A 280,974-nucleotide genomic window follows, 5' to 3' on the forward strand; every position below is an offset into this window, starting at 1 on the left:
TTCGTTCTGTACAACTTTCAGAGTCCAGATACCGTGTCTCTCCCTATTTTGACTAGGCTGTGAGACCCCAACAGCAGGCCCAGCTCCAACCTATGTCTAACCCTCTGCTCCACCCCGTGCCCAGCAGCCCCTGGACTCCCTCATAGGCCCAAGGTTCAGGCCTTGGCTGGTCTCACAGCCACTTGTGAGCATACCCCAAGGTGGGGTCTCCCTGAAAGTCTTGGGATTTTATGTTGCGTAGTCTAGGGGGGAAAGGGATTAGGGAGCTCAGGCCATAATTGTGCAGATAAGGAAACTGAGGCTTTGAAGGAACCAAAACTTTGCCTGGCGCAGAGCCAGCGCTAAGATCCATCACCCCTCTTGCCTTTCGGCAGGACCCTAGCTGGAGGGAGGGGAAGCCAGGGTGATTCAGGGATCTAGCGCTGCCAGCTTGGTAAAATATTTATTCTCAGACTCAGGCACTGGAGCAAAATATTACCCTTGGCCCCTGAGCTGCTCCAGCCACTCCCCGCTCTGCCAGGCCAGGACTGGACCTGGAGGAATCTGGACCCTTTTTGTTATAGCCCCTTGCCTCGGGAAGGCCTGAAACAGGCCAGTCAAATCCCCTCATTTTACAGATGGATAGACTGAGGCCTGGTCTCCCCAGTGCCTCCAAGATAATGTGCACTTTGCTCACCTGGGATTCAGGGCCCACCCCCATCTCCATTTCCTGCTTCATCCCAAACCCATCTCTCCTCCTTTTCCTACTTACAAACCTCCCGGCCTTAACTCATACCATTCCCCTGCCACAAATTCCTTTCCATGCCTTTCCCCATCTTCTCTGTGTGATGGATTTCTTCACACCCTTTCTCGAGAATCAGTTTGCAAATCACCTCCTCTGAGAAGTCTTCCAGGATTTCCCCCATCCTAGAGGCAGCAAGATGGAGGCAGGCCCTCCTCCTGGGATGTTTACTCCTTCCTGGGCTGTAGCTGAAAGCTTCCCCGGCACCGTACCCGGCTACCCTTTGATCTTTGTTTTGCCACCACCGTCATCCCGCCCCACCCTTTGCAGGGAAAAAGAAAAAGTCAGGCCCGCCCCACCCTTTGCAGGGAAAAAGAAAAAGTCAGGCCGGTAGGTCTGGAGGAGGATCCCAGCCCTGAGGGCTTGACAGCGGGGAGGGACCTACGCACCTCTTCCGTACCGTCAAGACCTGGTGAGCGCGTGTGCGACATATTAAGTCCGCAGGCACACACTCACCCGTGTGGCTCCTCCCAGCCTGCGGGGCCGGGGGGCGGGCTAGCACGAAGCAAGCTATTCATTGGAGCCGCCAGCCGCCACACAGGCAGGCCCTGAGAATCCCAGGTAACCTAGGTGTGCCCCACCCCAATCGACCGTTCCCAGGGCAGCACGAGGTTTGAAGTGGGACCGAGTTAGCCTTGGAGAGCGCTGCCCCTCGTTCTGGTAAATAAGATGGCATCTAGCTCAAGTAGAGAGGGCCTAGATGGGGCCCTCCCAGAAGAAGGGGACCTGGAACCATGGCCTTCAAAATTGGGATCTGTTTGCTCCTCCTCCTGTGTGACCTTCACAAGTCTCTTCCTTCTCTGTGCCTTGATTTTTTCCTGTGTAAAGTGGAACCATCCCTCAGGGATGTGGGATGAAATAAGATGACACCTTTTAAAAGAGTCTGGGAGTGTACTGGCCCTCTCTAGATGCGGGTGAGGTGGGGTAGCTGGGTGGTCGGTCACAGAGGATCTGGACAGCAGGGCTGCGGGGCTATGCCGGGGCAATAGGCTGAAACCACTTCCCCATTACCCCATATCACAGTGGGTAAAAGCAAATTCTGGGCTCAAAAGATGCTGGGATGAATTACAGTTCTATTACCTATCAGCTGTTGTCCTCAACTGTAAAATGGGACAGTAACCCTGGGCTCAAATGGTCGTTATAGGGATTTTATACCTGGTACATGGCAAGTACAAAATAAATGAGTTGGTATTGTTTTTATTTGACAGACAGGACTCCAGACCCCACCTCCCGGGCTCCTGGAACTGGTAGAGTCCAATGACCCTGGAACTGTGAGTCGGTGGGAGGGTCCTGGGCCTCCAGCACGAGATACTGGGGGGCCGTCCTCCCCAGTGGATCTGAGCTCTTGGGTCCCCTGGCTAACTCCTGGTGTTGTCTTGGGCATGTTGGCCTTCTCTGGGCCTCAATTTTCCCCATTTATTGAATGAGAGCCTGTACTCCGTATTGCCTCTAGGGCAACCAGAGGCGGACCCTGAGGGGCTCGGAAGGAAAAGCATGACAGATGAAGGCAACGTCAGTCCAAGGGTGACTGGGAAAGGGTTGTTGTGATTGATCCTGCTCCACCTGAGATGCTCCTTGAGATGCACCAACATAGGGTCGACGTGCTGCCGGTCACAGTCCCTGCTCTGAGGTGGCCGGGACCAGGTGTCCCGAAAGCAGCCTGGGCGGCAGCCAAGCCCACACGCTAACGCGAGAAGGGGGCGGAGTCGGGGGAAGGGACAAGGTCTCAGGAACAAAGAGGAGGGCGGAGAGGGGCTGTTGTGAAGACTCCACGAGTCGGACGAGCCCGGGCCACTTACCCCGGCTTTGGGCGCCCTCCCCGACTTTGGTGCGAAGCTGCGTCCTCCTGCCGTTGCCTGCCCAACCAGCCAAGGTCGCGGCAGCAGTGGCCCCAAGACTACGATCCCCTACAACCCGGCCCGCGTGGGGCGGGACCTGACCTGGGGGCGTGGCCGTCAAATTGAATTTCCCCAATGGGGCACGAGAATGGGCGGGACCCTCCTAAGGATTGGCTGGAGCGGCGGCGCGGGGCGGGGCTGGCAGGGCTGCTGGCGCGGCTGGACGGGCGGCGCTTGCAGAATCTCGGGGACGGTTGCTGAGGGGGACTGGGATTCCGGTCGCGGCGCCTTCCGCCTGACCGTTCCTAGTCTCTGTCGGATCCCGAGAGACCTAGCCTGAGCCCGCGCCGAACGGTGGGCCGGACTGAGAGGTGGGTGTGCAGGCCTCTGGGAGGCACCGGGACCCCGACGGGTCCTGGGGGTGGAACGCGGATATCTGGACAGGGGTTCTGGGACTCCCAGGCTTGGGAGCTTCCCCGCATCCACTGAGGCTCTAAACCATGGGATAAGGTTCTAGACCGCGGGGAAGGATACCACCCACGGACCTCCAGGAGGCTCCACGACCCCCAGGGACCCTGGTCTGTGGGGGCACACACCTTGGGGAACGTCCCACATTACTCTAAGATCTCGCTCAATCCCTGGGGGCCGCAGACTGTGTGTGTGACAGGAAGCCCTGGAACTGAAGTGGGGCAGCGGCGGGAGTCCCTAAGGAGAAAGACACTTCCTATAGTCCCCTCGGGCGTTCTGACTTTCGCATTAGGGACCCCTGCCCCTCAGGAGACATGGGGGAACTCAGAGTGTCCACAGAACCTAAAGTCTGGTGATTGCTGAGTGGCACTTCGGGGGGATTACCCCAAAGTAGGTAGATAGAGGCAAGGACCCCAACAGAGGGAAGATGGGTGGTTAACACCCATCCAAGCCTAAGGGGATGGGAAAGGCAAGCAGCCACTTGAACAGGCAGCGTCCGAAGAACCCCAACTGCGGCTTAGGGACTCCCTTCACCCCACCAGACCCCTTCACCGGATGGGGTGACTCGACAAGTGACTGTTCTGGGGAGGGGGAAGGCATGACTGAGGGATGAATCAACGCGGGGTGGGGGGGCAATCCTGGGGCCATTTTAGTCCCCATACATTAAGCACCTACAGTGTGTCAGGCTGTGGGCCCTCAAATTCCATAAAGACATGAGGGCTGAAAAAAGAAGAAAGGAGCTGGAAGGTTGAGCCAGGATTTAGGGGGCCATGATGGGCAGTGATGGGGCAAGAGGGAGTGATCTGAGCCCCTAGGGGCACTTTGGAAGGGGGCTTCAGGAGCCAGAGGTGGCCAAGATTTTGATTAAATCCATCCCTGCCCTCTGGGTCTTTGGGATCCTCCTTACCCCTCCAACAAATCTCTGGCCCTCTTCAATCCTCACTTTGCCTATCCAGAGGTTGGACGGATCAGGTTCTGAAAGCCATTCTAGCTGAGAAATTCAGTTCTAAGTTTGTAAATTGGCAGGAGGAGCTGGGTGTCTGGACACCTGGCTTCATGAGGTCTAGACAATTGGCATCAGGGGGAGGGTAGGAAGGGGAGAAGGGAGGGGTGTGTATAGAGGGCTGTGGTCAAGAACTGGAAGACAGGATGTTACCTCCAGTGGATTAAATCACCTGGGGAAATGAAGGGTAGTGGCAGCATGGATTTGGATATGGGCACAGCCCACAGCCAGAGACTCAGCTTTTGGTCCGGGAGGAGCTGGGCAGGCCCTGGGGATAGGTGGGTGGGGCAGGAAACTGGACTCTGGCGGGCACCCCCTGGTGGTGATCAGGCTGTGGTGGGCCTTCTTAATCCAGGTCTCTACTCTCCCTGTTTGATGCTTAAGACAGGGAGAGAGCCCAGTTTAGGCCACACAGCCTGCTGGCATCAAGTTAGCCGGGCAGGAACCAGAGACTCCCACCCTTGGTATGTTAAGTTTTCAACATGCCAGCCTAGGACAGAGGGGAACTCCCAGCCGGGAGCCACAGGTAGCAAGGATGGGACACCAACAGATGATCATGGGTTAGAGAGGGAAACTGAGGCACAGAGCCCAGGTACCTGTGGTTTCCAGAGGCCCCAGCAGGCCTGATTCATGTCTGTCTCCTACAGAATTCCCTGAGCTGGTGTCAGGTGCCACAGACACTGGAGATCTCACCAGGAGGGGACGGACAGAGGTAGGGGCCAGCGAGATGGCGGATGAGGCCTTAGCCGGGCTGGACGAAGGAGCCCTGCGAAAGCTGGTAAGTGGCTTGTTCATCCCTGCTGTGATGACAGGCAAGCCAGGTCAGAGGCAGGGCCTGTCCAGGCTACCTCTCAGCTGACAAGAGGAGGGGTGAAAGGAGGGGGCAGGAGGAAGGCTAGGGGGACAGGACTAAGCCTGTTATGCATGGCTGATGCAGAGGACCTAGTAGCATGTGCCTGTCCGGGCCAGGTGCTAAGGCCTGGTCCCTCCCAGGCCCCCACTGCCACCACCTGTTTAAACAGTAACTGCTGAGGACTCGCCCATGTGTAGCTACAGGTGTGGGGAGGCTAGATTTGCTCTTCCAAGCAACAGCCTGGGCAGTGCCCGCCCCTGGAGGCTGGCCATAATGATAATAGTAGCAGCTATGATTAAAAATGCCAGGGCACAGGGGCGCCTGGGTGGCCACGGCTCAGGTCGTGATCTCAGGGTCCTGGGATTGAGCCCCGCATGTGGCCCCCAGCTCAGCAGGATGTCTGCGGGATCCTCTCTCTCCCTCTGCCCCTCACCCTGCTCCCACACTCTCTCTCTAAAATCAATAAATAAATCTTAAAAAAAAAAAAAGTGCCAGGGCACAGCAGGGGTCAGGCTGGGTGGTAGACCATCTCACAGAAGCTGCGACCACAGCAGCTCCAAAAGCCAGGAGGGCACTGTGGCTCAGAGAGGTGAAATCACCTCCTGAGGGCACCCAGCTACAAAGAGGATGTGCCAGGATCCAAACAAACCCCAAAGAGGGCCATGGGGGTCCAAGTCCTGAGTAACTCAAAGCCAGAAGAGCCAGTAAAGAGGGAAAGGCCTTGGGGTCCCTTGTAAGCTCTGTCATTTTTCCTTCTCTGAGCCTCAGTTTCTTTACCTGTAAAATGGGAGGTGGAGATCTGTGCAAACATATGTCTAGGCCCTAGAGCTGACATGGGGATAGGATGAGGCATGGGCCCAGATCTTAGAGTGGAAGAATAGGCCTACTCTTTTCCCAGCTTCTTGAGCACCCTATCTAACCATAGCCCACCCATTCCCATGCACAGAAAGGCTGCAGGGCAACACCACAGGGCAGGCATGTGCCCACTATCAAGGGCAGGGAGCTACTGAACTGGAGGAGGGGCCAGAGCCCTGCCCCCCACCAGCCCTTTACCTTTGTGAGGGTGGGCAGCGGAGGGATGGGGATTAAAGATTCACCTTCCCTAGGAGAAAGCTAGTGACCTACCCACCCCCATACCATTCTTCTGGAGGCAGGGGTCACTGGGCAGGGGCCAGTACCGCCATGACCTACCCAAGGCAGGCAGCCTGTGTGCCCTCAGACCAACCCCCTAGACTCTCTGGGTGTCTGCCACCGCCACAGCCGGCTGTGTGTCCCATTGGTTTTTCAGCGGTTCCCACCACGTCAGCTCGACCTCCCCTCAGGAAGTCAGCTGGGGGTAGTAGAGGCAGAGCGTTCCCGAAAGAAAGCCAGGTCTCCGGGCATCTCCATGTTGAGGGGTCCACTCTGAGGCTCGGGGTTCTCCAGTCGCCAACCCCCACCCCATGTGGGATTTCAGAGAAGGAGCCAAAGCAGTAGCTGTTGTCGGCCCAGCCCCGCCCCCTCCCTGGGAAAGGACTAACTAGACGCGGCCCCTCGTCCCTGCACCGCGAAGCGGCGCGAGGTCTTTCCCACCCCCAGACCGGTTCCTCCACGGCCGGCGCCCGCCATTACTTCGCCCCGGCACTGCCGAGGGTCCCCGCCCCGAGCGCCGGCCTGGCTCCCGCCGGCCTCGTGGCAAGAACGGGGGCGTCCCAAGCCGGGCTCCTCCCCGCGGGGCCGGGCCTTATAAGGGAAAGCTGGCCCGCGCCCCAGCTTCGGGCCGATTCGGGGACCCGGGCAGCCGCTTCCGGCCTACGCTCCCGCACATTCCTGAGGACGGGGCGGGGTGCCTGCGCGGGATGGGGGCACTTGGGGACAGGCACGCCGCGTGTCCCTCCGCCACATACCCGGACGCCCTCCGCCTCGGTCCCGGGTTCGAGTTCAAGCTCCGACGCTCACTAGCTGGGTGACCTAGGGAAGCTGCTTAAGTGCTGTGAACTTTGATTGCCTCTCCGTAGCCGGAGACATTAAAGCAGGCGGTGGCGGGGGGCTTCCTGTCTGGCTCCCCACCGGGCGCCCAGTTCGGGGCGGCCCCGGAGAGGCGGTGCCCTGGGAGGGCGGGCCGTTCCGGAGCCTGCGGGCCTTTGGCGCCCCCTGGCGAGGCCTCGCTCCACTGCCGGCCGGTCGCCCAGGGTGGCTGGGGGAGCTGGGCCTGAGGAAATGACCGGAAAGTCTTGTGTTGTGCTGGTGGGGAGACCGAGTCCCAGAGAGATGCCGGGGCCTGCCAGACCCCACCCTCCACTCCCCAGCAGCGAGGACAGAAAGGCCGGGAGACCCGGCCCCCAAGGAGGAGGAAGTGCCCTCTTTCCTCCCGGGAGAATTTCACGGGGCAGTTTCGGAAACCGCCCTATCCCCTTCCCCTTCCTTCTAGTGGACAATGGCGCTTTGTACTTCCTTCCCTCCCTCCCACAGCCCCCTCCACACACAACGGTGGGGCTTGAGAGGGCGGGGAACATGGGCCACACAGCAGGGCTACTGTGGGCAGACAATATACCCAGGCCCAAAGGGTAGGGTCATGCTGGGGATGACCAGTGGAATGAGGTTGTCCTTCCCCCAGCTCCGCTTCACTCATTTGGTGGGAGGATCGGACGGAGGATCCTATTTTCCAGATGGGGACAGTGAGGCTCCCAGGGATTACAGAGGTAGCCAAGGTTCCACATGAGGCTGTTTTCAGGGACAAGAACTCCATCTCTGGAACCCAGGGCATTCAGAAGGGGTACCCAGGAGACAGAGGGCTAGTCATTGCATCTCTTAGCCTCTTTACCCTCTGTACAGGGGGACTGAACCAGTTGACCCCTCAATCACCAAGTGTACCACTCACTGTCCACAATCTCCAAGTGTACCATAGAAGGCTCTAGCTCTGAGGCCAGGACTGGAGAGTGGGAAGGTGAGTCTCATTCTCCCTCCCTCTGCTGTAATAGGCCCCCTTTATAGTTCTCTCTAGTCCAGGCTAGAGAGGGTTCCTTACACAGTGGTGCCAAGGTCCTTGAGGTACCCACCATGGCAGACAGACCCTAGCAACAGAGCTATCTTCAGCTCAAGGCTGACCCTGGAGTCAGAGAGACATGGGTCCAAATCCTGGCTCCGGTCGTTTGGCTGTAAGCAAATGACTTCTCCCCCTTGAACCACAGTTTCCTCATCTGTCAAATAGGAGTAATAAAGTACCTAGGGTTTCTGTGAAATTAGGACAGACCGGGGGCTCAGTGCAGGATCTGTCATATAGGTTCTCAATAAATGTTACTGATGTCTCGTATCTTGAACTCATTTACCCTTGCCTTTCTCTCCTCCTAAGCGGCTGGAACCAAGGACAGAGTGATGTTTACTGCATGCACAGCTATGCAGGGGGACCCCAAGTCACTGCCCCCATCCCCACCCACTGCCCTGAGGTGGGAGCCATTGTTCCATTTGGCAAATGAGAAAACTGAGACACAGAGAGGTTAAGGACATATTCCTGACCACCCAGCCAGGCGTGGACTGAGGCTGGAGCAAGCTGGGGGTTCTGGCCTGAGCCTCAAGGGACCCTCCCATAGCTGCTCAGAAATGTGGAGCCTGAAGGAACCATGGAGGGATCTGTCCCCCAGAGCTCTCCCTACTCTTTTCAGACTAGGACAAGTGACCTGATGGCAGATTGGGCCAGCCCATACACCCTGCTGAAACCTATCCCCATCACCACTTGGCCCCCCATCCTGGAGTAGGAAGGAATGATGGGGGAGGAGGCTATAAGGAAGGAGGTAGAGGGTTCCTGGACCCTACCCCTGAATGATTTCTCCAGGTCAGTCCTCTCTTTCTTGAGCCACAGACTGTAGGGGGGAGAGGTACTGGTGGGGGGGTGGGGGGGCACAACAGAATTGGCTGACTCTGCCCAGCGAAGGTGCCCTTTCCTGAACCTGGTTAGACCAGCCGCCTCCAATTTCCCAGGGATTGAGAGGCCCAGAAGCTGGTGGGAGCACCTGTTCCCCCATTGATACCCTCTCTAGGGCCCTGGGTAGACCCTAGTGCAGCTGCATTATCTATCTGGGGAACTGACCCTGCTACTCTGGGCCCTGGCCCCTTTGATGGTGGTTAGGACTGGGTCAGTACAGGGGGAAAAAAATAGCCCCCAGCCGGGCAAGAAACTAGGACTCCTGAGCACCTGCTTCTGCCTCAGTTTTCCCATCAGTCCAGTGTGGATGAGGCTGCTACCCCCAGCAAGGCTGTAGTGCTTTGGGACAAGAACATGGGAATCTTCCTTGCTCACAGGGTCACGCCGGCTGCCCTAATCACCCTTTCCTCCCCCAGGGACCCTGTTAGGAGCCCATAGGGTGGCCTCCCTCCTCCTGACTCCCAGGCTCTTTGGGGTTTGATGAAGGACTCTGAGACAGGAGTGAAATCTCAGGAAGCGGTGCCTGGCTTGGCAACTGGCCCAGGTGGGCAGTTGCTGGCCGCCCACTCTGTAAACCACAGTGCACAGCGGCCTGTCCAGGAGCTCTGGTTCCATGGGCCGGGTCTCCCTGAGACCCTGGGTGGGTGGGAGGGCAGGCTCGTGACAGGCATGTGGCAGAGAGAGTAGAGACAGACCACTCATTGTGGCCCAGGCCAAGCTGTGGGCAGCTGGTGCCCGCCCTCCACCCCGGCGGCCAAAATGACTCGCCCCTCACCCCCGCCCACCCCACAGTTGGAGGTCACAGCGGATCTGGCAGAGCGGCGGCGCATCCGCTCGGCCATCCGGGAGCTGCAGCGGCAGGAGCTGCAGCGTGAGGAGGAGGCCCTGGCATCCAAGCGCTTCCGTGCCGAGCGGCAGGACAACAAGGAGAACTGGCTGCAGTGAGTGGCCAGGGCGGTGGTCATGCAGGTGGGAGGAGGCTGGCGTTGTGCAGGCAGGCATGAGCACAGCTGTGTCTGCTGCCCATCTGGGTGTGCAGATGGCAGTACCGGCCGGCATTTGGAATACACCGGGGTGAATGCGGGCCCGGACCACTCGCCGGTCACGGGGCCCTGGACACACCCATGTCCACAGCACGTCTGAGCCTGTGGTTTGAGTGCTCGCGGACATGGGCAGGCGTGTGCCAGTGGGGAGCCAGAGGGGGTGCGCCGCTCCCTGCCCCTCTGCCAAGGTTCTGGGTACCCTGTCCTGGCCCCACCCCTCAGCCCACATCCTCCATGACTTGGCTGTGGCAGTGGCGGTTATGGTCCTGATGTCCCTGCAGCTCTCAGCAGCAGGAGGCGGAGCAGCGAGCTGCTCTGGCACGGCTGGCAGGGCGGCTGGAGTCCATGAATGATGTGGAAGAGCTGACCGCGCTGGTGAGGCCCAGGCCAGGGCGGGGGACGGGGTGGGGCAGGTGAGGAGCCGGCCTCCACGGTCCAGCACCTGTGGCCTCCTTCTCATCCACAGCTGCGAGGTGCCGGTGAGTATGAAGAACGCAAGCTGATCCGAGCTGCCATCCGCCGCATAAGGGCCCAGGAGATTGAGGGTAAGTGCTCTGCCCTGGCCCTGCCCTGTGCCCTGCTGCATGCTCCCCACAGCACCTCCGGGCCACCCACTGACATTTTGTCCTTCCCTTCCAGCTGCCACGTTGGCTGGGAGGTTGTGCAGCGGGCGTCCCAACAGTGGCTCAAGAGAGGAGAGCAAGGGGCGGGCAGCACAGAGGCTGGAACGGTGTGAGGGAAGGAAGGTGAGCACGGTGGGAGCGTAGCCCAGTGTCCTGTGCCCATGGATGCCAGCAGCAAAGAGCACCTGTGTGTCTTTGCTAGGCTGGTACTTGACCCGGGGTGGGGGGGGTGGACACTAGGGCTCTATCTCAGGCCCCTGCCTCTTCTCCTGGGCAATTTCTGGCCACATGTCCCCCAGTCTAGACTTTGCATCTACCCAGGCCTTCCCCTCAAAGCCATCTTGTCTATACTGCTCCCGAGTACATCTCCCCATTACCACCCTGCTGGCCTCCCTACTTCCATGCCCCCCTCTGACCCACCATGGCCATCCAGCCTCCACTCAGTAGCCAATGCAATCTCCCTGAAATGTAAATCTGACCCTGGTACCTCCCCAGCTTAAACCCATCCTGAGGGCTGTCCCTCCCTGTCCAAACAGCCCACATCCTGACTTTGGCTTATCAGGGCCTACCTATCACACCCCAGCTGATGGGTGGAGCACTGTTCACAGAGTTGACTGTTCTCCGGGGAGTGTGGTCAAGCTGTGTAGATTCCTTAAGTGGCCAGCAGAGGCCACTGGGTCCCAGTCCCTGAAGGACTACCCCCACAGACACACCCACTGATTAGCCAGGCTAGGATCAGGGCTCTGGGGCCTCAGCTCCAGGGATCTGTTAAGGCCAGGAGTCCCCAGCAGGTCTCCTTTCATCCCCAACCCCTGGCATAGGATCTGGTCCTCTCTGAACCACCCTCCACTAGGCAGTGCCAGGAGGTTGGGAAGTGAGGATCAGCGTCCATGCATGTGCGGGTGTGCCCACAGGAAGCTATGCCTAGCCCCTCTGCTTTGCCTGCCCTGCCCTGGGCACCTGACAGCCTGGGGAGCCTTGGCTGCATCCCGTGGGTCACCCACAGGTGCCAGAGCCAGAGAAACAGGAGCAGCAGGCAGAGGTCCCAGAGCCAACCCCAACCCCCCAGGGCACCAGCCGGGATGTGACCACGGTGACACTCCTGCTGCGGGCCCCACCTGGGGGCACACCCAGCTTACCTGCCTCGTCCGCCAGTTCACCCACCACTGCTTCTCCTGAGCCTCCACTAGAGCCTGCTGAGGCCCAGTGTCCTGCTGCTGAGGCTGTGGGCAGCCCAGAGCCACCCTCCAGCCCACCCAGGGCCACCAGTCCTGAGCCCCAGGAAGCGCCAGCCACCCCCAGCACTGAGAAGCAGGTGGTCAGCAAGGTGAGTGTGGATGAGGGACAGGGATGCCAGGCAGGTGAGCTCCTTGGTTTGGGAGGCAGGCCCTGCCTATGCTATGTCTCCCCTGCAGCTCCTGCCTGGCCCCACAGAGCCCCCAGCTGTCCAAGGCCCCACCAAAGGTCCTTCCAACACAAAGAGAGCAGGTGAGGGTCCCAGCAGGGGTAGCTACAGGCCTCCCCTTCCGTGTCTGGAAAATGGGCTCTAGTGCCTAGACAGCTTCAGCTTCTTCAAGGCTAGGCAGTCCCTGACACTCCTCCTACTGCCCTGAAGTGTCCCCACCCCCAGCCTGGCCCGCCCCCCCCCCCCAACCCATGGCCAGAGGCCTCCCCGCAGCCTTGAAAGGCAAAGGGCCTCAAGCACATTCTTTTCCCCAATAAGGGAGTGCGCCCATCTCCCAGCTGAGGCCATGGGCAGTCCTGGCCGGGGGGGTGTCCCCCATCTCCATCGGCAGGGAGGATCTGGGCACCCTTCCTCCAGCCCAAGCCCTAGCCCCAGCCCCCAGGAGTGTCCAAGTCATCCTAGGGTCAGTGTGGGTGGAGAAGGAGGAGGCTATAAGATAGATACAGCTGAGTGGGGAGGCCAGGAGCTAAGGAGGTACAAGACGGGATGGGGAGGCTGGAGTACAGGAAGGGGCTGGGAGGCTGAGGTGGTATGGAGGAGAGAACTATGAGGGGTGGAACCCCCATATCCACGTCTCCTTTATCTTCTCCCACCTGGCCACCACCATTTCTCCAAACTGCCAGACCTGGCTGGACCCCGTCCCTGCCAACGCTCCCTGTCCGTGCTCAGCCCCCGCCAGCCAGCCCAGAACCGAGGTACTACCTGTTCCCACTACTGTAGACTCAGGGCAGTCCCTGTCCCACCAAGTCACTGATAGCCCTCTTATGCCTTCTAGAACCCCCGACCCCTGCCAGTGGACCTTCCCCATTCCAGCGGGCCAGCTCCGTGCGGGATCGTGTGCGCAAGTTCACATCTGATTCTCCTATGGCTGCTGGGCTCCAGGATGGTCCACCCCGGTTGGCCCTGGGTCCCTCAACCCCCACAAGACTCTTGGGCCCCTCCCACATCAGCACTACCCCTGCCTCCTCTTCCAGTGGCTCCTCCTCACGGGGCCCCAGTGCCACCTCCTCCCGCTTCAGCAAGGAGCCACGAGGAACAGCCAGGCCCCTGGCCCAGCTTCAGAGCTGCCCCCAGGAGGAGGGCCCCAGGGGGCGGGGCTTGGCTGCCAGGCCCCTTGAAAACAGAGCAGGGGGGCCCGTGGCCCGCTCAGAGGAGCCCAGTGCCCCGCTTCCCGTGCCTGTCGGCACTGCCGAGCCAGGGGCCAGTATGAAGACCACATTCACCATCGAGATCAAGGATGGCCGTGGCCAGGCATCCACGAGCCGAGTGCTGCTGCCCACAGGCAACCAGAGGGCAGGTAGGCCTCCCTGCTGTCTCCCCACTGCTGGGGATGAGTGCCTGCAGCCAGCCACCCAGCTCTGCACATAGGGCAAGTGCTGTGGCCAGGGTTCAGGGTTTCTCCAAAGGGTGTGCTGGGAGCAAGGGGCACCATTAACCTTGGCTGGCATCGCCCTCACTGCAGCTGATCTGACAGTAGCCCTTCTCCTCCAGAACTGACGCTGGGGCTGCGGGCGCCTCCCACCCTCCTCAGCACCAGCAGTGGGGGCAAGAGCACCATCACCCATATCAGCAGCCCTGGGACCCTGGCCCAGCTGGGTAGCGTCACTCACGTCACCAGCTTCAGCCATGCCTCCCCTGCTAGCCGGGGAGGCTGCAGCATTAAGGTGAGCCCCTCCTTACCCCACCAGCCTCACGATCCATCAATCTTATATAGACTGCTTCAGGCTGTAGGCTGGCGGGGTTCCTCTGGTTCCGCTCCTCCCCCATTGCACAAACAGGGAAACTGAGGCCCAGACAGAGCAGGTGGCTACCTACAGTCCAGAGCCAGTTGGTGGCAGAGCTAAGGGCAGACTAGGGTCTGTATTGCCCACTAGGTGTGTCAGAAGCTTACTCTGTACTGGCCCCAGGCTTCCCACATGCTGATCTCTGGTCCTTACTCCAAAAATTGGTTGGTTCATTCCTAATGAACAGATGGGAAAATGGAAGTTCAGAGAGGGTGGTGAGGGCTTGCCCCTCTTCCTATGATAGTCCCAGTGCTCCTGTTCCTACTCCAAACTGAGCCTCAGCCCCAAGAAGCAAAGCTGCTGATCTTCTCATCCAAGATCAGCCTGGCCTCTTAGGAGATTGGAGATTAGTGATTACCATCTGCGTCAACATCTCTGCGGGGCTGAGCAGAAACACTGATGGGAGGACAGGCAGGGGGTGCCGGTCAGGTGAGGCTGCAGCCTAGCAGGTGCCACGAGAACTGAATACGCTGCACCCTTCCATTATTCATTCCCGAGCCTGGGATCAGCTGGCTGGGAGCTCAGCTGGGGAAGGGATCCCCAGTGGGCCATCCGGCTGCCCAGGTAATGTCCTCTGGGCTGCACTGGGGACTGAATGGGACTTTGGTTGAGGTGAGATGGCTAGAGCCAGACTTGGGCCTTCTCGGGGGTGACTGGGAGAGGGTGGGGGCAAGAAAGCACCCTTTCCCCTGCAGAGCAGGACCTAACTGCTCTCTGCCAAGAGAGTGAGGGGATGGTGGCTGAGGCCCTTGGGGTGGGTGGGAGGTACATACGTGAGCTCTGCATCTGATACCACCAACTCACCTCAGTTTCCCCATCTAGAATCAAGTGAAAGCAGAAAAGTGCCTAAAACGTGCTCAAAATCTGTGGTTGGATCCCAGGGCCACAGGCAGGCCAGAGAATATTTATGTCAGGGACGAGACACTTCTTATAGCAGATTGCTCAAAGTCCCGCCTCTCTGTGCCTCCATTTCCCCCATTTGTTCAAGGCTTTCTAAAACTGCATGGCCTAAAGGCAAAGGAGTGCAGGCTCTGGAGCCTGGCAGACTGGATCCTCATAGTTAATGCAAATGGTGGCCCAGGCAGACCCATTCCTTGCTCCCTGCCTTGATTTCCCCATCTGTGGGGCATGGGGCTATGGCCTAGGTAGTCCTTCAGGACCCGTGCAGAGGTTCTGTACTGCCAGTCTGTGATCTCTGCAGGGCCAGGGCCAGGCCTGGCGGTCTGCCTGCTTGGCCAGGCCACCCCTCCCCCACAGCCCCCTCCACAGGGAGCCCAGAATAGGTTTCTATTTGGGCCCCAGCCCCAGCTGGCGGGCAGCAGGCTGGGAGGCCGGGAGGCCAGCAGGGGCGGGGCAGGCCCACTGCCCTTGCCTTCGCCCTCAGGCCAGCTGCAAAGACTCTGACACTGCCAGCCAGAGGCAACTGTCCCTACCACTGTGCCCCTCGTCACCCCACCATAGAGCCCCTGCCACCACCATGCCGGGGGTACCGGGGCCTGGGTCTGAGCTGGCTGCAGCCCTTGAGGAGCGATTGGGCTTGGCGCTGGAGGAGCTGCGGGCAGTGGCTGAGGCAGGCCGGGCAGCAGTGACCCAGGCGGCTGAGGCGGCAGCCTCAGCCATGGAGCCAGTGGCCCGGGCAGCTGAAGAGCTGCGGGTGGAGACGGCAGCACTGAGCCGGCGGCTGGATGCACTGGGCAGGCAGGTGGAGGTGCTGAGCCTGCGGCTGGGGGTCCCACTTGCGCCTGACCTTGAGCCCGAGCTGGAGCCCAGTGAGCTGCTCCTGGCCGCTGCCGATCCCGAGGCCCTCTTCCAGGCGGCTGAGGATGCTGGGACCCCCGTGGCCCACCCGCCTGCCTTCAGCACCCGCCGCTGCTCCTCTGCCGGCCCTGCCTGCAGCAGCAGTCTCGTAAGTCCCTATGGGCTGGGGGGGGGGGGGTTGAGTGGGTTCTGCCTCTGCTGAGGGGCCTTAAGTTATGCCACTACCTTCTCTGAGCCTCAGTTTACCTATCTGCAGAGGGACTGGGATGCCAGTGCTCCAACACTCAGGCGAGAGGGTGCCGGGCTCCTGGCCCTGAGGCATGCCTGGTGGCTGCCCCAGCGGCCCCTGGCCAGGGCCCAGCCCCCACCCCCACCCCTGCTCTGCCCCAGCCAGGCTGAGTCTCCCTAAAGCAGCTGCTCCTTTGGCTCTCCTTACCCTCACAACAGAGAGGCCCTGCCAGGAGGGGAGGGGCTGTGATAATTGGGCTGGGAGCTTGTCCGCAAGTGGTTGGAAGGTGGCCTGGGAGGGGTAGGGTGCTAGGTTGGGGCTGCAGGCCCCTTAGAGGGAGCAGGGGCAGGCTCCAGAGAGGACTTGGCTCTGAGCAATCTCAGTCAGACACCTGGTCAGGAGACCAAAGGCCCTGGTGTGGGTGTGTGGGTGTGTGGGTGTGGGTGTGGGTGTGGGTGTGGGTGTGGGTGTGTGGGTGTGTGTGTGTGGGTGTGTGTGTGTGTGTGTGTGTGTGTGTGTGGCATGTGCTGCCTGGGCACTGGCCCAGGAGGACCCAGGCCTTCGAAACTGCCAGGAACAGAGCACAGTGGGAGGGGGCTGGGAATGAAGCAGCAGAAAGAACTGAGGTTCAGGAGTAAAGCTACCCTCAGCTCAGACCCCAGGCTACATCACACTTACGGAAGGACTGTGGGCAAGTCATGCAGCTACCCTGAGCCTCAGTTTTCCCTTATGCTAAATAGGGACAGTAAAATCCCTAGTGTTTATCCAATGCTTAATATCAAATGAAAATCACCAGTATTGGCACTGCATGGTGTTAACACCATTCCGGGTAGATGGGAAGCCCTATGGCAAGGCTGTTGGTGCCTCTTCCCTGAGTCTGACCACACTATGACCATCCTTGAGCAGGCAGTCTGACCAGTTGGTGGATATTTCCAAGGCTGTGCCCGCAGACCCAGGGCCTGGTCCCCTGTCCACTGGGGGCATGGTTGGTTTCCTCTACACCCCTCCTTAAAGTCCATGCCGTCCCCACCCTCCAGATGGAGCCAGAGCCAGCAGAGCCCCCTGCTGCAGCAGTGGAAGTGGCTAATGGCGCCGAGCAAACCCGGGTGGACAAAGCACCAGAGAGGCAGGCTCCGCTGAGCGCTGAGGAGCTGATGGCCATCGAGGACGAAAGCATCCTGGACAAGATGGTATGGCCAGATCTGGTGGACTAGGGGTCGGCAGGGGGCAGGAACCAGCAGCCAGCAGGTGGGTAACGACGGGTTCTATCTGCAGCTGGATCAGACGACAGACTATGAGGAACGGAAGCTCATCCGGGCTGCACTACGTGAGCTCCGACAAAAGAAGAGAGGTAGAGAGCCACTTGCCCCACTCCAGATTCAGCTGCTCCATCGCCCAGCTGCTCCCCTTACGCTGGGGTCCATTCATGGACACTCTAGTTCAGTAAACTGCCCTACCCAGCTTCTTCTCTAGCCCCAGATGTTCCCTTGCCTCCTTCCCCCTGGATCCAGCTTCTCCCTTCCCTAGCCCCTTCTTTCCCCCTGGCTACCCCAGTTATACCATCCCCAACCAGCTTCTCCTCTCCTTCCTAGACCTAGTTACTCCCTTTCCTAGCTACTCCCCCTTGGATCCCATTGCTTCCCCAAGTGCTGCCGACTACTCCTACCCTGAATCCAAATACTCCTTCCCCCAGCTGCTTTTCTCTCCTTGAGAGCCACTGATGACCACCATAGCCTCTGCCCCCCACCCAGCTTCCCCTTCCCTGAGCACTTCCTGGACCCAGCTATTCTTTCCCTCAGATTCTAGATTCATTTGCTGCTCTAGATACTCTCGGAATCTGACTGCTTCCTCCAGGCCCCACTGATGACCACCTAGCCCCTGTGCCCACCCACCTACTTCTTTAGGCCCACTTACCCCTTTTGCCAGTTTCTCTCCTGACCACTCTTTCCCTGTATTGAATTACTTCTCAGGTACCTCCAATTACTCCCTCCTTGGATCTAGATATTTCTTCCTCCAGCTGCTCTTTTCCCACCTAAGACCCATTTAAAGACCCACTCAGCTACTAGCCTCACTCAGCTTCTTCCCTGAACTCTGCTACTCCCTCCCTAGATCTGCATATTCACTCTGGAATAAGCTACTCATTCCCACAGAAACTCCCTTCTTGGATCCAAATACTTCCCCTTTGAGTTTAGCTAGTCCATATTCCCCGTTTCTGCCTGAGTCCATTGCCACACACCACACCCCGCCCCCCACCCCCGCCAAGTTACAGCTTTCCCCTCACCCTCAGCTACTCCTAGAGAGGGCCCTTGCCCCCTGTGTCTTCAGTATTTCTAACAAGTTGCCCTCCACCCCATCTTGTGTGCCCTGTGTGCCCATGCATACGTGCTGTGTGGGTGATGGGTGGCCCTCCTGGGCATGCATGGGGCATCCCCCCACCCCCGCCCAGACCAGCGGGACAAGGAACGGGAACGGCGGCTGCAAGAGGCACGGGCCCGGCCAGGGGCGGGCCGTGGCAACACAGCCACTGAGACCACCACGCAGCACAGCCAGAGGGCAGCCGATGGCTCGGCTGTCAGCACTGTCACCAAGACTGAGCGGCTCGTCCACTCCAGTAAGGGGGCCAAGCAGGGCTCGGGGCTCCAGGTGGGAATATAGCCACCCCACTGGCCCCATGCCTCACATTCTTCCTCTCATCCCCTGCCCCTCCAGATGATGGCACACGGACGACCCGCACCACCACAGTGGAGTCCAGTTTTGTGAGGCGCTCGGAGAGTAAGGCCGCCTGGTGTCGCCCTGTGCCTGCCTGCCTGCCCACCTCCTCAGACTCTTCCTCAAGCTCTCTCTCCGTACCTTCATCTGTGTGTCTCTCTGTCCAGCAGTCACTTTCTCTTCTCTGCCTGTGGCTACCACCATCCCCCCCTCAACAGCCCCCTGCCCTATGTCCTGACGTCCAGCTGGCGCCCTCACCCTGCTCCTCTTCCCCTTTCTTGTAGATGGTGGCAGCAGCACCATGGTGCAAACCAAGACCTTCTCCTCGTCATCATCCAAGAAGATGGGCAGGTGAGCACAGGTACCCATCCCCAGACCACATGGAGTCAGTGCCACATGGGACCTCACTGCACACCCATTCTACAGAGGGGCAGACCATGGTGCTGGAAGGTGATAAGCATACAGGCAGGGAGAGTCCGAGCAGGAATCAGGCCACTCCTGGTCCCCTTGTGATCTTACCTAATCCTCAACCACACCACTGGGGAGGCCAGAGACTTGCTCAGGGTCTCCCAGCTCTGAGTGGCAGCGATAACACTGAGCCTGTAGAGAGGACTGCCTGCCACTGAGCTGCCTGATGGCCCTGTCCCTTCCCTGTGTCTGCAGACCACGTCCCAGGTCACAGAGCACTTTTGCACCTTATTCCATGAGGGAGGAGTACACCTCTATCCCACGGAGTATATCAGGGCTGGTAGGATTAGAATTCAGGCTGGGAACCAGAGGGGTTCAAGAACTCTGAGTCAGAAAGACCTGTGTTCAAGTTCTTGCACTGCCCCCCAAGCCCTCTGAAACCTGAGGCCAGAGGCCTCCCTCCCCTTGTGAAGTTTACGATTTTTTTTTTTTTTTTTTAAATTTGACAGAGAGAGAGCACAGTGAAACGAAACACAAGCTGGGGGGACTGGGAGAGAGAGAAGCAGGCTTCCCGTCAAGCAGGGAGCCTGATGTAGGCTTGATTCCAGGACCCTGGGATCATGACCCGAGCCCAAGGCAGATGCTTAACGACTGAGCCACCCAGGTGCCCCTCCCCTTGTGAAGTTTAAAATGGCACATAGGAAAGGCTCAATAGATATGAGCTATTATTATTACCATCATTCTGATTATGCTGGTGGGCATTATTAGTTGATAGTGCCCAGAATCTGAACTCACCTAGTAACTTGATCAGAGAGTGAGCCTTCTCAGAGAACTCCCCAGGGGCCAAGTCTGTTGAAAAGAGTGGCTCCCACCTTCTTGTCCTTTGAGCTTCAGTCTACTCTGCAAAATGGGTGTGATAAGGACGCCTCCCCTGCTGACCTGTGTTGCCGGTGGTGCATATACCGCAGGGTGTAGGGTACAACAAGACCCCTCCCTTGGCAAGTGGGGGTCGAGGCTCAGGAGGAGCCTAACAGTCGCCTCCCTACACCCCCAGCATCTTTGACCGCGAGGATGAGGCCAGCCCGCGGCCCGGCAGCCTGGCGGCACTCGAGAAACGCCAAGCAGAGAAGAAGAAAGAGCTGATGAAGGCGCAGAGCCTGCCCAAGACCTCGGCCTCCCAGGCGCGCAAGGCCATGATTGAGAAGCTGGAGAAGGAAGGCGCCGCGGGGTGAGTAGCGGGGGGGCGTGGCTGGGCGGGGCCAGAAACGGGAAGGCGCTGTGGGAGCTGTGCTGGGAGGGGCCTGAAGGACGGGGAAGGCGGGGCCTGGGACAGGCTGGATGGGCGGGCGGAGGCAGCGTCCCCTTTGGTGGTGTGACCCGGCCCTGCCTCACCACCACCCCCCCGCCCCCACGCGCCCCTGCAGCAGCCCTGGTGGACCCCGCGCAGCCGTGCAGCGCTCTACCAGCTTTGGGGTCCCCAACGCTAACAGCATCAAGCAGATGTTGCTGGACTGGTGCCGAGCCAAGACACGTGGCTATGAGGTGAGCTCTATGAGGCCAGGCAGCCTAGCTTCTTTCTTCTCCCCACAACCCCCACCCCGCCGCTCTGCACCTCCCTCTTGGCAGAACTGCTTCTCACACCCTGTGCTTTTCACAGCCCCCGTGCCTGGCAGGGAGGATGGAAGCCCTCTTTGGGGATGAGGAAACAGGCTCAAAGAGGACACACAGAGTGCCCTAGATTCCAGAATAAGTGATTAAGTGGCAGGGCCTAATGAGGGACCCAGGTCAGAGTCAGACCTCACCCTTGGAGTCCCCCCTCATTCCTCTTGGAAATGGGAGTAGGGGAGCTGGGTAAATTTCTGTAAGTAAGGGAAGGAGTGAGGGAAGCATGACCATGGTCTTAGCCGGGTGGTGCTGGGCCTCCTGGTTGCTCTGTGCCTATACGTAGCAGACGTGGGAGTTGACAAACTCAATTGAAGGATGCTCATGTTCCCACTGCCCAACCGCTGTGCAGCCTTGGGAAAGCTACAGGGCCTCTCTGACCCCAGTTGCCCTACGTCTGGAATGCCAAACGCTGGGGACATAGAAGTTATGGGAAAGCTGACCAGTCCTTCCACCACCCATACATAGCACGTGGACATCCAGAACTTCTCCTCAAGTTGGAGTGATGGGATGGCCTTCTGTGCCCTGGTGCACAACTTCTTCCCCGAGGCCTTCGACTATGGGCAGCTCAGCCCGCAGAACCGGCGTCAGAACTTCGAGGTGGCCTTCTCATCTGCAGAGTAAGTGTGGGCCCCAACCCTGCTGGTGTCAGCTGGGCATCCGGGGCTGCGCATCTGGGCCAGGCCCAGCTGCCCCAAGGCCCCTTAGAGCCGGCCAGCTGCACTGTCAGACAGTGGCTGAGATCCCCCCTTCCCCAGAAAGCCCCTGTCCTCTCCACCCTGCCCACCCGCCGCTGAGCGTGCCAGGTGCCCGCCGGAACGAAGGAGCCGCCGGCCCGCCTACCAGCCCCGGCCAAGGCCCACCAGGTGGCCCTGTCCATATCCCCTCTATCCTCCCTCTGCCCCCTCCTCCCTCTCTCTCTCCCTTTCTCTGTCCTGCTGTCCTCCCACTATCACCAGAGCTTCCTGCTCCCACGGGATCCCGGCTGGAGATTCCAAAAGGAGGCTCCTGGCCCGGGCACCGTGCCCGCCCAGCCTATATAGGTGCTGCCAGAGGCTTATATAGGACATCAGCAAGCCCTCCACTTTGGAATCGTTACCCTGTCTGCTCACCTCACCCTCAGCACCCTCCATCTGTCTTTCCTTTTCTCCTTTTCTCTTTCTGGTTCCCCCAGATTTCTTCCTCTTTCCCCTCCCCACCTCCTCTCACGCCTCCCGCACCCCCCCTCCCCTGGGGCACAGCCCTCCTCTCCGACCTCAGTGCCAACGCCATTGCCCCACACCCCGTTCCCGCTTGCCCCAAGAGTTCTCTGCACCTGTGACTGGTCTGGCCCCCCACCCCTGTCTGCATCGCACACCATTAGTGATGGGTAGTGAGCGGCACGTCCACAATGGGGAAGGGGCATGCGGGGGGGCCGGCCGACTGCAGCACTGAGAACGTAACTGAACTCTTGTCTCTGTGTGTGTGTGTATGTGTGTGTCTCTCTGTTCTCCTCCCCTTTCTCTTCTCTGCCTCTTTCCCCTCTTCCCCTCCCGGGCCCTGCCTCCCTCCCTGCCCCTTCCCGGCCCCCTACCCTCCCCAGGACCCATGCGGAGTGCCCGCAGCTCCTGGACACAGAGGACATGGTGCGGCTTCGAGAGCCTGACTGGAAGTGCGTGTACACGTACATCCAGGAGTTCTACCGCTGTCTGGTCCAGAAGGGGCTGGTAAAAACCAAAAAGTCCTAACCCCTGCTCAGGGGCCCCACGGTGAGAAACGCCGCCTCGCCCACCTGTGCTGTACGCTGGACTCTGCTCAGAGGGGCACAGAGAGAGACCCGGGAGGTGGGTGGGGGAAGCAACCGGACCCCGAGAAGAGCCGGAAGGAGCCAGACGTGGCCCTATCTTCTGGTAATTTGGGGCCTAGCCAGCAAGACCATTCTTCTAAAGGGGCAGTGATGACCCACATGAGTAGGACTGAGATGGAGCAAGCCCAGGAGGGAACCCCAGAGGAGGCACCTGACCCAGCCTGCAGGCCCAGGACAGCTATCTGAAAAAAGTGCAAACCGAGCTGGGATCTGAATGACAAGTTCAGGATAAAGGAGGGAAAGGGAGTCCCAGGCAGAGGGATGAGCTTATGCACAGGGCTGGGGTCGATAGGGAGAGAGAGCATGGCACACTTGGGAAGGGAAGGAAGTTTAGTCTGGGTATGAAGGGGAGAAGGGGCCACAGGAGTTTGAACTTCCTCCTGAGGACGAGAGTCATAAAAGATTTCCAAACAGAGAAGTAATGTATGTGGTCTGGTTAGCATTCTAGAACAATGCCTGGATGAGGGATGGGGAGGGAAGGAATGGGCTAGATAGCTGAAGTAGCTTAATAAGAAGTAGGACAGGCTTCCTGATGTATCCAGTTAGGGAGAGAGAAGGAGGCTCAAGGAATCTGCTAGGCCTCCAGTTTGGGCACTGGGGATCTGGTGGTGCCACACTCATTGGAGAGCTCAGGAATGGGGCCCGTGTAACAGGAAGATGTTTCTGGATCTGGATCTGGATCTCTACACCAGCTCTGGCATTTTCTCTCTAGTCACCTCACCTCAGGGCCACAGAATTCAGGTCCTGAGCTAACTGTCCATTCCAGACGAGCTGCTCAGAGAAGGAGAAAGGTGGCTCGGCGTCCTGGAGGTTTTAGGTCAGAGACAGGGCCAGAAACCGGAACTCCATACTCCCCACTTAGCAGCTGTTTTCCTTAGCCCATCACTTTTCCCACCTGTTGTGTAGAGAGAAGAAAAGACAAAGGCTCAGAGGGAGCAAGGGGATTGCCCAAAGTAATGTGAGTCAGGGACAGAGCTAGCCGTGCACTCAGATGCCCCACGGGGCCTGGAGCCATGTGGGGGGCAGCCCACATGTGCACACATATACCCAGAGAAGCCATGCAGGTGAGGGGAGGATGGGCTTGGTTCTGTCTCCAGGTCATATATGGACTTAGGAGCTGCTGCCCAGCAGGCTGGCCTGGAAGGAGAGGGGCCAACCCAGCCCTGATCCAGTTGGAAAGTGTGACTCAGCCGTGCTGTTGCTCGAATTGCCCTGTGTTTGGCCTGTCACTGGGGCAGCTGGAGCCCTGAGCTGTGAGCCCCAGTGTAAACAATGGCTTTATAAGGTCTCCAGGGAAGACACCAGAGGCGGGAGGGAGCTCCACATTGGGGAGCCCGGGATCCCTGGGGTGATAGCCACAGCTTGAAGAAGATGCAGAGAGAGGCTGCCTCTTTCCCCATAGTGTAGCCGGGGAAATGAATCCAGCCTGGGGCAGACATGATCCCAAGGGCACATAGCACATCAGCAACAGAGTCAGAAACCCCCTCATTCATCCTAAGTGCTTCCAAGGTCTCCAGTGAGGCAGAGAACTTGTTGCTATAGAGATGGAGAAACTGAGTCACAGAACAGGGCAGAGCTTTATCTAGCACACACAGCTGATCAGGGGTACAGCCTGGACTGAAACAGAGGTCTCCTGCCTCCCAAGCTGCTTCAATGAAGGAGTCCAGGTGAGCTGGGAGTAGGCCCCAGCCCTACCATGGTCCCAAGGTTTGACCTTGAGGGCACAAGATGGGAGGAGGTAGTCCTGGGCCCTTTGGTGTGTTGGCAATAGGAACAATTCCTGCCCTTATGCCTTCCCTGCCAAAGGAAATTCAGGTAACATGGTCATGGGAGGGAGCAAGGCAGAAAAGGTCTTGCTTTGGGAGAGGAGGGGAAATGGAGCCAAGGAGCGCACTCCAGCTTTAGAGCTCTGGGGCTGTCAGATGCTGCCGCCCATTGACTCCGGAGTGGGGAGATGGCTCCTGCAATAGGGAAGACGGGGCTCCAGGCAAGTGTCAGCAGCCAGGACTGGGGTGCTTGAGTCCCAGGAGGCCCAGCCCTGCACCTACTAAGCTATGGGGCTTGAAACATGACTCCTGGTCTGTGACTCAGTTTCCCTATCTGTAAAGTACAGCTAGCACTCTGGAGGGTGACAGAAGGGCGGTCCCACTCTTGAGCATGTTGTAGGTAGTCCTGGATGTTTTGGTTGGGACCCTCATCTGCCTCCCCTGCTCTAGCCAAGGCAGGTGGTAAGGGTTAAAGAACTTCCCCCCCCCACCCCCCCCCCCACACATACACTCGCTGTCCTCCATCTCATGTAGTGAGATTGTCCCCTGGTGCAAGGACAGGAGTTCCCGGGCCTCTCTGCAGGAGGTTCCAGGCCAGGCATCTGAGAGATAATCCAGGGCACAGAGGGTTAACAGGGGCGGGTCCTGACTGCAGAGAAAGATTTCCCGTTGGTAAGGCCCCACTGGATCCAATGGCCCAACCCAGAGGCTTGTGCGAGCTTGAGTGTGCCATGGAGGGTGTGTAGGAGACCCTCCAGAGAGAACATGGGTGGCGTCTGGAGGCAGGACCCTCCCCCCCCTCCCCGGGCTAGGGGTAGAGACATGGACCTGCCCAGAGTTGGAATGGAGCATGGTGCTCCTCTCCCATCTCCACCTCCGCCTGCCTGGCCTGGCTCCCCATAGTGATGCTTCTAGGCTTCGGTGAGTGGGGCCTGGGGTTTCCTGTCTTCCCCGAAAGCTTTTACCCCTTCAGTCAGTCAAGAATCTGGAGTTTATGGAAGACCAACAGGCTGCAAGCAGTGAAAAGACCTCCAGGTAGAGGGTAGCCGCAGGAGGCGGGGTCGGCGCTGACAACCACCCCGTGCCCCCTCCCTGCAGGATGCTGGTGGACTGCGTGCCTCTGGTGGAGGTGGAGGACATGATGATCATGGGCAAGAAGCCCGACCCCAAGTGCGTCTTCACCTATGTGCAGTCGCTCTACAACCACCTGCGGCGCCACGAGCTGCGCCTGCGCGGCAAGAACGTCTAGCCTCCCTGCCCGCACGGCCCGCCTGCGGCAAGCTGCCCCCACCATCCAGGCACCATCCCCTCCCTGTGCGCCTGCCCACTGCTGCCCTGTCTGTTGCGACACCCGCCCCTGCATACACACGCTGCGTTTTGATAAATTATTGGTTTTCAACGACCCTGACTCCTCTCTGCCTCTCTTGGGGTTATTAAATTTATGGCAGCTTGGCAAGGCGTGCACACATCCCCATTCCAGCAGCCAGGTATTTGGGGATGCTGGGCCTTTCGGGGGTATTAGGGGGGCTCCTATTCCCCACCCTCCCGCAGCAAGGAAGGGGTCGAGTCTCAGTTAAGGCGGAAGAGGATTTAATTGAGCTGGGTAGGGAAGAAAGAGGGGTTAGAAGGAAACCCCAACTCCATCTCTGCCGGCTCAGGGACGAGGCGTCGGCCCTCAGCGAGGGAGGTGCTCCCGGGACGCTGAGCGCTTCATTCTGTCCCCAGGGCTCAGGCGGGTGAGGAGGTGGGCCCGCGTCCCCGGACCTAAAGGTCAGGGCGGTCCGGAGCGCCTTCGGCGGGCTTGGCGGGCGCCCGTAGGTACTCAAGGGGAACAGGTTCGTCGGGCGCCGCCTTGCGGTAGAAGCCGAGCTCCTGCACCAGCTCATTGATCTCCTCGCGGGTCATTTCGCTGAGTGGGATTCGCTGAAGTAGAGGAGGGGTGGGGTCAGTGCGCCTCGCCCCGACACCCCCCCCACCCCGCCCCCGCCCGCCTTCCAAGCCGCACCTCCAGTTCTTCGTAGCGGTGGCCCAGCAGGACGAGCTCTGGGTCGGCCCCTGGAAGGTGTTTCATTACCAGGTTGTGACTGGAGTTGTTAAGGCGTGTAGTGGTGACCCGAGGCTGGTGGGGTCTCCCACCTATGAACAGCAGGTGAACAGCACTGCCTCTTTTGCCCAGGTAAGGCAGGGATCCCCCATTTACACGTGAGGAAATTAGAGTTCAGAGAAGTAAAGGGCTCTCTTCTCCGTTCCCGTGTCTGTGGCAGTCATCAGTAGTCCATTTCTCTTGCCTACCACCTAGGAATTCTCTGGGCAGTCACTATCAATTCCACTTGTCAGATGAAAACCATTTGTCATCCCTATCTGTGAAGTTAAGTGGAAGGAGATTCTCCCAGATCCTCCTCCCCATCCTCCCTCCCCCACAACAGAAAAAGGATACTATAAAGGGATGTCCTGGGTGACAAAGGCCTTCACCTGGGGAAGAACCAGAGAATCAGACCCCGACCCCCTCCAGATACCGACAGGAAACTGAAGCCTGCTGAGGTCACACACTCTTGACTCCCACCCCAGGGAACGTCCCCTCCAGCCAATCTGTAGGACTATGTTACCCATCCCCCAAGGGGCTCAGTGGAGACAGAGCTGGAGACCCCTTTCTTCAAACTTACCTCCTTCAGGAGCACCTGGCTGGCTCAGTCAGTTAAGCATCTGGCTCTTGATTTTGGCTCAAGTCATGATCTCAGGGTTGTGAGATGGAGCCCTGAGTCGGACTCTGTGCTAGGCATGGAGCCTGCTTAAGATTTTCTCTCTCCCTCTGCCCCCCCCCCCCAACCTAGCTCTTAAAAACACAAAACACACACACACACACACACACACACACAAAACTTACCTCCTTCAGGCGATTCAGCTGTCATCCCCCACAGGTCTGGAGGGGGACAAAATCAGATAGGTCAGGAATCCTTCATATCTGCCCAATAACACCCTCAAGACCATTTCACTCTCCTCCCAGAGTTGGATGAGGCTGTGGATTACCTTTGAAACAGAAGTTCCCTTATGACAGAAGGGGGGAACTCTGTACAGGGGCTTACAGACATCAGGTAAAAGAGGAGCAAGACCAGTGACCCAAAGGCACTTACCAGCCTTGGGGCTCTTGCCTGCACACCTTACTGACTGTTGACTCACTCCCAATGCCCAAAAGAAATGATTACTCTACTTCTCTCAGGCAGTAGAGACCTGGGCCTGGACTTTGGCCCCTAGAACCTCAGGGTGGAGGCAGGCCAGAAGGGAACAGCTCTGAATTGCCCTGGGAGACCCCGTTAGAGATACCTGCCATCTGGTCCCTACCTAGCCCCATGCAGAGCTGGGCCTCCATCTGGTTGCTTCCGCAACATGGGAGGATGTGTGGGCCCCTCCCTGCACTCCCAGAGGGGAGAGACACTTCCCAGCAGGAGTCCAGACCCCAGGACTATTCTAGTCCTCCTTCCTCCTTCCTCCTCCCCCTCCTTCTGTCAGACAAAACTAAGGCCCATAGAGGATCTGTGATGATTCAAGTCACACAACCAAACAGGGACTCTGACGGGTAATTTCCTCACAGAGGAGGATGGGGGCCTGCTGCAGGGTAAATGTTGGTAATGCAGTTGGCTTTTGCTTAGTGGGGCAAGCGCCCAGAAAGTCTTCCCTCCCTCAGGGAAGGGAGACACATACCGGAACTGGGGTGGGGGAGGAAGTCCAGGAAAAAGTGGAGTGATGGGAGGATGTAAAGTTAGGCTCCAGAGGACAGGCTTGGAAGAGTCACAGGCCGGGAGCAGAGTTAGGGGACAGGGCCAGTGTGTCTGGGGGCCCGCTGTCCAGCCGGATGGGAAACTAGGGAGGAGTTCGGGTTTCCAGACAGCACCATCGGGTATCTCAGGCTTCCACGGTGGTGGGTGCTGGGGCGTCCTGAGGCTGGGGAGCGGGAGGGCTGGTCCCGGCCCTGAGGGGGACTTGGGAGTCAGGAGGGTCCTGGGGCCAAAGTGAGCGGTGATTCCAAAGCTAAGGGGCCAGAGGGTTGGGGGCAGTGGTCCCTGAGCTAGGGACCAGAGCACTTACCTCTACCCGGGCTCGGGCCAGGCCGTGCAGACGGTTCCAGTCGGGCCGGAAGGTAGTGACGGCGGCCGCGAGTGCCGCGAGAAGCAGCAGCAGGGGCGGTGGAGGCAGCGGGAGGTGCATCGGGACCGGGCCGAAGATGATCCGCAAGCTAAAGGCGAACGGCCGGGCCACTGCGCCACGTCTGGGTCCGCCGGCTGGCCCCGCCCCGCCCGAGCCCCCGCCCCCTAGGGAACCACGCCCCGAGCTGTCAGTCTCCGCCCCAGGGCCGGCTCTGGGGCCTTCAGCTCTCTTCCCGCAGGGTTTAGAATCTTTTCTGGTTCGGGATCTTCTCTGGCCCTTCGGCCTTTATATTCCCAGCCGCGGGAGTGTCCACGCCGACCGAGAGCGCAGACGCTACGGCGGGATGCGGCCAGACAGTGTCCCCTTACGCCGGCAGGGGGCGCGGGAGGGATGCGGACGGACCAGGGAGTTTCTGGGCCAGCCGCTTGACTTGAAGATAGGGAAACTGAGGCCGGGAATTCTTGTTTGTGTCTTTTATTTCTTTGGATGAAATTCCGATCTGGGTTTCAAATCCCTGGAGCACACATTATGGCGGAATGTGGGATATTACGTACTCTGTAGGGGCTGGAAGGATAAAAGGGTTAATACACATAAAGCCCTTTGGAACAGTGCCTGGCACAGTGTTAGCTTTCATTATTTCATTTCTTACCTCATAAAAGCCCCATGAAGGGCGCCTGGGTGGCTCAGTTGGTTAAGCGACTGCCTTCGGCTCAGGTCATGATCCTGGAGTCCCTGGATGGAGTCCCGCATCGGGCTCCCTGCTCGGCAGGGAGTCTGCTTTGCCCTCTGACCCTATACCCTCTCATGTGTTCTCTCTCATTCTCTCTCTCTCAAATAAATAAATAAAATCTTAAAAAAAAAAAAGCCCCATGAACTCCGTTTTGCAAGTTAAGAAACAGGATCAGAAAGGTAGACCGATGACATTGTGAATCTGGGAATTGAACCTGAAACGTCCCTGTGCTCGTCTCATCAAACCAAAGATGACTAAATAAGGACGCCACGTTCCCTCTTTAAGCCTGAGGCAGACACAGCAAATTGATCACAGTGCTCTTTGCTATTGAATCTAAACTGGGAATCAGAATCCTTCTTAACATCAAGCCAAAGCTGCATTATGACTTTCATGGACCCTTAGGTATTTTTGCCTTCCTGGGCCTTTTAAGGCATTTTACAACTGCCTTAATTAAAATAAGAAGAAAGAAGAAGAAGAAGAAGAAGAAGAAGAAGAAGAAGAAGAAGAAGAAGAAGAAGAAGAAGAAGAAGAAGAAGAAGAAGAAGAAGAAGAATAATCCTGGCTGGATTCATTATTATATGTTTATTTTTTCTTCCAATTTTAAAAGAAATGAAAATTAAAACATGTTCATGACCTCTAAAAGTATCATGGGTCCTGGGCACTAAGCCTAATGGATTAAGTCAGGTTTGCACAGAGCCCTTTGCTTATACCCTGCTACCTCACATTCATTGACTTGATTGTAAAGATAAAATAATAATGGGCTTAGAGTTGTTATTTAATACCCATTCTTTGTAAATACATCAGGGCACTGTAAGTATAACTGGTTTTGTCCAGACTATTGACATGATAAACAATGTCTACACTCTATTTACTGCTATGGAAGTGTGAATTCATCCAAGCTTTCTGAGGGGCAATTTGACTCAATAAATCAAAACCCTAAAAACATTTCTTCCACCCAGTCATTTCACTTGTCAGGATTTGGCTCAAAGTAACCATCAGAGAAGGGACCAATTTTTAGGTTAAGTTTATCAAAACACTGTTTAACCAGCCAAGGTTGTAGGGCGCCTGCCCTGGCTCAATCTTTAGCGCCCAAGGCATGGGCTGCATCCATAGGAGGAGCTGCTGAGCAGTTGCTGGGCACTGGACTCCCTGGGCCTTCTGGATTTCACGTTTTGAGGTGTAGATCTGTGGAAGATAAGGCAAAACTGGAGTTTCTCTGAGGAAGAGAAAATTCCACCTGTGGACTGCAGCATCCCCTCCTGCCTAGGAGTTTCCAGACAGCTGGCCTGCCCCACAGATTTCAGACATGCCTTACTGGCCTCCACAGTTGCATAAACCATTTTTTGCAATAAATCTCTTTATGCATTTAAAAAAAAAAAAAGGGATGCCTGGGTGGCTCAGTCGATTAAGTGTCTGCCTTCGGTTCAGGTCATGATCCAAGGGTCCTGGGATGGAGCCCCACATTGGGCTCCTTGCTCAGTGGGGAGTCTCCTTTCCCTCTGCCTCTGCTGCTCCCCATGCTTGTGCTCTCTCTCTCTCATTCTCTCTGACAATAAATAAATAAAGTCTTAAAAAAAAAAGTTATGTGAGCAGTTCCAAAAGAACATCAAAATATTAAAAAAATAAATTAAAATAAAATTTTAAAAAATACTGTTTACAATGGTGAAAAACTGGAGACACAACCTAAGCATGTCTCCTCAAGGAATGAGTTAAATAAATGATGGTACCTCCATAGGATAGAAAATCATGCAATTGTTTTAAATGATGCAGCATTGTGTTGAACAACATGGAGAATGTTCATAGTTATGGTATTAAAATTTTTTTTAGGCTATAAAACAGTAATATCAGTTGGGAGTTGTGATGCTCTGGGCTGCAAGTCACAGATACCCCAAGTTAACTGGCTTAAACAATAAAGGAAATCTGTTGGCTCAAATAACAAAAAAGTTCAATGGCAGGGAGGGCTTCAGGTCAGGTTTGATCTGGTTGATAAAGTCCCCAAGACCTGATTTCTCTCCATTCTGCCTTCCATAGTGTCAGCTGGTCATTAAGCCAGTTACCTACATGGTATCAAGATGGCTGCCAACAGTGACCAGGACCACAGACTTCTTCATTCATATCTAATGAAGGGGAGATGATCTTTTTTGGTAACCTTCTCAGAAGAGAAAGCAAGCTTTCTTTCAAAAAATCTCTTTATATCTCACTGGTCCATCCATGATCCAATCCTGTGGCTAAGGGAATGGAAATAGCTCATTGGCTTAATCAGCTGAGACCCATTCCAGGAGCCCGTCTAGGATATGGGCTTCAACAGATGTTGTAGCATTAACAGAGTAGCCAACCAATTTTATAAAATATGTATATATAGATATATATGCCTAGCCCAAATCACAAAATCTAGATGGAAACAACCCAAGAAGTCAAAATAGTCATCTCTTCGTAGATGAAGTTATAGGGTGAAGCTTTTCTCCTTTATACTTTTTTTCTGTATTTTCTATAATAATTATGTATTATCTAAATACAAACAGTAAACTTTGTTTACAGAAATAATGGGTCAAATGCCATGGATTCCCTCAACCCTAGCCCATACCCCAGCAAGGCAAGAGCCTCAGAGTGGCTGAAGCCAGAGGCCCCATGGAGCCTGTGGCCTTTCTGCTGACAGAGCCAAACCTCAGTGCCTCATGGACCCACATTGTTCACTGGACAGATGCCACCAAACCACTTGCATTGCATTAACCTAGATGCTGTGGCCTAGAGGGGCCACAGCCTGGGCTGCTGGGGGTTGACTAGCCAGCCAGTGGAACCAGTGGTAGAGACACTAGCCACAAGAGTACCGGGAACATTCTGGCATCAGCACTCATGGGAGGCCCAGGTTGTCCCTGAACAGATCTCTACTTTTAATCCATGCCCTTATGTGGCATTTTGTAATCTAGGCTAGCAGCCTTCCTCGGGTGGGGCTGGGTTTGGGGTTTAGTCTGTAATGGGATTGGGGTCAGGGTCAGCCCTTGGCCTAAAGCCAGATTTAGAACTGAGTCTGGGGCTGGAGTCAGTTCAGGGCTCAGTCAATAATTGGGCTTGGACCTCAGTCTGTGACCAAGATCAAGGCTCAGTCTATGACTACATTCAAGGCTCAGCCTTTGACCAGATTCGGTCAGTGCACAGTCTGAAACGAGGGCTCAGTGTGTGACCAGTGTTGTGTGACCCAGGGTTAGACCTCATTTTGAAGACAGGATTCTATCAGTGATTTGGCTCAGGGCTCAGTCTGTGACCAAAATCATAGCTCAGTCTGCCATCATGTTCAAGATTTAGTTAATGGCTAGACTCTGAGCTCAGTCTAGACCTGGGGTTGGGGCTCAGTCTAAAATCAAGGGTTAGTCTGGACTGGGGTTAGAATTCGGTCAGTGACTATGGCTCAGGCTTAGACAGAGAATCAGGGCTCAATCTGGGTCCAGAATCAAGGTCTCAGTTGGGATCAGCCTTAGTCAGACTTGGATCAGGCTCTGTACATGGGTAGAGTCAGGGCTTGATCTAAGACTATGGTCAGGGTAGGGTATAGGGTCAGTCTTGGCATGGGATAAGGCCTCAGTTAACACCAAAATTGGGGCTCAAATTGGATCTGGGATCAGGGCCAGGGTTTAGTTTGGTTCTATGCTCTGTTCTGAGCTCCCGAAAAGCAATTTCTGGTACATGAGCGCTCAGGGCAGGTTGGCATGCAGGAAATGAGAACCCCCCGGCAAGCTTATGTTCTTGCAGTAAGCCTCGCCTTTCCTGCCGAAGCCGGTGTCCTAGAGTCTTCTAACCTACATGGCTCTGCTGCCCAAGATCCCCTCGCACCAGAATAAAAATAGCCACTCACTTCAGAGCAGCTGACAGCGGGTGCTGGGCTGCCTGGGAGGAGGGGGAGCTGAGGAGAGGGAGGAGGTATGCCTGAGCGCAGCCCCAGCTGTGTGACCTTGGGAAAGTCACTCCTGCTTGAACCCATTTCCTGTGGGGCAGAATGGGAGCTGAGGATGACACCTGCCCCGGAGGGGGAGAATGAGGAGACAATGACGTAATATGTGGTACTCGGAGCAATAAAGAACCCTGGAGCGAAGGGAGGAGAAGTGTTCCTCCGTGCCCTGTATGCTTCCTCCTCACAGAAGCCCTCCTTAATGCTTCCCTCTTCTACCTTCCTACAGGACCCTATGGCACACTCTACATCTCAAGAGATTTATTTATCGGCTAGTGGCCAGTGTGACCTCCGTCCCTGTGGGTCTGGGTCAGGGTGACCAGGGAGTGAAAGGAAGGAGGACAGGCCCTTCTGTATCATTACCATCCTCAGGTGGCTCAAGGAAGAGGAGGAGGAAAGAGAAAGTCTCTCTCCCTTCCCCGCTTATGATGGGTTTACTCTGAGCCAAAGGACCACGAGGGCACATATCCAGATTTTGCATCCTGTCATACATAGCCTGGACCTTTCATGCTCCATTTTTTTGCCCCTGCTCCTCCCTCTGCTTCCCAGGGCATTTCTCCTTTTTTTCAATTTGGCAACACTGACTCTCCTTCAAAGGAGGAGTTCAACAGTCACTTCTATGGGGGAGAATTATCCACTCTCTCCCTGGGAACCCCATGTTCTATCCCCTAATGGCTGTGTAATCCCTAGAGCTCAGTTTCTTCCTCTGTCGAATGGGGATCTTATTACCAGCCTCCCAGGGTTACTATGGAGAGTGAGATAATTTGTCAATCACCAGCTCCCTCCTTTCCTATTCCTGACCTGAACAGCCTGAAGGGTAGCACTAAGAGTTTCCAAGGGGGGGGGGGGATTGGACAAGATGTACCCTCTGCCTCAGCACACCACCCCCCTACTCCCTGGAGTGAGGACAGGGAGGGAGCCAGGAGGGGCCTTTGGAGACAGCCGTCTCCAGGGGGGCGGTTCTCCCTGGCAGCTGCCCCCAGCCTGCCGCCCAGAGCCCCAGAGCCTGTTATCAACCTCCTTAGTCATCACACCAGGAGCTCAAATATAGCTCTTACCCTGCTCCCTTCTCAACCAGGGTCCGCCCCCCCCACCCGCCCCCTTCTCCTGGCAAAGCCAAGTCTGGGTCTCAGAGCCCCTGTCCCTTCCCCCCAGGAATGCAACTGACACTGGCCTCAGTTTCAGCATCCACTAAATGGGCAGGTTGGAGCAGATGATGATGGTGGTGATGCCAACTGCAGAGCTGCTGCCCTCGCCGAGAGCTCGCTTGTGCCCGGCTCTGTGCTAAACACTTCAGATATATCCTCTTGTTGAATCTTCACAGCAACCTTAGGAGGTATCTACTGTTTTTATCTCCCTACACAAATCAGGAATCTGAGCGACCTCCCCAGGTAAGCCAGTGGCAAGGCCAGAAACAAAGTCCCCTGTGGGATTTGACTTCAGGGAGGGACGATGACGGGAAATCCTGGGCTGCCCTGCAGTGTGCAGCAATCCTCTGCACACTCATTTGCATGACATTTGCCTGGCTTCCAAAGGACACTGATGTCCCTGTCTGAGCTGTGGATGGCTGAGCTCTGCGACAGGCCCCAGGGACTGGGATCTGCCCCCTCCCCAACTTCCAGGCTTGCACTGGAGGCCAGTACTCACAGGGCTGGGGGGGGGGCTCCTTCCTCCATTTTCTCATCTATACAATAGGAGTCAGACGACTGGGCAGGGTAAGTCCAAATTTTCCTTCCCTCTCTGGTGGACTGAGTCCCACCACCATCTCTTCTTCTATCAACGGAACAGCCCAGGTGCCTCCCTGCCCCCATCTCTCCTCCACCGTTACTATCACCCTCATCCCAGTGACCACCATCGCTTCACTCTACTACCTCGACCATCACCAACAGCTGTACCTTTGTTATCACCTCCACGACCTCCATTTACCCGAAACATCACCAGCACCTCCATCATCAGTGTCGGTCCTCCACTTCCATTATCAGAATTCCGTACGTCATTATCTCCACCACAGTCACCTCCCCTGTAGCCACTCATCACTTCCACCATCCTTCATCACCCCAAATCCTTTCTACTCCAGGGCCCTAACATGGTCTGGGGCTCCGCCCCTGCAAATTCCAGCCTCACAGAACTGCTGGCTGGGAAACCCAGACTAGACCCCGAGACAGTCTAGCAGAGGGGGGAATCCCATCCAGGAGAAGGAGACGAGGCATCTGTCCATGCAGCTTTCATGCAGGGGACCACACAGGCCCATGAGGCTACAGAGGTGACCGTGGACCACCAGAGAGCTCTGGGTACAAAACTCTGGACATTTTCTGGCTACACTGAGTGCGATCATTCCTCTCGAAGCAATCCAGCAATTCTGGAGAAATCAGGATCCAGGGACTACCTAGCAGATAAGAGTGAGAGAGGGAAGGAGGCAGAAATCAGAGGGCCCACAGTCATCCCTGGCCACATCTGAGCCCTGTCACTCATTCACTCTCCTCACTCACTCACTGAGTCATCGGTTCATTCAGCAAATATTTCCCTGGACCCTGTGCTGGGTCCTGGCCATCGAAGTTTCCCGGGCCTGTTTTTCACCTTCCTGACAGTCTGTTCCCCCACTGCTGGGCCTTTCTCCACCCTAGTTCCTCCCCTTCAGACACCCCAATTGGCTCCCATGGGTCTTGGGTCACCGAGAAAGCTCCCTTTCCTCACTGAAACTCTTGAGACCTCCCCAGCTCACCCGGTGAACTTGAGCTAGTCCCTCACCCGAACCACACTCAGTGAATACTGGAGAGAGAAAAGCTGAGAGGGGCTGGGCTGTGAAGACATCCAGGACAGGTGGCCAGGTGTCTGCCGAATAGCAGGGGATGGTGGTGAGGCTGGGATGGGAGGGGACTCCAGTGGCTGGAGCCTGAGTGTATGGCTCTGGGATGGGAAGGATAGAGCCAGGCAGGGGGCGGGCACCAAGGACCGAAAATGGGGCAAAGGTGGGGGCCAAAGCAAGCCCTGGGCTGGCAGAGAGTCAGGAAGCTCACAGGATCATGGCAGGGTCTCCCTCTCGGTTGTCTCTGCGGCCCTGGAGAGGGTGCTGACCTCTGAGCTACCTGTCTCTGCGTTGTCCCTCAGGTGTGTCAATACCCCACCTTTGAGTGAGGACCAGCCAGGCCTACGGCAGGAGGGCGGGGGCAGACAGGCAGCCTCCTCCATGTCTCCAGTTGGGACCCAAGCCAGGCCAATGGGCACATTCTCCACCCTGCCCCATGGCCATTTCAGCCTCAGCAGTCAGCTTGAAGGGTTCCCAGAGTGTAGGCCACCTTGCCTTGGCCACCTCTAGGTTGGGAAGTAGGTGCCTGTGTCTTTAAATTCTCAGCAGGTTGAAACGGCTGATGACATCACTGGTTCCCGGGAGCGGAGGAGCCGGAGCCTGAGCCCAGGGAGCCCAGGCTGCTAGGGGCTGCAGACATGGAGGGCCAGAGCAGCACCAGTAGCAGGAGGCCAGGCACCGGGGCTGGCCTGGGACCCCTGCCCGTGCCCGGGCCCCATGGGGTTTCCCAAACTGGGGCACCCTCCAAGGTAAGACCCCTGAAACCTAAACCCCCATCCCTGATCCTTGGTCCCACACAGCCCCACGCACCGCAGGCACTCTGGTGCCCCTGGCTGAGGGGCGGGAACTCTCCTCTGCCCACTAGCAGGGGCTAGGCAAACAGGGCACTCTGGGGGCTGAGGGGGCAGTAATGGGACACCCAGAGAGAGATGGAGTTAGCCATCTCCAGGAGCCCCCAGGAGAGCCCTGGACTGGGTGTCAGGGGATCCAGCTGTGCTCCAGGTTTGCTGTGTGACCTTGGGCAAGTTGCTTGTCCTCTCTGAACCAATGCAAAATGAGGAGGCTTGTCCCTGAAGACTAAAATGGTGACATCTGGGATGTCTAAGTTGTTAGTGCTGGAGGCGGTGTGGTGGTTGGGGGGACGCTTGGAGCCAAGGAGGATGCCCAAAATGCAGCCTCAAAGAGCTAAGTTTGAGGAGGGAGGTGGAGGCAGAGTTTCAGGTTCTCTGAACCGAGAAGGACACAGGACACAGACAGAACTGCATGTCTGGAGGCAGGGATGGGGCCACCTCAGGGCGGGTGTAAACCTTCTGCCCTCCCTGGCGGAGGACGTTTTATCCTGTCTTCTGGAGACAGGGGCATCAGAAAGAGAGGACAGATGGGAAAGAGAGAGGAGGTCCCCACAGGGCCTCATGTCCCCCCACTCCGTCTACCAGACAAAAGGAGGATACCTGCTTGCCTGTCCTCAAAAGTGGGGGAGACAGGGGAGACAGTGCAATTGGGCACAGAGAAGTGAATGCCAGGATCAATAGAATCCTGCACTTGCTCTGAATGTTAGAATCACACTTGATGAGGACAGACTATTCCATGGGGCTCGAATGGAATCCTAGCAAATGTTCGGCTCATAAATGCAGAGAGTAGGAGACCCAGGCTTCTCAGGAGCAAGGTGTGGCTAGGGACCCTTTACCAGATTTCTTCATTTTACAGACAAAAACTGAGGCCCTGGGCAGAGGGGTGCTTGCCTAAGGGGACATGGAACTGGGCTTGGAGTTGACATGGCTAGTCTTAACCCTGCTCTTGCTCCTATATGGAACCCTGGGAGTGGGTGAGGAAGACACAGAGGACCGTGACCAAGGAGTTCACGATGCTTGGCAGGGAAGAAGCTGACGGTTCCTGGAGGAACTGTGGAGGAAAGGAGAGGAATAGGCTAGACCCAGGGTGTCCAGAGAGGGCAGATCTGGGGTGTTAGCCCTTAGCCTGGGGAGCAGGAGGAAATGCAGGGAGGGCTGCCCAGGGAAGCTGGCTCCAGGCGCCCAAACTCCAGCATGGCCAGGGAGTGGGTGTCAACCAGGAAGGCAAGGAGAGAACCCTCGGGTTCAGGCTCACACCCTGCCTCATTTGAGGTGGGGTCTTAGGTTCTCCATCTATGAGAGGTGTCAGACTTGAGGGAGGGGTAAGGTTCTGCATCCTGTTTCCTCCAAAAGAGAAGCTGATTTGCAACAGAATGGATTGCGGTGAGAAATTAGGAAGAACTTCCTTGCAAAGATATGCCTTTCTTAGCTAGATGGAGTCTGCTGGGGTCTCTATGGAAGTTGGGGCCCAAGCCCCTGGTTAGGGTTACCCTGAGTCTTTGACTTGTCTTCTGCAAGGTGGACTCAAGTTTTCAGCTCCCAGTGAAGGAGAAGGCGGCCCCAGTGCCCTCGGAACCAAGGTTGGCTCTAGCAGCTGTGGGGCCACGAGCAGCTCTAGCACCTTCCACAGAGGGGCCGAGGTTGGCTCTGGCGTCTCCTCGACCCACCCTGGCTCCACTGTCTACCCCTGGAGGGCAGAAGACAGCTCTTGCCCGCCGCAGTTCCAGCCTAGCTCCAACACCCGTGGGCCAGTTAGTCATGTCTGCCTCAGCTGGGCCAAAGCTGCCTCCGGTGACCTCAGGCTCAGTCCTGGCTCTAGCACCCATGGGGCAGGTGGTGATGTCCGCCTCAGCAAGGCCGAGGCCTCCCCCAGCCACCCTGAGGCCCAGGCTGTCTCCGACGTCCAGGGACCAAAAGCAGGTGCCACCTGCCTCCGTGGGACCCAAGCCAGCACTGGCTGTCTCAGGCCTGAGCCTGGCCCTGGCATCTGAGGAGCAGCCCCCACAACCCCCTTCCAACTCTTCCCTAGTGCCCAGTCCAGTTTTGTCGTCCTCTCAGGACCAGGCCCTGGCTCCAGCTTCTGTGACGTCAGCCTCGGCCTCTGTCGGATGGACACCAGCTAAACAGAGGGATGCCCCAGCCCCTAAACCTCTCCCCTCTTCCGAAGAGCATCTCCAGCCTTCAGTTCAGGCATCTGGTCCTGTGGGCTCCACATCCTTAATCCAAATCCCCCCAGACCCCTGGATCTCCCCCTCCTTCAGAGCCCGGCCTGAGGCCCCCCGCAGCAGCCCCGAGGATCCTGTCCTGCCCCGGCCACCCCAGACCCTGCCCCTGGATGTGGGCCAGGGCCCTCCAGAGCCTGCTTCCCGTTCCCCAGGACTTCTGTCCCCCACCTTCCGGCCAGGGGCCTCCTCGGCCCAGACTGTGCCCCCACCTCTGCCCAAGCCACCCCGGTCTCCCAGCCGTTCTCCCAGCCGCTCCCCCAACCGCTCCCCCTGTGTGCCCCCAGCCCCTGAGGCGGCCCTCCCCAGGCCTGGCACCCAGGGTGCAGGGCCTAGTGGGCACTTGAGCCCCAGTCTTCAGCCCTGCGAAGCTCCAGCTCCGGTCACCACCTCCCCTTCTACCTCCACCTCATCATCCTGTTGGTCAGCTCAGCCTACCTGCAAGAGCGACCCTGGCTTCTGGTGAGGGGGCCTTCTCCCAAGAAAGATTGGTGGGGCTCGAGCTCTGAAACTAGCCATCTTTCCAGGGTGGCTTACCCTACACTACCCCAGTTTACTTCCCTGAGGAAGATTCTTTGGGGGTACTGGGCCTACTCTGGGACCCTCAGGAGACAGCATCTTCTCCTAAGGGACTTGCCCACCCCTGCCTCAATCGATCTCCTCTGGGAGAGTCTGGTAGGAGAGATCCTGGGCCCACTGTCCTCCTTCCGAGAGCTTACACCCACACCTGCCTCAGTTTATTTCCCCAGAAAGAGCCCTGTGGGAGGGAGGGAGGAGGAGGGAGTGGTGCCTAGTGGTAACCCCTCCTATACCCCCACCCCCAGGATCACTGTGGTCACGTGGAATGTGGGTACGGCCATGCCCCCTGACGACGTCACATCCCTCCTCCACCTGGGCAGCAGCGGTGATGACAGTGATGGGGCAGACATGATTGCCATAGGGTGAGGGGCCCGGGCGGGTGGACCCCACTCTGGATCCCTCGTGCCTCCCAGACCCTTGCCCATGGGAAGGGCTTCTAGAGCACCCCCAACCCGGCAGCCGCCTCAAACCCACCCCCAGGTTGCAGGAAGTGAACTCCATGATCAACAAGCGGCTCAAGGACGCACTCTTCACAGACCAGTGGAGCGAGCTCTTCATGGACGCACTGGCACCCTTCAACTTCGTGCTGGTAACGTCTCCCTCAGCCCCTGGAAGGGTGGAGCCCCCTGGATTCCCGGCCCTAGCTCTGCATTGATTCACTGTGGGGCCTGCTGGACCTCGGTTGCTGGGTCCGCGAAATAGGAGGATGGAGGAGACTGGGGCAAAGCGCACAGAAGGGCGGGGGTTGTGTGCGGTCCCTCAACCTCGTCGTCTCCCGCCGCAGGTGAGTACTGTGCGGATGCAGGGCGTCATCCTGCTGCTGTTTGCCAAGTACTACCACCTGCCCTTCCTGAGGGACGTGCAGACTGATTGCACGCGCACTGGCCTGGGTGGCTATTGGGTGAGCATGGGAGCAGCCCGGGACGGGACAGGGCCCTAACGGGTCTATAGATTAGTCCTCCGGGTCCTCCACGCACTGGCAAGGTCCCCTCCCCATGCTCCACCCCTTACTCTGTCGCCTGTCTCTCCCCAACCCCGCCCAACACCCCATACCATTTTCTAGACCCAGCCCCCTTCCTGTCCCTGCCCCATCCCAGGGTTCCCCTCCTTGCCGTAGAACCCACCCCTCTCTAAGCCTCTTCCACCCGGCTGGCTGGCCTCGCCCCTCTCTATGCCCCGCCCAGTGCCTCATCTACTTGCCTAGGCCCCGCCCATGACTCGATCAAACATATCAACCATGTCTCCCAAGGGCAACAAGGGTGGAGTGAGCGTGCGACTGGCGGCCTTCGGGCACATGCTCTGCTTCTTGAACTGCCACTTGCCAGCGCACATGGACAAGGCAGAGCAGCGCAAGGACAACTTCCAGACCATCCTTAGCCTCCAGCAGTTCCCGGGGCCCGGGGCGCATGGCATCCTGGATCACGAGTATGGGCTCTGGGCGGGACCAAGTGGAGCTTGGGCGGGGCTAGTGAAGGAGGAGGTGGGCCTCAGAGGCGAGAGTCTCAAAAATTTGGCCACAGGAACCTGAGTACCAGCCTGGGTAGGCCTTGCGGGGAGAGGCAGAGCCTATGGCGGGGGGGAGGGGGTGGGGGGGGTGGCCCGCCTAAACTACATCTAGGAACACGAATGCTGGTAAGTTTGATGGAGGACAGAAACTGCAGGGTGGAGCTTTGCTGAGGGGCAGGGCCTTGCTGAGGGTCCAATCAAACTTTGTTCTAGATCTGCATCCCCCTGCCTTTCCTTGGCGGGCTGGAGGGTCTGCAGCCACCCACCCCACCCACTGCATCATCGCAAGGGGCATCCAGTGCTGTGGGTTGGATGGGGGTGAAGAAGGATCTGGGTTGGGCTCTTTCACCCCATGGACCCTGCTGACCCCCACCCCCGAACAGCCTCGTGTTCTGGTTTGGGGACCTCAACTTCCGCATTGAGAGCTATGACCTGCACTTCGTTAAGTTTGCCATTGACAGCGACCAGCTCCACCAGCTCTGGGAGAAGGACCAGGTGCAGAATCCCAGCCCGCACCCTAAATGCCAAACACACAGAGCATGACCCAGCACACTTTTGCATACTACTAGGCTCTGGCTCTTGCCTTCACCTGTCCTGTCCAAGCTGTTGTCCAATTCTGCCCTTTTGGACCTTCACAGCTCAACATGGCCAAGAACACCTGGCCCATCCTGAAGGGCTTCCAGGAGGGGCCCCTCAACTTTGCACCCACCTTCAAATTTGATGTGGGTACTAACAAATATGATACCAGGTGAGCTCAGCACTGGGATGAGGGGGAGACATGGGCTGAGGTCTTCTGGATAGGGAAGAAAGGGAAGAGGATTGGTAAGAAGCAAGGCTGGGGGCTGTGCCTCAAACCCCAGCCCCTGAAACTTGGGTCACCCCTGCCTACTTCAGTGCCAAGAAGCGGAAGCCAGCCTGGACAGACCGTATCCTGTGGAAGGTCAAGGCTCCGTGTGTGGGTCCCAGCCCCTCAGGACGGGAAAGCCACCGCCTCCAGGTGACCCAGCACAGCTACCGCAGCCACATGGAATACACAGTCAGTGACCACAAGCCCGTGGCTGCCCAGTTCGTCCTGCAGGTGAGTCCTGGCCCCATCCTCCCGTCATGACATCCCCAGGTCCAGCTCAGCATCCCATGGCCCACCAGTAAGCCCTTGCACCTGCCCTCAGCAGCATCCATTCACTGCAGCGGAGTGGGAGTGGGTTATGATCTCCATTTTTAGATGAGGAAACTGAGGCTTAGAGACACGGCGTCACATCAGGGTCACACAGCTGGTAAACAGAAGAATTAGGATTTGAACCCAAGCTAGTCTGTTTTCAGAGTCCATGCCTTCTTCACTAATCCCTAACTCTGTTCTTCTGATAAAGGATTAAGACCACTTTTTTTTTTTAAAGATTTTATTTATTTATTTGCGAGAGAGACAATGAGAGACAGAGAGCATGAGAGGGAGGAGGGTCAGAGGGAGAAGCAGACTCCCTGCCGAGCAGGGAGCCCGATGCGGGACTCGATCCCGGGACTCCAGGATCATGACCTGAGCCGAAGGCAGTCGCTTAACCAACTGAGCCACCCAGGCGCCCAAGACCACTTTTATTAAAATTCACATTATATAGTCACATAATAAGATCAGAAAAATCAAAATGTTTATTCAAACTCCATATAGCCTTCATTCATATTTATTCATTATTCATTTACCATTTTACCATGTGCCAGGCACCATGAGTAAGGTAGTAATGGGGAGGAGGAGTAGAGAGATGAAAATACAAAGAATTTATATATATATATATATATATTTTTTTTAAGATTTTATTTATTTATTCATGAGAGACAGAGAGAGAGAGAGAGAGGCAGAGGGAGAAGCAGGCTCCCAAGGAGCAGAGAGCCCGATGCGGGACTCGATCCCAGGACCCTGGGATCATGACCTGAGCCGAAGGCAGACGCTTAACCATCTGAGCCACCCAGGCGCCCTATATATATATATATATTTTTTTTTAAAGATTATTTATTTATTTGAGAGAGAGAATAAGAGAGAGAGCATGAGAGGGGGGAGGGTCAGAGGGAGAAGCAGACTCCCCGCTGAGCAGGGAGCCCAATGCGGGACTCGATCCCGGGACTCCAGGATCATGACCTGAGCCGAATGCAGTCGCTTAACCAACTGAGCCACCCAGGCGCCCAAGAATTTTATATTTTAGTTAGCATAGTATAGTTAGTATAGTATAGTTATCGGCTTGTACCGGGTGAGAAGGGCATGGTGTTTAGGGTTGAGGTCTCTGGTTGCCAAAGTAAAAAGGAGAAATGCTAGATGTCAGAGCTGGACCTGAGAGACCATGTAGTCCAACACTCTGTTTTTCTATGGGGAAACTGAGGCCCCCCCAATAGGGTAGGCATGTACCCCCGAGCTACACAGCGGCTCAGCAGGGGAGAAAGGTAGATCCCATCTTTCCAGTCCTGAAACCCAACTCTGGACTCTCCGATTCCTTTCCTTGATCTGATAAGAGGGAGTCTGCAGGCCAGAGAATGTTTTCCCTGGTAACTTTGTCATGTGGTCCGTCAGTGGGACATTGGCCAGTATCCTCAACTGGGAATGGAAATCTGCCCAAGTTGGGCCTCCCATGACCTTTGGTAAAAGACTTGGGTGTGAGGTTTCACCCTCAGTCAGGGGCCTCACCTTGAGAACCACTCCTTTTGGGTGCCTTACCCTGACCTTCCCTCCTCATCAAGGTCTCTGACCCTTGCAGAAATGAGCACCTACTGCATGCCAGGCCCTGGGGCTCTGTCATCCTTTGAATGCCTTTGTAGGCCCTGAGACATGCAAATTCTCCTCCCAAGAGGCTCAGAGAACTTAAGTCTCTTGACCAAAGCATTTTGACCTTGCGCGGCCCCGGAGAGCATTTCCAAGAGGCCACCCTGGGCAAACCTGCTGTTAGGAACCTAGGAACAGGGAGAGGATGCTCTGGTTTCTTCTGAAACAGCCTGGCTCAAAAGCTGAGGAGGGAGGGAAACCCAAAACCTGGTAAATGGTGGGGGGGGGGGGGGTAGTAGACAAAAGCCTCAGTCCTTCCCTGAGGTGGGAGTAAGGGCAGAACGAGGGCTACCCTATTCACTTCAAAGCTGTATTCTTACTCCCTAAGGAGGCTGCGGGCATAAAGAGCCCTGGGCTGGGAGGTGGGAAGCCTGGCGTTTATCCTAGACCTGTTCTGCCTTCGCTTCCCAATCCGTAAATGGCTTCAAAGGCTCTTTCTCTCAGCTGATTTGTGCGGACTCAGGCCCAAGGACGCTTGGAGGGTCTCCCCTGATGTGGCCCCCGCCCCTGGGCAGTTTGCCTACAGGGACGACGTGCCGCTAGTGCGGCTGGAGGTGGCAGACGAGTGGGTGCGACCAGAGCAGGCTGTGGTGAGGTACCACATGGAAACCGTGTTCGCCCGCAGCTCCTGGGACTGGATCGGCTTGTACCGGGTGAGAAGGGCAGGGACAGTCAGTGCCTCAGGGAAGGGAGGGCCTGGGGAAAGCAGCCAGGGGCCCAGGGGGATCACTGGCTTCTGCAGAGTTCGTTGCTACCCCGGGAGGCTGCTGGAGTCAGGCGAGAGGAGACACCACCCTGAATCCTCTCACCCCAGGTGGGTTTCCGCCACTGCAAGGACTACGTGGCTTACGTCTGGGCCAAACACGAGGATGTGGATGGGAACGTCTACCAGGTACTGAAAGGGAGGGGGAGGGTGGGAGGAGGTCCCCATTGCCCTTGGGGCTCGGGACTTGGCTTGGGCAGTCCTTGAGGTTGCTTCCCTGACCCCAACCTGGGCCTATGTCCTGGGCCCACCAGGTGACCTTCAGTGAGGAGTCACTGCCCAAGGGCCATGGAGATTTCATCCTGGGCTATTACAGCCACACGCACAGCATCCTCATTGGCGTCACTGAGCCCTTCCAGGTGAGTAGGTCAGACTGCGGGATCGGGGGCGCTAAAAGGCCCTGTTCAAACACCACAGCCTCTGCCTTCTGCTCCATGATCTCCTGCGAGCAACCTCACCTTCCCGGCTCTGCTAACGGGCAGGGTGGGAGTGCCTCCAAGACGCCTTCCGCGGCTGGTTGGGGCACAGGGCAGCCCAGTAACCGGCCTCCCCCCCAGATCTCGCTGCCCACCTCGGAGCCGGCCAGCAGCGGCACAGACAGCTCAAGTGCCAGTTCAGAGGATGAGGATGACAGTACCCTGGAGCTGCTTGCATCCAAGTCCCGTAGCCCCAGCCCTGGCAAGTCCAAGAGACACCGTAGCCGCAGCCCAGGCCTGGCCCGCTTCCCTGGCCTTGTCCTGCGGCCTTCATCCCGTGAACGCCGTGGTGCCAGCCGAAGCCCCTCACCCCAGAGCTGCCGCCTGCCCCGGGTGGCCCCCGACAGGAGCAATGACAGTGGCAGCCGGGGCAGTAGTGAGGAGGGGCCCTCTGGGCTGCCCGGTCCCTGGGCCTTCCCACCGTCTGTGCCTCGAAGCCTCGGCTTGCTGCCTGCCCTGCGCCTGGAGACCGTCGACCCTGGTGGGAGGGGTTCCTGGGGACCTGATCGGGAGGCCCCAGCCCCCAGTAGCCAGGGCCGGCAGGGGCTGGAGGAAGGGGGTCTGGGGCCCTGAGGGTGGGTGGGTGGATGGGCCCAGGTGGCCGCCACCGTGCCCTGATCTCCTGCAAACCCACCTGTGTTCCTTTTGCTGCTGCCCCGGCTTCATCCGCACCTGCCACTCTGTCTTGGCGAGGGGTGGCCAAGTGGGGTCCCCCAAACTCAGTCCTGGCACCTCAACTGTGACAATCAGCAAAGCCCTATCCGCCCCCATCTGAGATGGGGGGGGGTTGCAATCCTGGAGGTCATCAATTAGAAATTAAATTCTCCAGCATCACTCCTGACTCCTTCCTAACTTGTTAGCAGTCTGGGGGTGGGGGTAGTCAGAGGAAGGGACTAAAGAGGCAAGAGGATGATAGATCTGACAATTACCAGGAACCAGCCGTATACATTACACATGCCATCTCTTTTAATCTGCACCACAACCCTGAGTTGCGGTGTGTTCGGTGCAATTCTTAGATCTATTTCACAGGTGGGCAAACTGAGGCCTCCAGGAGGTGAACCTCTCAGAATCAGATGCCTAACCACAGTCTGGCTATATGTTAGAGGGAGAGAACATTTACTAGGTGCTAAGCATTCTCCATGTATTGGTTTACTTAATCCTCAACAATCCTATGAGGTAGGTCCTGGTCACACTGCCCCTTTTCAGAGGAGTTACTAAGGCTCAGAGTGGGGAAGGTCCCTCGTTCAAGGACACAGAGGAGATTTGAATTTGGGTTTAGGGTAGTAAAAAATGGTCACAGGTCCCAGGAAGGGCACAGCAGCTGTTGAGGAGGGATCCCCCAGGGAAGAGTTGGGAAGCACCCCCTAGCACCCTCCCCTTTCCTGGATTCAGATACAGGCGCTTCTGTGACATCCCATTCCCCACCTGCTGCCTCAGGTCTCAGCAAGTAGGTGCTTGGGGCTCCTTGGACAGGCTTTTGAGATATGTGTTCATTTTGCAACCTGGAGATATGTGTGCCTCCTCCTGGTACCTCCTGAGGCTGCTGTAATAAGTTAAGTAATAAGTTTCCCATCTGGCAAGGCCCAAGCCCAGGGCATCAGAATGCACCTCCTGAACACCACATCCAAGCACAGAGGGGTTGTATCACCAGCTCGAGATCACTCAGCACAGCAGGAGACGTGGTCCAGCATTTTAGCCTTGATTCTTGTTGCCGCCTGGCTGTCCACAGGGGCCCGAGCCATGCTTCAGTCTAACACGTGGAGAGGAAGCCAAGACCCCCTGGGGCCTAGCAGAGCTAGGGGCAGTGTCCAGTCTGGTGCCCAGGAGAGCTGGAACTGAGATCATTCCGTTCTAGGATTTCTGCTGCCCTATGGGTCTCCGGGCTGCCTGGGTCAGCTGCAGGCAGCGGTCATAGAATGACGTGGCGGCTCTTGGGTGATCTGAAGGCCACACCTGCCCCTCACCTATGCCCACACCCCAGAGCCGGCGTCGGCTCTTTTGAAGTCGCCGCAAATGCCCGGCTGTCACCTTGATGGCCCTAGGGTCTCTGGAACAGCTGTGGGTGGAGAAAAGTGGGGCAGGTGGTCATGGTTTTAGGTTAGGAGTAAGAGTTAAGCAAACATTTTACTATGTGCCAGGCAGGCCTTGGGCTCTGTGTGTCACAGTGTCACACATACCATTTCTTTGGTTTCTACAAGCTTTTTACAAATAAGAAAATGGAGGCACGGAGCGGTGACTGAACTTGCTAGGTCGCATAGGAAGTGACAGAGTCAACATGGACCCATACAAGCCAACTGCAGAGCTGCACCTGGAGCACCAGGGAGTAGGGGGATGATGACGATGGAACTCAGAGGTGCCTTAGCCCCTTTCCCCATCCCTTTGGCCCTGGCACACAAAGGGAGGATAGGTAACCCCCTCTTGGGAAAATGCCCCCTCCCTCCTGGGCTTGCCGCCACTTACCTTTTGCCCTCAGCACAGTCCAGTGGAGGGGCCAGCTTGAAGCAGGTCATGCCTAGCAGCTCCCAAAGCATGTTGGTGCCCACAGCTGGGCTGTGGAGCCTCAGGAAGCGTGCCAGACTGAGGGCAGAGGCAGGCTTAGGCTAGGGCAGGGCCTGGCCACCCAGGAGCCCCCTCTCCGTGACTGGCAGGAGGCTGCCCACCCCCAATGGTCCAAGCAGGCCTCACCGACGTGTGCAGTTGCAGTGGAAGAGGGGCTCATGGGCACTATTGAGCAGTTGGAACTTGGTTTCCTGAGGCCCGATCTGCTGCTTGCATTGATCCAGATGGCGCAAGCCGCGGCAGGCCCGGCGGGCATCTAGGTAGGGGGGGGCATGGTGGTGAGGGGAGCCCAGTCCCCCAGCAAAGCCCCACCAATGCCCACTGCCATTTAGGGGAAGCATAGGCACACGTGCTCAGTCACATAAAGACGGTGTCCCCCGTCTCATGTCCTTCCTGCCTTCAGAATGCTACACACGTCTCACACACACATGCACACGCACACTCACATGCACACACAGCAGTGCCACCATAGAGCCCAGAATGTTGGTCAGGAAAGGCATTTTGGAGGAAGAGACTGCTAAGCAGAGACAAGAAGACTCGGCAAGAGTGCTCCAGGCACAAGGAACTGCATGCGCAAAGGCCCAGAGGTGGGACAGAGCAAGCTGCTTTTGAGGAACCAAATGAGGCTTTCAAGACTGGAGTTTCAACTGGGGAGTAGAGTCTGCAGGACCAGCACCTGAGGGCCCCTGGGTATTGGGACATCATGAGTTAAGAGGAGCCATGGTGGGGGCTCAGTGAGGAGTGATATGGGCAAGTTTAGGGCTTACGAAAATCCTTCTAGCTGCAATGTGACTTGATGGGAGAGGTTGGGACACCCCAGGAAGAGTTTGGAAAAGGGAAGGAAGCAACACAGGGCCCCTCAACCCCGCACAGAGGCAGGGACACCTTCCCACATCAGGAACCCCCAAAGTTAAGTTCTGAGCTCACCCTGAGGTTTTAGGCCATTCTGTGGCCCCTGGAAGCCTGGATGGGTGACCTCCAGCCAGGCTGTGGGGGACATATCAGGTTTGGCAGAGGCCACGGGGACATGGATGGCTGTGGTGTTGGTTTTGTGGGGGTGCTTAGACCCTTTCCATTGTGGCGGCCGCTTCTGAGAACGTTGCTTCTGCGGAGGCCTGCTGGGGGCTGGGCTCTGGAGGCTGGGAGTCACGGGGGTGGCCAGGGAGCTCCAGGAGGCATTGTAGAAGGTCCTCCTGGACTGGAGGCGGGCAAGGGGTATGGAGCCATATGTTCTACACCTGGAAGGTGGCAATTGGTAACTCACAACCCCCCCACCACACACAGAAACCCCAGGTTCATCTCCATGGAGACCAAGCCTCTGTCAGTGCCATCCCTTGTCCCACTGGCCTATGTGGAGCACCCGAGGAAGGTCTGCATCCTGGGCCCTGTCCTGAGGAGAGCACAGGGAGGATGAGGTATCATTCGCTGGAGGATGGACAGACAAAGCCTCCCTCCCAGGGCTTGGAGCCCAGGCTCCCCCTCTGGCTGGGAAGGGGATTGAAGGGGGCAGCCACATACCCTCCCCACCAGTACCACGCCACACAGGCCTCCTGTTCCTCCAGCTCGAAGCAGGGGATCTCCAGCACATTGAAGAAGGCCACACCCACGATGTCCGAGATGGAGTCCTGCTGGTTCTGCAGGCATTGCTGGAACCTGCCCGAGAGCTGGCACTCAGGGCCCCGTACCAAAGAGGGCCACCCCCCTCTTCCTCCGAGACCACCCAGTCACTACCATGCAGGTGGTTTGGGATCCAAGGGTCTCTTCTCCTAGGGCTCAGCTTTCCCACCTGCACGGTGGGGTCTGGCGGGCTGATCCTTTAGGATTCTTTGGAATCCCAGTCTCTGCACCCAGGAACTACCCCACCCCTGAGCCCCTGGCCCTCTCTGCCCACTGCCAACCTGGCATCACAGTCACAGTGGGAGATGGTGTGGAATCGGTAGTTTCGGATGCCATAGTTGTACTGGAAGGGCGAGATGTTCTGTGGGCAATGGTCGTGTTCCCGGCAGCACAGATCAGGGCCTTGGAAGACCCCTGCAGGAGGCAGAGGGGGCACCAGCTGAGCAGGGTCCTGGGCACCCCATGCTGGCTTATGCCTCGCTGGTGCAGGGAGTAGGGACCTTGTCTTGCCCCAGCCTTGACACAGATACCTTGGGCGGCCTCAGGCCACTCTCCCTCTGTGGGACTCTCGGTTTCAAAGCTGGACGAGAGCAACCAGGCTCCGCCTTTATTGGAAGGCTCCAAATGCTGGGCAGCCCACCCAGGAGCCCTTGTTCGGGAAAGGGACGTCCTCGGGGGAAGTGAAGTCTGCCTCCAGAGCTCCCAAGCTCATGCCCCAAATAAAACTCCAAAGTTATGAATGTGTGCAGAATGGGATGGCCAAGAGGCAGAGTGCGTCCTTTCTCGCTGGCATGATGAGGCATTGCCAGGATGCCAGTCTGCTCCAACTCAGGTGCCAAAGCCTTCCCCAACCCACCATGCGTGCACAAAGACAGCTGTACCGAGCGCAAAAAAGTCACCCAAGTTTGTTACCGTTACTGAGCATTTCCCAAGTGCCTGACACTCCCCACACCCAAACTCACAGCAGCTCTGTGAGGGAAATGTCATCTCCATGTACCTGTGAGGAAGCCAAGGTTCAGAGATGGGAAGTGACTTGTTCAGCTTGAATTTGCTAACCCAGGCCTTTGGGTCTTGGCGTCCCCTCCCCTGGGCATCCTGCCTCAGAAAGCCTCCTCTTGGGTAATGGCTTTTTGGCTCAGCCAACCTTGGACCCACCCCAGTCCAACCCCTCCCAGGGATGATGATTAATGAGGACTCCGAGGTTTGACTAGGACGTTTCCCATCTACGACCTAAATTAAGCAACCCATGATGAGACTTAGGGTCACCCCCATTTTACAGATAAGGACATTGAAATCCCCCACGGACACACAGCCTGGGAGAGTTGGGGCCAGGGCGAAAACCAGCACTTCCCTCCCCTGCCCCCCAGCCCACACCCCCATGGCTCACCCAGCTCCGAGGAGTTCCCAGCAGAATCCCCTACTCCACACCACAGCGTGCCAGGCATGGTCCAGCCTCTCTTCACCCGCTGGGGTCTTCTGTTGCCAGGTGCTCTGCTGTGTCCTGCTTGCTCCTCCCTGGTCCCTGCTGCTCGCTTCTCCCTAGCCCCTGCTGGACCCTCTTCAGGCCCTCGGCAGGCGCCCCCCTGACTCTGAAGTGTGGCCAGGGCTCTCTGCAGCTCGGGTCCAGGAGTGTGGATGAAGGAGCCCCGGGTGATCTCACCAGCACAGAGGGCACTGAAGGCTGCGGTGAGCTCTGGCTCATCTCGCCAGCTACACGCTTGCAGCCTCCCGTGCCTGTCCCAGTGGGCCTGGAACAGGGCCAGTCCTTGGGCATCCTTTCCCAGGAAGCTCAGTGTCCCCAAGGGGCTGCCGGAGGTGGGCCTGACCAAGTGGCAGGAGGTGCTGTCCCAGTGGAGGGCAGAGGAGACCCCCCCCAGCCACTCCCAGGAAGCTCAGCATCCCTAACAGCAGTACCGGAATCCCCATTCCGTCCTAGACCAGCCCAGTCAGACAAAGCCCCCAGGACACCAACCCCCGGCAGCCCACGAGGCAGCAGCTTTAGCAACTGAGCGGAAGCAGTGCCCTGCAGACCCGGTGCAGCGGGGCCAATGAATGGAGCTTTGGGAGGAGTAGGAAGGAGGCTGGAGTATGGGGTGATCTCGGGCTTGTAACTGAATCCACCGGCTGGGCAGGCTGCTGATTGGCCAAGGAGTGCACTTGCCAGGGCCCACGCCCCCATTCACCATGCCGTTCTCATCCAGTCACCTGCTGCCAGCCCGCCTGGATGGGGACTGTGAGAGCCAAAGCCTTGGGCTGTGGGACAGAGGGCCAGGAGAGGATCTCTATCTTCCTGGGGAGGGAAGGGGGCTCAGGGGCTCAGAGGAAGCTCCCAGAACTCTTCCTCAGCCCCTTGCCCCAGGGAGACTGCCACACCCACCTCCACGAAGTTGGCAGGGGGCCATGGCCTCTGCCAGACCTATGTGAAGGAGCTGAGCGCAGGGCTAGGGCCCTGTGGCCACGCCCCTGGGAGCTCCTGAGGCTTCTGGGAAAGGGGGCATCCATCCCCTGGCCACCTGGGATACACCACCGCCCAGGACTGGTTCTAAGAAAGCCTCTCAGCATAATCAGGGGACAGCGCCCTGGGGCTCCCCACTTCCTGGGACTCCCAGACACAGGCCTGGCCGAGCAGCAACCCTCCTGGTCTGATGTATGGTGGAGACAGAGCCAGAGCCAGCCTTGAGAGCAGGGCATGGGGCAGGGCTAATGCTCTGGACTTGAAGGGACTATAGGCCCCAGAGGAGTGGAGGGCTGGGCAGAGGGCTGAGTCTGCAGCCATCTCCATGCTTGGACTGTTGCCACTAATGGGACACAGCAGCCCATCATGTGTTCCCCAAGGGACAGGAATGGTCTCTCCATCAGGGAAGGGCTACCGCCAGCCCTCTGTATTCCAAAGATAACGTATCATCCAGCTCCCAACCGTCCAGGAAAGCTGGGATGCTTGTACCCACAGTGCAGATGAAGAAACTGAAGATCACTGAGGGTGAGGAAACTTCAGGTGACAGGCTCCAGGGAAGGAAGGCTTCGAAGCTGGCAGCACAGCTCTTGGAAAGCTTTGCTGGGAAGTCAGGGCTGCCAGGGACAGTGATTTCTCTGTCTGTCTGTCTGTCCGTTTGCACATCAGCCTCCCGCTCCCCCAACATCCCTCTCAATCTCCATCCCAGAATCTTCCAGGAGGGCGAGCCCCAGTGAGGCAGAGCCACGGGCAGAGCTGGGGAAGGGAAACTCACTGTACATAGCAGGGAGAAGGGGGGTGGCCGGGAGTGCAGGCCCATCTCTGTGCTTCAGAACCAGCCTGGGCCTGCGGCTCAGAAGGTCATGGCTGGGGACAATGAAAAGGGAAAGAGGGTGGGAGTAGCCCAGGAGCCAAACTCCTTCTCTCAAGAAGCTGGGAAAGGGGGTGTGGAATAGAGAGAGTGGTGGCAGGAAGGGTAGGGAGACCTGGGGTTCCCAAAGGTAGGGACACCACTGAACAAAGGTGGGTCCTTCCGGAAAGAACTCTACTGTTTGGAAATCATGTTCTGGTCATTTTCCCCAGTTGTAGGAATGGCCACCCACCTCTGCCCCCTTTTCCGTATTACAGAGCCCATCACCCAGGAAGCCTGGGAGGTCCCATGGCAGGAACTGAACTTTCAAGGTCAGACATACCTAACTTGGGTCCTGGTACTGTGTGGCCTCAGGCTTTGAAGTCTTAACTTCTCAGAGCCTCAGTCTCATCTGTATGATGGGCATAATCACAGTAGTCAGTTCACGGGATGTTGGGGAAGACTCTCTGCGCAGTGATTGGCCTCCAAGACCCTGTCACTAAAACCTCAGGACATCCCTGGGCAGGAAACAATTTGGCCAGGAGAAAGCAAGTCCCCAGATTTTCAGACCACAGCACCCAGGAGAGCTAGTCCCAGCTAGGCCATGACCTGGTTGTATGACTTCAGGCCAGTCCCTGCCCCTGTCTGGACCTTGGTTTCCTCTGTACAGTGAAGAAAACAATGGAAGTGACCTTTGAGGTCTCTTCCTGTCTCGGCCCCAAAGGAAGGCAGGTAGGGGCCCGCCTAGGCCTCGAGGGAAGGTGTCACTGGGTTTTCTCTTCAGATTCCACCCTGTGGTCATGTCAGTCAACCTACAGGATAGACTCTGGAGCCCTGCTTCCCATTGGAGTGCCCCTCAGAGGCCTTGGCACAGAGGATCCCAAGAGCCAAACCAGCAGGATGGGACAGGCCCGGCCCTACAGACAAAAGGGGAGCCGAGGCTTTCCTCTGGATCCCCACCTGTCTGGGGTGGGGCAGGGTGCACAGTGGGTGCCAGGGAGGGTGAGAGGCAGGGGTCCATGGAATCTGATCATTTATCCCTCTCTGCCCAGCAGTCCTCATCGCTCTGTCTCCTCGGTCTTCTCTCTCATCCTTCTGTCTCTTGGTCTCTTTCCCTCTCTGGCTCTGATTCTCCTCATTTATTTCTCTCTCTCTCCTCCCTCCCTCCCTTTCTATCTCATTTCTTGGGCTCTTCTGGCTCTAAGTATCCCTGTCCTCTCCCCAAACTCTCTTTCCCTCTTTTTCCTGTTTCTCTCTTAATTTTTTCCCCTCTCTTTGTTTTCCTCTCTTTTTGTTTCTTAATGTCTTCTTGTTTCTCTCCTCCCTTCCTCTTCTCTTTCTCATTCCTTCCCTTGTTATGTCTCATAGTTTCCTCGTTTGTGTGTGTGTGTGTCTGTGTGTCTGTTTCTTTCCCTTCATTCTTCTCTCTTCCTGCCTTTTCTGTCTGTTCTCCCCCTCCACACCCTGACCCCAGGCCCAGGACCCAGTGCATCCTGCCCTTTCCAGGCCATGACCTCATCTGATGCTCACAACCCCTGCCCCTCCCTAGGGAGACAGGCAGGGCAGGGCTTCTCATCCCATTGTTGAGATGGATGGAGTGAGGTTCCAGAAGAGAAGTAACTTGCCAGGAGTCGCATAGGTGACCAGGTGAGAAGACAGGTCAGATTTTTCTTGGCCTGTGGGGAGGACCTCCCGTGACCCTGGGAGGCTCTTGGCTCCCCTACCACCTCCTCATCTCAGGGATTTCCTCCCCACTGCCTGGAGCCCTTGGAGCTTGCATTCCCTAGCCCATCTGGAGGTCTCTCTGCAGCTCTCTGTGCCAGGAGAATGGTGCAGGCAGTGCCTAGCTCCAGAACATTCTGCGTTCATTTGAAAACAAATAGCTATCAGCGTCTACTACTGCCAGGCCCCGGCGGGGAGGGGGGGATGCTGAACAGAAAGAGGAGGGGAGGAGAGACAGAGCATGCTTAAGTCAGGAGATGGAGAGGAATGCATTCCCTGCTGGGAAAGGGTCTGGCAGCCCATGGGAGCTAGGGCCTGAGTGTCAGCTTGGTCCTCTGGGGCGCCACCACCAAGATGGAGTTGGAAGTGCAAGAGATGTAGTGGAGGAAATGCCTGTGAAAGATAAAGGGGATAGGGTGGAAACAGGATTGGGCAGGGAAAGCCTTCAGACTGTTGCAAGTCTGACATCTATGGGGAGAGAGTAGAAGGGACGGAGAGATGGGTAAGAGCATCACACCGCGGTCCCACTCTGAGCAGATCTCAGCCAGCCAACGGGGAGCTCGGGTGCAGATTGCCCATAGAAGAGCCCCAGCTGGTCAGAAACAGGCAGGCCCTAATGCCCTGGCTGTGCCCAGTCATTGGTTGGGGGCTGCCCAAGAGGACAGTGGCATCCACCCCAATGCTGCAGAATTCTCACATCTGAGAATTCATCCACCCATTTGGGGCTGGGGCAGCCCCTGCCCAGATCAGAAGAAACTCAATGGGCAGATGGTAGGTCTGACAGCTGGGAGGAAGCCCAGAAGGCAGTCTTCTTCCAGGAGATCCCAGGGCTAAGGAATAGGAATCTGAGTACAAGACTATCCCTCATAAGATTTCCAGGTAGGAGTTCAGACCCAAGCATCCGTGGCATAAACGAAGCCCAGCCCCAGGTCTGAGGGAATAAATACTGAGAAGCAACAGTGTTTCAAACTAGATATCTCAGGGGGAGTTGGTGGCTCAGTTCGTTAAGCATCTGACTTCGGCTCAGGTCATGACCTCGGGGTCTTGGAATCGAGCCCTGCATGGGGTTCCCCACTCAGCCGGGAGTCTGCTTCTCCCTTTTCCTCTGCTCTTCCCCCAACTTGTGCGGCTCTCTCTCTCTCTCTCACTCTCTCTCTCAAATAAATAAATAAAGTCTTAAAAAAAAAAAAAACCTAGACATCGCAGTAGATAGGAAGAAACACATTAGATTCAATTTAACAGATTATTAAACTATGCGTAGAAAAAAGAGAAAGAGAGATGGGGAGTCAGAGGGACCATGGAAACTATTCTAACTGAACAACATTAGAAGCTGTGGTGTTTTAAAGATGTGCACAAATTCTCTGATACTCCTTCCTTCAAATGGTGGAGCCTACCTCCTCTCCCCTTCAGTGTGAGCTGTTCTTAGTCATTTGTTTCTAATATATAAAATGTGGTGGACATGATGTAACTTCTGACTAAGTCATAAAAGGCATTGTGCCTTCCTTCTTGCTCTCTCTCGTATCACTCTCTCTGGGGAAGCCAGTGGACATGTCATGAGGACACTCAAGGACACTCAAGCAGCCCTATGAAAAGGCCCACATGGTGAGGAACTGAGGGCTCACTCAACAGCTGTAGGAGTGAGCCACTTGGAAGCAGATCCTTAAGGCCCAATCAAGCCTTCAGATGAATACAGCATCATGTGACCTCCCCTGCCCTCTGCCTTTGGTGATAGCTTTATTGAGATATCATTCACATTCCATACAATTCACTCATTTAAGGTATACAACTTAATGGTTTTAAGTATGTTCAAAGTTGTGCAGCCATCACCACTATCTAATTCCAGAACATTTTCATCATTCCAAAAAGAAATCCTGTAACAAGTAACAATCACTCTGCCTTCCTCCCTTCCCCTACTTAGCCACTAATCTACTTCATGTCTCTATAGAGTTGTCTATTCTATACATCTCATATAAATGGAATCATACAATAGATGGTCTTTTGTGACTAGCTTTTTCCACTTAGCATAATGTTTTCAAGGTTCATTTCTGTTGTAACATATATTAGTACTTCATTCCTTTTTATGACTGGATAATATTCCATTGTATACATATGCCCCACTTTGTTTATTCATTCATTAGCTGCTGGGCCCTTGGATTGTTTCCACTTTTTGGTTATTATGAATAATGTTTCCACAAACATTCATGTAAAAATTTTTGTGTGAACATATGTTTTAGTTTCTCTTGGGCACATGCCTAGGAGTAGAATTGTTAGAGTATGTGGTAACTCTGTCTTTAACCACTTGAAGAACTGCCAGACTGTTTCCAAAGTGGCTACACCATTTTACATTCTCACCAACAGTATTTGAGAATTCTGATTTCTCCACATCCTTGCCAACATTTGTTATTGTCTATCTTATAGCCATCCTTAGTGGGTGTAAAGTGGCATCTTATTATGGGTTTTGCTTGCATTTTTATGACAGTTAATGATGTTGATCATCTTTTCATGCTGACTATTTGCATATTTTCTTTGAAGAAATCTGGCAGATATCTTTACTGTAACCTTGTGAGACCCTGAACCAGAACCACTCAACTAAGCTACTCCTTAATCCCTCATTTTCAGAAATTATGTGAGATGATAAATGTTTGTTGTTTTGAGATACTACGGTTTGAGATATTTATTACACAGCAATACATAAGTAACACAGAAGGATTCAGGTATATGTCATGGGTACCTACTATTAATGCTCCTGGAAGTCCCAGTCATAACATAAGAAAAAGAAATACAGGGGCACCTGGGTGGTTTAGTCTGTTAAGCATCTGCCTTTGGCTCAGGTCATGATCTTAGGGAGTCTGCTTCTCACTCTCCCTCTGCCTCTCTCCCCTACTCATGCACGCTCTCTCTCCCTCTTTCTCAAAAATTAAAAAAAAAGGGCGCCTGGGTGGCTCAGTTGGTTAAGCGACTGCCTTCGGCTCAGGTCATGATCCTGGAGTCCCGGGATCGAGTCCCGCATCGGGCTCCCTGCTCGGCAGGGAGTCTGCTTCTCCCTCTGACCCTCCTCCCTCTCATGCTCTCTGTCTCTCATTCTCTCTCTCGCAAATAAATAAAATCTAAAAAAAAAAAAAAAAAAAAAAAAAAATTAAAAAAAAACCAACCCCACAAATTGCCATGTTTGAAATGGAAGAAACAAAACTGTCATTGTTTGTAGATTGATTTATCTCCCTAGAACTGCAGGTGTATCCAATACCTGGGATGGGAAAAGCAGTGTAATGGAATAGAATAAGCCCAGGACAGACCCATATTTGAGTACTAGCTTCTCCCTTACTTTCTGTGTGATCTTAGGCAAGTCCTTTTGCCTCTTTGTGCCTCATTTGTAAAATGGAGATGAGAATAATGCCTATACCATGAGGATTAATGTGAGTGTATTTAGGGTACCTCAGTGGCTGACATACAGCAGCCTTTGATGAGTAGAATGGGATTTGAGGACAGGAGCCAGGCAGGATCACAGCATGACTAATTTAATGCTCAGTTCCCCAGGTTGCAGAATGTGGGCTCCTTCCATTCTCCCAACTGACTCCAGCTTGCTAGTAGGGTCCTAAGATGTTCAGTAGATCTTATCCACACCCTGAGTTCAATCTTGGGTTCCACTTCCCCTCCCTAGGCAGCTTAGGACAAGTCCCTTATCTTGACTGGATCCCCATGATATAATCTATTGATTGGTATGCTCACACCTACCTCTTTCTTTCTTTTCTTTCTTTCTTTCTTTCTTTTTTTTTTTTTTTTTACTTCCCAGGGACAATGGTAAGGATCAGGGAATAAAAAAGGAGCTCACTGACATTATATCATGAATAGCTCATGAGTCGTTCATGTGGCATGAGATCCCACCCCCAGAACTGTTGGGAAACGGGGCAGAATGGGTCCTGAGAGCTCTGTCCAGCTCAATGTGGTGGCCACCACATTGGGGGCCTCGGGGTATGGGACAGAATGACACTGAGGGCAAGAATCACAACCCACCTATTCAGATGGCACTTGACATTTATATTCTCACCAAGCCCAAGTGGTAGGGCTGCCAGATAAAACAGAGATGCCCAGTTATATTTGAATTTCAGAAATCAGTGAATAATTTTTAGTTTAAGTGTATGCTCCGAACATTGCAATTATTTTTTGGTTATCTGAAATTCTAATTTAACTGGTTGTCTTGTGTTTTTTTTTTTTTTTTAAGATTTTATTTATTTATTTGAGACAGAATGAGAGACAGAGAGCACAAGAGGGAGGAGGGTCAGAGGGAGAAGCAGACTCCCTGCCAAGCAGGGAGCCTGATGCGGGACTCGATCCGGGGACTCCAGGATCACGACCTGAGCCGAAGGCAGTTGCTTAACCAACTGAGCCACCCAGGCGCCCTGTCTTGTGTTTTTTATTTGCTACATCTGACCACCCTACCCAGCAGTGAAATGAGGATAAGCAGGGCAGTAACTCTTCATCCTACTTCACAGTGGAGGCACAAGGAGGAGATAGGACTTGCCCAAAGCTCTGCTGCTTATCCACCTTTTCAATCTACACAGGGCTCTTTGGCTGAGGTTGAAACCTGGGTTGTTTGTTGGCTCTAACTCAGAGAACTTAGCTCACAACACGCCCTTCCCTCCTGGGGTTGGACTGGCCTTTGAGGCCCTAGAAAAGCCCTGGGAGTCTAACTCACTCAACAGGATTGAGAGGGTGGGGTGGAGCATAAAAGAAGGATCAGGAGGCCAGACGGGGATCTGACTGCAGAACTCAGGCCCTAGTAGACTAAATAATAAATTTAGTTATTTCTACAGCCAAGGACTCAAGTTCTCAAGCACAATTGTTGTTGTTGTTTTAAAGATTTTATTTATTCATTTGACAGAGAGAGTACGCACGCACAAGCAGGCAGAATAGCAGGCAGAGGGAGAGGGAGAAGCAGGCTCCCCACTGAGCAGAGAGTCAGGCATGGGGCTTGATCCCAGGACCCTGGGATCATGACCTGAGCTGAAGGCAGACACTTAACCGACTGAGCCACCCAGGCACCCCTCAAGCACAGTTTTATCTGTGAATTTGCCCAAAGTCAATAGCAGATGGGAGTTAGAGCTAGAACCAGACTTTGGGCCTCTTGACACCCAGCACTCTTCTTGCTGCTCTTGGGTCTGGACAAGAGGTTCCAGGGAGGAGCCCCCTCATGCCCAGACTAGGGAGATGGGAGCAGGAAGGCCTGTGGGGACGACAGGGTAGGCCTTTCTGGAGCCCACAATGTTTGGTCCAGCCTCTGCTGCCATCTAGTGGGCACTCAAAGCCAGCACTTCCTAGAGAAACTGAACAAAGAAGGCTGTCTTTCCAAGTTTCTGGTCCTTTTTTGCGCCTTCCTGGTCCTTCTTGTCTGGGCTCCGCCCTCTGACTCACTGTAGAACCCTGACAAGCCCTTTGCCTCTCTGGCTCTCAGTTTTCTCTCTTGGAATAAAGATTCTCCAAATCACAGCCGGCCTGATCTTTCTAAAACACAGCCCTGGCCAGGTCTGTCCCCTGACCCACCCTGGCCTTCAGGTTGAAGTCTGTCATACCCTACAGGATCTAAGCCTACCAGATCCCCACTTCTCTGCTCTAGTGACATAGAGCTATTTTCATTTCCTTAATCACCAGTTCCTCTTAAGGCCTTTGTATATGGCCATTTCCTTTGCCTAAAACACTCTCTTTTACCTAGCTTATTCCTACTCATCCTTCAAGTGTCAGTTTAATTACCCGCTCCAGGAAGCTCTCTTTCTTTTTTTTTTAAAGATTTTATTTATTTATCTGAGAGAGAGAATGGGAGACAGAGAGCATGAGAGGGGGAGAAGCAGAGGGAGAAGCAGACTCCCCGCTGAGCAGGGAGCCCGATGCGGGACTCGATCCCGGGACTCCAGGACCATGACCTGAGCCGAAGGCAGTCGCCTAACCAACTGAGCCACCCAGGTGCCCAGGAAGCTCTCTTTCTTGACGCCTTCAACCCAGGATGGGCAAGTGTACTTTAGGTCCCCACAGAAGATTGATTTAGGTCTCAAATAAGATATGACCCTGGAAGAGATCAAATAGTTGTCCATTCAGTCCATTCAGCCCATCAGTGGGCTCAGGGTTCAAACTAACCTGATTTCCCATCCCACTCTGCCACCGTTGGGCAGTGTGAACATCAGCTCCACCTCTCCGAGTTCCTTTCTCACAGGTGAATAAGTCACACTCTGTCCACCAGTTCTGGACAATAGAACTCTAACGTGAGCCACAAACATAATCTAGAATTTTCTAGCCAGTTTAAAAAGTAGAAGAAACAGGGGAAATTAATTTTCATGATCCATTTTTATGTAATCCATGCATAAAATATTATTTCAACATGTAATCAATATTTTAAAATGATCAATGATCTATTTTACATTCTTTTCCTCATACTAAGTCTTTGAAATCTGGTGTGTATTTTACACTTAATGTTTGTCTCAATTTGGATTCCACTTCCTCTGTGGAAGGGTTGGAGTTGAAGAGGATTAGGGGACGCTTTCTCTGGCTTTTTCTCCCTTCTCTCTGCACACATGGTCTTCTCTCTCAGCTTCCTGTACCCATGAGGAGAGGTTGACCCCAGCCTAGGGTGAGGGGGGGATGGGCCAGGCCCAGGGAACATTCTCCCCCAAGTCAGATGAGGAGACTGGAGGAAAAAGTGATGCCACCTACCAGAGCTGGGCTGGTTCCTAGGAATCTTTTTTCCCTTCATTGAACAGAAGAAAGAACTGAGGCTCAGAGAAGGGCAGGGACCTGTGACCCTCAACAAATCCAAGAAGCCAGAAGGTCTACCAGACTTCTTGCCTCTCCTCACCTGGCAGATACACATCTGAGGCCTCAAGTCCTTAATCATAGCTTTCTTCTACTCAATTACTTGCCTTTTCCCACTATTCAACCTTCCTGGCCCTTCAAACTCCTTGACTGATATTCCTGATCCCTCTGAGGCTCTGCAGTGGCCTCCTACTTGTCTTGTGCTCCTAATCTCCACCCCTCTCCTCTGTACTCTGGAGAAGATCTGAATGCCTCTGCATGGATTCCCACTACCCCCTGCCCCAGCCTTTTCCTTCCTTTCCAGCCCCATCCCTCCCTCCATCCCTTCACAGCACCTCCTCTCTGGCCCAGATGGTGAGGCAGCATTTCAACAGGTGCTGGTTTTGTAGGCAGATTCCAATCTTGAGTGTGAATTTTACCAGCTGTGTGGCATTGGGTATGTTGCTTAACTTCTCTGGGCCTCTAGCTCCTCATATGTAGTAATACTTGCTTCATGATTCGGGGGTGAGGATTAAATTGCATAAAACCCTTAGCACAGTGTGTAGCACATTAATAAACATTCAATAAATATTAGCTGCCAGTATTAGTTTTAATATTAGTATCAGAAGAGGAAGGGGAGAGGAAGGAAGGGGGCAGGAGGAAGGTTAGAGCTGTTAAAATGGGAGCCCTTGGGATGCTCAGAGCAAGCAGAGGAAGAAATCAGAACATTTCTATTTATTTTATTCTTTCCCACTGGAATGAATATTTTTTATTTATCATAATTTGTTGTAAGCATTAAATAATATTAAATCCAGGCTGGGTCATAGCAGGATACATGCAAACATCACGAACAGTGTGCTTTTGTGGCCCATAAGTGTCTTAGTGTGCTAAAATAGAGAAGATATTACTCGATATATATATATATATATTTTTAAAGATTTTATTTATTTATTTGACAGAGAGACACACAGCGGGAGGGGGAATACAAGCAGGGGGAGTGGGAGAGGAAGAAGCAGGCTCCCCAATGAACAAGGAGCCGATGTGGGACTCGATCCCAGCATCCTGGGCTCACCACCCAAGCTGCAGGCAGACGCTTAACCAACTGAGCCACCCAGGCGTCCCTGGAAATTTTTAATTAAATGATAAAATTGTGTAAACTTCAAAAAAGTTTTCCCTTACCCATTTGTAAAATGGAGATAACCACCAAAACCATTCAAAGGACTACTGTGAGGGTCAAATGAACCGTTGTGAGGAGCGTGCTTAGTTAAGCTCAGCAAATGTTAGCTATTACAATTTTCAGGATAAATAGTCTGTTAGTTTTGTGATCACATGTTCAATATTTTTCCTACTAGGCATGAAAGCAAAGATCTTGTCTTGTCTCTTATCACCAGTCCCTAGCACAAACAAATATTTGATAGATAAATAAGTAAATTGGCTAAAACCCAGGAACTCCCCCCCCTTTGGGGGATAAATTTTAGTAACTTAAGTAACAGTTGCAAAAAGTATATTAGGAACTCCCATGTACCCTTTACCTAGATTCACTACTTTTTTATATTTTGCCTCATTTGCTTAATCATGCCCCCTCATACACACACACACATGCATTTTTCTCTGAGTAATCCAAAATTAAGTTGGAGACATTGTGCCCTTTTACCCCTACATACTTCAGTGAATATTTCCTAAGAACAAGGACATTCTCTTAACATAGCCACAATATAGTGATCAAATATAGAAAATTTAACATTGATACAATAGGCATTAAGAGCTAGTTCACGATCAATATTCAAATTAGTCACTTGTCCCAATATTGTACATTATACCTATTCTGCTTCCTATCCTCCCCTCCTGAATCCAATTTAGAATCACACACCACATTTTGTTGTCATGCCTCTAATCTCTTTAAAACCAGGATAGTTCCTCAGCCTTTCTCTGTCTTTCATAATACCGAAAGTTATTTTGTAGAGTGCCCTTGATTTGGTTTTATTTCATGCTTCCTTGTGAGATTTGGGTTATACATTTTTGACAGAAATAATCACAGAAGAGATGTTGTGTCCTTCTCAGTGCATCTTATTGGAAGGAACATGATCTTTACTTGACCTATAATTGGTAACGTTAACTTTGATAACTTTTTTTTTAAAAGATTTTATTTATTTATTTGACAGAGAGAGACACAGCGAGAGAGGGAACACAAGCAGGGGGAGGGGGAGGGGGAGAGGGAGAAGCAGGCTTCCCGGCGAGCAGGGAGCCCGATGCGGGGCTCAATCCCAGGACCCTGGGATCATGACCTGAGCCGAAGGCAGATCCTTAACGAATGAGCCACCCAGGCGTCCCTAACTTTGATAACTTTGATTCACTTGTTCTTCGAGGTTATACCTCTGTAAAATTACCATTTTCCTTTTGTAATCAATAAGTAATTAATGGGAGGCACTTTTAATGTGTAATTACCCTGTTCCTCTAGTTTTACCATTCATTATTGATTTTCTAACTCCATGAATTTTGTTAGTTGGCATTCTACTAAAAGGAGGGGTTTTCCCTTCTCCCTATCCATTTACTTCCTTATTTATGTCAGCAAAGACTCATGGGCTACCGTTTTATTCCATTAGTTACATTCTGTCACTATCATATATTTTGACGCTCCAACTGCCCCGATTTGGCCAGCGGTATCTCCTTCAAGTTAGCTCCTGTGTCTTAACATGTTCTCATCATTCTGATTCCCATCAGCCTTACATTCTGATGCAACAAGATAGTCCAAGCTTTTTTTTTTTTTTTTTTTTAAGATTTTATTTATTTATTTGACAGAGAGAGAGACAGCGAGAGCAGGAACACAAGCAGGGGGAGTGGGAGAGGGAGAAGCAGGCCTCCCACGGAGCAGGGAGCCCGATGTGGGGCTCGATCCCAGGACCCCGAGATCATGACCTGAGCTGAAGGCAGACGCCCAACGACTGAGCAACCCAGACGCCCCGGCTTATTTGGTACTTTCCCTGCGCGGACCCAGGCTCTTTGAAAAGCTGCCAGAAAGTCCGTCTCTCCGCTTCCTGCCCTCAGGAGGAACCTTACAGCTCTTCACCTGGGCGGAAGAACGGCGCAGAGGACCAACCTTTTCCGGTTGTGGCCGGAAGTCCTCCGAGAGGCGCGGCTTTGTGTCAGGTGACCGGAGTCTGCGTAGGAGGGATCTCCGGTTTTACCGGACAGCCTGAAGGGACTGAGTGGCAGGGTGCCGGCGGATGGATAAGCTGGGGTGGCTTCAGCGGCGTTAGCTGAGCAGAGGCAGGTACATGATGGGCTCGGGTGGCAGCTTAGGGGTTCATCAAGGTTGAGGGAGGCGGGCAGGGTTTCTGCTTTAACCGGGCCCACAGGCTGAGACACCTGGCCCAGCGGCGCAGAGACAACAACCCCGGCTCTGCCCGGGACCCTCCGCCCCAGAATAGAGGTCCCCCTGGCGTTGTGGTCTTCTGTCCTGTGATTACAGTTTTGGGAAACTGAGGCCCCGAGAAGGGAAAAGGCTCCCACGAGCTCTCCTTTCCGGGCAGGGACTCACTCTAACTCTTGTTTCTGTCCCCGGCTCGAGACCGCCTCTCTCAGGTGGATGTGCTTTAAATGATTTTGCCTCGGGTGGAGAGGCCGGGGTCAGAAAGCGTGGTCAACAGAGTTGGGCTTGGGGGTGAGAGAGCCGAGAGACTTCGCCGCTTATAGCCAGTTGTGCGTTATTGGCCCAGTCCATTCCCTTTGTTGAGCCTCAGTTTCCTCGTTTGTGAAACAGGGCAGCGTTCCTCAAAATAAGGTCTTTTTTTTTTTTTTTTAAGATTTTATTTATTTGACAGAGAGAGGCACAGCGAGAGAGGGAACACAAGCAGGGGGAGTGGGAGAGGGAGAAGCAGGCTTCCCGCGGAGCAGGGAGCCCGATGCGGGGCTCGATCCCAGGACCCCGAAATCACGACCTGAGCCGAAGGCAGACGCTTAATGACTGAGCCACCCAGGCGCCCCTCAAAATACGGTTCTTACACTGGTCTGTTTTGAAATGTCCCGGGATGCATGCTTTACAGTGCAGGACTCAAGACCTCTGATTTAGAATCTGGGTCGGAACCTAGGAACGTTTTGAACATATACCTCGGGGGTCCTGTACATACTGGTGTTTGAAGCCCACTGATTTGAAGTGCTTTCCTGCTGTGAGCACTAGATACACATTCTTTGCTTTGCGGCAGCTGGAGCCGGTTCCGGATCTTTGAAAGAATTGGGATATTTAGACCAGAAAAGAGAACAGTAGAAGGAAACTGGCCTTAAAAACGGGAAAAAAAAATTGTTATGGTGAAGAGTGCTTCACTTTTATCTTTGGGGTTGAAAGTGGCAGTACTAGGACCAATAGGCGGATTCTATTGACTTAATAGAAGAACTTAATGCTGGTCAGAGGTGACCAGCAATGGAGTGGATTGCCTCCAAAAGTAATGAACTCCCTGGTATTAGATGGAAGTCCTTTTCAACTTGAAATGTCTGATTCTGAGTAACTATTTTCAGTCTGTCTGGTGCTGATTGACTTCTTTTTTCTGTCCTCTTTTCTTAACACCTACCCCCCCCCCCCCCCCCCCCGCCCGCCTCAGCCTACATTTTCTAGAAGTAAGGCCGGTGGGTATGAAATAGTGTAATCTGTTCCTGGTTGTCCTGTGCACCATCCTTTTTTTCAGGGACTTTGGAATGGCCCATCTGATAAGGGCTCCTTAAATGTTTGTTGAATAACTAAGGAGGTACCCCACCCCCATTGGTTTGTAGCTTATGTTTTTAGAGTAACTTGGAAATGCTGCTAAAGACGTTGTGTTTGATCAGGAGAAGCCAGTGAACTCTTTGGATCACAGAATTGAGGAGCCTCGGTCAGAAGGGCCCCTCAGGGTTGTTTAGGCCAGCCTTTCCTCCCTGGGACATAAATTCCTCTTTAATCCTCTCTCCAGCAATGCCTTGTATAGCTCTTGTGTCTAATGAAAGAATTTTTGCAATCTGTCAGCTAACTTTTCATCTAGCATTTAAAAACCAGTCCTCTTAGGGACTGCCAGTTCATCCTCCCTAACATACAATCTACAGGTAATGCTTCTGTCATTATCTTTAGTTTTCTTTTCTTTTCTTTTTAGATTTTACTTATTTGAGAGAGGGAGAGCAGGAGTGGGGGCGGGGCACAGAGGGACAAGCAGACTTCCCCCTGAGCACAGAGCCCTGGGGCTCATCCTAGGACCCTGAGCTCATGATCCATGCGCCCCTAGCTTATCTTTAGTTTTCTAATCAAACGTTGAAGTTCCTAAAAGCAGGTTGCTTTTTCAAAACCTGTAAGAATGTGGGCGCCTGGGTGGCTCAGTCGTTAAGCGTCTGCCTTCAGCTCAGTCCATGGTCCCAGGGTCCTGGGATCGAGTCCCACATTGGGCTCCCTGCTCGGCAGGAGGCCTGCTTCTCCCTCTCCCACTCCCCCTGCTTGTGTTACCTCTCTCGCTGTGTCTCTCTCTGTCAAATAAATAAAATCTTTAACAACAAAAACAACAAAACCTGTAAGAATGCCTACATTGCCCTATGGAGCAAAGATTCCATATTATGACCCACTTCTGCTCACATCCTATCCCCCTCCCGAAAAATAGATTTTGTTGAGCCAAGACTTCCTGCTTGTGTTTACCTTCCTGCTTTGTTTGTGTTTCCTAGGACAAAAACAAAAAAACCATTGTGAAATGCTTATTCAGATATTATCCAGGTGCTGGGTAAATGATTGTAATTTGGTGATGTCTTTAATACTTCTTAATCTGAAATTTTCCTTTTAAAAAAGTACCTGAATCGGCATTTCCAAAGTGTGTTCTTCAGGCCACTACTCTGAAGAGATGCCTCTGAAAAAAGAGTTCCATAGTAAAAATAAGTTTGGAAAATGCTGTATATCATTATCTTTTCTTGGAACTTCTCAGTTCCAATGTACTGGGATGTCCTATAATAAAGAAACATACCTAATCTTGTTTAATCTAGTGTTGCCAAACTTAATTGATGTGCAGTACTTTTTTTTTTAACTGAAGCACACATTGGCAAATTCTTTTATTTATTTATTTATTTATTTATTTATTTATTTATTTATTTATTTATTATTTAAGTAATCTCTACACCCAATCTGGGGCGTGAACTCATGACCCTGAGATCAAGAGTCGCATGCTCTTCTGGACTGAGCCACCCTGGTCTCCCTCACATTGGCAGATTCTCATCTAGAGAGTCTACAGTTTATGGCATGTGGGCCAAATCTGGCTCCATTGCCTGTTTTTGCAGGGCATGTGAGCTAGGGATGGATTTTACATTTTTAAATGGTGGGGAATAAATCCAAAAAAGAATAATGTTTTGTGATCTGTGAAAATTATAGGAAATTTAAAACTATAAATAAGGTTTTATTGGAACACAGCCACACCCATTAATTTACAATTGTAGTCTTTGGCAGAAGAGTTGAGTAGTTGCCCCAAAGACCATATGGTTCACGAAGTCTAAAGTATTTACTGTATGGCATTTTACAGAACTTACCAGCTCCTGGTTTTTTCATGTACATTTTTTAACTCTAACTTTTTTACATTTTTAACTTTTTAAACATTTTTAACACTTTTAAGCTTTTGTATAATTTATTTTGAAATAATTTTAGACTTGCAAAAATAATACACAAACTTCCTGTATACTTTTCACCCAACTTTCCCTAATGTTAACATTTTACATAACCATGTTAAAATTAACTAAATAAGAAATTTAACATTAATACAGTACTACTGACTAATATATAGACTTTATTCAAATTTAGCCATTTGTCTACTAATGTCCTTTTTCTGTTCCTGGATCCAGCCCAGTTTCCACATTGCATTTAGTTTTCAAGTCTCCCGAGTCTCTAGTGATCTGAGACAGTTCCTCAGTCTTTTTTGTCTTTTGTGACTGTGAACTTCATTTTTTTTTAAAGATTTTATTTATTTGAGAGAGAGAGAGAAGGCACAAGCAGGAGGAGGGGCAGAGGGAGAAGCAGGCTTCCCACTGAGCAGGGAGCCCCATGGGGGGCTCAATCCCAGGACCCTGGGATCATGACATGAGCTAAAGGCAGAGGCTTAACTGACTGAGTCACCCAGGCAACCCGACTGTAAACTTTTGAAGAGGACTGGCCAATTTTGTAGAATGTCAATTTTTTTTTTAAATGGAGTTCACATATCATAAAATTCACCATTTTAAAGAGTACAATTTAGTAGTTTTTAGTATGTTCACAAGGTTGTGTAATCATCACCACTATTTTAATCCCAGAACATTTTCATGTCCCCCAAAAGAAAACCTGTACATGTTAGCAGGCACTCCTTATTCTCCCCTCTTCCATCCCCTGGCAACCACTAATATGGATTCATATAGTATGTGGCCTTTTTACAGTATGTGGCTTTTGTGTCTGGCTTCTTTCATTAGCATATGTTTTCATAAGGTTCATCCATGTTGTGACCTATATCGGTATTTCATTACGTTTATTGTATGGTTACACGACATTTTGTTTATCCATTCATCAGTTGATTGACATTTAGGTTGTTTCTGCCCTTTGGTTACTATGACTAATGCTGCTGTGAACATTCATGTACACGTTTTTGTTTGAACATATTTTCAGTCCTCCTAGATGTGTCTCCTTAGGAGTGGAATTGCTGGGTCATATGGCAGCTCAATGTTTAACTTTTTGAAGAACTGCCAAACTGTTTTCCACAGCAGCTGCACCATTTTACATTCCCATTAGCAATATGTGAGGGTTCCATTTTCTCCACATCCTCTTCGACACTTGTTATTGTCCCTTATTGTTGTTGTTATTATTATATCCACTCTAGTGGCTGCAAAGTGGCATCTAATTGTAGTTTTTATTTTCATTTCCCTAATGACTGATGATGTTGAACATCTTTTCATGTGCATATTGACCATCTGTGTGTCTTTGGAGAAATGTCTATTCAAATCCTTTGTCCATTTTATAATTGAGTTATTTGTTATCATGCAGTTTTGCATGTAAATATTCAGAGAGTTTGCAGATTCCCTGAAGCCCCTTGAAGTAACTCAGAGTGAGCTGAACTGCAAAATCTGAGGCAATGCCAGTAACTCCCTGATCTGAATGGAGTTGGATTTGGACATGCTGAAGTGCAGAGTAATTATCCCTTTGAAACTGCTGACCATTCAGAGCTTCTTCTCTCAAGCCCAACGACTGCTGATCATGCAGAGCTGGGATGGCCATAATCAAGTAAAAGGGGTACTATGGTATTATTTGAAATGTGGTAAGACCACTAAGAGATCCTGCCATCTGAGAGCTACTCTCGTGGTTGTCTGGTCACAAGCAAGGAGTAGAGGAGTCAGTGGTGGTTTGGATTACTCCGGACTTGTGATATTGGGACAGCTGTGTGGGGTGGCAAAGCTACCGGTGCACCCATGCCTCTTTTGACCCCAGAGCATTTGGCTATAACCAGACCATTCTGAACATATAATTAAAAAATAAAACAGGGGCACCCGGATGGCTCAGTTGGGTAAGCATCCAACTCTTGATTTTGGCTCAGGTTGTGATCTCAGGGTTGTGAGATCAAGCCCTGCGTTGGGCTCTGCAGTGGGTGTGGGAGCCTGCTTAAGATTCTCTCTCTCGGGGCACCTGGGTGGCTCAGTTGGTTAAATGACTGCCTTCAGCTCAGGTCGTGATCCTGGAGTCCCGGGAGTCCGGAGTCCTGAGTCCTGAGTCGGGCTCCCTGCTCAGCAGGGAGTCTCCTTCTCCCTCTGACCCTCCCCTCTCATGTGCGCTCTCTCTCTCTCTCCCCTCTCACTCTCAAATAAATAAAATCTTAAAAAAAAAAAAAAAAAAAAAGATTCTCTCTCTCTCCCTTGGGGCTCCAGGGTGGCTCAGTTGTTTAAGCATCTACCTTCAGCTCAGGTCATGATCTCGGGGTCCTGAGATCAAGTCCCACATCACTCCCTGTTCAGCGGGGAGTCTGCTTCTTCCTCTCCCTTTGCCCCTCTCCACCCCCTTCCCCGCTTGTGCTCTCTGCTCTCTCAAATAAATAAAAATCTTAAAAAAAAAAAAAAAAAATTCTCTCCCTCATCCCCTCCCCCCTCTTAAAAAAAAGTTTTTACAAAGAAAAAAGACACTTTAATTTTCAATGCTTTTAGTATTTTAAGTTACAGTAAACTGAATGAGTATTAATTTTACTTTTTCACTTCACTAAGCATGTGTACCAATAGTAAGAGTGTTTTTAATGGGATAAAATTTTTTAAAATTCACAGACAATTGTGATTTTCCCATTGATTATTACTATCATTTTTTATAGTATCAGCTTGCATTTTTATTGTCCTGCTTTACTGTGCCAAGCAAGGATTGTCTGCATTTTCCTCCAGCATTTTATTTGTTGGTAGAATTCATGTCCATAATAAAAGTGTAGTCCAAAATGCAAAATCTTCACATTCAACTAAGAGGAATCATTCAGGAAGACATATACACCCTTTTTACTTCAGACTTAATACCATATTAAGAGCATTTCTAGCATTAGGGGCCTGAAACTTTAGAAAATACGTTTCCAGGGCGCCTGCGTGGCTCAGTCGTTAAGCGTCTGCCTTCGGCTCAGGTCATGATCCCAGGGTCCTGGAATCGAGCCCCGCATCGGGCTCCCTGCTCTGCGGGAAGCCTGCTTCTCCCTCTCCCACTCCCCCTGCTTGTGTTCCCTCTCTCGCTGTGTCTCTCTGTGTCAAATAAATAAATAAAATCTTTAAAAAATATGTTTCCTTCTCTCTCTGATAAATAAAATCTTAAAATATATAATATATATGTTTCCTTTTCCAAAGATTAGAAGGACTGGGGGATGAGGAATGAGATATGATAATCCCCATAATTAGGAACCAGAAAGAGGCATATTCCTGAGAACCATTAATTGAGTAATTCACTCATTTAACAAGTACTTTGATACAGTATGTAGAAATTAAGATGGGAGACACTGCAGTATAGATAACACAGATTTTTCTTATTGATTTAGAAATAAGAAAAGATTTAGCCAAGTGCCAAACTTTAAAGGTGCAAGGGAAAAGGTATATTTTGGGGAGCAAATACCTTGAACAGGTGAGAGGAAATGTAATCCATGGTATGAGTGGAAAGTTTAGCCTTAGTTAAGAGCAGAGATAGTTCACGCATGGTAATAAAGAGAGAAAAAAGAATATAAGACTACAGACAGAGCCAAGTTGTCCTATTTGGAAGTAGGAAGATAAGGAAGTTCTCTTGTTTTTAATTTTTTCAGGGCAATAATAAGGATGGTCATTAGTGAAGGTGAAGAGAAAGTAGGAGCTGTTTGTAACTGAAGGAGTAAAAAGTTATGAAACAGCCCTCACAGACTGATAAATTAGATTGACTCAAAATATGGTGGAAGGATTGCTGAAAATTGCAAGGGGTCTTCTGAGGTCATAAATTCAAGGTAAGTTGATTTGCAGAAAATCTCCTTCTCCTTCTTCCCTGTCTAGGCGTATTCAGTTCTTTTAATATATCAATAAATAGGAAGGCATTATTTTACTGTTTTACATTTTTTAAAGTAAGTCCTTTATGGAAACTAAGGAGGGGAAGGAAATTATGGAGGTATGCATTTGGATAAAAGGATGGACCATGAGATCTAAATAAGATAAAAAGTAAGGACTTGAAGAGTCTTTATATGCAGTACAAAGGGGGTAAAGTTAGTGAACTAGCCATCCCAGTTACTTGAAGTCTTATCAAACTGAAGTTTCTTCTTTAAGAAGAAATTCTTCTTAAAGATCTTCTTTAAGAAGAAATTTGCTAGAATTTAAGAAGTGGTAAGATGATGAGACTACTGAAATACATGTTTTAATAGTCTAGTAATAGTTAATGACAAATTTTAGAGCATGGCCACAGAAGTGGGTTGGTAAAGTTGAGTAGAAAACAAGATCTTTAGGGAAAAGCTTAAAGAAGCAAGTGGCTGGAGCAGGTTCCAGACAGGTTATCTCTGGAGATACTGAACATACTCTTAAAAGTAACGGAAATGTGGAGAGAAGTGCAGTTAGGCAGATGCTAAAATAGAGAAATGAAAGGACATGACCAGCTCAGTCAAAGGAAATATGTGCATTGATTAGATTAGACTTGTTAATCAGCTACACTCATAATCTATTGATAGTAAGTTCTATTTAATACTTTCTTCTTTGAAGTGATCTTTTTGTGTCTCTGTACAGTAAATTATGCAGTGTTGTGTCAGGAGGTCGTAGAGAGGTGTCTTTGCAGGCGTAAGTGGGGATGTGCTGACCATCATACATTTCTCTTTGTTCACTGATCAACTTAGGATTGGAACTATGTTGCAAAGAAGTCAGATCTATTTAACAAGGAATTGGGGCTAAATGAAATACAAAGGTTTCTTTCTTTCTTTCTTTTTTTTTTTTAAGATTTTATTTATTTGACAGAGAGAGACACAGTGAGAGCAGGATCACAAGCAGGGGGAGAGGGAGAGGGAGAAACAGGCTTCCCGCGGAGCAGGGAGCCCGATACGGGGCTCGATCCCAGGACCCTGGGATCATGACCTGAGCCAAAGGCAGACGCTTAATGACTGAGCCACCCAGGTGCCCCCAAAGGTTTCTTTCAACCTAAATAAATTTTCCACAATTAGTTTTTGGTTTTTAATGAGCCCTATTTCCCCTATTAATTGGTATCACAGTACCTTAAAATGAAAAAGGACACATAACTTCGGGACTTGTTTTTTGAAACAGGAAGTTCTAGGTTGAAAGTATTTTGGGTGAGGGGCACAAAACAATTTTAATTGTGAAAGTAATATATGCTTATTTTGGGAAATACAGAAAAGCTTCCCTCTCTTCCCACCCACGTTGTTTCTAACTCTAGTATCCGAAGAGAGCCTTTATTAAGTTGCTTTATTTCCTTCTTGTTTCTCCCCCAGTGTGTACATTTTTTTTTTAAGGTTTTATTTATTTATTCATGAGAGTCAGAGAGAGAGAGAGAGAAGCAGGCTCCCCGCCCAGCAGGGAGCCCGATGTGGGACTCGATCCCAGGACCCTAGGATCATGACCTGAGCTGAAGGCAGACGCTTAACCATCTGGGCCACCCAGGCGCCCAGTGTGTACATTTTTAATGGTTAGAACCATTCACTTCACATAGTTCTATAGCTTGCTTTTTCCTGTTAGCATTTTTTTTTTTAAGATTTTTATTTTTAACTAATCTCTACACCCAACATGGGGTTCCAGCCCACAACCCTGATATCAGGAGTCGCATACTCTACTATGGACTGAACCACACAGAGGCCCCTCCTGTTAGCATTTTAATGTTGATGTCTCTGCACGTTTGCCAGCCTTTTTTTTTGTAAGCATTACCTCTGATACATTTACTTAGCCATTCACTTACTCGATAAGTTAGTAAGTATATATATAGATATATATAACGATTACTCAGCGTGTTCTTAGTGAGTGGAAATCTGGTTTTCTTTCTAATAAAGAGCACATTCTTTTAAAAAAAAAGACTTTATTGTGGGGCGCCTGGGTGGTTCAGTCGTTAAGCGTCTGCCTTCGGCTCAGGTCATGATCCCAGCGTCCTGGGATCGAGTCCCACATCGGGCTCCCTGCTCAGCGGGAAGCCTGCTTCTCCCTTGCCCATTCCCCCTGCTTGTGTTCCTGCTCTCGCTATCTCTGTCTCTGTCAAATAAATAAATAAAATCTAAAAAAGAAAAAAGTTTAAAAAAAAAACACTTTATTGTGGTAAAATATACATAACAGAATTTACCATTTTAAACGTTTTTAAGTGTACAATTCAGCAGCATTAAGTACATTCACGATGTTGTGCAACCATCACCACTGTGTGTTTCCAAAGCTTTATCATTACCCCAAACAGAAGCTCTGTACCCATTAAACAATAACTTCCCATTCCCCCCTCATCCTAGTTCCTGGTAACCTCTAATCCACTTTCTATCTCTATGAATTTTCTATTGTAGATATTTTCTTTTCTTTTTTTTATTAAGACAGTAATCACCCATATTTATTTTATTTTTATTTATTTTTAAGTAGCCTACACACCCATCGTGGGGTTTGAACTCATGACTCTGAGATCAGGAGTCACCCTACCAGCTGAGCCAGCCAGGCACCCCTGTTGTAGATATTTTCTATTAAGGGAATCACGTAATAAATGACATTTTGTGGAAATATAGGGATCTTTTCTCCAATTTTTTTTATTGGATTTAAATCACATAACATAAAATTTATCATCTTAACCATTTTTAAGTGAATAGTTCAGTTTTATTAAGTACATTCATATTGTTGTGCAACCATTACCACCATCATCTCCAGAACTCTTTTCATTTTGCAAAACTGAAACTGTATGCCCATTAAACGGTAACTCACTGTTCCCTCCTCTCCCCTACCCTTAGCAACCAAAGTTCTACTTTCTGTCTCCATGATTTTGACTATTCTACGTACCTCATATTGAGTGGAATACTACAGTATTTGTCTTTTTTGCGACTGGTTTATTTCGCTTAGCATAATGTCCTCAAGATTCATCCATGTTGTGGTATGTGTCAAAATTTTCTTCCTTTTTAAGACTGAGTAATACTCCATGGTATGCATATTATCACATTTTGTTTATCCATTTATTTATGTGTGGATGGACACTTGGGTTGCTTCCATGTTTTAGCTATTGTGAATAATGCAGATATTAACATGGGTGTACAGATATTTCTTTAAGACCCTGCTTTCAGTTCTTATGGATATATACCCAGAAGCAGAATTGCTGGATCATATGGTAATTCTCTTTTTAATTTTTTGAGGAATTGCCATAGTGTTTTCCACAGCAGCTGTGCCATTTACTTTCCTACCAAAAGTGCACAAAGGTTCCAATTTCTCCACCTCCTCAACAACACTTGTTATTTTCTGTTTTTTGTTTGTTTGTTTTGTTTTTATAGTAGCCATCCTAATGGGTATAAGGTGGTATTTTGTAGTTTGGATTTGGACTTTTGTAAATAGTAATATTGAGCATTTTTTCATGTTGTTTTTGGCCACTTCTATATCTTTGGAGAAATGTCTATTCAGGTTCTTTGCCCATTTTTTTTTTTAAGATTTTATTTATTTATTTGACAGAGAGCATAAGCAAAGGGAGCGGCGGGCAGAGGGAGAGGGAGAAGCAGGCTCTCCCCTGAGCAGGGAGCCCGATGCGGGGCTTGACCCCAAGACCCTGGGATCATGACCTGAGCCAAAGGCAGATGCTTAACAAACTGAGCCACCCAAGTGCCCCTCCTTTGCCCATTTTTGAAATGGATTGTTGTTTCATTGTTGTTGAGTTTTAAAAGGGTTTTTTTTTTTTTTTTAGGATTTTATTTATTTATTTGACAGAGAGACAGAGCACAAGCAGGGGGAGGGGCAGAGGGAGAGGGAGAAGCAGGTTCCCCATTGAGCAGGGAGCACAATGTGGGGCTCAATCCCAGGACCCTGGGATCATGACCCAAGCCGAAGGCAGACACTTAACTGATTGAATCGCCCAGGTGCCCCAAGTTTTAGGAGTTTTCCATATATTCTGGATATTGATCCCTCAGATACATGATTTGCAAATATTTTCTCCCATTCTGTGAATTGCCTTTTTATTCTGTTTAATGTCTTTTGATGCACAAAATTTTAAAAATTTTCATGAAGTCTAATTTGTCTATTTTTTGTTGCCTTTGCCTTTGATGTTTTATCTAAGAAATCATTGCCAGAAATGTAGTATTTAAAGTAGAGAAAAAATGGGGTGCCTCTGTGGCTCAGCTGGTTGAGTGACTGCCTTCGGCTCAGGTCATGATCCTGGAGTCCCAGGATCAAGTCCCGCATCAGGCTCCCCTGTGAATCTGCTTCTCCCTCTGACCCTCCCCCGTCTTGTGCGTGCACGCACGTGCTCTCTCTCTCTCTCTCTCTCTCTCTCGCATTCTCTCTCTCAAATAAATAAATAAATCTTAAAAAAAAAAAAAAAAGTAGGGAAGAAGCTACCAAGTGGGTTTTGGCTTAAGAGTCTCAAAAGTTGGGTGCCTGGGTGGCTCAGTCGTTAAGCGGCTGCCTTCGGCTCAGGTCATGATCCCAGAGTCCTAGGATTGAGTCCCACATCGGGCTCCCTGCTCAGTGGGAAGCCTGCTTCTCCCTCTCCCACTCCCCCTGCTTGTGTTCCTGCTCTCATCTCATTAAGCAGTGGGAGCAAAGCATGACTAAATGGTGGTCTAAGGACACACAGAGGTCAGAAGCAGCAGGCTGTGTGACTTTCTGTGGAAATGGCCTAGGGGTCTGGCTGGCCATTCCACTCTTGGATCAGTCACCAAGTTGACTTCCCTGGTAGTCTCTATAGCACCTGATTATTTGATATCCCTGCTCCCAGTTGCTCCTCAGAAGTGCCATGTGGTACAGGCATGGGGGCAGTTTTTAAAGAGGGTCAGCTCTCTGAATATGGGAGTGGGTCCTAGGCAAAAGCCCAGGAAAATTACTTGTCTTTTCTTAGCACTACCATCTCTGCAGAGGCATTTTTCAATGAGATTCTTTTTTAAAAAATGACAGTTATGACTAGACCATAGACTTCTTGAGGGCAGGAACCAGAACTTTGATTTATCATTGAATTGAGCATAGTTCTTGGTATTCTCCAAATGTTTCCCAGACTGCTCTGACAATTAGCATCAGGTGGCTCAGGACACAAACCTGATTTGTAAAAGTCAATATTACGTATTATTCAAAATGGTGTCATTTGGTTTTATTATTTTATTTATTTATTTGACAGAGAGCACAAGCAGGAAGGGCAGTAGGCAGAGGAAGAGGAAGAAGCAGGTTCCCCGCTGAGCAGGGAGCCCAATGCGGGGCTTGATCCCAGGACCCCGGGATCACGACCCGAGCCGAAGGCAGACGCTTAACCGACTGAGCCACTCAGGCGCTCCTGGTTTTATTATTTTAAACCATAGTTGGTTTATCTTACATATGTTCTCCTGATGGTCCTCCTTAGGACCTCCTATTCAAAGGAGAAGTGAGATCATTGTTTTGTCAAGTATGAGCTGGGTGTTACTAAACTCTTAGAAAGTTTTCTCCTTAATTAAGTTAAATCTCATTTATTTTCTTTTTATACTCTACCTTCAGACTATTTTAGAGCTCTTTAGCTCAACCACAGATAAAATCTGAATTAATGAGGGGCGCCTGGGTGGCTCAGTTGGTTAAGCGACTGCCTTCGGCTCAGGTCATGATCCTGGAGTCCCGCGATCGAGTCCCGCATCGGGCTCTCTGCTCGGCAGGGAGTCTGCTTCTCCCTCTGACCCTGCCCCTCTCATGCTCTCTCTCTCTCTCAAATAAATAAATAAAATCTTTTAAAAAAAAAAATCTGAATTAATGAGATTTTATAGATTCTGTATTAATAAGGATGTACTGACTACATGAAAACAAAAGCAAAACTCTCATTTTGAAAACTTTTCTGATAACAAAGGAAGGGCAGACACAGTTATTCCATTTGCGGATGAGGACCCTGGCTTAGTGAGTGGTAGAGCTGAGTGTCAGACTAGGTCTTCTGGTTCCAGATTCTTCCTCCACTGTATTATACTAGAAATCCACCCCCCCTTAACTGAGGTCTGTCCAATCTGAAGATGTTTTCTTTATTACAATATTTTATGCAGTTATATTGGTTTGAATTTGAAATTAGTAGATCCCCATTGTTCATTCACATGCATTTATCGAACATTTACTTTGTGTCAGGCACTGTGCTTGTGGCTCTAGGAGGTGTCTAACTTAGAGTAAGCAATAGACAGATAAATGAATAGTTAATGCTCTGTATCAGTAGTTATCTCTAATAGAGGTGGTACCAATTTGGGAAAACCCAAACCTTTTTCTGGTTGCAGATCCCTAATCTTTAAAAAAAAATTTTTTTTCATTTGTTTCAGAGTTTTGAGCAATACTTACTTTTTAAAAAATTACTCTAAAACGGTTATGTGATATTTCCAGTTCTGAAAAACATCCCTGAAGAAATTTCGTTCTTTTAGGATACTGATTTCCACAACTTCATTTGGCTAAATTGACTCATATCGAGTTGTATAGTTCTAAGTCTGGCTATCAGATCTATCAACCCATGCACATTTATGAGGTGTTCTTCAGGTGCCTGGCCCTGTTCTGAGTAAGGCACCTGGAAGCTGGGCCCAAGGACAAAGACACACAAACAGATCACTGAGGTGCTGTCTGTTAAGCACATTGGCTTGGGAGTTGGGAAACTTTGCCTCTGACTGGCTCTGGTCAAATGACCCAACTACTCTAAGCCTTAATCTGACACCCCAGGGGATGCTAACAATGGCATAGTAGTGTTTACCGCAAACGCAGGTTATGAAGATTAAATGAGATAATTCATGTAAAGGGTGCTGAGTGTTAGCTGACATTATTCATGGTGATAGTAAATATTAAAAATGGCTCCTGATTTTAAAACTTTTGGTGAAAATCTGATTTTGCCAGGATCAAACTAAGTGTATCCCATTCTGGATTTTCTCATACACAGTTCTGATGTTTCACTTACTATGCATTCAAAGAATGATGGTCATTCAGAAAGGGAAGTTGTGACTTATTCATTAAGCAGATTAACGAAGTACCTGCTGACTACATAGCTCTGTAGTACACCTTAAGTGTACTTTGTGAGACCTGACAGTGAAGGTGAGATTAACATTTTTCAAGCACTTAACTCTGTTGGCACTGTGCTAGTCCCTTATTGTTTTATCTCTTTAATTCTTATAAACTATCCTGTGAAGAAGGTAATAGCCCCTTTTACACATAGGAGTAAAACAAAGGCTCAGAGAGAAAATAATGTATAAAGTTACTGAGTAAGTGGCAGAGCTGAGATTTGAACCCAAAGCCATCAAATTCCTCTGCTATGCTAGTTTTGTTTTTTGGCTTTTGTTCTTTAAAGATTTTATTTATTTATTAGAGCACGAGTTCTCACGCACAAGTAGGGGGTAGGGCCGAGGGAGAGGAAGAAGCAGACTCCCTGCTGAGCAGGGAGCCTAGCTCAGGGCTCCATCCCAGAACCTTGGGATCATGACCTGAGCTGAAGGCAGACACTTAACCAACTGAGCCACCCAGGTGCCCCTGCCATGCTAGTTTTTAAGGACAAAAGTCCATAAAAAGTTAAAAGAACATTGAAGACAGTGATATAAAGGATGATAAAAGGCAGCTCTTGGGTGACCCTTAAAAGTATGTGCCAGTGATCATCCAAATCTTGCTTTACCTTTTCTTTTGAAACCTGGTAAGCTTTAAAGAAAAGCATTGAAGGGGTGCCTGGGTGGCTCAGTTAGTTAAGTGTCTGTCTTCAGCTCAGGTCATGATCCCAGGGTCCTGGGATCAAGTCCCACATAGGGCTCCCTGCTCAACAGGGAGTCTACTTCTCCCTCTACCTCTCCCCCCAACTCGTTCTCTCTCTCTCTCTCTCACTCTCTCTCACAAATAATTAAAATCTCAAAAAAAAAAAAAAAAAAGGAAAAGCACTGAAGTTTAAACAAAGAAACAAAGAAACCCTTTTGATTCAGAAATACCAGAAGAAAACGTGAAAAAGTAGGAATAGCTGATCCCAGTCCCCACTCAAATATGAAGGGCACAAGGACTCTAAGGCCTTTCTTCCTGCCTCAGTCCTAGCCCTTGCTGCCTTACCACACCCATATGTGCCCTGTGTTCTGTGTCTCCCCAGCATGCCCTGTAGTCATGCACTCTGCATACTTCTGTCAGCACTCAGCAAGCTAAGCTGCCTTGTTTACTTGACTATGTCCCCCTTTAGACTGAAACCCTTTATCTCTGTATCCTGAATGCTTGACAAATAAGATCTTTAATAAATTTTTGAAGATGGTATGCCTGGGTGGCTCATTCAGTTAAGCGTCTGTCTGCCTTTGGCTCAGGTTGTGATTTCAGGGTCTTGGTTGGGCTCCCCGCTCAGCAGGGAGCTTGCTTTTCCCTCTCCCTCTGCTCCTCCCTGTAGCTTGTGCTTTCTCTCTCTATCTCAAATAAAAATTCTTAAAAAAATAAATCTTTGAAGATAAGAGAAGGATTGCTTGAACAGATAGGGAGGTTAAAGGATGCCGTAAAAAAGGACCAGTGCTGCCCCAAAGAAAAGAGGCTAGAATCGGCTTCCTCTGTCCTTTTGGATGTGGAAAGTCATTCATGCCCATGGTCCTATATTTTAGGGCCAAGCTTCTGTGAGCTAGCCTAGAGACCTACCTAAACAACATTTAGACTCTAAAATTTTAGAGCTTGGTTTCTATGTGTTCCAAGTTCCAATCAACTTAGTTAGATTTTTTCCTACTCCAGCCTTCTGTGAGTGTGATGTAGACGTTTTCAGAATGCACCTCTCATCTCTGCCTACACGTGGTCCAGCAGCAGCCTAATGAACAGCACAGACAGGCTCAGGCAAGCTACAGTTCCTGGCAGAAAGCTTCCATGTGAACAAGCATGTGCCCACAGAAACAAGAACTCTGCTGGGTATCCTCTGGGATCATGGCAATCATTTGTCACCCAAATTTGTAATCGTCATCACTAGGATTAACATTCTTAGATGCCTCGGCATACCCTGGTCCAGGAATTCTTAGAGTTTAAAGGCAGAAAGAAGGCAGATTTTGAAAACTGCAGTTCTCTAGAACCTGAGATCTGAATACAAGAACGCTACAAAGAGATTTCTTCATGAAGTCAAGTTCCCCAGTGTTTCCTGAAGGGATATGCAACTTTTATGTTCTCTTCCTTGCTCAGTTCCTGTGAGGTAGACCAGGCCAGCTCTGGGAAAGTAATAGGAGTGAGGATGTTGGGTCAGTTTCAGCTTCCAGGCTCTGCATTCCTAAGGGATCATTAAGTATTGCAAATCTGCTTTAGTCCCAGCATCACATGTGCCAACCTGGACATCTCATTTAGGAATGTTTTTTGAAACTAGGTATGAATTTGTTTCTTTAATGGTCAGTTCTGTCTTGGATGGACCAGGTGCCGGCTGGTCTGAGATCTCCGCAGACTTGTCCCCCATCCCCCAAGTTTATCTGACCTCTTCGTAGTCTCTGTGTACTGGAGCTGGGGGTTGTGCATTCTGAAGGACAGACCCTGAGGTCACTGTCCCTCCCAAACTCTGTGCTGTGTCATACTGCTTTGTGCTTTTGGTAGAGTTCTTCCCTGTTTGAGAGCTGAGTTCCCAAAACTTCATCAAAGAATCACTTGGTGTGGAAGATACGGGCATTTATTTGAAAATACAGATTCTTGGGCACTGTCCAGATCCAAATCCTATTTAAATCACTGAGGGGGTCTAGGAACCAGATTTCTGGGAGGGTGCCTTGTTTAGGAAAAACAGGCAAGTTTGATGGAGCCCCTTGTTAAGAATTCTTGTAATTACCCACGTGTCTTCCTTAGCTCCTATTCCAGATTCCAGAGCCTCAACTTGGCCATGCTCTTTGAGACTTCTCTCCACACACACAGCTGGTAGCCCCAAGCCTTAAATGTAGTTGGTACTAGAGATCTATTGATTGAAAGCATAAATGCATGCTTCACACTCACTTCAAAGAACACAAAAGTTACAGCATTGTACAATAAACTTGAGGGGAAAAAAGACCAGGTATTTAATGTCGTAAAGCTACATGTCAGAGGGTAATATGTAAGAGTGAAAAGAGTGCCAGTGTTGTGTTGGAAAGTCTGAATTTGGTGCTGCATGATTGCCTGGCCTTGGGTAGGTCCTCTAACCTCCCTGGCCTGTATCCTCATCTATGAAGTGGAGTGAGGATCAGAGTGGTAATAGATGTGAATGTGCTTGAAAAACATAAAGTAGATTCAGATCAGGAGTGAAGAATTGTCAGAGTAGGGACAGGGGCTCAGAACCAGCTACAACAAGACTGCTAATGTGGTCAGATTGAAGTTCATAGTCCCTACCAGGACCAGGAGAAAGTTTTAGTAGGATGACAGCTCAGGCATGCTCAGGGCCTGCTTCCCTTTTATTTTGTCCAATTCCTGAGCCAACCAGGGCCCTCTGTCCTCTGACCATTGTCCCACTCCTGCTGGGCCCAGAAGGCTGTAGCCACATTCTCTTGTTCTGCAGGTGTTCAGTAGACAGTCCCCAGGGAATGATGCTCATCTCTGCCATGCTGCCTTGGTGTGGTGAGGTTCCTGTTCATGAGGGTAGGGAGAAGGTGAGGAGAGAAGGCTCCAGGGATAGCTGCGTGGTCCTGGGGCCCAGGATGTGTTGCAGAGAGGTTTGTGAGCAGCTGGCCTGTTGACCAAAACCAGTCACACATGCCCACACCCATTCACTCAGGAAATATTTGAGTGCTTACTAGGAGGAGGCTTTAGAGCCTGAGTAGGGACCACGTGGTCAGTCTACCAAGAATTAGAATGAGAATTACATGGTCTGCTTGGAATTGGGATGTGCAGGCCTGTCCCAGTGCCTAACCTGCTGTAAGCCTGCTGCTGTCTGCAAACTGAGCTGTTCTGTTACTGTACTCTGACCATTCCCACCCTAACACCTGCCTTGATCCTGACTGTCCCCTTAAGCCTTCTATCCCTTAGGAGTATGAGCCATGCAGAACCTTGTTGGGTCAGGGAGTAGAGAGGGTAATGAACCAGGATAAGGGGTGTCTATGTATGTCTCCCCAGTAGCAGCAGCCCCCTCACCTTGGTGGACCTTCTGGGTCACTGTATTATCTCATAGGGCCACCTTTGCAGTCCTGTAGAAGGCACAACACCCTTACTTTTTAGGTGAAAAAAGAGATTGTAGCCATCAAGGTATCTACTCAGAGTGGTGGAGTCAGGACTTGAACTCTGAGCTTTTCAGGATTGGGGAAAACCGGAACGCTGGGAAGTTTTTTTACTTATTTTATTTTATTTTATTTAAGATTTTATTGAGAGGAAGAGTGTGCGCACAGGTGCGCGTGCGCATGAGAAGAGGGAGGAGCAGAGGGAGAGGGAGAAGCAGACTCCCCGATGAGCAGAGAGCCCGTTGAGACCTGGGGCTCCATTCCAGGACCCTAGGATCATGACCTGAGCTGAAGGCAGATGCTTAACTGACTGAGCCACCCAGACGCCCCGGAAGTTGTGTTTTTTTTTTTAAGATGTACTATTCCTCTTTTGTCTGATTTCAAAATTAATACATGTAAAAATGTCAGTTTTGTCAATGGGGAGGACTTAGAAAATATGTCACTACCTCTAAGTCCCCACCAATACAGATAGTCACCATTGACAGTTTGGTATGTTTTTCCACATTGTAAAATACATTTTTTTTTTTTTTTTAAGATTTTATTTATTTATTTGACAGAGAGAGACATAGCGAGAGCAGGAACACAAGCAGGGGGAGTGGGAGAGGAAGAAGCAGGCTTTCCGCAGAGCAGGGAGCCCGATGTAGGACTCGATCCCAGGACCCTGGGATCATGACCTGAGCTGAAGGCAGACGCCCAACACCTGAGCCACCCAGGCGCCCTGTAAAAGACATTTTCTAATATTTATAGTTCATTATTGTAACAAATGTAATATTATACATGCATTTTACAATTTTTTTTTTTAAAGATTTTATTTATTTATTTGTGAGAGAGAGAATGAGAGAGAGCACATGAGAGGGGGGAGGGTCAGAGGGAGAAGCAGACTCCCTGCTGAGCAGGGAGCCCAATGCGGGACTCAATCCAGGGACTCCAGGATCATGACCTGAGCCGAAGGCAGTCGCTTAACCAACTGAGCCACCCAGGCGCCCCATTTTACAATTTTTTAAAATGTTATTGTAAAAGTAATACCTGCTTATCATAAAACATTAAAAGAGAATAAGAGTATAAAATTTGAAGTTCCACAGCCCCTAATCCCAGAAATAATTGTTGATAGTTTAGTGTGTGCCTTCTAGACATTTTCTGTGTGTGTGTGTGTGTGTGTGTGTTCTTTTATATATTTTGTTTTTACCCAAATAAGTTCAGGCACATACTCTTCTGCAACCTAACCTTTTTAAAAAATTCCTTTTATTATGGAAATGTACAAGCACACACAAAAATAAGCTAATGGAATAAACCCTCATTCATCATCCAGCTCCAGCAACCATCACCTTCCCTGTTCTTAGTCTTTTCTCTCCATTTTCACTTCTCCCCCTGGAGTTTTTAAAGCAAATCCCAAGCATCATTCCTTCATAAATATTTAAGTATATATTTCTAGGGGCGCCTGGTGGCTCAGTTGGTTAAGTGTCTGCCTTTGGCTCAGATCATGATCCTGGGGTCCTGGGATCCAGCCCTGCTCAGTAGGGAGCCTGCTTCTCCCTCTCCCTCTGCCTCTTCCCTCTGCTTGTGCTCTCTCTCTCTCAAATAAAATCTTCTAAAAAATAAGTATTTCTAGCAGATGAGTATTTTTTAAATTATGCGATACCATTATACTCAATAAAATTAACAATAATTCCTCAATATCAACTAATACCTAGGCTAAATCTAATTTTTGACAGTCATCTCACAAATGTCTTTTTACAGGTGGTTTGTTTGAACCTGGTTCCAGTGAGATCCACACACTTTCAGTGGTTGGTATGTCTCAAGTCTCAATTTAGAACTCCATGTCCCACTTATGCTATTTATTTTTTAAGAACTTGGATAATTTGTCCTGTAAAAGATCCCACATTCTGGATCGGCTGATTGCCTCCTGGAGTTGTTAAACATGTGCTTCTATGCCCCATATTTTCTGTAAATGGGTAATTTATTTTGGAGACATGATTAGAGTCTGTGTTTTAAGAGTGCTTCATTGTTGGTGATATGTACTTCCTATTGCATCACATCAGGAGACTATCATTAAGATTGATCGGTGAACCTGACTTTATGATTGTCTTTCTACTTCTGTACACACGGTCCTTAATGTTAAAGATTTTATTTATTTGAGAGAGAGTGAGAGAGATTACGAGCAGCGGGGAAAGGTAGAAGGAGAAGTAGACTTCCCACTGAGCAGAGAGCCTGATGCAGGACTTGATCCAGGGACCCTGGGATCATGACCTGAGCTGAAGGCAGACGCTTAACTGACTGAGCCACCCAGGTGCCCACACAGTCCTTAATTTTAAAAGATAAACATATTCTAAAGAAACTCACATAGGTCAGGTACTTGAGCTGGAATGACATTTGAGGGCCATAACATGGCCCTCAGAAGCAGGCTCCATCCTAAGAAGAAGAGAACAGTTGTATGTGGAGAGGAAGAAGCACTGGGTCAGGGGGAACATCTTGGAGCTGAGGCCAGTAAGGCACTGGTGCTGCCAGGAGCCAGCTGCCCTTCTGGGACATTATGTAAAATGATGTAACTAAGTGAAAAAGTGGCAGTGAGCCGGTCTTCTCTCCCTGCTCAAGTCACTGAGCTGCTGTGGTGGTGAGGGATGCCTGTGAGTCCAGAGTTCTAAGTTGGTGGTGTGTAGGAAGGCTTCTTGGTCTGAGAAGACTTCTGGCTTTTTGGTCCTTAACGTCTTCAAACTTTGGAAGCTGGAATCAGAGCAGTCTTTTGGTGTTCCAGTGGTGAGTCCCACACTTATGGTAGGGCCGCCTGCTTTGGAAAGATGGATGAGATGACCTGGAGCCTCACAGTCTCAGAGCTGGAAGGGGACAACTAAGAGACCATGTAGTCCAGTGCCTTAGTTTACAGATGAGAAAACTGTGGTCCACAGAGGAGAGGGAGTTTCTCAAAACACCTAGCAAGCTGTAGGCTCAACTGAAGCCAGCATTGAAGCTGCTGGTTCTCTGGCTATGATAACCAGCCAGCATCTCCTGCTTGGAATTTCTAAGATGGTGGGGGTGGCCAGACCAAGCTCTTCACAGATTCTTAATCTGCACCCAGAATTTCTGGGTATCCTTGGTGTTGGTCTTGTCCTCTTGTTCAGCTCCTGGTAGGTTCTTTGATTTGGAGGCAATATTGAACAACGGTCTGTTTCTCCCAGCACTTGGTGGCCAACTTGATCTGTGGTGGTACAGTGGTTTGAATACAGACTAGATGTCATGAGTCCCGGTCTCAGCTCCACATTCGTCAATTAGAGGACAGGTCTTGGGCTTCAGTTTCCTGAAGAGATTGGACCAGATCAGCTTTACCCAAAGCATTATATGAATGTGCCAGATTTTGGTATGAGGATAAACAGCTTTTCTGTCATATATTTGTAATTATTTTTCACTTATGGTAACTAATACTGGTTTTCTATGTGCAGTAGTGACAAAAGCCTTCTGGTCTAAGCAGCTTCACCTGCCAATATAGAGGCAGTCCAAAGTTAGAGGACAGCCTGTGAACATTTAGTTTTATTGAGCACATATACCTAGATTGGTTCTCCTGGGAGAAGGTAAAGACATATGAGAAAAGGTCTCAGTTCCTTTGGAGAGCTGTCTGGATGGAGGATGTTCTATATTTGTGCAGTGTGTTTTGTGTGGTACTTTCTAGGCTGTGTTCATGAAAGTTTTTGAGTCATTGTTCTCTGGGTAGTGCCCCATGAGTATCATCCTCTGCAGCCTCTGCAAAGTCTTTGTAGGGGTTCAGTCATAATCTGAACTTCTGGAGCTGAGAGAAGATGGGGGTATTGCCATGGAAGCTGGGGAGAGTGGGCTGCAGAAATGGGCAATCAAGGGCTCTCTGCCTTTCAGGATTTTCCTGGGGAGAATCTTCAGTCAGAGTCTGACAGCCAAGGATGGCGAGCAAGGGGCCCTCGGCCTCTGCATCCCCTGAGAACTCCAGTGCAGGGGGGCCCAGCGGTAGCAGCAATGGTGCTGGCGAGAGTGGAGGGCAGGACAGCACCTTTGAGTGCAACATCTGTCTGGACACAGCCAAGGACGCCGTCATCAGCCTGTGTGGCCACCTCTTCTGGTCAGTACCCCTGCCACCACCCCCAGAAGACACACTGCCAAGTTTAGAAAGCCTGTGGCCCGGGCAGCTTTGGAATAGGAGGTTTCCCACCCACTTTGGGTCTCATGATACAATCAGGTCCAAGAAGCAGGAGCCCTGCGTTCTTGTCCCAGTTCTACTGCTGATGAGCTGAGTGGCCTTGGGCAAATCATATCCCCACTCTGGACTCTGTACCTCCACCTCTAAAGTGAAAATACTCACCAGTTAGTGAGCAGTTGCTATGTACCACTTGCTGTGCTGAATGAAGAGGCAGTGTGTACAGTGGTTATACTGTGGTACACTGTTGAGCAAGGACAGTGGAGCCAGACTTCCTGTTCTGAATCCTGACTCTGCCACCTCCCTACTGGATCGCCTTGGGCAAGGTGCTTACACACACTCTGTCTCATTTTACAGGGTTGTATGTGAGCAATCAAATGACACAAAATACATAAAAAGCTTAGAAGAGCACATAGCACACACGGAATACTGTGTGTTAGCAATGATCCTAATAATCGTTGCTCTATTTTATGTATATCAAAATGAAGTGGCAGGGTTAGTTTCATTCTGGCCTCCATCATTATAGAAGTCCCTCCTGGATCTGAGGTTCTGGGTAAATGTTGAGATTTTATTCTCCCTTGATTTTGAGCTGGACCTTGAAGGGTGAATTGGGCTAAGTGGAGGGGTAAGAATGGCAGATAAGGCAAAGAGTATGTGCCCCACAAAGCAGGCATTTTCTAGGGATAGACATATGCGCTCTTGGATATGAGACTGAGACCCTGAGACTGCTGTGAACCTCAGATAGCGCCCTGGATGGGGGGCTGGGAAGTGTTAGGGAACAAGACTGGTTAAGAGAGGGTTGGGCCAGATTATCAAACCCAGATTTGATTGAGTAGGACATAAATCTGTGGAATATTTTTGAGCAGGGAACTGGTGTGAAGAAGGGGTCATTTAAGTAGTATTTAAGGGAGTTTAAGATAAAGAGATAAATTTATTGAATAAATAGGATGGGGCAGATTTTGTTCAGGCAGATTTTTTTTTTTAAATATATTCTTTTAAGATTTTATGTATTTATCAGAGAGAGAGAGAGAGACAGAGGCAGGCAGAGGGAGAAGCAGGCTCTTTGCTGAGCAAGGAGCCCAATGTAGGAGTCGATCCCAGGACTCTGGGATCATGACCTGAGCCGAAGGCAGAGGCTAAACTGACTGAGCCACCCAGGCGTCCCTGGTCGGGCAGATTTTGTTCTGGCAGCTCTTGCCCTAATCATTAAGTTTTACGCAGAAACTGTTGTTTTCTAGAAATTGGAGATTCTCTGGGGCATTATAAAACCAGGACCTGAAACAAGTGACAAAATTAAGAATAAATCAAGGTACCATTAATAAAAACACAGACTATAAAATGAAACAGATGCTTCCTATCAGAGTGGTTTGTCCCTGGGCAAATCTGCAAGCTTCTCTGTACCTGAGTTTCCTCATCTGTACAAGGGAGATAATTACACTTCGTCATAGGTTAATATGACCCGCCACTGACATTAACAAATGAAAAGCTAGTCAACCATGGCCTGGCACACAATAGTTGCTTAATAAATTGAAGTGATCACCATCTTTGTTATAATTTTGAACTTTCTCCTAAAGGAAGTCACCTCCACTTCTCCCCCCACAGCCTTCAAGGGAGGTTACCAGTGGAGATCTGTGATTTGGGGTATGTTGGGCTCAGTTTGGAATGACATTGCAAGGTTAATGTAGGAGTCAAATGTCAGGTGTGTCTGTTACATCCAGGGAGATTGCATGTCTGGATGGTGGGGCTAAACTGTGGTTCAGGAACTGAGAAAGGGATTAGCCTCTGAGTCCAACAAATTTTACTCAGAGGAGTCATGTTTTATGAGGGACAGAAACCATGTCCACATTTTCCACTGTCCTGGCACACAGGAGGTGTGCAGTGGATATCTGTTAGTTGGATGAATAAATCAAGAGAGTAAAAGTGAAAAATTTAAAGTTAGAGTAACTTTTCCTTCAATTCTGTAAATGTCATTTTTTGCACCCAATGCTGGGTGATAGAAAGAAGGGACAATAAACTGGAAGTCAGGAGACTTACTTTTTAGTCCTGGTGCCACAGGCTAGTTGTTTCTTGTTTCTGAGTTTGGTTTCCTCATTTGAAAAATGAGGGACTGAGCAGCAATTCATTGTAGTACAACTTCGTTAAGCTGTGAAGGTAGCCCTTTCTGCCGAGCAGCATCTCCATCCTTTTCATTACTTAAAGATGTTTTTTTATACTAAACTTGACCTTTTAAACTACTTCCTGCCAGCAGAGCACTCAAAAGTTGAGGACAGCCTGAAGATTTTTCTTAAACCAGATATAGAGTCACACATTGTGAGCCTTAGGAGGTTATGAACCCACTGAAATGGAGTCTGAAATAGTATGTGTATGTGTGTGTGCATATGTGTATGAGAATGCCCCCATGAATTTTTCTGCATAGAAGGTCTTTAGCCTATATTGGATTCCTTCAGAGGCCACAATCCCTCAAAGGTTGACTTGTAGAGAAGCTGGGTCTGGGACCTGGGAGTCCTTTACAAGTAAGATCCCAGGGTAGAGACTGGGGTCTTGTCTCTATTGCCTAATTTTTCCTGTGATTTTAGCCCAGTCTTTTCTAATTTCTGATACTAGTGATTCCCCGCAGACACTCAGTGGGGTTGCAGGGCTCCAGAGTTCCACCCTGTGTTCCCATTTTTCTGCTCCCACCCTCAGTGTTCTGCTAATGAAAGTATTTTTCTTCCTTTACCCACATTCTCTTTCTCCTTGATGACTGGTTGCCCTGGGGACTCTGGCAGTTGGCCGTGTTTACATCAGGTAAGATGCATTTCATTTTACTTTGTCTTTCATCAGCTATGGTTGCACAAGACACCCCTAGTCTCAGGAGACTACTGTCAGAAGCTGCAATCTCCCCTGTTTGTGGGCTCATTTGCTTGTTTTACCACCCTCCCCCCGCCAACCGGCTTTATACACCTGCCCACTGACAGGTACTTGCTGAAAATAAGGGGTCCATGTAGTACCTGGGATGGTCCTCACTCTGTTACTGATGGTCTTTGTGGCCTTAACAGGCCACCACCTCTCTGGCTCACAGTTTCCCATCTGTAGAATAGGATTTGATAGTATGTTAAGTTTTTACTTTTGAGATTCTGCCTTTACAAAAAAACCTCCTAGCATATCAACTATTCCCCCTACCCATAAAGGTCTTGAAAATGTTAGGAAGGGAGAAGTTTTTTTGGTCTCAACAGAGAGCTTTTGTGAGAGGGCAAAAGTCTGTTTTCCCAGCTTTAGATTATTATGAAAACCAGTCAGTTAAGTATTCACCAAGACCCAGGCACGTGCTTAGTGAGACAGCAGGGCCTGGCATCCACAACTGGCTGTGAATAATCACTGTGAGCTGACTGTCTCCACGGTTTTTAGCAAAAGAGCCCCACACTAGTAGGTGGCTTAGGAATGTAGGGGGAGGACAGAAGTTCCAGAGATCTAGAGCCTCAGAATCTAGGTGGGAGAAAGAAGCAAGGGAAATAAGAGGGGTTCCCACTATGTTAAGGGCTGTTCATTCTGACTCTAGGAGAACCTAGTAAATTTATAAATTTATCTGCTGGAAATTTTTAAAGAGCACATAAGTTTTGAAGCTTTCAACAGTAGGATAAAGGAAGTGGGATATAAAATCATTAAATGCTGCTTTCTCCTTGGCCCTGAAATCCTAGATTCACATTTATATAATAAACTTTATATTATTTGGTCTAAAGATGCAATTAATGTTCTAAGATAAATGTTGAGAAAATATATATGAATTAAATTATTCTAAGACACTGCAGATAACATGTTTTTATCATTTTTATTTTATTTTAGAGGAAAGTTAAGCAGAATGTTTTTAACCAGTGAAAGAGCTTGGGAAGCCCAAAACAGAATTCTGGTGTTTTTAATATCAAAAGAAACAGTTGAATGCGAAAATCAATGAAAGTACATAAAAAACACTAAGCAAATTTAGGTAATAAGCAAAACCTATCTTTTAGCACATAGTAGATCACCAGAAAATGGTGAGGTTATGTCCAGATGCTGATGTCTGGGATACAAAGTTGTTGAGGAAACGCTGTAAAAATGAGAAGTCACCGAAAGCAAAATTTGGCTGTCAGGGTAATACAGTTGATCTGTTGGGGAAGGCAGAGATTTAAAGTTCATTATACCAGCACCCACAACCTAAACTGAGGCTGGGTCTGTCAGACCCCTTGACATAGCTCCAGGCTTGCAGTTCCTTCCTGCTGTGTTGCAGGGAGCCCCTAGAAGTAATGAAGCATGAGGAATCCTGTTTAATTATGAGGTGTTTAAAAGCAATTTTGATTTCACCACTAGTAAATATTTATTGAGTGCCAGGAACAGGAATCAGAGAGTTGGGTTCCTTGAAGTGTTCCCTGCTCGTGCTGGTGTTTCCAATTTGAGGCCTCTGGTCCATGTTGTTCTGCTGGCTATGACTGCTCTGTAGTGGGCTTGCACCATTCACGCATTTTTTTCTCCTGTTTGCAGTGGCTGGAGACCAGACCTAACAGACAAGTGTGTCCAGTTTGCAAAGCCGGCATCAGCCGAGATAAGGTCATCCCGCTCTATGGCAGGGGCAGCACTGGGCAGCAGGACCCCAGGTGAGGCCTTGGGGCACCTCTCACACTCACTCCTCCCTTTGGACATGAATTCACTTCCATTCAGCACCTTCTCACTCCACCTTTTACTTAGTGCTTATAGACCCTCATTTTTGAGGCAATTGGGATCCAGATGGGAATCGGTCAGGAAGGGAGGAAAGCCAAGTTGCTCCTCACCAGTCTGTAATACGTATATCCACTGAGTGTCTGCCAGCGAGCAGGCAATGTGCTAGGCAGTGCACAAGATATCATAATTTTAAGTATGCAAAGTGCTATGAAGGAGCAACTTGGGAAGCAGGTTGTCTAGCAGGAGACTCTGCATGGAGGGGAGTTGCTGCAGCAGTGATATATAAAGTACAGAGGGAAGAGGGGACAGGAGGTCTGGGAGGCTTTGTGGAGTTTGAGGTGTGGATGGGTCTGTCATTCTACAAACACAGGTTCTGAAAGCCCTTCATAGTCTGGTCACACACATGCACACGCTCACACACCCATAGACTCTCCCAGCAGTGTCTCATACCTTCTCTGACCCCACCCCAGCATACCTTGTATCCATACATACTGGACTTCTCTTAAAGGAACTTACCCTTTCACATTCATGAGCCTTTGTATTTGTTTTCCCCCTGCCTCTTCTGCCCTCTGCAGTCCTACTCCACACCCTCCTCCTCCACTAATTTCTGTCCATCTTTAATGAGCAGCGCTGTAGTTACCTCCTCCTTGAAGTGGCCCTTCTTCCCCACATTAGTTTCTCTCACCCTTGCTTCCACCCTGTAGTTGATACTGTTATTCAAGAAGTCCCTTCCCATGCTGTATTGTGATTGGCTGTAGCCCCTTTAAAGAATAAACACCTCAAGAGTAGGGTCCATCACAGTCTTAGTATTGGTAGTGTCCTGCCAGTGTGTAATGGCTAACAAGCCCTCAGTCCAGTATTTTGGGGATGAGTGATAGAAGGGGCTAAGACCAAGAGGCAAAAAGCAAAGTGTAGAGTACTTACCAAGGGATAGTGGGAGGTAAAGCTGAAGTTAATAGGGGCAGAACAGAGAGATCCTGAATCTCAGCCCTCTATCCTGACAGGCCATTCCTGTTTCAGTTTGGATTTGGGATTTTTAACATTGGTGACCCCCATATTACACAGGTCCAGGGAGGGTGTCTGGCTAGCATTCATAACCAGTCTGGGCCAGGCTCCTGTGAGAGGAGTGGGCTGTAGTGCAACATGATGAACATTTTAGAATAAGCAGATTTTTCTCCCTGTTTTTCTATATAGTTGCAGTAGAATGAAGATTAAGATTTGGTTTAATTTGGTGTAACTTCATGTGCTGGGCAAGGTGGGCCTGACCCTGTTGGTGAAGAGCTCCCACCACACTCGGAATAGCTGAAAGCATTTTATAATTATTTATTTTACGGTGTTTCTGTTTCAGAGAGAAGACCCCTCCCCGTCCTCAAGGACAGAGGCCAGAGCCAGAGAACAGAGGGGTGAGGAACATCCTAGGAGAAGCTTCTAGAAATGAGCTGATGGCTTTAAAAGTTTCCATCTTGGCCCTACACTTTTTCTCCCTGATTATAAAAGTAAAGGAAAAATTGTGAAATACACAAAGGAAAAGAGGGCAAAAAAAATCACTTATAATCACACCATCCAGAGATAACTACTGGAAATATTTTGGTCTATTTTCTTTTCTATTGTTCTATAATTATATATACACACATATATAAATTTTATAGATCTATTTATGTGCATGTATTTTATAGATGTATTGTGTATACATATATTTTTGTTTATTTTTTTACAGTACTTGGCTCCTGTTTTGTAGCTCTTTTTTAAAATTTCATTCATTCTATATTTGCTTTCGGTATGCTGGGCATTATTCTAGGCACTGGTGATAGATCAGTGAACATAGCAAAGATTCCTGCCCTTATGAAGTTTATATCAGAGAGAGGGAGACTTTTAATGACATATCTTGAGATTTTATATGCCAGTAATATTTTATTTAAAGGCTGTTTAGTGTTCAGTTGTATGAGCTTAACATTATTTGATCCTTTGTTGGACATTTAACTGTGTCCTTTTTTTTATTTTAAAAATACCCTGGTGAACTTATAGATACATTTTTGAGCAGGTTCATGGTTATTTTACTAGGATAAATTCTTAGGAAAAGTCACTAGCTCAAAAAATTTGCTCATTTAAATCAGATGTTAGTGTTAAAATTTTTTTTCTTGTTAAAATACTGAAGAAATTGTAAAAGCGAAATATTTATCCACACTACCAGAATCCCCAAATGAGTATATTTTCATTTCTCCAGAGTAAAATATTAAAAATTTTGAGGGGAAATACCTATTTCTTGTCCACATCTCTACATATTGTCCTGAGCATACTTGTGACCATAGTGTTCAGTTTTATCTGATAATTTGGTCACAAGAGTTTTTCATTTCCCCACAAGAATTAAGAGCATGGGTTTTTGGATCATATTGACCTAGTTTTTAATCTAAACTCTACCCCCTTGACTACCAGGTGACATCACTTTAACTTTCTCAGGCTCTGTTTCTCAACAGAGAGCATCGGCTCCTAACCTCAGGAAGCCAGAGGCCCTGGCCTTAATGATTCTTGTGTGTAGCTCTAGCATATACAAGTGCCTGTAGCCCCCAGTGATGCTTTTTGCCTACATTGCCCCAGGAACATAAACCCAGCAAATGTGAGGACTTGTGGAATTGTGTAGAGGTTGCTAAAAGGGAGTCCAGAGGGTCCATCCTTGGGATTGCACTCAATGAAGTGGTAGTTCCTGATGAAACAGTTGCACCTTCCTGGGTAAGACAGCCTCGGTCCCAGGAGCCCTCAAACTCAACCATGCTGGGTTTGAGTAGGAGGCATCTCTGCACTGAGAAAATGGAAAACTGGTGGTTTTTCTTCTCTGTAGCCTTTTCTTCTTGTTATATCTGCTGTTGGGCTTTATGGATAGTGCCGCCTAGCAAGACCTTTGGAGCTGGATGCCAGGCTGCTTGATATGGGATAGGGAACAGCCGCTTCCATCACTTGCAAAAGACTCACAAATGAAAGCCAATCAGCTCTTTGTGGAGAGCAGTTGACCCAATACATTTTCTTCTTATTTTTTAATCATTTGTTCTAAAGATCTACCTAGGGATGTGGGGGAGGAGAGAAAAATTTTGTAAGATGTGCACAATAATTAAGAGCATGCATTTTCAGGGCGCCTGGGTGGCTCAGATGGTTAAGCGTCTGCCTTCAGCTCAGGTCATGATCCCAGAGTCCTGGGATCGAGTCCCGCATCGGGCTCCCTGCTCCTTGGGAGCCTGCTTCTCCCTCTGCTTCTCTCTCTCTCTCTCATGAATAAATAAATAAAATCTTAAAGAGCATGCGTTTTCAGATCATATTGACCTAGTTTCTAATCTAAACTCTACCCTTCTACTCTGTGCAACTTTGGTCAAGATAGAAAATGGGTTACTTATTCACAGTGTTACAGTTCCTGCTAAGTCTTTTCATATGAAAGATGACACAGTATAGAACATGTTATGGGGATGATACACCAAACTATTGATAGTGGTTATTGGGGAGAGCATGGCCATGAAATGGTGAATAAGGAGACCTCTGACTTTCTGTGTCAATTATTCCTCTAATGTGTAAGTTTCTTATAACAAGTATATATACAAAAATAATCAGAAAAAAATTAGTGTTTTATGTTTTTTAAATTCTTTGTAGAAATATTAAAACTTTGAGGGAAAATACTTATCTGTTTATATCTTGTTTCCATACCTGCATGTTGGCATGTACTTGTGAACATAGTGTTCAGTTTTGTCTGGTAGCTTGGTCATAGGAGTTTTTCTGTGTTGCTGCATAGTCAGCATCATGGTCTTTAGAGAGTGTTTATCAAGATTTTGATCATGACCTCAATTGTTGGTTAATTAGGGTTCCACTTTTTTGCTATTACCAATAATGTGCAGCTTGTTCCAGTGTTCCCTTGTAATTAGGTGTGGGGGTGGTTGCCAATTTTGCTGTTATAAAGCATGTAGAAAAGCATGTAGGGTGGAATTCTGGGGAAAAACCTGGTGCTCTAAGAAGCCTGACTTGCATCAGCAGATTGTTTTACTTGGGCCAGAGCCAGTCCTTTCTGGCATTCACAACTCCTTAGCTGGAACCCCTTGCAAGCCAGAAGGGCAGAGGGACCACCAGGCCTTGCAGTCTAAATGGGAGGAAAAGGGGCGCCTGGGTGGCTCAGATGGTTAAGCGTCTGCCTTCGGCTCAGGTCATGATCCCAGGGTCCTGGGATCGAGCCCCACATCGGGCTCCCTGCTCCTTGGGAGGCTGCTTCTCCCTCTGCCTCTCTCTCTCTCTCTCTCTCTCTGTCTCTCATGAATAAATAAATAAAATCTTAAAAAAAATAAAATAAATAAAATAAATAAATAAATAAATAAATGGGAGGAAAAGATGTTCCCCTTTAGAAACAGGTGGCAGAGGGTAGGGAGGAGAGGCAGGTGCCACCTGCAGGTGACATGTTTGACAGGTGCAGGAGAAACATGCTTGTTCTTCTGAACTGCATTTCTTCCACACAGGGATTTCAAGGATTTGGATTTGGGGATGGTGGCTTCCAGATGTCTTTTGGAATTGGGGCATTTCCTTTTGGGATATTTGCCACAGCATTTAACATAAATGATGGGCGGCCTCCTCCAGGTAAGACCCTACTTCCTTGGTAATTCTGTTTGAAGGCTCCTTAGAATTTATTAGTATGCAGATTACAGATAACTGTCACTGCTTGGTCAATCAGCCTTTTCAAAAATGTGAATTCTTTTCAGCTTACTGGTAGTCATGATAATGTATATTGCCCACTTAACTAAACATTACGCATGTTCAGAGTGCTTGTCATCACAAATGCAGGGGATCCTCACCACAAGCCTGTGGGATGGGTGTGCATTTAGCTCCATTTTACAAATTAGAAAATGCTCAGTATGTTTCCAAGACCTACTCTGTGCCTATAAAATGAAAAAGAATAAAATGATACCCAGGATACCTAGCTGAGGAAAGCCTAATCCTGTGCATGTACCATTTAGGGGCAGAGAGGAGAGAGGCAACCCACCAGAATTCAGGGCCTTTCTATTCTCTGGCATCTCTGTCCAGCTTCCCTCAGGATACATGTGGGGCTGGTTCCAAGCCCCACCCCTTTGGGAATCCTTTCTCCCTTTCTAGGTCTGTTACCTGCCACTACCTTTCTCTCTCCAGCCAGCTTAAGGGGCCAGCTGCATTCCATGTAGATCAGGGCAGCAAGGTGGGTGCCCTGTACTTTATCCCAATCTGACACCTGGGCCAGGATCCTTACCATGGAGTCTGCAGAGGTGCTGAGGTCATTTGAGCTCTGCTTGCACTCATTGGAACCTCATGGTCCAATGAGTGCTGGGCACAGTGTGTGGTACATAAGGGAGCAGTGTGTGGTTCCTGGCCAGGAGCTTATGCTCTTAGGGACAGACACCTACTCCTGGGTCATCCCAGTTTTCCTCAGCCCCTACCCTGATGCTTGGCACATTGCAGGCAATCAGTAAGTCTTTGTTGACTGACCGCCTGCATGAATCATCAGAGCACCCACTTGGGGAATAGTACAGCCCCAAGAGATCTTGGAATACCCTTCCTTACCTCCTCCACCTCAAAGGTTTCTCCTTCGTTTATGCATTTTCTCAAAGGAAGGAGACCCACAGGGCGGGGTGTGCTCTGCCCCGAAGGAGGGACAGGACAGTATGGCGGCACCAAGAACCCACTTGGCAGCTTGCTTCCCTTCTTCTTGCTTCAGGGCTCACCCTGGGTTCCTTAGGTAAAGAGTTCTACAGCCAGGCTGGACTCTGGATCACTTTATCCCCCTGCCACAATCACAGTTTTCCTTTGCCATAAAATTTGCCCATCTGGATATAGATTTCTTACTCTCCTTCCCCCCAAGTCTGGACAGGGAGCTCTACATAGTAGCTTTTCTCAAAGCAGGGACGAGTGGAAGCCTAGCTCTGCCCCTAGCTTGCTGTGTGATGGATGAGACAAGTCACTTTGCTTGTCTGGGCTCTACTTCTGTCCCCTGGAAAAGGAAGGCACTCTATGTGGGGCTCTCTGCACGCCCCCCATCCCCCAGCTCAAAGTGCCAGCATCTAGAGACTCCCATGACTCACAAGGGAGGATGCAGGGAGGCTGAGAGCATGACTGTGCGGCTCTGCCACTAACACGTGAACCTTGTGATTTGGGGCAGGTCACTTCATACCTGTGCTTCAATTTCTTCTTACACAAAATGGGAATACTAATACCCACCAAGCTGTAATGTATGTACAGAACTCTTAGCACACAGAAGATGCTTAACAACAGCTTTTCTTTTATTATTTCTTCTAAGAGAGTTTCCTATTTAATTTACACCTGCAGACCAAACTGTCTTAGGATGAACTGGAGACCTTGTCCTCATTGTTATATTATTCCGCATATCTTCATAATTTCAGTTTTGTTTTGCCTAATGTTATTTGGGGTTTGGAAATCTTTTTAGCGTGCAGAGTTCTGATGTAAAGAGATGAAGACTAGTGCTCTCGACTTCTGGCCCAAATGGGCAGCAGTGTGCACAGCTGCAGTGTTCTGACACCCTCTCTTCTCCCTCCTGTCTCTCCAGCTGTCCCTGGAACACCCCAGTACGTGGATGAGCAGTTCCTGTCACGCCTCTTCCTGTTTGTGGCCCTAGTGATCATGTTCTGGCTCCTGATTGCCTAATGCTGGGCTCCCAGCCTATATCCATGGCAGGGCCTCTGGACTGGTGACATGCCACACCCACTCTTGATGTTTGGCTTCCTGGCTAATCCTGATCCCTGGAATCGTGGGGTCAGTAACACATCAAGGAGTTTTGCTTCTCCATCAGAGCTTAAGGACTCAGGACCAGTTGTCAAGGACTCTGGAGTATGGCCACTGCTGTAAACACCCTGCTTATAACTACTACTCAGTCCTTGGCATTGAGTCATCTCTCATGAGTTACACCATGAAATCCTGTTCCCAGCCAGCTCAGCAAGTCCTGACTCTGCACAAGAAAGAGGCAGGAAGAGAGAAACTGTCAGTACAATTTCACCTGAGTTTAATATTATAAAAACAAAGGGATGAACCGAATAGAAACTTTTTTTCATCTCTTTAAATACCCCTTGGTGATTGGCCTCCAAAATCAGTGGACTCCTCATAGAGAGGTTTCCCCCTCTCTATCCCAGTGCTGTTCTGCCCTATCTCCTCCTCCTCCTCAGCAGAAATGCAAGAAATTGCTGTCCTCTAAAGATCATAATTGCAGCAGCTAAAGCTGGAGTCACTTCATGAATTCACCAGAGATCCAAAGATCTTTTACTGGCTCTGGGACGTGCTCAGTCTCTTTGGCTCCAGAGAGTGGCTTGAATGACCTCCTGGTTTCCTGGAGTAGATTATCCCCAGAGACATGTGGCTTCAGTCACAGATTTCCCATCATCTTTCCTCCCCAAATATAGGCACATCTGCCAGAGGACGCATAGTGGAGACTACTGCTGAAGCTAGAACTGACTACTACTCATTAGGAAAGACCTGCCAGTGGGGCTCTGGTGGGATTTGGAGCTCTGATGCAGGAACAACTGAACAAGCAGCCCTGTCCCCAAGGCTACAAAAGCTCTGGGTGCATTCTCTCAGACCCACCCAATGGAAACTGGCCGCCTTGTCATGTCAGCTCAGCTGCATGTTGAAGACCATCTTCCCCAGAAGCCAAATTGTCCTTTATGAAGAGGCAGGAGTGGGGAGACCCACATGTGACCCTGGTTTTGGTGTGGCTTGGGTGGATACCCCTGAAAACTTACATCTATGCTAAAACCAGAGAGAAGCATGAAACTGCAGAGCAAGCAACTCTTGATGATTTTTAAAGCCAGGCAGCAGGGCCTAGAGACCCTCATCATGTTGATATGGTGTGGTCTTCCCCAGGAAATTTCCAGGGGAAATCATCTTCTTAAGCCCTTGACTTGTGTTTCCACTTCACAGACTTTTTCCTCAGAATCTGATTAAGGGAGTGATTCCAGGCAGCAGGACAGTTCACTTGTGGAATGGTTCTCACTGTGCTGGTCAGGCCTCTTCCTAGAAATCCAGCCCCTTCCAGCAGATTCCAGGGATCGAAGGAGATGGACTTCCTCTGGGGGCCTCTCTGTCACTACCAGTCCGCACTGCTCCTGGCTCACCCCCAGCCATAGCCAACAAGTGGTAGAAAGCCCCACCTAGTGCTTTTTTCCAGATGTGGCTCTGCATAGCCTGTGGAAACCAAGACCTTGAGGAAGATGAGGGAAGTCTTCCTCCTCTCCTCTCCACAGGCCCCACCCCTTCCCCTCTGTGCCTGTCAATGCCAGAGTTCAGTGTTTAATCAGACAAAATGTAAGTATTGAATAGGTGGTTTTGTTTGCCAAATCCATTTGGTAGGACTAAGCCACCAACTTTTTGGGTCCCTGATGGATTTTAAACATTCTTGGGACACCCACTCAAGAGTGCTCTTTTTATCACCTCCTGGAAGTCCCCAAAGTTGGGGAAGTGGAGTGGGGGGCGGGGGGGGAGCTGTCTGAATTCTCAGCATAAGTGAATTGGTGGGATCGCTCAGTGTAGTAGTCCCACCTAGTGGTGAGAGAGAGGACAGTTAGATGGGCCCAACAGAAATGGGTTTCCAGAAGAAAGGTTAAAAAAGGGTTGTGGGATAGGAAGACCAATCACTTGGACTCTCTAACAAAGTAGTAAGCCCAGGAGAACTCCACCAGCAAGGGCATCCCAGGAACCTGTAAGAGCCAGGCTGGTCATGTGCCCTTTGATTTTGAACCTTCTAGGTCCCCACTCACCCTCTACTGGGAGCTGGGGCAGGAGAGCCAACTTGGGACTGCTGGCCCAGCCCCAACAGGAAACCCCCTTCCCACCACCCCTCTGCAGGTTCACCACCTTGCCCCTCTGCCAAGGCAGTTTTCCTTTCTTTTGTGTGTTGTCTATGTTCTTGGCCTCCACCCACTCCTGCCACCTTTGCGGATTAGGACCAGGTCCCACCCACAGTCAGAAAATGACACCATGTACAGTGGCACACCTTGACCAGTCACTAATTTTCACTGTTGTGAAAGTGATTTGATTTAGAATTAAACAAATGGTTTTACATTACTGTGAGTTGTGGACTTGTCTGTGTAAGGGGGTGGGGCAGGGGATGAATGGGTCGGGGAGTAGTCACACTGATCTGGCCTCTGGGAAACACCTCTGCATACATGGGAATGTCACATCGAGGAGCAAAGTCTTCAGGCAGCCATTGATAATTAGAGATGAGAAGCGCTTCATACACAGCCCTGCCCAAGGTGTGACCCATCTGACAGCCCTGGTCCTGACAAAGTGTATGGAATCCCTAAGCTTGCAGGCAACCAAGATGGAGCTTAGCTTGTGGACAGTCAGAACCTTGAGGACAATGACACGTTATTCAGTGTGTGCATTTCTTCACATGTTCTGCAGTCGGGCAGGTGGGCCCCCGGCCAAGCCCTCTACCTGGAGCAGGGGTTCCTCAGTAGCACAGTATGAGATAGAAGATAGTGAGGTTACAAACCTTGCCCAGCCTCAGGCTCCCCAGCACACCAGAGCTACAGGTCATCCCTCTGAAAAGGTCTCTTTTCTCCCTCTCTTCCACTTTGACCTAGGAGTTATCAAGTTGAATAGCACCAAGATTTGGTAGGAAATGCAAAGGTGAGGGATTTCCCAGAACTGAGCCCAATAAGGAATGGAAAACAAAACATACACTGAAGTAGAATAGGACAGTAAAGCCTCTATGTACTAATGACCCAACCCCAATAATCAACTTGTGTCCAATCCTGTTTCATCCCCACCCTCACACTGCTTCCTCTCTCCTGCCTGGACTATTTAGAAGGAAATCCTAGCCCCGTACCATCTATTAAGTATTTTTTTTTTAAGATTTTATTTTTTTGACAGAGACACAGCGAGAGAGGGAACACAAGCAGGGGGAGTGGGAGAGGGAGAAGCAGGCTTCCCGAGGAGCAGGGAGCCCAATGCGGGGCCCGATCCCAGGACCCTGGGATCATGACCTAGCTGAAGGCAAAGCCTTAACGACTGAGCCACCCTGGCTCCCCTCTATTAAGTATTTTAAATATGCATCTCAATGGTAAGGATTTTTTAAAACATAGCCAAATGGTATTTAATGTACCTTAAAAAATGAATAATTCCTTAATGTCATCATATATCCAATCATTGCTCAAATCTTCCTAGTTCTCTCAACTTTTTTGTTCAGTTTGCTTGCTCTGAGATCCAAATCAGATCCATACCTTGCTATTGGATTTCTCTTAAGTCTATGTTACATCCATAGGTTCCTCTTTTCTTTCTCTTGCACTTTATCTGTTAAAGAAACCAGTTCATTTGTCCTGTTGAGTTTCCCACAGCTTCAGTTTTGCTGTATGCATCACTGTGGTGTTAATAAGCTCCTCCTACTCTTGTATTTCCCGTAAATTGGTTGTTAGATCCAGAAGCGTGATCAGATTCAGGCTTGGTTTTTTGGTATAACTATGTCATAAATGGTAGTGTATACTTCTTGTTGCATCATTTCAGGAGGTACATAATGCCTGGTAGTCCCTCTTTGTGATGTTAACAGCCCTTACTAATCATTGTCTAAAACAGCACCATCCAACAGAATTTTCTGTCATGATGGAGATGTTCTCTATCTGCACTCTACAACATAGTAACCACTAGGCACATGTAGCTAGCAAGCACATGAAACATGGCCCCTGGACTGAGGAACTTAATTTTCAGTTCTGTTTCATTTTAACTTAAATAGCCACATGTGGCTAATGGCTATCCTATCAGTGCAGATTTCAATTAATTTACAGGGTTTGCAAAACGATATGATTGAAAATGATGTGTTAAAGAAACGAGTGCATTTCTGGGTAGAATAGCACAACAAAATTACAGAGAACATGGAGGGGTTATAGGAATGGCAGAGTGGTACAAGGGCAGAATGTATTCAGGAAAAAGAGTCCTGGAGTGAAGGGAGTAGAGAGAGAAGGCTGCAAAATGAGATGTAGTTCGCTCATGAGGGCCTGGTTTGGCCTTTATTATTTTGTTGGCAACAAGGAACTGTTGAAGATTTTTGAGAGGCAGAGTCTGAACCTTAAGGTGGTTTTCAATGTCCAGGTTCTCATTCCTATAGGTCCAAAGAGTTGATTGTGAGTCAGTCAGCAGGATCTGGCCTCAGAGACTGACCAAATTATGGTCAGGTAATCAAACCGTGAACAGGTGACTTGGGCACTAGAAACCCACATCTTCTCCTTACCCAGGACTTTTCTGTCCTCCAGAAGTCCCCCTCGCATTCACAAGTGATCTTACACTATTCTTTGGATCTATATTGGAATAATATCTCTTCGTTATACCATTTCTGTAGATTGCTATTTTCTTTCTTTACATTTCAATTTGTATTTCTCAAGAAATACCTAAACTTCCCCTCTGGAGGGAACTTGGGGGAGTTGGTTATCCCCCCACTCACTGCTAGTGAACACCAGGAGGCTGGAGGTGGAAAGGAAGTGGAATGAGAGAGAAGACGGAGAAGAGACAGACCTGGGTGCCTTGCTGTGGGGCAGAGGAAAGGGAAGACCAACAGGGGTCTTGGTTCCAAGGCTGCCAGTGCCCATGAACCTGGGAAAATACAGCATAACTTCTTTGCATGTGCAGGGTGAATAAAATCCCTGCTTCCTTTTTGCTAGCCACAAGGTGGCTTGTCAGAGTTCCCTGGATCCCTGTCACTTTAATTCAACACACAATCCTGTGGTTACTATAATCAGACCAGAGATTTCCTCAAACTGTAAAACCAACCACTGGAGGGTTCCCAGGAATTAAAGGAAGTCGGGCACATCCCCTCCCCCACCCTCTCAGCACTTTCTTCACACTCAGGACTTCAGGAGCCACCTGACACAACCAGAGGAGAACCAACTGACCTGCATCCGGTTTGGATTACAGAGGGCCGGAAGAAAGAATTGTGCACACCTTTGCTTACTGGAACCAGATGCAGCAGGATTGAACTTTGTCCTTGGTGGGGGCATCATGATCCATTTCCTTGGGCCCCATCCCTGCCTCTTCCTGGTCATTTGGACACTTTTCCCATGACCTAAATCCAGTCTAAGGAAATGACAGTTGCCAAATACCCAGCACCAGAGAATCAAACGGGAGGGACCGCAGGTCCAGCTGATGTAGCCCACCCTTTGTCACGTGGAGGGCCCCAGTTCCCTCCCAAGCCTAGTGAAGGGAAGTGGTTTTCAAGGCCCCTCAGCCAACTAACAGCTGCCAGGAGCCAGTCAGCTGTTCTAATTCCTTGTCCAGTGCTTTCTCCTCCACAAAGAGGAGCCAGCAGGGCAAACTCACTCCACAAGTGTTTCCTTTGGTCTACATGGCATTTTTAAAATTTCCGAATGTTACCAACATTTAAAAAGTAGGAAAATTCACCTAAATACCTGGAGTTTTGGCTTGTCTTGAAAAATTGGAAGATCTGGTGTGCTGGGATTCATTTATATACCTATTTGGCTTCAAGAAGGATCTGCCTCTGGAATGTGGTTGCACCACCTTCATACCATCTTTGACCTAGAGATTATCTACTGAGTGCCAGCTTACTCAGTGGTGCAGATAAGTGGCTTCTCTGAGCTGGAAGCTTCTAAGAAAAGTCCACCCTCAATCCCCAAAGTTTTGTGGGGTAGTGTCTCCATATTCATTTATTTTTTAAGATTTTTATTTTTAAGCAGTCTCTACACCCAACGAATTTACAACCCTGAGATCAAGAGTCACATGCTCTACTGACTGAGCCAGTCAGGCACCCCTTCATATTCATATTCTTGATCCCAAACACTCTACTGGAAAGAGCTTTTGCCTGGGAGTTAGGAGACCTGGGTTCCCATCTCACTTCTGCTTCTAATGAGCTGAGCCATTTCGAGGTAGTCAAACTTGTTCCCTCGGGTCCTCAGCTGCCCGCATCTGTAAAATGGGCTGAGGGTCCTCTGTTGAGACCCCCAGGTTGTCCCGAGGACTCTCCTGACAAGCCACCTCACGGCTGCACACAACCACCTTTACCAGCTCCGCGCCGTTCGCAGTAGGAGGCGCCAGGGCCCCTACAGAGCCCGAGCCAAGGGGCGGGGCCTGGCCCGGGGGCGGGGCCTGGCCCGGGGGCGGGGCCTGGCCCGGGGGCGGGGCCTGGCCCGGGGGCGGGGCGTCGGCGGGCGGGCCCCGGTGCCAGGTGCGATTTGGTCCTCCCCGGGCGCCGTAGGCGGTGCATCCCGCTTGCGCCCGGGGCTGAGGTCCTCTCGCGCCTGAGGCGGCTGGCAGCGGGAGCTGAGAGGAGCTGCTGCGGTCCCCGCCACCCCGCCACCTCCCCGGGACCATGGCCGCGCAGGCGGGTAAGGAAGGGCCTCCCCGTCCTGTCCCGCCGTTATCTCGGAAGCCCGGCCCAAGACGCCTGAGGGGAGCTGGCAGCCTCGGGGGTTTCGGGCTGAGTGGACTCCCGTGGGTTCCCGCTCCTTAGCAGGAGAATTGGCGGGGGGGAGCACAACGCTCCTCGAGGAGGTTGTGGAGCTTCGGGAATTGGGGGACCGGAGACAGAAGGCTCCGAGGAGCAGGCGGTTTGGGCGGTTCTCTGAGAGTTGGAAGGGATGCAGGCTCTGTCAGGGGGCCAGCTTTTTTTTGTGGATCTGGTGACCACCGGCCCTCAAATTAAAACTCTTTTTAAGGAAGCTGGGGGCCTGGGTTCCCTTGGAATGAGGGATATGTGGAATATGGGGAGAGTGGGATCCTCAGGGTTCGGGGCAAAAATAAAGGGATAGAGCGTTACCCTGGGTTCTCGGTTTTCTGTGGAAAGTGGGGGATAGTATGACTTCTCTGACCGGATCCAAGGCTTCTCGCGGATATCTTGGTGCCTGTGATGTCCTGGTCTTAGGGCTCTTTGCAGGAACCCGGAGTGTGGGCTCCCTTGGAGTTTAGGACACGGATTAGGGGTTAGGGAGAGATTGGAGCATTCTTCCTGGGGAAGGTAGGCCCCGCTGGGTTCTGGGCCCTCCATGGGAGCTAGGTCCTCCCTTGGCTTCTCTGAGACAAGAGAGAAATGTCCAGAGGTGAAGGGTAGTTTTAGGTTTAGGTTAGCCAGACCTGCAGTCTCTTCCCAGTCACCTCACACACCACCCTGCAGCTTCCTGCCTTCCTGGCCTGTCCTCCCTGCACCAGGACTATCTGTTGACTATGTTTCCCAGCCACCTGTGTGGGTGGCCCAGCCTCTAGGTCGACCAGGGTCAACGTCCAGAAGCTTTCTAGAGGTGGCAGGAGGGATTGGTGGAGGAGGGAGGCTGTCTTGGATATCTGCCCCCACTTCCTGGATTTCAGCCTGTGGACAGTCACTTCCTCCATACTGAATACAAGGACCAGGCCACACATGGGTCACTTCCTCACCATGGAAGCATGGGATTTTTCTCCCCATTCTTGATAATAGGCTTCTGGAGAAGGAGGGCTAGGGGTATAAATGTTCCCTGTCCCTTTCTCTGATTTTTTTTAGCTTCCAGAGTTCTTCAGCTCAAATGATTTCCAGTGACTTTTTCTAACCTTTGTGTACATAAATTCCCTGTTTTGAACCTTGATTCACAGAAACTTGTAAAAGATCTTAGAGTGTAATAGTGTTTATTAGATTCTCTGAATGAACCAAAAAGCTTTCTAGAGGTATTAAAGTGTCTAGGTGCATTAGTTTAGACATTTGTCCATAAAAATATTTGTTGGATACTTCTGTGCCACAAACTTAACCAAGCACTGAGTAGTATAATGATGAACAAAATGGACACAGTCCTTGCCTTTGTGGTGGTTACACTTCTAGAGACAGAGAGTAATGAATTGAGGTAACAATGGAGATAAATGCTATAATAATTGAGATAAACAATGGAGGTAAGTGCTGTAAGAGTGTGTGTGGGGGGGAGGGAGTGAATAGAGGATACTTTTCCTTAAAAAAGCAAATGTATTTAGGTCCTTGAGGATAAGTAGAAATTAGTGCAGCAAAGAAAGGGCAAAGAACATTCCAAGTAGATGGAACAGCATAAAAAGGTGACTTTGAAGAGTTGAGAGTAGGCCAATATGGCTTTTTTTATGTCTGGGGAGACTCGGACTCAGAAATGACTTGTTCAAGGTTCTGTAGCCAAGTAAATGGCAGTGGTCAGAGTTCGTATTTTCCAACGTCAAATTCAGTGCTTTACCCTCTCACAAACACCAGAATCCTTTATTATCACAAACACCAGAATGAAGTTGTCCCTTGGAGTCAGAGAAGGAAGTGGGGCTTAAACTTTTACTTGTTCCGTCCAAACTGTTCCAAGACAACTCAGATTCCTGTGTAACAGGAGAATCAACAACAAAGAAACCAAATATTTACTGAGTACCTGTGATGTCTAAGGCACTGGGCTGGGCCAAGTTCTACCTCTTAAAAATTTTAACAGATGCTAGAGCCAGAAGAGAGCTTGAGATAATGTAACTCTCCTTATTTTACATATGAAGAAACCTAGGGAGAAAAATGGATTCGTCAAGGGTCATTCAACTAATGATAGAGCCAGGACTAACCTAGGATTTCTCCTCCAGTGCTCTTTCTGATATTCCAGGCTGCTTGAGATATAGAGTCTGGCACACAAAAAGTCCTTAGTAAATATTTGTGGAAATGAATAATACGTGGTTTGTCCCTTTGAGAGATTCACTGTCTATTGAGAGGAATTAAAAAAAAAAAAGGGCAAATCAAAACAAACTATTAGGGCGCCTGGGTGGCTCAGTTGGTTGGGCGACTGCCTTCGGCTCAGGTCATAATCCCAGAGTCCCTGGATCGAGTCCCGCATCGGGCTCCCTGCTCGGCAGGGAGTCTGCTTCTCCCTCTGACCCTCCCCCCTCTCATGTGCTCTCTCTCTCATTCTCTCTGTCTCAAATAAATGAATAAAAAATCTTAAAAAAAAAAAAAAAAACTATTAGAAGGCCTGTATGTGATAACATTATAGAATTTCAAAGGTAGGGGAGAGCTCTCTTCATACATCCATTCCAACAAATACATATTGAGTTAATACTATGTGCCAAGCACTTCTATGCCCTGGTGGATGCAACAGGAAACAAAACAGACCAAATCCCTTCCCTAATGGAGTGTATGGTAGGAGAGATACACAATATGTAAATATTGTGAATATTTAAATATGTAAATATATGAATATCAAACATCAGGGATAAGTGCCCTGAAGAGAAATAAAATAGGATAAAGTCATAGGGACAGTGGGAGGTCAAGGAAGCCTCCCTGATTAATGACATCTAAACAGAGAAATGAAGCAAGGGAGTGAGCCATTTGGATATCTGGGGAAATAACATTTTAGGCAGAGGGAATAAAAGGGAATGAACAAAGGCCCTGAGCCAGGAATGTGCTTGGCATTCTAAAGAACAGCAAGTTGTCCAGGGTGGCTACCAGATTTGGTCAGGAAATGCTGACCAAAATTTGAGGTAAAATTTGAGAAGTCTTAGGTGGATTAAAAGTGGTAAGGGGGGTGGGGTGGGGTATGATATCCTGGTAGGGAAGAAACTGGAAGTAGCATGCATAGCTGGGCAAGTTTCAAGGTTTTCACAAAGGATAGTGAATTGATATGTGTGGTAGAAGCAAGAATGCACAAATGGGGGAATTATAGGAAGTGAAAGATAAAGCTGAGAGGGTAGGTAAAGCCAGACCGTGTAGGGTTTAATGCTAGACTTGTGGAATTTTTCAGTCTACAGTAGAGACCATAGGTTTAGAGGCAGGGAGAGTCATGATGTATTTTATTTTTGACTATCAGTCTGGCCTTTGTGGGCATGATGGATTGGGCAAGGGTGAGGAAGGCACTAATTTGGGGATGGGAACAGTGGGCCTGAGCTGAAGTGTTAATGATAGGAATGGGGAAGAAGGCACGGACCACAGGAATTACCTCATGTTGGGCAGGGCAGGGTAACTTGGATGGCCATGGATATGGGATGGAGGGAGCGACATAGGGTCCAAGAGGACCACAAAGTTTTTGTGTGTGTGTGTGTTTTTTTAAGGACCACAAAGTTTTAAAGCTGAAAGGAAATCTGTCATGTTCAAGGGGCTGTATTAGGCTTCCCACATTCCTGGTGGGTTTTCTGTGTCTTCTGGAGGCTGAGCTTATTCCCATTGCAGGGCTGGCTTTTGATCAGTGCAAATCTGGAAAGAGCTAGGGTTCAGGGGCATGTTAGAAGGGGTGCAGCATCACTTTGGCATTTCAGTAAGAGGACCTGGAGCTCTAGCATTCTTTTACAAGCCTATCATCCTTCTCACTCTTGACCTTTGTTTATATAGGAACAAGAATTAGACTCTTTTACCTATTAATCTATACCCAGCGGGAGCTAGAACATGAAACCATTGCCTAGTTCTATTAGAGTATACCTTGAGCATCCACCCTGGCATTTTATTGTCAAATCTTTCTGCCTGTAATTTCTTTTTTCTAGGAAAGAAAATCTAAAATATAGTTAAAGACATAAACTTTGGAGTTAGCAGACCTGTGGTCTAAACCCAGCTCTAACACTTGTTAGTTGAGCATTTCAGCTTCGTCTTCATAAAATGGGAACAGTAATAGTCTGTTTTTGTCTTATAGGATCTTTATATTCTATTAATTCATGCTCGCATGGTGCTTAGGACACCACTGTCATATTATAAGGATCAAAGTAGTTGGGTTTTTTTCCCGTATCATTGACAATGGGTAGAGAAATGCTGTTTGGGAATATATTAACTGGTTAACCAGTTCTCTGATAAGAAAATGCCTTCCCCCAGATAAGAAAATGCCTATGCATTCACAGTTAAGTAGACTTATGGTTGGAAGGGAGAACCTGAACGCTCGAAAGCCACAGGAACCATCTGTCTCATTTGTTTCTCTACCAAGTATCTTATTACTTTACCAAGTTTGCCCTGCTCTCAGCACCTGGTTTGTCCCTCTCTGACATGTGTTATTTCTATACACATCCTTGTCTCTTACACTCCATGACTACTCACCAAGGGCCCCAGAAGTTCATGACCTAGTCTTTGTCTTGCACGTGGGCATATAGAAAACATTCGCTGAATTTGTTTTGAAAACATTCCCTTCAGATTTTAGAGGTTAGTGTAATTCAACTCAACCTTTTCCCTAGCCAACCCTCTAGATACACGTGAAAGAAAAAAGAAGAGCTTTCAGTTGCCAACTAAGTGCCAGGCACTGCAGGAGGTATTTTCACATACATTATTTCTCTTAATCTTATTGGAAATCCTGTAAGGTAGGTGGTTATCCTCTTTTTAAAGATTAAGGGACAAATGGGCGCCTGGGTGGCTCAGTCGGTTGAGCGACTGCCTTCGGCTCAGGTCATGATCCTGGAGTCCCGGGATCGAGTTCCGCATCAGGCTCCCTGCTCGGTGGGGAGTCTGCTTCTCCCTCTGACCCTTTCATGCTCTATCTCATTCTCTCTCTCAAATAAATAAATTCTTTAAAAACAAAACAAAAAGATTAAGGGACAAGTTCAGAGAGATTAAATAATTTGCCCATGGACGCAGAACCAGGTTTCAAACCTAGGTCTAGCTCCAGCTCTTCTGCTTGACCCTTACAAAGTTTTCCTAATAAAATAAAAGGCAGATGGGAACAACAGCAAGAATGAAACCTTCTGAGATGTCTGTGTATGTGCCTTAACCTGAAAAATGAGAGGCCCCTGGTTTGGTGTCGCCGATGCAGAGCTAGAAGGAATAATTTGATCCCTCCTCTTAGGAAGGAAGAATATAAGGTTCACAGAAGTCCAGAAGCTCCTTTAAAAATCATCTAATCTTTTTTTACACTCCCCTTGGTAATATTTGGTAAGCTAGTGAGGAGGAAAGCCCTTTGGGATACAAGGGAGAGTATCTAGAGGAATGTTAATCATACTGTTAAGTCTTGTTGGTACTCACTTCATTAAGGTGTGATCTTTTCTCCCTTGGCTGTTCCCTACCAGTTGCTGCCCTGCCCCTCTGCTTCCTGCTTTATCCTGGGACAAGTGGGATTTATACACCTGACCCGCCAGTTCCCAGGGTGCACAGCAGTTACCGTACTAGTTGTTTTGTGCTGCGCTGAATTGGCTGGGTTTTGTTCCTGGTTCTCATTGTCTAGTGGAACATGAGAAGCATCAAAGATTTTTCTCAAATTAAAGGATCTGTTCATGTTGGTTCAGGCTAGGCTTTATGGTCTCCTGAGCTTTCAGTGCCTGGAAATTTCTCACCACTTTGAAGTCTGAAAAGGACTGGTTTACAGAAACCCAGCTCTTAGACCAAGATTAAGGTGAACATTAGTGTCTTGTGAGAAATGCACAGGCACTGAGCTGCGGTACCAGGCTGAGCCCTTCCACTGAATAACTGTAGTCTTAAGCAAGTCCTAACTTGTCTGAGGCTGCATATGATAATAAAAATGCAACTGGTCTGGTAGTTTCAGAACTTGGGTTTGAGCCCCTCCGGGACTAGCTTTCTGATGGTTAGGCAACCTGAGTCTCCTTCTTCAGGCCCATTTTTCTTTAAGAAAAATAAAAGGACTGGACTAGAGTAGATGGTTTTTTTTTAAGTTTTTTTTTTTTTTTAAGATTTTATTTATTTATTTGACAGAGACAGACACAGCAAGAGCAGGAACACAAGCAGGGGGGAGTGGGAGAGGGAGAAGCAGGCTTCCCACAGAGCAGGGAGCCTGATGCGGGGGCTCGATCCCAGGACCCTGGGATCATGACCTGAGCAGACGCTTAATGACTGAGCCACCCAGGTGCCCCTAGAGTAGATGATTTTTTTTTTTTAAAGATTTTTATTTATTTATTTGACAGAGAGATAGTGAGAGCAGGAACACAAGCAGGGGGAGTGGGAGAGGGAGAAGCAGGCTTCCCGCCAAGAAGGGAGCCCGATGTGGGACTCGATCCCAGGACCCCGGGATCATGACCTGAGCTGAAGGCAGACGCTTAACGACTGAGCCACCCAGGTGCCCCTAGAGTAGATGATTTTTAAAAGCCCTTCCAGCCTTACCATCCTGTCATCCTACTCCCTACCCCAGTGGATTCAGGGATTATTTGAGGGCCATGTCACCAATTATTAAGTTGGGAGACAGAAGTGTGTATAAACTGAATATATATATATATTAACTAAATATATCTTATGCCAGGATTCAAAAGATCCTGAAGGTGAGAACCTTTGTAATGAGCCATTTGTTGTAATTCTCCCCTCTTTGCATTGCACATTTACAACTTCTTTAAGGCAACAGATTCCAATAATAACTGTAAAAGCAGTTTTCTGATTATTAAACACTTAATAAGGACCACTTATTGTTTTGAGGCCGCTGGAGACATTTACTTAATCAAACTCCCTTTCTGGCCTCTGACAATTAGTAGGCACTGTTGATAAGTCTGCAAATATGAGAAGTAAACACTATAGAGGTAGAGGGTGAAGGTCCTGGTACAATGAGGTATTTTCCTAGATGAAATATTTCCCAGGCAGACTGGACTCTGGATTGGTCTTTCATTGGGCCTCACAGAAATCTCCAGGACTTTGTATTATTATATTTCTCTTGCATTCCTTAGAATAAAGGTTGTAAAAGAGTTGGGGCCCCTGGCTGGCTCAGTTGGGGAAGCATGCAACTCTTGATCTTGGGATTGTGAGTTTGAGTCCCACGTTGGGTGCAGAGCCTACTTTAAAAAAAAAAAAAAAGTTGTAAGAGAGTTAGGATCATCAACTTTCAGGGCTGTAGGGAGCTGAAGAAGCCAAGAGTTTTCTTTTGAAGAGTATCTGGGCTTGAGAAGCTGAAGGCTTTGGATGAATATTCTTGCTCAGGTACTTAACTGAAAAACAGTGTGAATGCTCAACAGATAAACTGAGGCCTGTGCATCTACATGTGACTTTACCCATAGGTAGTCATCCTGAGAGCCTGAACCCTTATTCAGTGGAATCATTCCTGCTGACCGTTGGAGCTTATCTTTGGAGATTACCTTCATAGTTGACAGTTGGATCCAACTTTTCAGTTGGATTTGCCACACAAAAGAGTGTCTGTTCTACATCAGGTTTTATGCTAGGCTCTGGAGATTTGAAGATGATCAAGATGCAGTCTTTGTCCTTTAGATCTAGGAGTGGGGATGGGGGACACAGGGAAGGACTGAAGAAAATAGAAACATAATGAACTATAATTACAAAACTAATGATGTAAAGCAGGTATAGACAAAGTGAAAAAAGTCCCCCTTTGGGGGACCATCAAAGAAGGATAGAAGTTTGATTAAGGAAAAAGGTGGTAGGGGCGCCTGGGTGGCTCAGTCGTTAAGCGTCTGCCTTCGGCTCAGGTCATGATCCCAGGGTCCTGGAATCGAGCCCCGCATCGGGCTCCCTGCTCGGCGGGAAGCCTGCTTCTCCCTCTCCCACTCCCCCTGCTTGTGTTCCCTCTCTCGCTGTCTCTCTTTATCAAATAAATAAAATCTTTTTTAAAAATTATGTTAAAAAAAGTGGTAAAGTATCTTATACACAGAATAGCTTGAGACGTGAATGTCAGGATGCAAGAAGATGAATGTGTGCAGCAGAAACAGAAAATAGATCAAGATGTGATTAAAGCATCTCTTTGTAACAGATGATGAGAAATAAAGTTCTTTGGGGCCACCTTGTAGAGGGTCATTCATTCCTTTAATAAATGTTTGCTGAAGGACTACAGTAGACCAGGGACCTGTCTTGGTTCCCCTAGTCCTTTGGAGCTGACAATAGCTGACTTTAATGATGTGTGAGGAGTTTGCATTCCTACCTCCGGACCTTTGCACATGTCTTCCCCCCGACCCCACCCCAGTCTCCAGTGTTATCCTTCCCTCCCCCTCTTTGCCTGGTTAATTCATATTTGTCCTTCAGAGCTAAGCTTGAAAATTATTTCCTTAAGGAATACTTGTTTGCCCTTCCCCACCCCCATTTTCCTAGTTATGAACTTGATTTCTCCTTCATACCACTTGCCCCCATTATATTATTGTTTCATATCTGTGTTAAATCTGAGGCACCTGGGTGGCTCAGTTGGTCTAAGCATCTGCCTTCGGCTCAGGCCATGATCCCAGGGTCCTGGAATTGAGCCCTACGTCGGGCTCTCTGCTCAGTGGGGAGCCTGCTTCTTCCTCTTCCTCTGCCTGCCATTTCCCCTCCTTATGTTCTCTCTCTCTCTGTCAAAAAAAATAAATAAAATCTTTAAAAAATATATCTAGGTTAAATCTCTTTCTCATTTGCTGCTCTTTCCCCAGAACCGTGTTAGACACATAGTTGGCATGGAATTAATATTTGCTGCAAGAATGACTAAGGTGTGTCTGTTGAGTTTAGCAATAAGCGATCACTTTGGCCCTTGGTGAGACAGTTTCAGAGAAATGGTGGGGGTGGAGGTCAAGGAAGTGAGGAAATGAGGGCAGTGATGTGTAGATAACTTTTTAATATGTGTGGTTGTGAAGGGAAGAAGGGTGGTAGCTGGAACAGAGAACAGGATCCAGATTTTTTTTTAATGGGAAAGACTTGAACTAATGTAAATGATAATTGGAAGGAGCCAATGGAGAAGGGAGTAGTGGTAGAGATAACGGAAAGTGCACATCTTCTGAGAGGTGGGATAGGATAGAATCTAGGAGTGCCATGCTAAACAGTTGAGCCTTTCTTCTGTAGACACTGGGGAGTCTGGGGAAGCCAGTTAAGACTGGGAAAAGAAGCCAAAGATCTGAACTCAGGCTGTGGTGAAGGACAGGGAAGGATTGGAGAAGGTGGAACCAGGTGGATATGAGAGAAGGGAGTAGGGCTCTTGATTTTGTGCCTCTAGAGCCTAGCACAGAGCAGGTGCTAAATAAGTGTTGATCAGATGGCTTTGGGTTTATCAAGCCTGGAGAAAGGGCAGGCTCTGGAGGGTGTGTCAATAACAAGTCATCTTGAGTATCCTCATAGTGGAAAGTCCTGATTATTTTTGAATTTTGTAAACAGCCAGAAGTTATTCAGGACCAAGATGCTGAATTGTTGAGTAAGTGGGTGGTCAATTTAGAGACCATTCCTTTGGGTTAAGAAGTAAAAATAAGAAACAAGATGTGGCTTAAAATAATGAGATTTGCTGGGGATAGGACACAGCAGTTCAAAAACTGACCTAAAAGCCCTTCCCTTTAAGAGTTCCAAAAATGTTTCAAACCTGGCAGATTCATTTGGATGTCTGTCTTCATTGAAAACCTTATGGGGGCGCCTGGGTGACTCAGTTGGTTAAGTGTCTGCCGTTGGCTCAGGTCATGATCCTAGGGTCCTGGGATTGAGCCCTGCATCGGGCTCCCTGCTCAGCAGGGGAGTCTGCTTCTCCCTCTTTCTCTGTCCCTCCCCATTACACTTGTGTTCTCTCTCTATCGCTCTGCTCTCTCTCTCAAATAAATATCTTTTTTTTTTTTTTAAGATTTTACCTATTTATTTGACAGAGAGAGAGGTAGTGAGAGCAGGAACACAAGCAGGGGAGTGGGAGAGGGAGAAGCAGGCTTCCTGCCAAGCAGGGAGCCCGATGTGGGACTCGATCCCAGGACTCTGGGATCATGACCTGAGCCAAAGGCAGACGCTTAACGACTGAGCCACCCAGGCACCCAATAAATAATCTTTAAAAAGAAAAGAAAACCTTACTAATTCATTGCTTGCCCACTATCCATAACCCAATTTGAATAAGTTTCTCAGACTTTGTGCCTTGGGGTTTGTGAGGATAATAGTGCATTCTCTGGGTCACTACCACCTAAAAAACCAAAAAGGCCCCTCTTGAGAGTCCGAGAATTTTTAGATTCATGTGGTGATCTCTCCTATTACTGTGGAACTGGAGGAGAGGAGCAGGTGGGTCAAGGTTTTAAAGCCTTCTTGTTTAACTCTCCTCTGGGGTATGAGGACAGCTGCCTGTGTCCTGGCTGCCCCAGAATGCTGCTAAGCAATCTTGAAGTGTCCGGAGCTGTGCATTGTCTATTCATGACCCCTGTGCCTGTGAAACAGGGTTCAGTGACTGTCACTGTGCCTGTGGCAGTCTGGAGTTACCCAGAGAGAACAAAGCTGCATACACGGAGCGTACAAGGGAGTCTTATAACAACCTTGTCCTGCTTTCTAGGGCTGAGTCAGGTACCACAGCTTGATCTCAGCTGCCTTCTTTATTTCCAGAAGTTGGCATCTAAGCCACAGCAGGAGTGTTGTGTTTTGTCCCTTTTGGAGGGACATGGATTCACTCTGTGTTATTGCCTATGCTAATCTCTCAGCCTACACAGCCCTTCCCCATCCTTTCTCAGCCTCTGGCAAATCTTCCCCATCCTTCAAGGTTTAGCTCAAGTATTAGCTTCCCTTACAAAGACTTTCCTGACTTCCCTAAGTGGAATGAGCAGGAATCAACGTGGTGGAGTGAGTGGAGAGAGCATGGACTTCAGGATGATTTGGGCCTGAGTTGGAATGCTGAATGTGCTGCTTGGCCTGACACCCCCTAGCCCTGGGTTTCAGTTCTCTCACCCCTTAAATGAATTTAATACCTGTTTCACATGATTATTTTGAGAATTACATGAGATTGGGTCTCTGAAAGCACCTAGCACAAGCCTTGGTATATAGGAGGTGTTCATTAAATGTTCTTTCCCTTCTATACCGATAGCTTCTTTCTCCGAACCAAAATAGCACTTTGCTTCTAACTCTGAAATAACATGTAAGGGAAAAATTACAACATGGAAAAAGGATTCTTTTTCAGTGGATTTGCTCCTTGAAGAGCAGAGATGATGTTTTTGTTTTTTTAAAGATTTTATTTATTTTTTGACAGACAGTGAGAGAGGAAACACAAGCAGGGGGAGTGGGAGAGGGAGAAGCAGGCTTCCCGCTGAGCAGGGAGTCCCATATGGGGCTCAATCCCAGGACCCTGCAGTCATGACCTGAGCCGAAGGCAGACGCCCAACGACTGAGGCACCCAGGCGCCCCAAGAGCAGGGATGATGTTATCCAGCAGTCTCCAACATAGAGCTTGGAGAGGTCCCATGGGCCATGATGTTGGTTGAATGAATGAGCTCTTGCACTCAGTGATGGAATATCTATACAACGAGGGCTTTTGAGGAATAGGAAAAGGCAATAACACGTACAACCCAGAGAAGTTTTTCTGGGTGCTGGCTGGGAATAGTCATGGGAAGGGCTGACCCTGAAAAGAAAGAGACCTTGTTCATTTCATTTACTCAGAGCTATAATAAGCAAGGGCTGAAATTCTAGGGAAAGGCAGGTTTTGTTTCATTGGGAAAAGGAACAATCAGAACCATTTCTAAAAAATGGAATGAGACTCAACTTTTGAGGCCATGAATTCCCTGTCCCTGGGGAGATGAGCAAGCTGGATAAGTGCTTACCAGAGATCTTGTGGAGGAAGGAATTGTGCATTTATCAGAGCACTGGCCAGCCCTTTCATTATAGGTCCGTTAACTCAGTCTAATTCTGCACGGTAGGAGTCCCGTCCCTGTACATCCTGCTACTTTGGGCCTCTAAACTCCCTGGTTTCGTGTGCAGGGGAAGATACCTGGAAGTGTCGGGGCTGTGGGGACCATGTCACTCCAAGCCAGAGGCGGTACAGGACTGTCAACGAAGCCTGGCACAGCTCTTGCTTCCGGTAAGTGGGTTTGTCCTCTTGTCTCTGTCAGTGTACTATAGGCCAGCCACTCCTTCATGTTCTGGAAAATACAAAAGTTTCTGACTTGACAGTTCCCATTTTGGTGTGGGTTGAGGGGAGGGAGAGGGATGTGCCAAGGAAGAGCACATGAGCCAATATCTGGTGTGAAAGTGAAAGAGCCACAAATGGGCCAGGTACAGCTAGAAGTAGGGTGAAGGGATGGGAGCAGCCCTTTCTGGGGTGTCTCAGCACCACCCTCATTTTACAGATGAGGAAACTGAGACCCAGAAAGAATGACTTTCCCGCAGCTACACTACTGATTATGCAGGTGCCTTAAGGGTTGTTTTTAGTGCAGTTGGCAGAGCCAGCCCTTCACCACAGGATGCTTCCCTAGTTTCTTGCTTTTTGTTATCTAATTTTATTTTAGCTCTTAGATTGTTTGAAGGCAGCTCAGTTTCTTAAAAATAACAACAGAGACTTTAAAGTTGGATTTGTTCCTGTTATCTGAGACTCAGTTTCCTCATCAGGAAAACACAGATGTTAAAAATTTATCTCATAGACTCGTTAAGATCAAATGAAATCATATATGCCAAGGGCCCAGCTCATGATAGGCACCCACTGAAGGGTTATTTCTTTCCCCTGTGAGATTGGAATCTTCAAGAGTGGGAGCTTGTCTGCATTCTCCAGAACATAAAACAGTGCCTGGCCTGCAGTCATTCCACATTGCAGGCTGGGTGGGCATGTGTGCCCCCGTGGTCTGAAGTGGTAGGGCTGGTGCTCACATCTTGAGAATGAGACAGACTGTAGACAGGCACCATGTGCTCTAGATTCCAGCTCCCACACACAGCTCGTGTTGCAAAGCATCCCCCGTGCTGATAGCAAGTAATTTAATTGACCTTTAAGCACTTGCCTCCACCCGGGAACCATGTGGGGGGTTGTCCTGGAGAGCTCTGGCCTCTGGAAGAGCTGGAGAGGAACTAGCATTTTTCTGCCCTTTGAGTTCTAACTCAGAGCTCTCCCGTCTTCTCTGTGGATCTAATTGCCTTAGTTCTTCCTTTTACCCTCAGGGAAGTTGATTCTTTTTTTTTTTTTTTTTTTAAGATTTTATTTGTCAGAGAGAGAGAGAGAGCACGCACAAGCAGGGGGAGCACCAGGCAGAGGGAGAAACGGGCTCCCAGCTGAGCAAGGAGCCCAATGCAGGACTTAATCCCAGGACCCTGGGATCATGACCTGAGCCTAAGGGAGAGGCTTAACCAACTGAGCACCCCAGGCGTCCCAAGGGAAGTTGATTCTTATTAAGGATTGGAACAGAGTGTCAGAGCTATAAGGGACCTACAGACAAAGCCTTTGGCTAGCCCTTTCATTTAGAGGTGAAGTGAATCCTAATGAGTTGCTAGACCAAGGCTCGCCTTGGCACCTAACCCATATGGTCATATTTATTCCTGCTGTTTTCCTATTTGTGTTAATATTTTCTATCCAAAATAAGCAGGATAGAGTAGAACAAGCTAATTTTTGGAATTTCTGGATTCTCCTAACACTAAAGAAGTTCAGAACCAGAAGGGACCACCTATTGTGTGATATAACCCTTCATATCACTGTTGAGAGGCCTGAAACCAAAAATACAAAAAGAGTTACAAAGACAGGTCATGGATGACCGGAGCTGACCTTAGAACTGAAGTCTTAGGTCATTTGTGGGTCCGATCAGATGTTAGCTTGTTAGGGAACATATTTGTGTGTGCGTGTGTCAGAGTGGGGTGGTAGAGAGGAAAACATACACATATATACATGCTCAGAAAGAAGTAAGGCACGTTATCATGGTGGATGAGTGTAGACTCTGGAATGAGACTGTCTGGTTTCAAATCCTGGCTTTGCAATTTATTAACTGTTCTTGGGTGACTGCCCTGAGCTTTAGGCACCTCATCTGTAAAATGGGGATAAGTACTCATCCCACAGGTTGTAGGGGAGGATTAAATGTGATAACCTATATAAAGTGCTCAGTATAGCATCTGACACATAGAATACCCATAATATTCAGTAGCTGTCACTTTATATTGTGCGTCTCTATACACCTATGTGCATGCATTTCTTTCTCTTAATACACACCCATTGGTGTTCTAATGTGGAGCCTCAGAGATTAAGGTTAACTTTGAACTACCCTGGCACAGTTACACCAAAGATCACGCCTGTGGGGCAAGTAGAGCATCTGGGGTATGTCTCCTATTTACAGCTTTGTCTCAAGGACATAGTCTGTCTGATCCAGCTCTATTGAAGGAGCACATTTCCTGACTCCTGAGCTTTCCCACGAAAGCTGGATGACATGAAGTCCTCAGATGGAGCCTAGTAATTTGCCCTGGGGAGACTGGCTGCTTTGGAGCCAGCTGACTTTTGCCCAGGTTGAAGGAAGATCTTCAGGGACCCCAGAAGTACAGAAGTAACCTGGTTATAAGGAGCATGGGGCATCAGCCTGAATGGTCTGTTAAATTCTCTGATGAATTCAGGTGTCTGGGCACAGGCCTGCTGAAAGCAGGACCCTCTCTCATGCTACCCAAAGAAATTCATTCTTCATGACTCCCTTCCAGCCTTGCTCTTACTCAGTTGAGTTAGTTACAATAGAGGAAATGACTTTTCTTTTCCCCTTCCCCCACACCTTTGTTTTCCTAGTCACAGGGTGGAGCTGGATATTCAATGGAGAAATTGCTGGGGTTTGGCCCAAACTCTCCTCCCTTTGCCTTCTCTTTACATTACCCCATCCCCCCCATCTGCAGCCACATCCGTAATCCTGCCTCTGATAGACTTCCGCCAGATTCTCAAGTGCCTGGGACAATAGGAAGTCACTGAAGGCTGGAACCTGGGACTGTACAGCAGAGGCCAGCTGACAAACCTCCTGGAAGTAGCTTAGTTTGGTGCAATTGGGCGCCTGGCCAGGATCCTTCTGATCCTGGACACTTGTCTGAGTAGCCCTCCTGCTTTCTTTCCTCAGACTTCCCAACAGGCCTATTTGGTCTCTAGCAGTGCCACTGGCTCTAGAATTAGGGCCATTCTCTCTGAAGCTCTCTGGAACTGGCTTCCCTCTCCATAGAGGAGGCCAGGAAAGCAGCCAGACTGCATGTTGCTTGTAGCTGAGGTTAAAGTATGGAGCTGGCATGTTTTATAGTGACTTGGCATGTTGGAAAACCAAAGAACCTTGACAAGTTTTCTGATGATTGTCCTTTCACCCTCATCAGAAGTGCTTAGCCAAGGAGGAGGGGTTGTGGAAAGAGGGAAAACTGCCTCTATTAATTCGTCTTTTTTGCCCTTACCTGGGACTCTCTTGCTTGACCTGGTTCCTAAGGGCATTATCAGAGGGGAAAAAAATCACCATACTTAAGGCTCCTGGGAACTCTTCAGGGCCTCTTTTCCCGGGATCACGAACATAGACTCTTTGAGCTTTCTCTTTTGAGAAGTGATTTCTAATGCCTATTCTCTGGAAAAGAAATAATACAAATATAAAGCTGTTGTCACTTTATCAGGTAACAGACCATTTCTGCTAAATTTGTGCCTTCAGGATAGGCGAGTGAAGAAATTGTACACATAGCAGCCAGAGACTGTGGTGTAATGGGCTGGATGACAACAGGATAGCTTCTGTGATGCTAAAAGCCATGCTCGTTTTCTCACCCACACCCCCACCTTAACAAGTGCCGTGCATCATAATTATAGTAAGAGCTACCGTTTATTGAGTGTTTACTATGTACCCGACACCATCCAAAGCATTTCATATTTGTATCATCTAACTTAATTCTTTTTTTTTAAAGACTGATTTATTTATTTCAGAGAAAGAGACAGCGGGGCAGAAGGAGAGGGAGAGGGAGAAGCTCAGCGGGGAGCCTGATGTGGGGCTCCATCTCACAACCCATGAGATCATGACCTAAGCCAAAACCAAGGAAGAGTCAGATACTTAACTGACTGAGCCACCCAGGAGCTCCATCTAACTTAATTCTTATAACAATATAATAACTATAGTACTGGTCATACCTATTTTACACATAGAGAAATGAAGTTTACTTGCTCACAGTCACAGAGCTAGTAAGTAGCATAGCTGAGATTTGAACCCAAATCGTGACTCCTTGCTTACAAGAGTCTCTTTGCATTCCTGAACATGGTCATGTCATTTAACCTCCCTGAAGCTCAGTTTCCTCTTCTGTAGCTTCAGAGTAAAAACACTCATCCTGCCTGCCACACACTGGTGGTGTCAGATAACACTGAAGGGTATTGGTTTAAAGGCTTTATGAACTCTCAAGTGTCAAAAGTGCTGTTAAATTTCTCCTGGGTCGCTGGCTCCTGGCATGGGAGTCTGTGGAGCAACCCTGCCCTCTGCTGTTATAACGTTGATGTTGCTGCTGCATTTATGGACGCAAGCCTTTGATTTTAGTTTGCTTATTTGTCTAGTTTATCTCTAAGGAAACAGCCAGCCAGCAACTCATTAAGGCTGGCAGTTAAACGGGGCTGGGGCGTGCCTGACAGAGGACAAACACCTGGGCCTTCCTCTGCCCGCACAAGGGAGTCCAGCATGAACACAGAGTGGGACTCCTAGTATATAGCAACATTATGTGACCTTCAACATGCCTTAATACTGCTCTGTTCCTTGGGAAGAGAGAACGAAGATCCCAGAGAAGTCCCACAGCTGCTGTTTGGTGCAGAGATGAAGAGGGGTAGGGTGGAGCCAGGGATAGACAACAGATATTTATTAAGCATTGTATTGGGAGTTTTGCTTAGATTATCTGATTCAACCCTTACAATAACCCTACAACCCCACTTTACATGAAAACAGCAAGGTCCAGAAAGGTAGAAGAACTTGCTTAGGGTCACATACATTTGAACTCAGGTCTCCCGGGCTCTAAAGAGGGTCCTCTTTCCACGGGGACTCCCCAGAAAGAATAATAGACTTGGAGTCAGAAGAGCTGGATTTGAGTCTTAGCGGAGCCAGGCTGGCTGTGTAACTGTGGGCAATTTCCTTTCTCATCGTGAGCTTCAGTTTCTCATCTATAAGATGTAGTAAAAGTAGGTGCACCTGAGTGGCTCAGTCGGTTAAGTGTCTGCCTTCAGCAAAGGTCACACTCCCAGGGTCCTGGGATTGAGCCCCATGGCGGGCTCTCTGCTCAGCAGGGAACCTGCTTCTCCCTCTCCCTCTGCTGCTCCCCCTGCTTGTGCTCTCTGTCTCTGACACAGAAATAAATAAAATAAATTTTTAAAAAATTTTTTAAAAATTAAAAAAAATGTGGTAAAAGTAATCCACCTCACGAAGTAATTGTGAGGATCAAAGAGGTGATGGAGGGGCGCCTAGGTGGCTCAGTCGTTAAGCGTCTGCCTTCGGCTCAGGTCATGACCCCAGGGTTCTGGGATCGAGCCCCTCCAGGGAGCCCGCTTCTCTCTCTCCCACTCCCCCTGCTTGTGTTCCCTCTCTGGCTGTGTCTCTCTGTCAAATAAATAAATAAATAAACAAATAAATAAATAAATAAATCTCTCCCACTCCCCCTGCTTGTGTTCCCTCTCTCACTGTGTCTCTCTGTCAAATTAATTAATTAATTAATTAAAATAAAAAGTGATGAATAAGAACACACACTGAAAACTTGAGGATGGTATGATGTAAAGGGTTAGCAGCAAGCAGCACATGGCAACTTTGTGCTTCTTACATATAATTTTGAGCATCATTTGCTATATTAAAGGCACCAAATTAGATGCTGTTGGGGATACGGATTTAACCTAGTGGCCTGGTCTCCTAACTGGCTCCCTCAGACAGCTGAAAAACAGGTAATAATGTGGAGCATGTCTAATAATGGGCTCTGGTCTGGCTTCCATTCTCATTCCCCTGAAACAGTGTTCCCTTAGTAAGTTTCTCGGGGACAGTCACATTGGTCCATCCACTGGCCATTCTTCAGGCTTCATCTTTTTTTTTTTTTTTTTTTTAAGACTTTTTTATTTATTTGCGAGACAGAGAATGGGAGACAGAGAGCATGAGAGGGGAAGGGTCAGAGGGAGAAGCAGACTCCCTGCTGAGCAGGGAGCCCGATGTGGGACTCGATCCCGGAACTCCAGGATCATGACCTGAGCCGAAGGCAGTCGCTTTAACCAACTGAGCCACCCAGGCGCCCTGGGCTTCATCTTTTATGACCTCTCAAATTGCACTAGAGGTAGTAGAGACAAGTGAATGAGTTTGGAGTCAGCCTGCTTGGGTTTTCATCCCAGTTTATCTTGAGTCAGCTGACCTTGAGTTTCTTTGCCACAGTTTCTTCATCTAGAAAAGGGGAAGTGAAATGCTTCCCACTTCAAAAGGTTGTGATGCTGATTAAATTTGATCATGTATTCAAAGCCCTTCGCTCAGTACCTGGCCATAATTAGGATTTAATAGATGTTATCATTTATTATTAGTGTCTTTGTCACTCTTGAAACCCTTGAATTCCATGGCATTCCATACTGTCCTGGTTTCCACCACCCCCCCTTTCTGGTCATTCTAGTTTGCTTATCCTCTATCCAGCTCTGGAATATTGCTGTTTCTCCAGGCACATTCTGTTTCTCCCTAAGCAATCTCACCCACACCTATGGCTTCTGTTGTCCTCCACTCACTGATGACCCCGAAATTCATATCAACAAACCTTTCCACTGGGCTCTAGTCCTGTCTATCTTGCTGTCAACTTCTCCTGTCCATTTGAATGTCTTCCAGGCATCTCAGGCCCAGCTGGACTTTCGATCTTCCTCCCAAAACCAGCTTCTCTTCAATATAACCTGTCCTGTTGAATGGCACGACCATCCACCCCACTGCCTAAGTCAGAACCTGGAAGTGCTTCTTGATACCTCTTCTCTCTTATCCCATATCCACACCTGTCAGTTTTATCTCCAGATTATATATATATATATATATTTTAAAGATTTTATTTATTTATTTGACAGAGAGAGAGACAGCGAGAGCAGGAGCACAAGCAGGGGGAGTGGGAGAGGGAGAAGCAGGCTTCCCGCCGAGCAGGGAGCCCGATGTGGGACTCGATCCCAGGACCCCGGGATCATGACCTGAGCCGAAGGCAGACGCTTAACGACTGAGCCACCCAGGCGCCCCTCTCCAGATTATATTTTGAGTACGTCCATGTCTTTCCATTTCTCCTACCACCTGAATAATTACAGTAGCCTTCTAACTGTGGATAGTCACTCACACCACCCAATCCAATCTCCACAAAGTGGCCAGAGTGAATGACCTTAAAAAAAAAAAATCTGAGGGGCGCCTGGGTGGCTCAGTCGGTTAAGCGGCTGCCTTCGGCTCAGGTCATGATCCCAGGGTCCCCGGGATCAAGCCCCGCATCAGGCTCCCTGCTCGGCGGGGAGCCTGCCTCTCCCTCTCCCTCTGCCTGCCTCTCTGCCTACCTGTTCTCTCTATCTCTCTGTCAAATAAATAAATAAAATCTTTAAAAAAAAAAAACTCTGACCACATGGCACTGCTGTCTCTCCATCTTTATATATCTCCACGACTTTGTAGCACTCTTGGATAAAGACCAGTCCTTAATGTGGCCGGCAAAACCCCTTCTGGTCTGGCCTCTCCCCACAACCTCCTGCTCTCTCTACTTCAGTCTCACTGCTCTGCTTCACGGGGTCCAAAACACACCCTGCTTCCTCTGACAGGCCCTTGTTCCTGCTGTTCTCTCTGCCTGGAATGCCCCCTCACTCCCTTTTGGCCTAATTAACTCCTGCTCATCCTTCAGATCTTTACTTGGATGTCTCAGGGAAATAGTTAGAGAATAGGTCATGGCCCCTGTTTTATGCTTTCACAGACCTTCCCTTTGAAGCTTTTTTTTTGTGGTTTTAACTTTACCTTTATTCATTTGGTCATCTCCTTAGTGACATCCTGAGACCTCTAATATTCTGTAAGTATAACCTAGTCATGGACCATGGGACATTTTGCCTCCCCATTGTGTCACCACTGAGCACATCGTTGGTATGGGGGAGATATTTGTTGAATGAATTGCCAGGGTGGCCAAGAGATAGGATGTAAGCGAGGCTTTTCCCTGCGCTTCCCCATATCCTTCCCTTAGCAGCCACTGTGGCTGCAGTTACTGTAAGTGGCAGAGATTGAGTTGTTTTGGAAAATTGTCTGGAAGTGTCAAGGTGAGAAGTTAAAGTTTTGTCTTCTTCCTCCAAAGGAGACAGAAAGGATGACCCAGAGCTGTACTTCTCTGTAGGTACCAGCCAGACAGGAACAAGCCCTGGAGAGAAAAGCAGTAGAGGGAAGAATGAGTCCAGCTACTCTAGACTAAACTAATTATGAATTGAAATCTGACAAATTTCAATTCTAATCATCAGTTTGTTTGTGTAGAGGGGGAGAGAGGAATAGAGGGAGATAATCTTATGCAGGCACTATACCCAGCACAGAGCCTGACACGGGGCTTGATGCCACAACCCTGAGGTTATGACCTGAGCCAAAATCAAGAGTCGGATGCTTAACTGACTGAGCCACCCAGGTGCCCCTATTTTTTAATTTATTAGAGAGAGAGAGAGCAAAGTGCACAGGGAGGAGGGGCAGAGGGAGAGAGAGTCTTAAGCAGACTCCATGCTGAGTAGGGAGCCCAACATGGGGCTCGATCTCAGGATCCCAATACCATGACCTGAGCCAGAGTCGGACACTTAACTGACTGAGTCATCCGGGTGCTCCTATTTATTTGTTTTTTTATATTTTATTTTTTTAAGATTATTTATTCGAGAGAGAGAACATGAGCAAGGGGGAGGAGCAGAGGGAGAGGGAGAAGCAGACTCCCCACTGAGCAGGGAGCCCAATGTGGCGCTCATCCCAGGACCCCAAGATCATGACCTGAGCCGGAGGCACTTAACTGACTGAGCCACCCAGACACCCCTGTTTTTTATATTTTAGAAATCTTTGAAGGATAGCATTAGCTAAAGATATACATTAAGTATAGTGTGGAAAAAATGGAATACTTCCTTTTACTTATGGGTGATTTTTGGCAGGGAGTGGGTGAATAGGTTGGTGATTCTCCAAGAAGTTGGAAATGAAGTTTGTCCTCTGGGGTTTAAACTACTCAGATCTACATGTAATAAGAGCAGTATCATGTGGTCATTAAGAGCACAGACTCTAGAACCAGATTGCTTGTGTTCAGATCCTGATTCTGTCATTTATTAGTTGTGCACGTTGGGCAAGTTACTTACCCTTTCTGTGCTTCATTTCTTCATCTATAAAATGGAGATACTAACCTTCTGCCTAGTTCCTAATGTTATCATAGAGGGGTAAATGAGGGAAGTCCTGTGTAGTACTGGGTAGGAACAGGGCCTCACATGGAGTGAGCACTCATGAGTGTTAGCCATTTGTTATTAGCTCCTAGGGAGCCACATGTCTCTCAGAGCTGAATAATATGTGAATTGGTGATTGTCAAATATCTGAAGAAGTAATGCTCTTTTTTCAATTAAAAATTTTAGTTTAGAGCGCCTGAGTGGCTCAGTTGGTTAAGCCTCTGTCTTTGGCTCAGGCCATGGTCCCAGGGTCCTAGGATTGAGTTCCGCAGCTTCTCCCTCTCCCTCTGTGCCTCCCACTGCTCATGCTCTCTCTCACGCTCTCTTTGTCTCAAATAAATAAATAAAAATCTTTAGAAAAAAATTAATTTAAAAGCCAGTGGAGTAATGAGTGGCCAGCAGTGAAACAGAAAGTGAATATCAGTGAGGCAAAACTAGTCATGTACGTGTCCAGATAAACATATTGAATCTGGATTTGGTCGCCAGAAGGGGGTTCTTTGGTGTAGACAGGGCTGGTTTGGCTGGATCACTAGTGCCAGAATGAAATTTCTCTCCATGGCTGCTCATCTCCCTTTAAGTCCATGCTCCCAGAACAACCTTATGATGCCTAATTCAGCTTCTTGGACTTCTTGATAACTGGAAGGGTCTGGAGGTGGTACCTGTATAGAGGATGTAGGTGTTCTAATTTCAAGTGTGAATTCATAAATGGACCGTGGGATTAATAAATGGTTAGAGCCATCCTAGAATGTCTTCACCTCTCTGGGTACCATGAAGTCCTGTTTCTGGACCTCAGAGGCCAAAAACGAAGCCTGAATTAGGGTCATTCACCAAGGTAATGCTAGCCTTGGAGAGGTCTCTGGGTGGACAGCCAGTCAACCTTTTTCTGACCACAACCCTTCCTTGTGTCTCTCTTCAGTATTGGCTTACTGGTGTGGATTTTTTTTTATTTTTTAGCCTAAATCCTTCCTTTTACAGAGGAAGAAATTGAAGCCCAGAAAGGTTTAATGGCTTGCCTCAGATCACATAGCAAGTCTATTTTTAGCCAGGTCAAATTATCAGGTCTTCTCTTTCAGGCCAGGGTTCTTTTCCTGGCATTACCTGGAGATTAAGGTATCCAAAGCATTTTTTTTTTTTTCCAGTGCAGCCAGGAGAAGAATGTCTATGTAAACACAGTTTTGGACACCAAATGTTGGACATTAAGTTGTATCACAGAGCAACAGTAGATGATTATCTATAAGGGGTCACAACCTCATTCTTACTTAAGTGCTTATAGCCCATATGCAAATCTCAGCTGTTAAAATGACCAGCTCAGTAGTGATGTTGCCTGAGGATGAAGCCATAGTTTGCTGTTAGTGAAACTAGTTGGCCAGCAAACTTCATGTGGACACATCTGCAGCCAGTGTAGACTTGAGACATAAATGCCCATTCAAGGAGACAAATTGACAACTAAAGACCAGCACTCTCTTTGGTGTTTTAGGCTTTATGTTCCATTCATTAGGAACCTCTGCTTGCTTAAACACCTCTGATAACTCTTCACTGCCCATGGGTGACTCTTTCACCTGACAGACCTGCCTCTTGGTAATCTGCCCTTGCCCTCTCCCACCATCCCAGCCTCCTCTCTGATCACCTTTCACATGTGCCCTGCTCTGCAGCTTACAGACCATAGTCTGTTATGCCTCAGTGCATTTGCACATGTTGTTCCTTCAGGCTGGAATGCCTCTTGTCTGCCTGGTAATCAGCCTTTAGATTCAACTGATAATTCTTGTCCCCTGTGGAGGGGCCTCACCAAACCCACCCTGAACCTTTCCCACCAAACAGAGGAGACTTTCTTCCTCTTTGTTATTCTCATACCTCAGAGTTCTATTGGTATTTGTTTACACATCTAACATCGCTCTTAAGAGTATGAAATTCTCCAAGTCTGGAGCCATATCTAGTTCGTCTTTGTATCCCAGAGCTTAGCAGAGTGCCCAGAGCGCAGTGGGTGCTCAGTGTTTGTTAGGCAAATGATGTTTTTGTCGAATGACGGCCTTTCTCTTTGGACATGTGGATGAAGCCCTTTCAGTATGCATCATCACCATCTCTTTGCTCTGCAGTTTTCTCCTAAGCAAGAGCTTTCCTTCTGAAGTGGGAGCATGGAGTAAGACCTATGTCTATAAATGTCATTACAAAGCCTAAAACCATCAAAGCTCAAGGGATGGCATGCCTTTTGCACTGTGGCAGCTAATTTGCCTTGTATTTTTCCCCCAAGGGCTAGAATCCCCCTTCCCTTGGGCAATACTGGAGGGGTGCTAACAAATTCTCTTTCTCCACATCCATCACTATTACCAGGAAAAACCTCCCAAGTACCTCAAACCAGATTTGAGGATAGTTTTCTTCTCTCTGTCAGTCATCTTCTGGTCATACCTTTCTGTGGCTGCTCAGTAGTGATCCTGCTTAGATCAGAGGGTGCTCTACTGGGCTCCCATCAATAGCACTGACTCTTACAGTGGCATCAGCTGTTTCTGAAATTGGCTGATGTCAGCCCTTGTGTTTTGTTTCAGTTCCAAACGTGGCCTTTTCATGAGATGACCCTATATGCTGGCGTCCTCTTTTCCCACTATACCCTGACTACCACTATAATGTCACTGAAGAAAAAAGAGAGGCAGCTACCGTGGGGTTACAAATGAGTAAGAACAATATCAGGAAGGTGAAAGTCCTCAGTGAGCCAAAGCTTTACAAAATGTCAGCCACCAAACATTTATTTTTTAAGCTCAATCCAGAATAAGAAGGTGAACAACCTATCTTTGAATCATTTCCTCATTTGTAGCCAGGGGGTAATAATGACCTATCCTGCTTGCCTCTCAAGGTTAGTGTGAGAGAAGAATGAAATCAAGTGGAAGAGTCCATAGGAAAGAGTAAAGTAGTGGATTCAGTCTTCAGTATGCATCAGAAACACTGGGGCTTGTTTAAAATGCAGATTCTTGGGCTCAGTCTAAGCAGTTCTTACTATATAGGCTTCTGGTAAGGCCCTGGAGTCTTCATTTTCAACAAGCTGCCCCCGGGAGTCTGATGCTGCTGTGCTCTCAACCACGTTTGAGAAATACCAACCACTGCAAATCAAATAGCAAGTGTAAAATAGTTATTTGAGGCAACTTTACTGTCTTGGACCTGGAATCCAAAGACTTGGGCTAAATCCCAGCTCTGCCAATTCCTAGACCCATGACCTCAATTCACAACCTTCTCTGTGAACCTTAGTTCCTCATATGTAAAAAGGAGATAGCAACCTCAACCTCACAAAGTTTTGAGAATTAAATGAAAGCATATGTGAGCAAGCCTACCTCAGTGCCTAACTCATGGAACTTAGTCAATGTTTTGCAGAGTGGGAACTAAGTGTCCACGACTTCTGGAATGTGGTGTCATGTTAACAAACACCCAACAAAAGATAATCCTTGGCATCCGTCTTAAGTGTCATGGAAATCTGGATAGAACCTTAGAGATTTAGTCCAATCCTTTGATTTACAGCTCACGAACTTGAAACTAAGAAGGGAGGATGGGAAGCCCAAGATGCATGAGGGTACCCAATCACATGAAATGTGTTTAGTTTTTAGACAGAAAATTATTGCCCAGTATACTGAAAAAGAAAAAAAAATGAAAAATCTTTGTGGCATAGTAGCAGAACCACTATTAGAAACTTTTGAGAGACCTTGTAGAAGGGGAGCAGTGCCCAAGTATGATTATTTGATCCACACCTGCCATGTACCAGGGATCTATTAGCAAAATAAAGGTGGAAATGGCTAACTGGCTCAGTTTTCAAAAAGGAGGAGAAAGAGCTCCTGGAAAAAGTAAACTCATAATCCCTTTGACTTGACTCCTTCATCAAATTCTAATGGAATTCTGTGGAATTTTGCAGATGATAGGACAATGAGCACTTAGAAAAGAGCCCATCACTAGGATTCAGCAGTAGTGAATTAGTCATGACTTCATGTTTTCACTGGGTTGCAAGTCATGAGACCCTCTCTTGATTTCCACAAGGCATTTGGTAAGCTTTTTCATGATATCCTGACAGTAAGAATGTGGACAGGAAACCTAGAAAAATCAGATTCAGGAATTCAACACACCCAGGAGGTTGGGGCCCTATACTGGAGAGCTGGGATTCCTAAACACCTTGCTAGGGCTCACGTTGAAGAAAGGCATGGGATTTGATGTCAGCAAGGTGGCTTTTAATCTCAGTCTTGCACTTCGCAGCAGTAACCTTGGATGAATCACCTAACATCTCTGGGCTTCCCTTGCCCGGTCTGTGCTATAGGTATTCCTCATGAGGTTGTTACAGGGACTAAACTAGATGATGAGTATAAAAGCCCTCTGTAAACTGAAAATGCTTTATAAACATTAGTTACCATTGTCATTCTAGTACTGTAGTTGCTCATAAGGAGGTTCCTGAGTCATACGCTTATGTAGTGGGCATCTTTGGATGCAGAGTGAGCCTGGTATGGGCCTCATGTAGTCTGATCTGGCACTAGACAGATACAGGCTCAGAGCCATTCCTGTGTGTGGTGCTTAGGGACACATCAAGAGAACTCTTCCCAGAGGAGATTGAGTGCTCTGTTGGAGCTGGACCTGGAAAAAAGAGGAGACAGCCACCAGCCTGAAGATGGAGGAGGCTACAGGAGGAGCTAAGACAGCAAAGGCTTGGGAAAGCCTACATGGCTGGATCAGGAAGTGGAATGGGGCAGGAGGTGGCCAGAGCCATGACCCTGGTGGGGAAGCTGAAGAAAGAGCCCCAGGAGGAGTGCCAGGGTGGCTCAGTCAGTTAAGCATCTGACTCTTGATTTCAGCTCAGGTCATGATCTCAGGGTTGTAGGATCTAGCCTCGCATCAGTGTGGAGTCTGCTTCTCTCCCTCTCCTTCTCGCTGTCCTCCTCTCCCCACTCTCGGGCATGCACTCCCTCTGTCTCTCAAATAAATAAATAAATCTTTTTTAAAAAGAAAGAAAGAAAAAGAAATAGCCCCAGGAGGTTTGAGTGCAGTGCACCCAGGCAGGCTTTGTCTTTGGACAAGAGCACTAGGAAAAAAGTGTAAGGAGGTATTTGTTCTAAATCTTAGGACTTCTTTTTGTTGTTATCCATTTATCATTTTAAAAAGCAGCACTTAAGGGGCGCCTGAGTGGCTCAGTCGTTAAGCGTCTGCCTTCGGCTCAGGTCATGGTTCCAGGGTCCTGGGATCGAGCCCCACATCGGGCTCCCTGCTCTGCGGGGGGTCTGCCTCTCCTTCCTCCATCCCACCCCCGCTTGTGTTCCCTCTCTCGCTGTGTCTCTCTCTGTCAAATAAATAAATAAAAATCTTTAAAAAAATAAAAAGCAGCACTTAAGTGTAAGAAAAAAATGCAAACAGTACCAAAATGGTAGAAAATCAATGCTGTTTTTATCCCTGCTTCCAGATGTCTCACTACTTAAAAGGAGAAACTGATAACCAAGTAGTGGAGTCTTCCAGATGTTCTCTGAGGATTATGGACATAGAGTTTTTAAATAATAGAATTATAGTGTACACTCTTTCTGATACTTGGGTTTTTTTATGTAACGCCTTACCTCATTATTTTTAACAGCTGCATAATATTCTATAGTATGCATGTGTAATTGTATTTAGCCCACTCCTATTTTTTTTTAAGATTTTTTTTCTTTGACACAGAGAGAGAGCACAAGCAGGGAGAGTGGGAGAGAGAGAAGCAGGCTCCCTGCTGAGCAGGGAGCCCAACGCAGGGCTCAATCCCAGGACCCAGAGATCATGACCTGAGCTGAAGGCAGACGCTTAACTGACTGAGTCACCTAGGTGCCCCGAGCCCACTCCCTTAATAGACACATGATTGTTCCTAATCTTAGTATTAAACAGGGCTGGATATGTGTTCTAGCTCATTCGTACCAATATTTCTCTGGGCAAAATTTCTTTCTTTTTTGTTAAAGATTTTATTTATTTATTTGAGAGAGAGAGCACACATAAGCAGGGGGAGGAGCAGGCAGAGGGAGAAGCAGGCTCCCCGCTGAGCAGGGACCCCCCCCCCCCCCCCCCGACCAGGAGGCTCAGTCCCAGGACCCCAGAATCATGACTTGAGCCGAAGGCAGATGCTTAACTGACTGAGCCACCCAGGCGCTGCCTCTGGGCAAAATTTCTATCAATGGAATTTCCAGGACTCCTGTTTTAGGAAGATGACTGCTATGGTCATGTTGAAAGAGAGGAGGAGCAGAGACTGGAGAAATGGTCAGTAGATGGGGGCAGCAGTGCTCACCTTTCAAGGTTCGGAAGCTATGGAGTCTCCAGGAGCTCCCTTCCTTGGTTGGAGTCATCCCGGCCAATAGAGGGCCCCACAAGAACACAGTTCCTTGGGCTTCAGATCATCCGAGCAGAGCTGCCTTCTGAGGAGAGGTCCGAGTGATTCATTCATTCACCACTTCTCACCCGAGTGCTCACTTGGGTCTGCCAGCCTTGAAGTCTGTTGCCTTCAGCCTCTCGCATCTCATCTGGTTCTGAAGAATCAGTTTGCTTGGCTCCTCTTCAGGTTTCCAACTTGTGAAATGTGCAGATTAGTACCTCTCCTGCCACCTTATCTTGTCCATAACTGCCAGTCCAAGGATCCTTGCAGTTGCCTCTGGCAGCCATAACTGCTGAATCCTCTGCCAGCTGCTCTAGGGACCTAGAAGAGCAGCTTTCCACCCAGGGCCAGTATCCAAAGGCAGGAGGGGGAAGTACAGTCTCCAGTGTGACCTTTCACCTCCCAGTTTTGGGTGGTTTAGGCCCTTTGAAGTTGGCCTTGAGGAACCACACACTTGGGTCTGAGCAGCCAACAGCTTATCACATCTGGTGATCAGTCCTTCAGTGATTCCTCCCGAAGTCTGGATTTATGGAGGTCAGATGGATTCCACCTAGGAGGGGCTTCCACTCATGACATGGGGAGACGGCTGCCCCTCTTTGAGGGAGAAGCAGTTTTCATGGCATTGAGAAGCCCTCACACTAGTTCCCCACACACCCACCCACCCACCCACTGAGTCCTTTGTAAGCAGAGTGGGGGGAATTGAGAAAGCCTGCAGCCTCCTGCTCACATTCCTAGACACCGACTCACTGCGCCCGCCGCCGCTGGAACAGCAGAGCTGTGTGAAATGTCAAGAGGAGTTATGCTCACGGGCTCCCTGGCCCCAGTCTCTTTGTGGCTTGCATTTTCTTCCATCTGCACTCTGTTCATCAGATGGAAATCAGAGGGTGCAATTAGAAGATAATTTGCTAGTTCCAGACTTAATTGGGGGCCCCCTTCTTCCCTGATCGAATTACAAGGGAACATAATAGATTTTTGGTGAGAAATAGTTGGCTCTATCGCTGGGATAAAGAGAGCTCCCAGCTTTCCAGCTGAATGGGCGTTTTGGTATCCTGTGTGTTGTTTCTCCTTTCCACCCTGCCCGACCTCCTCTGTTGCTCCTGTGTGGCCCCCAGGTTGGGATCCCAATCACCTCAGAGCTGGCTCAAGAGGTTTAAACTCAATTTGAGACCCAAGGAAAACAGGAAGCCCTCTGCAACCTCATAGGGTTGACAAATGTTGAAGCTGGAAGCTATTTAGAGACCTAACCAAGGCCCAGACAGAGGCAGCGACTTGCTGTAGGCCACATAGCTAGCCCATAGTGGTAGTAACAATAGTCTTAATGATATTAGCAGCTAACATTTATCAACCCTTAATGTGTTCCAGACTCTGTGCCAAGGGCTTACACGCAGTGAATTGTCGCATTCAAACCCAGACAGTCTGGCTCTGAGCCCAGACTGAGCTCCAGCATAGCGATGGTGGACCTCAGTATAGAAAACCTGGGTTCGAACCCTGGCTTCTCCTCTCACTTATACAACTGGGTAACCTCATACAAGCAATTTAGACTCTGTACTTCAGTTCCTCCCTCTGTAAAAAGGGAGAAAGCATAGCACTACTGACTACTGTGGGTTAAAATTCATTCATATGAGTGAATGCTGTGAGCAGTGCTTGGTGTAGAATGAGCGCCCATCCAGTGCTTACTCCCTGCTGGCTGCCTCTGGGGCTGGAGTGTGGTGTCTGTGTGCCAGTAGATAGATGTGGCTGAGTTCTGCACATATGCCAAAAGCTAGTCTTCACTATTAGGGGCAGTAAACAGAGTGATTGAGGGCCTTGGCTGCAGAGTAGAGGTTGGCAAACTATAGCCCATTGCCTGTTTTTGTATGGCCTATGATTTTTACATTTTTTAATGATTGGGCATGAGGAAGCAAAAGAATGTTTCATGGCACATGAAAATTACATGAAATTCAATTTTCACTGTCCACAAATAAAGGCTTATGGGAAAACAGCCATGTCCATTTGTTTATATTTTATATATGGACACTTTCACACTGCAGTGACAGATTCTGTATTTGTGTAGGCCTGCAAAGCCTAAAATTTTTAGTATATGTGCTGCCGAAGCGAGCACTTGCAAAGCCTAAAATATTTGTTCCCTGGCCCGTTAGGGGAAAAAGTGTCGTGACCCCTGATCTACAATCACACTGACTGGGTTTGAAACCCCGCTGCACCACTTACTAGCTGTTTGTCTTCAGGTTATTGACATAACCCTTCTGAACCTCAGTTTCCTCATCTGTTAAATGGGGATGATAACATCTACCCCATATATTAGCAATTTAAGTATGATAGATAACAAATGGAGAGCACTTACCACAGAGCCGGGAACATACTAAGTGTTTAATAAATGGTATATTATAACAGGGTGCAAACACAGTCTCTCTTATCACATTCATTGTTATCCATGTTTCCAATCAATAGAGGAATGGGAAAAGGTTCCCTTGTATCCCAGCCACCACCTTTGCCACAGACTTTCCTGTCACGGTGACAGGGTGACTTCAGTGGAGAGGAATGTGTGCCTGGTGGGAGAGAGCTGCTGTTACTCCCTCAAGTCCAACAGTGAGGTCTGGACATGTCCCACTTCAGCAACCTTGCTTTTCCCCTCACAGTCCTGCAGGCAAAGGGATAAGGGGCTTTCCCAGTGGTGGGCTCTGGTTTGGTCATCCCATCTCAGCTGGTACTCTTCAGCCAGGCCGCCACTCCAGATACTTAGGCCCAGCATCCCCACAGGCACTCCCAGCCTTGTCCTCCATCGTGCCCCATTTTTCAGTTTGAGAAGCCTGGTTGCCATGGACACAGCAGAAGAAGCACCACTGCCCGCTGAGGCCAATGGATGGCGTTATGGCAATGAAAGGAAAAATGAGAGGTAACAGGTGACCTGGGCTCCAGTTCCTGTGCTGTCTCCAACTTGCAGAAAGGCTTTGAGGGAGATATTTCCCCTTAAAGAGTCAGAATGAGCTCTGGGCTGAGAGCTCTTGCTGTGGAGCTCTTCACAGGGGCCTACATTTAAATCCCAGTCCTGGGGTGCCTGGGTGGCTGGTCGGTTGGGCATCTGCCTTTGGCTCAGGTCCTGGGGTCCCGGGATCAAGCCCCGCTTCAGGCTCCCTGCTTAGTGGGGAGCCTGCTTCTCCATCTCCCTTTGTCCCCCCCACTCGTGCTCTCTCACTATCTCAAATTAAAAAAAAAAAAAAAAATCTTTAAATCCCAGCCCTGCCCCTGAACAGTATTTTGCCCTTGGTTTAGTTAGCTAATCTCTCTGAACCTCGCTTTCCTTGTTTATGGAGCTAATTCCCATCTTGGAGAAATAAGAGAGTGCTATACAGGGCTTGCTACGTGGAGAAACATCAGGTGTCAGTTGACACTCTAGGCGTCTTTTCCTCATGCTCAGTACAGCTCTGCCCAGAAGTGGAGTGGCAACCCCCATTGGCTAGCTCTGGCGGCTGTCCCCAGGCCAGGCAGAGGAAAGGGATGAATGGGGATCCTAGCGCCAGGACCCAGTAGATACCAGCCGGAGAAGAGAGAGGGCAGCTCTCTGGACCTGGGTCTCTAGTGTCTAGACCTGCCTCCCCAGCCCAAGAGACCTCCCCCTCTTTGGGGGGGCGTGGCTTGGCCTGGAATTGCTATCCTGTGCTTTCCTTCACCTCAGAGCAGAGTTAACTATCCTTTGGGCAGCTCCTCAGGCTGGGGACACTTGGAGGCAGATGGGCTCGCCCTCTCTCTCGGCCCTGCCCTTCCCGAGCTCAGGGATGGACGCTCAGCCAGTCCTGGTTATTGTCTGTGGCGCTAGCCTGCAGCCTCCCTCCAGCCCAGCTCCACCCCTTGCCTGCAAGGTCTATTTCCTAATAGCTGCTCCAACCACACACCTCGGTTCCGCGAAGAGCCCCTCCTCTTCCTCCCTCCCTCCCTCCCTCCCTCATCAGGGGAGGGACTGAAGAAGAAGGCTAACTTGACAGCAGCGCTTCTTTCTTAGCTAGTCACCGGCCCCGGCCCAAGAAGCCCTGTGTGTGTGTGTGGCCTCTGCAGAGAGGTGTTTCTCCCGGAATCCCGAGGGTCCATCGGAGCTTCCGAGAACTGGGGAGGAGCCATCCCAGCCATGACCCCCTGCGGGAATCTGCCGGGGGGCAAGTGGCCGGGAGTCCTCACGCCCCTCCGGCTTCTCCGGAGGGAGAGGTGAGCCCTGGGCAGCCCGCCCACAGCCAGAGGTGCCGGGAGCCCTGGGCCTGTCATGGTGGCCGTCCGCAGCCAGCCTGAGGCACTCCCAGACAGGTTTGCAGCTGAGCTTGTTTATCTGGTGTGGGAAGAAGATGGGGAGTTACTTGTCCGTCCCGGCTTACTTCACCTCCAGAGACCCCTTTCGGTGAGTTGGGCTCTGAGTCCCCCTCTCCATCTTTTCTGGCCCCTGGTCCTGAGGGGAGGGCAAAGGCCTCCCTGAACCTGCTTCTCGGATTTCACTTGTCCCTTGACCATCGGCACTGTCAGGAAGAAGCTAGCAGAAGCTCTTCCCAAGCAGAATAGGCCTGGTGAAGGCTTTCACCATGTTCTAGGAATGGTGAGGTGAGGGATATGCCCAGACGGAAGCTCCTGGGGAACTCTGGCTCTCCTTCCCAGGCACACCTGGAAGAGCCTCCAAAAGATGCCAGTGACCCTGCCTGTTCTTGGTGTTACTGCTTCCGGGGGAAGAGCACAAATAGGGTGCTTTCTTCCAGCTTTCACATGTCTTACCTGCAGGCCGTACTGTCTGCCAGGAATTTGTCCCAACAAGCAGGATGGGCAGGTTTTGTCAAACAGCATAGAAGAAGCTGGCAAGGCCTGGGTGTGGGCAGCCTGGTACACAGTAGGTGCTCTATAAACGTTTTTCTATTAATGGCAAGCACATTTGCCTCTGGCTCTAAGGGCTTTTGAGCTCCCAGGTGAGTACAGTTGCTAGGGAAAGGCCTGAGCAGGTGCTTCCGAGACTGGGGCAATTGGCTTTGGAGTGTCCTGAGCTTCCGCCCACCCCCCCACCTCCCCACTCCCGCCCTGCGCAGACCAGGTCCCCAGGCCTGAGACCTCTGCGGGCCTTTGACTGTAGGGCTTCTCAGAGGGAGATGTGGAAACTTTCTACTTCTGACCTGCCTTTCTTTGCTCTCTGCCCCACCCTACCTCCAACAGAAACTCCCCAGGGGGTTTCTGGCCCTCAGGGTCCCTCCTGAATGGAGCCATTCCTGGCCAGGGTGGGGCTTGTTTTCATTCTTTGGGAGCAGCCTGTTGTTCCAAGGGCTGCCTCCCCCTCACCAGTGGTCCTAGTCGACCTCTCCCTTTTGGCTTCCCCAACCCAGCTCCATGCCCAGACCTCGCTGCCAGGATACTAGTCAGGTGGCCATGCCCTGAGCAGAAAAGCAGAACACCATGTGGTTTCCAGGAATTACTGGACCCTGGTAGAGTGGTGGGAAGCCTTTGGATTTGGGGGAGGGGGAGGGAACTGGTTCTCAGTGCTAACTCTTCCAGGCATCCTGCTAGGCACTTTATCCTTTGATTCTCTCAAAGCCTGATGGCATTATGTATCCCCATTTTATGGAAGAGGCAACGACTTTCAACAGAATTAACATGTGGGGTCTCTCTGGTCAGCCTTTCCCCGTCTTCCTGGGTTTGTTTCATCCTTCAGGAGGCTGCACCTTCCTCTGCTCACACACCCACCAAGGGTAAGTCTCAGGTTTGCTTTTCTTTCCCAGCAGAGAGTCCAAAAAGGGCCCCTATAGTTTGCCTGGCACATTGAAAGGATGGCAAAAATTCTTTTCTGAAGAGCCAATGGGAATTGATCTTGAGTTTAGGAGTAGGTTTTACCATGGAATCAAGATGCCAAGTGTTTGAAGTAGCCACTAGTTTAGACCAGGGCCTCATTAATCCCTCTTACTCTTAATCCTGGAAAGGCAGCATGGGGGAGGGGTTGTTCCCTTAGGAGCGAGGAGTGCCGTGCCCCTTTTAATCTCTGAGGACAACTCAGGAGCTGGAGCAGATAATGAACTCTCAACCTGGACCTTTTGAGGTTCATGCCACCAGTGCCACCCAGGTCTGCCTGTTCCTTGTCTTGCTGTCTCAGTGCCTCTGGGGAACTGACTACCTTCTCTCTGCCCCAGTTCTGGTTTGCCCAGCTGGAGTCAGGGGGGTACTGACTCACTTTAGCCCCTCCCACCTCCCCCAAATGAGAGGCCACATTCCTGGAGCCACTTCTGAAGAGATAGCATGCAGGGCTCTGTGCCCCACAGGAGGGACCACCCAGACCTTCTGCTCTCCCAGGTATCAGTCTGATCAGTCACCACTGTCACTGGTCAGAAAACTGCTCCCACCATCAGCCCCCTCCCTTATTACAGGGCACCCTGACCAGATGCCAGTCCCCTCCTTAGGCCTCAGTTTGCTCTGCTGCAGAGCATAGGGGTTGGACTTTCTGGGCTCCTGAACACAACCCTTGCCAGATTCTGTGAAACAAATTAAGTCCTTGACCCCAAGTGTCTGGGGGAGTACAAAGTCCACAGGAGTTCTAGGGCTGTGGTTGCAGGAAAGTGACGCAACCAAATTCCACGGGGACATGATCAGGCGTGACAATGCACAAGGGAGGGACGAGGGAGCAGGGAATGAAGAATGTAATTTCTGTACCCTGTACACCTCTGCCGAGTGCGCGGTCTTCTCCGCCAATGCCACTAGTGAAAGGGGGGAGATACAATCATAGGTGTGCTTCCAAGTAAGAAAATGCCTCCAATTGGAATTTACAGAAGAGGTCAATTAAGGAGTGACTTCTGTCTGACATCTTTTTTTTTTTTTTAATAGAGTGCTTGTTATCTTTTTTTTTTAAGATTTTATTTATTTATTAGAGCGCACAAGAAGGGGGAGCGGGAGAGGGAGAAGCAGACTCCCTGCTGAGCAAGGAGCCCGATGCGGGACTCGATCCCGGGACTCCAGGATCATGACCTGAGCCGAAGGCAGTCGCTTAACCAACTGAGCCACCCAGGCGCCCTTTGACATCTTTAAAGGATTTTTTTTTTTATATAATTTCCCTTAATGTCCAACATTGATTTAATGGGCTTGATTTACACATTGTCTCTTGAAGAAAACAAGTGTATCTTTGTATTCTAAAGCAACCCATGTTTAAAGGGAAAAATTATTCTTAACTCTGCCCAGCTTAGCAGTAACATTGGCAGCTGCCTTAGGTCCTCTAGGACTCTCTTTATCTGAAAAGTGAAGGGCTCAGATCAGGTGAGTGATTCCTATAACTCCCCAACTCATGTGGCTCCTCAGAGACATACAAGCTCTTTTCCATTTTTTCCTAATCATGAAGGCTTTACCCTTAACTTCAGTATGACTGCACACATTACTTGAATCTACAGGTTTCCTGGCTTTTGGTTGGAACTGAATCAACACACTCTGGTAACACTTCTTGCTGATGGGAGGCTTATTATGTGTTTGGTTAATTTTTTTAAAACAGGATACCAAGGTGTCCATAATAATTACAGCTTCATTGACAGCCTGTTTCAATCTACAAGGTCTGCAGGAAAGAGGAGTAATAAAGGGATTTTCAGTGGTAGGAGACTGGGTTCTGATGGGCCAGTGTCTCTAGGCCCCTGTTATATCTGCCCTTCTATGCCTGGGGGAGAGTTGGCATCCCTGGTCACAGTACCCTCAAGCTGTGACAGAGACCTGCCCATTTTCCCCTTTTTAGCCCAGTCAGAGCTCAGAGGCAAGGGGCTGGAAGCAGCTTCTCCCCAACAGTCTGTCTGCTCATTCAGGGGGCTAAGGATGAGCATCCAACCAGGCCTTTACCAGGACATGGGAGGGCTTGTTCTTTAACCTTTGTAAATCCACTGTAATAGTGGCTACTTCAACCACATAAGGTTGAAAACTTAACCTGTAAACATTTGATCTGAAGAATGTGCATGTGAATGAGGGCTGGGCCAATGTCTTTATATCACTTGGCTTTTCCCAGCACAGCACCTTGCCTGTTTGGTCTTGCAGATCCTAGATGCACAGTAACTATTTCCCAATTGATAGGAATTGATAATAATCGATTGGCTTCTCATTGATTCAATAAGTAATTCATTTTAGGACCTTCTCTACTCACAGAAATCTGTTTGGTTCTGGGCCAAGATACAGATCCATATTGCTTAGGCATGGAGGGAAAGGAGTCTGCCTACTTTTGCCCTTGGTGTTCTCAAATTAAAGAGGGGAGGGAGGGAAATGAACATTTACTGGGTACCTGCTCTGAGCCTGGGGTCATTCTAGGCATTTGTACTTAATTCTCATAAACTCATGAGGTTTTATCACCAATGCACAAATGAGGAAACTAAGGCCCAGAGTCATGAAATAACTGGCTTGAGGTGACATAGATAGTAAATGGCAAAGAAGAAATGTGGACCCAGGTCTTGAAAAGTTATTTGTGAGAATCTCAACCTGATTATCTTCTTTTTAAAAAAAAACTGTGTTCCCTGCTAACTGAAAAGTCCTGAGTTTGGGGTCTCTGGTTGGATTGGTAAGTGGAGCATGTGACTCTTGATCTTGAGGTTGTGGGTAGAGATTACTTAAAAATAAAATCGTTAGGGACACCTGGGTGGCTCAGGGGTTAAGCATCTGACTCTTGATTTTGGCTCAGGTCATGATCTCAAGGTCCTGGGATTGAGCCCCAGGTCAGGCTCCATGCTCAGCGGGTAATCTGCTTCAGATTCTCTCCTTCTCCCTCTGTTCCCTCCACCCCACACACACACCCTGCAACCCGCTTACATACTTGCTCTCTATCTCTCTGTCTAAAATAAGTAAATAAAATCTTTTTTAAAAAATAAAAATCTTAAAAAAAAAAAAAAGTCCTTAGTTTGGATCTGAGCTGCCCACTGAAGTGACCACCAAGTTTTAGTTCACTTTGCAGCTACCCAGGCCCTCTACAGTGCTTTGGGAGAGGAATTTTGGAGGTTGTCCTCAGTGCATGTGGACCTCTCTCTGATCTCTCCCGGCTGGGGCATTTCAGCTCTATTCACTCCGGTTGCTTGGGAGAGGGTGGTGCCTCAGACCTCAGTATGGCTCCACCAGTGGCTCCACGACTTCTAAGCTGGATGCCTTGGGCAGCCCACAGCTAGGGCAGATTTTGACTTAAACTTGAAACATTAAAAGATTGAAAGCTGGAAAAAGGCCTTGGCTTTGGAAGAAACATATTGTGGCCATGGCCTCCAAGAATCTGAAGGGGGATTTTTTTGGGGGTAGCACCTTAAATTTTCAGAGTGTGTTTTGGATTCTTAAAAAGGCAGAGACAGCTGGGGAACACAACGCTATGGACTAAAGGAAGGAGAATCATTGTGCCAGTTAACATTCAGTACTTGGATTTAAGGAGAAGCCTCATTACATGTTAACACTAAAGGGACTTCAGCTCTCAGGGCTCCAGCCTCATTTTCACAGATGCAAATCCTGAGGCCCAGCTTAGTGGATGTGCTGCATTACTCAGGTGATGCAGTCTAGTGGAAATGGCTTCATAGCCAAGTACACACAAGTTAAATCCCCAGCTCCATCGTGTATGTATTGGGTGACTTTGCAGAAGTGACTTGACTCTGCTTTTTAATCTCTGGTCTATAGAACAGGAATAATCCTATCACCTTGCAGGATGTGGTCAAGATTAGAAATCATGGAAGTAAGGCACCTCATATAGTGCCCAGAATATGGTTGGCATTCAAGTAACAGGTAACTAACTCTCCTTAAAACTAGGACTCTAAGTCTACCACTCCAGTGACCTGAGAACCAGTTGTGTTCTGTGACAAAACAGCTTAGGGACCCACAGCCAGCCCTCCTATCAGCTGTTCACCTTCCTGTTCTTCAGACACCTGCGGCAGCTGACTTCAACTGTGTAGCTGGCCATACCCTTCAAAGGCATTCCTTGACACAGATGTGTGCATTGGTGATGTCGTTCTCCAGGCAGGTGTTCTTCCCAGAAGCCTGGCGTGGCTCTCCTGCATGTCTGCACTCGTTTCTCTCCCCACTCTCCTGGGCCTGGCCAGGGCTACTTGCAACAAACAAAAGCAGGATATTGGCAGTGGAAAGGAGGACGTGTTCAGGTACTCCTGTGCCCTGCAGCACACATACCATTGAGAGGGTGTAACAGGGCCCAGGCCTGCAGTTAGGTGCAAGTACATGTGCACCAGCTTTTCTCCACTGCAGATAGCAGAAGGGCAGGACCTGGTGACCGTGAGCCACAAAACGCTTATGCTCCCATCTGGACTGCTGGTTCTTGCTACTCCCACCATTTTCAGTTTGGAAACCTCGGCAAAGGGCTTACTCTGCTGGGCCCTTTGTTAGGTGCTGAATCTACCAACAGTAAATGGGACACTGCTCTTGTCCTCAAGGAGTTCACAGTCTAGTGAAGGAGAAAGACAGGTACCTAAGAGCTTCAAGTCAGAAGCTGGGAGGCAAGAAGGAAGCCCTTGCTTCTAGTGCTATCCTTTGCTAGGCTCCACAGTCATTCAGAACTGGATTTAATGTCCTCACTGCTACCCACAAAGTAGGCGGTAATGTTGCCATTGCACAAATGAGAAGTGAAGTAGCCAGCCCAAGATCAGTTAGGTGGTAAGTGGTGATTCTGAGATTTGAACCTTGGATCATGTAGGGAAAGACCTAGATATGCACAGAATTAAGGGGATATGGGGTATAGTCTAATTACCTCATTTTACAGATGGGGAAACTATACGCAGAGAGAGAAAGGGCCTTGTGCAAGGGCATGTAGCTCCCAAGAACTTGAACCAGGCCTCGTCCCAATTCGGAGCTCATCTAGCATGCCTTTTACATTGAAAGGAATTTGAACTGCATGCCCAGAACAGGGTCTTCCCCGCCACCCCCTATAATTCATGGTTCCAATTGTGCCATTCTAGATACTTCATATCCATACTCTTCAAGTCCCTAAAGTTAAGCATCCAAAGAACGAGGAAATGCTATAGGATAGGAATGAGTGGTGGCAGAAGCCGTCAGTGTTGAACACCCAGGGGGATCTGGATACTCCATAAAGAGATTCTCAGGGCCCTGCTTCTCTAGACCTCCCTAGCTCAGTTGCTTTCCACAGCTGCTTCAACTCCTTCCTGTCTCCCTCCTCTACCTCCTGCAGTGCCCAGAAGTAGTGGCGCCCATTGTGACCTCTCACCTTTAAGTTTTGTTTAGACTTTCTCTTCCCCAACTCATTAAATTTGTATATCTTTTATATCTGCAGTGCCTAGCAAGCTACTATAATAATACGCTTGCTTTGCTCTTCACAGTTTGCAAAAGGCTTTCCTCATACAGTAGCTCACTTAGTCTTCACAGTGCTCTTTGTAGTAAGATGCTATTAGTCACATTTTGTCAAGGAGGAAAAGTGACTGAGAGAAGTTGTCCAAAGCTATCCAGCTAGTGGAGGAAGTGGCAGGTAATGTGAACAGCTAGCATTATCATCTTTAAGAGCAGTTAACACTGAGTTCCTACTGTACTTAGCCTTTTATATAAATATCTATATAGTTTGATACATGTTATTTCATTTTCACAATAGTCCATTTTACAGATGAGGAAACTGGGGCAAAAAAGTGAGGTAACTTCCCCAAGATGACATGAGTTGGCAGGGTCAGGATTCACACTAAGAGGCCACTCCATCCTGCCTCTCAGAAGCAAGGATGTGGCCAGGATGGGTGGTACAAAGTGTTGACAACAAGAAGAGAGTCTTCACTGGAATCGCAGGCCAGGAAGCCCTTAGCTCTGGGTGCTGGGAGGCTCAGAAATGAGGAGGAGCTGGGGCGCCTGGGTGGCTCAGATGGTTAAGCGTCTGCCTTCGGCTCAGGTCATGATCCCAGGGTCCTGGGATCGAGTCCCGCATCGGGCTCCTTGCTCAGCGGGGAGTCTGCTTCTCCCTCTCCCTCTGCTGCTCCCCCTGCTCATGCTCTCTCTCTGTATCTCTGTGTCTCAAATGAGTAAATTAAAAAAAATCTTTAAAAAAAAAAAAAATGAGGAGGAGCTTATCTTGTATAGACTTGGCTTGAGAACACACCTAACCTGAGGGGTGGGGCTTTACAACCACATAACTTGCAGGAGAAAGGAGTTGTGGGTCTAACATGTATCTCCCACAGTGCTAGTGGAATTTTGCCCCCCCCCCATTATTTTATTTTGAAAATTTTCAAATATATAGAAGAGTTGAAAGAACAGTTCGAAGAATACCCATGTATCTTTCACCTAGATTGTTAACTTTGAGCCAGTTTCTCTTTAAGTATTTATACACAACACACACAATGTACTTTATTTTTGCTGAACTATGAAAAAGTAGGTTGTAGATGTTTTGACTTTCACCCTTATTCTAATATGTTTCTTCTAAAAATTCTTCTGTATAACCAAAGTATCGTTACTGCACCTAAGAAAATGGATAGTTATTTCACAATATAATCAAGTGTATAGCCCAAATTCAGATTTCCTCAGTTGTTCCAAAAATGTCACTCATGGCTGTTTTTCTTTTCTTTTTTTTTTTTTTTAAGATTTTTAAATTTATTTATTTGACAGAGAGAAGCACAGCGAGAGAGGGAACACAAGCAGGGGGAGTGGGAGAGGGAGAAGCAGGCTTCCCGCTGAGCAGGGAGCCCGATGCAGGGCTTGATCCCAGGACCCTGGGATCATGACCTGAGCCGAAGGCAGACGCTTAACCAACTGAGCCACCCAGGCACCCCCTGTCAATAACTTTTAAGATTATTCTAATTTGGTACATGGGTATCTGATTCATTCTTTTTTTTTCTTTTTAAAGATTTTTACTTATTTATTTGACAGAGAGAGACACAGTGAGAGAGGGAACACAAGCAGGGAGAGTGGGAGAGGGAGAAGCAGGCTTCCCGCTGAGCAGGGAGCCCGATGTGGGGCTCGATCCCAGGACCCTGAGATCATGACCTGAGCCAAAGGCAGATGCTTAACGACTGAGCTACCCAGGCGCCCCTCATGGCTGTTTTTCAATCCAGAATTGAATCCTAGGTTAAGTGTTACATTTGGTTGCTGTGTCTCTGGGCTTTTTTAATCCCTGTACTTTTTTCCACCTCATGACATGAACTTTTTGGAAGAGTCAAGACCAGTAGTCTTACAGAATGACCCACATTCTGGATTTGCCTGATTGTTTCTTAATGCTTAACATAATTTTTTCACAAGAATGTTACATCAACAATGGTGATGGTGATGGGTAGGTTTTTGAACAGAGGTGAGATTGAGCTTCTTTGGTTCATCAAGATACCTGTCTAGACCAGAGGTTCTTAACTGGGGCCATGACTAGGTTTCAGTCCTTGACACACACACACACCATACCTAAATAATAAGCACATTTTCCTTATATGTGCCTTTTTCTGAGAGGGGCGGCTTCTTTTTTTTTTTTTTTTAAGATTTTTATTTATTTGTCAGAGAGAAAGAGAGCACAAGCAGGGGGAGTGGCAGAGGGAGAAGTAGGGAGCCTGATGCGGGACTCGATCCTAGGACCCTGGGATCATGACCTGAGCCGAAGGCAGACGCTTAACCAACTAAGCCACCCAGGTGTCCCCGAGAGAGGCTTCTTGACCCTTACTAGATTCTCTAAGGGCTTCAAGACCCAAAAAGGTTAAGGTCTGCTAGGTGAGGCAGGCAATACAGAACTGGTTTCTGGGATCTTCTTGACGCTGAATCAACTTCCTTTGGGGGGATGGCAGTAAACTGTAACTTTCCCTCATCCTGGCTTTGGATCAAAGAGAGGTCTGTCCATTTTGTTAAACCTGGGAGCCAGAGACAGCCTGTGTATCCTGGTTCCAAGGATCCAGAAGAATTTCTTGTCTCCTGTCTTTCAGGTGTTCAGAATGCCAGGATTCCCTCACCAACTGGTACTATGAGAAGGATGGGAAGCTTTACTGCCACAAGGACTACTGGGGGAAGTTTGGAGAGTTCTGCCATGGGTGCTCTCTGCTGATGACAGGGCCTGTCATGGTGAGTGAGACCCTCTTGGTCATCAGAGTCCATTGACAGCCCCTCTGATTCCCCATGGCCTTTCGTCTTCTAGTCTTCCATCAGCCAAGGCCTCCCCTTTTATTTCTTCAGTCATTTAATAGATGTTTGTTGAGTACCAGTTAAGTGCCAGGTAAGATCCTTCCCTTAAAAACTTAACAGTCCGATGTTGGGAGTGGGTGGGTGGGCAGGGAGCAGACACAGTACAATGGGATTAAGGCCTCAGAGGAGAGCATTACAGGTTGAGGAGGATACACCCAAGTTGTGTGCAGAGAATCAGAAAAGGTGACCCTGGAATGGGCTGCTAGAGAGTGGTTCCACCTACCCGCTCCAGAAATGGGCTTTAAGCCTAGTCACAGATTTGCCAACCCTGTGTTGGAGGAACTGTGCCTTTCTAGTGGGGATGATGACTTCTGGCGACTTGCTGTCATGGCTGAGACCAAAACAGTTTTTTCTAATCTCAGAAATGACAGGGAGGTACCAATCTGACTCGTCCTCTGGAAGCTCTAGGGCAGGAAGTGCAAAGGTGGATTGTGACTGGGACCTGTAGATCCTTGATTGGAGGTCACTCACCTACCCCTACCCTCCAGCAGTGACAGCTCACTTCCTCTGTCTGTCGTCTGTCTACCCTTCTCCCTATCTGCTCACAGGTGGCCGGGGAGTTCAAGTACCACCCAGAGTGCTTTGCCTGTATGAGCTGCAAGGTGATCATTGAAGATGGGGATGCATATGCCCTGGTGCAGCACTCCACCCTCTACTGGTAAGGTGGTGTCCATCCTCCCCCTAAGAGTGGCCAAGAGAGAGAAACAGATGGCATGGCAGTGTGAGTTGGGCAGAAACAGTACGAAGGTGTCAGAGCACTGGATTCCTATCATCGCAATGCCCGTAACCACCTCGGTAATCTGTAAGCAGACAGTTAACATCTCTCTGCCCTCTGTCCTCTATTCTACTGTTAGAATAATGACACTCTGCCCTGCAGTCCTCCCAGAGGGAGAGAATGGCTGGGAAGGTGCTCTCAGAGAAGGATCCCAGAAAATTAAAGACAAAAGCCCCTTAAAGCTCACTCAGTCCAATTGCCTCAGTTGACAAAGAAGACTGAGGCCCAAAGAGGGGAAGGGAACTTGGTTCTTACTGAGAGTCAAAAGCAGAGCGAAGAGAACCCAGGCCATCGCACCCATACTCCCAGCTACCCCAGGGACCCTGGGCTCCTCATTCTGAGCAGCCAACTGGAATCATGGCAAGGATGGTAATAGTGGGAATGTGGGTACTATTGCCTGAAGCCACATGGTGCAGTGGTTGCTGGGCTTCCACGTGGGGCTCCAGGATCTTAGCCCCCTTTATGTTCCTCTTCCCAGTGGGAAGTGCCATAATGAGGTGGTGTTGGCACCCATGTTTGAGAGGCTCTCCACGGAGTCTGTTCAGGACCAGCTGCCCTACTCTGTCACACACATCTCCATGCCAGCCACCACCGAGGGCAGACGGGGCTTCTCTGTGTCCGTGGAAAGTGCCTGCTCCAACTATGCCACCACTGTGCAAGTAAAAGAGTGAGTATTTTGAGGACCCCTAGAGCAGGAGTTGTTAACATAGAGTCCTTGGATGGGCCTCAGGGGTTGCAGAGCTCCCTTCACCCTCATCTCCTATCTTTCTCCTGGAGCTCACTATGCTCTAACCCCACCTGGGCCTCGGCACTTACTCTTCCCTTTGCCTAGCTTGCTTCCCACCAGATACTTAATGCCAGAACAGCTCACCTTTCATGCATGAAGTTTCAGATCATGTGTTCTTTGAAATTATCTGGCTTGATTATGTCTATTAGTTTATCATCTGTCTTCCTGACGAGTTCCTTCTGGAACTTAGTCTTGTTCAGTATTGCATGCCCAGGGCCTAGAACAGTGCCTGGCATGTAGTACATGTTCACTGATTATTGTTTTGTTGGTTGAGTAAATGAAGGAGGAAGGAAAAGAAAGAAGTTAAGACTTCATCCGCTGTCCAGGCCAGAGACCAGATGGGGAAAGAGTCTATATTTGTCTAATACCATTAATGAGGCACCTGTGGCTGCCAGCCCCGTAAATAGTGACTGTGCATTTACTGTGTGCTGAGCACTAGGTACTTGCAGTATAGGTGAGAGGTACGAGGGTTGGGGAAGTCAGCAAGAGGTGAGATCTGCACTACAACCTCATTAGATGAAGAGGGGAGGGCATTGTGTTCAGTGCAGGGGTGGGAGTCTGTGGTTGTGTCTGGTATAGATTGGGTGGTTGGGAGTAGCCAGAAAGGGAGCTATTAAGTCATGTAGGGATTATGAAGACTGAGCAGGTCTTTTGAGGGATAAGCAACAAGGTGATGCAACCAGGTTAGCGTTCTAGAAGGATTGCTGGGATGGGTGTTGGATGGGAGAGGAGCAAGCCTGGTAGTGTAGAGACCATTTAGGAGGCTATTGGAAGATCAGATGAGAGGTGTTGGTAACTGTGGTGATGAAGTGAAGGCAAGATTTTCGAAGACAGTGAGGGTTGGGGTGCATAAGAGAACTCCAGATAGGGAATATGTCATCCAAGTCTCTGGCGTAGGCCACTGGGTGAGAGGGGGTGCCCTTCACTGAGACAGGGCACCCTGTAAAGAGCATTGCGTTTCCCCTGTGAGTGGTCTGGGTCTTGGGGGCTGGTAGGAGCCTGGAGCCTGGTGAGCCTTCCTGCACAAGTGAAATTGGTCAGGTGCATTTTTAGGATGTCTTCATCCTGACTCAACTCTTGTCTGGCCAGGGTCAACCGGATGCACATCAGTCCCAGCAACCGCAACGCCATCCACCCCGGGGATCGCATCCTGGAGATCAATGGGATCCCCGTCCGCACACTCCGAGTGGAAGAGGTACAATGTGTGTCCAGTCTGTCGTGGGGGTGGGACATGGAACAGACCCTCTGGGATATCAGGCTGTGGCCTTTGCCTTTCTCCACCCCCAGTCTAACTCTGTCTTGCCACTGAGCCTGTGGCCACTGGTGACCTCCTGTATCAGCCTGGCACATTCCCAGGACAGCAGGGATGGCCTGACAGATGGGATATCTGACAGGATGCCAGGGAGAGGGCACTATGGGGCTGCTGGCAGCTGGAGGCCACCATTAGCCAAGTTGAACATTGGCCATACTGTGCTTGGATCATCTGGGCTGACGGGTGGCCTGGGTTGGGACAGCCTGTGGGAGCCAGCCTTACACTGCTCTTGGCTACAGGTAGAGGATGCAATTAACCAGACAAGCCAGACACTTCAGCTCTTGATTGAACATGATCCTGTCTCCCAGCGCCTGGACCAGCTGCGGCTGGATGCACGACTCTCCCCCCACATGCAGAATGCCGGACACTCCCATACCCTCAGCACCCTGGACACCAAGGAGAATCTGGAAGGGACACTAAGGAGACGCTCCCTGAGGTGCTACCTCCTATCCTGATTCCATGCTGACCCATGCCTATCCCTCAGATGAGGTTGAACTGGCTTTGGGAGGCCAGCAGAAAGGGAACCCGCCAGCCAGGGACGGGTCATGAGGATTGTGCTGACCCAGCTACCCCCATAGGAATCACAGTTCATAGCCAGAGCCTGTGCGTGATCTGACCCAGCTGTCTGCCAGGTTTCCTTAGAAACCAGAGAATCAGCCCCCATCCACTGAACTCCTGAGCTAGACAGAAGGCAGCAATGCCGGCCCCTAAAGGACCAGCAAAGGGAGGTGCAGGGCTCAGAGGCTGGAGTAGGGGCACAGGGAGGATTAATAAGTATAAATAAGAACACTGAAAATTATAAAGCAAGAGATGAATGCAAGCTGTTTTAGATTTGAGGGCTCAGTGGTCAAAACCTCAGGGTTGTCCAGGTCCAACAGGAGGGAGCGGTTGCCCTGGATGCAGGTGCCAAGTGGGGAGACTAAAAGGAGTCTGAAGCAGTGGCTCTCTAGATGGACACACCTATACCATGCCTTTGAGCTGAGCTCTCTCCCTTCACATATCACATCATCTCTCTGAGCTTCTGTTTCTGCATCTGTGAAGTGGGGTTGTAAGACAAAGGTGGCTGTCTCACCAATTATCTAAGGATTCAGTATGGAAAGGGATGCAAAGTAGCACAGTGCCAGCAAAGGGTCAGCACTAAGTGAGGTGTTGTTAATATCTAGGAGTCAAGTTCTCTATCTGCCCTCCTGATCAAACAGACTAAATCACTCAGGGCCCTTGCCTGGCATCTTTTGGAAACAGGGCCCTCCCCACAGGTTGCTGGCATGAACTTCTGGCTGCCCTCTTGGCCTCGGCACAAGTGAGCTGGTAGAGGTAGGGCAGGGAAGGCCTGAGAACGTGGCGGGGGGTGGGGGTGGGGGGCGGTTGGCCAGAGAGCTGCTTAGATATCTGGAAGGCCATCATGCAGGAGAGACGGCAGCTCACCTTGTGTGCTTCTGTGGGCATGGTTGGTGAGAGGCAAAGCAGAAGAGCAAGGGCTAAGAAGCTTGTGGGCGGTCCTTTCTGGGTAGCCCAAGTGAAATAGGATGTGCCGGAGAGAAGTTTGCAGGGTTGCAATTCACCTGCAGTGCTGTGGACTTCAGCCTTCTTGTCCCTTCTTCAGGAGGTCAGTAACAGTTATCAACCATTACTATTACTGGCTGCTTTTAAAAATGTAAGTACACTGGCATTATTGCTGTAAAAATTGTACATGCTTATTATTTTAAAATTCGGGAAATGTAGACAGGTAGAAAGATGAGCAAAGTAGCCAGAATCCTATTTGGTCAGTTTTTGGATGGTGGTAGGCTGTCACTCCAGCAGACCTGGGAGGTGGTGGGATGACCATCTTCCAGTGCTGTTATATATTGAGCACTATAGGCTAGTAGTCGTTCCAGGTGAGTGCTCAGGCTTCCTGCTCTGATTCTTAAATAAACTACTGATGTTTGCAGCCCCAGAATGGCACATCTGTCTGACGTAAGAGCTCCCTCCCCTCATCATAGCACCTGAACTACAGACATTGGGGTGGATAGGGTAGTAGGGTGCCCTTGAGGTTTCTACCTCCACGGTTTTACTGGCAGGTCTCTGAGGACTACCCTAGCCCTACCCTCGTCTTTCCTCATCTTCAGGCGCAGTAACAGCATCTCCAAGTCCCCTGGCCCCAGCTCCCCAAAGGAGCCCCTGCTCTTTAGTCGTGACATCAGCCGCTCAGAATCGCTTCGCTGTTCCAGCAGCAATTCACAGCAGATCTTCCGGCCATGTGACCTGATCCACGGGGAGGTCCTGGGGAAGGGCTTCTTTGGGCAGGCCATCAAGGTGAGCACAGGCAGCAGCTGCTCTGCTCCTTGCCCCCAACCCCTCTCTCACCTTCTTTTGGGGAGTTCTCATGACATGATCTCACTCCACACCCTACAGGACACCAGGCCCCCTTCCTGGCTGCAGGTGATGGTGTGAGGGCTACACTCCTGCCCTCCTAGGCCACCTAAGGGCAGCGTTGCTGTCGCAATGAGCTTGGTCGACCTAGAGACCTAGGTTGGGATGAGTTGTGCCCATAGCCCTGCTACCTCCAGTCAGCGGAGGCTTTTAGGTCCCCTGAGGCCTCAGTGCTGGGCATATTGCAGGGAGCATACGGGGGAGTTGCCCCTGCCTCCCTGACAAACAGTCTTGGGGACTAACCTCTCTCTCTTTCTCTCCTCCTCCTCCTCTGCTGAGAGCTGGGAGGGGGGGTCAGGTAAGCCATGTGTCTCAGCTTTCAGGGCATTGGGGCTGGAGAGCTCACCCTGACCCACCCAGCTCCCTGGTGCATGTCTGTGGCACTGACCCTCCTGTCCCCAGACTTCTGTTCACCCAAGGGACTCATTCCTGTGTCAGATGACCAGAGCCCCTGCTTGGCTTGCCAGTGTCCCCTCCTGCCTCCTATACTTCCCTTTTCTGCATTCTTGCCTCCCCTCTGTGCATGCCCAGCTCTCCAAGGAAGAGGGATGCTCCCCTCTGAGGCCCCTGTTGCCTCATGGCTGTGTCTTCTACACATGAACTCTTGTCAGTCTGATCTGGCTCAGTATGTCTTCCAGGGGATGGGATGGCCAGTTGCATATATCTTCACACAGTTCCCCAGAACTCTGCACCAGTAATAGTTGCCCCTCTTTGTAACTAGGTAACACACAAAGCCACTGGCAAAGTGATGGTCATGAAGGAGTTAATTCGGTGTGATGAGGAAACACAGAAGACTTTTCTGACTGAGGTAAGAAGATGGGGTGGTGGGAGTTAGGAGTTTGGTTTCACTGTTGGAAGAGGAAGATTTTACTAAACAGTTTCAGGAGGAAACTTATTTTAGAATTCCTTTCTTAAAAGCTGAGCAGAAAAGAGCTCTAGAGGAATGCCTAATTATCTGTTCAATGAACACTTACTAAAGACAGCATGATCTGGGTACAAGGGATACAGTAACAAATTGGATGTGGTTCAGAGGAGCTTACAGCTAATGGGGGGTAATGGACATGAAAACAGACCAGTTTAGGACAACTAGTTACACTCACCACCTGAACACCCTGCTAAGGGAGCTTGGAGTGGGGCCTCCCAGAGAACTCTCACCCCTGTGGAGCATTTACACAGTTTTTACCACACCTCCCAAGTTGTTCCATTCCTTCAGTTGGTACTCCCATGGTCTGGGTATTGCCCTCCAGGCCTTTGTTTCACTCTCAGACCCTCCCATTCCAGTTCCCCCCAATAAAATTCCCAGAAAGGCAGGATCCCAAGGGTGAGGCCTGTGAGGCATCCCCATCATGTAAGACTAGAGGTAGGAGATGCAGGTAACACTTGTCAGATTGACTGCCTGGAGGAAAGGGGGTGAGGAAGACACAGTGGGAAGTAACCATCCACCCTCCTTGGCCTCTGCCACCCCCAGGTGAAGGTGATGCGCAGCCTGGACCACCCCAATGTGCTGAAGTTCATTGGTGTGCTATACAAGGACAAGAAGCTGAACCTGTTGACAGAGTACATTGAGGGGGGCACGCTGAAGGACTTTCTGCGCAGTGTGGTGAGCATACCACCCTTGCTGCTTTGCTTGCAAAGGGTCATGCTGAGCAGAACTGGGCATAGGCAGGGGGGGTTCACTGGCAGGCCATGTTGACTCATGAGCCTGGATCCCAAATGGGACAGGGCCCCACAGCCTCTGATGGGCATTCCCCCATCCCATAGGACCCGTTTCCCTGGCAGCAGAAGGTCAGATTTGCCAAAGGCATCGCCTCTGGAATGGTGAGTTCTGCCAGCGGTGGGAGTGGTGGCAAGGTGGGGATGGGGAGTCAGGATAGGTGCGGGGATTGCTGGCAGGTACTGGAAGACAGAGACCCCAGCCTGGGCAGCTTGTGTGGGCTGGGTCGGTCAGCAGCTGCTTATTGAGCTTCTTTCGGTGCCTGTGAAATTGCCCCCAGTTGCCTTTTCTTAGCTCACAACCTACACTTAACGGGTTCTAAATCTTCAAGGGCAAACAGGCATGGGTAAGGCAAACTAGTAGTGTCCAGCTGCTGTGGGAACTTGGCGCAAGTAGAGAACCTCACTGCCTATGAAATCAGAGAAGGGAGAGATGTGTTCTAGCTAAGCCTGAAGGATGGGTCAGAATTAGATAAAAGTTCCTCTTGGCAGAGAGACCCCAAGGTTGAGGTCTGTTTCACCTGGGAAAGAAGGAGACCAATTATAGTAGTAATACCAGTGACCGTTGCTGAGTGCTTTCTATATGCCAGGCACTGAGCTGAGGGACTAACATGTATGTATGTGTTCCTCACGACAACCCCGGTTTCCAGATGAGAAGCTGATCTAGAAAGGGATAGGGCAAGGAGCTTAGGCTAGTCAGTCTGACCCCCAAACCTGAGATTTTATTTTATTTTATTTTATTTAAAGATTTTATTTATTTATTTGAGAGAGAGAATGAGAGACAGCACAAGAGGGAAGAGGGTCAGAGGGAGAAGCAGACCCCCCGCTGAGCAGGGAGCCCGATGTGGGACTCGATCCCGGGACTCCAGGATCATGACCTGAGCCGAAGGCAGTCGCTTAACCAACTGAGCCACCCAGGTGCTCCCAAACCTGAGATTTTAATCACTGCCTTCATGTGGGGCCCATGAAGACTGTGTTAGTCTGGAGGTACATTAAGATCTCTGTGTTTTGGACTAAGGAGTCTGGACTTTACTTAGGAAGCCAAAAAGACAGGTGTAAAAGATACTTAAGCAAGAAAGTTTTGTGAACAGAGCTGTTTTTTTGAAGATGGGTCTGGTGTGGTCAGTAGATGGCGGTCGAGTTAGGAGAACTGAAGGCAGGGAGACCAGGGGTGGGGCTAGTGAAACATTTCAGGTTTCTGAATTAAGGTATGGAATTAAGGTATGACTGTGGGGACGGGAGACTGGGAGGCGGGGTGCAGAGAGACTGGTTGGCAGCAAGGGAACAGCGGTAGGAGGAGAAAGAGTAGGGGTGGCTTGAGGTACCTAGAAGAATGGTGGTGTTATTTACCAGATGTTTGCAGGGGCAGCAATGTTGGGGAAACAGGTCTGGGAAGAACTAGTGTTGCCTGAGGCTGATATGTGGTTAGTGGGGGTCAGCATGTGTAGAGAAGGTGGCTTTGAGGAGGCTGGAAGAAAATGCAGGAACACAAGAGTCTCAGGAACAGGTAGCATGGGAGAGGTGCAGGCAGTCTTGGGAGAAAGGACAGGCAGGCAGGTCACAAGAGCTACAGCATTTAGGAAGAGCTCCCTGGGTATGTGAGCAGAGCCAGGAGCCTTGGGGATAGAAGCAGTATTAGAAAGGACTGGAGGGGGGCGTGTAGGGAGCTCCTTCCACATTGGCTGGGGAAGGGAAGAGAAAGAAAAGGAAGTGGCTGCAGAGTGACAAGAGCCAGGAGTAGAGGCCTGGATGTTAGGGGGGCCGGAAGCAGAATAGCAAACAGAGACTTGCATGAAAACACTGGGGTAGGAAGAGGAAGAAGTTAAAGTGTGGACAGGGAAGAGCAAGGAGTATGCTAAGTCTCAGAGAAGGAGAATGTCAGGAATATGGAACCAGCTGGCCAGGAGGAGGTCACTTCTTCCCCTATCACAGGCAGGAAGGATCCAGGGTGGCTGAAGCCAGAGATTGGGGTGAGGATGGCAGTGAAGGGGGCTAGGAGCAGTGCATCTGAGGGCACTCACTTCAGGTGGCCTGGATCTATGTAAAATGGGTAGAGGGGCTGGGGGCATGCAAGGCCCCGGGCCCATAGAGTTGGGGACTTTAGGAGGGAGCAGTGAGTGTCTAGAGCAGCCGCTGGGTTGGGGTCAGTGAACAAAGGATGGTCAGAAGGTGGTAGCAGGGAGAGAGAGGAAGCCCAAGCAGCCTTTGGCTTTCTGTTGGTGTTGGGACAAGGGAGTGACAGCAGGCAGCCCTAGCCCTAGGGTCCAGATTGGGTTCTGAAGCTGAATAGGGATGGCCTGGGAGAAGAGCAGGCCCCCAGTTGCGGAGTCTGCATCTGCTTAAATTACTGGCCATTGGCCTCAGCTCGTACTTCTGTTCCAGGCCTATTTGCACTCCATGTGCATCATCCATCGGGATCTGAACTCACACAACTGCCTTATCAAGCTGGTATGTCCCACCACCCTGGGTCTCCCTAGGGCCAGCCCTCTTGCCTTGTCACAAAGGAGACTGACTGTTCCCCACCTAAGGCTCCTGTCTTGCCTTTCCTGCCGTACCTGATGCCCTCCTCTGTCTTCTGGGGGCTCTCAAACACATGTAAACACAATTACACCAACTCTCAGTAGCAGCCTTTGAAATCCTTTGGTTAGAGAGAGCTCCAGAAGTTCCTTAACTATATATAGAGCCCTGGTGTTTTTCCTGGTTTCACCCCATGGTAGTTCTGTAATGCAGCTCACTACAGACCCTATTCTACAACTGTGGCACCTTGAGGCCTCACTCTGAGGCCACAGAGCTAGTAAATGTATAGTGGCCAGTTTGGGGTCAGCATTTTTCACACCACCCATCAGCTCTGGTTGTTAGCATGTCATTTATCCTGCTAGCTTGCAGTCTAGCTCCCTGGGTGTCCACTAACTGGCCCTGCTCTTCCCTCTGAGTCCATACTAAATAATCTTAACCTTTTTCCACATGACTGCCCTGTAGCTATTTGAAGAGCTTATCTCCCCCCAAGTCCCCCCACTGACTACCTCTACCTTATCTTTTTCTGTCTTATCCTGGTTCTAGCCATGCCTTAAATCTTTTGGGGAACAAGGCAGAATGGGATTTAAAAAAAAAAAAGAAAAGAAATCCCTTTTTCTGCCTCTGAGTTCCACTCTCTAGGTCCCAGAGCCTTATCCCTCCAGGCTCCAGGGGCTCTGCTGTGAACACCCCCAGGTCTGGGGACTCTGCTGTGCAGATACCAGACTGTTAGAAAACAAATAACCAAGCCTTGTCTGCCAGAGAGTGCTTTAGCTGTGACTCCCCTTTGCTACTACCTTTTCTCCCCTTTTCAATGACTTCTCTTGGGAATGTCCTCACCAAGTCCTGACCTGGCCCTTGTCCTACCAGGACAAGACTGTGGTGGTGGCAGACTTTGGGCTGTCACGGCTTATAGTTGAGGAGAGGAAAAAGCCCCCAGTGGAGAAGGCTACCACCAAGAAACGCACCTTGCGTAAGAATGACCGCAAGAAGCGCTATACAGTGGTGGGAAACCCCTACTGGATGGCCCCTGAGATGCTGAACGGTGAGTCCTGACATTGGACAATGGAGGGGTGCCCCAAGAGGGGAGTTTGGGGGCCACATCTTGGAGCAGAGCCCTGGGTGTTCAAGGGAGGCCTGTGAAGTAAGGCCAGGTACCCACAGCTGATGGCTAGATGATTTTTATCCCTTGCCACACTGGACCTCATAAATTTCTTCCTCCCTGAGCTCCTGGGCCTAGGGTGAGGTCTGACTGCGGCTTTTGTGCCCCAAGGATAGCTGAGAACTCAGGCTGTTTATTGCCAGAGATTTCGCCTTTTCTTTCTCCCTGCTGAGAACTGAAGTATGGTGCCCCCTCGTGGATAATACTCAAACCAACCAGAGATACTGAGTAGGATTCTTGAAATGAACAGGGTTGTGAGGGCTCAGAAATGGCCTGATTCAACCCTTTTTTGGAGTCTGAGGCCCAGAGAAGTTCAGTGGTTTGCCCAGGAACATGCAACTAGCTAACGACAGAGTCCAGGTGAACCTTGATCCAGTTCTCTTTCACTGTCCCATGCAGTTTCATTTTGGGCAGTGTGTTTTATAAGATCTCTCTGAGGCAGCCCACCCAGGGCTGAGGAAAGATGATATTCAGAGGGTGCCTGTCCTGGGCAGCCTTTACGGCATCCCTGCAGAGCCTGTTCTAGCCCTGGTTCTTGGCTGTGGCCTGGTTTGGCCCCAGACTCAGTACAGAGCAGATAAGAGACCACACCTAACAGCCTACTCTCCTGTGTTCCCCAAGGAAAGAGCTACGATGAGACGGTGGATGTCTTCTCTTTTGGGATCGTTCTCTGCGAGGTGAGCTCCAGCCAGCACAGAGGCCAGGCCTGAGGCAGCAGGCCTAGTAGTTCTGCCCTGCCCCAGAACTGGGACTGCTCCTCCTAATGATGGGCAGTTCACCATAAAATCAACGCGAGACACATTTGAGTCTCATGGGTCCCATGAGAAGGATTGGGCAGGGTTTTTTCAGGTGAGGAAACTGAGGCTCAGAAAGGGGCAGCAACTTGCTCTTAGTCCCACAGCCAGGAAGGGGCAGATGAGAGTGTCCTTACGGTTGTCCGTCTAGCTCTTGGTCCAGATGCAACCTTTCCCTCTGGTCCCCCGTCCCCGGGCCCTAGTAGTCCCGTGGCCGTCAGCCCTACAAGTGGAAGTAGCCACTGTAGCAAGTGTTAGTCTGTCTCACACAGGGCTGAGCATGGTGGGGTGGATAGAGTGAGTCTTAGAAAGATCTCTGCCATTAGGAGCTTAGCTCAGTGTGTCTGGAAGCACTCAGTCAAACACATATGTTCAAAGTCTTTTGTAACTCCTACAAATGGTGAGCGGTAGAGGAGAGACAAGGGACAGTTGGAATAATGAAGGAGGGTTTTTTAAAAATTGTTCAACAGAAGTCAGTTGAGCATTTACTGTGTGCAAAGCACTAAGCTGGTACCAAAAGGTTTCAGACGTGAATCAGACCCTATGAACTCTGACAGGGGACATAGACACGAGGGGACATGGCAGGGCAGAGTGGGATGTGTGGAGCTGCCTCTCCAGATTTGGAACATCTTGCTTCTGCTGCAGTGAAGCCTCTTCTAGTAATCAGACTCTCAGTTGAGAGAAAAGTCTGGATTCGTGAGATTTGGGCATGGGGGACAGCTCTTGAACCTTGGTTTTTACCTCCCTCTTCTGCCCATCCTTCCTGTCCATACACCAGTATCCCACTGCCCTGTGACCGAACCCACCACAGTCCATTCCTGACCAGCCATCTTTTCGTCTGCAGATCATCGGGCAGGTGTATGCAGATCCTGACTGCCTGCCCCGAACACTGGACTTTGGCCTCAACGTGAAGCTTTTCTGGGAAAAGTTTGTCCCCACAGACTGCCCCCCAGCCTTCTTCCCCCTGGCAGCTATCTGCTGCAAACTGGAGCCCGAGAGCAGGTTGGTATCCCGCCCCTTTCCCCCAGCTCCCATAGGCCTGGGATGCTTGCCCCAGCCTTCCGCCGTCCCCAAGCCCTTCCCAGGTACAGAGGCGGCAAAAGCCTTGAGCTCAAGGATGCGGCTGTCCACCACTGAAGCCGCCCTACCAACTCTGATATGCCTGGTGGGGTGGTTGGGGGCACAAGGGCATAGCCGTGAGTGACCCGGATATAACACAGACACAGCCATGAAAACAAATTGTAACAGAAGAAAACTCACCCAAACCTATGCCATTCTAACAGAATAAGTGTTTCTCATGTTCACCTATCTATGTCCAAACAAATATAGTTATAATCTCAGATAAAGAAAAGTTTTATATTTTGCCCTGCATTTTCCTTGTTACTACCCAGTCTTCCTGTTTATCATTTTTGTTGACTATGTGAAATTCAGTGTAAGAGACTGTCCGAACATACTATAATATACATAATGTAGGGGCGCCTGGGTGGCTCAGTCGTTAAGCATCTGCCTTCAGCTCAGGTCATGGTCCCAGGGTCCTGGGATCAAGCCCCACATTGGGCTCCCTGCTCGGCGGGAAGCCTGCTTCTCCCTCTCCCGCTCCCCCACTTGTGTTCCCTCTCTCGTTATGTCTCTGTCAAATAAATAAATAAAATCTTTTTAAAAAATAAATAAATAAAATAAAAAATATACATAATGTAGATACTCAGGTTTTTTCAGTTTCTCCTTACAGGTATTACTACAGTGAGCATCTTTATGCATTTAGCTAATCATCTCCTTTAAAGAAAAAAATTTTAAGTGACCTTTATTCATCTCAGGCTATGGTTTTCATTATTGTCAACGTTACCCCAGTTTTTTCCAGGTTTGTGCATTAGAGAACTAGAAGCTGTGTTTGTTTTTCTGCTCTCAAAAATCCTGTTTCTTTTAAACAAATTCAAGGGGCACCCGGCTGGCTCAGTCAGTGAAGCGTCCAACTCTTGATCTCAGGGTTGTCAGTTCGAGCCCCACGTTGGGCATAGAGATTATTTAAATAAGTAAATCTTTTAAAAAAATCATATATGACTAAAATATATAGCACAGAAAGTGCATGTTTTCTGTGATCATCTAACCATCGTACCCCTCAGCTCTTCTCACTCTCCTGCTCCATCCCCTCAAGATAACCAGTTGGCACATAGCCTTTATTTCAGAATGGTTTCCAGAGGTCCACATTAGAGTTGGGAGGCTCTACATTTTGTTCCTTCATGGGCCAGAGGACTGCAGTCCTTCAATAACACCAGAGTAAGAGCATGAGGAGAAAATGTGAAGCTACGCAGTATTTGTTTGCTAATATCCCTTCGTAGTCATTTTAAATGTCTGTGTTTAATTCACTCAAAAAATACAGACTGAGTGTCTGTCCTGTGCTCGACACTGTCCTGGGCACTTGGCTGAGCAAAGCAAAGCTGCCTGCCCTCCTGGAACTCACATTCTCACAAGGAGAGATGATAAACAATAGATAGAATACCCTTCATTGAATATTAGGAAGTGACAAGTGGTATGGAAAAAAGACTTTCCAGCTCTCCAGACAGAGCTGAAGAAAGAGGATGTGTAGGGCGCAAGTTGTAATTTTAAATGTGGTGAGAGTGGGCCTTGCCGAGAAGGTGACAGGATGGTTAAACAAAAACATGGAGGAGATGGAGGAGTAAGCCTGAGCTGGCTCAGGCTTCCAGGGCAGCTAAGCTGTTTCCACAGCACTGGGAGCCTGTTGTTTGTTTTCCCCTTGGGAAGAGCTGCTAAGCCTATGAAATGTCCCTTCCTGAGCAGATCCATTGATGTGGAAATAGTCTGACTGGAAGGAATCTTTAAAAAGGCACTTAGTCCAATTCCACCTTTGATGATTGCATTTTCTCCAAGACATGAGAGGAGCCTTTTTTCCCCTGAACTTGTTTTTTTTAAGCTACCCCTTCAAGCAAGGCCAACCTTGTCACAGTGCTATCTCTCATCGTCACAGCAACCCTACACAGTAGGTGTAACATTATGTAACATCCCCATTTCCTGCAGAGGCACAAGGTTAAGGGGCTTGCCCAAGGTCACACAACTAGGAAATGGTTGAGCTACAGGCCTAGGTGCCTTACACAGCACCCTGTGGCCCTGCCCTTGTCTCAACATGCCTTCAACTCACCCCCCCCACCTTTTTTTTTTTCTAGACCAGCATTCTCAAAACTGGAGGACTCCTTTGAGGCTCTCTCCCTGTACCTGGGGGAACTGGGCATCCCGCTGCCTGCAGAGCTGGAAGAGCTGGACCACAATGTGAGCATGCAGTACGGCCTGACCCGGGACTCACCCCCCTAGCCCTGGCCCAGCCCCCTGCGGGGGGGCGTTCTGCATCCACCATTGCCCCCTCTGCGCCCCATCCCTGCTGTGGGCAGGGCCATCCGGGCTTCCTGTGATTGGCAGCTTGTTTAGAAACAGAACAAGCCATCCCTACTACCTCCCCAGGAGGCGAGCGGGCGCAGCACCAGGGAAACACATCAAGGTTTGGGGGTCTGGTTACTGTCTGTAGATCCAACACTCGCCTGAAAGCTGTGAAGAAAAAAAAAGAAAAAAAGAAAAAAAAAAAAAAAGCCTGGCCCATGGGCCAGGAGGAATCTGTTACTCGTGACCACTTGGGACCTCCCTGGCATTGGGATTCCAGGAGGCTCTTGCTTATACTAATGAGCATGACCTGGACCTGCTGGGCAGGATTCCAGGGTGAACCTGCCTGTGGGCTCTGAAGTCTGTAGTCCAGCTGGGTACAGGAGGACTTCCAAGTGGGAGTGTGGACGAAAGACTGGTGGCCAGGCGGCTATCCAAGGATGTGAAGTGACAGTGGTGCTACCCACCCCTCCACTCTGTGTTCCACCCTCCTCTGGGGCAGGGGTTGAGGGAGCAAGTTTTGAAGAGTCCCTTAGTTTGTGGTGGAACTGGCCAGGAGTTAGGGGAAGGGCTAGTTTGCTCATCTACCAGGCCTAGGGGCCACATCAGTGTGAGGGGGAGCTTCCACCTCATGTTCTCAAACTGTACTGCTAGAGGCTCGCTGAGAGCTCCTGGGCCTCTCTACCTGCAATAAGCACTCACCCACAAATGCAGCAAGAGGCTGGGGCCTGGAAAGAAAGGGCCCCGCCCTCTAGAAAGCCCGTATCCTGGCTGCTGTCACGCATACCCTGGTGGGCACCTCAGTCAGAAGCCCAAGACATTTAGCTTAGTGCTAGATAGGTTCTGGAGGATTGTGTGGCTTGCCGCAGGCCCAGCGTATGAGCCAAGAGAGTGGGAATCTCAGCAGTCTCTTGGCCCTTTCCTTGTGGCAGCCATTGCTCACCCTTCACCATGCCTGGTCCAAGTAGCAACTTGGGCAGGACGAGGTGGTGGCAGAGTCCCGGAGCTGGGATGCTGGGGAAGACTGCTCCCTGAGCTGGGCTTTCTGGCTTCTACCTCCCTTGTTGGTTGGCCCAGCTCAGTAGCTCCTTGTAGCTCCTGGCTGCAGCTTCCTGACAGCTATGGGCACTGAAAAGCGCTGGAGGCACCCTCTACATTGGCTCCCAGAACTCCAGGGACCCTTCAACACAACAAAATTTGCCTCCTCCTATGTGTCTGTGAGCTTGCACCGTATTTAACAAATTGGGAATGGGTTTGGGATATTACTGCAATGTGTGGTGGTTGTGTTTTTGGGGGTGGGGTGGGGGGAGGTAGTAGAGGAGGAGTGATCCAGGCGAGTGGTTGATGTCAATACTGTTTTGTTGCTGTATCTGTTGGGTGATATGTGAAATACTGTACATAGGCCTGATAAGTTGTGGGATTAGATGTCCTCTCTGGACAGAGTTTACCTGCTATATAGACCATACTTACATGTGGAGTGTGCAAGCTTGCTGTAGGGTTGAGCCCTGGCCCCAAGCAACCCTAAGTCAGAATTTTGTGGCTGGTTGTGCCTCAGCTGTCCCCAGCAAGCATGGGAGTGGTGGGCCCTGGTGGGCCATTGAGCAGACCAAATAAATTAAGCAGTTAACATAAGTGATGTTACTGAGAATAAAAAATTGACTTGGGGCCTGACTCAGCAGGAGGAGGATACATGGGGGGTCTGCTGGCCAACTTTCAGGAGCCTGCTCCATGACTCCCCACAGCAGGGGACTACTCATGCCCCGCCCCACCCCCAACTCTAATTCCCTCTTATATAGACACGAGTCTGCTCCAGGGAACAAGCGCTTCCCACCTGAGGCAACCCAATCCTTGAAGCAGGTCTGACTGTCCTGTGGGCCCAGTCCTTCCTTTGGGGCCATACACTTCCACCCTCTGATGCACGTACTTTCCTGTAAGCCTGGATATCCTCCCTGCAGAGCCGGGTGCCACCTTCATAAAGGGAAGAAATGAATGCAAGTTACCTCCACCCCTTGTGTTTTCCTTCAAGTGCTTGAGAGAAGACCTGGCCTTGCTTCTACACATGGGAGATGTGGGGCACTGGACAGGATGATACCTGGCTAGTGGGATCCTGGGCACAGTATAAATCCATATACCCGAAGGTGATTTCGCCCAAAGCTCGGGGAGTTCAATTTAAGGACAGAATCTGGTTCTTGGCAAAACTGGTAAGCCAGGGTACCCCTTGTTTGTAGAACTACAGAGCAATGTCTAGGCATGGGCAGAGATCACCCTGGGTGTTCCTAGAGGCAGAGAACATGTTGCTGAAATCTCATGCTGAAAAAGTCCAACAACTTCCCATTGGTAGCTTCTTCTAGAGCCCTAGGGGTCACCCCCACAGGGGCCTTCCTCTACCTAGAGCTGCTCCCTGCAGCCCAAGGACCCATCCCCCTCTGCACACCCATCCCTTTGGCTGCTGCAGCAGCACCACCACCCATCACTTCTGTCTCCAGCACCTGCGCAGGGCTGCCTGCATGTTCATTTTAACTACCTCCACCTCGGGAAGAATGCTGAGGGGGGAGAAGATTTGCAGTGACCAAACTGCCTGTGGGGAGGCCAGCATACCCATCTTTCCTACAGCGTCAACCTGAATGATTCCTAGTGAAGACAGAAGGCAGGGGCAGCAGCTACCCACCAGTTGTTGCTGCCTCCCAGTTACAGGGCCAGGGTTAATGACAGCCAGCGCTTGCCACACAGGTGTGGACAAGGTAACCAAAAACCAATCAACTTAGGGGAGGAGTGTCCTGGCACCCCATAAAAACTTGGCAATACAGAGTTTTGGGTTTTTTGTTTTTTGGTTTTTTAATTTATACAAGTCAAATGCAGAGCAATTTCCTGCACTTTATATGCAGGTATCAGAATGAGGTATATAAAACATGTACACAGAGAAATGCTTTTATAGAAAAGTAGAAACCAGTAATGTACTGTTCTTCAGTATCACTAACACCAGGGGACCCATGAGGCCTAGGTCCCCTCAGCAAACCACTCCCAGGAATAGTCTGCTGAAGAGAATGGGCCCTACTGACCCCCCTCTCCCATGTGGGACAGTGGAAGGGCTTTGGGAAGGAAGCTCTGGATAGGGAGCACTGCTAAGGCCTCCAAGTGTGACATCAGGGCTTGGAGGCCCTGCTGAGCCATTAGCTCAGTGTGTCACAGTGCTGTGGAGAAATGTTACTCTCCTCTTGGCCATGCCAGTAGCTTGCTGTATGACCTTGGGCATCACTTTCCCCCTGTGGGCCCCTGTGTCCAAAAGGCTTGAGGAACCCTAAGGTCCCTTCCAATGGTTGATTGTTTTACAAGTTAGGGGTGCACTGGCCTGGAGGCCACAGAGCCACCTGCAAACTCAAGCCCTGAAGCACTTTATTACCTTGACTCTGAGCTTAGTTTCTGAGTTAACCTCTCAGAAGCAGCTCACAAGGCCCCACAGTGTAATTCCCGTAGGTTAGTTGGCTCTTGTCTTACCCCTGAAAAACAAAAAGAGGTCATTGTCCACCCTGAACAGAGACTGTCTAGGGTACCCCAGGCCTCCCTCAGGTCCTGTGGCCTAAAGCGGCTGCGGATCCTTCTCTACCCTCTTCCCAAGTGGAATGTTCAGTGCGATTCTTCCTTTCTTTTTGAAATAGAAAGAGTCCCTGGGCCCCGGGCCAGCCCATGGTTATCAAGGCACATCACCGCCAGCAAGCTGGAGCACCCCCAGGAGCCCCTAGCCTAGATCCCATTCTCAACCCACAGTTTTGACTTTTGTACGAACTCATTTCTGGTTCTCAGAGGTCAGTAGGGAGTTCCATCCCAACTATTTTAAAAACTGTATTTTTTAAATACTGCCTCTTGACCGCTTGACCTGAACTATGGATAACAGTATGCGCCACTCAAGCCCACAGAGAACAAACGGAAGGGCGGAGACCGAGGCCATCTTAGATAATAAAGCACAGAGGAGCCTGGGGAGCTCCTTGTCTGTCCCTGGTTCAGCTCCAGGGCACAGGCAATGTTTGGAAGCCCTTGTCAGCAGCACTGCAGTGGGGGCTGCCACTGTCTCCATCCACAGGCAAAATCCTGCTCCAGGGGATGGAGGAGGAGCATTGGTAGGATCCTACCCAGCCGCGCCCTCAGCACACCTGTTTCTGTTTTAGAATTCACAAAAAAAAAAAAAAAAAAGTTGAGGGAGGGTTTTAACCACAACAAAAAGTGTAGATCTCCCAACTGTAGGAGGGTAGGCTGTCCTGCACCAGTATCTGCATGGGCTCCTGCCCATTATTGGTGGCTCATGCCCCAGGAGTGCCTGCCTGACCCATGAGGGGGGTACTGCCCTCCTGAAGGTCCACTGGAGTCTGGTTGGTGTGGACCACAATAGTCTTCTCATCCACGATCTCACAGGTAGGGTTGGTGAAAGCAGACAAGGGCAGGGTAATTCGCTGCATCTCCCTCTCACACACTTGCTGGTCATGCTGCTCTTTCAGGTCCTTCCCCCTGGGAAGAAAAGAAGGAAGCATTCAGGCTGTGCCTCCTGCATGGCTTTGCTCATTAAATAGCATTGCTGCACCCAGGCAGGGGCGAGGGCTAAGCATGGTCAGAGCGAATCAGTGGCTGATGTATGAGATTTCCATTCTGCCAGACTGCCTTAACAAGAAGCTCCTACACCTCTGGTCTCTGCTTCCTCATCTGTTAAACTAGTGTATAGTAGCATGAACCTCACCACAGCTGCAGACAGGCTCAGTGAAGATAGTGTGACTGAAAGCAAGATACGGTTTTGTTCTTTCAGCCAAGGGCTCCAAGAGACCCAGAGAACCATCTCAGTCCTAACCCATAAAGTTGTGCAGAAAACTTACCTATTCTAAGACAGCTCTCTTATTCTAAAGTCCTTGGAAGGTGTGAGTGCTGGCTGGAAACAAGGACTGTCCCCAGCCCATACAGGGGGCAAAAGGGACTGAGGGCTGCTCTGGTCAATGGAAACAATGAGACAATGACCATCAGATCCCTCCATGTTCAAACATCCTTCGAATTCTCATGGTGCTCAGTGACCCAATCAGGCCCTGGTGTTGCCCCATTTTACTCAAATGGAGTGCTCACTCCATGCTAAGAACTTTGTGTACATTATCTCACTTCATTCTTGGCTGAACCGTTCCTAGGAATTAGGTCTTATCATTCATTTTACAGATGAAGAACTAGCTCAGAGAAGTGAAGGAACTGCCAATAACATAATGGGCTCAAACCCAAGTCTGTTGGACTCCAGCTGATACTTAGAGAAGTTCTGACCTGATCAGTGTCACCCCAAAGAAATGGTGGTACAGGGACTCAAACCCAGTCTTCTGGCTGCACATGTAGGGCCCTTCCTACTGGCCTGGACCATGCCTGTTGCAGGCCAGAGTTTGGTGAGTGCCTAGCATACTACACACCAGAACCAAAACCCAGGACCCAAATCAGCATACTCTGAAGTCACAACTAGCTACATGGGCTCAACTGTCAGAGGAAATCTTCCTAGAAGGAGCCCACCCCAAAGAGGCCTTGAAACCAGCAGCTGATCGATGACTTGGTGAAACAACACAGGCCTACTTCAGACCGCAGGGAGATAGCTGAGATCAGATGGATTACACATCCATCATATGAGGTACAATGACAAACTTCCAGAGACTGAAGGATATTGAGAAAACAGCAGGGCCTGGAGGGGATGGAGTCTGCACAGGTGCCTCAGAACTATCTTTAAATCAACCAGTTCTATTGCATTCTAGTACCAGCTCAGCCTTGGCTGAGTGACACCTGGCGAAACACAGCCTTGCTGAGCCTTGGTTTCCTCATCTGTGAAATGGGGATAATATCTGCCTCAAAATAAGATAATGAATGTGAATGCATTTTGAAAACAGCAGAACTGCTGTAAAACTCACAGAGGAGGTTATTATGATTTGCCCTGAATATGACTTGACTCACCAAGCAATGTTTTCTTAATCTGGTTTCCCAAGGAAACTCCTACTGACCTGCCAAGGCAATTATTGTTTATGTGACCTCAGCAGCTCCCCTCCTTTCTGGACCTTAATTTTACCATTTGTAAAACAAGGACTTGGGCTTGATAACCTCCAGGGCCCCTGACATGCTGTAAGATTCCTCACATGAGATGTGCTCTGATTCCCTATTTTTCACTGTAAGGTCACGGAAGGCAAATTTGTGAGCTCATCTCCCTGAGTCACCCTGGGTGACTGAGTTTCTACATGTGCACGCCTAAGGCGCTTGCCCCATCCTTATCATTAGCCTCTGATACCGCCAACTCCTGCAGCAGAATAACTCCCAGAGCACCCCAAAAGGAAATGGAGGGACATGGGAAGATGGCTGTCTGGCCCAAGTGTATCCCCACTCAGCCTAAGATTCATTTTGCCCTTGGGCACTGCTCATCAGTTACAGCTGCCACCACAGAAGGAAACACCTCCTTCCATAATAAAACAAAAAGCCAGATTCTTCAAGGTTGCCCATGTAAGGAAAAACTTGGAAGGTCTGGATTTAATTTTATTAAGGGAGCCCCAAGCCAGCAGAAGGCCAAAAGGCGATTAACAAAAGAGGTGGAGTATGCAAGTGTCCTTTGCCAAGGCCTGAATTTCAAAATCTAAGGGGCTGGAGGAAGAAGGAAAGCGAGAATTCATAGATCCTGAGTATGTACTAAGATGCCAGGAAATGACCTGCCCATTATCCACGATGAAAAGAGCTACCCATGCACCTACTGGATACCACACCCTTTATATATGTACCTCCTCCACGCCAATTCTGCAAGATAGTATTATCCACTTTTTTTTTTTTTTTAAGATTTTATTTATTTATTTGACAGAGAGAGCACAAGTAGGCAGAGCAGCAGGCAGAGAGAGAGGGAGAAGCAGGCTCTCCTCTGAGCAGGAAGCCCGATGCGGGGCTCGATCCCAGGACCCTGGGATCATGACCTGAGCCGAAGGCAGACGCCTAACCGACTGAGCCACCCAGGTGCCCCTATCCACTTTTTATAGATGAAGAAACTGAGGCTTTGGAGTTGTCCTGCCTTCCTCAGCTACCTTCTTTACCCAGCGTCTGGCTGTGGCCAGCTGTTGATAATGGTCAGGCTACATTGTAAACAAGTCTTTAGGGGAAAAAAAATCAATTCATATTAATGGAGCAGAAGAGGACTGGAAGAACAGCCAAGGGTAAAGGAAGGAGGTGCTGGGATTCATCTGGATTATAGTCTCATCCATTTAGAAGCCTCAAACACACCCAAACCCATGGGCCTCCTGTTATTGGTGCCTAGGAGTGCTGGAGATGCAGAGGCTGTCCCCAGCTCCTTTCAAGATCTGAGAGAGGCCACCAGGCCTGCCGCATTGACCATCAAGCAGCTCAGCCTCTTCCTACTGCCTTGGGGGGGGGGGGGGGGCGGGCAGACTGTTGTCTGGCAGCCAAGAAGGAACAAAAGGCTTATTCACTGACTCAGCTCCTCTCCTAAGGGGGTGGAGTAGTGTTGACTTACAGTTTTTCCCTTGCCTTTTTATCAGAAAATAAACGCTCCCTCCGGATAGCACAGACACTGTGCTTGGGGCAGGGACGGGGAGCTGCAGACTGGCTGGCTGAACCCCGTAGCCTAGACAACCATGACAAAGACCCGACAGGCTGAGCCCTCACCCGCCCTCACCCATCCCCACCTGCGGCCCTACTCCCCTGAGCGGAAGCCTGGTTCCTGCTCGCCCTTCCCAGCCAGGGGAAAGCTCCATCCTATTAGCCTCATGGTCCTTTGCAGAGTTCAAGGGTTACAGTAATTCCATCCATGACTGCTCCAGAGCCATGATCTGGACCTGGGCTGGCCAGCGTCAGCAGGTGTGAATGGAGCTGCTGCCTGCCTCTGACATCCTCTTTGGAGTGATGGAAACACCCCAGACTTCCTTCAGGCAACAAAGGTTACTTCCAATTATTCTCTAATGATTTTCCCAGTTGGAAGTAGTGCTATGCCATACTGCTGCTCAGGAAAAGTTCCTCAAGGCAGCTAAGACTATGAACACAAACCCTATGCCCAACTACACTGTCTAATTTCATCCTCACAACAAACCTATATGGTGTCTATTAGGATCCCTGTTTCAGAGATGGGAAGGCAGATGCAGAGAGGTTAAATCATTTATTTAAGCAAATAGCAGAGCTGGGATTTGAACCCAGTACCGTCTACAGCTACCAGCAGGTAATATTGCCTTTTTAGGAAACATTAGAGCTGAGAGGATCATCACATCTAACCTCCTGCCTTTACACTTTTTACAGATGAGGAAACTCTGAGGAAACCAGAGCAAGTAAATTACTTGTCTAGTGTCACACCCAGAATTGGCAGCAGTTGCAAAATTATATCCTGATTCTTTTGACTTCCAGACCCAGCTATTTTATTTTCAAAGTTTCCATGTTTCCTACTGTCCTTTGCAATTCATAGCAAATTTGCATGATGCTGCTGAGCCTTGCTGGGCTTTTGGGAGATACTGATAATCCTTGGACACCTCTTACTGGCTGTGTAGCTTAGACATGGCACTTAATTCTTCTAGGTCTCAGCAGCTTACTGTAAAACGGTGTAAAAAGTGAACCTTGTAAGTGTGGTCATGAGGCTTGGGCCAGATCATCAGGAAGAGCATTCAGTAAGGCCCTATTTATTTAAAAAGCATGCAATAAATGTTGGCTGCTATTATGATTATCTAACCGGAATGGTGTTCTGCTTATATTTAATACTTATGATAATCTTGGGTGGGTGGGTATGGGTGTATGGAGGGGGATATATCCCCATTCAACAGTCAAGAAACCGAAGTGCAGAGGAACGGCAGAACCTACACTCAACAGCTCTTTCCAGGACACTCTGTTCTCTGACTTTGGAGAGAGATGGGAGCTGAGAGCTTGCCTCTAGCCCACATGTGGTTTCCTGTTATAGTCTGTTCTCAGAGCACTTTTGCTGAGGAAAGGGGTGGTCCGGTGGTTAGTGACAGGGAGTCTGGTGACTTGGTGCCTTGCCCTGAGTTCATAGGACAGTAAATTCTAGGCCTCAGGGCAGTCCTATGACAGCCTAGAGAAGCAAATTTAGAAGAAAAAAAGGCCTGGATTCCTTATTGGGCACAAGAGCTGAGCTTAGAATTAAGAACGTTTAGTCAGTTCAAGCACCTGGAGGCCTGGAAACTGTCACAAGATTGGAGAAGAGCCAACTGCTATCCAGTGGCTGAGGAAGGAGGAAGTATTTCAAGGGCTCAACTCAGCCAACAGGTTTGGGTCTGATTATGAATTGTAGGCCAGGACTACCACATCATTTCCTTTAACTCACAGAAATGAACAAGCAGGTATCCCTGGACCTGCCATGTTAACCATCCCACTGAGGGTAACAGCCTCGGAATGGAAGACAGGAGACCCTCTTGGGTCAATACTTGGCTCTCTCTGAACCTCTGCTTCCTGAATCACAGAAAATCAGATAGGGAACAAGGGCTGTGAGAGTGCTAGTACAGGACTCACATTTTACAGAAAAAAAAAAAAACAAAAAAAACAGCTATCATTTACTGACCACTTACCATGTGCTACACACTGAGCTAAGCTCTGCAGTAGAAAACAGAAGCAACTTGCCCCAAATCACACAGATAGCTAGTTCATGGGAAGACTTAAGACTTGGCTCCACCAAAATGCTAGGTGTGTGACCTTAAGCAAGGTACAAATCCTCTCTTGTCTGTTTCCTAATGTGTAAACTGGGGATAATAACATTTACCTCCTAAGGGTGATTGTAAAAACTGAGTTGAAGCATGCAAATTGCTTGAAGCAGGGTCTGGCATATGGTAAATGTTCACTTTTGCTGCTGCTATTGTTATTCTTAGCCAACACTTCCCCTTTTTCATCTGTAAAATGAGGAGGCTAACTACACAATCTCTAAGGACATGCTAGGTTTATTTAATGCTGGGTGACCCACCGAGGCTGTGAGCTCAGACATAGCCCTTACCGCTAGAAAATGCAAGCCACCTTGTCACTTCTCTTTCAGAAAACCTTCTCAGACCATAGAAGAGAAATATCACAAGCACTCAGGGCTAGAATTCAAATCCCCTGATATTGCCCAGAATGACAAATAATTTTCCCAGAACCAGCCAATGCTGTACAAATTAATGCAACTCTGTCTTATCATCATGCACCCATCATGGACTTTGAGAGCTTTTTCCATATGATATTTCAGGGGGCCTCTCAAAATAAGCATTTCTCCTCCTGTTGTTCCAGCCACAGGTCAGGTCCCTGAGTTTCCCAGGAGCTTCTTTGGCTTTCTCATATGTGGTGATGAGTAGCAAACAGGTTCCAAGTCCTCCAACTCATTTTTTCCTCCTGTTCTGAAGGAGATCCCACTGCTTATGGTCGAGGGAATTCAAGCCCCAAATGCAAAAGGAGTGACTAGGAACCTTTTCTAGTAGGATTTTATTTTATTTTTATGTATTTTATAAAAGGGGGAGGGGCGGAGGGAGAGAAAGAATCTTAAGCAGGCTCCACACCCAGTGAGGCTCAATCTCACAACCCTGAGATCATGACCTGAGCTGAAATCAAGTTGGATGCTTAACCAACTGAGCCACCCAGGCGCCCCTCTAGTAGAATTTTATCACTCACAGAAAGAATGCAATCTCTGGGACCCTGCAATGAGTGTCCAGCCTGATTTCTGCAGCACCACTCACTTCCATACCAGGCATGTTGGATTAGACAGCACAGAATCTGGTATCAAAAGAGCTGGGTTTGAATCTAAGTTTTGCCACTCCCAGGCACTGTGACCTTGGGCAAGTCACTTCACCTCTCTGATGAAAGCATCCTCATCTGTAAAGTGTGAAACAAGAACTCCTACCTCACAAGGCTTTTGGGTGAGGAGTAAAGGCACCAAAGGAAAGGGTGTGTCCAAGGTCACCTGGTAAAGACTAGAACCAAGTCTGTACATGTTAAGCTAGTTCTCCTCTTTCAATACTTCACTTCCTTTTTGGGTATGTATGCCACAAAGAAGTCGGATTCGACTTTATGTACCTTCTTCCCCTCCTCTCAGAGAGCCCAGAAGAGAAGCTACTGACCTCTTGTAGGTATAGCCCAAGACGATGCCAGCTCCGATGGCGATGATGATGACCATCATGGTAATGCCCAGCACATAGCCTGCCAAGGAAAGGACACAAGGTCCCATTAGCCTCACCCCAGATGATCAGAAAATATTTCTTGATGATTTGCACAAGGAGGGGTTGCGGCAGTCATACCAAGGGTTCCCAGGTCTTTTTTCTCCTTGGAGTTCACCCGCACCCGCTGGCTGATCCCAATCACTGGCTGCACTGCTGCTGCCTCACTCCGGGCGGGCAGGGCATTGGCAGGAGCGAACACCTGCACCTCATCTCCACTTGGCACTTCAGACGCCTCCTCAGTTTCTGTTGTGGAGGTTGGAGGGGACCGGGAAGTGGTCTCTGGAGGTAAAGTGTAAAATATGTCTCATTAGAGTGAATTCCACAGCTGAAACTGGCCTGGAGTGTTGGAGGAGGTAAAGGGAAGGGAGTTCACCTTAGGATGCCTATACACACTGAAATCCATCCTTGCCCCAGGGGCAAGACCAGGTCTGAGGGGGCCATGCTACAGCTGGGACAAGGCAAATGTGAGAGGAAGAACGTAAGAAGGAGCCCCTCCTGCCTCCCATGTCTTTATCTGTTCAAATTCTTGCCATCTTCCAAGGCCCGGCTCAGTTGCCCTCTTCTCCAAGGGAAGAGGCCCCCTCTGCGCTAGGAAACAATCCATGAATCCACAGTTTGCCAATCCCTATGTTATATGAGTTACACATCCCATTTAATCTAATTTCAGAGAAAGGTCTCGCCGCCTCGGGAGCAACTAGCCTTCGCTCTGGATCGTAAGAAACTTAGATTCAAATCTGGACCCTGCCATTGCCTTCAATATGTCGCTGAACTTCTCTGAGGTTCAGATCTCCCAAATAGCTTCTTTCCAGGGTCACTGTGAGTAGAGTGCCTAACACACAGCAGACGCTCCACAAATGGCCACTAGACGCTAAGGGACTCGCTAAGGGCGTGGGGCCGGGATTCGAGCCCCGTGAGCTCCCACAGGCTGCGCACCACTCAGGGAGCGCGCGGCCAAGAGGTGCGGCCTCGCCTCCCACAGTTGTTTACAAGGCGCTCGCGGAGGATGAGCTCACTCGGAGAGGCGGCAGCAGCCAATGGGCTTTGGGCCCTGAGGCCTGGAGACAGCCCTGGCCAATCGGACGGCGCGGGGGCGGGGCGGGGCCAGCCGGCGACGCGCGGACGCACGTGCGCTGCGGGTGTCGCGGCCGCTCCCAGGCCTCCCTGGGTGTGGGGGTTTCGGGGTCCTCCGGTCCTCGGAGTCCGGGAGGGTACCTGGGCAGCGCACGTCCTCGCAAGGCCACTTCTCGGGAGCGCCGGCGTCGCCGCTGACGTAGCACCAGGGCCCGCGTGGGTCCTGGTCCGGGTTCCGGCAGTAGCTATGGTTGCCGGCGTCTGGGAGGGGAGAGAAGGCGCCATGGGACGGGGCCAGGACCCAGACCGCGGCCGCCGCCCGCCCGCCGCCGGGGGCAGACACTCACCCGACTCGGGGGCAGACGCCAGGCCGCTCTGCGCCTCCAGCCAGTTGAGGCAGCGCAGGCCCGGGGCTGGGGAGGGCTGGTCCGCCCGGTACAGGTGGCCGTTGTCCCAGAAGCAGTCTGTGAGGAAGAGGAGCCCCCCCGACACTGAGTGGCCGGCAGGGGAGCCGGGCCTACCCCGCTTGGGCGGCCCTGGGCCCGGCTGGGCCTCCCTGACCTCATGTGGAAAACCCCTGCTGCCTTGAAGGGTTGTTGTGAGGCCCGGAAAAAGAAGGAAGAGAAAGCGCGTCTAAAGCCCCTCTGGTGCCCGGCCCTCAGCGCTCAGAGAATAAGCTTTGCTGTTCTTTTTGTAAGCCGGAAAGCACTGCACAAGTGCAAGGGGTTGTTACTCCGGAACTTGTGGCCACTTTGGAGGAGTGTGTGGGGGACGCCTGGGTTCGGGTACCTTTTTGGAGATGTTGGGAGTTTTGGTTCGGTCATCCTTGTCTTGTAATTCCATGTTACATAAGCCGGGGTATTCCTTTCACGGATATGGCCACATTTGCACTGGCAACACTCCCACCCAAGAGAATTCTACAAAAGCCTTGATTCAGTCAGGCAAAAGAGAGCCTCAAACGGAGGGAACCTGCCTCATCCCTGCTTGGATGTGACTCCAATCTCCCACTCCCCTCAGCAGGAGAGCCTGGGGAAGGAGGGCCTGTGCCCTAACCACACCATGCAAAGCCCCTGAAAAGAACAGGACTTAGGGAGTAGGGGAGATGAATCCCAAATTCCATCCACTCATGAGCCACAGGCAAGGAAAAGGACAGAGAAAGTGGCTACTTGCCTTTGTTCTTAATGGCAAATATGGAGCTGCAAGCCCCTGACAGGGAAAGGAGGAAGAAGAAGAAGGGGAAAAAAGGGAAAAGAAAAAAAAGCCTTCATGGGACAAGAGAAACCAGCTAAAAGCTTCATTTCCAGTGATCTTCCTGTCTAGCCTGGCCAATCTTGGGAAACAGCTTTACCCTTTCTACTTCATTAAGTTGCTGCAGGAAGGAAAGATTGTAATCTCACCTCCAGATCCATAGGCTTCTGCTAGGAGCATGTTGCTGATGAGGAATGTTTGCACCCAGGCTAAGAGCATCCTCACCTCCTTCATCTTGCAGGTGATTGACCAACCAGTGTCCAGCCGGGGTCCCCTTAGCGTCGGCTCTGCCTCCCAGTCCCAGCCTTGCAGTCAGACCTGCCCTTGTTATGCTCTTCTGGTAAACAGCCTCTCTTTAGAGCTGGGAGCTTCCCAGCTAGCTTGCTGCAGCGAGGTGTTTTTCGGCTGAAAGGCGCCCCCTGGGTCCTAAGCCTCCTATGCCACGCGAGATCACTAAGCCAAGAGAGGATCTCCGCCCAGAGAAGAGAGAGGCTGAGAAGTTCAGGTTGTGCTTAGCAGAGGATCAGTTTGAGACCTACACTGACTGCATCCCCAGGGCTTTCATCTCTTCTGTTTCCATTTGTGTGAGTACAGAAAAGTAACTGTCAGGAGGCATCATTGTGTGGAGGAAGGTTTGAAATTATAGTCCCAAAGGCAGAACAGCTTAGGACATGCTAATTACACAAGCAGGAGGAACTCAAGACCACATAGGGGGCTCAAATAAGAGTATCCAGGTGGAAGGAACACTTTATATCCATTTCTGAAAAAGAAAAAGGGCCTTTATGGTTTATACGTTTTTATGAACACTGGCTTTTTTTTTTTTAAACAGTATAACTTTGCCAGGATCAGATCAGTCACTTTACTTTGTTTATATTTGGGTTTTGGGGGTGTCATATATAGTAGGAATACAGAAGGGGTCTCTTTAGTTGAAAACACATGTTATGCAAACATTGGGACGTTTGCTCAGCTATATTTAATAGTCTACCCTTTCTACCAGCCCTGAATTCATATAGAGGAAATAAAGTCAAATGTTTGCTTTTTTTCTCCACCCTGTGGAGAAATCCATTCGCAGTGATTTATATCCATCATTAAACCTCACCACATTCATATGACTTAGGCCTTTTGGAGTTAGGCAGAAGGGTCCTCTTCCTGTTTGGCTGACAGTTTGAGTTCCCAGGCAGCCTCAGTAAATGGAGAGACAGAACAGAGTGATTCTCCACTACCTTGTGACTCAGGCAAATCTCAAAATAGAAATAGGAAACTGTTTCGATCTGAGGGCTTGTATCTTTAGGCAGTAATTTAGGGAGAAGAAAAAAACTTAGCACTAAATTTCAAAAGCTTTATCAAGGAAGAAAGCTAATGTCAATCCAACCAATCTGAAGTGAATTTGAATTTACTACAGTCAGATTTCAGACATGGAAAGGACAGAGATAAATTTAGTTTACTTTTACAGAAGTTTGCTGACTGTGTTTGATTCCTTCAGTCCATTTAATAAGATGTGTTGCTTTGTTTATGTGATCATGCTTCTGTCTCCCCACAAAAGCTTCTGATCCCCTGACTCCTGGACTTGACCTATGCTGGATATTACACAGAATCTGTAAATTTACTCACATATACATATACACAGATATGCCAAAATTTAGTAATTTAATAATTCTAATATAGTATTCAGGGGTCTTTTTTAAACACTTTTATTAATTTTACAATTTTTTTGAGAACTTACTACATACTAGATATAGTTCTGGATACTGAGAATGTATCTGTGAAGAAGGGATGCCTCGGTGGCTCAGTCAGTTAAGCATCTGCCTTCGTCTGCTAAGGTCATGATCCCAGGGTCCTGGGATCGAGTCCGGCATCATGCTCCCTGCTCAGTGGGGAGTCTGCTTCTCCCTCTGTCTCTGCCTGCCACTCCCCTTGCTTGTGTGCTCTCTCTCTCTGTGTCAAATAAATTTAAAAATCTTAAAAAAAAAAAAAATACTTGAAATCTCTGCCCTTATGAAGCTTATATTCTAGTTGGGAAAGATAAATGATAAATATGTAAAGTGTCAGGTGGTCTTAAGTGTTATGAAAAACAAAGTGAAATGGTCAGGGAGAGAGTAATGGGGTATACTTCATTATTTAAAGAAAGCTTACATTATTTTCAGGGAATTAGGATATTTATACAGGCAGAAGGCTGAAGGGGAAGGGTTCTTTGCACAATTTTCCTTGAGGGTCCTAAATACTCTTACACCACTGCAAGAGAAATATGATGTACATTTTGTTTCATTACATAAATTATATAGGCTTGAGAAAATGAGAATGCAGTTTTTAATTTCAGAGTAGCAGGGAGTTCTTTTGGATTGCTTCCTCAGCATCTAATCTGTTGCCTTTGTATGCAGTGAGTGTTCAGTTATTATCTGATGAAATGCTCCTCAGACTCTGAAGGGCTACTTCTGCCAGATTATAATACTTTCCCCTCTGATTATAATAGAGACAGGCTATACATAGGCCAGCACTTGTACTATTTTCAGATTATTTACTGTGCCCATGTAGGGATGCCAGTATTTCTTCCTCAGAATCCCAAACTTCGTTACCTGTTGCTATTATCTAAGTTTTCTATTCAGAAAACTGCTATCTTCTGTAACTTACCTTGATGTACAGGGAAACCATATTTTGTGCCATGTGTCTTATCAGGAACAGCACTACCTAGAAAAGATATAAGACAGGCTAGAGAAGATTTTTTTCAGCTTAGTCATCTCTGCTTTTTCTTGCCTGTAAGACATTTATCTGCATGATTTGATTTTTTCTAGAATGACGGGCTTGTTTCTCAGTCCTTCAAAGGCGTATTCTATTATAATAAGTTCAGTACCTTCCTTCCTCAAGGAAATTGGATTTAGTTCAGAGATGTGCCTTTCATCATCATTGATGATGTTTTGGTGTTTTTCTTATAATCTAGTTTTGAACTTTGCTTCATGTATTGGTGTAATATGGCCATATTTCATGGCCTACAGTTACTCCAAATTCCGTATTTCTTCTGGAAATATTACTACAATAGTAATATGATACAGCACTACTCATATACTCATTTTGGATTGTATATATCCCTGAAGACAACGTTGTGAAATATAATACTCATAATTTACTAAATATTTCAGGGATGTTTGACTCTCAATTTTATATTAAATCATTACTGATCCAGAGAGACAAAGCCATACTGTTACCTCAGGAAATAACCTCTAGAACATTTCCCAAGGAAGATGGGCAGTTCATTTTGATAATAGGGAATGTTAGTGGAAGAGCTCTGATAAGGAAGCCATAAAGATGTTAAAAGACTTAAGGATCTTTTTTGTCAGCAAAAGAGGGCTAACGTGTTGGTAAAAATCTTTGGAGTAATATCTAATGAGTTGGCTCTAGCTATTCTCTCCATATAATGTGTTGTAGAAGTAGCTGCTGAGATTTTGCTGAAAGATATTTGGGTGTATAATTGCAAACTGAGCAGAGGATGACTTTATGAAGATTGTTAAGGAAATAATATTCCAATATCTAAACCCCAAGACCATTTTCTTTGAAAGTATGGCCTTCAATGAGTTAGGTTATTTGCATTTTTTTTTTTTAAGATTTTATTTATTTATTTGACAGAGACAGAGATAGCGAGAGCAGGAACACAAGCAGCAGGAGTGGGAGAGGGAGAAGCAGGCTTCCCCTCGAGGAGGGAGCCCTATATGGGATTTGATCCCAGGACCCTGGGATCATGACCTGAGCCGAAGGCAGACGCTTAACGACTGAGCCACCCAGGCGCCCAGTTATTTGCATTTTGATACACAGTTAAGTGTTTAGTAAATGTTTGAGATAAAAAGGGAAAAGCAGAGTACCACATAAAGACAAAGAGTCTAATAAGCCTACAGAGAATAGTAATTTTTTTTTTAAAGATTTATTTATTTGAGAGAGAGAATGAGAGAGAGAGAGCACGAGAGGGGGGAGGGTCAGAGGGAGAAGCAGGCGCCCCGCCAAGCAGGGAGCCCGATGCGGGACTCGATCCAGGGACTCCAGGATCATGACCTGAGCCGAAGGCAGTCGCCCAACCAACTGAGCCACCCAGGCGCCCAAGAATAGTAATTTTTTAAGGGTAAACAATAAAACAGCCAAGAGGGCTTGTGGATCATTGTTAAGAGTAAACAGTAAAACAGCCAAGAGGTGACTTTCAGAAACAAGACATTCTACACTGAGGAACTGAGGATCCACAAAAGCAGAGAACTTGGGAATATCACATAACTGGTTTTGAGAAATAAGGGGAAGAGTAAATTTCTGAATGAGAGTAGATTTTTACTCAGAGGCCAGTCTTAGAAAACATGGGTTTTCACATTGAGGAAAACACAGTTTTCAGTGTTGCAGGGATAACACTAGAGACTATATAAACTTAATTGGCTTGTAAGGCTAGGCTGTTGATATTTAAGGTAAATTAACCCAATAAGCTATAAGGATGCCTCTTTGGGAAAGGAATGTAATATTCTTCAATCTCAGTAAGCCGGAGCTGAAGCTTTTAAAATTTATCAACACCCAGTATGAGCTTTAGTGTTGACATTTAAAGCAAGAGGAGCTGTATGCCAAATAATTAAGAGTGTAGGCTTTAGAAAGACCTGGGTTCCAGTCTTAGCACTACGGTATGGTCTTGGGTAAATTACTTAGCATCTGTAATTCTCAGTTTCCTCAGCCTGTTCTTGCTGTGGTTAAGAATACAGGTACCAGTATCAGAACTCAAATCCCAGCTCTCATTTACTAGCTATATCATCTTAGGGAAGCTACTGAATTCTCTATGACTCAGTTTCCTCAAATGGAGGTTGAGAGAGATAAAAATAGTACCTACACCATTGGATTGTTGATGTTCACTCAGCCCTGAATAAATATTAACTGTATCAGTCTTTGTGTCAGCAACCTCTAACTTTGAAGTACTCAGTATATTTGCTATCTTCCAGGAACCTAGAATCTGGTTATAAAGATCAAGCTAACACATATGAAAATGAAAATATTATACGGCATTTATAAGTAGGTGTTAAACAGTGTGATGCAGACAATAAAGGCTTATTGATTCAGTGATTATTAAACATCCACTGCATACCAGGCAGGCACTAAGCTGAGTTCTGAGGATACAACAGTGAACTCTGCAAGGTCCTTGTTCTCAAGAAGCTCATTATTTTGTGATAGAGCAGATAGTAGTAGGCAAAACTACAGTAAAATGAATGCTACAGTGGAGATTAGTACTGGGGGCCGTGGGAATGCACAGGGGGTGCTTATGGCCTAGTTTTAGGAGGTTAGAAAAGGCTTATCAGAAAAAGTAAAATCTGAATGGGGAAGGAGTTAGTGTTCTTGGCAGGTCAGACAATGTGCAGAAGCCTGGAAACGTAGGCTATCACTATGCTAGTGGGGCATTCAAGGTGGTGATTAAAATGAGGCCAAAAAACATGCAGCCAAAGAGGTGTATACTTGCTGACCAGATTATGGAGGTTCCTGAGTGTAGACTTTATCCTGAAGGCAGTGAGGAATCAGTAAAAGTTTTAAGCAAGAGAGTGACATGTTTTAGCAAAATCACTCAGGCTGCAGGGTAGAGGATTAGAAGAAGCCAAGACAGAAAGATGGAAGACCAGCAAGGAGGCTGTTGGACTAATGCAGGTAAAAGGGAATAGTGGACCTGGACCCAGAATTAAGTCAGGCCACCTGGGTTTGAATCCTGCTCTGCTGCTTAATAGCTAGGTGACATTATGCAAGTTACTTAACCATCCTAGGTCTCTTCCTAATCTGAAATTTGGAGATGATAATAAAATTTACCTTAGAGGTTTGCTGTGAGGATTAAAGCACTTAGAACACTCCTGCCCGGCACATAGTAAGTGCTCTACAAATATAGGTAATGAGGCTGAAGAGAGGCAAACTAGGAAGAAGAATAAGTAAGACTCCGTGACCAAGGGATGTCAGGAGCAAGTAGGAGAAGCCAAGGAAATTGGTTTCTGGTTTGGAGGCTTAGAAGATGGTGGTGCCATTCATTGAGATAAGGAACAAGAGGAAAAGCAGGTTTGGGGGAGGCTGAGAAAAAGCAGTCAAAGATGGGTGGATTGCAATCAGGAGAGTGTGGTGTTAGAGAAGCTAAAGGAAGAGTGTTGTAGGAAGGAGGGAGTGGTCAACATTGTTAAATGCTACTAGAGGGTCACTTAAGATAAGAGCTAAAAAGAATCAATTGCTTTTAGCAACAAGAAAGCCACTAGTGACTTTATCAGGAGGAATTTTGGTTGAGGGGGTGGTTCGGGGGAGCTAAATGTATGGATTATGAAAGGAAAAGGAGATGATGAAGGGAGAATGTGAGAATGGACAACTGCCTAAGGAAGTTTAGCTGAGTAGGACTGGAAGTGGCTGGAAGGATTATGGGCAAGGCTGACATTGGACCCAATACACTGATTTGGCCTACTGGCAGGTAGATTTCTTAGTGGTTGTGCATCCATTCTATTTGATCCATAGCCATGCCAGGGAGGTTGAGAAGGGGAGCTGAGGGCGCCTGGGTGGCTCAGTTGGTTAAGCGACTGCCTTCGGCTCAGGTCATGATCCTGGAGTCCTGGGATCGAGTCCCGCATCGGGCTCCCTGCTCAGCAGGGGGTCTGCTTCTCCCTCTGACCCTCCCCCCTCTCATGCTCTCTCTATCTCATTCTCTCTCGCAAATAAATAAATAAAATTAAAAAAAAAAAAAGAAGAAGGGGAGCTGATTTGGGGATAAATAATGGATTTGGCCTCAGTGGTTTTGAATTTGACATATGCATGTAGAAATGCCCAGCAAGCAATTTGATATGGGACTAATGGACAGAAAAATCAGAGTAAGATGCAGGTGAGTGGGGATGAACTAAGCAGGTACCAGAACGAAAGCAGGCTGGGAAGAATGCACAAAGGAGCTCTGGATCTAGCCTTAGAATTCATGAGCATAATGAAAATGTGTGACCTCCATGAAGGCAGGTGCTTGTGGGTGGGAAATGGGTCTCAGAGAGGAAGTGAGAAGCCACGCCTCATATCCTGACTACATTGCTTATCAAGAGCACTTGCAATAAACAGAGTTGCTCAGAGATGGAGCCCAGGAGTTCTAAGCTCTCAGGGAGAGGGAGCAGGAAAGTCCTGAGTTTGGAGCTGGAGCGATCAACCTTGGCTGAATACTAGGCCTAGTCTAGGCAGTCATGTGGCGTAGGCTCTATGGGTTAACTTTAGGAAGGCAACACTTTTGTCCTGATCTTCGCTCTGTCTTCAAAATGTAAAAAAAAAAAAGTTCATCTGTGTATTTCAGCTGTGCCAAGCCCTGGACTGTGGTGTTTGCCATGAATTACTTTTAATTTATCATTCAGGGTTGTAGTTAGCATTTGTATTTACATAAACAATATGTAAATAAGATGTTGATCTATTGAATATATGCTGGGTCTGGGAATAACAAGGTAGCTGGGAAAATACGTCTGTTCCACCTTTAGAATCCTGGTATTTCATTCTCCTGTTACTATTTATTCTCTCAGTCCCCAAACAGCTCTTGAGTATCTTCTGTGTCAGGCATTGCTTTTCCTTTTATTATCTATCTCAGTTCCCTCCTGGGTGTATCTGTCATTTTGCACTGTCACATGAACTATTCTCTTCAAAACTTTCTTGACCTGTCTTTTCTCATGGTTGGCTCCATCCCATCTCCTCTCAAGAGAGATCCTTTAAAGGATTTGTATGTCAGGGAATACTAATATATGCTATGTATTCTTCAGACTTTGTTACAGTGAAATGGAGAAAAGAAAAAAAGGAATCCCAAACAAGATCATAGAACGATTGTGGTTGGAAGGAAATGCAAGGACAGGAGAAATCACATCTTAGTACTCTGAGGCAGCCGTAAGAGATTGCTGCCCTAATTACCTCTGTGAAGCCCAGATAACAGAAATGAGCAGTATTATAGGCATGAGGGGGTGTCATAAGTGGACTCAGATTGGTCCCAGCATGGCAAGACCCTGAGTTCAAAAATAGAAGGTTAAGTACCAGCTTCAAAGACTCAGTGTGTTCTCTGAGTTCCTAATGATATTTCTACCTGGAGCTTTCTTTTACATTTACCTTAATGGCTCAGTTGGAAGTCAGCCGTCACTGCTAAGTGTCTTGAGTTTTATGCAGTATTGGCAGCAACTTCCTTATTATCCTGACATTAGAAATAGAAATGCTGCCCAGTTGCAGCCAGGTTGTTGATACCCAGGCAGTGGTGGAACATTTCCACTTTCTAGGATCTTGTCCTCTCCAACACTGAGTGGTCTAACCTTTTGTCACCTTCATAAGTTGTCAGATTTATGAGAAAGCCTCCCATTCCTAGAATAGCTCTGCCATCAGGCCAGTAACATGCTTTTTGCTCTGAGCTTCTGCTCTCTTGGATATAGTAGGGAAATCTGCTCCAATAAACATTAAATTAAATACCTCACATATTAAGAACTTCTGCTATTATTATTAATGTTGTTGTTCTTGTTGTTACTGCCACCATGTAGGATCAGAAGCTAGAGCCTAGCTGAATCTCTGATTTTGCTCCTGTTATGCTGGATAGTTTAAGCAAGTTCAAATTATCTGGAAATGGAGTTGAAAATACTTGGTTTCCTCTCTTTTATAGCCATTATCAGCTCAAAGAGTCTTAAAAAGGTCAAAGTGTTATCACATTAGTATTTTTACTTATTAGAGATTTAACATCTCATCTCTGGATTCCTTTCTTTTTAAGATTCTATATATTTGGGGTGGGGGGAAGCACAGAGGGAGAGGGAGAGGGAGAAGAAGACTCCCCCGCCCAATGTGGGATTTGATCCCAGGACCCTGGGATCACAACCTGAGCCGAAGGCAGATGCCCAATGGCCTGAGCCACCCAGGTGTCCCTCCTCTCTGGATTCCTAAGAGACTATAGTTCTCACTTGCCAGTGAATTGGACAATCCAGTAATCTCTGCCTAGAATGATGTACATTTTATCCAGCCATCCAATATTTACCAAACAGTAGCTCAACATGGGACAGTAACAAAAGCATCATAACTAACATTTATTGAACATTTAGTATGTGCCAGATACTGCTCTAAGTGTTTTTTATTAAGATTTTATTTATTTATTTGAGCGAGAGTGAGCGAGAGAGAGCACAAGTGGGGGGAGAGGCAGAGGGAGACGGAGAAGCAGACTCCCCACTGAGCAGGGATCCCAGTGTGGGCTCAATCACAGAACCCTGGCATCATTACCTGAGCTGAAGGCAGATGCTTAACCACCTGAGCCACGCAGATGCCCCATGAGTATTTTTATATATATACTATCTCATCTATTCTTCATAAAAACCCTATGTGCAGGCACAATTATAATCCTCATTTTGTAAATGAAGAAATGATCATAGGCTAAATAGTTTGCCTAAAGCAAAGGATAGTTAGTGGAAGAGCCAAGGACATGTACCCAGGCAGTCTGGTCCCAGAGCCTGTGCTAAAAACTGCCTCACCAGGGCGCCTGGGTGGCTCAGTTGGTTAAGCAACTGCCTTCGGCTCAGGTCATGATCCTGGAGTCCCTGGATCGAGTCCCGCATCGGGCTCCCTGCTCAGCAGGGAGTCTGCTTCTCCCTCTCCCGCTCCCCCCTCTTGTGCTCTCTCTCTCTCTCAAATAAATAAATAAAATCTTAAAAAAAAATAAAAAATAAAAACTGCCTCACTGTACTGATGGGGAGAACCCTCGATTTGCACATAAGTCCAGTTCTGATCTCAGCCCCTCTACTCCATCACTTAAATTGAATGATCTTGGGGCACCTGGGTGGCTCAGTCTTTAGGCATCTGCCTTCGGCTCAGGTCATGATCCCAGGGTCTGGGATTGAGCCCCACATCGGGCTCCCTGCTCAGTGGGGAGCCTGCTTCTCCCTCCCCCACTCCCCCTGCTTATGTTCCCTCTCTCGCTGTGTCTCTCTCTGTCGAATAAATAAATAAAACCTTTTTAAATAAATTGAATGATCTTGGGAAAGATACTCAACCTTTCTGAACCTGTCTACTCATCTGTAAAATGGGGATGGTAATATATACTTTACAGGATGGTTGTGAAGATTAATGTTTATATACTCTGCACTTATTAGTCATTCAGTCAGTGTTGGTTTCTTCCCTTCCTGTTCTGTTCTAAGCACTGCACTGGTGGTAGAAATGGAATAGGAAAGTTGCACCTCCTTAGGGTCCTTGTCTGAGGTGAAGAGGGAAGGGGGAGGAAAAGAGACCAACATGGCACTAAACCATTACAATAGAGTATAAGAAATGCCACTGTAGAGGAACATACAGAGAGAGGTACAGAGAAAGTACATTTTCTGAGCTGGGGTAGGGCAAAGTTGGAGGAGCTTCAAGGCACCAGTGACATTTGTGTTAGGTATTGAAAGACAAGATAGGATTGAATGAGGTAGACCGTGGGCGTGAGTGTCCAGGCAGAAGAAGAAGCCTGAGCACAGGTGCTGGAGAATGAAAGACCTTGGCAGTCTGTGTTCTGGTAATGTCTAGGGGTTTGGTATGCAGCTGTGGATCAGGGATGAGATGGGCAATGAGGATGACAAATGAGTTGCAAAGAGAGAGGGACCCAAGCCTTCAGATTTCAGTATGTCCCTGCATCATTAAGACCAAAGACACATTTAAAACACATTTAGGGGCGCCTGGGTGGCTCAGTCAGTTAAGTGTCTGCTTTCAGCTAAGGTCATGATCGTTGGGCTCCCTGCTCAGCGGGGAGTCTGCTTCTCCCCGTGCCTCTCCCTTAGCTCTTCCCCGCCCCAGCTCATTCTCACTCTCAAATAAATAAATAAAATCTCTTTAAAAAAATGTAATGAACTTAAGAAAATTTAACAAAAAAACTTATGAATGCTCCACTTGTTAAAATTGAGCTATAATTCACATACTATAAAATTCAATTTACAGCTACATTTGAGCAGTTTTTAGTATATTAACAAGGTCGTGCAACCATCATCACCATCTTAATTCCAGAACATTTTCATTACTCCAAAAAGAAACCTACTATCTGTTAGCAATCACTCTCTATCCTCTCCTCTCCCCAGCCTTGATCTACTTTCTGTTTCTAGGGATTTGCCTATTCTGGACATTTCATATCAATGGAATCATACTACATTTGACCTTTTGTGTCTGGCTTCTTTTATTAGAAGTAATGTTTTTGAGATTCATCTGTGTTGCAACATGTATCAGTATTTCTTCTTTTTTTTTTTTTTTAAAGATTTTATTTATTTATTTGACAGAGAGATAGAGAGCACAAGTAGGCAGAGAGGCAGGCAGAGGGAGAGGGAGAAGCAGACTCTCCACCGAGCAGGGAGCCTGACGTGGGGCTCGATCCCAGGACCCTGGGATCATGACCTGAGCCGAAGGCAGCCGCTTAACCGACTGAGCCACCCAGGTGCCCCAACATGTATCAGTATTTCATTCCTTTTTATGGCTGAATAATATCCCTTGTATGGGTACACCACATTTTATTTATCCATTCATCAGTTGGTGGTTTTTTCCACATTTGGCTATTATGAATAATGCTGCTATGAACATTCACGTACAGGTTCTTGTTCGATAGTTGTTTTAAGTTCTTTGGGGTATATACCCAGGAGTGGAATTGCTGGGTAATTCTGTGTTTAACTTTTTGAGGAACTGCCAGTCCACCGTGACTGCACCTCTATGTTCTCACCAGCAATGTGGGAGTGTTAAAATTTCTCCATATCCTTGCTAACACTTGTTATTCCCATTCACCTCCCCCCCTTATTTTATTATTGTCATCCTAGTGGGGTAAAATGGTATCTTATTGTGGTTTTGATGTGCATTTTTTTTTTTTACTTTTTTTGTTGTTTTTATTATGCACTACATTAATACACTGCATAACCTCCTAAAAGGGGTAGATGAGTATGACTGAGTTATTTTTCATCAATCAGGAAAATGCTTCCTTAATTGATATTCTCCAAACCCTTTGACAATAGTAACAATTAACCCCAGAGACCCGCCTATCTCTTTGCATCAAATTCCACTGATAATGGATAATAGGCAACCCTTTTTTCCTTGCCGCTGTTACTGAACCTGTGGATGTGCGCTGTGGCTATGCCGGGGATGACCAAGCACACGGCCATGACGCCGATCCCGGGCAGGATCTCGAACCACATCGCAGCCCAGTTGCCAGAGCCAAACCCCTGCCTTCCCGGCCTGCTAAAGGTGCTGATTTGCGTTTTCCTAATAACTAATAACAAGATGTTGAGCGTCTTTCCATGTCTTGCTGGCCATTTATCTTCTTTGAAGAAATGTTTATTACAGTCGTTTGCCTGTCTTTAAATTGGGTTGTCTTGTTTTTTTTTTTTTTAAATGTTTTTTTTTTAAAGATTTTATTTATTCATTTGAGAGAGAGAATGAGAGAGAGAGAGAGCACATGAGAGGGGGGAGGGTCAGAGGGAGAAGCAGACGCCCTGCTGAGCAGGGAGCCCTATGTGGGACTCGATCCCGGGACTCCAGGATCATGACCTGAGCTGAAGGCAGTCGCTCCACCAATGGAGCCACCCAGGTGCCCTGTCTTCTTTATTTTTGAGTTGTAAGAGTTCTTTATATATTCTGGATAGATTTTTATCAAATACATGAGATATTTTCTCCCAATCTATGGGTTATGCTTTCACTTAAAAAAAATTTTTATACAGATTTATTTATTTATTTATTTGAGAGAGAGGGAGAGAGAGAGTGTGTGAGCAAGGGGAGAGGGAGAGGGAGAGAGAGAATCTCAAGCAGACTCCCCACTGAATGAAGAGCTCAACACAGAACTCGATACCGGGACCCTGAGATCATGACCTGAGCCAAAATCAAGAATTGGATGCTCAACCAACTGAGCCATCCAGGCGCCCCTTTTAAGTTTTATTTATTTTTAAAAACAATTTTTTTAAAGATTATTTATTTATTTATTTGACAGAGATACAGCGAGAGAGAGAACACAAGCAGGGGGAGTGGGAGAGGGAGAAGTAGGCTTCCCCCCCAGCAGGGAGCCCGATGCGGGGCCCAATCCCAGGACCCTGGGATCATGACCTGAGCCGAAGGCAGACGCCTAACGACTGAGCCACCCAGGCGCCCCAAAAATCTATTTTTTAAAAAGATTTATTTATTTATTTATTAGAGAGAGAGAGCACAAGCAGGGGGAGGGGCAGAGGGAGAGGGAGAAGCAGGCTCCCTGCTGAGCAGGGAGCCCAATGCAGGCTCGATCCCAGGATCTTGGGGTCATGACCAAAGCCAAAAGCAGATGCCCAACCGACTGAGCCATCCAGGCACTCCGCCCTCCCTTTTTAAAAAAGATTTTATTTTTAAGTAATCTCTGTACCCAACATGGGACTCGAACTCATAACCCCAAGATCAAGAGTCCCAAGCTCCATCCATCAACTGAGACAGCCAGGCACCCCTGTTTTCACTTTCTTGATAGTCCTTTGACACATAAAAGTTTTTAATTTTGATGAAATCTAGTTTTTTTTTTCCTTTGGTTGCTTGTCCTGTTGGTGTCATATTTTGCATATGTCTATCCAGCTGTCCCAGCACCATTTGTTGAAAGACTATCTTTTCCCCATTGAATGGTCTTGGCACCTTGTGGAAAATCAATTATTCATAGATGTATGGATTTATTTCTGGACTCTCAGTTCTATTCCATTGATATATATACTTATTATCCTTATGCTGGTACCATGTTGTTTTGATTACTGTAGCTTTGTGAATTCTCTACTTTTATTATTGCAAGCCTGCTCCTGAGTACATTTGTGTATTGTGAACAGTATTTTGTATTTTTCTTTTCACTTTTTGGGGAACACACACTTCTGTGTGGATCATTTGTATAATCAGTACCCTTGTCATTTAAAATAATTATGAAGTGTTTGTTTTATTTTGCCTTGCTCTGCTGTGCTATTTTTGTTACGTTTTTATTTTACCTGTTTTCTGGGTTGCTTTTAACTTTTCTAGATCGCCTTGTCTGCACTGTTTCTTCTGGACCCAGACTCATTAGCTATCAAGCCTCCCTGCCTCGAAGTCAGAGAATGCTGGCTGCTTTTTTAGGTCATCCTCATAGAAACGCAGACTACTCCGATCTGCCTCAGCTCAGACCCAATACTTCCTGCCAGTTGTGAGTTCAGTTTCTGGGGTAGAAGGCCTCTAAGAAAACCTCTTTCTTGAACCACAGCTGTGCAGAGATCAAGAGTGGCTCCCACCTTACAATCTGCTGTATGCTTATTTGTGAATAACCATTCCTGAGATGTCACACTGATGAGACACATGGGAAAGAACCTGTCTTTTGAACTTTTCTTATGCTGCCAAAACAAGCATTTACAAGTGCTGTTTCCATATGTAATATGTCCCTGCCTTTAGAAAGGAGGAGCTTCCAGAGATTATGGGATTTGTTCAAGGTTGTCCAGTGACCTTACAGTGCTACTGGGAACAGAATTAATCCCCGACTCCCATTGATCCGCTTCTCATCATCATTACCACACACTCCTTCCTTATTGGGCAACAGAAGATAGAATTTACTTTTCAGTATTTTCCCCAAGGGAGGTTTTGAGTTTCTTCCCCGCTTTGGTAAATAACACAGGTAAGGAGCCTCAGTGAATAACTTGCATTCATTGTACCATTCTTTGAAGGATCAAGATCATGGGCTCTGGCAACAGATCTGTGAGAGAAGTGGGGACAGGTGAGAAAATGTTCACAGCCTCAGTGTGTTCTGAACTCTTTAGGAATTTTGGATGAGCAGAGATGCTCAGTTTTCCCCCATAACAAATAGGATGTCTTCTGTGAAACTTGTCTGTAGTGGTTATTGATCAAATTGTTGGTATATATGAAATTTTCCTATGGGAATTTTCAAAGATATGCAGAAGTAGAGAGAATAATATAATGAATTAGCAGGTACCTGCCACCCAGCTATTGGAATCATCAACATGTGGCCAATCTTGTTTTATCTCTACTTCCATTTACTCCTTTTCCCCACTGGATTATTTTGAAACAAAATCAGTATATTGATCAAGTTTTCAGTTTCTACTTGTTCTTGAAGCTAGTTCCCTTAGATACTGGGATGTGTGCTCTCATTTAGATTGCTTTTAGCAGCTTTATTGGGCCTGACATTCTTTCTCTGGCAGTTTTTTGCATTGGTAGAATCATAGGTGTTTTCTGGCCTCAAACTCTGTTCTTTTGTCTCTCCCACTCCCAGGGTTCTGTGAACCTGTCATGCATGCACTTTGATCCAAGTGCCTAGACCTCACTTACCTATTCTCCCTCCTAGTTCACCAACTTTAATGTATGAGGTTAGGGACTTCAGCAGTCTTTGTCATTAATTACTCTATATGCAATGCCTAGTCTGGCATGTAGTAGGTGCTTAGTAAATAGTTGTTGATGACTGAATGGATGAATTCCCTTTGGCTTTCCACTCACCTGAACCTCACAACCAGCTGTTTTAACAGGGCACTTGGTTCTGTGTATCTTAAATGAGGAGAAAATTAGCTGAACCTCTTTAGAAGTAGCTTTTATCCTTGACCCCTTTTGTCTAGCTGAAGAATCTGAATTTTCCTGGCTCCCCCTACTGGTCTCTCCGGGGTAGTTGCATACAGGTGCCGCTGGTGGCAAAGGGTTGGAGCCAGAGGCGGGTTCTGCCAAGGGAAAATAGAACATTGTTGTGGAGTGCCCTAGCCAGTCCAGGCAGGTCTGAGAAGGAAGAGAGCAGCTTGTTGAAAACAGTTCAGGGAAGTGCAACTTTCTGTATAAGGGGCAGGGAAGGTAGCCCAATGCCAGCTAAGGTCAGAAGAGCAGGGTTGGAGGCTGCAGCACCTGAAGACCATGAGTATCATGACCACATGGACCCATAAATAAGCTGGTCATTATGTGGGAATCAGCCTCTATATTGAGAATAGAGATGTGCTCCTTCTCCCCTTAAGACAAAGCACCCTGAGATCAGACATAGTCACCACGCAGGTTGAGTGGCTACCGGGTTTTATTTTGGCCTCCTGTGAAAGTTGAACCAAGTGGGGTGGTGAATGTAGATGGGAGCATCCCTAGAGTTCATGGTCTTATGTGACCCCATCTCCCAACTCTTAAGACCAGTAACAACTCTGTGGAGCTCTGGGTGTATGCTCTGCTAGGTCCTCCTCCTTCCACCCTCCATAAATACAATAAATGCCCCATACCTACCCACTTCCTAGATCACATTTCTTGGTTATTTACATGTATTTGTCTTTACCACAGTGCAACTTCCCAGAAAGTGGGCTGTGGCAGAATGCATCTTGCCAGACTCCAAACTACAGACATCAGGATGAGCATTAAAGATGGTCAGACACTAAGGGCAAATCCCCTCCTCTTCTCTCCAACCCCAAACCCCAAGTGCCAGGGCAATTACACTTAAAGTTGAACATGGAAATAGGCTTTTGTTACCCTTCCTTCCTAGAAGGAAGCATGTGATTTTCCCCAATACACAAGGAAGGGAACCCAATCCAGAAGAACCCAAGGGCATGAAAATTGCCACCAGACTTGGGCAGGTATATCTATGAAATGGTCATTATAAAGAAATGTTTGGAAAGAATTCACTTCTTTACTGGGTATTGGGAATGTAGCAGTGGGCAAAGTCCAGCATTTTAGTGGGAGAAGGTAGACCATAACCAGATAAATATGTAACATGTCAGGGGTGCTAACTGCTAAGAAAGGAGAAAAAGCAGGAAAGAAGGATAGGGCAAGAGTGTGTTGTTTTAAATTTGGTGATCAGGGAAAACAACTCTGTTGAGGTGAGGGAGCAAGTCCTGTGATCATCTGGAGAAAGAATATTCATGGCAAAGGAACTAGAGAGTGCAAAGGCCCTGAAGCAGGAGCATGCTTGGTTTGTGGGAGGAACAGTGAGAAGATGGTGTGGCTGGGGCTAAGTGACTGAAAGAGAGAGTGGTAGGAGCAAGGTCAGAGAGGAAACCAGTGGCCAGATCATATGGGGCCTTGTACACCTTGGCAGGGGATTTGGGGTTTGCTTTAAGTGAGATGGAAAACCACTGAAGGGTTTGAAAACAAAAATGATGTGAACCAACTTAGGTTTGACAAGGCTTACTCTGGCTGCAGTGTGGAGTCAATCACAGGGAAGCAAGGGTAGAGGAGGAAGACCAACTGGAGGATGGTTGCCAGAGAGAGGTGATGTGGCTTGGACGGGGTAGTAGCAGAAGTGGGAAGAAGCTATTGACTAGTAGGTTTGATTTAAAAGTCAGCAGGGTCTGCTGAGGGATTGGATGTGGGTGGGGTGTGAGAGGAGGAGAGGGCCACAGCTACCTGCAAGGGTTTTGGCTTGCATCACTGGAAGAATGGAGTTGCTGTTTAACTGAGATGGAGAAGACTGGGAGAAGAGCTGGGTTGGGGGGGGCGATATTCACCAGTTCTGTTTCTACCTATTAAGTGAAATATCTATTTGATCTCTAAGTGGAGGTATCCATTTCAAATAATAGTAGACATTCTTGAGGCACCTGGGTGGCTCAGTTGTTAAGCATCTGCCTTCAGCTCAGGTCATGATCCCAGGGACCTGGGATCGAGCCCCACGTCAGGCTCCCTGCTCAGCGGGAAGTCTGCTTCTCCCTCTCCCACTCCCCGTGATTGTGTTCCCTCTCTTGCTGTGTCTCTCTCTGTCAAATAAATAAATAAAATCTTTTAAAAAATCAAATAATAGTAGACATTCCAAATAATAGGCTCCTCAAAGTAATAATAATAGGGAATATTGTTTACATAGTGCTTTATAGTTGATAGTGCTCCCACATACATTATCTTGTTCTGTTTCCACATCACCCACATAAGGTAGTTTGTTTTCTATTTTACAGGTAAGGAAGCTGAGATTCAGAAAGTTCTGCACAAGAGAGCCAGTGTTTTGATGTTGCCACACAGAGGAAGATGGCAACCAGCAGCCATTTAGCCTTGAAGAGCAGCAACCAACCATCAGAGAGACCCTGGCTTTCCCTTAGTTGTCAGGTAGGAAGACCTGGGCCTCCCTAGCTCTGTCCCCAGCCCTCCCACAGAGAGGAACCAGCGGGGAAGTGGAGGACAGGCTGTGTTCCCCTACCCTCGCCTCAACCCCCCAGAGCCATGGCCAGGTCTAGCTTCCCTGGGAAGGGGCAGAGCGGAGCTTTGAAGGGGAACTTGAGATGGACATTTCAAAAATGAATATTTTTATTGTATAAACATTTAAAATTAATCTTAAATACCAGAAGGAGACTATTTGAATTCCTGAAAGTAGCTGAGAATCATGGCATCCATCATTAAGCTACCCAGTGAGAAAAGGGGGTCTGGCATTGTGTCACTGAGGGCAGCTATTGAAAAAGATCAGAAACCTTCAAGTTTATCCAGGATAAGATGCTGGGATAAACCAGTGGCAATTGCATTTCTTTCCAGTCTTTTTCCCCATGTATCTTTTTAACATTGTTCAGATCTTATCACATAGGCAATTTTGTTTTTCCATAATCTGCTGTTTTCTCATCACTACTTCTGATACAAACATTTCCCCCCATGGTACTAACCGTTTTTTGTAATCATCATTTTCAAATGATTGTTTATTAACCAGCCATTTAGGCTGCTTCCACAATTTATATACATCTTTTTGCATTAAGCTGCTGAGGCTTACTTTGTTAGATATCTTCCAAAAAGTAGAATTACTGGTTTAAAAGATATAAACATTTTTAGGCTTTTGGTAAATTCTAATAATTTTCCAGAAAAGTTCTGCCATTGGTATAGAAAAGTAAGAGTGAGCCTTGGAATCAAGATCTTCTGATTCTAAATCTCAGGCTTTTTTTTTTTTTTTCTGTGCTGGTTTTCTTCTTGTGAAATGGAGACAAGTGTATGTGTCATGATCACAAGAATCAGAACTGTGTCCTCAATAAATAGCAGTAGTTCTTGTTATAATGAAAGAAGATTTGCAGGATTCCCCTAGGAAATTGTCTTTGTTCAGTCACCCACACTGGCCCCCACAGTGGAGCACAGTCTGCCCTACTAGTTCTTCTCAGTCTGACGGCTGGCTGACTTTTCCCAGCAGCTCCTACACAGTCTGAAACGGCCCTTTTCTCCCTCAGTGGCATGAAGGGATTTGTCACTTTGATCGTCAGCTGGTATCTGGACTTCAGATATTTCTGGACTGGTATCTGCCCATGTCCTTCCTTCTCTGAGCCCTCTTGCTCCTCCCCCACCCATCCTACATCTTCAAGTCCTAAGGGTGTTCCAGGGTCCTACTCTAATGGCATCTCCTCTCACCCGGCTGGCACATCATCCTTCTCCAAATCATCAGAGGATTTATTTTCCCTTACCTCCCATGTTATATTCTCTCTTGTGGTACCAACATCTGTTTAGGTATATGTCCCATGTCCTGTACAACTCTGTATGCTTAAGCTCCTTGAGAACAGGAATTCAGTCTTTCTTAGCACACAGTAGCCACTCAGAATATCTGTTGGATGAATTAGTGGTTGCTCAGTGCCAAGCACTATTCTAGGTATTGGGAATACAGAAATGAATTATCTTTGCATGAATCCCATTTACAAAGAAACCTGATCTCATATGGGGAGATAGATTCATAAAAAGATGATGCAAGAGTAGAAATATGCACAGAACAGGGAGATGGCACAGAGGGAAACACAGCGATGGAGCCCTGGGCTCCACAGTCTGAGCAGTTCAGGATTGGTCAGCTCTACCAACTTCACAGCTATGTGACAATGGCAGTTACTTAATATCTCTGGGCCTCAGTGAGAATAAAATAGTAGCTACCCCATAGGGTTGTTGATATACATAAGGCCTCTGGCGCAGTGCATGGTACATGGTAGTGATGTAATAAATGAAAACTCTCTTCTGGAGGAACAGAGAAAGCTGTACAGACAAGGGGCTATGTGAACTGAGCTTCTGAATAAAAATTCCTCAGGTATGCAAGAGATAAGGACTTAACAGGCAGAGGAAACTACATGAATGAGCAAATAGTTTATCATCATCCAAAAACAAAAAAAACCCAAAAAACCCCACAAGCCCTGCTACTCATGGAGCTTGTGCTCCTTAACATGATGCCAAAACATTCAGCAGGCTCAGGGCACAGATTTTGACTCAGAAGAGAAAATCAGAAGAGAATGCCCTTGAAGGAGAGAGGGAGATGTCAATAATCACGCAGTTTCCTCTCCAGTGTTGCCACAGGCTTCGACCTCTGCCTGGTATGGACTGGCCATGGGGTAGGGCACCAGATTTAGGGAGGGCAGCAGATTTTCCCTGAAGCAAAAATAAGTTATTTTCCTGTTGTACCCATCCACAGTGATACAAAGAAGCTTTATTCAGAGGCACCTACCTCCACACTGCCCTGTTCTCAAAGGAAACATGTTTTGTTAGGACAGATTTCTTCCCTTAGATAAATATTTGGTATTTCCCTTCACAGCAGTTTAGCAAGAGATGCAGATCCAGACATTTATTGCTTTGCCCTCCTCCTCTCCACCCCCAGGGAGAATGCTTCACGGGGTCTAAAGGCATCCTGCACTCGTGGAGAGGTTCAGAGGAGGGTCAGAGGTAGCTATGAGAGGGAGGAGGGGAGTGTGTAAGGACTAGAATTCTAGAGGCTCTGCTGCCAGGCACTCAGTGGCCAGGCACGATTATGTAAATTGGAGGAAATCCCACCAGCCTGCTTTCTCCAAGGCCCAGAATGAATTTTAGAGATGCTGGTGATAACTTTAGGGCAAGTTTTAGGTAACTTCAGGATGAGTGCTGACTACTATCATTCAAATGTAAGAGGGGGCATGACCGTGGAATTTCCTCCTGCAAGGGGCACTCAAGAGAACTGTGAAATTCTGAATTCACTGCCCAAGCTAGCAGCCTGGTGCTTCATCCCTGGTGCTTCAGAGTCCAGACCTTTCAGAAAAGTCAGAAAGCAGAGATAAATCAGCCCTAAGGAAGAACTGGAGCAAGCAGTAACAGGATTCATTCACCACTCCCTACAACGCCTTCCTTTTGCCAGCTCCCTGACTACCCTTTCCCCTTGACCTTCCTCCTCTACTTCTACCCTCCTCTACTTCTACAAACAAAAGGACCAGAAAACAGGATAGGTGACCTGGGCAGGCCATTCTTGTTCTGAGCACATTAGGCCCTTCTTTGCGTAGGTTCTGGAGTTCTTGGAATGACCTTGGTTGGGGGATGTGGCATTGCACTCTACAGGGATCGATGGATTGATCCGCAGACCAAGAAATCACAAGTTCTGGGTGTCAGAGCAGCTTAACTCACACAAACCGTGAGCCCATGGTAGGCTGGGACCCCTGTCTGGGTGAAATCCAAGATTTGAAATCCGGGGAGGGCCTGGAGAAATGCCCTTGGACAGTGGTCAGTAAACTCTAGCCGGGGGTCAAATCAGGCCTGCCAACCTGTTTTTGTACAGCCTGTGGGCTGTGAATGGTTTTTACATTTTTTAATGGTTGTGGGAAAATCAAAAGAAGAATAATATTTTGTAACATGTAAAAATTATATGAAATTCAGATTTCAGCATCCATCAGTGAAGTTTTTTTTTTTTTTTAATGTTTTATTTATTTATTCATGAAAGTCAGAGAGAGAGAGAGAGAGGCAGAGGCAGAGGGAGAAGCAGGCTCCCCGCCTAGCAGGGAGCCTGATGCGGGACTCGATCCCATGACCCTGGGATCATGACCTGACCCGAAGGCAGACGCTTAACCATCTGAGCCACCCAGGCGCCCCCATCAGTGAAATTTTATTGGCATAGGCCATGCCCATCCATCTATGTATTATCTGTGCCAGACTGCTCTTACACAAGGGGCAGAGCTGAGTAGCTGTGACAGAGACCATAGGCCCACAAAGCTGAAAATGTTTACCCTCTGGCTCTTTACAGAAAAAGTTTGCCTATGTTCATTTTTAGGAGGGTGTAGTCTGGTGAGGGAGATAGTACAGGTTTTTGAGTATTTCCTAATGTGCTCATAGATACCAGTCCATGTAATCCTCACAGCAGCCGTGTGAATGAGAAACTGTTACCCTTGTTTTCCACACCAGGAAAAGGAGACACACCTGCCAAAGGTCACCCAGTTGGAAAGTGGTGGCACTGGGATCTGCACCAAGCTGGCTGACCCTGGAGATCCCCGTGAACCAGGGCACAGTGGTGACGACCCAGGAGAGCAGCAGCAATGAAGGTTGTGGAAAGGGTAAGATTCAGATGCCCAGAGCTGCAGAGGAAGAGCTTTCCAGGCAGAGGGCATTCCGTGGGTAAAGGCCCGGCCCTGGGAATGAATGGTGTGCACGGAGAATGGAAGGAGCTGAGTGGGAGCTCCCAGGACAGCTGGGGTCAAGCCGTGGCACTCCTGAGTGCAGGGCAGCAACAAAGAAACAGACTCTGGGCCTAGGTTCAGGTCCTCGGTGTACCACTTAAAGCTGTGTGTTTGGGGTGAGATGCTTAACTGTAAAAATAGTCCCTAACTCTTTGGGCAGTTGTTAAGGACAGACTGAATTTAATATATGTGAAGTGTTTAGAAGGGCACCTGGCACTTAGTAAACACAACATATGTTGTTATTATTAAGGTTATTATTGTCAGAAACTGGATGTGATTTGAAGGTTGGCATAAGTAAAGGCCTGATACATGAAAAATGAAAGCACAAGTGGGGACTTGTGCTTGCGGCATACCAAGTAGGAAAAATGGGACTGGAGCCAGGGAAATACAGAGGAGGCAAGTTGCTGTGGAGAGTCAGTTTTGGGGGTCCCCAAAGGCTCTAGAGGGACAGAGGCAGAGAGCAGGAACAGAGGGGGCCAGGGAAGGGGCTGAAGTTCATTCTTACTCATGGGGAGCCTGGCTTTGTTCCCAGCACCTGGTATACGTTATTAATCCTCACTACAACCCTTCCAAGTCAGTCCCCCATCATCCCCACTTTACAGACAAGGAAGCCAAGGCTTGGAGAACTGCCAGAATTGTAAAAAGTATCTCACAAAATATATCCTGAGACTGGCCACAGCCCCAGACCTGCCAGGCCCCCAGGTCCCACCCACTTCTGCCTATCAGTGGTCAGATTTCTTGGGTAGCCCTGTGCACCAGCGTTCTTTGGTGCCACGGGACTTCCTTAATCTCTGCCAGGGGCAGAGATGGGCGATCAATGCTGTGAGGAAGTGAGACCAGTGCCCAGTCTTTGCCCAGGCTATCAGGTAGTGGCTGGATGGGTTCCTGGTATGACAGCTCTGCCTAGAGCAAGTGACTTGAAGTGGGGTGCAAGTCACCCCAGAGGGTCACCTAAGCATGAAGAATGCTTACTCACAAAGGGTCTCTGGGCACTCCTTCTGACACTGACCCTGACTTCCTCCATGGCTTTCTTCTGCTGCACTGTGTAAACCCTTGTTCTGGGGGCCTGGCAGGGTAAGGGCCTGCTCTGTGCCAAGTGTGGTAGTGGGCATTTACATGTGTGTAAAGGCACGGTCACTGGAGCTTGGGAGTAAAGGTTCTGGAGTCAGAGGACAGACCTGAGTTTGTACCCTGGCTCTGGCACTATGTGACCTGGGGCAGAGGTGGGAGGGGTGCTTCTACCTCTCTGAGCCTGTTTGCTGATCTGCAGGAGGAGAATGGTAATGGAACCAACTTCACAGGTTGTGCTGAGAATTGGGCACAGAAAATGTTAGCTCATTGATGGTCTCCCTTAATCTTCATGCCTTTTGTACTGATGAGGAAACTAAGGCTCAAAGATTTGCCCAGGGTTGACAGCAGATGGTAGAGCTGGAGCTCAGGCTCTTTACCCTTGACCATGGCAAAGTCATTCCACTTTTATGCACCCGTGTTCTACGCAGCTTTCTTCCCTGTGGCCTGACAGGCACAGGTATATAGAGGAGATCGAGGTTGGGGGGCAGGCAGGGGACCTCCTCTTGCTGCTCAGGCCTCCAGGTGAGTAGTGCTTTGTAAGAAGCAGCCTGCTTGCTTTGTTGTTCCCCTCCTGCCATGCACAGATACTGCTTCCTGACTGCGGCCCCTGCCTGTCCATGGACATGATCAGGGGCTTGGAGGGGGGCAGGACTAATGTTTCCAGTTCAGGGCCAGGTTCTCTGCTGTAACGCTTGACGGGTGCTATCAGCTGGCAGATCTTGTGGTGGTCACAAGGCCACATTCACAGGGCCTCAGCAGTTTAGGGTTACCCTTTCCTCTGCTACTGATACCAAGGGGCCTGAGCCTCTATCCCACACACTCCACAGAACCCGGCAACTTACCCAAGATTTCATGTAGATGGCTTAGAGGTTTTCTTTTTTTTAATCCAGCTCAGAGTCTTTGCCTTAAACCAGAGCAATGTAATTAATGGTATTAATGTGGGTCTAAATCATTTTATGCTTTGTTTATTCCTCCTGGTCTATGTTTATTTTTCCCTCCTCTATCACTTTTTTTCCTACTTGTTTGGAGGTTACATGCTGTTTCGCTTAGTTGAGGGGTTTCCTTCTCCTTGAGGTTTCTCAAGATGACCAGGCTGCTTTAAGTTGGCCAGTCCCCTCTCCCTGTAATTCTTGCTCCCATTAATTCTTCCTTGTGTTCATTTCTTGCCTCTTGTTTGCTGTCCTCTTTCCCCCTTCTCTTCATACATTCACCACAAAGGGTGCAACAACCTTTTACATAACCCTGTAGGTAATGGGGGTTGAGGGGGATTCATGTTGCTGAGCTTCTTAGAGCCCAGCCCCTTGGCCATGAGAATTCTTTCCCTGCCCATGTCCCTCCTTAGGTCTTAGCTGGTCGCTACACTGGGTCCTCTCTAACTCCAGGTCTTCTCTCCCAGAGCCCCACTCCCTGCCCCTCACCATCCTGGACCACCCTACCTACCCTCTGTCACTGTCCCCACCTTGCCTGGTTTTTTTCCCTGGCCTTCTTGTTACCTGAACTCATGGTTAAATCTGCTTACTTGTTAACTGTCTCTTTCCCGATAAGCTCCACAAGGGTGTCCTGCTCACCAGGGTTGTCTGAGGCTGGGGCTGGCACACAGCAGTGAAGACAACAGGAGTGAATATTTGTTGAACAAATGGGTGAATGCTGGCAGCTGGGTCCTCAGTGGGAACACCCAGCTATCAGAGTGGTCCCAGTGCAGCTGGTACAATGAGGAGGAAGAGAAGTCTCCTGGGATCCCACCCCCCACCCCAGGTGCCCACCCTCTTGAGTCCTAAAGGGGCCCCCACCTATGGCTGAAAAACCGGACTCAGGGGAGCAGGTAGATTAATGTACTAACGTTTTTAATACAGTCTGATCAGATCAGTTCACATCACCAGGTCAACCTGGGCCTGCTCACGTGACACAGCCGAGGCACACAGTGTCCCCACCTACCAGCTCTCCTGCCTTCCTGGCTACCAACAACACTGAAACCCCCTATACCTCCCTGACCAGACTGGCATTTTTAAAATTTTGCATAAAACTATTTCTTCCATAGACTTCAAACAATCAACTAGCCAAGTTAATTATGGTACATCTAAACAAAGTTTAATACTAACCCTAATGTGTGACTGCGGTTTACAAAGAGCTCTGTATCACCTGGGATAGCTTTCAGTAGCAATTCACTACAACTGCTCCTAAAAAATAATAACAATAATAATAATAATTAGAGAATTAAAACCCAACAGCAAGTTGAATGGTTAAAATCACATAAGAACTGGAATTTGGGGTGGGGGTGTCCTCAATAGCTGAGCTTGTCCTAGTAGCAAAATGCCAGCCTCCAGGTAGGGCTCAGAAAGGTCTGGGGCCCTCCAGGTCAAGGGTCAAGCTCAGGGGCTCTCAGAGGGCACTCACCCCATGGTCCATGGGATGCTGTAGGTTTCCAGCTTCCTTGAAAACAGTTGGGCATCAGCATTGTGTAAGTGTGTGGAGACCCTAATGTGGTTTCTCTAGAAGGATATGAGAAGGGGGAGGGGACCCAAATCACTGCGGTCCCAGAATGCCATCAGGTGTGGGTTTGGGATTGGGGTCACTAAGAACTGAGCACCAGGAATTCCAGCTTCCGCCCATTAAAGAAACCGGGACTGGTGTTGCCTTGGAGGCCTATGTAGTGTTTTCTCCCCTTATCCCATACCAGGTCTCGCAGATATTCCTGCAGAGTATCAGATGAGAATCTATTTCTAAAGACCACTGAGGGGATGGGTGGTGGAGTGGGGGTGGGTGGGGTGATAGGGTGGGGGGAAGGGGGAGTTAAAAACGAATAAAAATCTCTCAGCTACAGAACCCAAAGACATTACTTTCCTCCGCATTCACAGCATTTCTCAGCAGTCCCCGGTGGCCATTTCCATGGGGACACCGCATCTGCCTCACTTCCCCTCAGGCCCCATGGGTTGCTGGTCAACCTCAGGATCTACTAAAGATGATGCAAACGCTGACTGAACAATCTGAAACCCAAAGGACTCGAGGAGAGACATGTTCTGCTGGGGAGAGAAAGGTGAACCGAGGGCAGGACCCAGGTCCCCCAGGGGGCCCCCGAGGGCCCGGACATGCACCTTCTGGATGTGTTTGTTCAAGTAGGACTTAGAGCGGAAGAAGCTCCCGCATTCAGGGCAGGGGTACTTCTTCTCCCCATCAGACTCCATTTTGTTTTTGGGGCCTGCCATGTCGCAGGAGAAGGAGCCGTTGGCGCTCTGCTTCTCGGGCGTCTTCAGGTCACTGGCGTCCGAGAGGTCACCATAGGAGTCGGAGCTCTCAATCGGATCCTGATGTGAGCATTTCTGGCCTTCTAGGAAAAAACAAAACACACAGGACAGATGAGGCCAGGCTTTGGAGATGCCCCCTCCTGGAGGGGTCGGGAAGGGCCAGCTCACAGGCCTGTGGAGGGCAGCGGATGGCCAGTCACCGCCCTGGCAGAACCCCCGGAGGTTCAGCTGGTCGGTCTGGGAGCCTGGTGTGCCTATGGGGGTGAGACAGCAGGGCCCTGGGGCTGCCAGCCTCCCTCGCCGCGGACTCTTCATGCAGGTGCACGTGTATGGCTCACCACCATCTCAGCCTGCTTTGAGGAAGAGGGTATGGAGAGGGGACCTCCACTGCTTCCACCCAGAACAACTCAGAGACCCCCAGCTCCTAGGCGCTCTGTTGGCTGCCCCTGGGGGTAAGACGGCTGTTCTGATGATGCTGAGCAGGTATATCAATGGCCTCACCTCCACACCAGACTAGCTGCACCCTAGCAAGGCAGAACCAGAGCCGAGAGGTCCTCAACCCAGCAGACCCCACTGATGGCTGAGACAGAAGCCAATCCTTTGCCCAATGCTGCCAACACAAGCCCTGCCCTTACCGCCTTCCTTCTGCCAAAACCTATCCAGGGCCAAGTGGCCAAAGCATAGAGATTAAAAAGCAACTTGGAACAACTCAGTCAGCTGACTATCCCCACACAGGGCTCAGGACAAGCTGGGCCTTGAGGCAATCCTCATTGCTCTGCCTTGCCCTGCCCACACTGCAGTCCTCCACCAATCAGCAGCTTCCTGCCTGGGTTCAAAGAGCCATGCCGGGAAGGGAGGTCTGTGATGGGAGCGTGGAGCATGCCATCTCTGCCATCTGCCAAGCCCCTGGCATCATCCCCAAGGCAACAACGTGAAATACCACAGAACACCCTGAATCAACAAGTGAAGGTGGGGCCTAGGGAGCTCTCTGCAGACCAACTCCAAGTCAGAGGCAGTCAAGTAGCTCATTTATCGCCATGCATCTCACAAATGCAGCCAGAGGCCCTCCAGAAAGGACCGCTCACAGCAACCAGTCACCCCTATAGAGGGGGAAGCCAGCCCTTGGCTCCCCCTTGCCCACAGGGTGGAAGGAAAAGAAAGCATTCAGCCACAGCTCCACACCATCCTTAAAGGGCCACAGGCAATGGACAGGCCCAGAGTGACTCATCATGCAGGGCTCCTCTTCCAGCCTTGGGCCCGGGGCATCCCTGCAGGGCTCCAGACAGTGGGGGCTGGCCAGGAGCAAGGGAGGAGGGCTGGGGAAGAGGAGGCGGGGGCTGGATCTTGGCAGTGCCCTAAAGCCTCACTCACTGCCCTGGAGTGAGATACCCACTATGACTTTTGTCCTGGAGGCCACTGCCACTCAGATCTCAGAGCCTCCTTGAGGCGGCCAGCAAGCCGGCAGCCTTCCCGCCTCCCCACGCCCGGCCCAGCGCCCCCACAACACAGTCTGCGCAGAGAAGCAAAGTGCAGAGCAAGGGGTCGCTTGCCTTTGTTGCCATAGGTCCTGGCGCAGTGGAACGCTGCTCCCCCATTCGGGATGGGCTCCTGGTGCCTGGAGACCTGGGGAAGGGGAACACCGTGGTGGGTTTTAACATGGACCTTTAAGTAGGAGGCAGAGGAGAAACCTAAACAAGACAAAAGGAGATGAGATCCCGCGGCCAGCACAGAGATACCTCTCTGCTTCCCCCACGCCTCTCCTCTGGCCGCTCTGGCTAGCATTCCCAGGTCAGCTGCACCTAGAAGGGGCCCCCTTGTTGGCTCAAAAACGGTTGCAACCACAGGAGCCACCTGGCTCAGGATGGGCGGCACTGTCCTCGAATCGGCTTCTCTGCAGAGCCCGCTCTGCAAGGCTGCGGTGGAGAACCGAGGCCGGTGGCCTGGAAGGGTGGCCTGAGATCCTGCTCCTGCCAGGACCAGAGGCCAAATGCCTCTAGGCTTGCTTGGTGCCTCAGTAGTGAGCGGTTGGAGAAGATGTCCCACAGCCCCAGGTCAGCTGCCGAGACCATGGCTAGAAATGTCGTCAGAAAAGTCATGAGGCTCAAGGGCAGCCGCAGGACTCCAGCCAACAGAATGCCTGCTTAACACGTGTAAAGGTAAACTGCACGACAAACCGGATGGAGGCAAGATGAAATCCCAAAGGAATGCCTCCGGGAGTCTCCCTTCTTCTATCTACCAGGACATGTTCTATTTTGCTACTTTCTCACTTTCAGAATAACTGGATTTAATAACTCTTCAGACCTTTGGAGGAACAAAAGAAATAGCAACTTATGTTAAAGAGGCTCAGTCGGATCTTATTCATGGTCATCTTTTTGGTTTGGTTTTGGAGCATCCATCAGGTTCATTAGGAAGAAACAGATAATCTTTGTCTTTATTTTGGAGGAGGGGCAATCCAGCGATCTTGAAACTGCAGCAGCCCAACCCAGATGCTCTGGTCAGTTTGAGCCAGGTGGTATCTCAGGCTGCGAAGAGTAGATCTTGGGTCAATTTCCATACCAGCCACAAGTCTGAGGACAGAAAACCAGGTAGGCCAGTCAAAGGATACTGACTCGGGTTTTGCAGGAAGTTGTGTCATCCAACTCTACCGTGGTCAAGGATCAGAACAAGCCTTCAGCAGGATCTGAAGCGTTTTAGCATAAGGTCCACTTGGAGCGCTAGTGCCCTTTAATCTACTCCAGATGTGGTTGACACATTCTCAAGCGCTTTTATTCCCCTTGAAAATCACAGTCCTAGGATAACAGTGGGATCCACGCTTAACAGGTCAGAGGCTGCGGAGTACTGTGTAATGTCTGCACAAGACTTGTTTTTAAAAAATCTGATTTGGCATGGTCTTTCAAATGCTGCTGGAACAGTAATAAAGGTTCACTTTTAGCAAGTGATAATGGTGTGCCAGGGCCCAGCACGCTGCATGCATTCTTCTGTAGAATTCCCCCAGCCACCCTATGAGCTGGGAATTATGAGTATACCTGTTTCGTAGATGAAGAAACAAAGAGGGTTGGTGAGGTTAAGTAACTTGCAGTCACATGTGGGGTTACTAGATGGCAGAGCCTGGCCTCCAACCTCAGGACCCTGTGCCACCATGTGGTCCTCAAGCACTGAGCAGACTCTTCAGTGGGCCCTGGCCCTGGAACCATCCCTTGGATTTCGGCAGTAGGTTTGTTATCACCATTTACACTTCTGTGTTTCTCTGCCATATTGGTGGGTTAGAATGGAAGCTGCTAATAGACAGGAGCTAACCTGTGGCAAGCTTATTTAACAGACATTCCCCTGGCAATGGCAGTTGGTGGTTTTGGAGGAAAGGGGGACTGAGTGAATTTTCCTTTCTTTCCTGATGCAGCTACTTTATAGACCCGGCTGGGTTAAGAGGGTCCCATATAAACATCCCTAAGAGGGAGGCTGCAGTCAGGAATGAGGAGACAAGGCTAACAGGGAAAGAGGACCTTAGCCCTGCCCCTGGGATTGGTGCTATGGCCCCTGGCAACCAGCATAAGATATCAGGACTTTCCAATGACACCGTGACTCCACTTTGGAAGGGATTTTCTTTTGCTTTTTAATCCCGGTGGAGCCTCTGAAGTGGTGTGAAGCCCTCTCCATGGTGTACCAGGGCAGGACCACTGAGATTAAAGGGAACAGGAAAGGAGGAAAGGAGCACCAGGAATTAATATATTTACTCCTTGTGGGGAGAACTCTAGTAGGGGAATACAGCAGACGCTCAATGAAAATTTGCTGTGTTTTCCTGAAAAACAGTCTGAGGAACACTTGACTTTACCCCAGCTGCAGACTGTACTATCTATAGCGAAACCACATGGCAGGGTGGTAGGAGTGGATCCACAGCTGCCACTTAAAGCCCAGAACTTAAACACAGAGCAACTCAGCAGCCAAGTGTTGGGATAAAACAGAAGTCGAGTTTCTGAAAAGAACATATCTTTGAAGCCAGAAATGTTTAGCCGGAATTCTGAACTCACCTGCCCATTCACCACTGATTAACCAAGAACCAAAGAGGTAGCTTGATCCAGGCACCAGAACGATGAAGACAGTGAGCACACATGTGACTTCACTACAGCCAACAAGTCAGTCACCCTCCCTCACACTCCAAAGATGAAGAATTTACAACCAAAGGCTACTGTTCCTCCACTGCATTTTCTTGCTTGGTACGTACACTGCAATTCACACTCCAGAAGCAAATCTCCTTTTGCAAGTTTCACATCCACACAGGGGTCAGGGACTGCCTTCTTCTTGTCCAAACCCTGATGGGGTCATGCCCAACAGAGCTGTGTTGGAGGGAGGCACTAAGTAGGTCTGTATCAGCTCAGTCCAGGGGTATGGCAGGCTGTCTGTGTCCATGACTGGCACTGGTGATAACTTGTGTGCTCACCTCTGACCGGGGAGAAGGCTTCTTCTACCTTTAAGCAATGATGTTTGAGTTCAGATGTTGTCTCTGTCAAAGGCAGACTTCCAATAAGCTATTCCTCTTTTTCATACCAGTACATGTGCATATACAAAGGCCCTGCTACAGAAATTTAAAAAGTAAGGAAGAAAATCATGGTGATCTACCAGGTCCTTCTCTCCTTCCCACCATTCAACTCAACTCATTTCCTGGATTCGCAAATGAGGAAACAACCTTTTCTAGCCATCATAACTCCTTCCACTGCAAATAATCTTCCTCTACAGATGGTATGCCCCACATCCTGGTATGTCTCTAGGACAAAGACAAGGTCATCTGTCTCAAGTGTGTGGTGAGAGCAGCCAGGCTGCCTCCGTTCTTTCTCGTGCTTCGTGGGGAAGAGTCGTTTGTATGGCAAAGACTGGCAGATCTATAGCAGTTAAGTTGACTGCTTGAGAACTGTTGGGATTGAAGAGGTTCAAAGGGCACCGGATCCAGCCTCAACCATCTGACCATCTAGCTGACATCAGCCTTTGCTTGAACCCTTACGGAGACAAGTACATTCCTTTTTTAAGATTTTATTTCTTTGACAGATAGAGACCTAGTGAGAGAGGGAACACAAGCAGGGGGAGTGGGAGAGGGAGAAGCAGGCTTCCCCCCCGAGCAGGGAGCCTGATGGGGGCTCGATCCCAGGACCCTGGGATCATGACCTGAGCCGAAGGCAGACGCTTAACGACTGAGCCACCCAGGCGCTCCAGTAAGTACATTCCTTTATTTGTGCACCTCCTCCTATATCACAGCCTTGGTGGTAGGCAGAGTGAAGGATGACCCAGAGTTTGCTGCATTCTGATTCCAGGGGCTTGATGTCTTTGGTATCCTTCTCTTCTGGACAAACTACCTTCCTCTTCTTTTTCTTTTTTTCCCTCAGGAGTTGTCTCCTCCTATTTCTGCCCAATAAATGAGTCTTGAGGTAGAATGCTGTTCCTTCTCTTCTGATAAAGACCAAAATTGTTTGCTCTTCCCTTTGTATGCCTAGGGAGGGCTGGACCAGAGCCCTCTTTTGTCTTCTTGGAGGAATGGGACTTCCCATTCTGACTCTGGGACCCAGAGGTGTTCAGCCTATGATCCAGATCTAGGCTTGGCTTTACTGAGAAAAGATGGGCTCTGGTTTAACTCTTCTGGCTCCCCGAGCCCAGTCACAGGGCCTGTGGCTGCAGCCCAAGTCATGACGTACAACAGTAGTTGGCTTTGCCACATCAGCTGTCTCCGAACTGGGTCGACTTTCCCTGCTGTTCCCTGCTGCTCTCAGCTCTTCTTTCCTCCTGAGCTGGGCCCCCAGGGGCTGTGGCCCTGGGTCTCCCGTCCAGTTCTTGCCCCACTCTGCAATCTGAGCTAGGCTCTGAGTTTCATCATTAATATCCTTCTCCACTCTCACTGGTTTCCTGCCTCTGGTCTCTGACCTCAGTTCTCAGATGGAGAACCTCAGGCTTGAAAATTTGACCAAGCACCTGCTGACAGCATGTTGCCGGTTTAGTTATTTGTGAGGCGTTGGTCGGGGGGAAGGGGGTGCTGTCAGGAAGCCGGGTTAGGATGAAGTAAGATAAGAAACCATCTTTTTCTAGAGCTGGGGCAGCCACAGTCAGGATGGTCAGCCACAGCCTGATAACTCCCTACACGCACAACCCCACAGCTCACTACTCAGGGGAAGCTCCTGCCAGGAAGGGTTCAACTGACGTGTCAGAAAATAGGACAGACGCTTCAGCAGTTTTTATGACCACCTCCCCGCTTTCACAGCAGGTTTCCTGGTGGTACAAACATCCATATCCAGTGGGTTTCATGGCAAACCCCAGGTATGCAATCCCAGGGAGGGACCCAGCTCCAGGGCACCAAGAACACCCAGCTACTCTGCAGTCTCCTTTCACCAGCGACCTCAGGGCACATGAAGACAGCACAGGCACCCAAAGATTCCAGCCAAGGACTGCAGAGGTGTTGTGCCTGGTCCAAACCAGAGAGTCAGTGAGCTGTGTCTTTCCTAACATGGTTACAAAGTGTAAGGACGGGACCTCCCAAGTGTGCAGCTCCTTGTGGGGAGTTCAGAGAACTTTCACCTACCTTGTCTCCTGGGATCATCATGACAACCCTGTGAGGTGGGCAAGGTGGGGTGTTCTTAACCCCTTTTAAGTGATGAAGAAACTGAGGCTTAGAAAGGGGAAGGGAGAACTCAAGGTCACAGAGTAGGGCAAGGTAGGAGGGGTGTGGACTAAACCCTGGGTCCCCTGACTCCAGTTCAGTACTCAATCCACTAAGCCATACCCAAGACTTACAGAGGCATTGGGACAAGACTGTCCCAGGAGAAAAGACTTCCCAGTAACGTCCGCACCTGGCCAAAGCAAGCGCATCGTGCAGAAGCATCTTCACACCCACCACAGACGGCTGCCCCGACCTCCTTCCGCACAGATCCGGCGCAAGCCTCCTCCGCTGACACTGTGCTTGCACAGCACAAACCTTAGCCCTCCAACCACCAACAAGCCCTGGCGGAAGCTCAGGGGCAGGCCTGACTCCATCAACACAGCACTGGGGCCACAGAGCCAGACTCTACCTAGGCCAACCTCAGCCTCAAGCACGCTGTCCTACGCAGAGCACCTTCCACTTTCCTGTCTCATCAAGACCACAGCCTACCTGGGTTTGGGCTCTTTTCCGACCATTTGTTAGAAACTTTCTGCCCCTTGTCCATCTCCAGACTCAACCTCCTTCCTTGGTTGTTGAATTTCACACGCCAGTGAATCAGCCAGCAAAAGCTCTCAAGCAGGACCCCTTTTCTCCCACCTCTTGGGGCCTAATGACTCTCCCACCGACCTCAGTAGTTCAGTGGTGTCCACGAAATGTATCCAATCGTGCCATCCGCACAGCACATGTGTTAATGAGCCCAGGCTTGGAAACAGCACTCTCTCCTTCCGTTCCCATTTGCTGATCTCCTGGGAACTCCTATTCCAAGCATCCCAAGGATGGGAAGGAAGAGGTGTAGCTAGCTGGGTGATGAAGGTGTTTATTGTTCAGTGGGAAGGGAGGGCCAGCCGTGCAAGAAGTGGAGTCTGAGGCAAGGTGATCAAGACACCCCTCGCCTCCCACACAAGCTCAGGCCTAGCCCCTGGAAGTGAGGAAATAGCAGGGAGATTACCTCGGTTACAGATACTGCAGAAGTTGCTGGGCCCCTCACTGTGCTTCTTCAGGTGATCTGCCATGTAAGCTGCCCGCAAGTACTTCCCACACACCTGGCAGGGCACCTTATCTTCATGACAGGCCAGGTGGGAGCGCAGACGGTCTCGAGTGGCGAAAGAAGCATTGCAGGTCTGAGGGCAGAAAGGAAAAGAGGATGAGGTGAAAACTGGCATTATACTCCTGACTCCCCACCAAGCACACCAGGAAACAAAAACTGTTTCACAAGGCCAACACCTGGAATCCCTGTATAAAGAGAGCTTTACATGTGGCCCATGCTTCCTCCCCAGAAGGCAAGCAAGCTGAGACACCTGAGTTGGGATTATTGGTTCCAAATGGCCACCACAGCATGCCCAGAACATGGTACACCAAGTGTCACACTCTTTTACAAAATAAAGATGAGGCATTTGTTTGTTCTTAAACGTGAAGAGTTGACTTTAGTTGCACTGACTGTAAGTGAATGTATAGAAGTAAGCTGACATATGAACAGATCCGTCTTCCTGTCCTCCATCCTGGGTTTTCCCTACTTGCTTTATACAAAGAATTCAGTTTATCCACTTTATTAAAAAGTGACCTTAGTCTTGGCCACAGGGAAATGGAAAGGAAAGGATGGACAAAGCACAGAGATTACTCCTTATAATATTCTTGTGAGTTTGTATTGAGAAAGCAGCCCCTAAAACAATAGCGTCAACTCTGCTAATGTGAGAATTAGCAGAGTGAAGGAAGGCCACATGATTCAGAGCATTTGTGGGACGTTAAGCTGCGGAAGTGCTGGCAATAACAAGAATGATACCACCCCACATCGATCGAGCATGCATTCTATGCCAGGCAGGTGCCATGATAAGCCTGTCAGAGGCACTGATCTCATGCAGTCCATCCTTACAGGAGCCCTCTGAGGCAGGCTGTGTTAATACCCTCCGAGAGAATGTGGCCATAGAAAACTGTGGTGTGAACACCAACTCCTAGCCAGTTCCCAGGAGCTGAGGGTCAGCACCAGCACTCTGGGAGGCAGCCCCAGGTCCCCAGGCATTTCCCATCCCTGAGGCCTTGACTCAGTCTCAGTCCCTGACCTCCAATGGCCCTTCCTCATCTAGGGGCTTGCCCAGGCACCCCAGCCTTGGAGGTCATAGAGTGTCAGGGAAGTCACTGGGGGAGTTCAGCCTGGAGACTTTCAAAACTATTTTGGTTCCATGGAGGTGTTTCAGAGGTTCATGTCAAGTCTGACTAATTTTTCTATGTGTGTTTACTATTTAGAACTCCCACGAGAAAGCAACATTCCCCTCTAAGTGCATTACAGAGCGAATGTTAACCCATTGGAGAAGACCCGCCACCCCATTAACTCACTAGAATGCAGCTGCTCCTGCCGTCTCTGTTTAACAGAAGCACCTCCTGAGATCCCAGGACCTCAAGGTAAATGTCTGAACACCATCACCACGTACAAATGTTTATCTCCTTACTGTATACGGTCAAAGCAAGAAGCCAGTGTATGTGATACTGTGGAGGCCAAAGATTCTGCTGTTCCTGCTCCAATCCCAAATGTCTGTGAGCATCAGGGCCGGCTCTGCTGCTCTCAGTCATTGTCTCTAAGTGACTGCTACACATCTGAACAGCATACCTTATGCTAATGAAATACTGTCTTTATCTGTTTCATGCATTGAGTTGATTCATTTGACAAATGAGGAAGCTGAGTTTGGAGAATGACTGGCCTGAAGCACACGACTCAGCTACTAGAGGAAGCAGCAGTCAAAACCTTGCCGCTGCCAGGCCCGCACCCTCCCTACCCTCCCGGCTTCCCTGAGGTCTGCCTCCCTTCCCCACCCCACAGCTGGGCAGACAGAGGCCTGGAGGGGATCCAGGCCGGCTGGGATGTGAACCAGCCCCTGAGCCTGCGCTTTTCCCATTTCCAGACTCAGCAGGGAGAGCTTCTGGTGGGAAAGGTACGGATACTTTTTAACAGTGTGCGCGGTGGCCAGGACTCCCCTGAAAGGGAGAGGTGACAGCATTTGTGCAGAGAAACTCTCGAGCACTTAGGTGACTCAGGAAGCATCCTGGGCGCTTGGTCTCATGGCCACTGGTGGGCCCCTCCTCAGTCAGGGACCTCTTGACCCAATCACAGACAACAGTGGGGGGAAAATTCCATCTTCCACCCAGCCCAGTGGCCCTGCAAACCAGAGCAAAGGCTGCCAAAAACACCCTGGGGGGAGAGGGGTGCACCTGACAAATTATCTGGGGGTCATTCACCAGCTATGCCAACCAGTGACCTGAGGACCAGCCCTCCAACAATGAGAGGCAGTGTGGTCTATGCCTAAGAACTCAAAGGAGCCAAACATGGACCAGGTGTAAGAAAATGCGGTGAAAGCACACATTCAGAATTTCATCTTCTGCAGTCCCCGGGAGAGGCGCCACTAGAGGGATGTGAAAGCGACGCCTTGTTTCTCCTGCCAACCTCCTTTTGGGGTCTGTCCTTTAAAGCACTGCCTGTCATACTGTGCTACCTAAAGATAATAGATAGCCAAACCTCAATTATCCACAAGTGGTTTATCCATTTGAGGGATTAGCTAGGCAAAATTAAAATCCCAGACCAAGCGGACTTCCCCCACCCCCTCCTCCATTGATTATCTTTCAAGGAATGAAAGCTAACTTTAGCCTGAGCAAACATAATTAGGAATGTAAATCTGCTGCTGGGGGGAAAAAAAAACCCACAACACAACAAAAACTTTCACTGTATTACAAAGCCAAGCTGGAGTTGGCTTCTCTGAGCCAAAATTGACCCTTCATGGCTGCAGTCCCCAAGGTTTTTTGTGGGGGAATCGTCAAAGTGTACAAGCCCGAGTCTAGGCCTGTCAGAAGTTAGACAACACAGAACATAAAGAGCCTGGTTACATGACACAGAAGAGTGGCCAAAGGAGAGGCAGATCTCAAAGAAGGGGACACCTAGAATCTGTATCCTGGGGCCACTCAGGAGAAAGGCACTTCTCATCCTGGAGACAGAGAGAAGACAGAGCAACCCTGATGGGACAAGAGCGAGCCAGCATAGCAGGTTCTGATCACCCCTGATGTTCGGAATGGCCGCCACTTTGCCCTCCGCCCTGTGCACAGGCAGCCTGTTGCCGTCAAGAGCACACTTGCCAGGTCCCAGCCCAGCCACCCCAAGCTTAGGTCTCCTCTGGCCTTCCCCACTCAATACTGAGTCCCAGTCATGCTCCCTTCACTCCCCAAATAGTTTCTCCCCATCCCAGAATGCCTAAAGCTTTTTTCCCCAAGGGCTGAGCAGCTCAGGAATGGGGCCCAAATAGCATCAGGGACACTAGCACTCACCCAACCTTTGGTGGCCTTTGGAGTCTGGCAGCCTGGAGGTTGGGGGAAAGGGGGTGTGGTCTCAAGCAGTCTTTTTTATTATAGCCCGGGAAAAGTCTAACGGCAATACATGGAGGCCCACTGCCATTGGCCTCGCTGGCCCCTTCCTTCTTGGGGGTGTCAGCTCCCTTGTTCCCACTTCAATTCACTCTTTCTCTAGTGAGCTATCCTCCAGCGCAAACCACCCCAACTAGCCCCTGAGAAGTGGGGCCACTGCAAGTAATGGGAGAGGTCTTGCGTTGCTCTAGTCTCTTGGCTTCAGGCTGAACTCCATGTGGGGGAAATGTCCCAGCCCCACTGTGGTCATTAAGCCAGCAGCGCCTGAGGGCATCTGAGCCAGTTAAGGACACTCAGGCCAAGCCCTGAGGAGATCTGTGTGTCACTGACAAGCCTGAGGCTTCATACCCCAACATTCAGATGGTCTTTTCACTCAAGCTGTGGCACCAGCCTCTGTAACTGGCCCCTTTTGTCATCTGTGGCATCAGGAAGGGTGGAGAGGTATAAGCCCATGCCCAGCTCTTGCCCAGGGAACCAACTCCCAAAGAGCCATCTCTTCACCTCTGATGCTTTCAGAATACACACCATGCAAAACATGCCCCTGTTGTTTAACCAAGCCCAGGCACACTGGCCAGCCAGCCCAGAGCATGAGAGCCAGCAAGCATGTCTTCACCTGCTGGGTCATCATTAGGGGAGTTCTGGCTAATGGGGCTGGAGGTGGGGCCAGCAGGTCTGTGTGTTGGAAGCGCGGGGCAGGGCAGGAGTGGGCTCCTTACGTACACCGTACACCGAGGGACAATGATGTCAGTGTTATGACAGAGACCAAGGACAAAACACACAAAGCCTCAAATGTTAGAATGAAAACTTTTATCATCACTCCTGTTATCCCCGCGGAGGCTGCGGGGGCTAAAGGGCATATCACTGGGATCCGGGCGGGGGAGGGGGGTGTCTACATCTGCTTTATCAGCCCCCAAAGCCATATATTGGTTAAAGCTACTGGTTAGTCTAGTTCCTGAGTAGACTTGCTAGTAAACCTCAAAAACACAGAAGTCTAATTCATTAGCCAGAAATGAAAGCAGGACCTGTCTGAGTGGGAAGGGAAGAGGGCAGCATGGGTTGACCCAGTTGGAGTTGCTCCATTCTCCTCTGGAGGGGGATTCACCCCTACAGTGGGGGGAGGGGTGGCCAAGCCCCATTCTAGAAACCCCACACCTTGCAGGAGGTAATGCTAGGAGAAGGGAAGCACATAAGTCCGTGACTTGGTTCTTGGGAAAGCACCAACCCCTAAAATCACCCAGGCAAGGACAGATACCCGGGGGTGCCATCTGTTAAAGGGGGAGAAAAAGACAAGAGAACCCAGAAAGAAACCTGGAGGCCATGGGGGGGACCCAGAAAGGAGCTCCTTACTACCCCTGGGGTCCCTGAGCTGGGAAAGACTCCAAGTCATACAGGAAGGAGCTGGGCATGGTGGGCAGGAACCATTTTGCTGGCCTCTCCCAAAAGCAGGGGTCTCAGAGCAACCGCCGTTCCCATTCCCCTCCACAGAAAAACCCTCTCTGGGGAGGCCCAGGCTAGCCTACAGGCCACTGGGTAAAGGCCCGGCTGCCTTCTGAGGCAGTCCAGCCCTGCCTCAGATATCCCGGCGGGGCTGGGCAGAAGAGAGCGCTGCTGGAGTGTGCTGGGCCCAGGTTTTCGAGGGCTGGGAATGATTTTTTTAGAGAAAGGGAAAAGGCGGTGTCAGGAACCGAATGGGACGACCTCCACAAAGCAGGCTGGGCAAAGTCCCATGATGGCAGGTCGCTAGGAAGAGATTCCAGGGGCGGCAGGCCGCTGCTGCTCCCAACCCACACCTGGAAAAAGGGCAGAGAGTGCAGGTTACCCCCCCAGGCCATCGGGCACGCCCCCACTGCCCTCTGGGCTCCTCCTACTCTGCCAGGCTGCTCAGCACGCTACCTGGGAGAGTCAGAATGTGCTCCGTGATTAGAAAATCAGAGACAGAGAGAAGGCAGCGAGGCACAGACGGATCCCAGCATGCCCACCCTGGGTCGTCGTCCTCGGGGGAGGCCACCTAGCCTGGCTGGCTGTGAACACCGTCCACACCTGGCCCCTGGGGGCTCACTGCCTGACCTACAGCACGTCCATTCCTCCCTGCAGGGCTCCCTGAACCCTCCCTCCTTGCCACCAACAGGATAAGAGAAGCAGGTTATCCTACCAGAGACTGTAACAAGCACCCCACCACTCTGTCTCCCCCTCAGATGGCAGGAACTTGGCATAGGAAGGGGGATAGCCAAGGAAAAGAAACCGGTGTTTTCCATCCACACAGGAATGCTCAGTGGCCAGGAGAGGAAATTCAATTTTCTGGGTAACACAGGGCCCCCAGATCTTGCTGAAGCAGACAAACCAAGAGTGAGAATCTTGCCCAGCCTTCCCTAAACCTACTGCTACACAAAGAGCTCACAGGGAGAGGAAACCACCTTGCTCTCCAGTCCTTAGAAGCCCTGGCTGTTTGCACACATGGTTCAGGGTGGGTTAAACAGGTGCCAGTGCACCTGAATCAGAATCAGACCATCCACTCTTATCCTCCTCCACTGTCGTTCCCACTGCCACCCCTCGTGCCCTAAGCTCAGGGGGACCCAGAAGGTCAGGCTGCCCGGCAGACAAGGGTAAGTGTTGTTAGCTGGACCACCAGGAGCTCTTTACAAACCCTTGCCTCTCCACGGTGGCTCCTGCAAACTGCTGGGAACCAGAAGCCAGGCCCAATGGGGAGCCGGTGCCCCCAGGACGACATGTGTGCAATGTGGCCCACCATCCAAGGAGCTGGCAAATGCCAGGAGAGGAAAAGCCAAGCAAAAGACAGAGACAGGGTGGGAATCAGGACCCAGCAACCAGGAAGGAGGGGACACCAGCGGTGGGGGGGAGGGGGCCAGGGGGAAGAACAAAGGAGGAAAGCAGAGGAGGGTGGACGGACAGAGGGGGAGGTGTGCAAAGCGGTGGTGGTCAGTCAGCCAGCCCAGCACACACATCAGCTGGCTTGTGGCCGGGCTGTGAGAACAGCAGTGTTGTCTTTCAGCCCATCTCTGCCCTGGCCCTGACCCCTACCTGACACTTGTGAGGCCGCTCAGAGGTGTGCACCTGCTTGATATGTCCATTCAAGTGATCAGGCCTGGAAAAGAGAACCAAGAGAGACTTTAAAACAAGACCTCAAAAGATGGGGCCGCAAACTTGGCCAGACTCCCCACCCGTACCTGCACACACACGGATGGAGGGGACTCCCTCTTCCCCATCCCAGCATGACAAAGACAAAGTCACTACCCAGCTCCATAGGCCCAGGCCTCTCTGCCCTGGTTTTTTCTAGAGGGGGAAGGGAAGTGAGTGTTTGTCTCTGACCTTGCCTACCCATTCACCCCGCCCCCCACCAGGCTCAACCGATTTCTAGGACCAGAGGAGGTGGCTTTAGAATGAGACAAGACTGCCTTACTGCAGCCTTTCTGGGAGGGGGTATGTGTGATTCATTGTCCAGACTAAAGCCCCTTAGAAACTCAGTATTCCCCTCCCCCAGCCTCTCCCACCAGGGCAGCCAATGAATGCCACCCGGATGGAATTCAGTCCCCAGAGGCCAAGGGATAGAGCCGTAAGTCCCCAGCTGGGCTGGTAAACCAGATGCCCGCCAGAGCAGGTGGGCAGGGGCTGCCTGACCGGTAAGACTGGTTCCTGGTTGGGGCCCCTCCGAGGGAGTTCTCCATCCATAGGTTCACATACACACAAGGTCCTCAGTATCCAGGCAAGTTAAAACCAGCCTTTTATTCTGAATACTCTCTTAAGAGGAAAAACAAAACAACCCTCTGCTCCCAGACAAGTCCTCAGTTCCCTATCAGGCTCACTACAAAGTGAATCTAAAAAGATATCCTGCCCAACTCCTCTCTGTCCTGAAAACATAAAGGGGATCTATGGGTTCAGTTAGGCTCTGGAGCCACCAGGTCAGAGATCAAAGATTCTGGTGCTAAGAGACTCTGGGTGCAGAACTCTGTGCCCCACGATCCCAGGAGGGTGTGAGGGACGAATCTTGAGTCTGCCCATCCAGGATGGCTAATGCTCTGTGGGGGGGGGGGGTGGAATCTGGTGGCATGGAGTGTAAGGAGTCCCAGATGCACTTGTTTCAGTCCCTCCCTGGGCAGCCATTCATGCAGGGAAAGTCGCTGGAGGAAAAGCCTCCCGCCCCCAGAGGGGGCCCCACGCCTGGTGCCGGAAACACAAAGGGAGCCCAGGGAGAAGAATGGTGAGGCCCCGTGGCTGTGGCCTGAGGAATCCAGCCCCTTCCCAAAAGGCCCAAAGGAAGACAGACAGTAGGGCACGCCTAGTGCCACAGAACTTCCCTGTGGGAAGAGAAAGCAGCTCTTGGCCACAAAACCAGGGCCGTTAAAATACTCTCCCCAAACCTGATGTGGCCCTAGAGGGTCAAGTGACTCCCACAAATCCCACACCCCCAGATCTAAGCAAGAAACTGTCCCATGAGCCAGGAATAGGACAGGTCATGGGGTAGAGGGCACCATTCCTCACCTGGAGAAGCCTTTCCCACAGCTCTGGCAGATGTAGGGCTTGCCCACCGACCCATCGTGGGACCGCACATGGTAGGACATGCGATCTTTTCTCTTGAAACGCAGCCCACACACTGGGCAGGAATAGGGCTTCTCCCCCGAGTGGGAAAGCTTGTGTCGATTAAGATGGTACACATCACGGAAGATCTTGCCGCAGATCTCACATGCCACCTGCTTCCTGGTCCGGCTCCTCTTTCGGGGGCCATCGGGGTCCTCAGAGATGGGTAGCCCATTCTCACCCAGCCTCGGTGGAGGAAGGTCGATATAGCCCAGCTGGAGGCTAGTGACACCATGCTGGGCCTCATGCTGCCGGAGCCGGTTGGCATCAGTGAACACCTTCCCACACAGGCCACATGGAAGGATGCCCGCCTCCCTCAGGCCCCCTGGGGACCCGAACATTGAGTCCAGCAGGTTGGCCTTCCTTGGGCGGCCCCGGCCTCGCTTGCCAGTCAGGGGAGGGGCACTGGATGCCACATTGGGGAATGGGGAAGTCAGCAGTTGGGGGGATAGGGGTCCGGCCACCATGGGCAAGCGGTCCACCCCAGGTAACACAGGCAGGGAGGCCTGGCTCGCAATCGCTGCACCAGCGGCCCGGGCTGCCTCCTCCTCGGGCTGCATGCTGCCTGCGATGCCATTGCTGTTGGCTGCCAAGGCTGCCCCGTTGGTCATGTCCAAAGGGAAACCCAAGTCCGAGGTCCCAGGGGGACGAAAGAGCATGATGTCTGCCCGGGCAGGGGGCACCAGGATCTGCACATTAGACTGTTTGATGACTTCCTGGCAGATCTCAATGACCGACCTCATCAGTAGGAACTTGGCAGCCGTCATGAGCTCGGGGAAGCTCTCCAGGCGAACCACGATGCGGGAAGTGTAAGCGAAGTCCAGGATGTCCCCGAACACCTTGGAGCTGATGGTGTGCATCTCCAGTTCCCGGCTGCCCCCAGCCCCGCCGCCTGGGGCCGCCGCTGCGCCCCCCACGTCAGCGGGACCCCCGTCTGCAGCTCCGCCGTCGCCCAACTGGGCGCTGAACACCGACTCAAAGTACTCGCTGCAGGCGGCCAGCACGGCGCGGTGCGCTGGGAAGCTCTCGTCGCCCACCCGCAGGAGCACGTCGCAGAAGCGCCCGCCGTTTTTGCGCTGCTGGTTGAGGTTGTGCAGCATCTCTGTGCTGTGCCTGCTCACCTGGTAGGTGTAGCAGCCCGATGGGCCGCAGGAAGCGTCGTTCACCCGCTCCATGGCCGCCGCCCCCTCCCCACAAACCGGGCCGCGGCACTTGCCCGCCCCCCCTCCCTTCCCCTAGGCAGCGAAAAGCGGGGCGCAGCGGACGTATCTACACTCCCCACACGTGCCGGCCCGGGGCTCTGTAGTCTCGCAGGTGCGCCGAGCGCACACGCCCCCTGCCCGGATCGGTCTGTCTAGACCGCAGGGCGCACCACCTCCCACATAGCTGCCCCCACCCCTGCTGGACTGAGCGCTCCTCTCTCCTCTCCGCCGGCCCGCCTCCCCTCCTAGGTCTACCTCCGGGGGGTACGCGAGCAAAGAGGTGCGCCCCTCCTGCAAACGCGCCTGCCACCTCCCCTCCCGCCCGCCAGGCGGCGCCGGCGCGCAGCCAAAAGGGGCGCGCGCGCGCGGGGAGGAGGCGGAGGGGTCTGCCGCGCAGGCGTGCGCGCGCGCGCCGCTGCTTTTCCCGGGCCCGCTGGGGGCGCGCGCTGCGTCCCCTGCAAAGCGCGAGCCGGGGCGGGGGCGCCGGAGCGGAGGAAACAAAAGGCGAAGGCGGCGGCGGCGGGGCGCGCACGGGGGCGGCAGCGCGGGCCTGGTCCCGGAGCCTGGCGGGCGGTGGCGACGGCGAACGCTGGAGCGAGCGGGCGGTGGCGGCGGCAGGGTGGGCCCTTCCCCGGGCCGGGCGAAGGCGGCGGCGGAGCGGCGGCGCTGCGGCCCCGGCCTCCGTGTGTTCGGAGCGGAGGAAAGATGGCAGCGGCTGCACTTCCTCTTGCACTTTCACCCCTGGGGGGAGGAGAAGGAGGGGGCGATACCAACAACACCCCCCCCTCTCGCTTGCAGGGAAAAAAAAAAAAGAAACGGCGAGCTCGGCGTGGGGGGCCCCCGGCGCCCCCGGCCCTGCACGTGCGCACCCGGATCCCTGGCCCGGGCCGCCCGGCGCTGCAAACTTTCCACTTTCTTTGTGCCGAGCGCCCCCCCCCTCACCCAGCCGAGGATGCACGTCCCCCCTTCCCTATTTATACACCCCCCCCCCGCAGCTCCGCTCCCCCCGCTTCCTGCCCCCCCTCCCCATTCCCCAGCTCCGCCAATGCTGGCGCAGACTGAGCCCCCGTCCGGCCCCCGCCTCCCCACCCCGCCCGCGGGGCCGGGGGCTACAGTCTCAGCCCCCCCGGACCAATGCAAACGAAGCGCCAAGCCAGCAAACCAGCTCCCACTGTCCCTCCCTCCCCGCCGAGAGTGGCGGCGAGCGGACGGGAGGGAGGGGTGAGGGACCGAGGGGTGCAGACCTGGGCCCCCCAGCCTGTGGTATGCACCCGTAAGTCGAGCGGGCGTCGGTTACCCTTCGGGCCCCACTTTGATGCGCGAAATCCCCAGAAGTCGCCTGCGACCGCCTCCCCGCTCGCAACCCCGGCGAAGGCCCGGGGTCCTGGCTGGGGGCAGGCCGAACCTCCGGAGCTGCTTCTGCACCCCGCTCACTGACCGAACCGAACGGGCTGCGTGCCTGGGAGAGCTGGGGAGATAAGGCCATCGTCCAGCCTTTCTCCCAGACCACCACACGCTGAGCTTTGTGCCTCGGGGAGCGGGAAGTCGCTAGCTCAGGGAGGCGACAACATAGAGGCAAGGGCGATGGACAGGAACGGGGGTCTCCGCGCACCCCAGCAACCCCCAGGGAACCGGGGATACTGGCGGGTCCGGGGAGCGCCGTAAAGCCTCCTGGGGCCGGGAGCATCCCCAGCAGCCGCAGCCCAGAGAGTCGCCTAGCGCTCAAGTCACGGGCCCCGCCGGCAGGCCAGGGCGCTTTGTCCCCGGCGGGCGTGGGGATGCTGCCGCGCGCGGGTTAGGTACCGAGGTTCGCCTGCCGGGGAAGCGCGGGCGGCCGCCACTTGGAGCCCGGGGCTGCAGGCACCGCGTGTGCGGGAAGGAAGTTCCCACAGTTGCAAAGAGGGAGCAAAGTATGTGTTCCAAACTTTCCACGGTTCCAAACTGAGCGCTTCCATTAAGAGAAGCCGTGTGCGGGGAAAAGCATTCTGGGTATTAGCATGCAAATGAACGGCCCCGGCTTCCAACTCCGCTCGGGATTCCCACAGCCGCGCGCCTGCTGCACGGAGCCACGCACGCAGTGGGGGGCTTCCAGGCGAGGTGCCGTGGCGGGACCGGAGTTCGAATTCGAGACCTCGGCTTTCTGGTTGCGTGTTCTGGTGTCACTTGGCTGCTCTGAAGCCTCTGTTAAACAGTCCGTTTCCTAATATATACAGCCGGGGCAGCAGCACCTGTCTCACGAAGTGATGAGGATTCGAAGGTCACGTCTACACAGCATTTAATTCTGTGCTGGGTCTCTCTCCTTTCACACCTCCGCCCTTCTTAGGGCGTAGTAGGTGCCAAACGCCTGTTGGAGAGAATACGTCAATTTAGAGGCTTGGGCAAGTTCCCTTTATCTGCAGGCAGGCGAGCTATGTTCTAAGCCCAAATTAGTTGTGTGACTTCGGGCTAGTTGCCTTATCCTCTCTCTGAGCCACAGCTCACAGATTCTTGGGCGGATCCCAGGAACCGGCAATATTTGTGTTCAAGAACCATAAAGAAAGAGGAAAGGGATCTGATTATTGAGGGCTTACAGTATACACACATCCTCTCTCTAAGACAGATGTAAATACATTCTACCGCTGAAGAAACAGGAAGATGAGTGACTCGCCCAGGGCCACACAAATCCAACCAGTTAACCTGAGTGCTCTTTCCATATGAGTACCTCATGAACCAGGAACTGGCTTTCATTGTAGGGTGCTTAGAAGACAGTCCAGTGATTGCCTTCATCCCAGAGGGTTCACCCAATGAAGATGGATTCACAGAGTGCTCTCAGGACCCTCATCCACAGTGCAGTGAGGATAACAGAAGATGCATCAGCTGCAGATAGGAAGCCTGAGACTCAGGGAGCTTGAGTGAGTGACCCAGGATCCCACCGTGGAGAAGTGGCCAGAGACAGATCCAGATCTCAGTTCTGGCCCCAGCTGCATGTCACCTTGGCAGTATAATTGGGGTGGGGGTAGGGCTGCTGTGATGATCTCTCAAATTCATCTCTAACTCATCCTTCAGTTTTGTTCATCTCTTAGGCACCCAAGATTCCATTCTGTAACTTCAGGCTACAAGGTGTGCTTGCAGGACACACTTTTTTTTTTCTTTTCTTTCTTTCTTTCTTTCTTTTTTTGTAATTGAGGTGAAATTCACCTAACAAAAATCAACCATTTTAAGGTGTGTAGTTCAGTAGCACATACTACGTTCACAATGTTGTACAACAATAGCTCTATCAAGTTCCAAAATATTTTCCTTACTCCAAAAGAAAATTCTGTATCCATTAGGCAGTCCCTCCCCACTAACAGCCCCTGTCAACCACCAAGCTGCATTATGTCTCTATGGATTTACCTGTTGTAGATATTTAATACAAATAGAATCATACAATATCTGATCTTTTGAGTTGGGCTTCTTTCACTTAGCATGTTTTTTGAGGTTCATCCATGTCGTAGCACAAATCAGTACTTCATAACTTATAATGGCTTAATTCCATTGTATGGATATACCATCTTTATCCATTCATCCATTGATGGTCTTTTGGCTATTGTGAATAGTATTGGTATGAACATTCATGTACAAGTATTTGTTTTAGTACCTCTTTTCAATTCTCTTGGATATTTACCTACCAATAGAAGTGCTGGGTCATATGATAATTCTATGTTTAACTTTTTGAGAAACCAAACTGTTTCACAACTGTTGTAGCATTTTACATTCTTACCACACACATCTTTTTATAAGTAATTCTAAAGTTGGTCAAACCTCCTATTTTCTAAATGAACACGAGGCTCAGAGAGGTTAAATAACCTGTCCAAGGTCACACAGCAGGGTCCAGACTAGAACAAATCTTTCCTGAGTCCCTAGCCTTCCACCCACTAAGAGCATCCCACCCTCCTTCAAAAACCCAAACTACCATTCATTGGTATATTTGACAGACTTGTACAGTGAAGAACTGAGTTAGCCATATTTATGAAGCTCCTTCCCTTCCCTCAACATTTGTTGAAAGAGCCCACCGCCATGTTCCCGATTTCCAGGCTGCACCTTGAAAAGATGCAGAGCTCACAATCCCTGTATCTGCCTCCTGCTGCTGGCCGAGGCCCCTCTTCTGTTGCCATGGAAACCACACACCTCGGTTTTGGCAGTGCACCAGCTGGACAGGGAACTGAGAGCATCCTTGTCTCCCAGGCTAAGCGGAGCTGTCAAGGTTATTCGCTCACCAGATCTGTATTTATTGAGCACCTACTAAGCACCAGGTTTGGGGGTTCTTTGTTTTAGATGCTAGGGATACAGCAGTGAACAAGCTAGACCATGGATGGTGCCCCCGGGAGCCCACAGCCTAGGGGAGGAAACAGACAAAACACAAAGAAATAAAAAAGGGTTTTTTTCTGGCTCCCCTCCCCAGTTCTTCAAATTCTCCCATCTTTTCAAGCCTGGCTCAAATCCCACTTCCCCTGGGGCATCCTCCTCACAAGCTCAGATCCAAGTGATAGCTCGCTCCTCTCAGCTCTCACAGAGCATTTTTTTTTCCTGATTGCAAATGATATGTGCATTGCAGAAAAATGTAGAAAAGACATGAAAACACAAAGAAAAATAAAGATCTCCTGTAATTTTACCACCAACAGTTAAGCACTGTCAGCATTTCCTTCTGGTCTTTTCCCCTTTCTACATATGTATAATATTTGGGGGTTTTTAAAAATATAATTGGGTCCTATATTATATATTGCTTTGTAATCTTGTCTCATAATAATATATTTTCTTCCCAACAGGTTTTGAAGTTCCCTGAGGACAGAGATAGGGTGTTGATAATAAGCAGAGAATATTCATTGTGCCATGGTTCTGAGTGCATTACTGAGTTGACCCTCTGTAATTCTCAAAACACCCTTATGAGGTGCCTACCCTGGGATTCTCATTTTACGGATGAAGAAACAGAGGACTGGCCAGGTAAGGAAGGGAAAGGAATGACCAAAAGCGTGCATGAGACAGAGTGGCCCCTGGACCTTGGTTTGCTTCTGGGACCATGTACCCTGCTGCCAGGCTTTGTTGAATGATTGGCCATGAGCCAGGGACCCAACAACAGGAGGAGATGATAGAGTAAAGCATAGGAGAGAGGCACTGTCGTTTCCGCAGGATAACAAGAAACCACCACACTCACCTTTATTTTTTTAAGGTTCTCAAATTTTAGTAATCTCTCCACACCCAAGGTGGGACTCAAACTCACAACCCTGACATCAAGAGTCCCACGCTTCTCCAACTGGGCCACTCAGGCACCCGTCCCCCCAACTTGCCTTTATTGGACTTGCTTAGAAGGCATGTGAGGCTAACCCACCTCCTTCGAGGACTCTCTTCAATGCTGGGCTGTGTCTGGCGCTATCTCTCTCTCTTTCTCTCTCTGTCTTTTTTTTTTTTTTTTAGAGAGAGAGAGAGAGAAGGAGCATAGGGAGAGGGACAAGCAGACTCTGCGCTGAGCACAGAGCCCAATGAGGGGCTTGATGCCATGACCCCGAGATCACGACCTGAGCCAAAATCAAGAGTTGGACTCTTAACCAACTGAGCCACCCAGGTGCCCCTGTGTCTGGCTCTCTAATGACAATAGCGACAAGATTATTCATGGTACAGTCACAGTACCTCAAGCAGGAGCAGAGCTCTGGGTTTGGAGCCAAACAGACAGGAGTTTGAATTCCAGTTCTGCCTCTTGCTGACAGTGTAGCCCTGGGTGTAGCTCTGGGTGGCCTGTCCCAGTGTATTTAGCCCCGCCAGCCTCCCTCTGAGGGTAGGATGATTGCCCCCTTTTTAGAGGTAACTGGGAAGTAAGGTGGTTCCTCCAAGCCTGCACCAGTGAGGGGTGCAGTCCAAATTGAGTGCAGGCCTCCCAAACTCCAACAGCCATTCTCTTTCCACTGAACCCTGGGCCGCTTTTCTTTCTCTTGACAAGTGGGTTTCCTTCGTGACTGGAAGGAGTGGGCAAATCATCTGCCTGTTCTGTTCTTCCTGTTCTCTTTGAGCTTCACCAAAGACCCTGCAAGAGGCACAGGCTCAGAAGCTCCTGCTCCTGCCCCCACCAGGGTTATCTAGGGCCCTCTGTGCTGTGGTCTTCGGGGGTGACAGTGCTCTTGTGGGCCATGGTTTATCATCAACAGTATTTCCTGCCTCTGTGTCACCAGCAGGACCTTAACTCACACACACGCACACACAAACACACGAAAGACAAATGGCCAGCTGAAGAAAACGGACTACAGATGACAGAGAGAGTTCATATGTTAAAGGTCAACAGAGTTCTTAAAGATGGATAAACAAAAAAATCAAGATATTTGTTTTACTGCTTTTTAGACATTTTTTGAAATAAATTAATTTTGAAAATTGTGACTGAACTTAAATGTCACTGAATTGTACACTTTATTATTTTTTTAAGATTTTATTTATGTATTTGTCAGAGAGCACGCGCAAGCAGGGGGAGTGCCGGCAGAGGGAGAGGGAGAAGCAGACTCCCCGCTGAGCAGGGAGCCCGATGCGGGGCTCAATCCCAGGACCCTGGGACCATGACCTGAGCCGAAGGCAGATGCTTAACGGACTGAGCCACCCAGGCATCCTGAATTGCACACTTTAAAATGGTTACAGTGGTGACCTTTATATGTGCATTTTACCTCAATTTAAAATTTCTTTAAAAAAAAAAAAGAATGCCCTTTGGGACGCCTGCTCAGGGGAGAGTCCGCTTTTCCTTGCCCTCTTCCCCTCCCCCGACTTGTGTGTGGGCGCGCTTTCTCTCTCTCTCTCAAATAAATAAATAAAATCTTAAAAAAAAAAAAAAATGGGACGCCTGGGTGGCTCAGTCGGTTAAGCGTCTGCCTTCGGCTCAGGTCATGATCCCAGGGTCCTGGGATCGAGTACCATATCGAGCTCCTTGCTCAGTGGGGAGCCCACCTCTCCTTCTGCCTGCTGCTCCCCCTGCTTGTGTGTGCTCTTTCCCTCTCTCTTTCTGACAAATAAATAAAATCTTAAAAAAAAAGAAGGAGGGCCTGGGTGGCTCAGTCAGTTAAGCATCTGCTTTCGGCTCAGGTCATTATCCCAGGGTCCTGGGATCGAGCCCCTCATCGGGCTCCCTGCTCAGTGGGGAGCCTGCTTCTCCCTCTCCTGCTCCCCCTGCCTGTGCTCTCTCTCTGTCAAATAAATAAAATCATTTTAAAAAGGGGAAAAAAAAAAGAATGCCCTAAAGGGAAAAAAAAATGTGCAAAGGACACCAGTAGGCGACTCACAAAAGAGGAAATACAAATGGCCTACAAAAACTTAGTACTATTTCCAATGGACTAATTGGTCTCTGCTTAAATGCCGCTTCCTCAAAAAGACTGCCCCAGACACCCTCCTAGTTAAGTCCTGTTACGTTTCCAACAGCACCCTGAGTTTCCCCAAGAATTACCCCCTAAGTTGTGTTCTCTCCCACTAGACAGTCTCCAAAGGCAGGGTCTCCTACTATCTTGACCCGATAGCATCTCCATTGCTCAGCGCAGTGCATGGCTCTCATAAATATTTGTTGAATGACCCACACGAAAAATCATTTTTAGCTATCAAGTTATCAAATATTTTGTGACCTGCCCCTCTGGCTGGCAATGGCCTAGAAGGAAGGACCCAGTGTTTTCATATCACACTGCTGGGAGGGTACACCGGGGCAACTTTCTGGAAAGCGGTCTGGAGACATTTTAAAAGCCTAAGAAATATACTTACCTTTTGACCCAGCAATTTCACTTGTAGGAATCTGATGAAATAAGCACAACTGTGCTTCACGATGTTCGTTCAAGAGTGTTCACTGGAGCACTGTTTCTATTAATGAAAACCGGAAACCATCTAAATGTCCAACAGTGGAGGCCATTTGCATGAACAAAGGTAATGGTGCTCGGATTGAGTTAAGCTTTTAGCTGAAGATTTGGGGTGCTGTGTGATCCAGCCAGTGGCTCCTTCTGAGCACTTTGTGTCAGTGTAACCACACTGTGAGAAAGCAGAATGGTCCCTGGGATAGACTTTGGCTCAGGAATTTGGGGTGTCAATCCAAATTGGTTAATGGTCATCCACCTCAATCCCACGCTGGGGCAAGGATAGGTGGGGATACAAGCAGAAGTTTGTGATTCATGGTTCACATTTACAAAACCATCACCAAGCTCTTTGAGGTTCCTTCCTGGGGTGACTCCCCAGCCGCCATCTGTGCAGACCTGACATTTCAAGATGCACATGGAGAACCTGGAAAGCCAAGGTGGTGGAGTGAACCCACATCTTCAGGACTTTGGGTCTTACTTGGTTCTGAAACTCCATTTCTAGCAACTGAGGGACAGAAAATAGGAAGAGCATCAGTTTCTTGTCAGACAGAGGTCTGAACCCACTTCCAGCTGTGGGATTTGGGGTAAATTTACTTTACTTCCCCAAACCTAGGGGGTTCTTATGGGAAATTAACGAGAATATTATTATGCACGTTGTAAATGCGTAAGCAAATGGTAGCCATTTTGTTGTTATTGTTTGCGATTCAGTGTTCTATGCTTTGATGAGGGAAGCCCAGGATTAAGACTCATCTCAGGGGTGATAAAACCCAGTCTGGGGGAACAGGGCAAGTTTCCTACGGGATGCCACCAACACATTCCGAATGGTAAAGGAGAAAAGCCTAGGATATTTCTTTTCTAGACCATTCTGAGTAAGAATGTAGCATATTCCAATGCCAGGTGATCCCCAAACCTGCCTGGGGTAAGAGTGAGGAGGTGGAGGGGTTGGGGTGGCAGGTTACAACAGGAAATGTTATTCCATTCTCTGTGAGGTCCCTGGCATACGGTAGGCTTTTGACCTTCACCTCAAGCCTGAGGATTCCTTGTTTTCTGGTCCATGACTTGTTCTCCAAAAGAAACACAGCACCAGGAATAGTACCCTGGGAACTAGCTGGAGTCTCCAGTCTTCGTGACCCCAGCTAAGTCCCTTCTTCTCTCTAGGATTCAGTTTCCTCATCTCGTAAAACATGGTGGTCAAACTCACATTCCTCCAGGCCCCAAGGTAACCTGGTGATGTGTAGGCCCACTGGGGACTCCAGGGCTGAGGAAGGTACCACAGAAAGGGGCAGCCAGAGTCTAGCCAACCATGGGAATGTGGACCCACTGTTGTGAAGTCTTCCTGTTTTTCATGAAAATCTAGAAATCTGAAAATCTCTTGTTTTTAAATGTTTGGTAACTAGTCCAAGCTTTTCTTTCCTTTTTTTCTTTTCTTTTAAGATTTTATTTATTCACTTGACAGAGAGAGGGAACACAAGCAGGGGGAGTGGGAGAGGGAGAAGCAGGCTTCCCGCAGAGTAGGGAGCCCGATGCAGGGCTCAATCCCAGGACCCTGGGATCATGACCTGAGCCGAAGGCAGACGCTTAACGACTGAGCCACCCAGGTGCCCCCCAAGCTTTTCAGTAAACATTGTGCTGGCCAAATGAAACAGGCCTCTGGGCCAGAGTGGGCCTCTGGCCCCAATTTATCATCCCTGGGATGGCTCTTCTCAGAGTCCTCTGACTCACAGTTTGCCATTTTGTGCGCCTGGCATTTGCTCCCAGGATTCCCGGGTGGGCCTTTCTCTGACAATAGTGTGTAATACATGACCTTGAGCAGCGAGGTCATGTGCTTTGAGCCTGCAGGCTGTACCCCCCCACCACAGAAGCACTCTAAGATGGGGCTTGGGCCTTCAGATAAGTCCCTGGTAGCCTCTCACAAACTCAGATCTTTCTTAGAAATTCCTAGAAACTCCGGCAGAGTCTCCCAGCTTTGGAGGACTCATCTAATCCATTAGACCCAGGGTAGCAGACAAATTGTAAGTCAGAACTTGGATTCACAGGAAGTAAGTCTGGACTGAGCCTTAGGTATCATCTAATTCGATGCCACCATTTTACAGACCCAGAGTGTTCTGTAAAGGGATAGTGGTGGTTACTAGTTCCTTGTTCCTTGAACACTTAGAGGAGTCAGACAGGCCTGGGTTCAAATCCTGGCTTTGTCACTCGCCAGCTCCTGATGTTAGTTAGCCCTTTTTCAAGATAAATAAATCTGACCCATGTCCGCTTCTGTTTCTCACCTTTACACCTTTGCCTTGCTTGAATTCCTACAGGAATTCCCCCTTTCCCTCCATTTTTCGCTTCTAAAAAACATCCTTCTTGTTTTTCAACAGTTGGCTCAGATTTCAACTCCTCTCTGAAGACATTCATCCATCTATTCATTTGAATAGGTAATATATTCACAAACACACTCAAAATTCAAATGCGGTGAAATCCTTCTTGATCTCTATCCTCTATTCCAGTAGCTTTGACTTCTCCCACCATTAAGCTGCCTCAGTGTCCAGGATGGGGCCTTGCAATGAAGGGGGAATGGTTGTGAAAATAAGATTCAGCTGTGGGAGGAAATCCTATGCAGCCGTTAAAAATGAAGTGGAAGAATTGTGGAAAATATTTACAGATTGTTGCTGAGTTGAAAGAGTAGGCTACCCCTTCCTCTTTTTTTTTTTTTTTTTTAAGATTTTATTTGAGAGAGAGAGAGTACGAGTGGGATGGGCAGCGGCAGAGGGAAAAGCAGACTCCCCGCTGAGCAGGGAGCCCCACGCAGGACTCCATCCCAGGACCCTGGGATTATGACCTGAGCCAAAGGCAGATGCTTAACTGACTGAGCCACCCAGGCACCCCTCTACTTCCCTTCTCATGTTATTCTTTATTTTCAGAATTTTCTACGTTCACTTTGTAGTCATTATAAAATAACTTCTTTACACCATTGAATCTCTTATACTCTGTGATCACCCAACAACTCTGGTGATGAGTAAGGTGAGGACTGTTATTCCCATTTTACAGATGCACAGACTAAGATTAGAAGGGGACCTAGGGCTTGCCCAAAGCCTAAAGCTAAGATGCAGAGCCACGACTGAAACCCAGATCCTCCTAAGTCCTGTTCTTTGCTTTCTTAAGGAAAAACCCCCAGTCACTTCCTGCATCCCCCTAGCTGTGCCCATGTGGCATCTAAAGATTGTGCAAGGGGCAGAGAAGCCAGTGAAAACAGACATGAAGTGACATCTTGTAATAGCGCCAGGGGAGTTTTGTCCAAAGTTGACTTCCACAAACATATGGGCATATTTCGATACCTACCTTGATATAAATGTATTGTTTTAGTCAAAGCGCTTTTGGAAGCAAACAGCAAGGATCTATTTAAACTAGCTTAAGTGAACAGAATAGGAATTTACTGGAAGGGCACTGTGACATCTTACTGAACCCCAAAGTAATGGGGCCTCAGAGGCCTGGAATCGAGACAGAGGAAGGAGTCAGGAGTCCCGAGAATCAGTTGGAGCTCTTTTGGGTGCAAGTAACAAAGTCAACTCAAACACGGTAAATAAAAAAGGACTTTATTTGAAAGACACCAGGGTGTTTCCTAGAACAAAACGGGAATTCCAGAAGGTCCAGAAGGAGGGACAAGAGCACTCTGGGGACCAAGGTAGTCCTTTCTCTCCATCATTTCTCTCCAACATGCTTTTCTCAGGCTGCAGACCCATTTCTCTGCTTCTCTGGTTTCTTTGGGGAAGAGAACACGTTTGCCCCCTGGCTCCCCAGTGTCACACGTGTAGTTCTAGCACACAGAGAGACTGGACCTCTCACCAAATTCCTAGGGGAAAGACTAACTGGCCAGACTTGGACCTGCTGCCACGTGGGTCCAGTCAGCTAGGGTCAAAGGCAGGATGGTACAAACAAAGCTGCCACAAGCTGGTTCTCGTTTCTTCTTTCCCCTGAGCATATTTGCCTTCTAGAGATCGGTTTCTCAAAGTTTTTCCAGATTTTGTTATGTTCCTCATCCCAGCCACACTAGAAACTGACTAGAACTGCTGAGCCCAATGCCGAATCCCTTGGACAGAGAATTGGATGGGTCCAACTCAGATCCCTCATCCACCCTGCTGTCAGTCTGTGGCTAGGAGAGAAGGGAGGGGTCTTGCCCTACCAAATGGCTGCCCCGGCCCACACATGGGGAGAGGGCAGTTCTCAGAAAAAGTGGATTGTTATGAACTGGTTAGATACCTCACAAGATGATGGTTCTTCCCGGTGCAATTACATCATGTTGTGCAGCTAAGCTTGAAAGCATCTTCATAAATGAGGTGCTCGCTTCATTATCTCCTCTTGAAGCCCCAGAAAAACTAGGGCGTCTTTTCATTTCAAAGGCACCAGGATTAGAAATCTTTGTGCACCGCAACTAATTCAATTTGGCCAACATATTGAGCACCTACCTTGAGCTAGGCACTGCGCCAGGCCCTGACCATCCAAAGACGATCAAAGATTGTCTCTGCTCAGTAGATCCATCCCCCTGCCCCCATTACGGTGTTTATATCAGTCAAGCTCCTTTAGCAATCTGTTATTGGGCGCCTGGGTGGCTCAGTTGGTTAAGCGACTGCCTTAGGCTCAGGTCATGATCCTGGAGTCCCGGGATCGAGTCCCACATCAGGCTCCCTGCTCGGCGGGGAGTCTGCTTCTCCCTCTGACCCTCCCCCCTCTCCTGTGCTTTCTCTCTCTCTCAAATAAATAAAATCTTAAAAAAAAAAAAAGATAAAAAAAAAAAAAGAAATCTGTTATTTCCGACACAGCTGCTTTGGAACTTCCATCTGACTGCATTAGGAGGCACTAAATTGCACGAATTCATCTGAGAGTCAAGATCACAGGAACCAATAATGTCCTTGATCTCCGTACTCCGAATCATCATTTTTTAAAACAAAAATATTATGAAGGCCATTGACAGTGGTGAAATTAATATCCGGTTGGGGCTTCCCAAGCAGCCGCGGAGGCCTGTCATTATGGAGTAGAATCTAGGCCAGACACACTCGTGATGCTCTCCAGTGTCTGCATTGGCTTGCTGGGGTATTAATGGTTCGGCTGAAAGCATGAGGGGGCCACACACAATACAGGAGGTAGACCTCTCTGGATGTAAGTCCTGACTCTTCCATGTACCAGCTAGGTCACTGTGGACGGCTCACGTCCTCTCTCTGAGCCTCAGTCACCCCCTCTCTGGAAAAGGGCACAGAACCACAGATTAGCTGCCGATTCTTCTGGGAGGAGTGGGAATTCCAGTGAGCAGCAAAAGGACATTTTCACATATTACTTCATCAGATATTGTCTGAATTAACTACAGAGAGCGAGTGTTTCTGTTGAGATTTTCAAAACACATTTTAAAAACTCAGAGGAAAATAGACAAAGGCAGAGTTAAAAAAAAAAGTTGCATATCAGCTTTTTTGTTGTTTTCTCATGAATCGGGCAGCATCCCATGTAGCAAGCAGAGAGATGCTCCCTACATCTCAGCTTTTAACATGCCTAGGCACATATTGCTGCTAATCTCATCTTGTACTCAAGCCAGGTAAGCGGTGCTGCTGTCTCAGCTCGTTTTTTGTTTGTTTGTTTGTTTATTTTTACCTTGAGTGCCTCACTCAAAGGCAGAGATCCTAGGATTTCTTGGGTCTTGGCTGCCCCCAGGGCTGGCTATATAATTTGTGGGATCCCATGCAAAATGAAAATGTGGGTCCCCTTGTACAAAAAGCAGAGAAAAGTGCTGTTAAAAGTAGTAACACGTACAGCTTTTTCCTTTCTTCTGCGGTCTTCCGCCTCTTGTCATTTCTTATGTGCTATTTATTTGCTATTCATGTCCTCAGAAAAGAAAAAAAAAAAGGTTGAATTATTAGCGTGAATTTTATTGTTCGTGTTTATACTGTGCAATGCCAGGTTCAAATGCAAAAAATATGAGAATTTTTTTTAAGATTTCAATTATTTATTTGAGAGAGAGAGACCGAGATAGCGAGAGAGAGCCCGAGCAGGGGAGGAGAGGAAGAAGCAGGCTCCCCACCGAGCAGAGAGCCCAATGTGGGACTCGATCCCAGGACCCTGGGGTCATGACCCGAGCCAAAGGCAGACGCTTAACCGACTGAGCCACCCAGGCGCCCCAGTCATTTGTGTTTCTAAGAACATTAGTGACTTCTTTCTGTGTTCAAACAAGTTCTGATTCAAATGGAGGGCATGACCTCTCAGGGCTGTGACCCCACTTACCCAGACTGTGAGTACCCCATCTACCTTGTACTTGCTTTGAGTCTTGCTGAACTCCCAAGCTGTGGGGGGTCCCCTGGAATTCTGTGCTCATGGGACATCAAGAATGCTATGACCATTCTTGATATATAAGTATACATAGTTATATATAAGTGCATGCATGTTGTTCTCACCTCTTTTACCTCCATTGTCCCATGGGACTTCACTTACAAAATGCCATTTCAAAGATAAAATTATTAAGAATTTCAAGACAGTGACAGCAGGGCATTACATTTCAAGCTCAAGGCCCTTCTACATGAGCCCTGTGGGACTGCCCGGGTTGCACATGCATGATGCCAGACTTGGCTATCCCCTCCTCAGCACAGTGGAGCCCACACACCACATGGGCCGCAGGCAAAGGCAGAGAGCTTTGGGTAGGGAGTTAGGAGTCGTGTTCTGGTTCCAGAGATGCTGCTGCTTTTGGCAGGAACTTGGATTAAATATCTTTAGTTCAGTGGCTTCCAGATATACCTAGAAGATTATTCCCCTGCTAGCTCCAAAGCCTACCCCTTCCTCCTCTTGGTTTCGGGTCTCCGCTTAAAAGTCATGACCTTACAAAAGCTTCCCTGGACTATCCAGACAAATCTTACCCCCAATATTGTTTTTATCACTACACCCTTTATTTCCTTCAGAACATGTTCTCCATGTGATTATACATTGATTTGTGTGTTTGGTTTTTTTCTGCCTCCCCAACCAGAGTGTAAACTCTACCAGCCAGGTAGTATGTTGGGTTAGTTTCCGGTTATAGCACTGCTTAAATGAGACTTGAACTCCAGAAGTATTTCCCCACAGGGATTCTAATGAACCAAAAATTGTTAACAAAGAGAAAAAGTGTTCATGATATAATACTGAGTTTAAAGAAATAGGGGTACAAAATTGGTTGTGAAGAATGATCCCCTGGTGGTTGCCAGAGGGAAGGCAGTGGGAGGATGGGTGAAATAGGTAAAGGGGTTAAGAGGTACAAACTTCCAATTATAAAATAAATAAGTCATGGGGGATATAAGTACAGCATAGGGAATATAGTCAATAATAGTGTAATGACTTTGGTGACAGATGGTAATTACACTTCGTAAGGTATGGAATCATTGAGTTACTGTGTTGTATATCTGAAATGAATATAATATTGTATGTAAACTATACTTCAACTAAAAATGAAAGTTCAAAAAAAACCCACAAAAACCCAAATGATCTCCAGTTTGGTGTAGAGAAAAATTAAATGCAGAGCAAAATGTAGGGTACATGTGATCTTCATTTTCTTCTTTTTGTGTATCTCTACTTTCTAAAGTTTCTGTACGAATATTTATTACTTTTGTAATAAGAAAAAATTATATATAATTTATAAATATATATATAATATATATATATTGTTGCAAACTGTCTACAAGGAGACATTTTTATTTTTTAATTTAATTTTATTATTTTTAAAAAGATTTTTTAAGTAATCTCTACACCCAATATGGGGCTTGAACTCACAGCCCCGAGATCGAGAGTCGCACACTCTACTGACTGAGCCAGCCATAATGTAAGTATAATTTTAACACATACAAATAAACAAAAATTTTAAAAGCAAACAAAGAACTGAAGAATCCCACCTTTATCAGGGATGCCTTTCATTTCCTGACTCTAGGTTCAGTGAAGTGTTCTGTTCCTACAGAGATAAATTTGCAAAGAGAATGGTCAGGTGACAATCATGTGATTTACACAATTGGCACAGAAGGGCAACATGGGGGTATCCATAGAGGCATTGAGACAAAATGCCTCTCATTTTAACTGACTTCTTAAGGTGTATACACTTTATACTCCATTGGTATTTGTATTACTATTTTAAAATATATATTTCTAAATTTCAGAAGCACTACTGTACGTACTTGTTTTAACAAGTGAAACAAATCTGGGGCACCTGGGTGGCTCAGAAGGTTAAGCGTCCGACTCCTGTTTTCTGCCCAGATTATGATCTCAGGGTCGTGAGATCAAGCCCAGCCTTGGGCTCCATGCTCAGCAGGGAGTCTAAGCCTCTCTTTTCCCCCTCCCTTTGCCCACACATGTGCTCTCTCTCTCTCTCTCTCTCTCTCTAAAATAAATAAATACATCTTAAAAACAAGCAAACAAAAAACAAGTGAAACAAATCTTAATAATCTCTTCCCACCTGCCTCTATTTCCACCCCCTTGGTGTGACCAGGATCTACCTCTTTCTCAACACACATACACATATCTATGGATAAATATAACTACATGTGTACATACAGGATTTTTGAAAAATAGACTTTAATTTTTAGGACCCCTTTATTTTTTTTCATTTCTTTTTTTTTAAGTGAGCTCTACACCCTATGTGGGGCTTGAACTCACGACCTTGAGATAGAGTCGCATGCTCTACCAACTGAGCCAGCCAGGTGTTCCTATTTATTTTTATTTCTTTAAATTGAAGTATAATTAACATATAGTGTTATATTAGTTTCAGGTGTACAATACAATGATTCAAAAAGTCTATACCTTACTCAGTGCTTATCAGGATAAGTGTACTCAATACTCTTATCTACTTCACCCCTCCCCCAGCATCTCCCCTCTGGTATCCACAAATTTGTTCTCTGTATTTAAAAATCTGTTTTCTTCTATCTCTTTTTTCTTTCAAATATCATATGGTATTTGTCTTTTGCTGATTGATTTATTTCCCTTAGCATTATACCCTCTAGGTCCATCCATGTCGTTGCAAATGGCAAGATCTCATTCTTTTTTTTTATGGCTAATATTCCATTACACACACCACATCTTCTTCATCCATTCATCTATGAATGGAATGGACACTTGGGTTGCTTCCGTATCTTGGCTATTGTAAATAATTGTAAAAAATGCTGCAATAGGGACTCCTAGGTGGCTCGGTTGGGTAAACCTCTGCCTTCAGCTCAGGTCATGATCCCAGGGTCCTGGGATCGAGCCCCACATTGGGCTCTCTGCCTCAGTGGGGAGTGCTTCTCCCTCTCCCTCTACCTGCCACTCCCCCTGCTTGTGCTCTCTCTCCGTCAAATAAATAAATAAAATCTTTAAAAAAATGCTGCAATAAATGTAGGGGTACATATATCTTTTTAATCTAGTGTTTTAGTTTTCTTTGGGTAAATATTAAGTAGTGGAATTACTGGGTCACATGGTAATTCTATTTTTTTTTAAATATTTATTTATTTGTGAGAGAGAGAGAGAGAGAGAGCGAGGGTGGGGGGAGGGGCAGAGGGAGAGCGAGAGGGAGAGAATCTCAAGTCGACTCCCCACTGAGTATGGAGCCCAACACGGGGCTTGATCCCACGACCCTGAGACCATGATCTAGCTGAAATCAAGAGTCCGACGCTCAATGGACTGAGCCACCCAGGCGCCTGGTAATTCTATTTTTCATTTTTTGAGGAATCTCCATACTGTTTTCCACATTGGCTGTACCTATTTGCATTCCCACCAACAGTGCACGAGGGTTCCTTTTTCTCTACATCTTTGACAACACTCGTTGTTTCTTGTGTATTTGATTTTAGTCATTCTGACAGAGGTAAGGTGATATCTCATTGTGGTTTTGATTTGCATTTCCCTGATGATTAGTGATATTGAGCATGTTTTCATGAATTTATTGGCTGGGACTGTTTTAGATTTACAGAAAATCTGAGGAGATAATATAGAGAGTTCCCATATACTACACACCCAGTTTCCCCTATTATTAACATTTTACATTAGGATGTTACATTTATTACAATTAATAAGCAATATTGATACATTAGCAAAAGTCCATAATTTATTTAAGATTTCCTTGTTTTTTACCTAATATCCTAGATCCCACCCAGGATACCATGTTACATTTAATCGTCAAGTCTCCTTAGCCTCCTCTTGGCTGTGACAGTTTCTCAGACTTTCCATATTTTTTATAACCTTGACAGTTTTGGGGGAGTATTTGTCAGGTATTTTGTAGAATATCCCTCTGTTGGGATCTGTCTGATGTTTCCCTCATAATCAGACTGGGGTTATTGGTTTGGGGGAGGAAGACCTCAGAGGTAAAGTACCATTTTCATCACAACCTATCAAGGGCACATATTATCTACGTGACTAACCACTGACGATATTGACCTCGATCACCTGGCTAAGACAGTGTTTGTCAGGGTTCTCTGCCAAGGTACTCCCACCATCCCCACCCCTATACACACTGTACTCTTTAGAAGAGTCACCATGGGGGCGCCTGGGTGGCTCAGTCGTTAAGCGTCTGCCTTCGGCTCAGGTCATGATCCCAGGGTCCTGGGATCGAGCCCCCATCAGGCTCCCTGCTCCGTGGGAAGCCTGCTTCTCCCTCTCCCACTCCCCCTGCTTGTGTTCCCTCTCTGGCTGTCTTTCTCTCTGTCAAATAAATAAAACCTTAAAAAAAAAAAAAAAAAGAAGAGTCACCATGTAGAGCCCACACCTAAGTACTGGGGACTTATGTTCCTTTTCCTTGTTGATGGAGTGTCTGTATAAATCATCTGGAATTCTATTCAGATTTGTCTCTTCTCCCCCATGGATATATTTATTCAATCATTTATATCAGTATGGACTTGTGGATACTTCTTACTTATAGTTTGGGTTATGATCCAATACTTCTATTATTTATCTTGTTGCTCAATTGGTTCCAGCTTTGGCCATTGGAAACATGTATCTAAGGATTTGATGTGAGGTTTTTTGTTTTATTTTTACAAAAATTAAGTAAACCGTACATATTACTCTATAAATTGATTTTATATACTGTGTACCATGTATATACCTCCTAGGAAAATAATAAAGACCTTACTCATTCTTTTTTAGTCGCTATGTAACATACCATATTGTTCAATACATAGTAGATTCTACTGTTCCCCTACTGATGGACATTGGATTGTTTCAGGCTTTTTCCTTTTTTTTTTTGTAACTACAAACAATACAGCCATAAACATTCCTGTGCTTATTCAGGAATTATAGGATAGATTCCCTAAAGTGGGAATGCTGGGTCAAACGGCATGTATGTTTTACATTTTAGTAAATATTATCATTTTATTTCCCAAAAGGATTGTAACAATTCACCTTTCTAGTAGCAAGGAATGAGGGTGCCCTTTTTTTCTTATTCTTATTAACAGTGGATGTCATTTCTTTCTCTTTTTTTTAAGATTTTATATTTTTAAGTAATCTCTGCACTCAATGGTGGGCTTAAACTCATAACCCTGAGATCAAGAGTTGCATGCTCCACCAACTGAGTCAGCCAGGTGCCCCTGGATGTCATTTCTGTGTTTTTATTGATACGATAGCAGCAAAATGCTCTCTCGTTGTTTCTTTAATTGGAATTTCTCTGGTCAGTAGATGGGGTAAGCAGTTTTTCATGTTTATTGACCATTTGAGTTTCCTGTTCTTGGAATCGCCTGTTCATATCCTTTGCTCACTTCTACGTTGTATTGTTTTATCTTTTTTTCACAACAATTTTTAGAGGTTTTTTTGTATAGTAGGAATTGTAAACTCTTGTCTTTCTTATGTGTTGCAAATTTTTTTTTTTACCAATTGGTCATTTATTTTTTACTTTGTTTTGGTGTCTTCTGCAGTCCAAAAATACATATTTTTTGTAGTTAAATTTGCCAGTCATTTCCTTAAAGTCCCTGGGTTTGTGTTATTTTAGAAGGTTTTTCTCACCCACAGTTTTGTAAATGTTTTCCTACAGTTTCTTCTTATACTTTAAATTACGGTCATTTTTAAAAGATTTAATATTGTACCATTTTATGTGAAATGTGAGACTCTTACAACAATGTACAATTGACCCTTGAACAACACAAGGGTTAGGGATGCTGACCCTGTGAGCGGGCAAAAATCCATGTATAATTTTTGACTCTCCAAGAACTTAACTATTAGCCCATTCTTGATCAGAAGACTTACCGAAATATAAACAGTTGATTAACACATATTTGTATGTTGTATATATATGTAATATACTGTATTCTTACAATAAAGTAAGCTAGAGAGAAGAAAATGTCATTAAGAAAATTGTAAGGGGGGGCCTGGTTGGCTCAGTCGTTAAGCGTCTGCCTTTGGCTCAGGTCATGATCCCAGGGTCCTGGCTCAGTGGGGAGACTGCTTCTCCCTCTCCCTCTGCCCCTCCCTCTGCTTGTGTTCCCTCTCTCGCTGTCTCTCTGTCTGTCAAATAAATAAATGAAATCTTAAAAAAAAGAAAGAAAATTATAAGACACTAAATTTTACACCTGAAACTAATATTAAATGGTATGTTAATTAACTGGAATTTAAATAAAACTTGGGGGCACCTGGGTGGCTCAGTTGGTTAAGCGACTGCCTTTGGCTCAGGTCATGATCCTGGAGTCCCTGGATTGAGTCCCGCATCGGGCTCCCTGCTCGGCAGGGAGTCTGCTTCTCCCTCTGACCCTCCCCCTTCTCATGTGCTCTCTCTCATTCTCTCTCTCTCTCAAATAAAAAAAAAAATCTTTAAATAAAACTTGGAAAAAAAAGAAAAAGGAAAGTGTAAGAAAGAGGAAATACATTTTCACAGTATTGTACTGTATTTATTGAAAAAATTCCATGTATAAGTGGACCTGCTCCATTCAAATCTGTGTTGCTCGAGGGTCAACTGTAATTCCATTTACACTCCCAATACTATCTTTTGTCCCATTAGTCTTATATTTCATGTGTATATACAAACCTTGCAATACGATAGTACTGTTTTTGTTTTAAACAGTTGTCTTTTAAAGAAAATAAGAAAGCACCTCGTTGGCTCAGTCGGTAGAGCAAACGACTCTTGATCTTGGGGTTGTGAGTTCGAACCCCACATTGGGTATAGAGATTACTATTACTAAAAAAAAAAAAAAAAAAAAAGAGGCGCCTGGTTGGCTCCCTTGGTAGGGCCTGCGACTCCTGATCTTCGGGTCCTGAGTTCAAGCCCCATGTTGGGTGTGGAGCCTACTTAAAATAAAAAAAAAAAAGAAGGAAACATAAATGACAAATTTTCCAGTTTCACTGAAATATAGTTAACCTATAATTGAGAAGATAATTTTAAAAATATTTATCTACATATTTCTCATTTCCAGGAATCTTCATTCCTTACTGCAGATCTGAGTTTTATCTAGTATCATTTCCATTCAGCCCGGAGGATTTCCTTTAGCATTTCTGTGTCTGGCAATGGACTCAAATCTTTAACTTTTGTTTATCTGAACACATCTTTATTTCACTCTCATTTTTGAGGGATATTTTTACTGGATAGAATTCTGGATTGACACTTTCTTATTTCAGCATTAATTTTTATCTATTTTTTAAAAGATGTTATTTTTAGGGGCGCCTAGGTGGCTCAGTCGTTAAGCATCTGTCTTCGGCTCAGGTCATGATCCCAGGGTCCTGAGATCGAGCCCCGCATCGGGCTCCCTGCTTGGCGGGAAGCCTGCTTCTCCCTCTCCCACTCCCCCTGCTTGTGTTCCCTCTCTCGCTGTCTCTCTCTCTGTCAAATAAATCTTTAAAAAAAATAAAAAATAATAAAAAAAAGATGTAATTTTTTTAGAAGCTTTTATTTATTTATTTGAGAGAGAGAGAGCATGAAGGGGGGAGGGTCAGAGGGAGAAACAGACTCCCCGCCGAGCAGGGAGCCCGATGCGGGACTCGATCCCGGGACTCCAGGATCATGACCTGAGCCGAAGGCAGTCGCCTAACCAACTGAGCCACCCAGGCGCCCAAAAAGATGTTATTTTTAAGTAATCTCTCTACCCAGTGTGGGGCTCGAACTCACAACCCCAAGATCAAGAGTTGCATGCTCTCCTGGCCGAGCGAGCCAGGTGCTCCCCTATTTCAGCACTTTAAAGATCTTGCTCCAGTATCTTCTGGCATTTGTTTTCAATGAGAAGTGTGTTGTCATATTTATTGTTTTCTATCTGTATGTAAATGTGTCTTTACTCTTCTGGATACTGCTTAGATTTTCTCTTTATTTGTAGTTTCAGTGCTTTGAATATTATGTTCCTGAGAGTGTGTTTGTTTGTATTTATCTTATTTGAGGTTTGCTTGGCTTCTTGGATCTGTAGGGTGATGTTTTCTGTCACATTTGAGAAATTTGGAACCTTACTTCTTCACATGGTTTTTCTACCCCTTTATTTCTCCTTTACTTTTGGGCTCTTATTACAGATAGGTTACAGTTTGATATTGTCCTATGGGACACGAAGATTCTCTTCATTTTTTTCTCAATGTTTTTCCCTTTGTTTTTCAATTAGATAATTTTTATTGATCCTTCAAGCTTATTGAAGCTTTGCACTTCTTTTTTTTTAAATTTTTTATTGTTATGTTAATCACCATATATTACATCATTAGTTTTTGATGTAGTGTTCCATGATTCATTGTTTGTACATAACACCCAGTGCTCCATGCAGAACGTGCCCTCTTTTTTTTTTTTTTTAAGATTTTATTTATTTGACAGAGAGAGACACAGCGAGAGAGGGAACACAAGCAGGGAGAGTAGGAGGGGGGGAAGCAGGCCTCCTGCAGAGCAGGGAGCCCGATGTGGGGCTCCATCCCAGGACCCTGGGATCATGACCTGAGCTGAAGGCAGACGCTTAACGACTGAGCCACCCAGGTGCCCCAGAAAGTGCCCTCTTTAATACTTATCACCAGGCTAACCCATCCTCCCACCCCTATCCCCTCTAGAACCCTCAGTTTGTTTTTCAGAGTCCATAGTCTCTCATGGTTTGTCTCCCCCCCCGATTCACCCCCCCTTCATTCTTCCCCTCCTGCTATCTTCTTTTTTTTTTTTCTTAACATATATTGCATTATTTGTTTCAGAGGTACAGATCTGTGATTCAACAGTCTTGCACAATTCACAGCTCTTCGTCTTTTATTAACTTCATGGTGAATTTTTCAGTTCAGATATTGTATTTACCTGTTCTATAGATCCCATTTTTAAAATTTTCCATTTCTCTGCTGAGTGGTTCCCTCATTATATTCATTTTTTTTCCTTTAAATCGTTGAACATGGGCGCCTGGGTGGCTCAGTCGTTAAGCGTTTGCCTTCGGCTGGGGTCATGATCTCAGGGCCCTGGGATTGAGCCCCGCATCGGGCTCCCTGCTCTGCAGGAAGCCTGTTTCTCCTTCTCCCACTCCCCCTGCTTGTATTCCTTCTCTTGCTGTGACTCTCTCTGTCAAATAAATAAATAAAATCTTTAAAAAAAAAAATCATTGAACATATTTATTATAGTTGTGTTAAATCCTTTTCTTTTTTTTATTTTAAAGATTTTATTTATTTATTTGAGAGAGAGAGAATGAGAGACAGAGAGCACGAGAGGGAAGAGGGCAGAGGGAGAAGCAGACCCCCTGCTGAGCAGGGAGCCCGATGTGGGACTCGATTCCGGGACTCCAGGATCATGACCCGAGCCGAAGGCAGTCGCTTAACCAACTGAGCCACCCAGGCGCCCCTTAAATCCTTTTCTAATTCCAACATCAAGGTCCTCTTGGGATCTTTTTCCTTTGACTTTCTCTAGATTGTTTATCCCATTTTTCTTCATCTTCACATATGTAATAACTTTTTATTGTATGGTAGACATGAATGACACATTCTAGGAAGTCTGGATTTTATTGCATTCTTTTCAAGGGTTTTGAGTTTTGTTCTGATAAGTGGTTAAATTACTGGTGGAGTTTCTCATACCTATCAGGTTTGGTTTTAAGTTTTGTTTGGGACAGTTCTTGGTTTTGTCTTTGGTTCTGGGGCATGGTCCTTACTCTAGGATGTAGCCCTTACTCCTATAGCATGGCGTTTTGGGGTCTCAACTTAATGCCCAAAATGTTCAGCATGTCTACTCTGGTTGGGCTTGAACCCTAACATGTTCTAACACTGAGTAAACCCCGGTATCTCTGATCAGTTCTCAGCCCTGAGTGAGCAGTTGTTCTCTGCTAAGCCTCAGAGTCTCACTCTGTACATACAGAACCTACAGCCCAGCCTTCTTTGGCCAAAGACTCAAGGATTCCTGTGTAGACGTCTGCCTCCTCCCACCTCCTGTTGTGTTATTCCCTGCTTTTCTGTACCCTGACCTGCAAATTCCTGCTGCTTCAGCAGTCCCAAATACTGATTTCTGCCTCTTAAGCGCAGGAAGACCACTTCTTTGCTTGGGATTCAGTGTAATTGGGAAACTGTCCCCAGACAGAAAGCCAGGACAAACATGGGACTCATCTAGTATATTGCTCTTTTCTCAAGAATCATAGTGTATGCTGCCCGTTTTCAAATGCCTGAAAACAATCATCTCCTGTTTTACAGTTGTTTAGGATTAGAGGATTAGCTCATCATCACTGGAATAGGAAGTCCTACTTTCTCTTTCCATAAACATCTTTTTAGAGGTATCATTGACATACAATACATTGTACATATTTAACGTGCACAATTGATGCAATTTAACGTGTACAATTGATTTATGCCTCTACCCATGGAACCATCATCACAATGAAGAAATGAAGATAATGAACATACCTATCACCCCAAGTTTCCTCTTGTTCTTTTTTTTTTTTTTAAGATTTTATTTATTTGATAGAGACACAGAGAGTGAGGGAACATAAGCAGGGGGAGTGGGAGAGGGAGAAGCAGGCTTCCAGCTGAGCAGAGAGCCTGATGTGGGGCTCAATCCCAGGACCCTGGGATCATGACCTGAGCCAAAGACAGATGCTTAACGACTGAGCCACCCAGGCGCCCCTCCTCTTGTTCTTTAAAATTGAAGACATCTCAGTTGTAAAACCATCTGTACCTGGTGCCTTCTAAGATGATTGATATTTATCTTTTCCGGCGCTTTCATAGTTCGTTTACTTAGGCCTTCTTTCTCTTCTTAGAGGAATTATAGGTTGGGTTTTTCTTTTTGGCCAGGAAGTTATTTCCCTTTGATTTTCTAATTATTTGGCAGAAAGTTACATATAATACCCTCTTTTAATTGCTCTTATTGGTGGTTATATTTCCTTTTTTATTCATGATTACTGTTTATTATTATTTTTTTCTATACTTTACCCTTTATTCAGGCTTGCCAAGATATTTTTCTCTTCTATTTTATTGGTCCTTTCAAATCCTTTAAAAATATATATATATTTTAAAGATTTTATTTATTTATTTGACAGAGAGAGACACAGCGAGAGAGGGAACACAAGCAGGGGGAGTGGGAGAGGGAGAAGCAGGCCTTCTGTGGAGCAGGGAGCCTGATGTGGGGCTCCATCCCAGGACCCTGGGATCATGACCTGAGGCAAAGGCAGGTGCCTAACGACTGAGCCACCCAGGCATCCCTAAAATATATTTTTTAAAGATTTTATTTATTTATTTATTCGACAGAGAGAGAGCATGTGAACACAAGCAGGGGGAAAGGCAGAGGGAGAAGGAAAAGCAGGCTACCTGCTGAGCAAGGAGCCCAACGTGGGGCTTGATTCCAGGACCCTGGGATCATGACCTGAGCTGAAGGCAGATGCTTAACCAACTGAGCCACCCAGATGCCCCTCAAATACTTTAAAATATTTTTGACAAATTGTTGTTTTGTTAATTTTAGATTTTAATTTTTTGAATTTTCTTTTTATTTTATTTTGGTTTATATGGTTCTTATACTACTTTAAATTTTGAATATTTAATTCATTCATCTTTTTTATTTATTTTATTTTATTTTATTTTTTTTAAAGATTTTATTTATTTATTTGAGACAGAGAGAATGAGAGAGAGAGAGCACATGAGAAGGGGGAGGGTCAGAGGGAGAAGCAGGCTCCCTGCCGAGCAGGGAGCCCGATGCGGGACTCGATCCAGGGACTCCAGGATCATGACCTGAGCCGAAAGCAGTTGCTTAACCAACTGAGCCACCCAGGCATCCTCATTCATCTTTTTTAAACAAAATATTTAAGACTATACAGTTTCCTTTGAATACAGCTTTAGCAGCATTCCTATGTTTGGTATGAAGTGTTTTGTTGTTGTTTTGTTTTGTTTCCTTTTTAAGATTTTATTTATTTATTTATTTATTTGAGAAAGAGAGAGGGAGAGTAGGGGGAGGAGAAGAGAGAAAGGGACAAGCAGACTCCACGCGGAGCCTGGAGCCCTATGTGGGCCTCTACGTGGGGTTTGATCCCACAACTCTGAGATCATGACCTGAGCTGAAACCAAGAGTCAGATGCTTAAGCTACCCAGGCACTCCTGGTATGAAGTGTTTTATTCATAATATTATAGATGATTTGAAATTTTGTTTTTTGTTTTTACTTATTTAAGGAAGTATTTCTTAATTTCCAAGTGTTTACATTTTCCTCCTGTCTTTGTTGCAGGTATTTAGTTTTGCTAGACTATGTTCAGAGAAAGCAGCCTAGGTAATCTCTACTATTTGGAGTATTTGAAAGATTTTAAAAATATTCTTGCATTTTTTTACTACAATGGCTTTTAGTATATTTACAAGTTTGTGCAGCTATCATCACAATTTTATAACATTGTCATCACCTGAAAAAGAAACCTCATACCCCTTAGCTATCATTCCCCCTAGCCCTCATTCACCAAAGTCCTATGCAGCTCCTAGTCTACTTTCTGTCTCTATAGATTTGCCTCTTCTGAACATTTCATACAAATGGAATCATATAATATATGATCTTTTGTGGTTGGCTTTTTTCATTCAACATGTTTTTAAGGTTAATCATATATTTTTTAATTTTTTAAAAGATTTTATTTATTTATTTGAGAGAAAGAGAGAGAGACAGAGAAACAGCATGAGAGGGGAGAGGTTCAGAGGGAGAAGCATGCTCCCCGCTGAGCCGGGAGCCCGATGTGGAACTCGATCCGGGGACTCTGGGATCGTGACCTGAGCCGAAGGCAGTCGCTTAACCAATTGAGCCACCCAGGCACCCCTAAGGTTAATACATATTATAGCATGTTCAGAACTTCATTCCTTTTTCATTGCTGAATAATCCATTCATGGATATACTACAGTTATCCATTCATCAGTTGATACACATTTGACTTATTTCCACCTTTTACCTATTATGAATAATGCTGTTTGCTTTTTGTTTGCATTTATCTGGCATATATTTGACCACATATATATTTTCGTTCGTTCATTTTTTTAAAGTAATTTCTACACCCAATGTGGGGCTTGAACTTACAACCTTGAGATCAAGAATCACATGGTCGGGGCGCCTGGGTGGCTCAGTTGGTTAAGCGACTGCCTTTGGCTCAGGTCATGATCCTGGAGTCCCTGGATCGAGTCCCGCATCGGGCTTCCTGCTCGGCAGGGAGTCTGCTTCGTCCTCTGACCCTATCCCCTCTCATGTGTTCTCTCTCTCTCATTCTCTCTCTCTCAAATAAATAAATAAAATCTTTAAAAAAAAAAAAAAAAAGAATCACATGGTCTACTGACTGAGCCAGCCAGGCATTCCCATTTATTTTTAACCTTTCCTTGTCACATTGTTTATGTGGGTTCTCTCTCTCTCTCTCTCTATATATATATTTAAAATCCAGCTAGGGGTGGCTGAGTGGCTCAGTTGGTAGAGCATGTGACTCTTGATCTCAGGGTTATAAGTTCAAGCCCCATGTTGGGTGTAGAGATTACTTAAAAATAAAATCTTAAGGGGTGCCTGGGTGGCCAGGCTCCCCCTCCCTGTTATTTTAGAAGCTCTATTATGCTTTTCAATTCTACCATGGTTACCTTCCCATTGCTAATCAATGTGTATTTCTTTAATAACATCACAATTAAATAATGACTAAGACTTTAGGGTACATTTATTTGTCTATTCTTTCCCACTCTCCATTTTGCTACACTAGATTAACATTTCTAGTCCAGGGGCGCCTGGGTGGCTCAGTCATTAAGCGTCTGCCTTCGGCTCAGGTCATGGTCCCAGGGTCCTGGGATCGAGCCCCGCATCAGGCTCCCAGCTCCACGGAAGGCCTGCTTCTCCCTCTCCCACTTCCCCTGCTTGTGTTCCCTCTCTCGCTGTGTCTCTCTCTGTCAAATAAATAAATAAAATCTTTAAAAAAAAATTTCTAGTCCAGTTTTTTTGTTTGTTTTTTATAGTCCAGGGTTTTTATCTTTAGTTTATTTCTTCTCTTTTGAGTGTACTTAAGAACAAACAAGTTTTTTGACATTTTTACAACTTTCTCAGAAGGCGGCTATGGAAGGAAAGTGAATTATTTTTTTGGCAAAGTAGTATTTTGCTTGTTACTTAAAAAAAAATGACTGCCTATATGACCATATTGATAATCTCAGGTGAGCCAGTCGTGTGCTGATGTTCAAGAATAATTTTCTGGGGTGCCTGGGTGGCTCAGTCAGTTAAGCAACTGGCTCTTGATTTCAGATCAGGTCACGACCTCAGGGTTGTGAGATCGAGCCCCACGTCAGGCTTCACGCTGAGTGAGGAGCCTGCTTAAGATTCTCTCTCTCCCTCTCCCTGCCCCACATGCCACTCTCTCTCTCTAAAAAAAAAAAATAATAATAATAATTTTCTGTTTTGGGAAGTCAGCATATACACTCTGACCCAGCCCAGTGGCATTTACAGAGAACGCAGATGTGTGCCGTTCCTCCCTTGGCCCTGGCCTTGTTTATCTACCTGAAATGTTTCCTTTCTACCACCTCCATTTCTATCTTCCCAGGCTCCTCTCTTTCAGAGCCCTTTTCTGACCCAGACCAGATGTGGGTGCTTCTTCCTCTGAACCCCACAAGGTTTCTTTCTGTGGTTTTTTTTTTTTTTAAGATTTTATTTATCCGAGAGAAAGAGATCACAAGCAGGGGGGAGGGGTAGAGGGAGAAGCAGACTCCTTGCTGAGCAGGGAGCCCGATGCGGTACTCAATCCCAGGACCCTGGGATCATGACCTGAGCCGAAGGCAGATGCTTAACCGATTGAGCCACCCAAATGCCCCCAACAAGATTTCTTGTTTATATCTCTTCTGACACCTCCTTCACTGGGCCTTGTATTACTGAGGTTTGGGTATTCACATACCTTCACCTCTCCTCTCTACTCTTTCTAGGAGGAAAAAAAAACTGTATCCTGTCTTTGTATCCCCACTGCCTAGCACAGTCCCTGGCACATAATACATACTGAATGAACTTAAATGACCCAGAATGTATTATATGGGTCAAGGAATCACCCACTTGGGGAAAAAAAAAAAAAGCAGACTTTGATTTAGTGAAGACTTTTTTGTACTTTTATTGTTTGCATCTAAGAAACAAAATGTTTGTAGATAAGAATTATTTTCATCATGCCCTAAATAAGCACATTCTCCAGAAACCCCCTTCTAAAAGCAAAACATTTATCACTTACTAATGATAAGAATAACTATCCTTCATCAAGGGCTTCCTACTCTCAACTGCTACAGTATCCTGGGAATTTTGATGTTTAGAAGCTTGGCTTAAAAACGTGGTAACATGGATTTTTCATGTGTCACCCTGTTACTTCTCATATGAGAACGAGGTGTTTAGCTCTTAATTACTGTGGTGTCTGTAATAAGGTGTAAGTGCTTATTTAGGGGGAAAAAAGCCATCTAAATACCTCTTCTGCTTCTTAACATTTTTTCCCCTCTTTGTCTTTATTCCCATTAGTTTAATAAATATGTTTCAAGAGCATTGTATAGCTGCCTCCATGCTGGTGCTGGAGATATATACTGCTTCTCTCTCATGAGGTCATGGGTTAGTGGGGAATCAGACAAAAAAAGAAGCAGAGTGATTGCGCTCTGATGGAGTGAGAACCTGTGAGAACCTAGAGAAGGACCAAGGATGTTTCTCAAGGACTAAAAGTCTCAGAAGACTGTTAAGTTTGAGGGTGAGTTAGCCAGGCATGGGTGGTGGAAGAAGAAAAGGGTGGGCGAATAGGATACTGAGCAGAAAAAAAACAAGTGCCAGAGAACACCTGCACAAAGAAGTGCAATTATTTCAGAATGGTTGGAGTGTCCTGGCAAGAGATGAAGCTTTTTTGTCTGTCTTCTGTTTCATTAAAAAAAAAAAAAAATGGGGGCACCCGGGTGGCTCAGTTGGTTAAGCGACTGCCTTCGGCTCAGGTCATGATCCTGGAGTCCCGGGATCGAGTCCCGCATCGGGCTCCCGTCCCGCATCGGGCTCCCGTCCCGCATCGGGCTCCCTGCTCAGCAGGGAGTCTGCTTCTCCCTCTGACCCTCCTCCCTCTCATACTCTCTGTCTCTCATTGTCTCTCTCGCAAATAAATAAATAAAATCTTAAAAAAAAAAATTTTTTTTTTTAAAAGAAATACAGTGCCGTATGGCAAAACAGGTTCTCTGTTGCAGTTAGTACAAAGCAGACCTGGGCTAGCTATGGCTTTTAGGAGCTGAGCTTCAAGGCCTGGCCTTGGCCTCCTAACCTAGATACTTCTTAAGTGCAGAGACAGTGTCTGATTCACTCTGCTGTGTACCCAGCCCTGGTACAGTGCCAGGTAGCAGTCAGAGCGCAGTAAATATTCTGACTGGGGTCCAGGGGGAGATATTACCCTTTGGCACAGCTCAGGGCCCCCAGGGTGGGTCCTGGGGTGTCCTTGAGCAATGAAGTTTTTAACTGCAGGCTTCCTATAACAGCTTTGCTAAGGAGAATCTACTCATGGAGCAGTGATGCCCTTGATACTGTCAGCCAATTAATTCCTTAAGTACTTCGAGTTAGGAAGGGCCTGCTGATTTGATTTTATCTGTCTTTTAAGATTGATCTATCATCATATCCCATTCCAGCTAGACTTCCTCTCCTCTTCTTCCTCTTCCATTACTGATGCTACAGCATCTAATTACCTCATCACTCCTTAATTTATTTATGAAAAGGCTGAGGTTAAAGAAAAGAACAAAACTCCTGGGTCCTTTGGGGACCTTCTGTAAAAGCTTTCTTTTCCCCATTCCCTCCCTTATGCCTGATACAACCTCCTTTTCTGTTTCTGGCAAGTTGGAATTGCTCTTACTTACAAATTTAAATAAATAATCTTCCCTCCCAGGGCTGAGTGGAGGCCAGCCGTGGGTTAAGCCTAGCCTGCGGACTCCCGGTGGATCAATCAATCAACAAGAATTCATTGATCCCACAGGAAGCAGCTTTCAAAACCAGCACATAGCTCCTGGATGTCCTGGCTTCCTCTTCACAAGACACTTGGGGGAAGAGGAGTCTTTTGAAATTTTTAATTTTATTATTACACACGTAATACATGGATAACATACATCTTTTTAAAAAATTCAAAAGACACAGATACGTAGAGTAACAAGTGAAAAGTCTTTCTCCCTCTTTCCTTGCTTCCCATTAAGAGCTTGAGGCTGTATGCTTTTATTCAGACCTTTAAACAATGCACTTTCATACAAGTACACCTATATAAACAACTCATTTAAAAGTAAAATAAATGGGATCACAACATAGGTGCAGTTTATTCTTTTTTAAACAGTATGTCCTGGACATTATTCCAGTCAGACCACACAGATCGACGTTTTAATGGTTGCCATAGTATTTCACAGCATAGAGGTACCATTATGTATCCATTTCCCTGATGGGCATTAACATAGCTTCAAATTTTTCAGTATTACAAGCTATGTTGCAAGCACTGATTCTCTGACAATTATTCAATCAATCACCCATTTACTGCAGGCTCACCACGTGCTACGCACTGTACTCGGGGTTGGGGATAAACAAAACAGACACCTAAATATAGTTTTGACTGATTGAAAGGGGGCATTTTTTTTTTTTTTCCCAAGTGGGCCAGATAGGCCTTCTGAAGATTAGTCTCTATTCAGTCCACGAGGCCGAGGAGTCCGCCGGGGTCTCTCCCTGGCTGTGAATAGCGGGCCTCAGGGCCCGTCGCTGCTGGCGAGGAAGAGGAGTAGTTGGCTTGAGCGCGCCTTTCGCTCACGCCCTGGGTCGAAGGGCTGCGGGCCCAGGCGGCAATAACGAGAAGACACTCCTCCCGCACCACGGGCCTGACGTCGGGCGCGGAACAGTGCGTGGGCGCAGGTCCGGCGAGGCGGGGCCGAGCGGCGCGCGACCCTCCGCGCGCTCGGGGAGGCACAGACCCGGGCGGCCTCTCTGGCCCCCACTCCCGCGGGCTCTATGACACCGCGCTGGCTCGCGGGACGGGGCGGGGTTGGTGGAGGGGGAGGAGACCACCCCAAAGTGTACATCTCGCGGAGAGCCTCGAGCGGAACTCTCTCGCGAGAAGTAGGAAGTACCGCGCTTGCGCGTTGCAGTAGCGCCTGGTGGCCTTGTCAGGTACCCCCGCGGTTGTGTGAGGGGAAGTAGTCTGTGCGGAGGCTACTGCGCTCTCCCCCTAACGCCGCGTGACTCGCCACCATGAGCAGCACCTTAGCCAAGATTGCGGAGATCGAAGCCGAGGTAATAGGCACAGCTGGCGCTTCACTCTCCCTCGGAGTGTTCCTTTTTAGGTAGCGTTCCTCTTGCCTATACTCCCTTTAGCCGCGTCAGGGCCGGCCCAGCGTTCTCCGACTCCCCTCATCCGGGCCCTGAGTCCCCCGACTTCGCTTAGTTCCGGCCCGGGTCCCCCGACTCCCCTCTTCCCGGTCCTGCGTTCCCCGACTCCCTTCAGCCTCTGCTGGAGCCCCTCGACTCCCCTCAGCCGGGGCCCGCGTTCCACACCCCTGCTCCTTGGTCGGTACCCCGTTCCGTGTTCGGCTCCTGTCCGAACATCGATCCTCTCAGTCCTCCTTTTCTGTGAGCAACGCAGTCCTCTCCGCCCGGCTGCTCCAGCCCTGATCCGCTCACGCACTTCAGTATCTTTCATCATCTCCCAAAACCCATCCTCCTCTCCCCAGTCTCTACTTTGAAGACCACGTTTCCCAGAGTATTGCTCCCAGGAATGGATGTGGGATAACATCTGCAGTAGCTATTGATTCCACCTGAATTACTGTGTGATTCTATTGTCTGAAGTGCTCAGAGCTCTTTAAAATCCGGAAAATGGTGACTTTATATCAGATGGTGCATACCAGGTTCAAGCAGTAGAAAAGGACTCCGCAGCTGAGTTTTAGTTTGTGGGTGCCAATTGCAGTGACCTTGGTCATGTCTCTTCTCTTTGGGCCTCAGTTGTTTGCTCTGTAATGAGGGGAATGGGCTGGGTAATAAAGAGAATGACTTTTCACTCTTTTTTAAGTCTGACTAAAATGGACATATTGACATCAGGTAGGATCTAGAAGAAAATCATTCCCAGTTGGGGGAGCGTTCATTCTGGATGTTTTACCTTGTAGGAACTGCTTCTGATTTATGGCTGTGATTCCTCTCTTACAGATGGCTCGGACTCAAAAGAACAAGGCCACAGCACACCACTTAGGGCTGCTTAAGGCTCGCCTTGCTAAGCTTCGTAGAGAGCTCATTACCCCAAAAGGTGGTGGTGGTGGTGGGCCAGGAGAAGGTTTGTGTTTTTCTTCAATATTGGTTTTGTTTTTTTGTGTTTTTTTTTGGTGTAATTTCTGTCAAAAGAATATAGGTATATGGTTTAAAAGTAATTTTAAAATTTCTATGATAGTAGGTTTGTATTTTCTAATCCTTAATTCATGAATTGTGTTCTGCTGGTTTCAAAGGCAAATGAATGTTGTCTAAGTGATAAACTAGAGTTTTATGTATATCCTGTGTTTTTTTAAGTTTATTTTTAAAAATCTCTACACCCAACATGTGTCCCGAACTCAAGATCTTGAGATCAAGAATTGCATCCTCTTCCAACTGAGCCAGCCAGGCACCCCTATGTATATCCTAATATTGATCCAAAACAGGTTTTCATTGGCTTACAGGAATATGTAAATACATACATCAACAAGGTAAAAAATAAGTAAGGAAATTGATGCAAAGGGAAGTGAAGGTATGAAGAATAATTTGAACCCAAGAGAGAGAAGGTTAGGACCAAAAATAATGTCATAAAGTCTATACTTCCTAGAGAAGGGCCACGAATTTGGCTTTGAAGTTGTTTGCAGCCATAAAAAAAAGAAAGAAAGAAATCCAGTCAGTCACATAGTTCCTAGAGTTTGTAAGACAAAAAAGAGACCCATTTTTATTTTATTTTATTTTTTAAAAACTTATTTTTTTACTTTAAATTTGTTTTTAATTCTAGTAACATTAACAAACTTATATTAGTTTCAGGTGTACAATATAGTGATTCAACAATACTTACTCCGTGCCCATCACAATACATGGGCTCTTAATCCCCTTCACCTTTTTCACCCATCCCCCCCTCCTTCTAGTGGCCATCTATTCTCTATGTTTAAGAGTCTCATTTTTTGTTTCTCTCTTTTTGCTTTTGTTTCTTATATTCCACATATGAAGAAACCCCTTTTTAAAAGATTTTATTTATTTAAGAGAAAGAGAGCACACACACACATACACACAAACACACAAATGGGGGCGGGGGGAGGGGGCAAGGATAAGCAGACTGTGCTGAGCGCAGAGCTCAGTGTTGGGCTTGATCTCTTAACCCTGAGATCATGACCTGAACCAAAATCAAGAGTTGGCTGGCAGCTTAACTGAGCCCCCAGGCACCCCACCCATTTTTAGATCAATTATTATATAATCTTTGAGTGTTAAATACTATGGGTACCAGAAAGGTGTATAATAGTGTAAGTGGTAGAGGAATAAAGTTTCTAAATAAATATTCCATTAAACAATGTTAGGGGCGCCTGGGTGGTTTAGTCAGTTAAGCATCTGCCTTCGGCTCCCTGCTTGGCGTGGAGTCTGCTTCTCCCTCTCCTCCTCCCTCCTGCTTGTGCTCTCTCTCTGTCTCAAATAAATAGATAAAATCTAAAAATAAATAAACAATGTTAATTGCTATTTTGTTTGCTTAAGTTCTGGAGAGAAAGTTGGAGAAGTTGGAGAAATATGTCCTAGATAGATAGGCTACCAGAATGTGAAAGGAATTTCATGAATCTCAGCACTTTAAGAGATAACTTTCCTCTTCTTTTTGATATTTATTGATATTTTAGGTTTTGATGTGGCCAAGACAGGTGATGCTCGAATTGGATTTGTGGGTTTTCCATCAGTGGGGAAGTCAACACTGCTTAGTAACCTGGCAGGGGTATATTCTGAGGTGGCAGCCTATGAGTTCACTACTCTGACCACTGTGCCTGGTGTCATCAGATACAAAGGTGCCAAGATCCAGGTGAGTCAGGCCGGTAGGCCACAGACGGGAAGAAATCCATTCTTTCATTCATTTAAGAAGCTCTCTGTATGTTAGACCTGATCTTTGATCTACTAGGCCCTTCCTTTCTAGCAAGGAAGATAGAACAGTACATAACACAGTGGGATAGTGTTTGTGAAAACACAGAGAAAGAAGGGACTACTTTTTCACCTGAGGATATTGGGGGAAGGTCTGGTAAGACTAAAAAAGCTTCAGGTAGAAAATGACAATGCAGGTGGGTCTTGAAGTTCAAGTAGAATTTCATCAGCCAGAGAAGGTGAAGGGCAATTTCAGGCAGCCATAATGGTAAATAGCTTGCTGTGGTGCAAGCTGAGGCGTGGGGCAGGAGTGGTAGAAACTGAATCTGGAAAAGTAGGTTGGGACTGAATTATGAATGGCCTTGTGTGCCTGCTAAGGAAGTTGATTTTTATCTTATATGTAGCTAGGAACCATCAGAAACTTTTTAATAAAGAAATAACGTAAGATCCTTTTTTCTATTTTTGTATTTTTTGGTGAGATCCTTTTTAGAAGATAATTCTTGTCTGTGAGGCCTAATGAAGTTGGTGTCCTGAGAAGTTTTTCTTAGATAGGTGATGGATTTAGGGCTACCAAATGAAGAGTCCCTTTGGGTATGAAAGAAGGTGTATGTAAATGTAAGCTTTAATGGGTCATATTCTTATTGGCTGCACAGCTAAGAAGGCAAGATTCTGAATTCTATGACATTTGAATCTAGGCTGGAGGTTCCCAGGCTTTCTTGGCTCACAGCACCCTTAGTGTCTCAGTAGTTATTTTCTGACACCTTTTCTTGTTCCAGTAATTTTTTTTAACGCGCCCCAGGCCAAAAGAAATACGTAATGGTTCCGTTTGTTAGGTCCAAACAACTTAAGTATTTATGTCCTTATCGCCACAGTTATTTATTTACCAGTGGGATGTGTGCACTGTTGGGTATCACATAACTTCTCAAACTTTGGAATCAGATTGGATACAACCACATTTGTTTCCTTGTCTACATTGATTTTTGTGTGGTGCTTTTTTATTATAGCAACTGATGAAAAAGTCTAACTTCTCAAAGTTTTGGATATGACGTAATTGAAAGCAATGTAGTAGGATGTAATGTTGAAATTGAGAGCTCTGTGGAGCTAGTAGTTCCTTTATTGTCTGACATATATCAAGAATTGTTTCTCTTGAAAACTTAGAATAGCCCATGGTACCCTTAAGTTCTGTGTGGTGCCCCAGAGTACCTTGGCTCGTTTTTTGGAAATTGTTGGTAAAAGCATTTGTTTTCCCTCCTGAGCTACACAGTGAGTTGTGATGTGCATTTGTGCTTCTTTATTAATCTGAAGTAGGAAGGGACCAGTGTCCTGGTGGTATTTTCAATGGCTTTTTTCCCTGCCCATGCAGAGACTGTGTTGGGACATGGACCTTTCAGGGATTCCATGTCCAAATGTATATAACAAGAATGAGGATGCTTGAGCATATCTGGACCACTGCTTGATGCCATCTGGTTTTAGAGTCTTGGTGATAATCACAGTTTTGGCAGCTCAGAGAATAACTTCTTCCCTGATGAGATGTTCTTGACACCTCTTTCAGAGCTTTTGAGTATATCAGAATAAAGAACTATTTAACCCTCTCTTTCCTTGTCTTTCCTACAAAGCATTCATTTCAGTGTCTCCTGACCTGTTAGGTTTTTTTCCCCCCTTTTTTGTGTGATGGTTTCTTTTCTGCCTGTGCACTCTCCTTCCCCCCCCGCCCCCTGACTTTCTCTAGAAACCAAGTTAAGATGTACATAACAGGATGAAAATGACTAACCTTGAATGTTTTTTATTTATTTTTATTTTATTATTATTTTTTAAAGATTTTATTTATTTGACAGAGACACAGCGAGAGAAGGAACACAAGCAGGGGGAGTGGGAGAGGGAGAAGCAGGCTTCCCGCTGAGCCCAGAGCCCGATGTGGGGCTCGATGTGGGGCTCGATGTGGGGCTCTATCCCAGGACCCCGGGACCTGACCTGAGCTGAAGGCAGACGTTTAATGACTGAGCCAGGCGCCCCCCCTTGAATGTTTTTTAAATTGCTGTTTTGTGGCAGAGTACTCATTATCTGTGACATGGAGGGAGAGGTATACAGAATTAGAACCATTTAATAAGAATTATAAGGAGGGAGATTTCTGGTTTTTTGTTAGGAAGGATGATGTTTTTAACAGTAAAGGTGCCTGAAAATGGAATGGTACCTCTTGAGGTAATAAATTACTGTGTCTGGAGGTGTTTTAAGTAGTGACTGAACCACCACTTATCACATAGGCAAAGATTAGCCTGCAGAATGGATGTTCAGTTTTAAAAATTATGGGGCTTATTTTAACTTTCTAGGGTCCCTGGGATTCCTGTTGTCCTATATAAATAATTGACTTGAACATTTAACTGCTTTAACCTTTAAAGGCATTTGAGTTTTAGTTTAACGTTGAATTCTTTTTTTTTTTTTAAAGATTTTATTTATTTATTAGAGAGCGAGCGAGAGAGAAACAGCATGAGAGGAGAGGGTCAGAGGGAGAAGCAGGCTCCCTGCTGAGCCGGGAGCCCGATGTGGGACTCGATCCAGGACCCTGGGATCATGACCTGAGCCGAAGGCAGTCGCTTAACCAACTGAGCCACCCAGGCGCCCTAACATTGAATTCTTAAAATCCTACAGTTTCATGATTTAAAAAAATATATATGTTCTTTTCTTATCTCTTGGTTGTAATATGAAATTCAGATATGTAAAGCATAGGTTATTTTATTGAATGAAATTTAGTCGCTATGTCTACAGCCATAACACCTTGATATTGTCTGAAATTTAGTTGCCACATTTAAATAGTTTGATGTAACCTTAAAAATATTTCCCTGTCAAGAAAAGTTAAATTTAGGTTTTTTTTACTTTTGTAGGGGCTTCAATAAATTTCCTTGTTTTCAGTTGAGATAGTTAGAAAGCCTGTGCTCTTTTCTCTTAGTGTAATATTCTCTCTTTCAGACAGTCTTTTAAAGCCATATTCTAGGTTTAAGAGTTTTAGATTGGGCGCCTGGGTGGCTCAGTTGGTTAAGCGACTGCCTTTGGCTCAGGTCATGATCCTGGAGTCCCGGGATCGAGTCCCGCATCAGGCTCCCTGCTTGGCAGGGAGTCTGCTTCTCCCTCTGACCCTCCTCCTCTCATGCTGTCTGTCTCTCATTCTCTCTCTCTCTCAAATAAATAAAAAAATCTTAAAAAAAAAAAAAAGAGTTTTAGATTATCCAGATGGATTTTCCTTTTTGAGTTCTTGAGAACATTAGCTAGGCTCAATATACATTAAAGCCTTTTGCTGATGTAATATGTGTATGTATGTGTATATATATATTTTTTAGCAGAAGTAATATATTTTTTAGCAGACTTGGATTTACTAAGTGTTAGAAATAGGTTGTAGAATCTTTGGGAGAGTTGAAGAAGTAGACTCTAGACTTAATTTCTAGGAACAACTGATGGATGAACTTTTTGTTTTTTCAAACGTGTTTATTGAGGTATAATTCACATACAATAAACTGCAGAAAAGTATACAGTTTGCAGAGTTTTGACATAGTTATATGCTGGTGAAAACATTACCACAATCAAGATCATGAACACACCATCCCCAAAAGTTTCTGCATGCCCCTTCCCTCCTGGTCCCCTTCATCTCCAAGCAATTACTTATCTACATTTTATCAGTACAGATTAGTTTATATTTTGAGTTTTATATAAATAAGACCATGTGTAAATATAAATGTACTTTCTTTTGGGTGGCTTCTTTCATTCAACATAATTATTTTGAGGTTCTCTTGTATCATTCATGTTGCTGTCCCTTTTGTGAACATCCTACATAATCACAGAATTGTCAGGAATAGATTAACATTGATGCAGTAGTCCCTAAACTACAGCTCTTATTCAAATATTACCAATTTTCCCACCAACATCCTTTTCCAAGATTTTATTGGGGATCATCCTGTGTTGCGTTTAGTTATTCTTCCTTATGCTCCTGCCATCTGTAATAGTTTCTCAGTCCTGTCCTTTAAGACCTTGACACTTAAAGAGTATTGATTAGTTATTTTGTAGAATGTCCCTTAGTTTGGGTTTGTCAGGTGTTTTCTCATAATTAGACTGAGGTATTAAGTATTTTGTCTAGAATACAATGAAATGATGGTGTGTCCTTCTCAGTGCATCTTACAGGATTCATGATGTTATATGTCTTAATTGGTGATGTTGACGTCCCATCAGTTTGGTGGTATCTGCAGGATTTCTCTACTGTAAAGCTATTATTTTTCTTTTTTAAAAAATTATTATCTTTTTTTTGTAGTTAAATATCTTGGAAGAGGTATTTTGAGAAGATACAAATCCTATCTCTCAAACTTGCCCACTCATTTTAGCATCCATCTGGATCCTCTCTGCAACAGTTATTACTCTGCTTCTTGCCTAATGCCAAATCTTTATTTTTCTCTTTCTTACTACATGTTATTAATTAGAATTCTGCTATTTGGAAGAGCTGTTCCTTCTCTCATTTATTCAGTAATATGTATCAATGTGGGCTTGTGGATATTTATTTTATTTTATGGGTTATAATCCAGTACTACCATTATTTTGTTACTCGTTTTGTTCCAGCTTTGATAATTAGGAACTCCTTCAGGTTGGCTCCTGTGTACTTTCCATAAGCCCCCATCTTTTTATGAATACATTCTTATTTTTTTGGCATGACATGATGTTCCATGCTAATCTTAGATTTTTCCCTGCTCCAGGCCTGAAATCAACCACTTCTGAAGGAGCTCTAGTTTCTTTTATTGGAAAATGGTGTTTAGAAATCAAGATCTGGTGTGCTCATTATTTCCCATGTAGCCTTGTAAATCAATATAACTAATGTTTCCAAGTCAGGTCTGATGTATTCAACATAAATTATAAAAGGGTAGCTCAGTTGGGTGTGTTGTATTAGTCTTAGAGGATGTAACATTTATTTAGTGAAGAATAGGGAGGAACTTTGAGTAGGCTCTTGAAAGGAAAAGTTGAACTGTCTGAGCACCTCCTGAATTAGTTTCTTCATTTTGGTTTAGTTATTTTAAAAATTTATTCATTGTAAGTAATCTACATCCATTGTGGGGCTCATCAAGACTCAGCAATCAAGAGTCTTCCAACTGAGCTAGCCAGGTGCCCCCATTGTGGTTTATTTAATGTAAAGTATATTTTTATAATGTCAGATAGGCTTATAGCAAAGACTGGTTTTAAATGATGTTTTGATAAGCTGCCACTCTGGTTCTGGTCCGTTCATGTGGATAATTCAATATTGGCCATACAGAGGACCCTTGATATTTTCAGATTTTATATATGCTCTTAACTGTTTTCAATGGACTCTTTAAGGTATAACTAATAGTTTGTAGTTTTGCTGAGATGTGCATTTGATTTGTGTGCAAAAGTTGGTTTTTCTGTTCTCATTGTTATGTACATACACTATGAATTCTGTGAAGTTTTTCCCTTTACTGCATTTTCTGGGCAATTAAGCAGTCATTTTCAATTAGGGACACACATCAGAGTCACCTGTGGAACCTTTTGAAGTATATAGATCACTATCTGAACCCTCCTTTGCCCTTCTAAATTAGAATTTGTAAGGATGGGGCTTGGATATCTGCATTTTTTTTTTTTTTAAGATTTTATTTATTTGCGAGAGAGAGAATGAGAGACAGAGAGCATGAGAGGGAGGAGGGTCAGAGGGAGAAGCAGACCCCCGGCCGAGCAGGGAGCCCGATGTGGGGCTCGATCCCAGGACCCTGGGATCATGACGTGAGCCAAAGGCAGTTGCTTAACCGACTGAGCCACCCAGGCGCCCTGGATATCTGCATTTTTGATGGTTTTACAGGTGATTATTATGTGCTCGCCTAATTAAGAATGACTGGAGAAATTTTTGTGAATTGGGGAATTTGGAGGATTTGCAGAGCTCTCAGTATGTATCACGTGAATATCAAGATTCAACTATTATCTACAGTAAGGAATTGATGTGGAGGCTCAACTTTCTGAAAAGAAGGAATATTAGAAGATAATATGTATGTTCTAATATATATAAAAATATATATGTATTATATATATATTATTTACTTATTTACTTTAGAGAGGTGGTGGGGAGCAGAGAGAGAGAAACAATCTTAAGTAGGCTCCATGCGTGGGGTTTGATCTCACAACCCTGAGATCATGACCTGAGCCAAAATCAAGCATCAGACACTTAACCGACTGAGCCACCCAGGCGCCCCTAGAAGATATTAATGTAGAATAATGGATTTGGCCCTCAAAATGTGAGCCATAATCTTACTTGATTTATTAGGATTGTGATTTTGGGCAAATCACTTAACCTCTGTGAACCTCAGCTAATATCCTTATCTCAGGGCTGTTAGGCATTTTAAACTAGGTAAAGTATATTAAAAAAAAACCTTGCATTTAAAAAAGTATATAAAAAACTGACATTTAAATGCATAGTAAAGGGCGCCTGGGTGGCTCAGTTGTTAAGCGTCTGCCTTCAGCTTGGGTCATGATCCCAGGGTCCTGAAATTGAGCCCTGCATTGGGATCCCTGCTCAGCGGGAAGCCTGCTTCTCCCTCCCCCACTCCCCCTGCTTGTGTTCCTTTTCTCCCTGTGTCTCTGTCTGTCAAATAAATAAAATCTTAAAAAAAAACATAGTAAAAGTTATGTACACTCAACTTATAAGGAAGGTTGGATTTGGATCTTTTATACTTTGGATACTTGAAAAATAAATCATTCTGTTTGATTGGTTCAGATTTATGACTTCTTTTTCCCTTCTCGCCTTTACCCTATCCTTAATCTTGCAGCTCCTGGATCTTCCAGGTATCATTGAGGGTGCCAAGGATGGGAAAGGTAGAGGCCGTCAAGTCATTGCAGGTGAGTGGTCCAGGGCCACCATCCTGGGATATCATCCCTTTACTGGGCACTATTCCTTTAGTTGGGGACTGTTGGACTTAAGAGATTTTACACAGGGAAGGGCGTAGTTTTATCTGACTTCTTTTTTTTTTTTTAAAGATTTTATTTATTCATTTGAGACACAGAGATACAGAGAGAGAGAGAGAAAGCATGAGCAGGGAGAGAGGCAGAGGGAGAGGGAGAAGCAGGCTCCTCGCTGAGCCAGGAGCCCGATGTGGGGCTCGATCCCAGGACCCTGGGATCATGACCTGAGCTGAAGGCAGACGCTTAACCATCTGAGCCACCCAGGCGGCCCTTATCTGACTTCTTACTGGAGTAGAATGTCAGAACTTGAAGGGACCTCAGAGAGTAACAGTCCAGATCTCCATTTGAGGAGAAACACTAAGGACGGGAGAATTGAAGTGCTTCAGTCCACTGTTGCACTGGTTGTGGCTGATTCAGAACTAGAACTTGGGTTTCCTGACTCCCACCCATGCCTTTCCTTCTTTTCTTCTTTTACTTGAAGTAAAATATTATAAAAGGCTCATCATAAATTGCAACAATCTGCTTCCCCACCTTTCCTCACCTCCACTGTCATTCCCCATTGGCAACTGTTATCAACTCTTCAACTGTTTCTTCTGTTACTTACCTTCATATTTTCAAATATTATGCTTATATTGCTATTTCACGATTAATTAATTTTAGATATCATCTATTGATTTCATGTTATGGTGGAGAATTAGCTCTCTTACACTCTATACCTTTATTCCCATTCTTTTTTTTTTATTTTATTTTTAAGTAATCTCTACACCCAACATGGGGCTCCAACTTATAACCCCTAGATCAAGAGTCACATGCTCCACTGACTGAGCCAGCTAGGTGCTGCCCTCTCCTTTCTTTAAAATAAATTATATCACAGTTTTTAGTTAACTTATCAGTCATAGTTTACATTATTATGTAACGAATATGTAACTTTTGTTCAGTGCTAATTCTTTTCTCTTGAAGTCTTTTTGAAATTTGTTTTTCATGGAGTTAATTGTTTTTTTGTTTTGTTTTATTTACTTTTCTGTGTTTGCTAATTTTCAAATGTTCTCACAGATCAAATGCCTATCAGTCAGTATTTTTCTGTATAGTTAAATATAGCTCCAAATACAGTCTTAGTGATTTCGTTCTTTCCCCACAACCCTGACAGTACCCTCGTGTACCCTGTCTTCTTGCTTTAATCTGGATTGGTTGCTTTCTAGATCAGCACTGTCCAGTAGAGGAAGTGGTCTGAATTTGTGCTCTCCAGTATTGTAGCCTCTAGGCGTGTGTGGTTATTGAGTGCTTTAAATGAGCCTAGTGTAATTGAGGAACTGAATTTCAAATTTTATGTCATTTTAATTAGTTTAAATAGCCCCAGGTGGCTAGTGGAGTCTGTATTGGACAGTGCAGCTATAGACTTTTTGCATGGTTATCAGTCTGAGACTTCCTTTTGTGTTTTTGTGTGGGATCCCCTGTTTCCTGGAGTCAGTGTCTTTTTTGGGGTCATTTTCATGTTTTGCTGAAGCACAGTCTTTAGTAAACTTCCAGAAAAAGGATGAATGATAGGTAAATTATTTTTTCATGTCTGAAAGTATTTTTAGTCTACTCTTATATTGAATTATTAATTTAGCTATTTATAGAATTATGTATTAGGAGTTACTCATGGATGAATATCAGAAACATTATGCTAAATTAAGCGAGCCAGGCACACAGACCGTATTTTGTGTAATTCCATTTATATGAAATTTTTTAAAATGCAAACCTGTGGTGACAGAAAGCAGATCAGTGGTTGAATGGGAATCAAGGGGAAGATTGATTTCAGAGGTGATGGAAATGTTCTCTCTCTTGCTTGCCTGTGGTGGTTACACAGGTATATATATTTGTCATTAAACCATATGCTTAACATGGACACAATTTGTTTTTTGTAAATTACACTGATAATATATATGGAATACATATGTAATATATACGTGTGTATATGTATAATTATGCTGATAATAAAGTTGACTAAAAATATGCCAAGTAGACATAAGACTAGTCTTACGGTTTTAGAATCTTACTGTTTTAAATCTTTCTAAACTTTTTCTGGGATTTAGGTTATTGCTTGTTGGTTCTTATCTTTATTCTGACTTGTTTTTCTGCTAGTATATCTAGAAGTTAACACATCTAGATGTACTAGTGGAAAACCAGGCACACATTGCAAATTGACTTCTGGCATAGAATTTGGTAACCTTAAGAACTTCATGTGTGTCTATGTATTTATAAAAAAAATCCTTTGTCTTAATGGAATTCCATTGCCCCCACCCCAGCTTTTGAGTATTTGGCTTAGTTAAGTCTTTAGTGAGTTTTGCTTGGATATAAATTATTTTTTTCCATTCTTCAGTGGCCCGAACATGTAACTTGATCCTGATTGTTCTGGATGTCCTGAAACCCTTGGGACACAAAAAGATAATTGAAAATGAGCTGGAAGGCTTTGGCATTCGCTTGAACAGCAAACCCCCCAACATTGGCTTTAAGAAGAAGGATAAAGGAGGCATTAATCTCACGGCCACTGTAAGTGAAGGTGATAGGAGGCAGGCTGCTGAAGGGACTGGGGTCGAGAGTGGATTGAGGCACAGGGATGTTGACCTTTGGAAATTACCTGGCTTCTGCCAGCATTACAGAGGTAACACAATGACCTTGTAATGACTTTCAGAGTAGGACAAGAATCAATCTCAGACTTAACTTCATTTCTTCTTTTGGGTTATTTATTTGATGTGGTATGGGAGTATAGACAGTTTTTTTTTTTTTTTTTTTTTTAAGATTTTTATTTATTTGACAGAAAGAGATACAGCGAGAGAAGGAACACAAGCAGGGGGAGTGGGAGAAGGAGAAGCAGGCCTCCTACAGAGCAGGGAGCCTGACACGGGGCTCTATCCCAGGATCATGACCTGAGCCGAAGGCAGATGCTTAACGACTGAGCCACCCAGGCGCCCCGAGTATAGACCAGTTTTAATGCTTACATGAAGTAGATGGCTGCTAATATCTTGTATTTTCATTCATTCAGCACAGATTTATAGAGCGCCTACCATGAGCCAGGCATTGTTTTAGGCTCTTATTGGGCAGGGGGGGGTAAGTTGGAAGAGAGAGCAAAATAGGCAAAAATCTATTTCCTTACATTCTATGTGTAAACGTAGTAAACAAAATTAATGAGTTAATACAGTATATTAGACGATGATAAATCTAAGGACAAAAATAAACTGGGAAAAGGGATGGAGAGTGTTGGTGGGAGAGTTGATTAGAGAAGTCTTCACTGAGGTGACGTGAAGGAGTGAACAAAAGGGATATCCTGGGGAAGAGCATTCCATATAGAGGGAATATCCAAGTGCAAAGCCCTGAGGTAGAGCATGCCTTTGCATATTTGAGGAACAGCAGAGTGAGCAAGTAGGAGGGTGGTAAGAGATGAAGTCATAGCATATGTACTTTTACTTTGCAGGAGTTGGATAACTATTGGTTGGGTTCCCGTCTATGGAGTGAACATGATTTGATTTAGGTTTTGGTGGAATCAGTCTAGCTATTTGTTGAGAATAGATTGGATTGTGTTAAGAATATAAGAAATGGGGGCGCCTGGGTGGCTCAGATGGTTAAGTGTCTGCCTTTGGCTCAGGTCATGATCTCAGGGTCCTGGGATCGAGTCCTGCATCGGGCTCCCTGCTCCTTGGGAGCCTGCTTCTCCCTCTGCCTCTCTCTCTGTCTCTCATGAATAAATAAATAAAATCTTTAAAAAAAGAGAGAATATAAGAAATGGAAGCAAAGAAGCCATTTAAGAGGTTATTGCAATAATCCAGTCACAAAGTGATGTTTCTCAGGCCAGAGTTGTAACAGTGGTGGAGATGAGAAGTGGTTGATTATCAAAAGATTTTGAAAGTAGCTGGTAGGAATTACACCTAGATTGGATGTGGTTTGTGAGAGAGATGACTATAAGGTTTTTTCCTGAGCTAGAACAATAGACTCTCAGTACTAAAATGTTAAGACTTTGAATAGAATAGGATTGGAGGGGAGGGGAAGATTAGGATATTCAGTTTGAGATTGCTAGACACCCACGTATTACCATCAAATAGACATGAGGAATTATCTAGGCTAGAGATGTAAATTCGGTGGATAGCAACTCTAGAGCCATGAATTTAGCTGAGATAACTAGGAAATGAGTATAAATACAAAAGAGGTTCAAGGATTGAGCCTTATAGCCCCCCTCCAGTGATTATAGGTTGGGAGATGGGAAGAATCAGCAAATAAGACTTTTTTAGACAGAAGAAGGAGGAAAACTGGGAGAGTTTGGAATCTTGGAAGCCAAGTAAAGAAACTTTCAGATTGAAGGAGAGATCAACTCTGTCCAGTTCTGCTTGCTTCTAAGTAATAGAATTGAGGACTGAGAATTTCCTACAACATTTAACATTCTAGAGGTCCAGATGATATGACTAACACAGAGTTAAGCTGTCCTGCCCAGAAGATCTTTCTCATTATCCTGTCATAATGTTTGAATTTGAACATTTAGTATTTGTTTGCTATGGCTGCCATAATAAAGTATCATAGATTGGGTGGCTTAAACAACAGAAGTTTATTTTGTCTTAATTCTGGAGGCACTAGATATCTGAGATCAGGGTTGGTTTCTTCTGAGGCCTCTACTTGGGTTTGTAGATGGCTGTCTTCTCCCTGTGCCTTCACATGGTCTTCCCTCTGTGTGTCTGTTTCCTAGTCTCCCTTTCTTCTAATGATGTCAGTCACATTGAATTAGGGTTCATCCATATGACCTCATTTTAACGTAGTTACTACGTTAAAGACACCTCTTTCAAGACCCTATCTTTAACCATAGCAGTCACATTCTGAGATACTGGGGTTAGGAGTATAAACATATGAATTTGGGTGGGAGTGATTCAGTCCACAGCACCTTCGTCTGAGTTTGGAAAGATTATTATTATTATTATTATTATTTAGGATTTATTTATTTATTTGAGAGAGAGAGCATGGGGGGGAGGGTGAGAGGGAGAAGCAGACTCTCCACTGAGCAGGGAGTCCGATGCGGGACTCGATCCCGAGACTCCAGGAACATGACCTGAGCCGAGGGCAGTCGCTTAACCAGCTGAGCCACCCAGGCACCCAGATTATTAGTTTTTAAGTATTTTCTAATAAAAGTCAATTCTTCTCATCCAGAATAACAGATTTTAGAAATGAATTTGTACCTTAGGATTATCCAGGTATAATGATAGATACTTTTGGGAAATTTTTTTGGCTCTGTGACCAATTATTGTCTTCTGTGCACATTCAGTGCCCTCAGAGTGAGCTGGATGCTGAAACTGTGAAGAGCATTCTGGCTGAATACAAAATTCACAATGCTGATGTGACACTGCGTAGTGATGCCACAGCAGATGACCTCATCGACGTGGTAGAAGGAAACAGGTATGACTAAGTGTACAGTCTGGTGCCCGAGTTTGAATTTGAAGCCTTGTAGTGGAAACAGTATTGGATTATGAATCTGGAAGACATAGATTCTAACTGGCTGTGCTACTATCTCAAATAGTAGTGGGCCTTGGTTTTGTTAGCAGTAAATTGAAGGGTTGGTTTTGATTTCTAACATTCTTCTTTGCTCTGAAATTTGATTATGTTAGTCAAATTCAACTAGGCCATTTCCTAAGCTGTGTCCTATGATGGTGGAAGAAAGTAGTTCCCAATCTGCTCTGTCAGAATTAATCCATCTGAGAAATCCTATAGGCTATCATATCATATCATATATCATATAGCTGCGCTGTATCTGTTCTCTCCAAGTGTAACCTGAAGGTTTGTAGCTGAAGCCCTATTCCATGAAAATTTATATTATTAGTATTTTAAATTATATATATATTAGTATTTTAAATTAAATAATAAAAATAAAATAAAAAATAATAAAAATAAAATTAAAAAATAAATAATAATAAAAAAATAATAATTTAAGCCACTGTTAAAATTTTTCCTGGCATTTGAGCATAATGTTGTTTAGTTGCTTTCCTGTTCATTTGTTCCTATTTTATTGGATGGATTTATTTGATTCTCATTTGAAAACAAAGGCCATTTCTTTGAGTTAGACACTGTATAAGTGAGCAGTTAAAGCCTGAAAAGTTGTGGCTTGCTATAAATATAACCTTACTGCCATATTGATATGGACATTAGGATTGTGATATTGTTAGATGTTATGTTTTTTATTTTAAAAATTATCATGAAATACATTATTAAAAATATATTTACATTTACAGTTTGTAAAACAACTTTGTGGGAAATTGACTCTGAGACTTGCCCAAGGTATTTAGATTTAGGAAGTGACAGAGCTGGGAGTAGATTGAGTCTGTGTGATTCCAAAGCTTTTGTTCCTTATGATGCCTCTCAATTAGCTGCATGGCTGAGACTAGGGCCTGAGTTTTGTTACTTCTCAACTCATAGTTCACTTTTTGGATATTCTGCCTTACTTTGGTAGGAAGCCTTTTGGAGGCGGTTAAGGGGTTGATCTGCCTCTTATGTTTTGCAGTCTCTGATTTGGGGTCCTGGGCCAGGGGATGCTGATAATCACACTGACATTCTTGTCAACAGCTCCAGACTAATGTCCTGTTTTTCTTTTACTTCTATAGAGTTTATATCCCTTGTATCTATGTGTTGAATAAGATTGATCAGATCTCCATTGAGGAATTGGATATCATCTATAAGGTGCCTCACTGTGTACCCATCTCTGCCCATCACCGCTGGAATTTTGATGACCTCTTGGAAAAGATCTGGGACTATCTGAAACTAGTGAGAATGTAAGTCTTAGTGGAAAGGGTCATATTGCTGTAGGAATTAAACCAGACTATCCTAAAATGATACCGTCTGGAGCTTAGTGCATAATTTGACTCCTTTTGGAGATATAAATAAATTAATTTCTGTCATCTGCTAGGCCATATTGAGGACACTTTCTTCCTTAATTGGAGGTTATCTGTGTCTGATCTTTTCAGGAGTGATGGAGGGTTGATTTGCATTCAGTCCATGAAACATTCCAAGAAGTAGGCAACCTCTGCTCCCTCTCTGTTCTAGTTACACCAAACCCAAAGGCCAATTGCCAGATTATACATCCCCAGTGGTGCTGCCTTACTCTAGAACTACGGTGGAGGATTTCTGCATGAAGATTCACAAAAATCTTATCAAAGAATTTAAATAGTAAGTATCATGGGCATGTAGTGCCTTTTCCTTGTGAGCTCCTGATTCCACTAACTAGCAATTCTTAGGCTACCATTAAAGAAAATGGCATCAGGGGGGCTGCTAAAAAGTTTGCTTGGTTAGAACTCTGCAGTATCTTCCTAAAACCATGCCAAGTTGGAGCAGGAAGTGCTCTAAAAGCCTTGTCAGGTCAGTGGGCTGACAGTACACAGGGCTCTGATTTTCTCTTGTTAATTGGTCTTCCTCTTGGCAAACATGAATGTTAATTTTCCTTGCCAGCATCATATTGGCCTCCACTGGGTACTGAGACCCCCTCTAAACCTTAAGCATAGGTAAATGCCCCTAAATCTCCTTCATATACTTTCATTGCTGGTACAGGCTGAAAATTTCTGACATCTTATTTTGAGCTAATTGAACTAATTTTATTTATCTTATTTTATTTTTCTAAAGATTTATTTAGTGAGCGAGAGCGTGCATGCACACATGAGTGGGGACAGGGGCAGAGAGAGAATCTCAAGCAGACTCCTTACTGAGTGCGGAGCCTGACACAGGGCTTGATCCCACGACCCTGAGACCATGACCTGAGCCGAAACCAAGAGTCGGATGCTCAACCAACTGAGCCACCCAGGCACCCCTGAGCTAATTTTAGACTTACAGAAAAGTTGAAAAAATAGTACAAAGAGTTTCCTTATATGCCTTACCATTATTCTAACATTATCAGCTCACATAACTGTAGTATAGTTATCAAGAACAATTTTTGTCCATCGGTTGATGGATAGAGAAGATGTGGTGTATATACATACAATAGGATATTACTCAGCCATAAAAAAGAATGAAATCTTGTCATTTGCAATGACATGGGTGGAGCTAGAGAGTATAATGTTAAGTGAAATAAGTCAGAGAAAGACAAATACCATATGATCTCATTCATATGTGGAATTTAAGAAACAAACGAGCAGAGGGGGGAGAAAAGAAAATAAGAAACAGACTCTTAACTATAGAGAACAAACTAATGGTTACCAGAGGGGAGAAGGTTGGGGGGATGGGTGAAATAGGTGATGGGGACTAAGGAGTGTAGTGCACTTGTGATGAGCACTGGCGATATATGTTGAATCACTATATTGTACACCTGAAACTAATATAACACTGTTAACTGGAATTAAGATAAAAAAAGTTTCTGATCCTAAGAATACTGAAAGAGTGAAGACCTTTATTAAACTTCGCATTCCTTTTATCCAAAATAACTGTATTCCACGTGCAGGTGCTAATTTCCACTATCCTCAGACCTTTACATTTTGGCATATACTTGAGTCAGTGAAGGAGAATCTTGTGAAGTTAGATTATTTTCCTTTTTCAGACTTCATAGATTTCTATATAGGTCTTGCCTTCCATGGTGGCAGAACACTGTTCTCAGCCTCTAGAACTGTAAGTTAATGAGGGAATTAAATGAGAGGGGAGAAAAATGTTTTGGAGAAAAGACATCAAAGCAGATAGAATTTTATTTGGTCACTGTTTTCCTTTTTTAAATTATGGAACAAATAGCATTTTAACCATCTTAATAGAAAAAATTCAGCTTTAGACCTACTAATTGTAACATTTGTCCTTGTTGCATTCTGTTTGTGTCCTTGAATACATGCACATGTCCTTTAATCATTTACTATGTGTTTTCTGTTAGTGCTTGCTTCGGCAGCACATATACTATGTGTTTTCTGTTACAAGACTCACATCATTTTTATTAACATTTTTCCTATTTATTGTTACTTTACGTAGTTTTCTTGTCTTCACACACAGACCTTTCCCTTTTAATTTCTTTAATCTAGGGTTAATGATAATATGGCCTTTGATATGTTTTGCTGCATTGCTCTCCACAAGGGCTGGACCTGTTTACATTGCCATCAACAAAATGGGAGGCACTGATGTTACTGCAAGCATTGAATATGATTGCTAAAAACTAGTTTTCTGGGCGCCTGGGTGGCTCAGTTGGTAAAGTGTGTGTCTTCGGCTTGGGTCATGATCCCAGGGTCCTGGGATTAAGTCCCTCGTCGGGCTCCCTGCTCAGTGGGGAGTCTGCTCTCTCCCCTCCCCCTGCTCATGTTCTCTCTCTCGCTTGCTCTCAAATAAGTAAATAATCTTTGTAATAATAAAAAAAAAACCTAGGGGCGCCTGGGTGGCTCAGTCATTAAGCATCTGCCTTCAGCTCAGGTCATGATCCCAGGGTCCTGGGATCGAGCCCTGCATCTGGGTTTCCTGCTCCGCAGAAAGCCTGCTTCTCCCTCTCCTGCTCCTCATGCTTGTGTTCCCTGTCTCGCTGTGTCTGTCTCTGTCAGATAAATAAATAAAATAAAAGAAGCACTTAAGTGTAAGAAAAAAATGCAAACAGTACCAAAATGGTGGGGAGCCCTATGTGGTGCTCTGTCCCACAACTCTGAGATAACGACCTGACCCGAAACCAAGAGTCGGGCACTTAACCGACTGTGCCACCCAGGTGCCCCGGAACATAGGTTTTTATTTTTATTTTTTATTTTTTATTTTTTAAAGATTTTATTTATCTATTTGATAGAGAGTGCACAAGCAGGGGGAATGGCAGGCAGAGGCAGAGGGAGAAGCAGGCTCCCTGCAGAGCAGGGGGAGCCTGATGTAGAACTCAATCCCAGGGCCCTGGGATCATGACCTGAGCTGTAGGTAGTCGCTTAATGAACTGAGCCACCCAGGCACGTGGAACATAGGTTTTTAAAGATGTTTTGTTGCAAAGGCAATATAATAACAATGTGGCTGTCATTTTCTATCCCTTGGTACATAGTTCTTAGCCTTTGTGAGGCAGGTCTCAGTGTCTTGTTCACCAATTTCCATCACTAGCACAACATATTTTTAGTATTGGCCGATAGATAAAAAAAACAGCTGGCTCAGTCTGCTGCTCCCTCCCCCTGCTCTTGTGCACTCGCTCACTTTCTCCCTCTCAAATAAAATCCTAAAAAAAAAAAAATTACCTTCGTAAATTCCAAAAAAGGAGAACATACCACTTACGGTGTCTTGGGAGGGAGAGAGAATTTTGCTTGCATGGCTAAGGAGGGAGGCCCTATATTTATTAGTACGCACTGGTGGTTTTAGTAGACCCAATAAAAACTGGTATTCTGTAACAATCTATAACTGACATTGTAAGAACCAATTTCTAATCCGAATTATTTCAGAGTATTTTTCTATATCAAACCCATGCTTTCTCCTTTTAATTTTAAACTAGTCTTGTCACATTTCTCGTTTGTTTTTTCTCTTTGACCTTCCTAAATTGGCTCTGGAACAAGAGGAACCACACAACTTCAGAAGTCTTTGCCACTTTGTATGTGAAGGCTCCATTGTGCCATACTGCTGGGGAAGCTAATGCCTGTGGGCTTTGAATGGTCCTTGACTGGGGAGGGACGATGTTGCAAGCCTATGGTTCTTAAGAGCTGGAATGCTAAATCTAAGCAGAAAGATGGCACCCTGGTAGCTAAGGTAGAAGTGAGATGATTATTTACACTGACTATTTTTTTTTCCCTTCCATACAGCGCTCTGGTCTGGGGTCTGTCTGTGAAACACAATCCTCAAAAAGTGGGTAAAGATCATACAATGGAGGACGAGGATGTCATTCAGATTGTGAAGAAATGAAACCTTCCCCTCTACCCATGTGCTGGGCCAACCATAGCAGCTTTTCCCATGACCAAGCACCCTACCCCAAACCCCTTCGAGCTTTGGCAGCCAGTGGATCAGGATTCAGGGGAGGGAGATGAAGGCATCCAAGCTAGAACTTTGTCTTAACTTGGTGTCACCTTGTAAATTCAACTGCATAAAGGACCTGGTAGGCCATCCAGCTATGTGCAGTTCATGTGTCATTGTCAGAATTTGTTTTGGGTTGGACTGAATGAGGATGGGTATATGTACAGTGAGACATCTGCAGAAGGGGTACTTGGAGCTTGGTCTTAAGTGTGAAATGGATAAAAATGTGACTGCAACATCTTATTTGATGTTTAGTCATGGGAAACCCTTCCAACTGGATGTGGCCTTCACTCCTCTCAAGTGGTCTTTCGCAGATGATACTGGAATGAGGAAGGACGTGATGTAAGTTAACTGATTATTTCCTGCAAGGCTGGTCCATGTGGGAGATAGTGTCGTGTGGCAGTTGAGTAAAGTACTCTAATCAGACACATCAAGAGTTTGAATTGCATGGCCACTTCTAATGAGCTGTGAAACCCTGCATAAATTACACAACCTCTATAACTGTTTCCTCATGTAACATGGAGATGGTAATAGCACTTAACCTTCTGGAGTGGAGACTGTTAGTATTAGGGGAGGTGGTAGTTGTAAAATACTTAGCACAGTATCTGGCATAGAAGTACTTAGTGAATGTTGGCTGTTATCACTGGGCCCTTTCATTTACCTGAGCAGAGCAGGTTTGTGTGTACACATGTATATGTATGAAGGTGGGATGTTAGAAGGAAAGGTGGGTCAAGACTACTTAAGAGGGTACTGAGGACATAATTAGAGGTCTTGGGCTGGGAATACAGGAATATAAAGGGAATCACCCTGATACTGGGAAATTGATTGGCAATAATCTTTGTGCGGTAGACTGGTTTAGTGGGAATAATGGCAGAGGGAGGGTGTGGTCAGGTAGGTACACAGAAGTCTAAACTTGGTAATTGATTAACTTCCTCTTTGGTGAAAAAGAAGTAAAAGATTATTTCAGTATGGATTACGGGGATGATAGAGAAGGGTAGTCCCTGAGAAAATCAGGAGTGGAAACAGATTTGCAGGAAGACAGAGTTTGATTTTAGCTGAAGTGAGCTAGAGCTTCTAGCAGGTTGTGAGGGATGGGGATGTGGGATTATCCACATAGGACTCAGCCTTTTCCAGTATTTGTTATTCATGCTACCTTAGTAATAGTTGTTTTTCTGATTGTCTTCCTGGAGCTTGGGCTTAGCACTGTCTCCAGCCCAGGAGAAAGCCTGGTATCCCAGTCGCTTTGTAGGCTGTAGGCCTTGATATCACTGGTGCATTCATGATAGAGGCCAAAATCTAGAGCCTACCCCAGCTCTTTAGAGAAACACTGGCTTTCTGAGCTATGGGATTTCCAGCAAGGTTTGCTTTCCAACCAGAGCAAATATTGGGTGTTTCAGGGAAATCCTCATGCTCAAATTCACATCATTGAGCAAGAATTTAGCACTGCCAGGATGTTGGGTAGAAGAGGTTGCTGAAATCCTGTTCATCAAAAACCTCAGGATGTGCTTTGAACAGGCCTTGCTTCCATCATTCAGCATCCTCTTCTTCCCCTATCAGTGGCCCCCTGATGTTGAGGAGAGCATTACTCTACCATTTTCCTTTCTTTCCCTTTTGGGCTCAGACTTGAGGGTTCTGGGAGAGGAATACTGTCTGGGGTAGGGCTGCTAAGGAGGGGCATTTCTATAGTAAAGGCTTTCTCTTCATGGACCCCAAGACTACCGTGGTTTGGCTGTCACAGCATGGCTCAAATTTCCTGTATGGTTACATATTCCATTTCTTTCCTGACCTTTTTTAAGTTTGTTTATTTAAGCAATCTCTGCACCCAGTATGGGCCTCCAACTCATGACCCTGAGATTGAGAGCTGCATGTTCTACCAACTGAGCCAGCCATGTGCCCCTTTCCTGATTTTTTTTAGCACAGCTTAACAGACTCCCTGTTCTGTGCCATTAGTTAGTTAGAATGCTTTTAACTGTGTTTAACAGCAAACACTTTAACAACCTGCTGAAGTGAGAAGGAAACTTGATCTCTCCTATAAGTTGTAACAGAGCTCAGATGGGCTCATGGCAGCTGTAATGCCATTGAAGATCCAAATTTTTTCATCAGGCAACTCTGTCCACTGCAGTTTGTTGGCTTTGCTGAGCAGCTGGCTCCCCTCACAGAATGTCTGCTGTAGTCCCAGGCCTCACATCCAGCATCCAGAGAATAATAACGAGGACTGAATCTTACCTTTTTGGGAAGCTATTTGCCAGAAACTGCCCAATTTGTCCTTGTGTCTTATGGCCTAAATGGGTCACAAGCCTATTGAACCAGCTGTTGGTAAAGAGAATAGAATTATTGAAGAAGAGTTTACTTCTGTAAATTATCTTCATTCCTGGATTTTGTTTGTGTTCATCTCATTCATTGACAAAGAAGGGCCAGTGGACCTGGCTACTCTTCTTAGTAGAGCCTGGTTTAAAGATACTCAGTGGCTGTCTCCTGAAAGAAGCGTTGGCTGTACTAGCCAGTTTTCCCCCCACTTCTCATTGGTTACACTGACTTCCCAAGTACTGGCTGCTCAGCTACTTCCTTTGGGGGGCACTGTTCTTTCCTCCTACCTGGCCATCCTCCTTAAAGGTAGGTCTTCCATGAGGTTCTTTGTGGCATTCCTCTTTTACTTTGAGGCTGCCTTTTTTTTTTTTTGACACACAATGTTACATTAGTTTCAGGTATACAACAGTGATCTAACAAGTCTACATGTTACGCTCATAAGTGTAGCTCTCACCATACAGTACCATTGCCTGTATTCCCTATGCTGCATCTTTTATTCCCATGATTCTCTTGACCTTTGTGTTGCACATCCTTCTAGTCCTGATTGCTTCTAAACTCCTCTCATGCCTGCTAGACTTCCCAAAGTTGTTCCATGTGTGACCTCTCCTGTAGCAGAGACCTCATTCCTCCTGCCCTGACCCTTTTATTAGGCTCTTAGTTCCTGGAAGGCTGCATTAGCTTCCTCTCCCTCCCCTACGCCAAAATAGTTTTAAAATCTCTCTACCTTCGGCTGTGCTAGTATGAGCAACTTCGCCTTACTTCCTTCTGGCTCTGTCTGACCAGCCACTGGCAAATGTTTTTGCCCATTGCTTGGTGCCTGTATCGTTCATTTCGGTCCTGTCTGCTTCTAGCCTGAAAATTGGCAGCTCCAGCCCAATTCTTCCCACTGAACACCTACAACTCTTGGTTCAACACGAAGGGGACGAAGTGAAAGAAAATCTAGGAAAGGTGGAAGTGGATTCAGGCATCTGTGTTCTATTGTTACTTGAGACTGCTTTCCAGCTCCTACCTGTGGAAACAAAGCATTTGCAAGAATTCTAAGCATTGGCTTTATTTCTAAAGCTAAGGAATCCTAAGAGCAAATCCCATGGGGGCCTGGGGAGTGGGAGGACTAATGAAGTAGAAGTACCAGGAAGACACGGACCTCATGCTCAGTCCACAAAGCTAGGTTTTGCTGAAAGGCAACCTGGTTTCTTGTGTGCCTGAAGTAATAAGTCACAGTGGGGGCAGCTCCAGGTTTATAGGCAACACTTCTAACACTGAAGACTCAGGCTGTTTTTTACCCTTGCAGTCAAAATCCAGCCACCTTGGCCTTCACCTACAGGTGAAGAACAACCTCATTATTTGACCCTCTAGCATGAAGTCAGAGTAGCTTTGATGGCCCTACATAGACAAGTATTGAGAACTAGGGCGAATTGAGTTTGAGAAGTAAGTTACCACCTCAGAGAGTAGGACTGAAAAACCTTCAGTCAGGAAAGGGGACTCAAGACCATAGCTATAGTATTCTGGTAGAATACTGTTCTCTAATGAATGCTGTGCATATAGTTAAGGTGAATAATGGAAATAATCGTGAGCTGAGGAATGAAGACACAAAACACAAGGAGTCTGCTAATGCAGTCTTGAGGGCAGTTTCGTATGAAAAAGGACTTATTAATGGGTTGAACGAGAACTCTTAGGTCCTATTTTTCTTTATAGGGGACTTTGAGCTGGAGAACAGGATGCCAACAGACTACTGACTTTTGCCCCAGTAAACATGGTTTGGGAGAAGCTACCATATACATGATTACCCAAATTGTTTTCGACAGTACACATTATATAATCTGGTGTTAACCTGCAAGTCTTCCTATAGGGTCATTCCAGCCTAAGCTGGCCTGTTAAGACTCAAAAAAGGCAGCCAGTGCTTCTTCCTTCTAAATGAGATAAGGAGTTTGATTCTGAGGTTGGTGTTTTTTTTTTTTTTTTAAGAATTATTTATTCATTTGAGACAGACAGAGAGGGAGAGAGCAGGAGCAGTGGTGAGAGGCATAGGAAGAGGGAGAAGCAGACTCCCTGCTGAGCAGGGAGCCCGACGTGGGGCTCGATCCCAGGATCTGGAGATCATGACCTGAGCTGAAGGCAGACGCTTAACCATCTGAGCCACCCAGGCGCCCCTCAGTTCTGATTTTTAAAGACCAATTAAAACTTCAGATCATTTGCCTCAGGGAACCTACTGAACCTCACAGGTCAGCTGATTGTAAATGAGAAGGAATGAATTCAGGAAGAAATAAACACAACAACGCCATTCACTTCATTCACACACTTAGCATATGCAACTTTAATCAACGAAAAGAAAAAGTCCCAAATGTACAAGTGGAAAAAAAACTGTTGACACAGGCTTAACTAATATCAGCTACTTTTATGTACAGCTGTATAAGTTCAAAAAAGCTATCCTATACGTATATACAAAAGTCGTTTATACACAAGTCTGTACATAGGGTCTATACATTTATTTCCTCAGAACCCTTAGGTGCCACCTCTTGGTGAAGACACCAACACTTCATTCACATATCTTACAAAAAAAGACTTTCCAGGATTGACAACACTGCATCCTGTATTCAGGCCATGTAGGCTCCATTCAATTGGTTATGATCCTTCCGTCAATGCAGACCACACCAGGTGCCTGGGCTTCCCTAAATAGCTTCGCAGAGTGCTCCAAAGTAAAAGTCCATAAACCAACCCGAGAGGAGGAAGCAGAGTCCTAATCAGGGTGCCCCCACAGCTCCAGGCATAGGTGAGCCTGCCTGCCCTGTTCATTGACGGTACTCCAGTTCATCTACACTGATGACTTTGGCAGGCATGGAGGGCAGGGGCTGCTGTAGCACATCTGAACCAAACCACTTGGCGAGGCCCACTGGGGAGCTGCTCCTCTGGCTGGGGCGATGCTCCAGCTGGGAGTGTACGTGGGGCAGGCCTGACCTGGTGGGCACATTCTGAGGGGTCGTCTGAACGCTGACAGCTGCGGCCTGGGAACCAGAGCCTGGAGGATGAAGAACTATGGGGATAAGAAAGAAGGTGATCAGAGCGCATGCAGGAAAGTAGTTCTGTATCAGGCCTTGCCTCCCTCAAATCCTATCCATAAAACTCCGAAGAGAATTCTGTACTGGATGATTTATTCTAGGACTTCCTTAACGCCTTCACAAAATGCCAAAAGACAGTACCCTGGAAAGCAGAGCCATTCAGAAGCATCCTAAATGACATGACCACTACTTCCCCACGACAAGCAGCCACATCACAGAAGTACTAACATTAGATGGTGAGAGGGCACCTACTCTGGATAGTCTCTATGCTAAACCTGTCAGGATTCTCCACCTTAAGAGGCAGAGGACAAAAAAATGCCAAAGCATAGTCAGCTCTCCCACGGTCTTTGTAGGGATAGGAATTCCAAATCCCATAGAGGTTGGTTTACTTCATCCTATTCTCTGGTTATCCCCTTGTCCCGATCTTGTTAGGGTAAGTTAGAGAATGAATCATGTAATTCATCCTCTCTACTGGAAACCGGTCCAGAAGCCTGAAGCCTATTCAGGCCATCCCCAGCTCCCCTGGCCCATTCCTGAGCCTACCTGAGCGCTGTAGCTGCTGCTGCATCATTGCCAGATGCAGAGGTGTCCCAGGGCGAGGGTTTAGGAGAGGGTGACTAGCTGCAGGTAAAGGGTAAAACGGCTGACCCAGGATTGGGCCAGATATTCCCTGTAAATGAGTCAGGTCCATTCCAGGAGGAAGCACACCTGTTGGGCAGGAAAAAATAAACTGGTGAGAAGTAATCAATCTGCCTGGAAACTTTCAAGCTTTGCTGATCTACAAGTTTTTTAACAATGAGCAATGCTCTTAAGCTAGCTGCTTCATCTTTTAATGGACTAAGGGATAGTTTGGATTGGACCCACTACCCACGAGTTAGATGGAAAATCTAGCAACATTTTTCTAGGGATAAGTAACTTCTCACAGTATAGTACTTCTTCAATTCTGGCAACTATTGTCATGCCAGGTCAGAAACTCACCAGCTTGGAGCAAACTTGGAAGATGCTGTGGATGTACTCCCTGGGCCAGCATCCTTTGGACCAACCCTGGGTGAAGCTGGTGAGCAGGCCGAACGATTGGGACATGGGGGACAAGGGGAACTTGGTGGACAGGGCGGAGAAAAGGTGTTCCTGGAACTGGGGATGCCAAAGTGGGTGTTTTTCTCCCAGTTGCTTTAGGTCGATAATCTTGCTCTTTGGTGTAACGGTTAGTCTGAGACAGTGGGGTAGAACATGAAGACCGCTGCAATGTTGAAAGTTTGGGATTTGTAGTGGGAGAAGAGTCTCGATCAGCATTGGGCACAGAGTTGGATGACAGCAGGTTCTCTGTAAGGACCCAGACAAAGAATATTTTGGTATTGGCAAACTTCTCCCAAACATGGTCTTCCCAATGATCCAGCAAATCTCATTTCTTAGGAAGTTTATAGTCCTTATTTGATCCCCTCAGCAGATTTAGAGGCTTGTATCATAGGAACCATCATTTGCCTTATGAACAGGCCTAGTCAAGGTCACAGGGGTAGTTAGGGACAGAGCTGGAACCAGACCCCAAGATTTCTAGTCTCCAAATGCCTCGCTGGAACAACGTTTATTTTTCTTACAATCCTCCCAACCCAGGAATAGCTATGGGCAAGTGAACCTGGCTTAAGGTCTGGTGGTCTAACTTAGGCACCTTGCTCTGCCTGCCCGTGTGGTTGTGGGTCAGATCTGTGTGGGAGCTAGTATTGTCCTAGTCAACTGCTTGGGATTAACATGCATTTTTTAGCCTAAGGGGAAAATCAAATCAAAGTAAAATTATGCAAGTCCATCACAACAGAAATTACAGTCTAGTGAAGGAATCTGAACTGCCTTTTAGTAGGACCAATAGGATTTCTTTTGCCAAAAGCTTTCTCACAGGCAAAAAGCTCTCAGACCAATACTGTAGACTTTTGTAAAGCTAACTTACTAGAATCTATTTCACCACATCCTTGACAGTCCCAACTGCAATTCCTAAAAGCCTTGCTCACATTTTCTATATACTTTTTAAAAAAGATTTTATTTATTTATCGGGGGAGGGGCAGAGGGAGAGGGAGAATCTCCAGCAGACTTCGAGCTGAGCACATAGCGAGCTGAGCACACAGCTGGGGCTCATGACTTGAGCCGAAATCAAGAGTTGGATGCTTAACCGACTGAGCCACTCAGGAGCCCCTTCTATATACTTCTAAAAGTCTCTCCACACCTTATGCTTCACCCATTGCTGGATTTTGTTGGACACTTAGTCTCCATAGGCTAGAGAGAACGTTTCAGAAGTAAAACTGGTTGTACCACATTAATTTGCCAAATAAATGTACTAATAATTCAACTTTGAAGCCTCAATAAGGATTCTAAACTAGGGGCGCCTGGGTGCTCAGTTGGTTAAGCGTCTGCCTTCGGCTCAGGTCATGATCCTAGAGTCCCAGGATGGAGCCCTGCATCCAGCTCCCTGCTCAACGGGGAGTCAGCTTCCCCCTTTGCTCCTCCCACCAGCTCATGTTCTCTCTCTCTCAAATAAAAAAAAAAAAAAATCTTAAAAAAAAAAAAAAAAAAGGATTCTAAACTAAAACTCTTCTTCATACTAGCACTCATACCACTATTAGATGGGTCAGAATGTCAAGTGGCCAAGCAGCTGTGAACTGGTACAATGCCTTTCTCACAGTCAGACACTGAACTGTGGTCCAAAGCAGGCAGGGGTTTTCCATAGGGATTTGCAGGGAATAAGGTTAGCTGGTGAGCACTCACGCCCATGCTCTGTCACATACTTTTTGGGCAGTACACCCTCAACAGCTCTGCATTACCTTCACTAGCCTTCTGAGTGTCTTCTTTACTGTCACCAAGAGCTGCTTTTCCAGATGTCGGCTCCTCCTTGCTTTTTTCTTTGCTCTCATACATCTTACGAATCACTGAGGTAGGGGTGAAGGAAGGAGAAAGCTGTAGAGAAAAACAGTATTAGCATGTTCTCTAAATGCCTTTCCTAATCAATAATCAAGCCAGGTTTAACTGGTCAAACTACTCAATAAGCTGACGAGTCCCCTTACTGGCTACATGTGGCAGAGACCAACTCCAATGTTCTGGTGTCTAGCTGCTGGAGGAAAAGAAACAGGATGGGCCAGACAGGTGGTGCCCTAAGTGCATCTCTTACTCACATCAAATTTTCATCAAAACCCAGATTTAGCTCTAGCACAAAGGTAGTTAAAGCACAGAGCTTCAACCTACCCACTTATCTGTGTCTGTGGTGAAAGGGGCCTACCTATGCAGCCCCTGCTTCAGCCATTTCCCTAGCCTGGGATTAGGCTGAGAACACAGAAGAACATGGCCGGAAGTATACCCTAGAGCAAGAGCCCTTCCAGCTGGGAAAGGACAGTTCAGAGACAACCTCAGAACCTAAATTTCTCTATATTTTTAATGAATCCCATCTTAACTTCGCTACCAGGAAATGCACAATTATCTTAACAGTCTCCTCAGCCCCTAGGATTCACCTTTTGGGGTCATTTGTTCCCATCTCTTCACTGCCCATTTTTACTTTGATGATTTTATTGTGCATGTGACTTTTCTCATTAATCCTAACTCCTTGATGGCAGGAGACAGGGCATGAATTAGGAACAGAGAAGCCCCTTCTAGACCCTGTCTTCAAAGTGCTTGGTGCAAAGACCCACTTCGGCTCCTGAAGCAGAGTAACAGTTTTTCCCCTTGTTTATCAGCTTTGACAAGGCGATAGAGGCTTCTGGGGGATAAAACTTAAAAAAAAGCTAATATGAATGAGTCAGTTGTAAAACTAGATTTAACAACACAAATAAGCAAACTCCTTTGTCGTAGCTTTAATTCACATCACAGACCTGAATCTATGAAGTCCCCACCATGTTTCACTGGATTCCCCATGATCCAACCTGTTCACCTCATCCATCTCACCTTTCACCCCTATCATCCTCTACTCCCCACTCCAATTGTTCATTTGTTTGAACATATTATATCACCTTGTATGTTTTAGCCCATACTCTACTCATCTATCTGCTGGGGCATACTTTCCCCAATGTAGGGGCTTCACTAGAATCCTAAGAGT

General features: G+C 48.0%; 10 protein-coding genes, 1 long non-coding RNA gene and 1 pseudogene across 51 annotated transcripts in view; 6 read left to right on the forward strand and 6 right to left on the reverse strand.

Moving 5' to 3' along the window:
* The first annotated feature begins 2,834 nt into the window (after positions 1 to 2,834).
* SMTN (smoothelin) lies at positions 2,835 to 25,539 on the forward strand. 8 transcript variants are annotated; one of them, XM_045887300.2, is made up of 21 exons: positions 2,836 to 2,990; positions 4,738 to 4,868; positions 9,637 to 9,785; positions 10,169 to 10,262; positions 10,354 to 10,432; positions 10,527 to 10,633; positions 11,517 to 11,837; positions 11,926 to 11,998; positions 12,599 to 12,670; positions 12,751 to 13,272; positions 13,467 to 13,639; positions 16,784 to 16,936; positions 17,022 to 17,097; positions 18,193 to 18,357; positions 18,456 to 18,518; positions 18,740 to 18,806; positions 19,918 to 20,091; positions 20,288 to 20,405; positions 20,994 to 21,145; positions 22,108 to 22,273; positions 25,236 to 25,539. In XM_045887300.2, exons 2-20 carry the CDS (start codon positions 4,818 to 4,820, stop codon positions 22,250 to 22,252), a joined length of 2,754 nt encoding a protein of 917 aa, XP_045743256.2. In that variant the 5' UTR covers positions 2,836 to 2,990; positions 4,738 to 4,817; the 3' UTR covers positions 22,253 to 22,273; positions 25,236 to 25,539. The 8 variants fall into 8 exon arrangements, with proteins under 8 accessions (XP_064434759.1, XP_045743256.2, XP_064434755.1 ...); XM_064578685.1 differs by lacking the exon at positions 22,108 to 22,273; XM_064578686.1 differs by lacking the exon at positions 22,108 to 22,273 and having other exon boundaries at positions 11,580 to 11,837.
* Positions 25,540 to 25,710: 171 nt separating this feature from the next.
* SELENOM (selenoprotein M) lies at positions 25,711 to 28,438 on the reverse strand. Its single transcript, XM_045887306.3, has 5 exons — positions 28,221 to 28,438; positions 27,022 to 27,057; positions 26,575 to 26,609; positions 26,143 to 26,221; positions 25,711 to 26,060 (listed from the first exon to the last, which is right to left on the reverse strand). Exons 1-5 carry the CDS (start codon positions 28,338 to 28,340, stop codon positions 25,902 to 25,904), a joined length of 429 nt encoding a protein of 142 aa, XP_045743262.1. The 5' UTR covers positions 28,341 to 28,438; the 3' UTR covers positions 25,711 to 25,901.
* Positions 28,439 to 32,038: 3,600 nt separating this feature from the next.
* On the forward strand, positions 32,039 to 45,917 carry INPP5J (inositol polyphosphate-5-phosphatase J). 2 transcript variants are annotated; one of them, XM_064578690.1, is made up of 13 exons: positions 32,039 to 34,289; positions 36,306 to 36,508; positions 38,129 to 39,294; positions 39,657 to 39,773; positions 39,892 to 40,000; positions 40,196 to 40,312; positions 40,661 to 40,836; positions 41,301 to 41,412; positions 41,556 to 41,665; positions 41,812 to 41,995; positions 44,233 to 44,370; positions 44,532 to 44,609; positions 44,735 to 45,917. In XM_064578690.1, exons 2-13 carry the CDS (start codon positions 36,398 to 36,400, stop codon positions 45,527 to 45,529), a joined length of 3,213 nt encoding a protein of 1,070 aa, XP_064434760.1. In that variant the 5' UTR covers positions 32,039 to 34,289; positions 36,306 to 36,397; the 3' UTR covers positions 45,530 to 45,917. The 2 variants fall into 2 exon arrangements, with proteins under 2 accessions (XP_064434760.1, XP_045742382.1); XM_045886426.2 differs by having other exon boundaries at positions 32,039 to 36,508; positions 44,735 to 44,839; positions 45,038 to 45,915.
* Positions 45,918 to 45,921: 4 nt separating this feature from the next.
* PLA2G3 (phospholipase A2 group III) lies at positions 45,922 to 51,249 on the reverse strand. Its single transcript, XM_045886425.2, is given in 8 exon segments — positions 45,922 to 47,012; positions 47,417 to 47,533; positions 47,642 to 47,771; positions 48,443 to 48,753; positions 49,034 to 49,168; positions 49,414 to 49,546; positions 50,520 to 50,997; positions 50,999 to 51,249. Coding segments are annotated over 8 exon segments (1,569 nt in total). The 5' UTR covers positions 51,059 to 51,249; the 3' UTR covers positions 45,922 to 46,807.
* Positions 51,250 to 63,783: 12,534 nt separating this feature from the next.
* On the forward strand, positions 63,784 to 100,512 carry RNF185 (ring finger protein 185). 12 transcript variants are annotated; one of them, XM_064578693.1, is made up of 10 exons: positions 63,786 to 64,204; positions 71,193 to 71,366; positions 78,419 to 78,570; positions 84,360 to 84,410; positions 86,484 to 86,703; positions 89,547 to 89,565; positions 91,273 to 91,385; positions 92,798 to 92,852; positions 95,934 to 96,051; positions 98,006 to 100,512. In XM_064578693.1, the coding sequence occupies exons 5-10, from the start codon at positions 86,528 to 86,530 to the stop codon at positions 98,101 to 98,103; spliced, it is 579 nt and encodes a 192-aa protein (XP_064434763.1). In that variant the 5' UTR covers positions 63,786 to 64,204; positions 71,193 to 71,366; positions 78,419 to 78,570; positions 84,360 to 84,410; positions 86,484 to 86,527; the 3' UTR covers positions 98,104 to 100,512. The 12 variants fall into 12 exon arrangements, with proteins under 12 accessions (XP_054366423.1, XP_045743253.1, XP_064434766.1 ...); XM_054510448.2 differs by lacking the exon at positions 78,419 to 78,570 and having other exon boundaries at positions 63,784 to 64,204; positions 84,360 to 84,406; XM_045887292.3 differs by lacking the exon at positions 78,419 to 78,570.
* Positions 100,513 to 104,592: 4,080 nt separating this feature from the next.
* Positions 104,593 to 163,541, forward strand: LIMK2 (LIM domain kinase 2). Of its 6 annotated transcripts, XM_064578701.1 has the most exons (17): positions 104,595 to 104,777; positions 116,902 to 117,001; positions 135,403 to 135,498; positions 146,438 to 146,573; positions 147,242 to 147,351; positions 147,947 to 148,135; positions 149,345 to 149,450; positions 149,807 to 150,003; positions 151,673 to 151,859; positions 152,698 to 152,784; positions 153,445 to 153,576; positions 153,738 to 153,794; positions 156,072 to 156,137; positions 157,074 to 157,248; positions 157,987 to 158,042; positions 159,004 to 159,161; positions 161,339 to 163,541. In XM_064578701.1, exons 1-17 carry the CDS (start codon positions 104,762 to 104,764, stop codon positions 161,481 to 161,483), a joined length of 2,013 nt encoding a protein of 670 aa, XP_064434771.1. In that variant the 5' UTR covers positions 104,595 to 104,761; the 3' UTR covers positions 161,484 to 163,541. The 6 variants fall into 6 exon arrangements, with proteins under 6 accessions (XP_064434772.1, XP_064434773.1, XP_064434771.1 ...); XM_064578702.1 differs by lacking the exon at positions 153,738 to 153,794 and having other exon boundaries at positions 104,593 to 104,777; XM_064578703.1 differs by lacking the exon at positions 147,947 to 148,135 and having other exon boundaries at positions 104,594 to 104,777.
* Positions 163,542 to 165,205: 1,664 nt separating this feature from the next.
* On the reverse strand, positions 165,206 to 175,470 carry PIK3IP1 (phosphoinositide-3-kinase interacting protein 1). 2 transcript variants are annotated; one of them, XM_045887291.3, is made up of 6 exons: positions 175,180 to 175,470; positions 174,130 to 174,246; positions 173,924 to 174,043; positions 172,790 to 172,990; positions 172,613 to 172,691; positions 165,206 to 166,046 (listed from the first exon to the last, which is right to left on the reverse strand). In XM_045887291.3, the coding sequence occupies exons 1-6, from the start codon at positions 175,262 to 175,264 to the stop codon at positions 165,842 to 165,844; spliced, it is 807 nt and encodes a 268-aa protein (XP_045743247.1). In that variant the 5' UTR covers positions 175,265 to 175,470; the 3' UTR covers positions 165,206 to 165,841. The 2 variants fall into 2 exon arrangements, with proteins under 2 accessions (XP_045743247.1, XP_064434774.1); XM_064578704.1 differs by lacking the exon at positions 165,206 to 166,046 and adding an exon at positions 168,348 to 171,895.
* Positions 175,425 to 211,379, forward strand: LOC123852901 (uncharacterized). Its single transcript, XR_006793025.3, has 4 exons — positions 175,425 to 175,614; positions 192,847 to 192,994; positions 197,030 to 197,178; positions 210,529 to 211,379. It is a non-coding gene; the product is annotated as an uncharacterized LOC123852901 (long non-coding RNA).
* LOC135362582 (NADH dehydrogenase [ubiquinone] 1 alpha subcomplex subunit 1-like) lies at positions 186,958 to 187,196 on the reverse strand (annotated as a pseudogene).
* PATZ1 (POZ/BTB and AT hook containing zinc finger 1) lies at positions 201,144 to 218,620 on the reverse strand. Of its 5 annotated transcripts, none has more exons than XM_054510442.2 (5): positions 217,186 to 218,620; positions 215,728 to 215,791; positions 209,237 to 209,408; positions 203,165 to 203,302; positions 201,144 to 201,694 (listed from the first exon to the last, which is right to left on the reverse strand). In XM_054510442.2, the coding sequence occupies exons 1-5, from the start codon at positions 218,454 to 218,456 to the stop codon at positions 201,279 to 201,281; spliced, it is 2,061 nt and encodes a 686-aa protein (XP_054366417.1). In that variant the 5' UTR covers positions 218,457 to 218,620; the 3' UTR covers positions 201,144 to 201,278. The 5 variants fall into 5 exon arrangements, with proteins under 5 accessions (XP_054366417.1, XP_045743245.1, XP_045743240.1 ...); XM_045887289.3 differs by having other exon boundaries at positions 201,144 to 201,697; XM_045887286.3 differs by having other exon boundaries at positions 201,434 to 201,697; positions 203,165 to 203,237.
* Positions 218,621 to 250,691: 32,071 nt separating this feature from the next.
* DRG1 (developmentally regulated GTP binding protein 1) lies at positions 250,692 to 271,778 on the forward strand. 3 transcript variants are annotated; one of them, XM_045887277.2, is made up of 9 exons: positions 250,692 to 250,863; positions 251,770 to 251,893; positions 253,452 to 253,627; positions 260,484 to 260,553; positions 262,979 to 263,148; positions 265,901 to 266,031; positions 267,231 to 267,398; positions 267,670 to 267,792; positions 271,335 to 271,778. In XM_045887277.2, the coding sequence occupies exons 1-9, from the start codon at positions 250,822 to 250,824 to the stop codon at positions 271,432 to 271,434; spliced, it is 1,104 nt and encodes a 367-aa protein (XP_045743233.1). In that variant the 5' UTR covers positions 250,692 to 250,821; the 3' UTR covers positions 271,435 to 271,778. The 3 variants fall into 3 exon arrangements, with proteins under 3 accessions (XP_045743233.1, XP_064434814.1, XP_045743234.1); XM_045887278.3 differs by having other exon boundaries at positions 250,731 to 250,913; XM_064578744.1 differs by lacking the exon at positions 271,335 to 271,778 and having other exon boundaries at positions 267,591 to 267,729.
* Positions 271,779 to 276,135: 4,357 nt separating this feature from the next.
* The window catches only part of EIF4ENIF1 (eukaryotic translation initiation factor 4E nuclear import factor 1), a 46,465-nt gene continuing 41,626 nt past the window's right edge, over positions 276,136 to 280,974 (reverse strand). For all 10 annotated transcript variants that reach the window (XM_064578736.1, XM_045887273.3, XM_045887274.3 and 7 more), the window contains 4 exons: positions 279,713 to 279,845; positions 277,884 to 278,228; positions 277,449 to 277,613; positions 276,136 to 276,880 (listed from right to left, as the gene is read on the reverse strand). In XM_064578736.1, the coding sequence (XP_064434806.1) occupies positions 276,639 to 276,880; positions 277,449 to 277,613; positions 277,884 to 278,228; positions 279,713 to 279,845 (885 nt within the window). In that variant the 3' untranslated portion in view covers positions 276,136 to 276,638. The remainder of the gene's footprint in view (positions 276,881 to 277,448; positions 277,614 to 277,883; positions 278,229 to 279,712; positions 279,846 to 280,974) is intronic.

This window comes from Mirounga angustirostris, unplaced genomic scaffold (assembly GCF_029215605.1).
Source record: "Mirounga angustirostris isolate CCGP_5_RB_7025 unplaced genomic scaffold, mMirAng1.0.hap1 SCAF_14, whole genome shotgun sequence".
Lineage (NCBI taxonomy): Eukaryota > Metazoa > Chordata > Mammalia > Carnivora > Phocidae > Mirounga > Mirounga angustirostris.

What these genes read in the sequence shown, in the direction of transcription:
- SMTN (XM_045887305.3), top strand. Translation starts at nt 4,818, where the DNA reads ATGGCGGATGAGGCCTTAGCCGGGCTGGACGAAGGAGCCCTGCGAAAG. An exon ending in GGGGAGGCTGCAGCATTAAG is followed by an intron (nt 13,640 to 15,572) that starts GTGAGCCCCTCC and finishes GCCCTCTTCCAG; the next exon opens with GCGGCTGAGGATGCTGGGAC. An exon ending in TTTTGTGAGGCGCTCGGAGA is followed by an intron (nt 18,519 to 18,739) that starts GTAAGGCCGCCT and finishes CCTTTCTTGTAG; the next exon opens with ATGGTGGCAGCAGCACCATG.
- INPP5J (XM_064578690.1), top strand. Translation starts at nt 36,398, where the DNA reads ATGGAGGGCCAGAGCAGCACCAGTAGCAGGAGGCCAGGCACCGGGGCT. An exon ending in ACTAACAAATATGATACCAG is followed by an intron (nt 41,666 to 41,811) that starts GTGAGCTCAGCA and finishes TGCCTACTTCAG; the next exon opens with TGCCAAGAAGCGGAAGCCAG. An exon ending in CTGCCCAGTTCGTCCTGCAG is followed by an intron (nt 41,996 to 44,232) that starts GTGAGTCCTGGC and finishes GCCCCTGGGCAG; the next exon opens with TTTGCCTACAGGGACGACGT.
- RNF185 (XM_054510448.2), top strand. Translation starts at nt 86,528, where the DNA reads ATGGCGAGCAAGGGGCCCTCGGCCTCTGCATCCCCTGAGAACTCCAGT. An exon ending in ACTGGGCAGCAGGACCCCAG is followed by an intron (nt 91,386 to 92,797) that starts GTGAGGCCTTGG and finishes TTTCTGTTTCAG; the next exon opens with AGAGAAGACCCCTCCCCGTC. An exon ending in CAGAGCCAGAGAACAGAGGG is followed by an intron (nt 92,853 to 95,933) that starts GTGAGGAACATC and finishes TCTTCCACACAG; the next exon opens with GGATTTCAAGGATTTGGATT.
- LIMK2 (XM_064578701.1), top strand. An exon ending in TGGCACAGCTCTTGCTTCCG is followed by an intron (nt 117,002 to 135,402) that starts GTAAGTGGGTTT and finishes CCCATTTTTCAG; the next exon opens with TTTGAGAAGCCTGGTTGCCA. An exon ending in GGCCCCTGAGATGCTGAACG is followed by an intron (nt 157,249 to 157,986) that starts GTGAGTCCTGAC and finishes GTGTTCCCCAAG; the next exon opens with GAAAGAGCTACGATGAGACG.
- PIK3IP1 (XM_045887291.3), bottom strand. Translation starts at nt 175,264, where the DNA reads ATGAAGGAGGTGAGGATGCTCTTAGCCTGGGTGCAAACATTCCTCATC. An exon ending in GGCGTCTGCCCCCGAGTCGG is followed by an intron (nt 174,044 to 174,129) that starts GTGAGTGTCTGC and finishes CTCCCCTCCCAG; the next exon opens with ACGCCGGCAACCATAGCTAC. An exon ending in AAAAGACCTGGGAACCCTTG is followed by an intron (nt 172,692 to 172,789) that starts GTATGACTGCCG and finishes TTTCCTTGGCAG; the next exon opens with GCTATGTGCTGGGCATTACC.
- PATZ1 (XM_045887289.3), bottom strand. Translation starts at nt 218,456, where the DNA reads ATGGAGCGGGTGAACGACGCTTCCTGCGGCCCATCGGGCTGCTACACC. An exon ending in TGTGGGAAAGGCTTCTCCAG is followed by an intron (nt 215,792 to 217,185) that starts GTGAGGAATGGT and finishes TCTCTTTTCCAG; the next exon opens with GCCTGATCACTTGAATGGAC. An exon ending in CAGGACCTATGGCAACAAAG is followed by an intron (nt 201,698 to 203,164) that starts GCAAGCGACCCC and finishes GTTTTTTCCTAG; the next exon opens with AAGGCCAGAAATGCTCACAT.
- DRG1 (XM_045887277.2), top strand. Translation starts at nt 250,822, where the DNA reads ATGAGCAGCACCTTAGCCAAGATTGCGGAGATCGAAGCCGAG. An exon ending in GCATTAATCTCACGGCCACT is followed by an intron (nt 263,149 to 265,900) that starts GTAAGTGAAGGT and finishes GTGCACATTCAG; the next exon opens with TGCCCTCAGAGTGAGCTGGA. An exon ending in GACGTGGTAGAAGGAAACAG is followed by an intron (nt 266,032 to 267,230) that starts GTATGACTAAGT and finishes TTACTTCTATAG; the next exon opens with AGTTTATATCCCTTGTATCT.